Source organism: Trachurus trachurus (genome assembly GCF_905171665.1).
Source record: "Trachurus trachurus genome assembly, chromosome: 18".
Taxonomy (NCBI): domain Eukaryota; kingdom Metazoa; phylum Chordata; class Actinopteri; order Carangiformes; family Carangidae; genus Trachurus; species Trachurus trachurus.
The window spans coordinates 6,869,614-7,123,320 of NC_139909.1; the positions used below are offsets into that span (position 1 = coordinate 6,869,614).

A 253,707-nucleotide genomic window follows, 5' to 3' on the forward strand; every position below is an offset into this window, starting at 1 on the left:
TTATGCACATGTATTAGTCAAATTTGACTTTTAATTAACTTATTGGTTATATAAGATGAAGAAAAGTTACTGTAAATGCTGGCATTTCAAAATAAAAGCATATTGTCTGCATAGTGATCATGCCATGGCTGACAGAAATGTATCTGATCATAAACTACCAAACTGAACCGGCCTCTGTGAACCTCCAGTCACATAACGACTCTCAAGACGGCGAAGCTGAAGTGTTTTGACCTGACGATCGACCAAATGTGTCATTTTACTGACACGTCGTCATAAATTCAGCTCCATAAAATCCAGGAAGCCCTGTCAGTGACCCCTGACAGCCAGTCCCCAAAACTGTTGATATCAAATTGAAAACACACATCATAAAGTTACTTTTGCTTTCATTTGACCCCGGTCACGTACTGAAACACTGTGACGCAGGAAAAGTCTTGACGAGCACCGAAATGTCTCTTGGATTCATGGTGTGGGAATTGTGAAAGTGTGGAAATTTAGTGTCGATCCAGGTTCAGGGATAATTTGAAAACAGTGTAAACTTTGGCCTCCCACTGGAACTGGTGGAAAATAACTCAGTGGATTCCCAACGTTGGCAAAGTTTGTCATCTGGGAACCTCAAATATCAAAAAATTTGATGAGATGATCTGTGGAAAAGACGAAGCAACACGTCAACAGACCAACTAGGAATGACGAGTTATTGAGTCACTTGAATGGATAGAGACGTGAAAATGTATGACAAATCCTGACAAACTAATTGAACTTCTTACTTTTCCTCCTCTGATTCGACCTAATCTGAACTAAACTCTTCAGAGCCACGGGGTTTGGATCAGATCAGACTCCTGCATCAAGTTAGTGACCATCTTTATCCAGTTTCTCGTCCTCTGGTTTCCGTCTCTTTCATCCTCCTCTCATCATCCCATCTTGAGATGGATTGTCACACTCCCGCTCCCACTGAGCTCTCGTTCTGTTGATTCAGCCCGAGCACTGATTGTTTATTGTCTGTTCTGAGTCCTAATAACCTGCAGCCGACGGTCGGACCGTGTGCTGCTGCATCCACTTCTCTGGATAATAAACCCGAGGTTTAATCCTTCAGGCGAGGACCGAGTCACAGCTGAGAGGACGCTCTGTCTCCTCTCCACCCCTCCCCCGACTATTTCATCTTTTACATTGGTTTTCTTTTAGTTTTCTTTTAAAAGACAAACAAGAGGACAGATCAATCACCTAAAAGACATATCCAAAAAAGAAAGTGTCTCATTGCAAAGACCAGGTGAAGGTGTTTGTGGTTTCACTTTAATCGTGAAGAAGATAACGATCTGAAATGTCACCGAACCTGAACCACAGACGTGCGAGATATGGGTCAACGTTGTTATTGAAGTCTGAGGACTTGGGGGTTTTTTGGGCATGGGGTTTTTTGCACAATAGTGAAACATCTTAAATGCATCATTACTGGGAACAGATACCTAACAGGTTCAGTAGATTAACCTTTCTATCATGTTCCTGTCTCCACACCTCAAACTTGACTCGATCTGTTCGGCCCTCCTGTTGTCCTCCTGGGTCAAAGAAGGAAGGACGAAGGGAAAGAAGGAAGGATGAAGGGAAAAAGGAAGGAAGGAAAGAAAGATGGAGGGAGGCAACAGATTGGGCCAATTAGATCAAGAGAGGAAGGAAGAAGAAGTAAGGACAAAGGGAACAAAGGAAGGAAGGAAGGACAAAGGGAAAAAAGGAAGGAAGGAAGGCAGGTTAAATGCAGAGAAAGAATTTCACTGTACTAGCTGTATATGTGACAAATAAAGTACCTTTACCTTTACCTTTAGATAAGGTCAAGGAAGGAAGCAGAAGGATGGGTGAAGGGAAAGATGGGAGGAAGGAAGGAATGGAAAAATTATTGTGGAAAGACGGAAGAGAGAAAGGAAGGAAAGAAGGAAGGATGGAGGAAGATTGGGTCAATTTGACCCAGAAGGACAACAGGAGGGTTAATATTGAGTATACAATTATCATTAATCAAACTTATTGTTTTTTTTTTACTGTTTTTGATCAGTAAACCTCACTTATAGAATGTCAGAATAGACTTTGTTGTGTATATGATTCAAAATGTGATAAGAACCAATTGTTCATTGAATTTACAGAAAAGATGGTTGTAAAACTACTGTACCTGTATTGCGACGATACCTGTGTGATTTTGGTGATATTTACAATCCTCAGTGAATCAGAACCGTCTCGTCGGGTGGATTCTCCGCTCGTACGACGAACGACGCGTTTAACGATCACATGATGACATCACATGGAAACACAGACTAATTATATCATAGCTGTTATAAACGTCAACGGAGGTCGGTCGCTCCATGATCTCAGAGCTCCTCTCCATTCATGAAAACCATCAAACCGTGTCGACACACACCACAACCAACAGGACATGGGGGGAACACACACACATATACACACACACACACACACACACACACACATACACGCTCGGTTTCCTTGAAGTGGTTCATCTTGGAGTATTTAGTGTGGCAATAAGTCTCCTGGCGGCAAAGCAACAAACAAACAGAACTGAACTCCTTGTTCTTCCCACAAGCTGTGTGTGATTTTGAGTGTGTGTGTGTGTGTGTGTGTGTGTGTGTGTGTGTGTGTGTGTGTGTGTGTGTGTGTGTGTGTGTGTGTGTGTGTGTGTGTGTGTCTATGTGTGTGTGTTCACAAGAACTAAGTGTGCCCACAGCGTTTCATTCAATCTTATCTTACATCCATGCTGTTAGTGAACATATGTCTATGTTAACGCCTATTTCCAGTACGTGTTGCATGTGATTGTGTATATCTGTCCATATGTGTGTGTGTGTGTGTGTGTGTGTGTGTTAGTGTGTGCACTTCAAAACATCAAAGTCTTTGAAGTGTGTGTCATTGTGTCATTGCTCTCTCTCTTTCTCTCTCTGTGTCTCTGTCTTCCATCAAGCTAAAGAAAAACTCAGAGAACATCACAGCCCCGTCGTTTCCTCTTGATCTTCACAAACCGCTGAGATCTGTTGGCCGGGAAATAAAAACAAATACGTCGGCATTGAGACATCAGTCAGTCAATGTGCACACAGAGCCCGGACCAGACCACCACCAAACCTCTGTGTGTTCCCCACATGACGAGTCTCAGGCCCATTGTTGGGCTCACTTTGAAGAAGAACAGTTGGCGGTCAACAACAAAAAAGAAAGGTTTTTTATTTTTATTTCAAGCTTCATCTGCAGAGCTTTTTTCCAGGCAATATTAAGCATGATTTAATGAAGACTGATGTCTTTTTTAATGTCTGGGTACATTTATTTTTACATTTTATACTGTATATTCATACTATTACCACTATCAAGGCACCTGGGGAAATGTTCTCTTTAATTGCGAGTATATTTCATATTCAAATGCCATTCTTATTTGTAATATCTTATATCTAAAGGACATTTCAATCAGAGACACTTAAAATCTGACATATATAGCACATCAGCATACACTGTGTACACACAGTGGTGGACAGTAACGGAGTAAAAATTTACTTGAGTACTGTACTTCAGTACATATCCAGAGGATTTGTACTTTACTTGAGTATTAGATTTCTTTGGTACTTATTACTCTTACTTGAATACATTTCCAAGACAAATATTTTTACTTTTGCTTGAGTTAATTTCTAGGAAGGCTGAAAAGTACTCGTTACTTTCAGGTCTGCTCTTTTTATTTCTTTTTTTTTTTCTAAAATCCTATTGGACACAAGCTGTGTTTGTCAAAGAAGGAAACCCTAACCCCTAAAAGTGCAGGTGGATTCAAAGAGTTAATTCTCAGAAACAGGAGTTAAAAGCTCCTTAAATTCATTTAGAAAAAAATATAGTAATTCATTGATGTGAAAAATAAGAAATGTACTCTTACTCTTACTTTTACTTAAAGTAAATTTAAAAGCATGTACTTTTGGATGCTTAAGTACCTTTAAAAGCAAGTACTTTTTTACTCTTACTCGAGTAACATGTCGACTAAGCTACTTTACTTGTAACGGAGTAAATTTTGACCAGTAGTATTTGTACTCTTACTCAAGTACTGGGGTCGAGTACTCTGTCCATCTCTGCACTTGGATATGATGGACAGGAGGTTCTGAACCACTGAAACATGCTAACGCTAAGTCTGTGATGCTAGTAATCGGGTCTCTTCACATGTAGTCTTATGACAGGACATAGATTTAAGTATCTGAGATGTCTTGTATATTAGATAGTTAGATATTAGATTAGATATTTCTCTCTTTTTCTGAAAGATTTGTAGAATAGAAGAGTGAGACAACAATTCAGGTATCTTTTCCACTTTATAGTTTATTACAGGAGTACATTTAACAATCACGGTAACAAAATAAAAGGAGAGGAAGAAAGTAGAACAAGACATTCATATTTAAACTAAATGAACATATTTTCCTGTAAAAAGAAATACAAATATTATGTACAGAATGACATAGGACAGGTTCATAGAGAAACCAGCAGGTGAGAGGAAGGGGGAAGTGTAGTCGCATGGCACTTAAAAAATAGACATTACCTCGCAAGTGCTTTCTGTTTTCCATAATTAATATCAAATAAAATGCAGTGATAATAAGTCTGAATAACAAAAACAAATAATAATTATTACAGTAATCAAATCAACAATATTAACATTTTAAACACTGTTTACAATATAACTGAAATACATAGCATTCTAAATACATCCAATATTTACCAAAGACCTTCTCATTTAGGCTAAAAACTCTAAATCTGTAATAGAATAAAAAATAGCATTTCAAATATCTTATAACAACAATATTAATCGTACAATAACATTAATATTAGGTTATTAGTAGACGTAATTAGCTGATTTTCCCCATGGCTTGCTAAAGAAAGAAATCTTGTACAAATTAATATACACTATAACCTATAAATGCTCTTTTTGTTTTCACAAAATGCAAATATTTCAACCACTAATTCATACACATACATATATATATAGATATATACACACATACATTCATATATGTATATATATATACATACATATGAAGAGAAAGAAATAGCAAATCTCAATCGATACAAACTATTGCAATCTAGAACTCTCAATTAGAAAATATACACAAGAAAAGCAGCAAAAAAAATCTATTTTCATATTTTTTTATCATGAAGACATCAGTGGTGTGGTTGGTAGAAAGGAAGAAAGAGTGAATATCTGGCACAGGCAGAATTCATCTGGAATTCTATTGGACAGCATCGTCCAATAGGAAGAGCCCTGTGAGCATGACCCTGCCCTCCCCTGAAAAAAAAAAAAAAAACCCTCATTGGTCCTTCGTTTCGGAACTCGGAACTCCGCCCCTTTGAGGATTCTAGAACGTCCCAGAGTTCCGCTGACGCGTCCCAGAGTTCCGATGCGGAAGCCATTTTTTTTGTTGTTTTTTTTTTGTTTTTTTCCATCGATGGAGCACACAAGGCTCTGAGAGTCCTGATTGTGCAATCACCTCGGACAATAAAATCTCTTTTTAGCTAATAAAGTTGCTCAAACCGTGGACATTGTTTTGTTTTGCATTCTTAGCGTTGATTGGAGGAGCAGCAAGACAGAACGTCACCTTCGCCACAGAACTTAAAAATGACGGCCCCAAGGAGACGGGGGGGACAAAACATACACACATACATACATACATACATACGAACAAACACATAATGACAAAGCAACACTCAAGCAGCATGTATGTAGGTCATCGCCTCTCCACCTCCACCTTATCCCTCTCCTCTTTCCTCCTCCTCCTCCAGCTCAGGACTTTGCAAGTTCTTCATCGTATCCTCATCGTAGGGATAAAGTCACCGTCCGAGGGAGTACAATCTCAATGCAACTTAGAAGTGTACTTCATAAATCAAAGCACAGGTTGAGAGAGTTTACAAAGCAGGGCCTGGACCTCATTACTGTTTGACCTGGATTCAGTTACTTCTATCCCGTGTGATGCCAATTGGGAATTCCTGCCGGCTGATTCTGCTCACACCACCAAAATGATCTCCTTAGGTCATCACGCGAACAGAAACCCCTGATATCTTTAGTTTTCTGTTGTGAATGGGAAACAAAGTAACTGAAAGATTTTCAAAAAGTAATCGGTCCAGCTCTGAAACTACATCAGTAAGTAAGTGATAGTCTTTTTATGTGCAGTCAGTCAGAGTTAAATATATATATATATAAAAAAAGCAAAGGCTTATTCATTATTCACCACTATGTCTACTCAGCACCTGAGTTCACACACCACCAAGATTACTACTTGGATATGCCGTTTTAAAATGGGCAACAATTTGAGGCAATGCAGTCGGGCAACCTGTGGGCTGCAGAGACGAAGAGGAGAGTGACGTGAGGTTTTCACCGATAGAGGGATTGCTATATTGAGAAAACCTCGGTTCAAGGTAGACTGAAGGATGTCTAAATGTTGGCTTGCAGTTTATGTGAGCTTCTCGTGAGTCCAGTTTCTGTTTTGTCTCTTTTTACAGTTTGGAATTTGGAGCTAAAAACGAAAAATGTGGTGATTGTTAAAACTCAAAAAAAAGATTGTAACTGTGTAATGTTGGTAGTTTAAGAAGCTTATTTCACTGTATGGTGCATCAATGGAAGCATTATGGAATATGGAAACCATTTCAGTTAAATATCAGTTTGTGAAATAAAAACAGCAGGCAAAATTGTCACGAGAAACAGAACAAACTGCTCATTTACATTAAATGTTAAGTGTTCTGCCCCTTAAATATGCAGCCAGTATATCTCCCACATCAGAACTACATCCCTTAAATGTGTAAGTTCAGCCCTTCCCTTTCCTCCACTGCCTAAATTGATACTTGACCCTAATTAGCGCTACAAGTCCTTAAACCGTATTTACTGCATCATGATACAGCTAGCTTGAAGAAACAGTCGGAGCCAATCTGACAAGCCCAGCAATGCGTCTATATCTGTGCCACAACCCGCCACCCACTGTGCTATGATCCTTTCCACTTCACCTGTAAGCTAGTAAACAATTTGAATTTTGATGGAAAACCCCTGAAGAAAAAAACCCAAAAGAAGCCAGGAGTTGAATCTCGGTGGCACCATGAACAAATCCGACCTCAAATTTGACCAGTTGTTGTTTTTTTGGACCAGAAAATCTCAAACTTTCTGTCTTTATATCCAACTTCTTTACCCTGCTAGACATCTGAAATGGTCCACTATTTTTTTCTTTTTGATTAAGCACAAGCAAAATGCTAAAATATCGCTTTCCTCCTATACCCTGTTTCATCCATCTCGCCATCCATCCACAACCACCCTTATACTTTTCTTGTTTCAACTCTTCATTTCACCTCAAGTACCACCATACCTCTCTTTCTCCTGTTGTGCACTACCCACATTCTCTTTCAAATTATATTACATAGCTTTTTTTGTACATACATTTTGTTTGTATATTTCTTTAAAAAAATACACAGAATAGAGCATAATTAGGAACTTTTTTTGGCAGCTTCTTCCTATCTCAGAGGAAAGTCTCAATCGTCATCAGTTGTAAGAAGAGACGAAGACTTCTGCTTTTCTTTTAGTCTGAAAAAGAACCTCCAACTTGGCAGAACAAAGGTGGAGAAGAAAAGATAACTCTGGTATTCCTTCTTTTCCTTCAATCTTCTCCCTAAAGACCTCTTCGATCACTCACCCCCGCCTCAACCCATCAACTCTCTGCCGTTCAAACTGTCGCTCCCAGCAGCTCTTCTGACTTGGCCATGATCTCGTTCTGGTTGGAGTCCAAGCCGTAGAACTTGACCTTCAGCCCGTCGACGGGGTGGACCACGGGTACCGTGACCACGCGGGGGAACTGACGGGTGGCCAGCTCGAAGCGGCTGGTGCTGGCCAGCTCGATGGCGAGAATGCGGAGGAAGAGGGTGGCGAGCTGCTTGCCCAGACAGGACCGGACACCGCCGCCGAAGGGCAGATAGTGGAAGCGTCCTTCTTTGTCTTCTCCCCGCTCCTGGCTGAAGCGGTCGGGGTCGAAGGCGTCCACGTCCTTGAAGACCGCGGAGGTGTCGTGGGTGTCCCGGATGCTGTACATCACGCTCCAGCCTTTGGGGATCTGAACTCCCTGGAGACAGGAAGACAAAGACATGTTGACATCCAGCAGGATCGTGAAGGTACAATCATAGATTCCTTCTACGACTTCTGTCTTCTGAGGAATCGTTCTTTTGGAATTAGATGGCATTTTCTTGTGTTGACACTTTCAATTTTTGTAGTGGACTGCAGTTTGGTGGGACTGTTACTAACACCTACCACTCTACAGAGAAAAGGCACTTGAAACTAGGGTTTAAGCAATTGCTGAAACGAATGGTACTTGTACATGCGTGACTTGCAAAGAGTGTCCTTGTTATTTGAAGCATGATAAGGTATAAAAGGGTAAATACAGTCTGAGACTGTTAGTGGCCCACTTACGTCAAGTTCGAAGGTCTGCATGGCGGTCCGGTAGGCCCCTGAGACGGGCGTAAAGAGTCTCAGCACCTCCTTGATGACACAGTCCAAGTACTTGAGGCTGACGATGGTGTCCAGCCTCAGCTCCCCCTCGGGGCAGAGGCAGCCGTTGTGGAGGAGGCCCCGGGCCCTCAGCTCCTCCCTCAGACGCTCCAGCACAGCAGGGTGGCGGAGGAGCTGCATGATGAGGGAGGTGCTGGCGCTGGCTGTGGTGGCGAAGGCAGCGAAGATCAGCTCGATGGTCGACTCCTGCGGGACGACAGAGAAACAGGATGTTATGTGAAGTGAAGTGACCTTTCAACCCCTTGAAGGGTCCTGACCTCCAGGTTGGGAACTACCCCTTACTTTTATTATTCCCTATATGACCAGAGGTGGGTGAAGCCAATCCCTGTGCCTGCCTGAACTAAGGGCGTAGGGGTTGATTTGCCTTCACTTTAAGCCAACTGGATTCCCCTTCAGAGTCTGGAGAGTGGAAATATAGAAGGTGGTGTGAAGTGCTACAGGGTGATGGTGGAAATTGGCCAAATCTCCACTGCTCATAGCCGTGGGTACAAGTGTTTTCTTTAAAGGTAACAGCAATATAAAAACGTAGAATTTAACATTGTGTGAAAGGGGTTTTCTCACCCTGCGTGTTACACCGTTGACATTTCAATTAATTCCTTTTAAACGTGCCTTTTTTTCAAATGTCGTTTGTTAAGAAGCCAAACTGTGAGCAAAACACAACCCAGGACCTCAACCTTATGTTTGGGCGCAAATCCACCACCCCACACCTCAAGTCTGCCATTTGTTTCGTAACAACATCGGGCCAAAAAAAATGTCAAAAGCCAAATGCATAATAAAAGAATGTTATTTTTAATTCCTGAAAAGTAATGTGTTTGGAAATATGACGTTCAGTATCCAATAACAACATTTTGGTAGTACGCCTTACCGGGCCCGTTGTGAAGGTAGTGGAATAAATAACACGGAGGCCGGGGGCAGCACGACTCTCATTATAAACCTCTCATCTGCCATCATGTGTGTAGGGACACGCCTCCGCCTCGACCGACAAGTATGTGTGTGTGCGCATGCATCAGAAAACGGCAGGAGAGGGCTTCAGCTTGGGCCTCCGCGACAGGGGCTCCCCAGTTCACTTTGAGTGTGTATTTATATATATATATGTGTGTGTGTGTGCGTGTGTGCGTACAGGAGGCCTCATTCAGACCCCTAGCAGGGGGAGTGTTGACTTATTTTTGGCCCTGGACTTAACCCAGAAACCACAGAGAGCAAGAGAGAAGCAGCGAGAGTTGAGTTTCCACAGAATTCCTCAGAATTGCTCTAATAGGTAAATAGAGGGTGTGCCTGTCCGAGTGTGTGTGTGTGTTTGTGTGTGTACTGTTAGTGTCTGTGCAAGGCCATTAGCTTAGCATCCCTGCTGTCATATTTTACCTAAAGATGTGGATCATAAATCACAACGATGCCAAGACGATTTGCCAGAGAAGTTATGATGTGTATGTAGGTATGTGTGTCCAGACAGGTTCTCCTCTGGCACCACTTTCCTGGGTAAACAGCGAGTGTGTTCTTCTATATGTGTTACCGTTTGTGTGTGTATGTGTATGTGTGTGTCAGCGTTTCTGCCGTCATATTTGTTCTTCTCAATGTGCGACTGCGTATGTGTTTGCACACACACACAGTTCGCATCAGACTTAGCATGTTTCTGCTCCGCATGTGTTGACGCTCCCACGCATGATTGACTGACTTCTTGTGTGTCTGGCTTCTGTCCAGTGTGTGTGTGTGTGTGTGTGTGTGTCCATAGGTGTTACCTTCAGCTCCTGCATGGTGAGCTCGGTGCCGTTCTCTTTGGCGCTCTCCATCAGGACGTCCAGCGCGTCGCTGTAATCCTTCCCCTGGGAACACAGTGGCTTCTCCCTGATCGCCTTCTCTATGCTTTTCTGCAGAGTGTCTCTTGCACGGATCCCCTGAACACACCACAACAAACCAAGTTAAACAAGAGTTTTACTGAGTGATACCCAGATATTCTCATGGTGCACATCTATTTGAACCGATTTAGGGGGTCACATGCCATGACAACAAACAATTCAGACAGCTAATAGGGAATGATTGGACGGACTGGACGAACCTTCCTGTAGCCACTGAACGGCAGGTCGATGGGCAGACTGAAGAGGTTGTCAACAAAGTCCTGGAAGGTGGAGAACAGATGCCTCATCTCCTCCTCCGACACCCTGAAGCCCAGCAGCACCCTCACCGCCATGGTGAACGACAACCGCTGGCTCTCCCTGAGGAAAGAGAAGAGGTGGAGGGATACATTAAGTGATTTGCATTTTAAGTTTCCTGAACCGAACAAAAAGATCTCCGCACACTTGGATCTATGCAATTTCACTTTATGTTTCCTGAACCAAAACTTCAACAACTGCTTGGACTTTAGACGACTCTACCTGTGCTGACACTTCGACTAAGGACATTTACATTCAGTCTATCCAAAGTAACTAACGAGTGAGGGATATCAGTAGCTTCAAGATTCCCCAAAATGTCGATGTTTCAGCTGGTGGTATTATCTCTACTGTGAAGGTCAAGGTGCTTCCCATGGTGACCGTCCCATGGACAGTTCGGTTGGGTTTTCCTAAGAGCATCGTCTCTACCTCTAATGGATCCGACAACCTTCAAACTCACCACGCTCTACCTGAGATCTTTGTACCATCATGATGAAGTTTCTACACACCACATCTCTGCTTCTGAATGTAGTAATAATGCCCTTTTTCTTGGAGAAACAAGAAAAAGGGAGGTGCTCTCAGAAGACATGATGACTGTTTCGGACAGTTCGGTTGGGTTTCCTAAAGGACATCGTCTCTAACCTTGAATGATCTGATATTCTATGTTCTACTTGAGATGTTTCTACCATCATGAAGAGGTTCTGTGTTTCTAACTGAAGTAGTAGCGACCTTTCCTTGGAGTAAACACAATGATATTACTATTATCTAACAGTTCCTTGGCGTACCTGTAGACGTTGATGGGCTCGGGGTTGGAGCTCCACACTCGGAGGCTCTCCTGGATGACCTGCTGGATCTTGGGGAGGTAGGACTCCAAGGCCTCGTGGCTGAACACTTTGGCAAACACCTGGAGAGACAGAAGAAGAGGAGGAGGAGTTGTTATTTAGTGCCACTTGAAATGCAATGAAACACCAGATAAAGATCGTCCATGTTTTTTTTATTAAATGCCCATAACTTGCGTGACTTGGTTCACACACAGAGGACATGCAGATATTAATTTGAGCCAATGCGAGTGAAAGCAAAGGACAAAGCAGTGATTACACACTCTGCTGTAATCCTCCTCACCCTCCTCCCTTGTTACAATCACAGCAGCCAAACGTCTTTAGGAAACCTGGAGCGTGGCAAATCTTGACTCACAGGGCGTGTGAGCAGATGGCAGCTTGTTCTACTCTAATATTTACAGTTGTTACCTCCAACAAGGAGGCGGAAAGGTCGGACAGTGGTCAAGGTTTACCCATTTGGGTTCAATCAATCAGATGTACTTTTGCAAACTCATTGATGCTTTTAAGTCGATTTTTTTGACGTAAAACATCCCAAAAAACACTTCAACCTTATCCTGTTTGACCTTTTCCTTTCTCTTCTTTGCTTTACAACACTGAGAGCTGACTATCTTTAGGTTTTGGACCGTCATTCGTACAAAACAAGCAATTTGGTGACGCCGACTCGGTGCTCTGTAAAATTGCGACTGGCATTTTTCACTATACTTTGGCAGTTTATAACCCCACATTTTGGAGGATTGTGTAACCTTGGACCCTCTCGGTGCTTTTCTACTCGTTCTCGTTGGGCACTGCAGTCGTTCCACTCTTTATGTATGTATACATTATATTTATATTTATATGCTTTATCCTGTCGAACCTCTTCAACATTGATCCTTACTCCTGGAGCCGCACCTCGTCCAGACTTTTTCCATCTGTGGGTTCATTCTTATTCATTTTCTGTGATGCCCGTTTCCTTTATTCATCCCTCGATTCTCTCTTTCTCTCTCCCTCCCCCTCCCTCCTCTCCCTCTTTACAGAGACTTATACATTGTGGAGGTTTTCCCCTGTAGTCAGCAGAACCAGAATGACAAGCAGAAAGAGAGAGAGAGAGGAGAGAGGGGGGGGGTTGAGTCTTTCCTGGCTGCTCGTAGTATTTCTGAGTATGAATCAGTCACCAGTCGTCAGTGTTGTTTGGACAAATAACATTCCATCTGATTTAACCTCCAAAACTGTCCTTAAAACAGTCTTGGAAATGATTTAGACGTGGAGAACATTGGAGAGAGAGGGAGAGGGAGCAGACGGGACTAGAATAGGCCTTTTATATTAATATGAATCAGTCACTAACACTTAGCTTTATTTGGATAAATAACATTCGTGTGCGTTTAACCTTTAGAGCTTTTCCGCAGAACAGTCGCATATTATTTCAAAAACCGCTGCAGGGACGCGGGAGGAGAGGACGGAGGACTGGATTCTGCTTCTTAAACAATGTGACGTGGAGAGAAAAAAAACGTTTAGTTTACACAGCTTCGGATCAGAAGTTGTAAGGTTTTTGTTTTATATCTGAGACGATGTCGTGGCGGCGGCGGGCGGCAGCGGCGGCGAGTGCTACACATGGTTTGCATTTTCTGCTCAATGAAACGAGACTGGAACATTTGAACAAGCAAATTTTTATATTAGCAAAGAAATACTGTCTAATGATAAGTCAGCCGCTCAATCACCCGTTCAGTCCGCCCGCTCAGGATGTTGGCTCGAGCGTTCGCATGTCGACGGGTTTCCTTGTGTTATTTTCTTCCCTTATTTGTTTATTTTGAAGCCACTTTAACGTCTTTTTAATGAACTCCTTTATTATCCGACCTATAACTGCATCTCCTCTGTGGTTTTTCTCAGCTTATTTAATCGCTGTGGGTTCGTTTTATGACTTTCCTTCAGCCCATTTTTTTTGTGTTTCAGATCAACGCGGCTACACTTGACACAGTGGAGATTTGTCTTCTCCTAACCCCTGCATCCGGATCTGTAGCTTTTTCAAAGCAACAACACTGCACAAAGAGAAGCGTCTGTCCTGTGTGTCTTATAGGATATATTTTCCATATGTTGTCCAACCAACACACTGGAAGAACATGGTGGTGGTGAAGACAAAGTGTTCCTGCTTCTCCTCTCTGAGACATAATAGAGGTTTGAGAGGGAAGAAAGGAGCTTCTAGTGGGGTTTGAGCTCAGGCCAGCGAGGGTACATGTGGTTCCTGAGGTCGATGTTTCAGCCACCAAACCATCAGTTGGGCACTCGTACTCTTTATTTTGTCCTCTACCTCATTTTCCTCTCACGTTCTTTCTCCTCCGTTGCCCTCTTCTTCCCTCTCTCTCTCTCTCTGCTCATTCCTCCAAACCCTGCATCCCTCCCTCCGTCGCCCTCAGAATGAATGAACAATAGCCCACTGAGCCGGTGCCGTGTGCGGGAATTACGTGTACGAGGCATTCGGGTACATATATATATATATATATATGTATATGTATGTGTGTGTATATATATATGTGTGTGTGTGTGTTAGGGAGTGGTTAGTGCAGATCACAGAGCGCTCTAAGACGTTAGCAGCGCTACATTTCCTCTGCTGCCGCGCCCTGGGGCCCGCTGGTCACAGATCAGCTTACATGACCCGCTCGCCAACCCTGACCACAGGGGATTACACACAGCATCTGACCTCAAAACAGTCTGAGAAAACACACCAGGGCCCGTCACGGCCGCGCCTCCCTCCCTCTGTCCGCCCGCCGGTGGGGGGGGAGTCGGGCCCACGCTCGTATAGTTTGATGGGTCACAGTCGCAGCTCGGGGGGGTCTGGGTGGAGGTCAGGGCTCAGTGGATCTGGGATGGGGGTCGTATCGTCTGACTGATTGAATTGATTTCTTAATCAAGTACCGAGAGTCTGACTGGTACCTGATCAATCAGCTGCTATTCCTCATATTTACATAAAGACACGTTTTTTACAACGATCCTCAATTCAAGCACTTTATTAGACGTTCAACAAAGTCTTCGCATCGGTTCATATCGGCTCTAATCAGCTGATTAATCAATCGAACCCAATGAGTATCTGTTAAAGCAGAAGTAGGCGGAATGTTTGTGTTAATATAAGTCTTAAATAGTTATAACTTCCGATGGCAATCACTTCTATAGAGTGTTTGGTCTGAAACACGGGTCTGTCAGCCACTCTGCTCTGCTGTAAGCCGAGGAGAAAACTTTCCTTGTATCCTACAACCTTTATCCAATGAGGAGAGAGAACGGCATAAAGGGGCGGTCCTCTCTGTGTGTGCAGCCAAGGGATGCGCGTGAATGTGGTGACGTAGGGACGAGGGCGGGGACTGCTAACTCCATCCGCTGACAGGAAGTTAGCCAAAACCACCGGATCGCTTACTTCTGCTTTAAGTCAGTTACTCTCAGATTTGGTTTTGTTTCTTTAAGTCGACATTTAGGTGCATTTCACTGGATTATTCAGCAGTAAACTCGTAAACTATTAATCAGGTTATGGTTTGACTACCTTATCCATGGTCTATAAAAACTTAAACGTAAACTAGAAGAACGTGACTGAGAATCTTTGGGGGGAAGATTCCCAATCAATCAATCAATCAATCAATCAATCAATCAATCAATCAATCAATCAATACATGCGTAGGTAAAATGTCAACATGATGAGACTGGAAGCTGAATAATGGCTGAATAATACTATATATCGGTCAAGCCCAGAGGAGGTTGTGTAACGCCGTGAATTTAGCCATTTAACCCCGTCTGTGCAGGATTACGCATAATTGGTCAATTTAGGTGAGTACTTCACCTCCACACACACACACACACACACACATAGAGAGAGAGAGAGAGAGAGAGAGAGAGAGCAGCATGGTTGAGCTACTGTAGGAACAGTGAGTCAGTCAGTCTGTGTGTGTGTGTGTGTGTGTGTATATGAAAGGTAACTATAGGTCAGACACGCACATGGTATCTCCCTGCGCGGCGCTGGCTGCCAATCAAACACAGTTTTTTATGCAGTGTCACTCTGGGACCGTCCAAGTAAGTGTGTGCGATGTGCGTGCATGTGTGTGTGTGTTAGTGGGGGGGGGGGGTTGGATTGTTCAGTAAAACAGTCATTTTTTGCTGCACCACAAAAACGTGACTGTCTTCTGTAGCCTGCAGCGCAAAGACACAGGCTTAAAGACACACACACACACACACACACACACACACACACACACACACACACACACACACACACACACACACTGTCGCACACACAGACACAGCCGTCCTAATAACGTCCATATGTCTTAAATTATGTGAAAGTGCTGCGAGCTGCTGGTTCCACAGACATGTAAAGACTCTTTATTCTTCTCTCTGCCCTCCTTTCCCTCCTTCTCCTTCTCCTTCTCCTTCTCCTTCGCTCTCTCTCTCTCTCTTTCTTTCTTTCTTTCCTCCCACCTCTTCCCGTCTCTCCCTGCCCCTTCATCCTTCCTTCTTTTAAAATACTCTCTCTCTTCTTCTTCTTTTTCTTCTTCCTCACGTCTCCATGTTTAACGTCCCATCAGGTTCGGTCTCGTTATTGTTCGTTCATTAACTGAAACTTTCCAGAGGGAGGAATCGAACGTGAAGCTGCGTTAAACTACAGTATTGGCATTAAAATCTTGAGTTTTCTTTTTTCTTTTCTTTTTTTCTGTTTTATTAGACTTCTGGTTTCACTCTGCAGAACTTTAAAGGGAAATGCTGCTCTTTTTTTCTCCTCTTTTTAAGTCTCTAAACAAACCGAGCAAATCTGCAGAATAAGCTGTTTCATGCATCTACTGTACAAGATGAGCTCATTAACTCCTATAGTGTTATATTTCTATTGTTATTTAACTGCAACACTGATGCTCTTTAACTTCTAATGCTGCAAAACATCCAACAATTGTGTGACATATTCACCTCTGTTAAACTGAGAGCAGAAAGCTTTTTTAATTCCTGCATCTTTAACTGATTAACAGACAGTGGAGCAGTGCAGTGCCCTCTACTGGTGATGAGCAGCATCACAGAGCTCACACAGAGGAGAGAAGGAGAGACGTTAACAATCATTATCAGACACTTCCTCATTCATCCAGTCTGTAAATGTTTAACCAGCTCGTCTGTAATACAGTATACTTCATAAATGGACGATATTAGATCCTATTCAACATTAAAAGAGCTGGAGTTTCTGAAACAGAGAGAGAGACAGAGTGAGAGTTTTGTCAAAGGAGGTAAAAATAAACAAAGATGTGGCTGCGAGATGTTTCCAGGAGGAGGAGGAGGAGGTTGTTACAACACTCAGCAAACATGAGCTTCATCTATTTATAACACAACACGGGATAAATAAAGAGGGATTTTCTCTCCGGGTTGAGCGGAGGTGAGCGTGTGAATATTATAAACTGACCGATCCTGGATGCATTGATTTATTTACTGTAAGTCCCAAAAAAGGTGGAGAATAACGTAAAGATATAAAAATGGGCAACACTTTATAGTAAGTCCACACTATTACGCATTAGTTAAGCATTAATAAATACTGAATTCATCATTTATAATGCATGAATACTCATTAGTATGTAGTTTATAAACACAGTTACTCATCATCGATAAGCACCAACTGTGTTTATAAACTACATGCTAATGAGTATTCATGCGTTATAAATGATGAATTCAGTATTTATTAATGCTTAACTAATGTGTAATAGTGTGTACTTATGATAAAGTCTTACCTAAAAATGTTTGATTTATCAAAGTTAAAGCTCCACCATATCACGTCACATCAGATAAAACGGCTCTTTATTGACTTCAATGTCTCACTGAATGTTTATTTTATAACTAAATACACTTTAATCTACTTTTTTTTAAAGGTTTTGTACAGTTTTAACTTGATGGAACGACTGTTGGTGGTTCTTTTGGGAAAGGGTCTATCTATCTATCTATCTATCTATCTATCTATCTATCTATCTATCTATCTATCTATCTGTCTATTGTTCTATCTATCAATCGTTCTATCTATCTATCGTTCTATCTATCTATTTGTCTATATCTATCTATCTATCTATCTATCTATCTATCTATCTATCTATCTATCGTTCTATCTATCGTTCTATCTATCCATCTATCTATCTATCTATCTATCTATCTATCTATCTATCTATCTATCTATCTATCTATCATCTATGTAACATCTATCTATCTATCTATCTGTCTATCTATCTATCTATCTATCTATCTATCTATCTATCTATCTATCTATCTATCTATCTATCTATCTATCTATCTATCTATCTAAATATCTATCTATCTATCTATCTATCTATCTATCTATCTATCTATCTACCCACCCACCCATCCATCCATCCATCCATCCATCCATCCATCCCGGTTTGGCCCGGTGTGGCCGTGTAGTGGAAACCCCGGCCGCTGTGGCTCTTCGAGGGAGTTTGAGTTTCTTCGCTTTAACACGAGGTTATATGGAAACTGGCTCCGCTGATCCACCGAAGGCTAATGTGCTGTGTGAAGATTGTTTTTCCGTACGAAGAAACCACAAGGAGGGCAGACGCACACACACACACACACACACACACACACACACACAGACACACACACACACACACGGGAGCAGTTCTGGTCCAGTGGGTCAGACGACGAGCCAGTCGCTCATTCTTCTTTTTTTCTCCGTCGATGTTGTTTCGCTTCTGTCTGTTGACTCTGTTTTATTATCCAGAAAACAGGAGGCCGAGCGCTGCCAACCCACACACACACACACACACACACACACACACACACACACAACACGCACACACACAACACACAACACACACAACACGCACACACTCCTACATAATCCTTGAACGCCGCCCAGCTGACCTCTCGTTGCTAATCTTCACTTTATTCAACATTTCATGGCGTCTGTCTGTCTTTTTTTTTTACATCTATTTATGCACCTGTCAATCACTCTGAGGGGGCGGGGCTAATGTGTGTCACTTCCTGTCACCTCCATCATCTGATTGGATAATAATAATAGACAATAATATGTTAAATCCATGTTTATTCATATGAAAAAACAGTTTTGTTCTTAATTTTGAGACAAACTTTGCGGTTTCTTGTTTTTTGTAGCTTCAGCCAGTGTTATTTTAACCCGTTTTTACGACGTGTCTTTGAACACAACGCAGCCTTTCCAAGTGTTTCATTAACTATTAACTCTTATTGACAATCTTTCGGTGGCGACGGCGGCGACAGCAGCAGCGGAGGAAACAGGAGTTCACCACGAGTCTGAAGCTCGAGGTCGAGTGTGAAAAGGTCAAAGGTCACACACACACACACACACACACACACACACACACACACACACACACACACACACACACACACACACACACAACTTGAGCGCAGTGTTGCCTCGACTACAGACGCCTTCACTGACCCCGGGAGAGAGCAGCGAGGGTTCAGGTGTGTACTGTTATACACAGCTCTGGAAAAAATGAAGAGACCACTTCATTTCTTCTTCCTTCCTCTTTTGATCCAATTGACCTGATCTGTTCCCTCCTTCCATCTTTCTTTCCTTCCCTTTTCCCTTCCTTCTTTCCCTTCTTCCTTCCTTCTTCTTCCTCCCTTGAACAAATCTGTTCCCTCCCTCCATCTTTCTTTCCATCCTTTTTCCCTTCCTTCCTTCCTTCCGTTCGTCCTCACTTTTTCCTTCCTTTTTGACCCAATTGACCCAATCTGCTCCCTCCCTCCTTCTGTCTCTCCTTCCTCTTTCCTCCCATCTTTCCCTTCGTCCTTCCTTCCTTCTTTCTTTCTTTCCTTCCTTCCCTTCGTCCTTCCTTCCTTCTTTCTTTTCTTCCTTCTTTCCCTTCGTCCTTCCTTCCTTCCTTCTTTCCCTTCGTCCTTCCTTCCTTCTTTCTTTTCTTCCTTCTTTCCCTTCGTCCTTCCTTCCTTCTTTCTTTTTCTCTTTTTCCAGAGCTTTATATATATACATATATGTGTGTATACGTGTGTATACGTGTGTGTGTGTGTGTGTGTGTGTGTGTGTGTCGGGCCCCCACAGACAGAAAGCCCCTCTTTGTGCCGTGTCGGGGTGAGGAGGGGTTTGGGGGGTTGTTCCTAATCAGGGGTCATTACATGAGGTGAGTGCCGGGGTCTCCGGGGAGAGCAGAGGGGATCAGAGCCCAGATTAGACCCAGCCAACCCCGCACCGTCCCACACCGGGCACCGGGGCAACGAAACCTGACCCCCCCCTCCCCCTACCCCCCCTCCATCACCCACCCCTCCAAAAATACCCCCCCCCCCCTTCCTCCCCCTCATGGTGAATCCAGAGAGAGAGAGATTTACCGGAAAACACAGCAGCAGACTCTGCTTCTTGTTCCTCTCAACCTCCTCTTTTCTGTGTTTGTGTGTTTGTGTGTGTGTGTGTTTATCAGTGACTTTGTGCATGTGTGTGTGTGTGTGTGTGAGAGAGAGAGCAAGAGCGAGAGAGAGGGGGAAGAGAGGGAGAGAGGAAGGTATGTGCCCCGGGGATAAGGGGATAATAGGAGGGAGAGGTAAGTGGCTGATTACCTGAAATGGTCCTGGCACAGAAAAGAGAGGGAGAGAGGGAGGGAGAGAAAGAGGGAGGATGAAGAGGAAAGGAGGGAGAGAAAGAGGGAAGAAAAAGAGAGAGGGAGAGAGTGAGGGAGGAATCACAGAAATGAAGCAAAAAGAAGATACAGAAGAAGCAAAAGGGAAAGAAAAAAGGAGGAGGTATCGACCACCAGAATCTCTCTCTTTCTCTTGTCTCTGTGTGGAGGAGAGGAGAGGAAAGGATGGAGTGATGGAGGAGGAGGAGGAGGAGGAGGAGGAGGGTCGTTCTCACGCTTCAGTAGCCAGGACGCTGCTGATAAGGCCGAGAGAGAGACGGATAAGTTTACACTGATACTCTGTCTCTCTCCTCTGTGTCTTTGTGTCTCCGTCCGTCCTGACGTGGACGTGAAGCTCCGAGCGCTGACGTCTGAATTCTGATTTCCTCCGTCTATTTAACTTCTTTCTTTCTTTCTTTCTTTCTTTCTTTCTTTCTTTCTTTCTTCTGTTGTTTTGTCCTCGTTTCTTTGCGTCTTAATTCGGCGTTAAAACTTTTCAAGGTTTTTTGGAGACCGAGTCGGGAAAAACATGTTACATTGACTTTGTCTTATTGACAGGAGTGATTAGAAGTTAATAATAAGATATTCATTAGGGCTGTGAAAGGTATAATAAAGAAGTAAACAAGGAAATTCATGCAAAACCGCTGTCGGGGACAGTTTTTCATCAAGCAGTCTCTGCATTTCCCTCTAAAACAACTCTGTGTGGTAACGTTGTGTTATTATCTCATAGTGTGGTGAAAGTGCAGGTCACAACTTGTCCACCAGAGCGTTGTGGAGTTGTTGGATTGTGTATTTTATGAGTTTGATGAGGGAAACCAACAAAGAAATCCCATTAGCCTCCGTAGCGTAGCTCTGAGCAGCTCACGGCTCTGCTCCGCCGTTCTAAAAACAGCTTGCACCGACAATTAAAGGTCACAGACCTACTGCTATGACTATAGGGATTATTATGGGAATGGGCCATGTTGCCAAAATGTTGAACTATCCCTTTAAGGTAAAAAAAATGGAGCATAGTTCCTCTTTAATGTTGAAATATGTTTATAGGCTGTTCTGGCTTTAATTCAGACCAGTTTGACTGAACTGAACTCAACTTTTTGACTAAAAGAGACACAAAAAAAGTGATTTTGATGTTTTTTTTTAAAGTTGCAGATGTCAAACTTAAATTTTTACAAGTTTTAAATAAAGTTCAGTCACAGCAGGTGTTCAACATTTATCCTCCGTTGAAAAGTGAAGTTTGGACTCTACAGGGACCAGTAACAATGACTAAAATAAAGGCGATCCAGTTTGTTGAGGTTAGTTTGATGCAGAAATATGTTTAAAAACGGAATAAAAACGCGTTCATCTCTGCACACTCAAACATGTAGGTGTGTTAGTGTGTGTGTTAGTGTGTTGACCCGTGTGTGTGTGTGTGTGTGTGTGTGTGTGTGTGTGTGTGTGTGTGTGTGTGTGTGTGTGTGCATCCTGACCTTCCTCCTCTTGCGGTGGATGTCCCCGATGCTGTTGGCCAGCGAGTTGGGTCCGAGCAGCGTGGACGTGCTCTGCGGCCAGTCCACCGTCACCAGCGTGTGCTCGCCCATCAGCACCTTGCGCACGTTCTCGGCGCCCGTCACGCGGATCAGCGGCCGGCCCAGCAGGTGGGTCTTGAACACGTTGCCGTACTTCTGCCGCCGCGACGCGTGGAAGCCCGAACCCTGAAAGAGACAAACACAAAGACAAATGTGAGTTTCAAGTTCAAATAATACGATTTTTTGTTTTTCCGTTGAGTTATATTCGTATAAAATCTACTAACAATGGATGTTTTCATAGATAAAAAAAAAAAAAGCTGCGGAAATTTCAAAGAAACCAAGTCCTTGAACGCATCGCCACCTGTTTTACTGACTCTTTCCCGTCAGTTCAGTTTCTGGAGATCCCCGTCTTCACTTTAAAGGAGATGTATTATCACTTTTAACTTTTGTTTGATCTATTTATATTCTACCTCAACACTGCCATTGCCGAAAAATGTCATTCTGTGCACAGCTGTGTATGTGAATGACAATAAAGTATTTCAAATTTCAAGAATTCAAGACGTATTCTGCCCCTTTTTCCACCAATTAAAATAGTTCCCCGGTGTCTTAAAGACGTATTTCGGTCAAAATTCCCCCCAAGGATCAAACATCACAGCTCTGTTCATACACTCACAGGTAGGGGGGTTGTTATTATGCAAATTGAGGGAACAGATCGTAAAAACCACACAACGAGACTGAAAATTACATTTTTTTTTGTCGATTCTCACATTTTGGGGGTCGAAAGGCAAGAAAAACACCCAAATATCTGTTAAAGAGGCTTCAGAAAGTGATATTTCCATAATACGTCCCTTTTAGATCCTAACCTTCAGAAACGGTGACGATGTGTTTTTTGCTAACCGAGCAGAAAAGAAAAAAAAGAAAAACTGAACCTGAACTTCTGACAGTTTTTTTTTTTAAAGTTTTTTTTTTAGTTTCAGCTCCGCAGCGACTCTTACGACTCATTTTTATGCTCGCCATTAATTTAAGCCTTTAGGATCTGACCTTCACTCCGGCTTTGATCTTCAAACCTAAAAGCTCCGAGTAAGTATTTTCTCTCTTTCTCTCTCTCTTTCGCTCTGTGGTTTGGGGCCCAAACAGACCGTTTCTGGTCCCTCTCTAACACCCCCCCTCTTCCTCCCCCTCCTCCCCCTCCTCCTCCCATTCATCCACATGCATAAAGTTACCGATGTTTCAATCATGTGGGAGAAAGTGAACTTCTCCCTGCTGAAGGAACTCGAGGCCACTGCAGATGTTTAAGACACATCAGGTTAATTCAATGAAAACTGATTTAAAGTTGCAGCTTCAGGAGTCACAATGCCTTCAGGGAGGAGGAGGAGGAGGAGGGTTAAAGCAGGGTTAAAGGTTCTCCAAACATTTTGCAGCTCGGAGCTTCGAAAGGCGAAACTGTAAGTAGATGACATTTCTCATCCAGAACGAGGAAGAAGAAGATCTCGATTGGATGCTGCTGCTTCGGATCCTCTAGCTCCTCAATTTGTATCAATATCGACATTTTACTGGACGTATTTATACATTAAAGATGAATATTTCAGTCTGAACAGAAACTTTAATCCCTCTTAACGCTTCAAACCACCTGCAACCTTCGATTAATCGCCATCAAATCTTGAAAACCTCTGCCGACATGTTTCTGTTTATATTTTGGTAATTTTACGCCGTAGAGAAGCGGTTCGACTGCTCCTGTGATCGGGAGACTCTCCGCTTTCAAACGACGACCTACGTTATTCACAGCCAGAGTTAGACAGCCAATCACAGAGCACGGAGCACGCATTGTGTGTAACTGGTTGAACCCTCTGTCCGTCAAACTTGAGCATACGAGACTGGTTGAATCACTTGTCAAGTCGACTTCTGCCAACCAGTTGTCACTCTGGGATCAGGGAGAAATCTCGTCTAGGACGCCAAAATGGTACGGTTGAAAAAAACGTGCAACAAATTTTTGGCGGAATAAAAATGAAGAGATGTATCTTCTGCTTCTTTGCCACATTTTCTTTCATCTCAGTTGAACCCTCTGTCCGTCAACTTGCCTTCATGTCACTGCAAAAACTCAAAATCTTTCCATGAATATTTGTCTTGTTTCTTGTCAAAATGTCTCATTTCTAGTCAAAACAATCTCTTTTCGCTTGAAATAAGACTCATCACCTAAAAAATGAACTTGTTTTTAGATCATTTCACTTGTTTCAAACGTATTTTTACTTGAAATAAGTAGAAAAAGTTTTTTGTGCTCGAATAAGGAAGAAAAACTTGCTCCACTATCAGACTCTTCTACTTATTTCAAGTGAAAATCTGCTTGAAATAAGTAAAAAGTGTCTAAAAACAAGCTCCTTTTTAATGTGATGAGTCTTATTTTAAGTAGAATGAGATTAGTTTTGACTAGAAATGACATTTTGACTAGAAATAAGACAAATATTCTTGGTAAGACATTGAGTTTTTGCAGTGTGTGACTGGTTGAATCATTTGTCAAGTCAACTTCTGCAAACCAAAACGGTTGTCGTAACTGCGGCTAAAAAAAAAAAGTATGACAAATTTTTGAGGGAATAAAAATAAAGAGATAAATTCCTCTGCTTCTTTGCCACGTTTTCTTTCTTTCTTTCTTTCCTCGACCAGAGAGGAGGCAATGTTAAAAAAAAAAAAAAAAAAAGTTTTTAAAAAAGCCCCAGAGGACGGAGCTGGAGTCAGTTAGCGAGCTGACCTGAGTTCAGCTTTGACGCTGACCTCTAAACGGTGCGGGTCACGGCAGAGCGAGAGGGAGCCGACCCCAGAACTGTAAATGGGCTGTTTGAGTGAAAAGAATATATATCAGCCCCGGGGCCGGCTTACTGTGTTACACACACACACACACACACTAGTGCACACACACACACTAGCGCACACACATTTAGTGAATACACACCGAGCCTCACGGACAAACCCATCATTCACACACACACACTAGCACGCACACACATACAGTAACAGCACAAAGACACTCAGACGCAGAAACGTGGTCATGTATGTTCTCACACACACACACACACACACACACACTAAAACACACAGTTACACACACACACACACGCTTACACACAAATTCATAAAGTTCAACCTCCCAAAAAAATGTGCAAAGCAAACAAACACGCAGAGGCCTAAACTGCAAATTGCCGTGACAACACTAACTGGTTTGACCCCAGTTTTACTCCAGGGGAAAGAGATATGTACGACGGTGAGGCGCGCACACACACACACACACATGAACACACACACACACACACATGAACACACACACACATTCTCACCCGTACGTCAACACACCGGCCAGAGAAGCTGAAGACTGAGAGGTTTGGTTTGACATTTATACAAGAGAGAGATGAAGTTTCTGTCAATTCATCGCTCAGCCTTTTATTCTCACCTGTGTGTGCGTGCATGTGTGTGTGAGTGTGTGTGTGTGTGTGCGTCTAAGTGTGTGAATCATAAGTTAATGTGTGTGTGTGTGTGTGTTTGTGTGAATTCTTTCAGCTGCTAATTTTAGCAGGTAGTTTGTTTCCTGTTGCAGACACACCTCTGGTAGCGCTGGTACTTTCTGCTACGTGTGTGTGTGCGTTTGTGTGTGTGTGTGTGTGTGTGCGTGTGTGTGTGTATTCAATCCTCACAGCGACTGTTCTTCACCGTCTCATCACTTCTTTCCTCCTCTGACCACATTATGAAGCGTTGCTGCTGCTTCTTTAACTACACTTCCCATAATGCAACACTCTCCTTCTCTTTCTGACCCACACTGTATGCAATATATTCCACAAACTCCAAAAACACATCCCATAATAGTTCATAACACAGGCTTTAACATGTTGCAGGTGTTGTACATGTACAGGCTGAGTAGAACGTGACCGTGTTAGCATGATGCTAATGAAGCAGGTCAACTACAGGAGGACGGAGCTTTTATTGTGGCGGGGTAAGAGCCACTTCCTGTCATCGACCAGCTGTTAAACTTATTCACTGATCGAGACCACAATGATTCACTGTTATTGTTGTTTTTTAAACCTGCTGTTATTCCTCTGTGATTGGTCGACCGAGTCATTTTTAACCCTTTGACACCCTGGACGTAGCTACAGGTTATTATTTCTGCCACCGTTTACTATAAACTTAAAAAACGCAGAACGTTTTAGTCGTTGTAACAATCGGCAGCAAAATTATAAAAAAATTTACAGTTTCCGTCTCATTTCTGCTTCATCAAATCACATCAGATAAAGACAAATGTGAATCTCCTGAGGTGGAATAATCATCTTTTGTTATGATTTTCAGCTTTTAGCTATAAAAATACGGCAAAAATTGGTCTGTTTTCTAGTTTGTTTGGTTTTTGAGGGGATTTATGGGATATAAACGCACTTTATTCTGAAATAAAACAGATTGCTGTTTGTTCTGACTTGAAAATAACTTGTTTATTGTTTTAAAAATATAATATAATAACTATTATTTATAAAACCTTGTTTTGTCTGATTGATCTCTGGTCTATTTGTGACTATTTTGCACATTATTATAATTTCCAACGTAAAGAAAAAAAGACAAAAGTGCAAATGTGACGTCTTCATCACAAACACCTGAGCTCCGCGCTGCGACACACCTGACAGACGACGACCACTAAACCGTCTGCTTCACTTCCTTCTCCGCTCATCTCCTCCTCCTCCTCCTCCTCCTCCTCTTCCTCCTCCTCCTCTTCCTCCTCCTCCTCCTCCTCCAAACCTCCCATCTCCACGTTCCTCTGTGTGAACTTGACCTAAATTGAGCACAGATGCCTCCTCCTCTGCTGCTGCTTGTTTCATGTGTTGCTTTGAAAGCTGCGTTACCCAGACGGTTTTTATAGATGCAAAAAAAAAAAAGAAAAAGAAAGAAAGAAAGAAAAAGAAAAAAGAAAAAAGGAAAACGCCGCTAATTAGCATTCAGACGACCAACCGACGACCTCCTGTCGTAGAGTTTTAACTCCACCTGAAGCCTTCGCACGAGGAGGTGTCGACGCCGTTACATCTTAGAGAGAGTGTGCATGTGTATATGTGTGTGTGTTGAACGCGCCCTGCTGCGATGCATTCTGCTGCTGCAATGCAACGTACTGCAATACAACGTATTGTAATGCATTCAACGTACTGTAATGCAACGTACTGCAATGCATTCTGCTGCTGCAATACAGCATACTGCAATGCAACGTACTGCAATGCAACGTACTACAATGCAACGTACTGTAATGCAACATACTACAATGCAACGTAAATGCAACATACTACAATGCAACGTAAATGCAACGTACTGTAACGCAACGTAAATGCAACGTACTGTAACGCAACGTAAATGCAACGTACTGTAACGCAACGTAAATGGTAAATGCAACGTACTGTAATGCAACGTACTGCAACACAACGTACTACAATGTAACGTCCTGCAATGCATTCTGGTCCACGACGGACGACGAAAACCTTGAGCGTTTTCTGGAGCCGATTTCAGTTTCTGTTTCTCTGTGTTGGTCTGTCTGGGTACAAACTGTTGACCTGAACTGTTTTCACAGCTCCTGTACACTTCCTCTTTTTACTGTGGCACGCACACACACACACAGTAACACACACACAGCAACACACACACATTAACACACAGTAACACACACACACACCAGGTCGCCGGCTGGCCTCTGGAGCCCTCAGGGTGTGTGTGTGTGTGTGTTAGAGTGGGGTTGTTTTCCAAGCTACATTTTGCTGCCACATGGATGTAGAGTGGTTTAGTATGTCTGCCTGGCAGGCCTGCACACACACAGACACACACACACACACACACACACACACACACACACACATTAGCAGGGAGTTCCTCAGGCAGCCAGACAAGGCCTCCTTTCACACTCCAAGATACAGCATCAGATTGGGTCGATTGTGTACTTTCTCTAGTGTGTGTGTGTGTGTTGTGCATTTTCTCTTTCCATTCCTCTCCATTTTCTTTCACACACACACACACACTTACAGACACACACACACACTTTGACGGCTTTCATCTGTACCACTCTGCAAGAAAACGGAAAAAAAAAACTGTGCGTAAAACAAAAAAGTTACACTAGAATACAGTGTGTGTGTGTGTGTGTGTGTGTGTCTGTGTGTTTGTGTGTGTGTGTGCCAGGGGTGTGGTCTGGATGACATTTAGCTTAAAAGGTGAGAAGTGTACCCCCCCCCCCCCCCCCCACCCCCTCCCTAAACCTGGCATAACACACACACACACACACACACACACAGTGGGAGCATGGAAAAGTTGTGATGTAATGACGCCACACTTCTCTTGCAGGAGAACACGTACAAAAACCGCACACGACATCACAACCACACACACACACACACACACACAACACACACACATACACACACATACATGCAAAGGAGTCACTGTAAACACACACTCACTTAGTTTCGCACAAAAAAAAAAAATTTAAAAACCAAAAACCCCAAATTGCGACCACAACATTACGGCTGAGTTTTCACCGCCGACTCGAGGTCACGGGCGACCGACTCTGATGTGAGCTGAGAACCTCGTCGTCATGATGGCGGCATAAAGTTTTAAAGCCTCACTTTGTCTTGTGGATACGTTACCTAGCAACCTAGAAGGAAGAGGTAGTACAAGCCGGCGACGGAGGCACAAAACATGATGTATATGTAGATATATGTGTGTATTAGAGCTGCAACAATTAATCGATTATTAAATGAATCATCAACAATAATCGGTTTGAGTAGTTTCTTATGAAAAAAAGTCCAAATTCTCTTATTTCAGCTTCTTAAATGTGAATATTTCTGGTTTCTTTGTTCCTTTATGACAATAAACTGAGTCTCTCTTTGGTTTGTGGACAAAACGAGACATTTGAGGACATCAATTTGTGGTTTGATTGATATTTTTACCATTTTATTGACCAAACAACTAATCGATGAATGGTTTAAATAATCAACAGATAAATCAATGATGAAAATAATCGTTAGTTGCAGCCCTAATATGCATATGTGTGTGTGTGTCTGTGTGTGCAGCTCACTGTAAAACATGACGCCAGAATTCCCAGGTGCAGTGAACTCATCATATTGTTTTTTAATGCAGCAGCCAATCAGTCATAGCAAAACCACTGAGCATCAACTACAATGTGTTTCTATGTCATTTGAACTTGCACTTAAACCAAATAAATTCAACTTCAGTGACGTTTCGGAGGCGATAATTATTATCCGTTTGCGAAGTTTCGAGCGTCGACATGCAGTAGAAACTTTAAAAAAAAGAAAAGAAAAAGAGAGAAAACCTCGGCTCAGATGTGAACGGAGGAAATTTCACGGCTTCAGGATGCAACAAAGTTTGCAGCTTCACGCTTCCTCACTTTTATATTCTGCCTTAACCTCATCTATCGCACACACACACACAAAAAAAACGAGGAGGAAAATCTGTTTCTAACAAGATGAAGAAGATAAAACTGATGATGATGTTGATGATGTCGACACAAACTGAACACAGGTGTAAAAAAAAACACACGCATAAAAACACACACAGGTTAGAATAAACAGTGGAGAGTTAGAGGTCATGTCCATACAACCGAGGGTCAGGGATAAAGTTTAATAACAAACGTCCCTCATGTGTAAGTGCTTTCAACTGTGTGTGTCTATGTGTGTGTGTGTGTGTGTGTGTGTGTGTGTGTGTGTGTGTGTGTGTGTGTGTGTGTGTGTGTGTGTGTGTGTGTGTGTGTGTGTGTGTGTGTGTGTGTGTGTGTGTGTGTGTGCAGTCGGGACAGGGCTGTGCTTGTAACCTTCCTCTACAGAGTCTCTTTATATTTTTTTGAACAGAGATTTATCAGATATTTTACAAGAACCTCAATAAAGAGGCGAGAGAGGGAGGGAGGGAGGGCTGAGGATTTTCCACACACGCCATCCAAACACACACACACACTTACACACACTCACTTACACACACACTTACACTCACACAGACACACAATCCTCTTACACATTACACACTCTCAATTTCTGACTCCACAATTGTAGAAAATCTGAAACAATCTCAGTTTCTTTCTTGTTCCCTCTCTATTTTTCTATTTTTTTTCTACACACACACACACACACACACACACATACATACACACACACACACTGTCCGAGCACTGCAGGGCTAGCTAGCGCGGCGGCGTCGGGGGCCGTGCTAAAAATACCCCCGTCTGTTCTGTTGGGGTTGGCCTGGGGGCGAACCTGGGCCCGGGCTTATAAATGTCCTCTTTGTAGCGCAGTGGAAATGTCCAACAAATGACTCTTTTATTAGGGCAAGACAAAAAAACACAGCTAATTATGTTTACTCAGATCAATGCCGCGGCTCTCTCACACACACACTCACACACACACACACACACACACACACACACACACACACACACACTGGGTAGCTGGGGGAGAGAGAGAGAGAGAGAGTGTGTGTGTGTGTGTTGGAAGAAGAGAAAGTTTACGTTCAGAGCCGTTCTTCTTTAAAACAGGAATACTGGTGTGATGCTCCGTCTGAGCAGAGAAACAAAGACTTGAAAGAGAATTAACTAAAAAAAAAGAGAAGATAAGAAGACAAAAGGATCAAAAAATATATTTAAATGAGTGTTTTTATCTTGAGTTTGCAGCTAAACGTCCTAAAAGCCATTTTCGTCGAATGTTTTATCGTCTTTTTTGGGGTTTTCGGAGAGACGTCCTTTAAGGTTTTCCATTGACATCTAGATTTCAGTCTGAGAAGTTTAATGATTTTGGACAAAATAAGAGTCTGTAGGATCAATTAGATGTGATTGACGCCGGGTTTAGTCGCACATACACATGTAGATGTAACGTACGGTTGCGTGATGCCTTTTGGGTTTCAGCTGTTTGACTGGACGTCTTTGATACGACATCACACCCACTTTACCCAACACTTAAAGATTTCCTTTGAATTCTGTCTGTGTATTTATCGGGAGTTGTGTGCAGGGTTTCCAAATTAAAGGAAAATTACAATGTTCTGACAATCTTTGTTTTATTTTTACGGCTTTTTGTTTTAAAAAAATAAAGGCGATTTTAGAGAAGAGTCTTTGCGGAGAGTTGATGTCTGTTTGGAAAAACGACACAAACCTTGTACGTAATATCAAAAAAGGATCAAAATAACAGCTGAATATTGAAAATAAATTGAATTAAAGTTACATTTAACGTCCGTCCTTCGCTCGGCTTCGACCTTTTGTGTCAAATCTATTGCCACGGCAGCTTTTTGTCAAATTTTTTATTGATTCAAGGTTGAGAAAAGAAAGAACTACCGACTGTTTTTTCCGTCAGATCAAGTCTTTGCCGTTATTTAGGCCGAACATGAAGTCGTTCCTGTTCATCGACTTTGAGGGAACAAGGTGAGTGAAACCTTCAAAGATCAGAACCAAGAAGATTAGGGTCGTTTAAAAGACAAACGTTAACATTAAAAAGCAACGAGACAAAGTTCGAAGCCGCTGAAATACGAACGTATATCGAAACTTTAGAGGAAAAAGTTAAAGGAACTAAAAGTATAAAAGGTTAAAAATGAAAAAGTGAAGAGAAAAAAAAAGCGGCAGCGACAGCATCAGGCGAGAGGAACAAGAGAGAGGAAACGAGGTCAAAGGCTGTGAGGGAATTCCTTCTTTCTTTTCAGCCGTCAATCATTCAGTCGGTGCCAGAGATACCAAGGAACCAGTGTGTGTGTGAGTCTTTATATGTGTGTGTGTGTGTATGTGTGTGTGAGATTGTGCGTTTGAATGGTGCGATAGGTCCTCGACTTGACAATGGACCCCGTCCCTTTGCGGTCACGCCACCACATCACAGAGACAGAGAGGGCAGGAGAAAGAGAGGGAACAAGGGAAAAGGCAAGAGGAGGGAAGGAAGGAATGAAGGAGGGAATGAAGGAAGGAGAGAGAAAGAGGAGAAGAGGGAGAATGAATGAATGAATGAATGAAACGATGACACGACAATGAATAGAAACGAATGGAACAAGAAAAAAAAGAAGGGTTTTGAGCGACGTTGCCGCCGCCAAAAACGGGAGCGAGAGAAAAGCGAGCGCAGAGCGTGGCGGAGGAGGCGGAGAAGGATGGGAAGAAAAGGGACGGATTAAAGAGGAAAAAAGGGCTTCGGATAGTTCAGCCAAAAAACAAGGAGAATAGAAAGAGAGAGGGAGGGAGAGAGAGAGAGGCTGGCCCCTGACCCGGGGACATTATAGAAAGGGAGATTATGGTTGTTCAAAACTCTCTAAGCACTCACCCCGGGACCCCAGCTAATACTCTGACACACACACACACACACACACACACATGAAAGATCTGTGGCTGTTTCTTGATTCATTTTATCAAACGTGTCCAAAAAACGAACTAAACGAAACGATAAAAACTGATCAGTGAACGTGAAACTGAGGTTTTTTTTGTCTTTTTTTGTGCTTTAAATTCTCATTAAAGCACAAAAACTGTGCTTTAAATTCTCATTAAAGCACAAAAACACAAGGTGTATCAGTCCGCAACAGGAAATAGTCCCCAACTAATGTTTCAAAACCTAAACGCATCAATGTTTTTGGAGATTATCGGGTTCATCTGCTTCTAACTGAACGTGTAGACTAGATTTGCGTTTTTGTTTTCTCATCGAGCTGCAGAGTGGATTCGTGTAAAGTCTTAGCATGTGCACGACGTTAGCCTCAGAGTTTCAACTTGTGCTCTTGAATTGCCCCTCTGGGATAAAAAACCTTTTTTTGAATTGAATTGTAAAAAAAAAAAAAAAAAAAAAACGCAACGCGACCTCAGGTTCACACACTCACACACTCACACACAAACACACAAACACACACTTTCATTGACAGAGGGAGCTTAACATTGGGCTCGGTGCTCGGCCCGGGACAAGAGTCCTGGACGAGGGAGCAGCGTGTTCTCGGGGTGAAAGAAGGGGCAAGGGGAGCGCTGCCAGCACCTCCTGCTAATCTGAACAAGAAGAGGAGGAGGAGGATGGATGGATGGATGGATGGAGAAGAGAGGGAAATGAGACGGGGGATAAAGTTAAAAGATTTGAGCGGAGTAAAAGAAAAGCGTGTTTTATTTCTTTTTTTTTTGCTGTATTTCGGTGCGTCTACAGTCGTATAACGACCCAAACTTAATATTAAAGATTTTTGAGCGGACGGCAATGAAAAAATAAAGAGCTGGAGAGACAAAGTGGAGAAAAGAAGAGAAGTGAAACAAGACGAAGCTGAATATTGAAAAAGTTGGGATGAAAACGACGAAAAATAAAGGAAAGAAGGCGGAAAAGAAAACACAAAAATCCAGCGGACGAAAAATAACGAAAAACAACCGCATTTTATACAGAAAAGAGTAAAAAAGAGGTTTTATCTTTACTCTAAATCGATAAATGAAACAAAATGGGACAAAGAAATCGGAGCGATGAGCAGAAAAGATGGAGGGAAGTCGGAAAGAAAAGAAAAGAAAAGAAGAATAAGAAGAGTCCGCAGAGGTTCAAGGGTCCTGCTCTGAATGTTAACACTGTTAAACACACACACACACACACACACACACACACAGAGGGCTGCAGCGTGTGGCCGCTCGATGAACTATGTATCTGTCGCACAACGAGAAAGAAAGAAAGAAAGAAAGAAAGAAAGAAAGAAAGAAAGAAAGAAAGAAAGAAAGAAAGAAAACGTACGTCCTCTACATGTGCGTTTGCTATGTTATATGTCTTTCTATGCACCGTGTGTGTGTTACTGTGTGTGTTACTGTGTGTGTGACCACAGCTATGCAGCGCCGCAGTAATGGAGCCTCACTATAGATGAAGCTTCACAATCCCGACTCTGTCTGTCTGAGCAGCTTAAAGGAACAATCCACCTTAAAAAAAAGAACAAAAAAACAAAACAAAACAAAACAAAGTAAAGGTCCCCACATTGTACTATAAACCAGAATTTTGTGTCCTCGGTCCGACGTCGTCGATCGGACCTAACGCACCGACCGGTTCTGACCAGAATCTGGTCAAGATGAGAGGCTTTTAAGAGTCCGAATTAAAGATGAATTAACGTTAAAATCGAACATTTTCAGCCATTTACAGTTCAGCGTGTGTTGGTTTACAGACAAAGTGGGGACTACGGTCATTCAGGTCCCACAGTTTATTATTACGGGGACGTTAACGTTATTTTCCAGCTTTAACAAACAGCAAAAAGGGGCAAAAAACATCCAAAACCCAAAAGACTGTAAATAAATAAATACTATGATGTGTTTGGACGCAAACCGGAGTGATTCTCATAAATACGACTGCACTTGAAGGCACCACGGAGTGACTACAGTAATTCAGGTCCCACAGTTTATTATTATGGGGACGTTAATGTTATTTTGCAGCTATAGCTACAGCAAAAAGGGGCAAAAAACATCCAAAAACCCAAAAGACTGTAAATAAATACTATGTTTATGAGTGGTTCTCATAAATACGACTGCACTTGAAGGCACCACGGAGGTTCACAGTGTGATTAAAGGACGGATTCTCCCTCAGAATAGAAATAACAACTACCTGAGGTCAGTTCATCATTGAGAAAGAGAGAGAGTCTGAGTGTGTGAACGAGAAAAAGACGGAGACGAGGAGGAGGAGGACAGGTGTAGAAGGAGAGAGGGAGAGAGAGAGGGAGAGAGAGAGGGAGAGAGAGAAGGAGGGAGAGAGGGAGAGAGCTGTCATCGCTGTGTGTGATGAGAGAGAGTTTGGTCTGCAGGACTGTTATTACTCTGCCCACCGTCATTTACACTTCATCACTGTAAAACACACAGAGACAAGAAGAAGACAGGCTGGCACACACACACGGACAACGCATTAGTGTGTGTGTGTGTGTGTGTGTGTGTGTGTGTGTGTGTGTGTGTGTGTGTGTGTGTGTGTGTGTGTGTGTGTGTGTGTGTGTGTGTGTGTGTGTTTGTGTGTGTGAGAGAGAGAGTCGATCCTAAAGTTTGTCCGACTGCTAAAAAGCTAAATTTGACAAATTTTAAAAGCAACAAACAATCACTGATAACACACACATAGACATCCACAGTGTGTGTTTGTGTGTGTAGGTGTGTGTGTAGGTGTGCGTGTGCCAAACTTAAATCACACACAAACACACACACATATACACACACACACACACAGACACACACACTGTACGGTCTGGAGTCTCTGTGCCATGTCTTCATTTCCTCTGGTCTGACCCAGATTCAGTCCAGCCTGTCTGCACTGCATGTGTGTGTCTGTGTGTGTGTGTGTGTGTGTGTGTGTGTGTGTGTGTGTGTGTGTGTGTGTGTGTGTGTGTGTGTGTGTGTGTGTGTGTGTGTGTGTGTGTGTGTGTACTGTATGTGTGTGTGCAGCATCACTCGACGTCTCACACCGAATCTCTCAAAACTGATCCGAACCAATGGCCGATGAGTGACGAACTCCATTTCCCAGAGTTCTTAGCGGTGACACTTGTGCGCGCTAAAGTTTCTAAAATGCTTTTTTTCCCCCAGTTTTTATAATTGTTAAATTTCCGTGTCTGTGCTCGCTGCTCTTTGGCGACTCCTGGTGGCCAATGCCGGTTTTAAAAAGGCGTTCAAAAAACAAAAGGTGACATTAGGAGTTCATTAGCCACTTCACTGTTCTGTGAATCTGACCGAAAAAAATCACTCATTTACTCGGTTTTACAACTTTATACGAACAAATTCTTTTGTTTTAAAGTCAAGTGAGCGGCATCTTGTTTTTATCCACAAGTTTCCGAACGTCATCTATGGTCAAAAACCAGAAGCCGGTTGTGTATTTCCGGTGGAATTGTACGTTTACGTTTCCATGGTTTTCAGTCGTTGTCATAGTTGCGGTAAACGCATGGATCTATTAACGCTGGCTTTTACCACAGATGTCAATTTGTGTGATATCCGGTGTGATGATCCATGCGTTTTACAGATTTCCATGCATTTACCGCGACTAGCTACCGAAACCATGGAAACGCAAACATAAAATTCCACCGGAAGAGCAAAACCGGCGGGTGATAGCTATACGTAAAAAGCAACGTTCACTTTGAGCCTAAAATCGCCAGTGTGTTCAAAGGAAACAGGAGGAATTTTTCCGTGAGTCGCAGCTGCTTTAAAGTATCAAAACCTAAAGTTCCTTCAGTTTTCACGTGAATTAACGAAGAAAAAAATGTTAAATATGATCAAATGTCACAAAAACAGGAATTATTCTACTATATTTACCTGTTATTTACTGTATTTACACTGTTTTTACATTGAACGCTGTCCGACGTTAGACAAAAATCTAAACATTTAGTGTTGTGTTCATACATGTTGTGCACCTGTGAGGAAGGTGTGTGTGCACGGAGAGCTGCAGCATGTAGTAACGGACTGTGTGTGTGTGTGTGTGTGTGTGTGTGTGTGTGTGTGTGTGTGTGTGTGTGTGTGTGTGTGTGTGTGTAGCTCCTGCTTGGCTCCTAATGGGAGCAGACGGGTCTTTGGCAGAAGTGACCATGAAACTATTTCTGAGCTGCAGATGCTTTAAAAATGGAGCCGTCACAAAAATGCGTCTCGTGTGTGTGTGTTTCTGTGTGTGTGTGTGTCTGTGTGTGTGTGTGTGGAGGTTAAAAAAAAAAAATACAGTGTATATTTATACACACATTAGGAGCCACAGTGTGTTTATGTAAGTAAATCTGGACGAGGTCGGGGGAGGAAGGAGAGAGAGGGAAGGAGGGCAAAAAGAAAAAAATGCAATGAGATTTTAAAAAACCAAAAACTCAAACTCCCATGATGCAACTGTCTACTCTAAAACTTGCGACCAGCAGGAGGAGGAGGTGGAGACCAAACCTGGAGCTACGAGACACTTCAGCTCCGACGCTTTGGTCTCGTTGCTTAGAAACCGTTTGAAAACTTTATATTTTTACTATGATTATATTTTACTTTAACAATATTTTTATGTAACTAGCCTATTATTAAAAATGTAGCTAAACAACGTCGTCAGCGTCGCCCCCGTGTGGACAAACAGACTCATTAACTACAAGCAGTGACTCGTTAATGTGAACAATCAATCAATACGTGGTGCGTTTGAGGACTCGTCTTCCATACACTGCAAAAACTCAAAGTCTTTCCAAGAATATTTGTCTTATTTCTTGTCAAAATGTCTCAATTCTAGTCAAAACTAATCTCTTTCCACTTATAATAACACTCAGCACCTAAAAATGAACTTCTTTTTAGATTATTTTCACTTGTTTCAAACTAATTTTCACTTGAAATAAGTAGAAAAATCTGCCAGTGAAAGCAAGTTTTTTGTGCTTGTAATAAAAAAAAGAAAAACTTGCTCCACTATCAGACTATTTTAAGTGAAAATACGCTTGAAAGAAGTAAAAAAGTGTCTAAAAACAAGCTACTAAGTGAAATTTATCTAAAAATAAGTTAATTTTTTAGGTGATGAGTCTTATTTTAAGTAGAATGAGATTAGTTTTTGATTAGAAATAAGACAAAATATTCTTGGTTTCTTGATTTTGAGTTTTTGCAGTGTAGCTGAAAACGCATCTGGAGACAGGAAGACCGAAGTCTGATGTCTGATCTGACCCTGGATCAGCTGTGACGTCATCATCAATGGGGGAGGAGGGGGGGAGGGAGGGAGGGAGGGAGGAGATCCCCCTCCCCTCCATATAAACTTGGCCCCGGTCCTCGGTCACATTCCGGGAACAGCAGCGTCTCGCTCGGTGTCAGATGTAACGGAGAGAGGAGCACCGCAAGTTCAAGCCCCGCACGCGGCCAAACGTGCCTTTGCTCGTCAGTTTACCCCCCCCTTTTCCTCCCCCCTTCCCCTCCCCGTCCCCCTCCTCCTCCCAGGGCCGTTGCATACTGTAGGGGAGAAAGGTGGCCACAAAAAAACCCTTTTGCCTCATCTTTCTATGATTAAATTATAGTTCTGCATGTACACTGCAAAAACTCAAACTCTTACCAAGAATATTTGTCTTATTTCTAGTCAAAACAGATCTCATTCTACTTAAAATAAGACTCATCACATTAAAAAAGCAGCTTGTTTTTAGACACTTTTTACTCCTCCTTTTATGAAAAGAGTTTAGTTTTGACTAGAAATTAGACATTTTTACAAGAAATAAGAGTTTTTGCAGTGTAATCTTGACAGCATCAAAACAAAGCTAGAAAATATGCTTTATTTTCCAAGGAATAACCCCCCCCTGCCTTATTTTGAAAATAGTTTAGTCCAGTGGTTCTCAACGTGGGGTCCTTGAGAGGGTTGAAGGGGGTCCCCAACTTTTTCTTGAAATATTACCACTTTTTCTAGAATTTTTCAATTTTCAATTTTTTTTTACAAGAAATGTTACTACTTTTTTTTTTTTTTTTTGAGAAAATTTTTACTTTTTTTTAGAATTTTTATCACTTCTTCCTAGAAATGTTGAGAAATTGTACCACTTTTCTCCAGAAATGTCTCTATAGGCTAATATTTCCAAAAATTCACGCCATTGGCCCTCATTTAAATGTAGAAAAAAGTAACATTCTTCAGTCTCAGAACAAATATTTCTGTATTTCTGGTGTTTACTTCAAAATTTGGCGCAATTGGGAGTCCGTGGTATAATTTGTGTCAATTTAGGCGTCCTTGATGTAAAAAAAAAAAAAAAAGTTTGAGAACCACTGGCAAACTAATAGCCTAATGATAATTGGTCGTTTGCACTGTCAAGAACATAGAGTAACAGAAAAATAAACCAAAAATAAGATAATAATAAGAGGGGGGGGGGGGCACTTCAGTATTTTTCAGGGGGCCCCAGAAGTCCTAGCACCGGCCCTGCTCCTCCTCCTCCTCCTCCTCCTCCTCCGGGAGCCATCAGTCGGCGCTGACAGCTCCGCTCGGTAGCCGGACTTGCTGCAGCTTCTCCGGGGTCAAACCGGGAGTCTGCCCCGCTGCTCGAACCGATCAGAATCAATAACACATTTATATTTATATTAATTAATCAATTATTTAATTGATTACACGACATCAGCTTTTTCTGCAACTTCTTCACCTCCACCTCTACTCCTCCTCCTCCTCCTTCAGTCTTTATTTCTCTTTCTCCGGTTTAAACTTATGAACCTGAACTGAACATGTGGAAACTTTTTTTTTTTTTTTTTTTTTTGCATTTTTGAGGTTTGTTCTATATTTAGCTCAGAGCGACGATCAGACCGATCAGCGATCTCCTCCTTCTCCTCTCTCTCTCTCTCTCTCTCTCTCTCTCTCTCTCTCTCTGACTGCGGGCTCGACCCACCTCGCGCGCCGCGGTCTCTGACTGTGGCTCGAGACGCTGATAAAACAACAACAATAACCACAGCAGCAACAACCAACAACAACAACAGCCACTGATCAGACGGCGCCGCCCGGAGCTTCGGCCACTGATAATAACCGATCACTAATCAATGAGCTATAAACTAATCACTATAGTGAAGTGAAAGTCTCTGATATCTGACATGTTGATACAGTAATAATAATAATAAAGATTTTTTATGAACAGATGTGACCGCTGAGCATTATGGGATGTGGAGTCAAACGCGTAAAAGTGATAGATTGAAGTTTTTTTTTTTTCCTCCAGAGCATCAAACAGAAGCAGCGACAAACAGAACCAATCCAGTCCGACTTCCAGACGCTTTTCCCGGGTCAGAGCGGCTCGGAGCCCCGGGGAGAGGGAGACCCCGGAGCTCCGAGAGTTGGTGATGATGAATGAACCACCACGTCACACACACACAAAAAAAAACACCTGAGATAAGACTGATCTCATCATCACACACACATGAACACACTCAAACACCCAGACACCGAGTCTCCTCTCCTCCTCTCCTCCTTTCCTCCTCTCGTTCTTACCTGCAGTAGCCAGTGGCAGGTCTCGCCGATGAACGGGAATCCCATCGACCCTTTCGGCATGGGCAGCTTGCAGTTCTTGTCCCGCGTGGCCGTCCACCGGAGCTGCCACAGCTGCTGCGACACGGCGAGCAGCAGCGCCACGGACACCAGGCAGGCGGCCAGCGTGGCCAGCGCCGAGACCAGGTCGAAGCTGTCGAACAGCATCGTGGAGGAACTGGAGGAGTTGTTTCTGGTCCTAGTTCTGGTTCTGGATCAGTTGGATCAGTGGATTTTGGATGGAAGTGTCCTTTTCTCTCTTTTTCTTTTTTGCGTAAAAGCGCAGCGTCCTTTACGCAGCAGACACACTCACTCCAACAGGCTCCTGGTGTCAGAATGAATGAAGTGTAGAAGAGGAGCGCACTCACTCTTCAATTCACTTTTTTTTGTATAAGAAAAAGTCCCACAACGATGCGTTTGAGTGCGTTCAAAAGAAAAAAAAGAAAAAACAGAAGAGATAAAAGTGCAAATGAGGCTGTGGTGGTGATGATGAGGAGCGCGGAGAGAGAGGAGATGCTACAGGTGTCAGTCAGTCAGTCAGTCAGCACAGGACTCAGGCGCTGCTGCGTGAACGTTCATTTTTGGTTTTTGGGTTTGTGAAAAATGAAATAAAATATGAAGAATGAAATAAAATTAGACGCAGATGATGATTAAAAATTAAATTTAAAAAAATCCGTCAAAAACGTGAAGGTGACACGTTTCTGTGGGAATCTAAAAAAAAAAAAAGACGCGGCTGAGAGAAAAACTTGTCGATGATGGAAAGAATAAGAAGAAGTTGGGGGAAAAAAGTGGAGGAAAAGTTTCAAGGAGCTGCAAAACTGAAGAGCAAAAGAGCAAAAACACAAAAAAGAGGAGAAAACTGTTAAAAAATTGAATCTTGTTGAAGAAGCAGAAAAATCCACAAAATGTAAAAATGTAGAAAATAAAATAAAATAAAATAAAAATATATAATAATGACGAGAATAATAATGAAATCTCAGGTTTTAAATCTCAGAGGAAGAAGAGAAGAAGAGTCAGAGTCAGAGCCACCACCGTCCTCCTTCTTCTCCTTCTCTCTCTTTCTGTCGTCCACTCCTCTCTCTGTACCTTTCTGTTTCTGAGCCCCCCCCTCCCTCCCTCTCTCTCTCTCTCCCACCCTCCCTCTCTCTCTCTCTCTCTCTCTCTCTCTCTGGCTGCCTATACAAGTCACCCTCAGTGTGTGTGTGTGTGTGTGTGTGTGTGTGTGTGTGTGTGTGTGTGTGTGTGTGTGTGTGTGTGCGTCAGGCCAGAGGCACCAATGAGTGTTTATATAGCGGCGGAGGCAACTGGAAGGCGAAGAGGCGGCCAACCCCCGTCCTCACCCCCTCCTCCTCCTCCCCCACTCCTCCTCACCCTCAACTCCGAGAGACTCCCCCTCTTCCCTCCCCCTCCCTCCCCTCCGCTCCACCTCTTTCAGCTCCTGGAGGACCCCCCCACCCCCTCCCCCCTCTCCCCCCACCTCCCTCCTTCCCTCTCCTCTCCCTCCTCCTCTTCTCCCTGTGTAAAGTGAGCGGCGGCGGAGGCTTGGAGCGTGCTGCAGCTGGCCGCGCGCCAGGCAGAGAGAGGGAGGGGGGAGAGGTGGACAGTAATGGAGTAAATTTACTTGAGTACTGTTACCTAAGTACATATTCAGAGGATTTGTACTTTACTTGAGTATTACAGTAGATTTCTTTGGTGCTTATTACTCTTACTTGAATACATTTCCAAGATAAAATGTGTTTACTTTTACTTTATAGGTAGGCTGAAAAGTACTCTAGGTCTGCTCTTATAAATAATTATAAATAATATATAAATAAATATTAATAAAAAACTAAACAATACTACAGTATTATTGTAAAACAATACATATTTTAGGAATTGCGACAAAAATCAAAAGTTAATCAGTGAAATTTAATGTATTCATAATTAATATGTTGCAACGTCTGAATTCTTCCATTCAACTGCACTTAAGTACATATCCAGAGGATTTGTACTTTACTTGAGTATTACATTTCTTTGGTACTTATTACTCTTACTTGAATACATTTCCAAGACAAATATTTTTACTTTTACTTGCATTAATATCTAGGAAGGCTGAAAAGTACTCGTTACTTTCAGGTCTGTTGTGCAGGTGGATTCAAAGAGTTCATTTTCAGAAACAAGAGTTAAAAAGTCCTTTATAGTAATTCATTGATGTGAAAAATAAGAAATTTACTCTTACTTTTACTTTTACTTAAAGTAAATTTTAAAAAGCATGTACTTTTGGATACTTAAGTACCTTTAAAAGCAAGTACTTTTTTACTCTTACTGGAGTAACATGTCGACTGAGCTACTTTTACTTGTAACGGAGTAAATTTTGACCAGTAGTATTTGTACTCTTACTCAACTACGCCCAAAAGTTAAAAAAAAAATGAAGGCTGCCACTGATCGCTGTCTTTAATATTTATTTTCTGTTCAATTATCTTTATTGAGTTTTCATATAACAAAGACAAATGTAGAAAAAGAGAACATAGGCTACAGATATAGAGCAAGAGGCTGGAGAGACATGAATGAATGGAAGGCTGTGTACTATGCCATGTATATAAAGACAAAAATAAAGACAGATACAGTTTCTATTCCTTCACATACTGTATATAACATGTCATTATGAGTTTTGTACAGTTACGCATGTCTTCATCTTGCTTTTTGCATTTTATCGGCCACATTAAATCTTTCACCTTGTAAGGAAGACGCCTACATGTCAATATCAAAATTATAGTCAATCGATAATCAACAAGTCTTAGCAGAATAAGCAACACGATACATTTTCAATATCTTATACTCTTCTTACCCAGTAGTTTGAGCTCAACTCTGTAACAATTAACATCTCAGTGTTTTGTGTAACAGTCAATGTATGAAATAATAATAAGATATAAAACAATAATATATAGGCTATATAAATATATAACAAGCATGACTATTCAAATGGTGAAAATTGAGAACAATAACAATCTTACACCATTTTCTATTGCAGAACAATATTAATCTTACACAATTTTCTATACATTTACTATACAGAACATTATGGGATGTTTTGCTGTACAGAGCTTTACCTACTGCTGCTGTCTTCACTCAGGTCCTCAGACTGTGTTCGGTTAGAGACAGTGAACAGTATCTATACTTCTTTTTTATCTCTTCTCTTCTTTTCTTCCACCTTCCATCCCTCTCTTCTTTTCATTCATTCATTCTCTGCATCTTTGTCCATCCTCCTCCTCCTCTTTCATCCCTTTATTCTCTAAGAAGAAATAAAGTCTCAGTTCGTTTCACTGAAGAACATCATCATCCTTCTCTTTTTCTTTATTTTTTCTATCTCTATCCCTCTCTTTTTCTTTCCTTTCTTCCATCCCATTCTCTTTCCCTCTCTCTTTCCCTCTCTTTCCTCTCTCTCTCCCTCTCTCTCTCTCTGACAGCGGCTCAATGCTGCCGCCTAGAGGAGGAGAGTCACGTGGCAGCCGGCCAGAGAGAGAGAGAAAGAAGAGAAGAGAAGAGAAGAGAAGAGAAGAGAAGAGAAGAGGAAGAAAGAAAAGAAAGAAAGTTATTTCAGTTGATGTTTTGCACATTTTTTCTTTTTCTTGTGAAGTGATAGTTTACACTTTACACACACAAACACACATTGATTTCTGCTGACATGACAAATCTTTCTTACGCTGACTCATGTTTTTTTTGTTTTTTTTTTGTAGTTTCATCCCTTTCTGTTTAATCTTTCTCTCTTTTTTTTCTTTTTTTTTTGTCTCACATGTTGTCTATGATGATGAAGATGAGTTCACTCTTCATCACCAGTTCATTCATTCGGTGGTGGTGAAGAATGACTAAAGATCACAGGCCTCGGGTCTTTTATTGTGGCGGGGCGTTGACCACTTTGACCTCAGTCACATGTGGATCATAGAAAAAAAAGAGAAATAAATAAATAAATACATAAAAAACTGTGATTTAAACTTTATTTTTTGTCCTCATGAAAGTTTGTTTTGAATATTTTATGACAGATTCATTTATTTTCATTTTGTCTCATTAAAATTCTTTATTTTTGAGCTGTTATTTCTTGTCTGTCATTTCTCATTTGATATAAACATGAACGTGTTTTCATGTGGCGTTAACCAAAAAAAAAGAAAAGAAAAAACTCCAAAAACACAAAAGCAAAATAAATGTTTAAACTCAAAAAGAAGCAAAAGCCACAAAAAAATGAAACGATAACTGGCAACGTTGAAGAACTGTAAATCAGAACAAGAATAAAAATAACAAACTAACAGGAAAAATGACGCGAAATCACAAAAACACCAATATTACAACATAAAAAAAGCTCATAAAGTGTTTAAACACAGAGCTGAGTGATGTTAAAGCTGCTCTGTTTTCAAAATAAGAGTCCCTCATTAAAGGTACAGCGTCACGATGCTGCGTTCAAGGTCACGTAAACCGTTGTTCCTCCTGGTTCTGATGCTCAGTTTGAACTCAATGACTAAACCCCGACGTGTGTATTCATGAGGTTCATCCGCAGGTGACGGTGAGTCGGGGGTTTTTCCCCTCAGCCGAGTCGAGTGGGTTTCTGTGTAAAAACTCCACGTCAGAGGGAAAGAAAAAAAAAACGACAGAGAAACTCACTTTAGGTGAAACAGAGGCAGCGTCAGCACCACGGAGAGAGACTGACTGAAGACACTGTGTTACAGCTCCTTCACAATAAAGGTAGATGTTTATATTAAAGCTCCTTCAGAATAAAAAAGTAAAAAAGTATTAACGCTCCTTCACAATAAAGGTAGATGTTTATATTAAAGCTCCTTCAGAATAAAGGTAGATGTTTATATTAACGCTCCTTCAGAATAAAGGTAGATGTTTGTGTTAAAAGGTAGATGTTTGTATTAACGCTCCTTCACAATAAAGGTAGATGTTTCTGTCAAGGCTCCTCCAAAATAAAGGTAGATGTTTCTGTTAAAGCTCCTTCAGAATAAAGGTAGATGTTTCTGTTAAAGCTCCTTCAGAATAAAGGTAGATGTTTATATTAATGCTCCTTCACAATAAAGGCAGGTGAGGGTCCTTCACAATAAAGGTAGATGTTTATGTTAAAGTTCCTTCACAATAAAGGTAGATGTTTATATTAAAGCTCCTTCACAATAAAGGCAGGTGAGGCTCCTTCAGAATAAAGGTAGATGTTTCTGTTAACGATCCTTCAGAATAAAGGTAGATGTTTATATCAAAGCTCTTTCAGAATAAAGGTAGATGTTTCTGTTAACGCTCCTTCAGAATAAAGGTAGGCCTAGATGTTTATGTCAAGGCTCCTTCAGAATAAAGGCAGGTGAGGCTCCTTCACAATAAAGGTAGATGTTTATGTTAAAGCTCCTTCACAATAAAGGTAGATGTTTCTGTTAAAGCTCCTTCAGAATAAAGGTAGATGTTTATTTTAAAGCTCCTTCAGAATAAAGGTGTTTATAATAAGGCTCCTTCAGAATAAAGGTAGATGTTTGTACTAACGTTCCTTCAGAATAAAGGTAGATGTTTATTTTAAGGCTCCTTCACAATAAAGGTAGATGTTTCTGTTAAAGCTCCTTCAGAATAAAGGTAGGGAGGCGAGGGGAGGTTGTGATGACAGATAGAAAGGAGGAAGTGAGGTGATGACATCACAAAACCACAAAAATCTCAGTTCCCCATTTCACGCTGACACACAACCGTGACCTTTGGTTACTGTAACCTTAACAACAGAGCTCCAAATTTAACTGTAACTGTAATCATCACTCAGTCATGTTGGTGATGTCATCGACCTGCTGTGGAAAACTTTGACTGAATTAGTGATTTGTATTTTGATTTATTTGAATGATTATTATTATTTGTTGTTTTTGAACAAAAAATGAAGAAAAAAAAAAGACTTCCTGTTGTTATTTCATAATAAAAGCCCAAGTTTCACCTGTTGGAGTCAGGACTTTGGCCCCAGGAAAATCACATTTACCATCAAGCTTAGTGTCTTACACAAATAATAAATATCATATAGCCTATTATTATATTAAAGCAGAAGTAAGTGATATATTTGTGTTAATATAAGTCTTAAATAGTTATATCTTCCGACAGCAATCACTTACATAGAGTGTTTGGTCTGAAACACGGGTCTGTCAGTCACTCTGCTCTGCTCTGAGCCGAAGAGAAAACATTTATCGTATCCTACAGTTTTTATCCAATGAGGAGAGAGAACGGCATGCAGGGCTGTGTGTGCAGCCAAGGGACGCCGTGAATGTGGCGACGTAGGGACGAGGACTGTTATGGTGCGTTCAAGGAAACTCGTATTTTTCCGACCGTGAACTCGTACCAGTTCGATCTGGTACGAGTTCACGGGTCAGAAGTTACGAGTGGCCGTTATAGTGACTTTCACCGGTAAAACAGGTCGGAAAAACACGAGTGGGTTGCCTGAAACGCTACAAAGTCGTAAGTTGTGACTTGAAGCTGTAATTTACGATTTCAAAAGCCTGCCTGGAACGCAGCATTAGCGAAAACGACCGGAGCACTTACTTCTGCTTTAAGTATATTATTAGATGATAGTAGAAGTTACATTCATTGAAATTTTGGTAATCCTTTGATTTACAGGACGCTAATTACGTGATAATGTCAAGGAATAACAAGAAATTGTGTAGCAAAGTCAAAAAATAGCCTAGAAATAACGGTAAATTTCATATAGAATGTCATTTTTCATAAAGGCAAAAGATTACACGTGCTTTTTATGCTTCTAATCGTTTGAGAAAGGCCAAAAGTCGTTGCAATTGATGATATTTCTGGGCTATTTCTACACAATCAATCGTTATTTCTTGGCGATATATTTCTCTACATTACTATGAAATCGACCGTTATCATCTATATCTAGGTTATTTATAGACATTATGACGCAATTAACTGTCATTTCTTGACTATTTCTCAACATTAACGGATTTACACTTCAAACTGCCTCGGAAGAAACTGTTCATTTACTCATCTATTGGACTTGCATGGGTCATTCCAGAATTGGAGGACATTTAAGGACTGAAACACCTCAAAATTTTACTATTTATTTGATCATTTTCTGCTATATATTTAAGAAATACAGGTAATTAATCATCAAATAATTATGTTTGGCCAGCTCAGGACTCAAAGTGACACTTTTTATTAGATATTCTATATATTGTGTGTGCTGCTTGGTGCAACCCTGTTACCAATACTCAGGAACGTGTAAAGGTATTATATAAGTATTTATCTATAAATATTTGCCAAAATACATAATGAATATAATCATACACACTACCAAAATGACAATAGGATAAACCCTCATGAGCTGATACAGTCATTTAAGATAATTTTAAGATAAATTACACAGTAACAGGGTTGAAATTAGAGTAACAGGGTTGAACAAAGTAACAGGGTTGAATAGATTAATTACTTTTGATTGTAGATTATGACATAAATCTCAACCCTGTTACTCTGAAGTAACAGGGTTGCAAGTAACAGGGTTGCAAATCAATGCTTATGTCAGCTGTTTAGCAGAAGAAAGATGCTAGCTATGGAATGTAATGTTACTGTAAGGTTGAGAACAAACTTAGTTATTTAAAGGAACAAAGAAAACTTTGAAAATATTTTGCCTTATTCTGGTAATATGAGTAACAGGGTTGCATTGGTTAGAGTGACGCACTCAATCAGGGCAGACGAAATATGAAAAATATGAAAAATAGAAGAGAGGACTTACCTTGTGTCTACCCATGCTATTATCTAACAGTTTGATAATACAAATTATTTTGTGTCATGTGTCTCATACTTCTTTTTCTTCTTCTTCTCTGCTAAAAAGGTTTTGGTAACAGGGTTGCGTGGATGTTGAGGGACACAACTTTAGTGCAAAATTACTTTTATTTAAAATATGTTTATGATTAAACTAAGTGTTTTTACACTTACAAAAGACATAAATCAACAAAATCATACAAAAAAATTAAAATTTTAAACTTATTTTAACCGCTTTATCTGACATGCATGTTGGCCATTAAGAGGGTGGGACAAGAGAAAAAGGCCATTTTAGGGGGTGCTTAGAGTTATTTTGTATTTTAAATAATATTTTGGAACCAGTTTTTGTATAACTATATTTATATTTTGTCTCAGAGTAATTATAATTTTCACCACAAATGCAAGTTTTGGAATTTCATGCATGATTTATTGAAAATGAATGGGTGGGACATGAAATGTCCTCCAATTCTGGAATGACCCGCATGTATTTTACACAAAAAATGCAAAGAGCTGCAGTTTTATTACAGAATATTTCTTCAGAATAACGAGTATTAACGGTGAATCGACTCATCCGGTTCTGTCTTTCCGGTCAGAGTTGAGCTTTGTTGAGCTTCGATGAGTCGTGTTGGAGGAGGAAGTGTAAAAATAAAACCAAACCAAACCAAAGTGAATCAAAGTGATGATGCAGCTGATTCAGAGCTGATTCAGGACCAGCAGCTCCGACTGAGCCGCGATGATGAAACGAGTTCACAGGTTCAAACACAACACAACACACACACACACACACACAACCTCTGGACCTGGTCGGCCCCATCACCGCTGAGCCCGTTAACGCCATTATGTGTGTAGGTCGTTGGATAATTACTGCTGCAGCGTGTGTGTGTGTGTGTGTGTGTGTGTGTGTGTGTGTGTGTGTGTGTGTTTCTTTGTATAAGCAAAGACGCCTTATCTTTACATTCCACAGCGATGTCCGTTTAAGCTTTTAACACAACCTAAACACACACACACACACTCTGACTGAGCTATGGAAGTGTGTGTGTGTGTGTGTCTATAATGATGCGTGTGAGTTTTGCTAACAGACGTATTTTCAATTTCCTCCGACCCCCGAGTGACCTTTCACAGTCGAGGTGTTTAGCTTTGGCTTAAGAGGGTTTAGTGGGACACAGGAAGTGAACGCACACGCACACACACACACACACACACACACACACACACACACACACACCTACACACACACATAATGAGACGAGAGGGGAAAAGAGAGTGTGATCCGTCACGATATCGATGTGATAAAAACATTATTTAAAAGTATAAACAAAACATTACAAACACATATTTCATGTTTATGACAAACTGATTCATGAAGTTGTTCCGTCGTCAATAAAAGATAAAAAAAAAAAAAAAACAATATGAATGTCTGAAAACAAGAGGATCAATAAAGTTAATGTTAACTAAAAGATCAATAAAGTTCAAACTTCAAATTAAGACAAACACAATTATTTTTTCCATATTTAAGACACACGACGTCAAAACATCACAGATTGTTATTATGTCTTGATGGCTAAATTGTGTTTTTGTGACATCACAAAACGATGAAAACAAGTGAGGCAAGCCAATTTTATTTGTATAGCCCGTTTTTACAACGTGAGGACGACGTCGTCGGTCGATAATGACCTCATCGGTGGCGCAATGGCGGCCTGCGATGACGTCATCGCCACTAATTCGCCCACACATTAACACGAATCACAGCTCAGAGTGACAAACACAACTAAACCAGAAAGGGGGCGGGGCTTCACGGGAAGTCACTGTAACGAGATCGAGTCACTTTTTACTGTAAAAACTTAAAGGGATACTTTACCCAAAATCAATAATTCACCAATTTTCTACTCACCGTCATGGCAAGGAAGGGTTCAGAGAACTTTCAGAGTCATCAAAATGCTTTAGGAGTTCCAGAGGGGGTCCAGCGGCTGGCAACGGATTTTCATATAATGGCGGCGGATAGAGTTTCAGTTTCAGTTTCAGTTTAATTTATTTGCCAAGGGACAATGTACATTAATAAAACATTGTAAAAAAAAAACAAATGTAAATGCACCCGAGTTAGCTAAAAAAGCTAGTTTTCATCACCAGTCCCTCTGCCTGAAGATAAAGGGCAACCTTAAAGCAGAAGTAAGCGGAATGTTTGTGTTAATCTAAGTCTTAAATAGTTATATCTTCCGACAGCAATCACTTCTATAGAGTGTTTGGACTGAAACACAGGTCTGTCAGTCACTCTGCTCTGCTGTAAGCCGAGGAGAAAACTTTCCTTGTATCCTACAACCTTTATCCAATGAGGAGAGAGAACGGCATAAAGGGGTGGTCCTCTCTGTGTGTGCAGCTAAGGGATGCGCGTGAATGTGGTGACGTAGGGACGAGGACCAATAGATCCATGACGAGGGCGGGGCTGCTAACTCCATCGGCTGACAAGAAGTTAGCCAAAACGACCAGATCGCTTACTTCTGCTTTAAAAAGAGCAACAATGAGGTAAAATACCAAAGTCACATTCGGTACACATTAATAAATATACATTGTTCACTTTTGAATGGTCCAAAACACACACTATGAAACATCCAGATACCTCCATACTGCTCGTCTGTACTGACCCAAGTGTCCTGAAGCCGCCACATGAAAAAGTTGTTCAGAAAAAATTGATTTGATGTCTGTTTTTAGCCTTGTTGTAGCAGTAGCTCCCAGTGGCTGTGTGAGATTTGCTGCGAGATGTTCCTCTGTGTTTACATCAAACATCCAATGGTTTACAACGACAGAGCCACTTGGAGCTACTGCTACAACAAGGCTAAAAACAGATTTTTTCCAAACAACTTTTTCATGTGGCAGCTTCAGGACACTTTGGTCAGTACGGACGAGCAGTATGGAGGTATCTGGATGTTTCATAGTGTGTGGTTTGGACGATTCTGATTCTGAACTCTATCTGCCGCCATTATATGAAAACCCGTTGCCAGCTGGACCCCCCCCCTGGAACTCCTAAAGCGTTTTGATGACTCCAAAAGTTCTCCAAACCCTTCCATGGCATGACGGTTGAGTAGAAAATTGGTGAATTATTGATTTTGGGTGAAGTATCCCTTTAAGTTTTATGGTAGATAAGAAGATTTATACCGTACATCGAAGCTGTATGAGGTGTTCGCAACAAAAAGACGAAAACTTTGGTAACACTTTACTTGAATAGGTATTCATAACAGCTGTCATAACCATCAATGAATACTTATGACAGCTGTCGTTAAGTGTCATTCGGTAAGTTATGTCACTTTTGATGCAAAGTTGACATTGTTTGAGATGTTTTTGTTCTGACAACTTGACATAAAGACAATTTAAACTGTCATAGCAGACCTAATGGCCAAACTTTAAAGATTATGTCAAGTTCTCATAACAAGGACATCTCAAACAATGTCAACTTTGCATCAAAAGTGACATAACTTACCGAATGACACTTAACGACAGCTGTCATAAGTATTCATTGATGTTTATGACAGCTGTTATGTCATGGTTATGACAGTTTTATGTCAATCTCATGAATACCTATTCAAGTAAAGTGTTACCAAAACTTTTGACTAAAGACGGTCACTTCCTGTTGCTCTGATACGACTCTGAAACAAACGTCTATAGAATAAAAAGTATGAAACAGTTCTGGGATCAGCTCAGGTCAGACGTGAGGAGTGAGGTCACAGGTGCGTGGATCAATAACACCTGAACCTGCTTCGCTGTTGTTGGACTCTCGCTGTGGAAAAACCACCATCATCATCACACAGGTTTTTATTGAATTAACCTGAAATGGGTTCATTATGTTTATGTGAACACAACCTGCACCAATTAGCTCTGCACGTCGCCGCACAGCTGGACGGCTGCAGAGTAAACACAACGGACAGGAAGTGAGTCTGACAACACGACATAACGAAGTCGCAGCTATAACGAAGTCGGCCGAGTGTCAGAGGAACGAGCTGCACCCGAACACAACACGTCACCACTCTGGTTTCCATTAGAAGTCGATCACTTTCAGGCCTTTTCAGAATAAAAGACGTTGTTTCTTCGTCATCATGTGTTAGAGATTAAAGACGGAGAGAAAAATCAAAACAGAAACAAACTGAGACAAATGTATCAAGAAGCAGAGAAACTGTGTGTGACGTTCGCTGACTAACTGTCCCGGATTTCATGTTGATTCCTTGAACTAATTAACTACAAAGTGTCTTTCCCCCTCCTGTCTAATTTTCTGGATGGGGGATTGTGGGAAAACTTCTGGGTGAAACGAGGATGTGGTTTTTTTTTTTTTTTTAACGTTGGTGGTTAATTAGAGCTTCGTCAGATCAGAGACGACGACTCATCAAGTGAGTTTGTAGAGAAAAAAAAAAAACTGAAATTGAAAGACGAGAGAGAGAAAGACGCCTCAAACAAGCAGAGAGTAATGTGATGATAGTGACAAGACAAAAAACAAAAAGACAAAAAACAACGACAAAGTGTCAAAAAATGGGGAAAAAAATGATGTGAAACAACTGTAAGAAGTAAAACAATAACATAACAACTTAAAAGGGACACAAAACATCACCAAAGGAGCCAAAATTAGCAAAATACAACAACAAAAAGACACAAACAACAAAAAAGTGACAGAAACAACAACAGAGTAGCCAAAAGTAGCAAAAAACAACGACAAAAAGACACAAACGGCAACAATGTGACAGAAAACAACACCAAATAACTTCAAAGAGACACAAAACAACAGCAATTAGCAAAAGACTACAACAAAAAGACACAAAACAACAAGAAAGTGACAAAAACAACACAAAACAACTTCAAGACACAAATAACAACAACGTAGTAAAAAGTACCAAAAAAACAACAAAAAGACACAAAACAACAACAACGTAGCAAAAAGTAGCATAAAACAACAACAAAAAGACACAAACAAAAAAAGGGACACAAAACATCAACAAAAGAGCCAAAATTAGCAAAAAACGACAACAAAAAGACACAAAACAACAACAACATTGCCAAAAGTAGCAAAAAAACAACAATAAAAGACACAAATAGCAACAAAGTGGTACAAAAAAGTACCAAAAATTGCAACAAAAAAACACAAAACAACTTCAAAAAGATACAAACAACAGCAAAGTAGCAAAAAACAACAACAAAAAGACACAAAACAACAACAAACTGATACAAAACGACCCTAAAAAGAAGCCGGTGGTTCAGTCTCTGATATATACATATACAGTATATATAGCCTATATATTTTTTAATGTGACCTTGAGGCCGTGAGTTCAAATCCCGAAGTGAAAGTGAAAGTGAAAGTTCGGTCGTTGCTGCGTCGCCTCAGTTCGTAGGAAACGTTGTGGAACGAGGTCGTTTGGGATGAAACAAACCAAACGAGTTGATTTTTGTTTCCTGGACAGTTTATGTTTATGAGTGTTGCTGCGACGATGCTGAGTCGTCTCATCTGGAGCTACGACTCATCGTTACAGAGAAACAGAGGGATGAAGTAATTCTCTCTTCTTTCTTTCTTCCTTCTTCTATTTTTTACATTCTTCAGTTCTTCCTTTTTTTTTACTGTATTTTCTTATTTATTTGCAGCTCCATGTGTTCATTCAGAGTTCCTCACAGAATCATGTTTAACCCCTTCACCTTTGGCTCGAATAATAAAAAATAAAAAAAAAAGAAGAAAAATCACTTTATACTGTCCTGGATGAAGCTTTAAACACTTTTTACTTTAATATTTATCACACGGTGAAAGAGACGTTTCTGTGTAACACTTGGTTTTGTGAACCTATGATGCAAAAATTAAAGCAGAAGTAAGCAATATATTTGTGTTAATATAAGTCTTAAATAGTTATATCTTCCGACAGCAATCACTTACATAGAGTGTTTGGTCTGAAACACGGGTCTGTCAGTCACTCTGCTCTGCTCTGAGCCCAGGAGAAAACATTTATCGTATCCTACAGTTTTTATCCAATGAGGAGAGAGAACGGCATGCAGGGCTGTGTGTGCAGCCAAGGGACGCCGTGAATGTGGTGACGTAGCGACAAGGACTGTTATGGTGCTGTCAAGGAAACTCGTTTTTTTCCGACCTGTGAAGTCGTACCAGTTCGATCTGGTACATAGACTGTACAAAAAGACGTACTGGTACGATTTCACGGGTCAGAAGTTACGAGTGGCCGTTATAGTGACTTTCACAGGTAAAACAGGTCGGAAAAACACGAGTGGGTTGCCTGGAACGCTACAAAGTCGTAAGTTGTGACTTGAAGCTGTAATTTATGATTTCAAAAGCCTGCCTGGAACGCAGCATTAGCGAAAACGACCGGATCACTCACTTCTGCTTTAACCCCTTCACCTTTGGCTCGAATAATACAAAAAAAAAGAAGAAGAAAAATCACTTTATACTCTCCTGGATGAAGCTTTAAACACTTTTTAACTTCAATATTTATCACAGGTGAAAGAGACGTTTCTGTGTAACACTTGGTTTTGTGAACATATGATGCAAAAATTAAAAACTAAATAACACAAATCAAGGAACATCAGTTTTTGAATGTGTATTAGAGACGCACAAAAGCACAAGAATTCAAAAAACATCTAACATCTAATAAAAAGTCCTGGGTAAACTGTTTAACCTGAGTCACACTCTCTGTGTTGTTGCTTTTAGCTGGCTAGCTAAAGCGTCTTCATTCTTTAAAGGGATAGTAGCATTTTTTTAAAGCGGGGTTGTATGATCTACAAATAGCCCCTAAGTACTTTAATTGCAGTAGAAGACTCTCTGCACTCCTCCCGTTAGCAACGCCAGCCCATAATAGCCCTGCCCAGAGATTGACAACATACAGTGTTGTGAATGGACCCAAAGAAACGGCCTATTTTCGTGGCCTAAAAGAGGTTTTACCTGAAAAAAAATTACACAGTTCCATTGTTCGCTATAATATAATTTTTTCCAGCCCCTCAAATAGGCCGTTTCTTTGGGTCCATTCACAACACTGTATGTTGTCAATCTCTGGGCAGGGCTATTATTACCCCACTTTAAAAAAAATGCTACTATCCCTTTAAGGTCATCAATTATCAAACATTACCAGAATTACTTTTTATCAACAGTTTAACAAAACCCATTAAAGAACTAACTAAATGTGAAATTAGCTTCGCAATAACATATATTCATATTAAGAAAAAGGTTTTCAACAACAAAATCTCAAAGCAGAAATTTGAGCACTGATCAAATCCTATGACTCAGATTATTTTAGATTATTTCAGATTTAATCAGGTTTTTATCAAAAATTAAATAAATAGAAAATCAACGTGTTTTTTGTTTTTTTCTGTTTGTTTTCCCTCGAAAAACTGATGATTTTGACATAAAATTCCCCGGATAGTGTGTGTGTGTAGGCCGGAGCACATGGACATGTTTCCCACAAACATCATCATCATCATCACGCAGTTTATAGATAACACGTGTAGCAGCGATTTCCCATAATGACACACCGGCATCAGCTAAACACAGTTCATTAGGTCAGCATGGTGTGTGTGTGTGTGTGTGTGTGTGTGTCAGGTGACTTCATGATGATACAAACGTGTGTGCGCATCTTTGTGTCTGTGTGTGTGTGTTTGTGTTAAATCAGTTTTATGAGTGTTCTGGCTGCAGCAGTAATTCTGTTGTACGGAGGTGAAGAGGCAAATAAAGACATCTGGGCTCAGTGACTCAGGCTGTGTGTGTGTGTGTGTGTGTGTGTGTGTGTGTGTGTGTGTGTGTGTGTGTGTGTGTGTGTGTGTGTGTGTGTGTGTGTGTGTGTGTGTGCGCCTCTTGTAAGTTTATGTCTCGTGTTGTTTCATCATCACACGGGGCAAAAGTTCAACCTCAGTACTCGATTACTTCACAACCGAGACGAGAAGACGTTTGTGTCAAAGCTCCTTCAAAATAAAGGTAGATGTTTGTGTTAAAGCTCCTTCAAAATAAAGGTAGATGTTTGTGTTAAAGCTCCTTCAAAATAAAGGTAGATGTTTGTATTAAAGCTCCTTCAAAATAAAGGTAGATGTTTGTATTAAAGCTCCTTCAAAATAAAGGTAGATGTTTGTGTTAAAGCTCCTTCAAAATAAAGGTAGATGTTTGTATTAAAGCTCCTTCAAAATAAAGGTAGATGTTTGTATTAAAGCTCCTTCAAAATAAAGGTAGATGTTGGTGTTAAAGCTCCTTCAAAATAAAGGTAGATGTTTGTGTCAAAGCTCCTTCAAAATAAAGGTAGATGTTGGTGTTAAAGCTCCTTCAAAGTAAAGGTAGACGTTTGTTTTAAAGCTCCTTCAAAATAAAGGTAGATGTTTGTGTCAAAGCTCCTTCAAAATAAAGGTAGATGTTGGTGTTAAAGCTCCTTCAAAGTAAAGGTAGACGTTTGTTTTAAAGCTCCTTCAAAGTAAAGGTAGATGTTTGTGTTAAAGCTCCTTAAAACCAGCCGTCAGGACTTCCTGTAACTTTGTGATGTCACAACAAAGCCCCGCCCCCTCACCACCCATCCAACAACTTGGTGCAGGATTTGGTTTCTCTGAGTGTTTTATTCTGAAATCTGCTCTATTTTTTTTATTGAATCACTCGCAAAACAAGTCAGCCAATCAGAAGAGAAGCTGAGAGCCTCCTCTCCTCTGATTGGCTGACACCGACCTGTTGTTCCAGAGGGGAAACTAAGAGAGGCTTCAAAATAAAAGCAGTGGTTTTACTGCAGCTTAGCATAAAGACGAGGCAGAATATGATCAATAGAATAAAGTAAATTAAAAAAAAGATTGAAATTAGTTAAATTAGATTTTTTTTTGATAGAAAAGATGAAGAAATAAATGTTATATCTGAAATAAAGTGTAAAGCCGATTAAAGGTCACAACCTCTGAGGCTGTGATGTCATGACTCAGCGAGACATTACCAACTAATTGATTCTAATTTGTTCTGTTTCTGTGTATGACGTCCTTGTTTGTGTGTTTGTGTATGTGTGTGTGTGTGTGTGTATGTGTGTGTGTGTGTGTGTGTGTGTGTGTGTGTGTTCACCTCCATGTAACTGTGATAACAAAACAACAAATTAGTTTCTCTCTTCACTAACGCTGCTCATTTCCCTGAAATCATAACGATAATCAGTCAGTTTCCCAGCTGCATCTCTCTCTCTCTCTCTCTCTCTCTCTCTCTCTCTCTCTCTCTCTCTCTCTCTCTCTCTCTCTCTCTCTCTCTCTCTCCGTAACTCGCCCCACTGCACACACACACACACACATTTCCGAAAATTTCCCCTGAGACGTCTGTATCGAATCAGATCTAAAACGGCAATTACAGTAATGCCGCCCGACACTTTAATGTTTTTGTATTCACTGTGAATACCAGTGGGAAAACACACACACACACACACACACACACACACACACACAGACACACACACACACACACACACACACACACAGACACACCCACACACACACACACACACACACACGGCGCTCGCAGCGATCAGGTCTCTGCTCAGCTTTAATAATAACGGCTCCGTTATAATTCAGTTTTCTTCATATGTGGTCGAGAACGAAGGAGGAGAAAAAAAAGAGGAATGAACAACTGGCAGCTGAACACACACACACACACAACAACACACACACAACACACACACACACAACAACACACACAACAACACACACACACACAACACTAACACACACACAGTAGTCGTCTCTCTGGTCGCTGCTATTTTTGGGTGAATGTTGTTAAAACTGCCTGTGGATGAAGAAAGAAAAGATAGTGGAGGAAGAGGAGGATGATGAAGAAGAAGAAGAAGAGGAGGAGGAGGAGGAGAAGAAAGAGGAAGAAAAAGAGGAGGATGAAGAATAGGAGGAAGAGAAGAAAGATGATGAAGAAGAAGAGAGGGAAGAGGAGGAGGATGATGAAGAGGAGGAAGAAGAGTAAGGAGGAGGAGGAAGAAGATGATGAAGAAGAAGAGTAAGGAGGAGGAGGAAGAAGATGATGAAGAAGAGGAGGAGGAAGAAGAGGATGATGAAGAAGAAGAGGAGGGGGAGGAGGAGAAGAAAGAGGAAGAAGAGGAGGAGGATGAAGAAGAGGATGAAGAAGAAGAAGAAGAGGAGGATGAAGAAGAGGATGATGATGAGAAGAAAGAAGAAGAGCAAGGAGGAGGATGAAGAAGAGAGGATTAAGAAGAGGAGGAGGAGAAGAGGAAAAAGAAGAGGAAGAGGAGAAGAAAGAGGAAGAAGACAGAGGAGGAGGAGGAAGAAGAGGATGAAGAAGAAGAAGAAGAGGAAGAAGAGGATGAAAAGAAAGAGAAAGAAATAAGAAGACAGAGGGGGAAGAGGAGGAGGAGAAGAAAGAGGAGGAGGAAGAAGAAAAAGAGTAAGGAGGAGGAGGAGAAGAAAGAGGAGGAAGAGGAAGAGGAGGATGAAGACCAGGGACGTTCACGTCTTCGTCCTGAAGCTCTGAGGACGTTTCCATGGAGACGAGAAGAAAAAGAAGAAACTGAGAGAAGAAAGAGAAGCAGCTTCAGCGAAGGAGAAGAAGTGAAAGTCCCAGACTGAGACAGATGGTGTTTCTGTCCTTCGACCTCTCGGCCTCAATAACCAGGAGGAGAAGAGGACGTGTGTGAGCTGTCCCATCCGTCTTCATCACACACACACACACACACACACACACACACACACACACACACACACACACACACACACACACACACACACACACACACACACGCAGCTTAAACTCTCCATGTGAAGTTTGTAGAAGGATTAAAAGCTTTTATTTTGAAATCTCATCCAACTCTCTCTGTGTGTTTAGGTTCTCGGAGCGTCGTCGGCCTTTTTGAAAACTGACAGGAAGTGAAAGTTAAACACAGATTCCGTGTGTGTGTGTGTGTGTGTGTGTGTGTGTGTGTGTGTGTGTGTGTGTGTGAGGAAGCAGCTCTGATGTTTTCTCGTATCTGATGAACTGATTATTTAAACTTCTTTTAACGCAGGAAACCAGACGACGACGATATGCAAACCAGGAAGTGACCGGTTCGTATTCAAAGCTACAGGAGAGACCGAGGAGGACAGGTGCAACACTCTTTTTCTTTTCTCTCAGTTACTCTGAGACTATATTTCGACACGACACTCACCAAACTTTAATAGATTAAACTTACACATGTTAGCAAATTAGCCATGTAATTTAAATATTGTTACATATGACAAATCAATCACAATACTCATTTGAATGGAAGAATCAAGACGTTGCAACTGACCCCAAACCTGGGAACAGTTGCAACATATTAAATAAATACATTAAATTTCACTGATTAACTTTTGATTTTTGTCTCAATAAGCAAAGAATTCCTAAAATATGCATTGTCTTACAATAATACTACAATATTATTTAGTAATATTTATCAAAGAACAGTTGGAGTCAATGTGCAGAAGTTACTGGTGGTATTAAAACTCAATAGCTTAGTGTGAGACAAGAAGAATGGAACAATTTGCAACACAAAAAACTTTTATTCCGTTTAGTTCAACGTTTTAGGCAAATTGGCCCATTGCCATAATAATCCCTATAGTCACAGCAGCAGTAGGTTTGTTACCTTTAATTGTCGGTGCAAGCTGTTTTTAGAACGGTGGAGCAGAGCCGTGGGCTGCTCAGAGCTACGCTACGGAGGCTCATTATGGGATTTCTTGGTTTCCCTCATCAAACTCATCAAATACACAATCCAACAACTCCACAACGCTCTGGTGGACAAGTTGTGACCTGCACATTCACCACGCTATGAGATAATAACACAACGTTACCAGACAGAGTTGTTTTAGAGGGAAATACAGAGACTGTTGATGAAAAACTGTCCCTGAAGGCAACGTGCATCAGTGGTTTTGCATGAATTTGCCTCTAAAACAACTCTGTCTGGTAACGTTGTGTTATTATCTCATAGCGTGGTGAATGTGCAGGTCACAACTTGTCCACCAGAGCATTTTGGAGTTTTTGGATTGTGTATTTGATGAGTTAAAGGTAACAAACCTACTGCCACGACTATAGGGATTATGGCAATGGGCCAATTTGCTGAAAATGTTGAACTATCCCTTTAAACATGTACTCTACTTTTGGATGATTTATTCACTGTTTGACATCAAATAAATTCACTTTTCTCCAATTTTCATAGGAAAATATACTGTATGTGGTTAGTTTTGACCCATAGAACAACTGCATATTTCATTATCAAGAAGTTATTTGGGGTATTATTTAGTTTATCTTTAGCATTAGTCGCTCATGGTTTAATATAATTGGCTGTTCTGTTTATCATGAAGTATAAAATAGATAAATTGCGCCTATTTTAAGCTATAAATATTCAATTTGTGTTTGCATATGTGCTTCCATATTCAAATGGCTGCCGAGGCCACGGCGGAGGCTTTTATTTTGGCGGGGCGAGTCTCACCTGGCTTCACCTGTCACCAGCTGCAGGAAGTCGGTCAAGACTCTTATACAACAACTTCCTGTTTCTAAATTTAGCCGCCGCTTGGTTGGTTGGTTGGTTGTTTCCTCGTCTGGTATCAGAAGAACACACGCATGCACACGGCGCTCAGATTTACAGGGTCAGTCGGTCGACAGCGAACACATCGTGCTGTGATAATTTGTGTTTTGCAGGAAGTTTTTTTTCTACTTTATTATAAAACAACTTCCTGTTTCTATATTTAGCAGCTGAACTGAACTCTTCCTCGTCTGGACAGAACAAACTCACTCTGATCTGATTTATATAAAGACACGGAGATGAAGAGATTATCGTGGCGGCGGCGAGACAAACACAGATAAGTGGATAAGATACTGAGAGTGTGTGTGTGTGGTCGTCACGCTGCGCCACTGTGACCTCAGGTGACCTTTGACCTCAGTGGGTCACAGCCAGTTAGAAAGCAGCAGAATGAACCAACACACACAGATTTTGATTTCCCTCCACTTTTCTCCGTCACGTCGTCTGTTGATGTTTTTATTTATTGAATTTTCACGTTAAAAATGAAAAAGTAAAAATAAAAAATAGATTTTTTTTTCTACTTTTCTGCTCATCGACACAATAAATAATAATAAAATTAACATTTCGGTGAACTGATCTATGAACGTTAACTTCTACATCAGTGACTTTCTCCGTCTTTCTAGAATGAACTCTACTTTATTCAACTTTACTTGATGACTGAATTTCATTTTTTGGTGAACTATTCCTTTAACTAAAGAGTTAAACTGTCATTTAGTTTCATTTTATATTTAAATCAAATTAGACTGAAACAAACTTCAACTTCACTGATCGACTCTGATTCTACTGCGTTTCTACTGGACCTGAGAGTCCAGCTCCAGATGTTGGACTAGAGTCCAGCTCCAGATGTTGGACCAGACAGAGTCTAGCTCCAGATGTTGGATCAGTGTCCAGCTCCAGATGTTGAGCCATAGAGTCCAGCTCCAGATGTTGGACCTCAGAGTCCAACTCCAGATGTTGAGCCATAGAGTCCAGCTCCAGATGTTGGACCTCAGAGTCTAGCTCCAGATGTTGGACCTGACAGAGTCCAGCTCCAGATGTTGGACGCTGGTGTCTAACTCCAGATGTTGAACCATAGAGTCCAGCTCCAGATGTTGGACCCTGGTGTCCAGCTCCAGATGTTGGACCAGACAGAGTTTAGCTCCAGATGTTGGACCCTGGTGTCCAGCTCCAGATGTTAAACCAGAATCCAACTCCAGATGTTGGACCAGAATGAGATGTTGAACCCTGGTGTCCAGCTTCAGATATTGAACCAGACAAAGTTTAGCTCCAGATGTTGGACCATAGAGTCCAACTCCAGATGTTTAACCAGAGTCCAACTCCAGATGTTGGACCAGACAGAGTTTAGCTCCAGATGTTGGACCAGACAGAGTTTAGCTCCAGATGTTGGACCAGAGTCCAGCTCCAGATGTTGAACCATAGAGTCCAGTTCCAGATGTTGAACCATAGAGTCCAGCTCCAGATGTTGAACCATAGAGTCCAATTCCAGATGTTGAACCAGAGTCCAGCTCCAGATGTTGAACCATAGAGTCCAGCTCCAGATGTTGAACCATAGAGTCCAATTCCAGATGTTGAACCAGGGTCCAGCTCCAGATGTTTGACCCTAGTGTCCAACTCCAGATGTTGGACCATAGAGTCCAGCTCCAGATGTTGGACCAGACAGAGTTTAGTTCCAGATGTTGGACCCTAGTGTCCAACTCCAGATGTTGAGCCATAGAGTCCAGCTCCAGATGTTGGACCAGACAGAGTTTAGTTCCAGATGTTGGACCAGAATCCAGCTCCAGATGTTGGACCGGACAAAGTTTAGCTCCAGATGTTGGACCCTGGTGTCCAGCTCCAGATGTTGAGCCATAGAGTCTAGCTCCAGATGTTGAACCATAGTCCAGCTCCAGATGTTGGACCCTAGTTGGGACTACAGATGGAAATTAGCTCTAGTGGCTAAATCTGGTACAACCATCTCTTCATTGTTCTAATATTGATTAATGGTATTGTACACTGTCCTGTGATAATAAACTAAACTAAACTAGTGTCCAACTCCAGATGTTGGACCATATAGTCCAGCTCCAGATGTTGGACCCTGGTGTCCAGCTCCAGATGTTGGCCCAGACTCCAGCTGTGACCCGATATTGACCCGAGCTGCCGAGTCGTCGTGGTGAAACGAGGAAGTGAATCAAACCGACGACCTCATCACCACTTGTTCTTCTTTTTATTATTAGCGCAGAGGAAACAAACTGGAGGAGAGAGAGTTCACACAGTTCACACAGGAAGTTGTGTGTCTGTGTGTGTGTGTGTGTGTTGGTGTGTGTGTGTGTGTGTCTGTGTGTGTGTGTGTGTGTGTGTGTCTGTGTGTGTGGCATCTTCAGTTCTGACGCTCCACCGCTCCTCTATAGACGCTGGAACACACACACACACACACAGACACACACACACTTGGCTGAGGAAACCTGGAGCATGCGGAGGGTTTGTGTTGCTTCGGCTTCGCGTCGCTGCGCTCGACTGAACACACACACACAGACACACACACAGAGACACACACAAAGACACACAAACACACACAGTCGTTGGGAATCGAATCCTTCTCAGCCGACGACGTACGACTGCGTCATCCGAGAGGTCAAAGGTCACTGAGATGAGCAGCAGGACGATGGTGGTTTGTTTTATTTTATATTTCACAGCTGATCTGATGATGTCACAGTCTCTCTCGTCCCTTATTGGCCGAGGAAGCAGGAAGTGACATCACTGATGCTCCAGGTAAAACTATATAATATAGACCGAATCGCCTCGTTGTTTACATTCTACTTCCGGGTAGAAAACCAGCACGTAATTTGATTGAGATCAATAGTAACGAACGAGAGTTTAGCTATATATATCATATTTTTCACGCCCTATCACTGTTTAGACAAATCTGAAATGATTGAAGAAACATTACTGTTTCTGTGTGTGTGTTTTGTGTTGCTATGTGTTGTATTTATTCAGTTTGGGGGAATCACGGTGTCTAGAAAGCATCAGTGGCTGCAGCTGACAGGGACAGCTAACGGCGGTAGCTAAGCTAAAAGCTGTAGCTAAGCTAACACCAGCCAGGACGTTAGCTGTTAAAACCCTCCCGTTGTGGGACACGACATGAAACTACTCCAGTTTGCTCAATCATGTTGTAACTCAGATATCCGCTGGAGAAAATATTTTTTCATGGACCGTTTATTGAGTCACTGAGTTATTAAAGTTAAACAGTAACCGTTAGCCCAGCTAATCTATGATAACCATGACTAATTACAAAAATGTGCACACGTAAATAGTAATGTTTGTCCAATCATTGGTTTTATAAACTTTACAAACATCAGATTAGTCTAAACGGCGATATAGTGACATGAAAAAGTAGATATAAATAGCGAAACTCTCGTCCGTCACTATTGTTCGAATGCTGGTTTTCTACCCGGAAGTAGTTGTAAACAACAAGGCGATTCGTCCTATAATATCAGTGTTAATAAATAGAAACAAAAGAACTAAATTAATCAGAAGCTGAAGTTAAAGCTAAACAAACTGAGGTGGAAAATCAAAGTCGAACTGTTTAAAAAGATGAAAAAACAAACAAACCAACAAATAAAATAATATAATAATAAAATATAATATATATAAAAATAAATAAAATAAAATACAGAGTCGACACTTTTCTGGTTTATTTCCGTTTATTCGTCTGTCGGCTTCATTAGTAACGTTACTGTAGTTTCATGTTATTAGTGGTTGAATACGACAGCGTTAACAGTGCTTCTGTCTCAATAAAGTTTTCTGCTTACAAAATACAAAACAATCGAAGCAGCAGCAGCAACGACGACAAATGACCTAAAGTAACTTTTTTAACTTTAAGTGTTTTTTTTTTGTTTTTTTGAGGATAGAAACTAAAGAAGAACTAGTGTTACTACGGCGACGGCTTGGTTAAAGAGATGACATCATCATCGTCGCTGCTGCAGGAAATCAAACTAAACACACAGCGAAGGCACGTTCAATACCCACAAGCCCCGCCCATTTTCTGCCCACAAGCCCCGCCCACTTTCCACCCATAAGCCCCGCCCCCTTTCTCCACTAACACCTACACAATAATACACAGCTACGGATGGATACAAAAAAAACAAAAACACACAACAATCATCATCATCAGACAGTTTGATCACATGGCACAAATTAAATTCCCTTCTGACACACACACACGCACACAGACACACACACAATCCCTTTGTAAAGCACAATAGTTAACACACAGACACACACAGACACACAAACACACATAATGCTGTTATTGCACCAAGTTCAAGAAAAAGAAAAAGCAACAAAAAGCGAAAAATGAAAGAAAGAAACGACAACAACGACCCATATTAGTAACAAAAATAAGTGTGCGTGTGTGTTTGTTTGTGTGTGCGTGGCTACACACACACACACACACACACACACAGTTACACAGACACACACACACATAGAGCTCGGCAATATGTGTATGGAAGACATGAGAGTGTGTGTTCATTAGTACGGCGGCTTCTATACGAGTTAGTACACATCAGAGCCAGCGGTTGCCAGGTCGGGGGGCTAGTCGTTATCCCCCCCTTTAAGACCAAGAGCGCGTTGCCAGGTTTGGACGTCATCATCCTCCTCCACCACCACCAAGGTGTCGCTTTGTGTGTGAGGTTGCCAGGTCTGAGCGGCCGTTCAAGTGTTTGCAGGTTGTGTATACTGTACTGTATTTAAGATGGGACAAGAGGGTTGGGTTGCCATGTTGCATCAACATCCCCCTTTATCAGAGGATGAAGGAGAAAACATTCTGTTTGTTTTTATTTTATTTTGTGTTTTTTCCGTCCCAGACCTGTGATGTACATTCAAGATGTGATGTCACTGCGCCACAGACGACGTGGAAGACGTTAGCGAAGAAGAGGAAGACGAAGAGGAAGAAGTCAAATCTGCTGCGAGTCCAACGAACAAAAAAGAAACAAAGAGATTTCTCTTCAACGTGGAGGACGAACGACAAGAACAGGAAGTGGTTCGGTTCGAGCACAACGAAAAAATCTGTGGGTTTATTTATTTATTTATTTATAGATTAATTTATAACGTGATGTCGTGTTTTACGTTAAAGGGATAGTTGTACCCAAAATTGAAATTTCACTCATTATCTACTCTCTACCCTCATGTGGACTAAGGGCTGGGAGAAGTTTCAGAGTCCTCCGTGGCTTTTCTGAGTTACAGGGGGTCTCGGCGTAGCAGTGCATGTCCATATGACGGTTGCAAATGGATACCAACTGTCTTCGTAACAAAAAGACACACCAAAAAACATCCAAATACCTCCATGCTGCTCGTATGTAATGTCCGTCTTGTATTGAAGCCCCGAAATGCTAAATTGTCCCAAAAAAAATTAAATAAGTCTATTTTTCAAGCTTGTTTTGCAGCGGAAGCTTCTAGAAGCTCCTCTTCCCGGTTCGTCATATTTGGACAAACTGGGAAGAGGAGCTTCCGTTACAAACAAGCTTGAAATATAGACTTATTTAATTTTTTTTGGAACAATTTCGCATTTCGGGGCTTCAATACAAGATGGACATTACATACAAGCAGCATGGAGGTATTTGGATGTTTTTTGGTGTGTCTTTTTGTTACGAAGACAGTTGGTATCCATTTGCAACCGTTATATGGACATGCACTGCTACGCCGAGACCCCCTGTAACTCAGAGAAGCCACAGAGGACTCTGAAACTTCTCCCAGCCCTTAGTCCACATGAGGGGGAGATAATGAGTGAAATTTCAATTTTGTGGGTACAACTATCCCTTTAACGACCGATCGTCCTCCACGAGTCAGAAATCCATGTTTTTTGTTTGGTTTATGTTTGGTCGTAGCAGATCAGAGGGTTAAATGTTAAATGTTAATGTGCAAAGAGGCGGCGCTGGTCGGTGACGGGTCTGGACGGACTCGGGGACTCGGTGGCAGCGGCGGCGGTTTTCAGGCGTGGTGCTGAGCGATGAGGTTGCGAAGCTGCTTGATGACGGTGTCGATGAGCTTCTGGCGGTCGCGGTCCGTCTTCCTGAACTGGGCGAAGACGTTGTTCTTCCTGCTCATCTCCTTCATCCTGCAGAGGGGAAAGGAAAACAAGGAACGATGGGATGAGTGAGTGTTGTGTTGTGTTGTCGTGTTTTCACTCCGGTTGTTAGACGATGCGTTCAGGAAACACACACAAGTGCAGGATTTGTGACGCACAGTTTAGCCCTCGGATGATCCTTCAATTTGTACCACATCCATGACCCCTGGACAAAATTTAGACATGAGTTACTCCCAAAAATATTTGTGATACATACAGGGCTGGGTCTTGACTAAACATGAAAATCCCTATTGACATGGGTTTCAACATTTTTAACCCCTTCCTGGCCAGTTGTTTTTGCTGCAAAAACACAACATTTCTATGGGGCTCTATGGGGTTTATGGCTGGTGGTGACAGTATTTTAGTGATAAAAAAAAGAGATATCCCAAATCCCCCTTGGTGAAAACTTCTGACTATAATGTCAACAAAATAAAACAAGAATTTTGAAAGGGGCTTTATCCATTGTTCAGATTTCGGTTCTGGAAATTAGCATTAGCATATTTCATTAGATATAGCCTCATTTACATATTTAAACATAAAATTTGACAAAACTTGCAATACAAAAAATATTTGTCTTAATGTGAGTAATAAACTTGGGAAGTTTCATGGTGATATCTGTTAGTTAATATTTTTACTTTATTTTTACATTAAAAAACCCATTGGACATTTTTGTCCAGCAAAGGGTCATGGGTGAGGTAAAAATTATCATTACAGGTCCAAAAATTGGACTTTCATTCTGAAACTTGGGAAATCCAGAGTTTATCCCAAAATACACCTCCTTGCCAAAAACCAGGCCCCAGTGACCTTTCATTTGACCGTGGGGAGTTGGGAAAGTGTGAGAGGTGGACAAAGATGTGTGGTGGCCTGGGAAAACCCGTCGGAAGTCAATGACGTTCTATTGTGGCAAATAGCCAAAATAGGTGAAAAAGTGATGTTTCCACGATGTAAAATATTTTGCGTGATTATGGTACTTTGAATTCCATAATACATTGTGGTGAATAAATATTTTAAGAAAACAAAATGGAAAGTACTTATTTTTATGTTTTTGTGGCGAATAGGGCGTTTCATTTTCAGCTGAGACACAGCAGCAGCGCTAGAGGAGAGGAGGTCCGTTGTTATTGTAGAGGTAACATTCAAGGACCCTCGGAAAGCAGAGAATCCCGCAATACAGATGCTTTTTTACAGCTCGTCTTTATCAAGTGCCGATGATACGTTCGGTTTAGCGCCAATGCTATGTTCTGTTTAGCATTGATGCTACGTTCGGATTAGCATCGATGCTACGCTCGGTTTAGCGTCTGTTCCCGTACCACGCGATTACACGCACCCTATCCGGTCCCTTCTTGTCATAGAGGCACCATTCAAGGACCCTCGGAAAGCAGAAAATCACACGATTCAGATACAGTTTACAGCTTGTCTCTATCATAAACGGTTCAGAAGTTGTTTAATGTTTTGTACAACACTCGTCTTAGTTAAAGCCATTTTTCTCACTTTTCAGTTTTTTGGTCATAATAGATTAAAATGCCCATAACTTTTGATCTGAAAGGCCTATCTCAGTTATTCAAACAGTTATGAATGGCTGAAAACGTCTAGTTTATGGAAATATCAAAAAATGAAAATGTCAAAATCCCACCATGTGAAGGGTTTTCCCAGGCCACCACACACATGTCCAGGGGTAAAAGGAGGGTTAGTTCAGAAACACACACACACATGTCTGCTGAAGGAGAAAGTGTGTGTGGTCACATGAGAAAGTGTGTCTCAGTTTGTGTGTGTTTGTGTGTCTTGTAGCAGAACACTGCGTCTCTGTGGAACCTCCAGGAAGTTCAGGGGAGCATCAGACCAGACGAGCCCCAGCAGGGAGCTTCCTCTCTGGGCACAGAGGGACCACCGGGCCGGGGCCTCGGCTGGAGCTCCAGAGAGAAAACACTGACCCCGATTAAAGAAGGTCGACCGTACTCTCTCTTTCTGTGTGTGTGTGTGTGGCTATCATCACTATCTCCACAGCAGTTCAGGCTCTACACACTGATAAACTGATGGTACACAGATATGCGATGTGGGTGTCGTCGTAGCGATAACATCCCCATTGTGTTAGCGGCCGCGGTGATGATAAACATCATCAGGGTGAGTTTATTTTCTTCCTGTGATCAGGACGTGCGTGCGTGCGTTTTAGCCTCACATCATCACATTAAAGACACACCGACCACATTTGTTTACGTACATTTCCTGTATATTCAGGCTTTAGTAGTCGTACTTACACATGCTATAATCAATCAATCAATCTATCAATCTATCAATCAATCAATCAATCAATCACACACAGGATCGATACTCACGGCTTAAACAACCTGTCAGAACACAACAGAGTGAAGTTATTTTATACTGTCAATACGATCTTTCTATTAAAATCAATTGATGAACATTTGTGGGAAAATGCGTTTATCTGCCGTTTCCATCAATGTTTAATCGATTTATTTATCAATCGTTTGGTCAGAAGTGTAAAAAAAAGTCCAGAAACAAACAAACAAAACAAAAAAGGTGAATTATGAAGCTAATCTTCATGTTCAAGAAGCTGAAACGTTCAAGTCTTTGTTCAAAAACAAAATATAGTATGCAAATCAATTTTCTGTCGGTAAATGAATGTAGCATTTAGCCTTAAACTACTATTAGCTTTTTAGTGCTTGAATAAATAAAGTTCAGCTCCAATAACTTTTTAGCTTGTTTGTTGATTTATTGAGAAGATTTACTTTCCTACAATATTTCTGTTTATAATATTATTCACTATATATTTTCTATAAAAGTGAAGTAAATGACACTAAACCTGCCAACACTAGACACAAATAAACTGAAAAAGAAGAAGAAACAAAAGTTGCACATTGTTTTTGATCTAATTCATGTTCATGTGTGGATTAAACCATTTGTTTCCAGTCTTTATGCTAAGCTAACCTCATCCTGTTGGGTTTTCAACTCCCAGGAAGTCACATTTCTGAAAACATTGTTATCAAATATCCTACATAAAATAAATCGTCCTGCCTTCAGTTGATTAAGTTTCAATGACAAGTCACCAGAACCCAAAGATTCTCAGTTCATGATCATAATAAAAACAGCAAATGTTTGGCAGTTTGATCAATTAATGACTGACAAACGATTAAAAACTAAGATGCTTAAGATCTGTAGACCAACTGAAAAACTGTAGAGACACAACTTTGTAAGACTTAAGAAAAAAAAAAAGTGATGAGTTCAAGAACAGCGTGAGAAAAATCCAAACACAGACAAACAAAAGGTGAGAACGGCGGGTGGACTCACTTCTCCAGCAGCACCAGTGCAGTGTGTGGGTTGACCCTCAGGTATTTACAGGTGGGTTTCCCGTAGTCAGCCAAGTAGGTCGACCAATCCCACTGGGTGAACAGCTCCAGCAACTGGATAGAGAAGGAGAAAGAAAAGAAGCCAGATGGAGAGATATTAGAGAGGGCGTTGTTCCCCCGTTCACCCTCAGAAACTCGTCCGGCTTCAGGCAGGTTAAATGATCCGTTAAACTGTGAAAACGTCAACGCCAACGGCAAAGAACGTGGGCTCGGAGGGCAAACACAACATGTCAACAACGTGTTGGGTAAGAGTCTTTACAACCAGGTGAGAAAACTCAACTGGTGTCACCGAATCTGGCAAAGGGGCTGGTTTTAAGATTCCCGAGATACAGTCGAAAGTAAAAGTTGGGTTTCGTATGAAAGAACTGAACTAACGCAGCTTTAACATGAATGAATGAACCTTTAATCCAACCTAGTTTACCTCAACGCCGACCTAATGGACCTTCAAAGTGACCTGATGCAACTTAACACTGACCTACAAACCTTTAGAAAGACCTAATGTACCTTCAACATGACTGAACACACCTTAAGAGTGAACAAATGTACCTTCAAACTGGTCTTAGGTACCTTCAAAGATCTAATGTACCTTTATTCTGACCTAGTTTATCTGTAGTTACTAGGGCTGTCACTTTTTATTCGACATTCGAATATTCGTTCGAATGTGGGGGGAAAAGTTCGTATTCGAGCAGTAATGACCTGCTCGATATGCAGGCTGCAGCAAAGATACTCTATTTACCGTCTTTGGCTGCAGTGCCCGGTGCCTGCATAGCGCCGCGGAACGTCCACCGGACGCGGAAGGGCCGCGAACAGCCGAGAAGCGGAGCCAGTTTACTTTCTGTGCCCATATTAACCGCTGGTGTGGTGTCGCGCCGTGCAGCGTCTGGTCTATTTTGTGTGAGAGCTGCGAGCAATCGCATCAAGCTGGGCAGGAAGTCAAACATGAAACAACGAGAGTATCCGGTCAATTTTCAAAATAAAACACCGCGGCGTGGTGGCGGCGCCGGGGGGGGGGGGGGGGGGGGGGGGGGTGATAATATTCGAATATATCCGAACGAATTACGGGTCATTCAATAATCGTTCGAACCTCATTTTTCTAAAAACTGACAGCCCTAGTAGTTACCCAATGTACACTTAAACTGTCCTGAATTTACCTTTAAATTGACCAAAAATAACTTAACACCTTAACTTAAGATACCTTTTAAAAGACTTAATGTACCGTTGTGGTAATCTAATAACGTACCTTAAAGCAGATATCAGTGGAATGTTTTTGTTAATATAAGTCCTAAATAGTCCTATTTTCCGTCAGCAATCACTTACATGAAGTATTTCAGCCTAAACACGAGTCTCTCCGTCACTCTGCTCTGCTGTAACCCGAGGAGAAAATTTTCCTTGTGGGATACAAGTGTTATCCAATGAGGAGAGAGAACGGCATGAAGGGCTGTGTGTGCAGCCAAGGGATGCGCGTGAATGTGGTGACGTAGCACGAGGACCAATTGATGCCTGACAAGGGCGGGGGCTGCTAACTCATGGTGCGTTCAAAGAAACTCGTACTTTGTGTTTTTCCTTCCTGTGAAGTCATACCAGTTCGATCTGGTACGAGTTCACGGGTCGGAAGTTACGAGTGGCCGTTATAGGGAACTTTCACAGACAACAGGATGGTAAAAACACGAGCTACGGGTTACCTGGAACGCTACCAAGTCGTAGTTGTGACTTGAAGCTGTAACTTACGGTTTCAAAAGCCTGCCTTGAACGCAGCATTAGCCGAAACGGCCGTGAAGCTGATATCTGCTTTAAAGATGACCTCATTTACATTTAAAATTACTGATTGTGCCTTTAATCTGACCTAATTTACATTTATATTGACCAAACAGCCTCAAACTGACGCAATGCAATTGAACACCTTTAAAAAGACCTAACGTACCTTAAAATGTGACTCAAGATACCTTTTAAAAGACTTCATTTACCTTTAAGGTAATCTAACGTTCCTTAAACATGACCTCCTTTAAAAAAAAATTGAATTTACCTTTCATCTGATCTAATTTACACTAATCTGATTTAATGTACCTTTAAAAAGACCTTTAAAGAAATCTAATGTACCTTAAACATGACCTAACTTACTTTTAAAATGACTGAATGTACCTAATTTACCTTTACATCGACCTAACACACCTTCAAACTGACCCAACGTAACTTGACACCTTTAAAAAGACCGAACGTAGCTTAAACGTGACTTAAGATACCTTTTAAGTAGAATTAATCATGACCTAACGTACTTTACTAGGTCACCTAACCAATTTAAAATACCTTTTAGATGCTTAAAAGTTTGTTAAACCAAACCTTGAATCTGAAACCGCAACGAGACTAATTAGTCCAATACTTATTTAAAAGGTTTCGGACAAGCAGACATTATTATTTCTACATTTCATTAACATGGAGGTGATGTAATAAAAACAACACTCTCACAACTTTAAACTCCTGAACTTGAACCTCATGACTTTCTTATTTCATCCTCTGCTGTTTTAACTTTAATCTGCTCTAAGTGACTGTAAGAGTATTAAATAAAGGTTTTTTATATGTGTGACTTTAATATTTTAACATTTACAGGCGACTGGTTTTAATTCACTGTAGAATATAAATTATTTTCCTGTTCTGCTCTTATTTCACTTTTTATTTGACTTTTTCATTCGTTCATTAATATCATAACCAGATGAAAACAGGTCACAGGACACTCAGCAGTTGTTTAGATAGTAAGAAAAGTTTCTGTTTCAATATTATTCCTGTCACCGATGAGGATGAAACTCATTAAAACCGTTCACAGTGAAATTCTGAAGAAGTCGTTGTCCATAAATTTAAAGGAAAACAAAGGAGTGAGTCTGTGAAATAATTTGGCGTTTTAGTCACACATGTGTTCTCACATAAATAAAACAGTCACAGAAACACTGACTTCTTTCATATTTGAGCACATTCGGGTGGTATTTTTAGCGCTCTGAGGTCACTTCCTCTTTGTCTCTTTTTTAAAATTTGATTCAAATGCAGCGACAGATGTTTTCCCGACCTCCCGAGTTTCAGTTCGTCACGGTTCGACCGAACTGACAAAGTTTTTTACGTCAATGATCCACTTCTGTTTCAATAATATTCCTGTCCCTGATGAGGATGAAACTCATTAAAACCGTTCACACTGAAATTCATAAGAAGTCGTCGTCCATAAATTCAAAGGAAAACAGAGTGAGTCGGTGAAATAATTTGGTGTTTTCCTCGATGTGAGAGTCCCACATGAATAAAACAGTCACAGAAACACTGACTTCATACATATTTGAGCAGATTCAGGCGTTATTTTTAGCGCTCTGAGGTCACTTCCTCTTTGTCACTTTTTTTTAAATCTGATTCAAATGCAGCGACAGACAAATTAAGAGACCACTCCCAAAATGATCAGTTTCTCTGGTTTTACTATTTATAGGTTTGTGTTTGAGTAAAATTAGATTTTATTCTATCAACTACCGACAACATTTCTCCCAAAATTGAGGAAAAAAATTTGTCATTTAGAGCTTTGATTGGCTGAAAATTACTAAACTAGTTTAAATGACAAAAAATATTAAGTCTTTTCAGACCTTGAATAATAATAATAATGCAAAGAAAACATGTTCATATTTATTCCTAAACAACACAGCAAGAATATTTTAACTCAGGAAGAGTTTATAAATCAGTTTTTGTGGGATAATGTCGATGTTTAATCCCAGCAGTGGTTTTTATATAAAACCAGATGTGGTTCAGGTGATGACCTCATCAGTGTCTCATTAAGTAGAATGAGTTGTGTTTGTGTTGGTATTTAAAAAAGAAAAGAAAAGAATGACTGTCATACATGTAGAGATGCTTTTAAGAAACATTTGTGAAAGTGGTTTTTCCGAAACAAATAAGAGACCACTTTCACAAAATGTCATTCTTTTCTTTTCTTTAAAATATTCTTGCTGTGTTCTTTAGGAATAAATATGAACATGTTTTCTTTGCATTATTATTATTGAAGGTCTGAAAAGACTTGATATTGTTGTTATTTAGACTAGTTTAGTCATTAGCCAATAAAGCTCTAAATTACAATTTTTTATTTCAATTTTGGGAGAAATGTTGTCGGTAGTAGATAGAATAAAACAAAACAAAAAAACTGAATTTTACTCAAACACATAATTACTTACTATAAATAGTAAAACCAGAGAAACTGATCATGTTTTCCCGACCTCCTGAGTTTCAGTTTGTCACAGTTCGACCGAACGCTGCTAATGACGCTGAGTCATCGATCCACTTTAAGTGTTTCCCAGGAAATCACAGGGGTGGGATTTTATTTAAAATTCTGGGATGTTTTCAGCTGTGTGTTCGCAGAAAAACAACAGACCAAAAAAAACAAAACAGAAAACGTGCAACACAGTGGAAGGTCGAAGGCCTCTGAACGCCTCACATCTGAAACTGTTGCATAACCTGCTGCTGCCCTGCTGAACTCAACCTGACACACACACACACACACACACACACACACACACACAAACAGGCCCGGGCAGGCAAACCCCTGTAAGCCCGTAGACGTACACACACTCTGTCTCTACCTCTGTCTGTAACGCACACACACACACACACACACACACACACACACACACACACACACACACACACACACACACACACACACACAAGTATAAGAGCGAGGAGCCCCAGTGAACTCTGGGTAACACCAAACACACACACACATCCAGAGAGAGAAACCATATGTGAGCGAGGGATGAGAGGAGGAGGAGGAGGAGGAGGAGAGAGGGATGGAGAGCGAAACCACATGTGGGAGAAGACAGAGAGAAAATAAGAGAGAGAGAGTAAAGATGGAAAGAGACGCAGATGGAGAGGAATGGATAAGAGAGAGAAGGAGAGAGAGAGAGAGGGGAGGGTAAAGGAAGGGCAGATGAAGATGGATAGATAAGAAGCGAGGGAAGGGGATGGACGAGTGATAGGAGATGGAGGTGTGTTAGGCAAACAGGAAGCAGACGGACGGAGGCGGAGAGAAAGAAAAGAAAAGGAGAGATTTGAGTTTTTTGGGGGCAAATTTCATCAGTAAGGATAAGAAGAAAAGGTGGGAGAAGAAAAATAGGAAGGAGAAGAGGAGGGAGATGAAAAAGAGGAGGAGGAAGAGGAAGAAGATGAGGGAGAAGAGGAAGAGGAAGAATAACAAGAGGAAGATGAAAAAGAAGAGGAAGAACAGGAAGAAAAAAAGAGGAAGAGGAGGAAGAAGCAGAAAAGGAGGAAGAAGAGGAAGAAGAAAAGGAGGGAGAAGAAAAAGAGGAGGAAGAGGAGGGAGAAGAAAAAGAGGAGGAGGAAGAAGAAAAGGAGGGAGAAGAGGAGAGAGAAGAGGAGGAGGAGGAAGAAAAGGAGGGAGAAGAAAAAGAGGAGGAAGTGGAGGGTGAAGAAAAAGAGGGTGAAGAAAAAGAGGAGGAAGAGGAAGAAAAAGAGGGAGAAGAAAAAGAGGAGGAAGTGGAGGGTGAAGAAAAAGAGGGTGAAGAAAAAGAGGAGGAAGAGGAAGAAAAAGAGGGAGAAGAAAAGGAGGAGGAAGAGGAAGAAGAAGCAGAAGAGGAGGATTAACAAGAAGAAGACCTTGAAGGACACTTGGTGTTCCCATCGTATCCCATGATGCATTTCACCCAGCTCGGTTCAGCGTGGAGACGACGGCGTCGACGGCGTCCATCGCACCTGAATCACAATCAACTTCACGTTTTAATGGCGACGGTCGAGTCCGAACTCCCCGAAACAGCCGTTGCTATAGGCAACCAGAGTCATGATGAGGTCACCGTGACCTTGACCCCCCGTTGACCTTTAAGCCACCGAAACTCTGATTGAGTGTTTGTTTACGGCTTCACCTGAACGCACCACGACGACGACGACGCAGCGGTTTTCATTCATAAAAACAGGAAGTGGCTCAGGAGTAACAACTGTTTGTTTCCGTCGGCAACAAGAGACGTTCATTTGGACTTCCTGGTCTCCCCCTCCTCCTATCACTGTTCCCCCCCTCTCCTCCTCCTATCACTGTTTCTCCTCCTCCTCACCCCTCCTTCCCCCTCTCCTCCCATCACTGTTTCTCCTCCTCCTCCCTCCCTCCCCCTCTCCTCCTCCTATCACTGTTTCTCCCCTCTCCTCCTCCTCCCCCTCCCTCCCCCTCTCCTCCTATCACTGTTTCTCCTCCTCCTCACCCCTCCCTCCCCCTCTCCTCCTATCACTGTTTCTCCTCCTCCTCACCCCTCCCTCCCCCTCTCCTCCTATCACTGTTTCTCCTCCTCCTCACCCCTCCCTCCCCCTCTCCTCCTATCACTGTTTCTCCTCCTCCTCACCCCTCCCTCCTCCTCCTCTCCTCCTCCTATCACTGTTTCTCCCCCTCTCCTCCTCCTCCTATCACTGTTTCTCCCCCTCTCCCCCTCCTCCCTCCCCCTCTCCTCCTCTCACTGTTTCTCCTCCTCCTCTCCTCCACCTCACCCATCCCTCCCCCTCTCCTCCTATCACTGTTTCTCCTCCTCCTCACCCCCCCATCACTGTTTCTCCTTCTCTCCTCCTCCCCCTCTCCTCCTCCTCCTCACCCCTCCCTCCCCCTCTCCTCCTCTCCTCCCCCCCCCCCTCCTCCTCTCCTCCTCCAGTTCTCTTCCTCTCTGTATTCACCGCTCGCTCTCTCTCTCCTTTGTCCCCGACTTCACCCTCGCACGGCCACGGTTTGACCTGCTAATCCTCCCAGATACACAACTACACACACACACACACACACACACACACACACACACACACACACACACATAAATACATTTGCATAAACACACAAACATCGTGTGTCTGAGGTTGTGTGAACAAATATGTCAAGTGTGTGTGTGTCTGTGTTCAAGGTTGTTTCCTGTAAACACACAGCTACAGTGTCTTTATCTGACACACACACACACACTCTGATAAGCAGCAGATTTTCATTTTATCTAAAACTGGATCAGACTCAGCTCATCTCTCTCTTCTCTTCTTTCTCTCATTCTCTCTCTCCGTTTCTCTTATATCATTTCTCTTCTTTTTTCTTCTGTATCTCTTATTCTCTTTCTTTCTTCTCTTTTTCTTCATCTCTCATTCCCTCTTATTCTCTTTCTCTTCTTTATCTCTCATTCACTCTCTTCATTTCTCTTATATTCTTTCTCTTCTTTTTCTTCCGTATCTCTTATTCTCTTTCTCTTCTTTTTTCTTCTCCTTCACCTCTCATTCCCTATCTATTTGTTTCTCTTATTCTCCCTCTTTCTTTCGCTTCTTCATCTCTCATTGCCCCCCTCTTCATTTCTCTTATTCTCTCTCTTCTTTATCTCTCATTCCCTCTCTCTTCGTTTCTCTTATTCTCTCTCTTTCCCTTATTTTCCTTTTCTTCTTCATCTCTCCTTCCCTCTCTATTTGTTTCTCTTATTCTCTCTCTCCCTCTCTTTCTTTCTCTTCTTTTTCTTCTTTATCTCTCATTCCCCCATCTTCCTTTCTCCTATTCTCTCTCTTCTTTTCTTTCTCTTCTTTATCTCTCATTCCCTCTGTATTCATTTCTACTATTCTCTCTCTTTTTCTTATTTATCTCTCATTCCCCCTATCTACCTTTCTCCTATTCTCTCTCTTCTTTTCTTTCTCTCTCATTCCCTCTCTATTCGTTTAACTTATTCTCTCTCTTTCACGCACACAAACAGATTCCCACTGGGACTAAAGATGAAAGAGGGAAAAAGACATGAAGACAACAAAAAGGAAAGAAGGACGGAGAGAGAGAGAGAGAGGAGAGGAAAGGAAGCCAGAGTAAGAAAAAAGAGGAGAGGAAAGATGGATGGAGTGATAGAAAAATGAATAAGAGGACAGACAGAAGGAGGAGGAGGAGTGGAAAAAAAAGAATAGAGACAGAAGATTAAGAGAGAGCGAGTAAAGAAAATAGAGGGAAAGAGGGGATGAAGAGAAGGGAGATGAAAGTGAAGAAGATGAAATGATAGAGATAAGACAGGAGGATGAGGGAAGGAGGAGAGGAGATGAAGAGATGGAAGAAAAAAGAAGGAAGGAGAGAGGAGGAGGAGAAGAGGAGTTTTGGGTGAACTTGAGGTCAGTAGGTAAAACTGGAAGAAGAAGGGATGAGAAGGAGGGAGAGAAGGAGAGAGAGAAGAAGGGATGAGAGGGAGGGAGAGAAGGAGAGAGAGAAGAAGGGATGAGAGGGAGGGAGAGAAGGAAAGAGAGAGAGAGACACACATGCACCTGACCCTTGATTCACCCTAAACACACTCAGGTCTCTCTCTCTCTTCACCTCCGTCTGAACTCTCCCTCCGTCTCTCTCCCCCTCTCTCACCTCTCCCTGACCTCCGCCGCTCTATCGCTCCGTCTATCGCTCCGTCTATCTCTCCGTCTATCTCTCCGTCTCCTCACAAAAACAAAGTGACGTCTTTTTTCTCTTCTTTTTCTTCACTTTTCCTGTTTGTTTTTTCTTGTTTCTTCCTCTTTCTTCACTCATGGATCTCTCCATCCCTCTCTCCTTCTTTTCTCTCCCTCCTTTCTTTCTTCCATCACTTCTCTCCCATTTTCTTTTTTCCACCTTTCCATCCCTCTCTCCCCTTGTCCTTTCTTTCTCTCTCTCAATCCCATCTCCTTCCTCTCATCTTCTCTCCATCCCTCCTTTCTTTCTTTCTCTCTCTCTCAATCCCATCTCCTTCCTCTCCTCTCCATCCCTCCTTTCTTTCTTCCATCACTTCTATCTCATTTTCTTTTTTCCACCCTTCTCTCCCCTCCTCCTTTCTTTCTCTCAATCCCATCTCCTTCCTCTCATCTTCTCTCCATCCCTCCTTTCCTTTTTTCCCTCCCCTCGCTCCTCATCATTATCTCTTCCTCCTCCTATTTTCTTTCTCTCTTCTTCCTCTGTTCATTTTCTCCTTTTCCTCCTCCTTCTCTCTCTCTCTATCCATCCTTCTCCTCCTCCCCCCCCCCCCCCCTCCCTCCGTTAATAGTTTCTCCTTCTCTTCCTCTGATTTATTTCTTCAGGATCTTCAGGGACTCACTGTTCTTGCTGCTAATGGCCGAACGTCTCACACACACACACACACACACACACACACACACACACACACACACACACACACACATACACACACACACACATACACACACACACACACACATACACACACACGTTGTTATGTAATGTGTTTCTGTGATGAGACGTTTGTGAACTGAAGCTTCTTTTGTTTCGTTTTCATCATTTTAAATGAGTCACGTTTACAAACTTTCCTTCACTCCTCCGTCATTCATCCCTCCATCCATCCATCTATCAATCAATCAATCATTGATCATTGATTATCAATCAGCTGATTCTCTATTAAAAGTTCAGTATGAGAAAAGTTCCAGTGGTGATTTTTCCAGATCGACCTCGAACGCCTCATTGGTCAAACACACAAACCAAAGTCGTTAATTAACGATGTTTCTGCTTCAATAATCAATAATCAAGATTATTGTAAATTTATTCTCTCTTTCTCTTCCTTATCTCTCATTCCCTCTCTTCGTTTCTTATTCTCTCTTTCTTTCTATTCTTTTCTTCTTCTTTATCTCCCATTCCCTCTCTCTCTCTTTCTTTCTCTTCTTTTCTTATTCCTCTTTATCTCTCATTCCTTCTCTTCGTTTCTTATTCTCTCTCTTTCTTTCTATTCTTTTCTTCTTCTTTATCTCTCATTCCTTCTCTTCGTTTTTCTTATTCTCTCTCTCTGTCTCTCTCTTTCTTTCTATTCTTTTCTTCTTCTTTATCTCCCATTCCCTCTCTCTCTTCTTTTCTTCTTCCTCTTTATCTCTCATTCCCTCTCTATTTATTTCTCTTATTCTGTCTTTCCTTTTTCTTCTTTATCTCTCACTCGCTCTCTTTTCGTTTCTCTTATTCTCACTCTTTCTTTCTTTTTTCTTTTTATTCTTCATCTCTCATTCCCTCTCTATTTGTTTCTTTTATTCTCTCTCTTTCTTTCTATCCTTTTCTTCTTTGCCGCTCATTCATTCTCTTCGTTTTTCTTATTCTTTCCCTGTCTCTCTTTCTTTCTTTTCTTTATCTCTCAATCCCCCTCTATTTGTTTCTTTTATTCTCTCACTCTTTCTCTTCTTTTTCTTTATGTTTCATTCCCACTCTATTCATTTCTCTTATTATTTCTTTCTCTTTCCTTCTTATTCTTTGTCACTCATTCTCTCTCTATTTGTTTCTCTTAATCACTCTCTCTCACACACACACAGAACGATTCTCACTGGCACTAAAGATGAAAGAGGGTAAAAAAAGAAATGAAGGAGAAAAGAGAAGGATGAAAAGAGAGAGGAGAGGAAGCGTAAGAAAAAGAGGAGAGGAAACACAGATCAACTGGAAGAAAAGTGAATAAGAGGAGGATTACTGACGATCGACTAATCGATGAATCAAAACGATCGATCGGTGAAAACCCTCTGAGTCTCTGTTCTTTCTTTTCTTTTCGTCTCCGCTGCCCGCGGTCGCCGTCTGACCGTCGCCACGGAGACAAAAACGTCTCTTCCCGAGGTCAAGAGGTCGCCGGCAGCTCGCTGACACCTGTCAATCACCTTCGACAGAGTTATCAGTTAAAAAAAAACAACAAAAATGACGACGGACGGATGTCTGGTCTCCTCGCTCTCGTCCTCTCGGGGCGTCGGGGGTCAAAGGTCAGAGCTCGACACCTGTCCGTCAACGTCCGATTTTACTAGGACAAAGGTCAAAGGTCTCGGAGATGAAACCGCATTTAGGTTTTCCTCATCAATACGAACGGCGACTGCCATGTTTGATTTAGGGACGCTGTTTAAATAAAGTTATTTGGATTTGAAAAGTTTAAAATGAGATGAATTAGATTATTAAACACTGAGTTTAAATACGATCGATTAAATACAAACTAAATGTGATTATTGTGACGTTATTATAACTGATTAAATGATTATGGTAACACTTTACACTAAGGGTCCCTTAATTAACGTTACTTAGTACATTATTAAGCATTAATTAACTTTTTAAAGATATATTAACAATCATTATTATGTATTACTTAAGGTTAGGAAAGACATTAATTAATGTAGCCTACTACTCAGCAGTTAATTAATGTTTACTACTCAAAGTTAGTTAATGATAACTAATTACATTATTCAACTTTTAATTTATTATGTATGCATTACTCAGCGTTAACATATTAGTTTATATGTACTAACTAATGTTAATTAAAGGACCCTTATTGTAAAGTGTTACCATTATTTTAATTGATCGGCTCAGAAAAGTTGAACAGAATTAATTCTACAGGATGAAATCTATAGATATTCACTGTTAAAATAAAGAAAAGCAACAGTTTGTCACATAATATCGACAAAATTACTTTTTTTTCTTTCTTTTATCAATAATAAAAATGAATTATTTTCCCAATATTTGTATTGATCGACTGAGTTCCAAGTCTCGTCTCTCCGACTCGTCTCCAGGTCTGACACACAAAGCTGCAGCAAAAAGGATTTTACACTTAACCCCAAACACCGCTCTTGACCTGTGAAAGCCGGAGGTCAAAGGTCAAACTCACTCAGAGGTTATCAGGCCACACACACACACACACACACACACACACACACACACACACACACACACACACACACACACACACACACACACACACACACACACTTACTCTCTCTCACTTTCTTCCTCCTCTTCTCCTCTGCTGCTGCTTTCAGCCACGTTTGGCTTTAACTTGAGATGTTCAGTGTGATTACGCGCACACACACACATGCACACGCACACATACACACACATATACAGACACAGACACACACACACACGCCGCTGTGACTCTGAAACGAAGTTAACTTTGTTTATCGTTTCTGCGACAGAACTAATTTCTTCTTCTGACTTTGGGGCCAGAAATGAAATTAAAACCAAAAAGAGCTCGAGTCTCTGGTCGTCCGCCGGCCCCCCGAGGGCCTCGTTTCCACGGCAACAGCCTGTCTGTCGCTGCCAGAAACCACAACACAGACCCCCCCACTCCCCCACACACCCAACCCCTCCGGTGATACCTTCACTGTACTTCGTTAGCCGGCGGTGGGTCGATAGATAGAAGATAAGTGGTGAAGAACACAGCGGTTTTCTCACACATTTCAAAATAAAAGTCCTGCCTGTGTCCAATCACAAGTTTCGAAAAGCTCACAGTGAGTGAAAAAACAGGCCACGCCCTCAATTACACATCATAACTTTAATCCTTAAAGGGAGAGTTCAACATTTTGGCAAACTGGCCCATTGCCATAACCCCTATAGTCATAGCAGTAGGTTCGTTACCTTTAATTGTCGGTGCAAGCTGTTTTTAGAACGGCGGAGCAGAGCCGTGAGCTGCTCAGAGCTACGCTACGGAGGCTCATGGGATTTTTATGGTTTCAAACTCATCAAATACACAATCCAACAACTCCACAACGCTCTGGTGGACAAGTTGTGAGCTGCACATTCACCACGCTATGAGATAATAACACAACGTTACCACACAGAGTTGTTTTAGAGGTGAATACAGAGACTGCTTGATGAAAAACTGTCCCTGAAGGCAACGTGCATCAGCAGGTTTTGCATGAATTTCCCTCTAAAACAACTCTGTGTGGTAACGTTGTGTTATTATCTCATAGTGTGGTGAATGTGCAGCTCACAACTTGTTCACAACCAGAGCGTTTTGGAGTTGTTGGATTGTGTATTTGATGAGTTTGATGAGGGAAACCAAGAAATCCCATAATGAGCCTCCGTAGCGTAGCTCTGAGCAGCTCGCGGCTCTGCTCCGCCGTTCTAAAAACAGCTTGCACCGACAATTAAAGGTAACGAACCTACTGCTATGACTATAGGGATTATGGCAATGGGCCAATTTGCCAAAATGTTGAACTATCCCTTTAACCACATTATAATCTCATTATTATAGCATCTTTATTGCTGTTTTTTTCATCATTTCACACTGACACTGAGTGAATAAGATCATGACAACATCGTCATGTTCTCTCTCTCTGACCTTTTCACCTCCATCCACTCTTTTCTCTTCGTCTCTCACCTCTCCCTCCCTCCCTCTCTCTCTCTCTCCCTCGTCAGCAGTGACAGAGATGTTCTACAACCCCTCCTCTCCTCCTCCCTCCTCCCCCCTTCCCTACTTTAAAAAAAAAAAAAAAAAAAAGTGAGAGGGCTGAAATGGAATGAGTGTGGAAAAAAAAAAGAGAAACAAAAACGAGAGAAGAGCGCCGGTGGTGGTTCAACCAGGGGTCTCCGCTGTCAATTAGACACTGCACAGACGGAGAGAGGGCGAGAGAGAGACATAGACGGACAGAGACGGAGTGGGAGAGAGAGAGAGAGAGAGAGAGAGAGAGAGAGAGAGAGAGAGAGAGAGAGAGAAAATGAGAGGATGTAAATGAGAAGGGAAGAGAGAAAAGTCAAAAAGAATGATTGGGGAAATATTACAGGAGTGCAGCAGAAAGGGAAAGGAGGTCAGGCGGAGGGTAACTAGATGTTACGGAGGAGGAGGAGGAAGAAGGAGTGACTGAGGGACGGAGAGAGAGACGGAGAGAGAGACGATAAACGAGTGCAGGCTGAAGTCAGAGGGGCCTGCTGCTGGGAGCCGAGCACTGATAAAGCAAATAAAGACTGAAGACTCCAAAACAAACAGCGCTGGAGAAACGGCTGCTTTTAGCTCCATTTACATTCAAGCACTTCGCTCTTTCTTTCTTTCTTTCTTTCTTTCTTTCTTTTTTTTTTATTCTAACAAAAGGTCACTTCGGCCTCGGCCACTTTTTTAAAGTCAATTTGGGTCCAGACACTTCTATGTTTTTCTTTTTTTTCCCAAACAGAAGGTTAAATCTGGGACGAGTTTGTTTTCTACGACAAAAACAAGTCGGATCGTTAATTTACATTAAACACAATTCATTTTTACAGGGTTCCTCCTACACATTTAAATTTTCTAAACTCTTTAAATACTTTTTCCAGACTCTAATTTTCAGACTTCTCTGTAAAAAAAATTCAAATAATTTGTGACAATTGAGTAAATAGATGAGTATCATGTGAATAAATTGTGCAATTAATCGTTTGTTTTCATTCTTCTGACTTTGTATGCCATTATGTCACCAAATACTGTAGTTTCCAGGAGATTGTAGCTACTAGGTGCAGTAGGTACAACAGCGCATACAAAATAATTAACCCAAATAACTTCAGATAAGACCAAACACAGATATATATTAAGATATATATATTGGGAGTTGTATAAAATATCAAAACGTGTGTGAGATTTCGGTGCCAGAAAAAACTGTTTTCTGGCGTCAAAGTGACTTTAACCTTGGACCATCGGCCCCCAAGCCCTAATTAATGTTTATTCCTAATTTGAAGAAGCTCTGTTCTGATTCGTTAAGATTTTTACAATGAATATTTATCGTATTGATTCTTTGATGAATCATTTGACCAAAATAAACTTTAAATTCATAGTTTAATTCGACCTTCTGGCGTCAAAGTGACTTTTACCTTTATATTTATTATCCCTTATTTGAAGAAGCTCTGTTGAGGAGTTATGACGCCATGTTGTGTTTTCTCTGCAACTTTCTAACTCTGATTTGTTAAGATTATTACAATGAATATTTATCTTATTGATTCTTTGACAAATCAAAATGAACTTTAAATTCAGTTTAATCCGACATGTGACATAAAACCTACAGATATTCACTGATTATATAAAGTAAAGCTGCAATTTCTCACAATAAGTCGGTCAATATTCAATTAATCAGCAAATTTCAAAATGTTTTATCTAGATTTTCTTTCAAAATTGAGATTATTAATCCAGATTTAAACATTATAAACTGTGTTTGTAAATTACAGACGAATTGGAATCACTGTTGCAGTTTTAAGTGACACAGTTTCATAATTATTGATCATTTATCAGCTACCATGGAGATTTATATGCATCTAATCCCGATCCGTGCTGCATTTAGTGTCCGTTTCTAATGTTATGAACTCATCAGTCTCTCAGGTCACGTTATATAACACACTGTATCTTATTTTGAAGTTATTTCACCTTCCTGTTGATACAAAAAGTCTCAGACGACGACTTGCAGCAGCTCCGTCTGTGACGATCTGATCTACAGATGCAGAAACACGAGACGTTCGAGTTCGAGTGTTTCCCAACACCGACCCCCCCTCACCCTCACCCCCCGTCTCCGCGGCGACGACAAAACAGGAAACAGTTGAAAGGTGAGAGCGGGTTTGAAGGGTCTCAACTTTTTGGTTTGACCACAAAATGACCGCACGACACACACACACACACAGGAAGGGGTGTAGATGCAGGTCGTATCGGGGAGACTGACGGAGAGGTCAAGACTGATAACGCAGAACAATGACCTGACCCGGTCACCACACGGTCACTGTGTGTGTGTGAGAGAAAGAGAAAGTGTGTGTGTAAAACATAAATGACTGAGTCTTTACACTGCAAAAAAACTCCAAATCTTACCAATAATATTTGTCTTATTTCTAGTCAAGACAAATGTCATTCTACTTAAAATAAGACTCATCACATTAAAAAGGAGCTTGTTTTTAGACACTTTTTTTTTACTTCTTTCAAGCTGATTTTCACTTGAAATAAGTAGAGAAATCTGATAGTGGAGCAAGTCTTTCTTTCTTATTACAAGTAGCCTACAAAAAACTTACTTTCACTGGCAGATTTTTCTACTTATTTCAAGTGAAAATTTGTTTGAAACAAGTGAAATGATCTAAAAACAAGTTAATTTTTAGGTGATGAGTCTTATGTAAGTGGAAAGAAATCAGTTTTGACTAGAAATTAGACATTTTGACAAGAAATAAGACAAATATTATTTGAAAGATTTTGCAGTGTACTTCTGTGAGAGAAGTCATTTGGTTGTGTATCTGTGTATAAGACAATTGATTAAAGTGTGCGTTTTACCAACATGTGTGTATGTGTGTGACACCTCTAGCCACAAACACACACACAAACACACACACTCACCAACTCCTGACCGCTACTTGACCATTGGTCGGAAGTGGCGGACGGCAGCTCCCCGCCCCGTCCAATCAGGTTGCTGAATAGCCCTGTTGCCGTGACCACCGGCTGACCTGCTGTCACGGCGATAAGGGCCCGGCCACAGACAGGACAGGAAGTTGAAGCAGAGGCCGAGAAACACACACACACACACATACACACACACGCAGACACACACACAGTGAACTCTCCCACAGCTCGGACACACACTTTTCCAACAGGGACTATTTTTTGCTGCGTTATCTCGAGAACAGCCGGATCAGCGAGCGCTTTATTACACTCACAGCCCGCTGAGTGTGTGTGTCTGTGTGTGTGTGTGAAGCAGACAGCAGAGACAGGTGTGTGCATGCAAGTACAAATAGTACAAGTGGTACCTGTGGAGGAGTGTGTGAGTGTGTGTGTGTGTGTGTGATCAGATAAGAGTGTTTTGGGGGTCTCACAGTGAGTTCTCACCCCTCCCTGGCACCGATACTTATCCCACTGACCTTACATTGCACCCGTTTAAAGTGTGTGTGTGTGTGTATGTGTGTGTGTGTGTGTCTGTGTGTGTGAGTTATGTGTGAAGGACCTTGCAGTTGCACTTTCCGGGAATAAAAAGAGGAACAAACAGAAAGAAAGTACTGGGAACAGTACATGCTACCTGCTGGTTTAGTATTTTTAAAACTTCACATTTCCTCCTCCTTCTTCTTCTATGTTTTATTGGGGACGGGGCTCCAGAATTCTGTTTGATGATAAAAAACTGATGTAAAAACTATTTTTCTCTTTTTAAAAACTATTCTCATGTGCTTTTAGATCTGATAGTAGAAAATATAGAACAATCAAAATGATGTTTGATTAAAAAAACAAACATTTTTGTAGTTTTAACATTTTTAACATTTCTTCTTCTATGTTTTATTGGGGACGGGGCCTCAGAATTCTGTTTGATGAATGTAAAAACTGACAAGCTTCTTTTTTCTATTTCTAAAAAAAATTGCTGATGTAATTTTAGATCTGATAATGAAAATATAAAAAAATCAAACACATTTTGTAGTTCTAACATTTTTAACATTTTCTTATTCTATGTTTTATTGGTGGCAGGGCTCCAGAATTGTATTTGATGATGGAAACTGACTTCTTTTTTCTCTTTTTAAAAACTTCTGATGAGATTTTAAATCTGATAATGGAAAATATAGAAAAATCAGATGTTCGATTAAAAAAACAAACATTTTTTTCCAGCTCATTTTGTAGTTTCTTCTTCTATGTTTTATTGGGGGCGCGGCTTCAGAATTCAGTTTGAAGAGGTTTTTACATTCTGTTTCTCTCTGGTCTGATGTTGTTGTTGAACTTTTTATGCGTCTTTACCTTTTTTTTCTCCATGTCATTTCTTAACTTTTGGATATTTGCTTTGATTTCCCTTCCACAAAACATTTTTTATGCTAATTTTTGACTTTTATAAAGCCTTTTCCATTTCCATCTTTGTTGACTGAATGATATTTGTTTCTTTACTTTTTGTTTCTTTAAATTAAAGCAGAAGTAAGCGATCCAGTGGTTTTGGCTAACTTCCTGTCAGCCGATGGAGTTAGCAGTCCCCGCCCTCGTCCCTACGTCACCACATTCACGCGCATCCCTTGGCTGCACACACAGAGAGGACCGCCCCTTTATGCCATTCTCTCTCCTCATTGGATTAAGGTTGTAGACTGGTCAAAAAACTCCCAGAAACATTGAAAATAATTGTAAACACTTTAGACCCTTAAAGAGAATGGCTTGTTCGAACATCCTATGGCCTTTCGTCTTGGTATCACTGGGGTATGAATAATTTTGGTCATTTTTGTTCAACCTTCAAATAAACACCTTTAACAATGTAACTTTACTTAAATAAATTGGCCATGGCTCCAGACTTTCTCTCATGTCCTATTCATGTCAAATCTGAGTTGAAATACTCATCTGTGATTGACAAAATTAAGAAATTCCCTGTATTTGCCAGGGGTATGAATAATTTTGAGGACCGAGGTCACGGTGCATTGAACCGACTGGGCCACCGTACCACACGGCTCCAACAGCAGATCTGAACGACAACATCTCCAACAATGAGAGGCCAGACTTGAACTCTGAACGTCACGGTTGCACAGTTACATGTGACTCTCAGAGCGCCGGGGCCATCACCGTGACGCCTGACGGGGTGCAAACGTTTCTGTGTTTGTGCGCTAAACGGCGAAATGTTGGAGTGAGTGTGTGTGTGTGTGTCTATTTGGCTCTCGGTCGGCCAACAGATCGGCGGGGCGAGCATTTAGATGTCCGTCTGCTGCTCATCCTCCCCTCGCCCTCTTTCTTCTCCGCTCATCTCGCTCTTTTCACCCCTCTACACTCGTCCCATTCATCCCCCCTTCTGTGACCGGTCAAACGGATGAAGGGAAGTGTCAGCCTCCCGAGGAGAGAGAGAGAGAGGGAGTGAGACGGGGAAAGGGAGGGAAAGAGAGAGAGAGACCACCCTGTACGTCCGTTTCACCCGCCGTATCACTTTCACCTGACTGCACTCTTTCACTCTCTATCCCTCGCTTTTTGCTCCGTCAACGTCTTCCCACATTCATGTCATGTTCTCTCTCTCTCCACCTCCTCCTCCTGTCATCTTCCTTTGGACTCATTCATCCTCTGCTTTACGGCGGCCCTGAGGTCCAAACCTCAACTGCAAGTCAGAAAACACAACGACAAAAGAGAAAACACAACGGTTGATTTGGCGTTGAGTTTAGTAATTTGCCGTTGTATTTTCTCTTTTGCCGTTGTGTTTTCTCTTTTGCCGTTGTGTTTTTTCTGTTGCCGTTGTGTTTTCTCTTTTGCCGTTGTGTTTTCTCTTTTGCCGTTGTGTTTTTTCTGTTGCCGTTGTGTTTTCTCTTTTGTCGTTGTGTTTTCTCATTTGTCGTTGTGTTTTCTCTTTTGCTGTTGTGTTTTCTCTTTTGTTGTAGCGTTTTCTCTTTTGCTGTTGTGTTTTCTCTTTTGTCCGTTGTGTTTTCTGATTTGTCCTGGTGTTTTCTCTTTTGCTGTTGTGTTTTCAATTCAATTCAATTCAGTTCCTTTTATTTGATAAAGAGGGACAATGTACATTGATAAATATATCAAAAGATAGAATGTAAATGTACTCAATTCTAGCTAAAAAGCTAATTTCCATTGACAGTCCCCCTATACTTTCTCTTTTGCCGTTGTGTTTTCTTATTTGTCGTTGTGTTTTCTCATTTGCTGTTGTGTTTTCTCTTTTGCCCATTGTATTTTCTGATTTGTCGTTGTGTTTTCTCTTTTGTCGTTGTGTTTTCTGATTTGTCGTTGTGTTTTCTGATTTGTCCGTTGTATTTTCTTTTTTGTCGTTGTTTTTGTGTTTTCTTATTTGTCGTTGTGTTTTCTCTTTTGTCCGTTGTATTTTCTCTTTTGCCGTTGTGTTTTCTCATTTGTCGTTGTGTTTTCTGATTTGTCGTTGTGTTTTCTCTTTTTGTGTTGTGTTTTCTCATTTGTCGTTGTGTTTTCTCTTTTGTCCGTTGTGTTTTCTCTTTTGCTGTTGTGTTTTCTCATTAGTCGTGTTTTCTCTTTTGTCCGTTGTGTTTTTTCTTTTGCCGTTGTGTTTTCTCTTTTGTCATTGTGTTTTCCCTTTTGCCGTTGTGTTTTCTCATTTGTCGTTCTGTTTTCTCATTTGTCGTTCTGTTTTCTCTTTTGTCCGTTGTGTTTTCTCTTTTGCTGTTGTGTTTTCAATTCAATTCCTTTTATTTGGTAAAGAGGGACAATGTACATTGATAAACATGTTAAAGATAAAATGTAAATGTACTCAATTCTAGCTAAAAAGCTAATTTCCATTGACAGTCCCCCTATACTTTCTGATTTGTCGTTGTGTTTTCTCTTTTTGTCTTGTGTTTTCTGATTTGTCGTTGTGTTTTGCTCCTCAGGGCCACCGTATCTCCTCCTCCATTTACTCTGTTCCTACTCTTGCACTTTCACCACCTCTCTCTCTCTCTCTCTCTGTGGTGAGGAGTTGAAGAGGTGGAAGGTCAACCTGCTGCGCTGGCCGCCGTTCAGCCTCGACACATGTGCGTACGTACGGTTCATCCCCGATTGAACCCGACCTGTCACCCACACACACACACTCTGACCACAGTCCTCAGGAATGTGACAGTAGCAGATTCTTCCCTCCGACCTCGTCCATCTCTTCCTGTCCTCCCTCTCACCTCCTCTTCTATCACTTTGTTTCGTCACCTCTTTTTCCAAACTCGAAACCTGAACTTGAACTTGAAACTTTAAACACAACAGTCGAGTCTGACGACAAACAAACAAGACGGTTACAGACAGATCGTCGACATTTTGACTCTCTGTTCATTATTATGATGCTAACAGACAATTAGACACATCTAATTGATTTTAACATAATAATCCTCTGAACACACACTGGACGATATTTCATCTATTTCTAGGCTGCTCCCTTTGCACTTGTACTGTATATTTCATTGTTATAGACATTGTAGGATATATTTAATCATATATTTCCTCTTTGTTTTCTATTTATTTTCCTTGCAAATTTCCCTTTGGAGCCTCCTGGCAGAAGAATAACAAACGAGGGCATAACGACTACACAAAAGAACAGAACAAGCCTTACAACAAGGATATGATTTTACATGCGGCTATTTACTCCAAGATAAAAGCACAATACCTCAGTCCAGGTAATATCCATGTAACTTATAAATGAACATCATGTGCAAACTTAATTCTGACAAGTTACCTTAGAAGAAGAATGTCTCAGACAAAGTATTTTGGGAATTACTATGTTTCAGCGTTAATTAATTTTGGAGACGGCCACTCAGAGATCATCTTCCACGTTTAGACGCAATCTGTCGGCATCTAAAGATGATATAATTAGATGTTTATTTGTAATTTTAACTATTACTTTTTTAAAAATCTTTTTAACAATTACAGCTAAAATGCAGTACTTCTAATCATTTTCAAATTCTGGAAATCATCTAGCGACCCCAACTTTGGGAACCCCCTGGACTAGACCACGATCGCACACACAGACACACACCTGGTGCATTATCAAACATGACTTAAAAAGAAAAACAAACATGAAGGACGACCAGCTGCGCTCTTTTACACAGCAAAAAAAAAAAAAAAAAAAAGGAGAAACGATAAGACGGACAATGCAACTACGATGACGACATACAAAGAACGCGACATCTGGTTGGTGACACTTCCTGTTTTCCTGTCTCCTCATTGGCTGTTGCAGGTGTTAACTGCAGCTGAAATGGAATCGTAAATATCAAACATGTCGATATTTTAATCCAAACGGCCGCAAATGATTTATTTTTTAGCAGCTTTAGAAGGAGAAAGAAGGAAGACAAAGAGGGGTTGGGGAAAATCTTCTTGTCCTCTTTCCTCCTTGTAAGATCTTAGCTCGAAGATGAACTCTGGATCAAACTCCAGTTTCCCATAAAACCCCCCCCAGAAAAACAGATCTCATCGATCCGACCTGAGCTTCACAGCCGAACAAAGAGACGTAAACAATAAAACAATAAGACGCTGAGCGATTGTTTCCTGTTGGAGTGAAACATTGGGGCTCAGGAAGCTGCAGCGTTAAGTAGCGTGTGCACTCGAGGCGCCAACAATGAGGTGACAAACACGCGGTGACGGGATCAAGTGAAGGCTTCCTGCTGCGCTGATGGACGACGGCCGAACGCACAGTCAGCTCCTCACGGTCGTATCCCTCCGCCGCCCGGCCGCATCACAACTAGTCCCCAGGTCACATCCTGTTTATCCAGAGCCAGAAAATATCAAACATCTACTACTGATCTGAAGGGATTCCTTTGAGGCGTTGATGCATTTCAAAAGGAAAAAGTGTAATCAGCTCATCTTTGAGTCCGACTGAAGGTTGAAGGTGTTGAATCTGAAGACGATCTGTCGAAATTGTGAAAACAATATGGCGACATAAAAAATAAGGGCATTCAGTTGTATTTTGAAAGAGGCAAATGCAGATGTGAACTTTAACTCAGTTTGTAGAGCATCAATCACATCAATGTAATGTTTTTTTTTCTTCCTGTGTTGTGTCAATATCCCTCAGTCTGAGAGTTTCTTCACTTCTCTACACGTGAGGAGATCTGAAGTGGAAAGACTCCTCGTCGAGGTTTGACTCTTCTTAGTTAGAGAAGTCGCTGCAGGTCTCAACTTCTTCTTACTCTTATTTTTTTCACTCGTGTGGAAAGAGGAACGACCTCTGACTGAACGTTGACGATGGGTCTAAAATCTAAAAGACTGAAACTGCAGCTACAGCTTTCGTTAAACTATAAAGTCTGAGGCCGAAATCTGGACAAACACTGAACGGTTTTAAACCTGGTTTTCTCAGATATGTTGGTGAACAACGTCCCAAAACGTCTACAAAAAAACCACGGAGATGCAACGATGGAGGGAGAATGGATGGAGGACATAGCAAAGGATCCAGGAAGTGGTTTCTGTGGTGAACTAAATCTGTAATTAATTAAATTCCCTTGAGGCTTTTCTTAGATATCACTTCCAAATTGCTAAAAAAAAACAACATGATTTTGTGAGGTCACTGTGGCCTCGACCTTTGAGCACCTGAATCATCAGTTCATCCTTCAGTCATGATGAACGTTTGTGCCAGTTTTGAGGACGTTCAGTCGAACTGTTCTCGAGAACATTTATGAACCTTCCTTTTGATAAAGAGTTGTTAAGTTTCACCAACTTCCTGTTTCACTTTCTGTTTCAAACATCAACATGGCGGTCTACAGATGAAACTCTAAAGTCTGAGACAAACACCGAACGATTTTAAATATGTGTTTCTCTGAAATGTTGGTGACCAACGTCCCAAAATAAAGTGTCAAACAGGACGTCTGCAAAAACCACGGAGACGCAACGATGGCGGGAGAATGGATGGAAGACAGAGGAAAGGATCCATTTATTAAGAGTTGTGAAGTTTCATTCACTTCCTCTTTCAAAACAACATGGAGGACGGTCTACGGAGTGATCGTTCACCAACAGTTTAAAAAATTGTCGACTCATGAACATCGAGGTGTATGTGTTGTCATAGTCGTCATACTGCAAAAACCATGGAGACGCAACAATGGAGGGAGAATGGATGGAGGACAGAGCAAATGATCCAGGCAGTGTTTTCCAATACCTTGTTAGCACTGATGCTAAACAAACCTGATTCTGAGCTTCAACTGAATCTTTATTGGCAGTTGTCAATAGAGACGACAGTTGGCGGTCCACAGGAGTCAACTTATACAGTTTGATACAAAACCAAACCTTGAGCTTTGGTTTTCAGATCACAGACGATTTACTCAGAGAGTTGGAGACAGAATAAAACTTTTTAAATGTATAAACTTGTTATCTCGACGAGAAAAAACAAACCAAAAAACTCCAACAGGATCTAAATCTGTTTCACTGGTGTCTGGTCTCTTTTTCCAGCCGTCCCTCCTTCGGCCTCGTTAGTCTGGGTTACACGGAGGTGAGGTGGAGGATTCCTCCCCCGCTGGGCCTCATCGCATCCCTGAGACCGACTATTACCCCCCAACACACACACACACACACACACACACACACACAGAGGGGGAGAGTCTGCTATCCTGTCACTGGATAATCGCTACCGGCTACGCCAGTCAATCTGCTCACACACAGAATCGGGGTGAAGGGGGGGTGAGGAGGGGAGGGGGGGGGCAGTTGTCATGCTGTGACATGTTGCTTTTGGAGAGGAGGAGGGGGTGGGGGGTGGGGGGGTAAGAAGACTCGTGAGGTGATGGTCGGGACACACTAACGTCAGACAGAGGGCAAACTGCACTGAGGGCGAGTGTGTGTGTGTGACAGAGGAAACTAAATGTTTTTCTTTTTTTATCAATGAAACTCGGTTTAAAGTGAAAACGGATAAAAGAAAATTAATAAAAAAACAAAGGAAAAATCACAAAGACTGTGTTCACACGTACGAATATCAACTCAAATTTATACAGTATATTATAGTTTATTGTCATTTGCACCGTGGAAAGGTGAGTTTCCCTGATAATGAAATTCTTACTTTGCTGTCCTCATCATAGAAAGAAAACTAGACTGCACTTTATCTGTTTAAACTTGCACTTTATAGAATTCACGCTGACATTACTGCACTTTATGTCTACGTATGAATGTGTATTTGATATGAATGACTGTTTAACTCTTTATGTATTTTTTCTTTTTAATTCTAACTCTTATTCCTCTGTCTGTTTGTCTGTTACCTGCCAAGGGACTGCGGATGTAAATTAGCAGGCTTGCTAACTCCAACACGTTTACATTGGTATTTACATACACATATGATGTTCATTAATGTGTATTGTCCCTTTCAAATAAATAAATTAGAGTATTATTTAGTTTATGTTATTTTAGTCGCGGGTCATGTGATAATGGGCGGGGTGAGCGTGGGTTTCCGTACCATTTTATTTATTCGTACACTTTATAATGAGTTAAGTGACTTTTTTGTTAATAAACACTCTGAAATCTTTAGTTCTGGAATTGCAGAGAGTTTTTTGGTTCACCAGCTGATCTTCCTTTTTTGTATTTTCCATTAAAGCTCAGTTGTTTTGTTTGTGAGCTTTTAAAGTGTCGTATTTGTGCTGGAAATGTAGGTTTAAAGTGTTTGTGTCTAATATGAAGCAGAGAGAAAATCAAGGAACAGAATGAGGAGGAAGAGAAAGAGAGGAAGAAGTGGAAGATCTGCAAAAAGTGGAAAAATAAAGGTGAGATAAAACACAACTAGTGACGGAGAAACTGTGTGAGTGTGTGTGTGTGTTAGAAAAGTAAAAGAGATCGATGAATGGACGGAATCTGACTGTCTGTGGTCGAACCAAAGGAATGAACCCAGGACCAATCAATGACAAGCAACACACACACACACACACACACACATGAATGCACGAACGCGCACACACACACACACACACAGACGACTGGGCCGAAGGTGGAAGAATGCAGCCTGGCGTATGAACGAGTGGAGAAGGGGATGAGTGGAGCTCTACTGTTGCAAGCGTTTTTCTGGGGGTATGCCACACCGCAACACACACACACGCACACACAAACACACAACAGACACACACACACAACACAACACACACACACACACACGAAGGCCAGCCAAAGGTTTGAAGTAACCACAGACTTCTGAATGTTCTAAATATAGGAGGATTGATAGGATCTGTGGAAACGGGCAGACTGAGCACACACACACACACACACACACAGATAATCACACATGCACATACACAAACACACACGCACACACACCCTCCTACGTTCAACAAAATCACCAAACAGCAGCGGTACGAGGAGCTGCTGACAGCTCAGAGGAGCTCGTTACGGTGACTCGGCCGTTTCACCTCCGGCTGGAAACAAACAGGAGCTCCGAGGGTCAAAGGTCAAAACTCTGAAAACCACCGACACCGTCTGTGATTTGTCTGGAAAAACTACGGACGACAAAAACTCTTAATATATATATATATATATATATATATATATATATATATATATATATATATATATATATAACATTCACAGCTTTTATTCCGTCACGTCTTTAAAGGGACATTGTGTAGGAATTCCTCCCATCTAGCGTTGCGGTTGTATATCAACAAGCAACTCAATCATATTTTTTTAATGCTGCATTCACCTGAAATTAGGCAGAGGGCAGACGGACGACAGCCACTGCACCTAACGGCATAAACAAGCCTCTATGTAAACAAGTGGTCCGTCAGCATGAGGCAAAACAATACACGTGACAATATGTTGTCATGGCGATGTTGTATTGTTGACCTGACCCACGTTTTACCGGCTTTCTCTGGACTTCTGTGACTAAAATGACGTCTGGTTTGTCTGCCCGACTGCAGGTGAATGCAGCATCAGTGTAACGCTCCATTCCTCCTCACTGCGTTACCGCGGTGACTTTTCACAGACGCCATTTACAACAGTAAAAGTTACACATTGTCCCTTTAAAGCCCTAGTATGTAACTTATTTGACTTTTTATTAGCAAAAATCAAATCTGTCTTTCATAAATACGTATTTCACTGAAGTGGCATCACAGCCGCATACAAATGAAAGCTTTCTGGTACCTTAGAATGAGTTGTTACAAGTCGTTACAAATACATAAGTGGGCGACGCACCGAACTGAGGCGGCCATGTTGCATCGCCTTTTTTTTTTTACGTCGAGTGGCAGCGTGACCGTAGGTAACCACGGAAACTGAGCGGAGCTGTGGGCTCGGCCTGTTAAACTGTCACCACTGTGTAGTGTGAGGAAGGACGGAGGCACTGGTGTTGCATTCAGGTGCAGTCAGGCAGACGGCCGTCGGCAAACCGACCGGATGTCGTTTTACTCCACCAGAGAAAGACGGTGAAACAATACCACATCACCATGACAACATATTGTCACGCCTGTATTGTTTTGCCTCGTGCTGACGGACCACTTGTTTACGTAGACGCTTGTTTATCCTGTTACATGCAGCGTCTGTTGTCTGTCTGACATCTGCCCGATTTCACGTGAATGCAACATCAAGAATACGTTCAGATATGCAACCGCATCGCTAGATGGGGGGAATTCCTACATACTATACCTTTAATTTTGACTTTGACTGAATTTTTTACTTAATTTTAGTCTTAGTCACTCACCAAAGACTAGATTTTAGTAGTTTTGTTTTAGTTAAATTTTAGTCCGTGGAAATCAGTTTTAGTTTTAGTCTCATTTTAGTCTTTTGATGTAATTTGACAGTTTTGTTTTGTCCCATCTGTAGAAGCACAAGTTGTTTTTCAGGCCGAGTGGAAAGAAAAAGAAAAAGCTCAGACAGAGAGAAAGAATTGAATAGGAGGAGAGAAGAAGGAGGAGGAGTGGAAGAATTGAAAAAGGAAAGGAGGGAGAGAGAGAGAGAGAGAGAAAGGGAAAGAATAGAGACAGAAGATTAAGAGAGCGTGAGTAAAGAAAATAGAAGGAAAGAGGGGATGAAGAGAAGGAGAAAAAAGACAGGAGGGGAGATGAAAGTGAAGAAGATGAAATGATAAAGATAAAACAAGAGGACGAAGGAAGGAGGAGGAGGAGGAGGAGGAGGAGGAGAGGAGATGAAGTGATGGAAGAAGAAAGAAGGAGACAGAGGAATGAAATGGAGGAGAAGAGTTTTGGGTGAACTTGAGGTCAGTAGGTAAAACTGGAAGAAGAAGGGAGGAGGAGGAAAGAGAGAGAGAGGGAGGGAGAGAGAGAGAAACCTGAACCTGTTTGGTCTCAGACTCTGTTGTGTCTGAACTGAAGAAGCGCCGAGTCATGGAAACTGTCCTCAGGACCTGGAGCTCAGTGCTCAGAAACTAATGAATCAAACATTAGATCAATGAAGGAAGGAAGGAAGAAAGAAAGAAAGAAAGACAGACAAACAGACAGAAAGAAAGAAAGACAAACAGACAGACGGAACGAAAGAAAGAAGGAAAGAAAGACAGACAAACAGAAAGAAAGAAAGACAGACAGACAGAACGAAAGAAAGAAAGAAAGAAAGAAAGAAAGACAGTCAGAACGAAAGAAAGAAAGAAGGAAAGAAAGACAGAGAGAACGAAAGAAAGAAAGAAGGAAAGAAAGAAAGAACTCAAAACTCTGCCAATTCAACTTAGAAAGAAAAACACACATAAAAACAACAGGACTTTTAAAACTACATTTTTTTCTCTGGGGAAACATGACTCAGCACTTCTCAGGAGGTTTACTACACTTTAAATAAAACATGCAATAACAACTTATTTACAGTGATTTAATATTTCTGTCAGTACTTCTACTACTTTGCCTTAAATGATTATCATAAATCAAAAAGTTATAAACCCATAAGCCTGAATACGTTTCATACAATACAGGAATTGATCTGTTAAATTTTAACTTTGGAACTAAAGCACTGAAGATTTTTCCATCAATTTCTGGTCAAAAACAAAAAAAACATGGCCAGCTTTAAGACTTTCTAAGAAGAAAACATGACTCAGCACTTCTCAGGAGGTTCACTACACTTTAAATACATCATGTAATAACAACTTAGTCATATGAACCTATAGTGTTAAAGTTATATAAGATAAAACTTTACCAACCACAACAAAGTTAATTCATTTACAGTGATTTAATATTTCTGTCACTGCTTCTACTATTTTGCATTAAATGATTATCATAAATCAATAAGTTATAAACCTATAAGCCTGGACAGGAATTGATCTGTTAAATAATAACTTTGGAACTAAAGTAGGTACTGAAGATTTTTTCCATCAATTTCTGGTCAAAAACAAAAAACATGGCCACCTTTAAGACTTTCTAAGAAGTTTCTCTAAGAGGAAACATGACTCAGCACTTCTCAGGAGGTTTACTACACTTTAAATGTAATAACAACTTCTACTTCACAACTTCTACTACTTTGCATTAAATGATTATCATAAATCAATAAGTTATAAACCTATAAGCCTGGATACGTTTCATACAATACAGGAACTGATCTGTTAAATTATAAAGTAATGAAGATTTTTCCATCAATTTTTGGTCTTTAAAACTTTCTAAGAAGAGGATAAACATGACTCAGCACTTCAAACGTTCAAACATTAGAAACATTTTCTACAGATATTTTAAAAGTCAGTCAGATTATTGACGATAGAAACGATCAATAACGACTCAGGTGCGTCGTCCTTGGCGACATGGGCCCACGATGATGTCATAGTCCGGTGACATCATCAACAAATCAAGAAAAAAAAGACGATTCATTTGCACCTTTTTTTTTGTCGGACGAGTCGTTTTTTCCAAACGTTTTCATCTCCTGTTGTGTGTCTGTGTGTGTGTGCGCTTGCGATGTGTGTGTGTGTGTGTGTGTGTGTCCTGGGGGAACTCCTGTCTCGGCCCTGTCCCAGGACCCCGGATCTTTCCAGAACACCGGGACCCGACCACACAACAAACGGCGCCGTCAGCGTGATTTATCGACCATTCAACACCACCACCGGGTCGCACACACACACACACACACACACACACACACACACACACACACACACACACACACACACACACACACACACACACACACACACACACACACACACACACACACACACACACACACACACACACACACACACACACACACACACACACACACACACAAAGAGACACACACACTCTGCAAAGCATCAATCGTGCATATGAAAACATATGAAAGCACGTCGACACACACAAACACCAACAATTCACACGCGCACACACACACACACACACACTCAGGCAGATGTGTGTGCGCACAAACACACACACACACACAAACACAAAGTATCAATGTGTGTGTGTGTGTGTGTGTCTTCCTTTGACATGATAAGAAAGGTTAGGGGGTAAAAACAATGGATGACAGGCAGAAAGAGACGGAAATAAAAGAGCGAAGGAGCTGAAAAGGAGTCGAGAAGGAAAAAAGGAGCGACAGAGTCAACTGATTCTGATCTGGAGAGAAAGACGGAGGGAGGAGGAGGAGGAGGAGGGGGGGGGTGGAGATGGAGGAGGGAAAGGATGGAGAAGGAGGAAGAGGAGGGAAAAAAGAAGAAGGAGGGGGAGGAAGAGGAGGGAAAGGATGGAGATGGAGGAGGAAAAAGAGGAAGAGGAGGAGGAAGAAGAAGAGGAGGAGGAAGAGGAGGAAAAAGAAGAAGGAGGAAGATGAAGAGGAGGGAAAAGAAGAAGGAGGAGGAGGAGGGAAAAGAAGAAGGAGGAGGAAGAGGAGGAGGAAGAAGAGTAGGAAGAGGAGGAAAAAGAAGAGGAGGAGGAGTAAGAGGAGGAAAAAGAAGAAGGAGGAGGAGGAGGAGGAAAAAGGAGGAGGAGGAGGAAGAGGAGGAAGAGGAAAAAGAAGAGGAAGAGGAGGAAAAGGATGGAGATGGAGGAGAGGAAGAGGATGAAGAAGAGGAGGAGGAAAAAGAAGAAGGAGGAGGAAGAGGAGGAAAAAGGAGGAGGAGGAGGAAGAGGAGGAAAAAGAAGGAGGAGGAAGACGAAGAGGAGGAAAAAAAAGAAGAAGGAGGAAGAAGAAGATGGAGGATAAGAAGTAAACACATCAATGCTGGATGAATGCAATTTTTTTCTCCATCTTCTTTTCTCCTTCTCCCCATCTTCCCCCCCCCTCCTCTCCTCCTCCTCCTCCTCCTCCTCCCTCTCTCTCTCCTCCTCCCTCTCTTCCTCCTCCTCCTCCTCCTCCTCCTCCTCCTCCTCCCAGAGAACAAGAGGCACTGCATCATCCCGACAGGCGGAGAAAGAGAAGAGAGGGAGAGAGAAAGAGGGATTGTGACGGAGGGATAAAGGGCTATCCGTCTCTGTCTGTCACCTCATTCATCGTCCTCCGCTCCGTCCTGCCGGCCCATCCGTCATCCGCTGTCACACACACACACACACACACACACACACACAAACACACACACACACACACACACAGACACACACACACACACACACACACACACACACACACACACACACACACACACACACACACACACAGACACACACACACACACACACACACACCAACAACGACAACGACAAACACACACACATCAAACGGACGAACACACAAACTTTGACTCTCTCCGCCCTGTTTCACACATTCACTGCGATGACACAAACGCACACACACACTCTTCGCTCAGCTTAACACACACACACACACACACACACACACTTTTCTTCGTTTTCACAGCGATGATTACAAAACGCACACACACACACACACACACACACACAGACACAAACGCACACATACACGAACACAGGGCGTCCAGAAAGCCACACAAAACTTTGAGTTCGGGCTCTTCGCCCCGTTTCACACATTCACAAAGATGACAGACACACACACATACACACACACACACACACACACACACATACACACACACACACACACACACACACACACACACACACAGACACACACAGCTTCTTCACACATTCAACAACGATGACAGACACACAAACACAAACACACACACAGACACACAAACACTAAAGAATACGTTCGGAAAAAACATTGACGGCAAACACAAGTTTTTGCACTCGCACGCACTTTTTACACGCACGCACGCACGCACGCACGCACGCACGCACACGGCTGCCAAGACGCTTTTTTCGCAAAGTCGAAACACGACAACGACACAACGCAACACACACACACACACACACACACAGTCACACACACACAGACACACACACTCCGCCCAACATCCTGGGTTCTCAGCGGAGACGTCCAGTTTTGTTTTGTGTTTTTTTCCCAGGACCCGATCGAGCCGCTTCCTGCTCTCAACATCAGGTCCGAGGACCCCGAGGGGAACCGGGCCGGGTCCGACCGGCGGTCCTGAGGCGACACGACGACGACAACGATGACAAACTGCCTCACACACACAGAGACAGACACACACACTTGGTGTTAAAGGGATAGGTCAACATTTTGGCAAACTGGCCCATTGCCATAATCCCTATAGTCATAGCAGTAGTTTCGTTACCTTTAATTGTCGGTGCAAGCTATTTTTAGAACGGCGGAGCAGAGCCGCAAGCTGCTCAGAGGCTCATTATGGGATTTCTTTGGTTTTCCTCATCAAACTCATCAAATACACAATCCAACAACTCCACAACGCTCTGGTGGACAAGTTGTGACCTGCACATTCACCACGCTATGAGGTAATAACACAACGTTACCAGGCAGAATTTTATTTATGGCAGTGGGCCAATTTGCCAAAAATGTTGAACTATCCCTTTAAATAACCCACAACGCTCAACATGTTGGAATAAACATCGGCTCTGAGTCTCTATATAGATTATTGATCGGTTATAGATCACACCTGTTTGTTAAGGACTGAAGTTAGGTAACACGATAGATAGATAGATAGATAGATAGATAGATAGATAGATAGATAGATAGATAGATAGATAGATAGATAGATAGATAGATAGATAGATAGATAGATAGATAGATAGATAGATAGATAGATAGATAGATAGATAGATAGATAGATAGATAGATAGAAAGAACTAACAGTCGTTCCATCAAGTTAAAACTGTACAAAACCTTAAAAAAAGGAAAGGAAATAGAAATTGTCTATATTATATTGATATTGAATGAATAAACACGTTAATAAATGATCAATATTTGATGGTGTTTTTTTGTGTTTTATTAAATCTTTATAATAGCCACACACTGTTAACAAAGTGTTCTTCCTACACTGATACTAATGAGTGCATATAATCTGGGTTTATTAAATGTCCGGTTATTGTGTTTGTTTTATTTTTAAATATCAGAAACCTGGAATCCAAAAGTGTAATTCATGATCAATACTTTCCAGTTTTATTTAAACTTTGTATTTTTGTTCTTTCCACATTATCATTCATCCAGAGTTAAACATTTATAACTGTGTTTATAAATTACAGACTAAATTGCAGGAAATAAAACATGTAAATTAATGCTTAACGTATTTAATAATGTTTAACTAATAATTCAGAGAGTGTAGTTATCACAAAGTTTTTAATCTTTCATGGGTTAATTGTTCTCTTGCGTATTATTCTCTTTTTTTTCTTTTGCAAATTCAGTTTTATGTTTTATGTAAATATGACATTAAATACATTTTCATGTGACATTCCTGATCTTCCATCTTCACTAAAAACTAAAACAAAGAGAAAACACTTTCTCTTCAACACTTTCTCCACAGTTTGATTAAATCCGTCTCAAACTGTGCGTCAGGACTTTCTGTTTTGCGGTTTAGAAACTTCATCATCACTTCTTTTAAAGTTTATGAAAAGATTTATTAATTTGTTTTATTTTATAGTTTCATAGTTTATTTCTTAGTTTTTTTTTTTGGCAACTTCAAAACAATCTCCGTGAATTTTTTTTAACGAACATTTAGAGAAGAATGTGACGGCGGAAAAAGAACAGGTTAACGGTTAACGGAAAACATTATAAATGATTTTTTTTTTAAATAAAAGAAAATAAAAGAAAGGAGGGATGGAAGAAGAGAAACGAAGATGAGAGGAAACAAAAATCAGAAACGCAAAATGAAGGAGGAAGACGAGGTTGAGGAGGAGGATGGGAGGAAGGATGAAAAGGACGAGAGGGGAGGAGGAGGAGGAGGAGGAGGAGGAAGAGAAAAGATAGCGGAGCGACGAGAAAAAAAAACAGAAAACAGAGAAAGAGAAAAGGAAGGAGAGAGGACCACGAGGGAGACAAAGACCTACTTGTCTCAAGTCACTGAAGGCCAGAAGCAACGTGTCACCCTGGAAGCCTGCGACCGGGCCGGCTCTGGCAAAACCTGTGGGAAAATACAAACCCGCCCCCCCCCAGTCCCCCCCCGGAGAGAGAGGGAAGAGAGGAGGAGGAGGAGAGGGAGGGAGAGGGAGGGAGGAGAGAAAAAGAGAGAGAGAGTGAGTGAAAAAACTGAATAATAAAAGACCTGGTTGGGATTTGCTTTGCTATGCTTTGCTTTGCATCGGGATAGATTGGCAGACAAATGACAGCATGGGGAGGGGAGGAAAGGAGGAGTGGGGGAGGAGGGGGAGGGAGGGGGGAGGAGGGGAGGGGGGGCAGGGTGTTAGAGTCATGTCGCTGGGTTTTGTTGAAAAAGGAAAAGAGGGTGTGTGTATGTGTGAGTGTGAATAAGCGAGAGTGAGTTGAGTGTGTAGATAAGTGAAGGTTTCCTATATAGTGTTTGTTTGAATTTGTGTGTTTGTGTGTGTCTGTGTGTGTGTGTGTGTGTCGGGGTCGTACGGAGTGTGAGCCGGGGTCTTGGCGTCAGTCGGCCCCCGTAAACAAGCCGACTGGTATTCTGGAGCGAGGGAACGAGAGAAAAGACGAGTGCAAGAGAGAGAGAGGGAGAGAGCCTGTAGCTAATCTCTTTCACCTCACAACACACACACACACACACAAACACACACTAACAGACACACACTAACACACACACACAGCACTGATTACACGCCTGCCATCTTCAGTGACCCCCACGACACACACTTACACACACACATACACACTCACAGCTCTCATGCTTTAACTTTAACTTTCCCTGCTCTGTCCTTTACCTTCACTTCCTGTTTCGCTTCCTCCGTCGCCTAGCAACAGTGACGACAGGTAAACCATCCCAACTCACATTTTTTCTTCTTTTTTTTTCCGTACAGTCACATCTGAGTCTTAACAACACGCTATGAATCTTGGGATATGTTAGTTTGAGCACGAAGGATGCACCTGTCACATCATCGTCATCACCTGATGGACTGAGTCAGGGCTTTTCAAAATAAGAGCGGGAGGGAAACTCTTCACTGTTTTTCCATTAATTTTTTGACACAAAAAATCTTTTTATTTTTATTTTCTTCTGCTTTTTCTTTCATCCCTTTCCCCTTTTCTTTCCTCCTTCGTCCGTTCACAGCTGATTTCAGTGAGTCAGGATTTTTCAAAATAAGAGCAGGAGGGAAACTCTTCACTGTTTTTCCGCCACTTTTTTGACAAGAAAAAAAAAATCTTTCTATATCCTTTTCTTCTTTTTTCCCTTTCATCACTTTTTTGTTTTCTTTCCTCCTCCTCCTTCTGATCCTTCGTCCCGTTCACAGCTGATTTCAGTGAATCAGGACTTTTCAAAATAAGAGCGGGAGGGAAACTCTTCACTGTTTTTCCGTCAATTTTTTGACACACACAAAAATCTTTCTATTTTCTTTACTTCTATCACTTATTCCTTTTCTTTCCTCCTCCTCCGTCTTCTTGCTGTTGATTTCAGTGAGTCAGGACTTTTCAAAATAAGAGCGGGAGGGAAACTCTTCACTGTTTTTCCGCCACTTTTTTGACACACACACACAAAAATCTTTCTATTTTCTTTTCTTCTATCACTTTTTCCTTTTCTTTCCTTCTGCTTCTGCTCCTTCGTCCTGTTCAGCGAGCCCGGACTTTTCAAAATAAGAGCAGGAGGGAAACTCTTCACTGTTTTTCCGTCTATTTTTTGACAAGAAAAATAATCTTTCTATTTTCTTTTCTTCTTTTTCCTTTTCTTTCCTTCTGCTTCTGCTTCTTCGTCCCGTTCGCAGCTGATTTCAGCGAGTCAGGACTTTTCAAAATAAAAGCAGGAGGGAAACTTCTGTTTTTCCGTCACTTTTCGGACAAGAAAAAAAAAATCTTTCTAATTTCTTTTCTTCTTCATTCTCTTTTCTCATTTTTTCCTTTCCTTTCCGCCTCCTTCTGCTTCTTCATCCCGTTCACAGCTGATTTTCAAAATAAAAGCATCCTGTCATCTTTTTTAATGCTTCAGAGGTTTGTCGTCTTTTTTTCAACCACTTTTTTTTTGTCTTTTGACACATTTTCTTCTCATTTTTCTCTTAGTTTTTCCTCCATTTTACTTCCCCTTCCTCGTTTCATTCTTCTTTCCTCTTTTTTTTAAATTCCAAGTCTTTTTTCTCGCCTTCTCTCCTCCTCCTTCGTTCACTTTTTTCTCTCCCTTTCTTCCACTTTCTTTTTCTCACATTTTCCCCTCTATGCTCGTTCTCATTTCTTCCGCCCCTCCCTCTCTTTTCATCCTGACATTCCTCCATCTATTTAATCTCTAATCCCTCTTTCTCTCCCCCTCTCCCTCACTTCCTCCTCCTTTTCAAACTCGCCATTAATTTTCATTTAATCCCTCCTCTCATCCGTGTATTCTGCCCTTTCTTTCTCCTTCCACTCCTTTTTTTAATTTCACACCTCCTTTCATTTAATCCCATTCTGTCTGCCCTCCTGTCACTCTCCCCTCTTTCATCCCTTTCTTCTCCATCTCTCTCTCTTTTTTTTTAACCTAATCTCTCCGCCTCCGCCCGACACTGAGAGTGTTTCTTCTCCTTCGCTTCATTTTTCATCTCTCACGTCTTCATTCTCCTTTTTCATCCTTCTCTTGTTTCTTCTCCTTCCATCCTTTTTTCCACATTCCCCATCCATTTGTTTATTCCTCTCCTTCCTTCCTTCCCTTCTTCCTCTTTCATACTTAATGTTCTTTTTTCTTCTTTTTTTTCATGAACCCATCGCTCTTCTCTCCATTTATCCTCCTCCTCTGTCAAATATTCCTTCTATCTATCCCTCTTTCTTTTTTTGCATTTTTCATTCCAACTTTTTTCATCTGTTCCTATTACTCTCTTCGTTCATTCCTTCTTCTGATCCCTCTTTCTCCACCACTTTTTTTGCTCTTTCTCGTTTCTTTTTCTTTCTCCTCATCATCTCACTCCTTCTTCTCCTCCTCTGTTTCATCCTTTCGTCCACTGTATCTTCACTTCACTCCTCTTCCTCCCCCTCTCTCTCCATCTGATCCCAGTAACTCTGTAACCTCCGAACCTGCAGAGCTGCACGCATGTCAGCGCACATTAAGTCTCACACACACACACACACGCACTCTTTCATTTCTCTCACTATTTTCAAGACGCAGAGCGGAGGGAGAAAGGGAGGAGGAGAAAGTAGTGAGGATGTGATGGGAAGGAGGAGAAGAGGAGGAGGAGGGGGAGCAAAGAGGAGGAGAGGGAAGAAGAAAAGGAGGAGAGGATGAAAGGATGGAGAGAGAGAGAGAGGTGGACTCCCTGCACCACAGCGCCTCCTGTGACCTCAAACAGTAACTACACACAAAGAGTTTCTTAAAGTGACAACCTTTGACCTGCGTGTGTGTGTGTGTGTGTGTGTGTGTGTGGGAGGGAGGGAGGGAGGGAGGGGGACACAAACACAAATGGATGGGATTGATGTTGGGAAAGAAAGAAAGAAAGAAAGAAAGAAAGAAAGAAAGAAAGAAAGAAAGAAAGAAAGAAAGAAAGAAAGAAAGAAAGAAAGAAAGAAAAAAAGAAAGAAAGAAGAGGGATAGAGAAAGTAGTGAAGAAGGAGGGATGAAGGAAGGATGAAGAATGGAGGAATGGTGAGGAAGATGGAGTGATTGAGAAGGGATGAAGATGAGGAAGAAGGAACTATGGAGGAGGGATGAAGGAATGGTGGAAAAAGAAAGATGAATGATGATTAAATGGAGTGATGAGGAGGGATGAAGATGGAGGTATGGAGGAGGGATTAAGGAGTGGAGAAGCAGTGATGGAGGAATGATGGACAAGGAAAGATGAACGAGGGATGAAGAAAGGAAGGACGAAGTATGGAGGAGGGATGAAGAAGAAGGGATGATGATGAAGGAGTGAATAAGCAAGTATGGAGGAGGGACGAAAGAGGAGCGATGAAGGAATGATGGAGAAGGAAAGAGGAAAGAGGAAGGAGGGATGAAGAAAGGAAGGATGAAGAATGAAAGAGTGATGAAGATGAAGAAGGAGGGATGGATGACAGATGATGATGGAGTGAAAAAGGGATGAAGGAGGAGGGATGAAGAAGAACGAATGAAGAAGGAGGCATGGAGAAGAAGGGACGATGAGGAAGTGAAGAAGGACATAAGAAGGAAGGATAAAGACGAAGGGATGAAGAAGTGATGATGGAGTGATAGTGAAAGAGGAGTGTATGTGTGTGAAGGGATGAAGGATGTGTGATGATGGAGTGATAGTGAAAGAGGAGTGTATGTGTTGTTACCTTCACACTCCCTGACGTCGGCGTTGAGCTGCGTCAGCGCTCCGAGTGAAACCTGCCGGAGCTCCGGGTCCAGAAGCAGCTGCAGCAGCGACGTGGAGATGTGTTTACAGGCCGACATGCAGGCCGTCTGGGCCACCTTACCCTACGGGGGGGGGGGGGGGGGTGGAGAGGAGAGGAGGGGGAGGAGAGGTGAGAGATTTTATTTTTAAAACCAAACTTTTATTAACAGTCCTTTGTCACAAAACTCTATCAAATTCAATCACAAAATTCTGACAGAGAAAACCAGGACCCGATCAACTGAGCAAATAATGACAACAGAAAAAAGACTCATAACTTCAAAAAGGAGGAGAGAAGGAGAGAAGGAGAGGAGGAAAGAAAGAAAGGAGGAGAGAAGGAAAGGTGTGGAGGAGAGAAGGAGAGGAGGAGTGGAGGAGAAAAGGAGAGGAGGAGAGAAGGAGTGGATGAAGGAAGGAGAGAAGGAGAAAAGGAGAGGAGGAAAGAAAGAAAGGAGGAGAGAAGGAAAGGTGTGGAGGAGAGAAGGAGAGAAGGAAAGAAGGAGAGGAGGAGAGAAGGTGTGGAGGAGAGAAGGAGAGGAGGAGTGGAGGAAGGAAGGAGAGAAGGAGAAAAGGAGAGGAGGAAAGAAAGAAAGGAGGAGAGAAGGTGTGGAGGAGAGGAGGAAAGAACGAGAGAAAGAGTGGAGGAGAGGAGGAAAGGGGGAGAGGAGGAGAGAAGGTGTGAAGGAGAGAAGGAAAGAAGGAGTGGAGGAGAAAAGGAGAGGAGTGAAGGAAAGAAGGAGAGGAGGAGAGAAGGAGAGGAAGAGTGAATGAAAGAAGGAGAGAAGGAGTGGAGGATAGAAGGAGAGAAGGAAAGGAGGAGTGGAGGAGAAAGGGAGATAAGGAGTGAAAAAGGGAAGTGAAGAGGAGTTTAAGATAAAAGGTGAGAAGGAGTGAAGAAAGAAGGAGAGAAGGAAATAAGGAGAGAACGAAAGAAGCAGTGGAGGAGAGAAGGATAGAAGGAATGAAGGAGTGGAGGAGAAAAGGAGAGAGAGAATCATGTCATTTTGAGTCTACTGTACGGTGGCTGTGAAGGGACAAACTCTGGTTGAACCCTAAAACACATCAGACACACGAGTCTTTATACAACACAGGTGTGATGAGGAACCAGTGTGTTACTGTTCTGTTCTGTTACATACACACACACACACACACACACACAGGGGAGGAGAGAAGGAGTGGAGGAGAGGAGGAGAAAAGGAGAGGAGGAGAGAAGGAAAGGTGTGGAGGAGAGAAGGAGAGAAGGAAAAAAGGAGAGGAGGAGAGAAGGTGTGGAGGAAAGAAGGAGTGGAGGAGAGGAGGAAAGAAGGAGAGATGGTGTGGAGGAAAGAAGGAGTGGAGGAGAGGAGGAAAGAAGGAGAGATGGTGTGGAGGAAAGAAGGAGTGGAGGAGAGGAGGAAAGAAGGTGTGGAAGAGAGAAAGAAAGGAGGAGAGAAGGAAAGAAGGAGTGGAGGAGAGAAGGTGTGGAAGAGAGAAGGAAAGAAGGAGAGGAGGAGAGAAGGAGTGGAGGAGAAGAGGAGAGAAAGAGAAAAGGAGAGGAGAGAGGGTGTGGAGGAGAGGAGATGCAGAGGAGAGAAGGAAAGAAGGAGAGGGGGAGAGAAGGTGTGGAGGAGAGAAGGAGAGAAGGTGTGGAAGACAGGAGTAGAGAAGGGGAGGAGGAGAGAAAGAGTGGAGGAGAGGAGGAAAGAGGGAGTGAAGGAGAAAATGAGAGAAAGAGAGAAGGAAAGAGGGAGTGAAGGAAAGAAGGAGGGATGGGGGAGGAGAGAGAGAGAGAATCATGTCATTCTGAGTCTACGGTGGCTGTGAAGGGACAAACTCTGGTTGAACCCTAGAACACACACACACACAACACAAGTCTTTATACAACACAGGTGTGATGACACACACACACACACACACACACACACACACACACACACACACACACACACACACACACACACACACACACACACACACACACACACACACACACACAGGGGAGGAGAGAAGGAGTGGAGGAGAGAAGGAGAGAAGGAAAAAAGGAGAGGAGGAGAGAAGGTGTGGAGGAAAGAAGGAGTGGAGGAGAGGAGGAAAGAAGGAGAGATGGTGTGGAGGAAAGAAGGAGTGGAGGAGAAAAGGAGAGGAGTAAAGGAAAGAAGGAGAGGAGGAGAGGAAGAGTGAATGAAAGAAGGAGAGAAGGAGAGAAAGAAAGAGAGAAAGAAAGAAAGGAGGAGAGAAGGAAAGAAGGAGTGGAGGAGAGAAGGTGTGGAAGAGAGAAGGAAAGAAGGAGAGGAGGAGAGAAGGCGTGGAGGAGAAGAGGAGAGAAGGAGAAAAGGAGAGGAGAGAGGGTGTGGAAGAGAGGAGATGCAGAGGAGAGAAGGAAAGAAGGAGAGGGGGAGAGAAGGTGTGGAGGAGAGAAGGAGAGAAGGTGTGGAAGACAGGAGTAGAGAAGGGGAGGAGGAGAGAAAGAGTGGAGGAGAGGAGGAAAGAGGGAGTGAAGGAAAGAAGGAGGGATGGGGAAGGAGAGAGAGAGAGAGAGAGAATCATGTCATTTTGAGTCTACGGTGGCTGTGAAGGGACAAACTCTGGTTGAACCCTAAAACACACACACACACACACAGGAAGCTGCAATGAAACACATAAACACACCAAAACACACAACGAGGTAATCAGAGTGTGATTGATTACACTTTATCACAAATGTTTTTATAGTGTAGACACACACAGACGGGGTGAGCATTAATGAAGTGTGTGTGTTGTTGTGTGTGTGTGTGTGTGTGTGTGTGTGTGTGTGCGCGCTGCGTTCAGGTGCAGTCAGGATGATGAAGGAGCATAATAAGAATAAAAGCAGCGGATGAGGAAGTACATGACAACGCATTAATACAGAAACCAAAACATGTGTTTGTGCGGCTTTGATGGATTAGATGGTGTGTGTGTGTGTGTGTGTGTGTGTGTGTGTGTGTGTGTGTGTGTGTGATGTCAGTGACTCGGCCTCCATCTTGACCTGGACGTCTGCATTCCAACAGAGTGAAGCAAGGAGATGAAACACGGGACAGAGGAGAGGAAGAGAGAAGGAAAGGAGGAGGAAAAAGGAGAGAGGGAGTGGAGGAGAGAAGGAAAGGAGGAAAGAAAGAGAGAACAAGTGGAGAAGGGAAGGGAATAAGGAGAGAAGGAGTGGAGGAGAGAAGGAGAGGAGTGGAGGAAAGAAGGAGAGAAGCAGAGAAGAGAAGGAGTGGAGGAAAGAAGGAGTGGAGGAGAAAATGAGTGAAGGAGAGGAGTGAAAGAAAGCAGCAGTGGGGGGGAGTAAAGGAGTGGGGGAGTGAAGGAAAAAAGGAGAGAAGGATTGGAGAAGGAGTGGAGGAGATAAGGAGAGAAGGAAAGGAGAGGAGTGAAGGAGTGGAGGAAGTGAAGGAAAGAAGGAATGGAGGAGGAGGTAAGGAAAGAAAGAAGGAGAGAAGAAGTGAAGTACTGGAGGAGAAAAGGAGAGGAGTGGAGGAGAAGAGGGGTGGAGAAGTGAAAGTTCAGCAGAAGAAGAGAAAAAAAACTTTTTTTTTTTTTACTGAATCATGTGTAATTTTTTTTAAAGATTTTTTATGAATGAAGCAGGAAAACAAAATAAAACCAGGAAGTGCCGGTTCTGAAGGAGGTTAAACAGTTAAAAACGTATTATTTATTAACTCATTTACTTAACTGAATAAACTTTATTAATGAACGTGTGAGGATGAAAGAGAAACAAAGCGCTCCAACGCTGCTGCGCCTTTACCTGAATTTATCACCAAAATAAAAGCACCATGTTTGCACACATATAACTCTCTGTCCGTCTGTCTGCATGGTTTCCCTGGAAACCAACGGCTAACGCAAAGAAATGAAGAAAATGAGCGATGAACATAAAAAAAAAGAGCTGTAAAACATATTTTATATTTCTGTAAACTGATCTCAGAGCAGCGATCAGACTCCCACACAGTTTCCTGGAACGAACGTGTCCAGGTTTTATAAAAAAGAGAGACATTTTATTTTGAAAAACTCTTGTCTTTCATTAACAAACTGTTTAATTAAGTTAATTTCTTAATGCCCCGATGTACTCAAACTCAACTCAAGGCCGTTTCTCGTCCTCTGAGGTTCAGAAAATTCATCTTATCTTTATATCCACAAGTTTCCGAACCATAGATGACAGTTTTGCCGGTTTGGTGGAACTGTACGTTTACGTTTCGATGGTTTTCAGTCGTTGTCATAGTTGCTGTAAACGCATGGATCTATTAACGCTGGCTTTTAACACGGATGTCAATTTGTGTGATATCCACTGTTAAAATCTATGGGGCTAGAACAGTCTCATAATGAATAAATGCACACAGAAATTCATAAATGCACAAAAAAGATTCACAAATGTATTTGGGGATTTGTATATACGTACATGTGACTCAAAACACAAATACATTTTCAGTGCATTTATTCATTATGAGACTGTTCTAGCCCCATAAAAAGCTGGTTTGATGATCCATGCGTTTTACAGATCTTCATTGAAAAAAAAAAAAAAACATGGAAACGTAAACATAAAATTCCACCGGAAGAGCAAAACCGGCAAAACAGGCTACGTTTTTGACGTTCGGAAAAAGGTGGATATAACAAAGCTCCCGACAGCAGCAGCAGCAGAAGCAGAAGCAGAAAAATCCCACCGTAGCGGAGAGCAAGTGAACGCATCGTCGTCGTCTGGAGCTCGGTTCACCTCAAAGGAAATCAAATTACACACACGGCAAACACATGCGAGCGCATATGTTGGAGAAAACACACACACACCTACACGACCGGCCGGATATCCTCCAATACGAAGCTGCCCTCTGAACCCTGAACACACACACACACACACACACACACACACACACACACACACACACACAGACACACACACCGACAGACACACAACCCCCGGGGTCAATTATCACAGGGTGAGATTGAGCGTGAAATGGGTTAATTCTATTTACATGTCCTGAACCTGGAGAGAGTGACAGAGGGAAACACACAGGTAGATCAGAGAGAGGGAGGGAGGGAGGGAAGGAGGGAGGGAGGGAGGGAGGACGAGTTCAATACAGACGACTGGGAACGATTAGAGAGAGGGAGAGGGGAGGAGAGGAGGAGAGATGAGAGTGAAGAAAAGGAAAGGAAGGATAGAGAAGGGAAACAGAGAAGGGAAGGAAAGTAAAGACAGAAGGAAAGGTAAGGAAGGATAGAGAAGGGGAGGGAAGGAAGGATAGAGAAGGAAAGGTAAGGAAGGATATTAAGGAAGGATAGAGAAGGAAAGGTAAGGAAGGATAGAGAAGGAAAGGTAAGGAAGGATAGAGAAGGGAAGGGAAGGAAAGATAGAGAAGGAAAGGTAAGAAAGGATAGAGAAGGAAAGGTATGGAAGGATAGAGAAGGAAGGTAAGAAGGAATGGTAAGGAAGGATAGAGAAGGAAGGTAAGAAGGAATGGTAAGGAAGGATAGAGAAGGAAAGGAAAGGAAGGATAGAGAAGGAAAGGTAAGGAAGGATAGAGAAGGAAAGGTAAGGAAGGATAGAGAAGGGAAGGGAAGGAAAGATAGAGAAGGAAAGGTAAGAAAGGATAGAGAAGGAAAGGTATGGAAGGATAGAGAAGGAAGGTAAGAAGGAATGGTAAGGAAGGATAGAGAAGGAAAGGAAAGAGAGGAAACACACAGGTAGATCCAAGAGAGAGAGGATGTGTTTAATACAGACGACTGGGAACGATTAAATGGGAAAATGAAAATTAAACTGGAACAAAATAAATGAAAAGGTAAAAAAAAAAAGGTAAAGAAAGGAAAGAGGAAGTGAAGGAGAGACAAAGAAGTGATGCTTCCTCCTCCATCCTCCTAAACCTCCACCTCTCCTCCCTCCTTCCCTCCCTCTAACGAGCTAACGAGGCACGTTCATCAAAGAGCTCATTAAAAAGTACTCAGCTGCTAACGGCTGAACAAATAGACAAAGGAGAGAGGGGGGGGGGGGAGGAAAGGAGGAAAGGAGGAGGAGGGAAGGAGGTGAGACTGGTGGGCTCAGGTGGAGAAAGAGGAATGTAAACAAACGTCGACCGAAACAACTTCACAAAAAGTTACACGTGTCTGTAACGTTCAACCATCGACCCCTTAAACCTAATCGATTCATCTTAAAGGCCAGATTTAAAGATAAGACTACATACTAAATATATACATGGTAACATGATAGTTGATAAATAACTAAATAAATACAAGTCTGATGTGAAACTTAAAAAAAAAAAAAAATGGTGGTATCGAATAAATATCAAGAATCGTGATAATTCACGGGTATTGGTATCGACTATACTGAAATTATGGTATCGCGACAATTGAAACTGTTATTTGTGAGGTCATCAATGCTCGTGACCTTTGAACTTTGACCGACAAACTCTAATCAGGTTCATCCTCGAGTCCTGGTGAACGTTTGTGTCAAAATTGAAGAAGTTCCATCAAAGCGTTAGGGTTAGATATGCGTCAACAAAAAAAAAGAGAGATGGATGGATGGATTGACATCATGAAAAACAATATGGCCGCCGCTCTACCTATCGATGGCGGAGCTGTAACACAAAACATGTAGGCTACATGCGTGTTCTATTCAAACATGTGGTGCGTTTTTCAGGGTAAACCAACCCAACCCAACTGTATGGTCACAATACTACAGTCCAGCTGTTGCTATGGACAACAACAACATCATTTACAAACACTGTGGTGACGGTGTGCAACGGAGGCGGAGCCATCACGTAAAAACATCATGCAGCGAGTGCTACATCTAACGTTGAATTTCAAATAGAACGAATCTCCTTGTTGTTTACAACTACTTCCGGGTAGAAAACCAGCATTCGAACAATAGTGACGGACGAGAGTTTCGCTGTATATATCTAATTTTTCATGTCACTATATCGCCGTTTAGACTAATTTGATGTTTGTAAAGTCTATAAAACCAATGATTGGACAAACATTACTATTTACGTGTGCACATTTTTGTAATCAGTCATGGTTATCATAGATTAGCCGGGCTAACAGTTAGCTACCTGTTTAACTTTAATAACTCAGTGACTCAATAAACGGTCCATGAAAAAATATTTTCTCCAGCGGATATCTGAGTTCCAACATGACTGAGCTAACTGGAGTAGTTTCATGTCGTGTCCCACAACGGGAGGGTTTTAACAGCTGACGTCCTGCTGTTAGCTTAGCTACCGCCGTTAGCTTTGCTACTGCCATTAGCTTAGCTACCGCCGTTAGCTGTCCCTGTCAGCTGAGCCACTGATGCTTTCTAGACACTGTGATTCCCCCAAACTGAATAAATACCACACATAGCAACACAAAACACACACACAGAAATAGTAATGTTTCTTCAATCATTTCAGATTTGTCTAAACGGTGATTGGGCGTGAAAAACATGATATATAGCCTAGCTAAACTCTCGTTCGCTACTACTGTTCTCATTCAAATTACGTGCTGGTTTTCTACCCGGAAGTAGTTGTAAACAACAAGGCGATTCGGTCTATTAAAAGACTCTTTGACAAATGTGTTTGACGGACAGACGGGATGTGGCCCCGCCCACTGCCGACACACACACACACACAATTACAAAGGCAAAAAGCAGGAAACACAATTGGAGCAACAGTGCAGCGAGCGCCTCACGATGCCATGACGCAGTGATTCACGACTTCTGGAAGGGATTGGACACGGTGTGTATAATACGGTCCGTGTCCGTCCAGAAAGCTGTCAGTCAAACCAACAGCCAGTCGGGAGCAGCCAGGAGTCAGGAGGTGGGATCACAGCAACAACAACTACAACAACACCAACAAAGACGAAGACGACGAAGAAGAACGACACTGACGAGCGACAACTCCCCCCCCACCCACCCCGAATCCCACCGGAGCTCCTCGACTAAATCTGAAGCGGTGGCGGATACAGGTGCTCCATCCGTCTGATTCATGACCTGGAAAACAGCTGGATGTGGGAATGTGCTCCAGCATTGACTTCCAAATACAGCGTGAAGGGGATGACGCTCCAGATTTAGTCGGTCTTGTGGAACAATCACAGATCGGGCTGCACCACAGCAGGTATTTGTTCACGTCACTCAAGGAACACCACAAAAATGAGAAGTCTGGCCTCGAGAGTGCTCCGGCGCATTTTTGTGGATGTTTTTTCTTTTCTTTCTTTGAGTGAAACCTCGACAACACAAAGAAGCCGGAGCCTCGCGTCGACCACTGAAGGCCACATCTGATCCCACACACACCAGAGGGGTGGAAATTTGTTTTTTGGTTTTTTTTTTTCCTTTTTCTTTTTCTTTTTGGTCCAGAATGGAACGAGTGGTAAATAGTTTATTTTTACTTTTAGGTTTCAGTTTCTATGGTGAGGAAAGTGAAGGACGGCTCAAGTGCACTCGCAGGCCAGTTTATTAGGTACATCTGTTCGAGCGTAAATATCAACGAAGCCAATCAGATCAATGCCTTACGACAAGTAGACCTGGGTGAGATGATGTGTTGAAGCTCAAACTGGACATCGGGATGAAGAAAGAATGAGATTTCCACACTACAATCAACCTTTTCCTTTACATTTTTCCATTCCTTTCCCTCAACGTCCTTTGCTTTCCTGTCCTTTACCTCCTCTAGTGTTAACAGAGAAGGAATGGTCTAAAAAAAAAAGAAGAAAATATCCAGTCAGCTGCAGAGGTCAGAGGTCAGAGGAGGATGTCCAGACTGGTTGGAGCAGATAGAAACGCAACAGGAACTCAATCAGCTGCAATCTTGGGTCTGGATCTCTGAACCACATCCTGGATCCTTGAAGCTGAAGACCACTCTGGGTCTTCACTTAACTCTTCAGATGTCAGATCACAACGGGACAGGCTGAAGACTTAAGGACCCAATGAACAAAAAGTCTTCTCAAGAAGGAACTGCTCAAATAGATCCTGAGATATCTACCACCCATCACACACCTGAAATGTTAAGACTTCTTAAGACTGAAGCTACAATTGACTATAGAAGTTGTTTCTGCTCATTTTAGAGCACTTTCATATACATATTTATAGTTTTCTATGATGACCATACATGATGCACTGATTTTATCTATCTAATGTAATGTGTTTGTCTACTGTTGGTATGATTGATGTATGTTTTGATCATTTTATTTAAGTATAATGGACAATTAAGCCGTCTGAATCTGAAACTGATGGTACAATTCACATGGGCACCAACACTGGACTCTAGAAGAAAGAAAAAATGCTGTGCTGTGATGTTCAGAAGAGATGGTCGGGTCAGAATTTGGCGTCAACATCGTGAAAGTCTTGATCCATCCTGTTCGTTATCAACAGTTCAGGCTGCTGCTGGTCCGATGGTGTCATTTTGGGACCTTTAGTAACAACTGAACCATGTTGTTGCTGGCCATGACCACGATGGACCTGGATCTTCTGATGCTACTCCTTTGGTTTTGCTTTTGATTTCTTGAACATCACTCTGGGTTCAATGGACTCAGACGGCCTCCACAGTCTCAAGGGTTCAGTCTAGTAGAGCTAAGACCTTTGGGAAGACCGGCATCATGGATGTGTCTTCATATGGACCAGAACCTCTGAGGAACATCTCCAACTCCTTGTTGAATCTTCACAAAGAACTATAGCAGATCTAACCCTGGTACTAGAAGGTGTACCTAATAAAGTGGCCGCTGGGTGCACATCAAAATATCTACTAGAGCCGCCACAATTAATCGAACAAAACTTGATTGTTAAATTAATTATTTTTAATAATCGAATAATCGGTTTGAGTAGTTTTTTAAAGAAAAAAAGTCCAAATTCTCTGATTTCAGCTTCTTAAATGTGAATATTTCTGGTTTCTTTGTTCCTTTATGACAATAAATCCAATATCTCTTTGGTTTGTGGACAAAACGAGACATTTGAGGACGCCATCTTGTGGTTTGAGAAACACTGATTGACATTTTTCAACATTTTATTGACCAAACAACTAATCGATTAATCGCTTAAATAATCGTTAGTTGCAGCCCCTGATATCTACAGGGTTGAATTAATGTCAATGTTTCTGGTTGGTCAGTGGTTTGATTCCCCCCCCTGGTCGGGACAGATGCCTGCGCACATGAACACACATCAGGCAAAAACGAACGTGCATCACTTCCTTCACATCGCACATGCTGATTGGTCGACTCTCAACAAGGTGTGTGTGAGGGAGGGGTTGTGGTGGGGTTGTGGGGTGAGGAGGAGGAGGGGGAGGGGGAGTCAAATCAGGGTTAACAGGGTCAGTCAAGGGGGCGGGGGAGTTTGTAAACATCACTCCGTTACCACAACAACCCATGAGGTACTCACCGGTAAGGTAGCGTGTTCTATTGGAGTTCCCTACGGCAAGAAACATAAACCGGGACATTTAGCGCATCATTGGATCAAACAGTGAAACTTGTTGGTGTGTTGATGGATGGGAGGAAACAAAGCTCCTCAATCACGGGAAAGGGAATCTGGCATCTCACTCCACACACGGGCCCCTGAGATGTTGCTACACTGCAAAAACTCAAAATCTTTCCAAGAGTATGTGTCTTATTTCTAGTCAAAATGTCATTTCTAGTCAAAACTGAACTCTTTCCACTTAAAATAAGACTCATCACCAAAAAATTTACTTGTTTTTAGATCATTTTCACTTGTAAATCTATATATGTATATACTTATATATCAGAGAGATAAAGATTAGTGATAATATATTAGAATAAAATCCAGCTAGATAAACTCATAAATTAATTTATTGTATAGATTATAATGACGAGAAAGCTTGATAGATAATTTATGAATAAGGGGTGGGAGTAATTAAGTTTTACTTCTTCCCACTCATTTTCGGATAAGAAAAAAAAAAAAAAATTATCTTTATTTTCAATTATTTTATTTTAATTCATGTGTTGTCTTTGCAAAGTTTTTATTTGTTATGTCTGTCCATTATTGTATTATGTTTTATTATTTTTAACATGTCCGAAATAAACTAAAACTAACTAACTTGTTTCAAACACATTTTCACTTGTTTCACAAGTTTTTTTGTGCTTGTAATAAGAAAGAAAAACTTGCTCCACTATCAGATTTTTCTACTTATTTCAATTGAAAATATGCTGGAAAGAAAGAAAGATGAGTATAATGAGGTTTGTTTTGACTAGAAATGACATTTTGACTAGAAATAAGACAAATATTCTTGGTAAGACATTTGAGTTTTTGCAGTGTAATCTGGCTTTTTGTAGAGAATTGCTGCACGCCGCCGCCAGAGCGCTTCAGAAAAACCCATCAAGGAGGTTGTAAGTAAAAAAAAAACCTGGAGCGCTGCACGTCCAAAACCTTCTCTCTAATTTTCATACCTCCCCTCCTCCTCCTCCTCCTCCTCCTCCTCCCACTTCCCTGCCGATCCATCTTTAAACCTGAGCTCAATTCGATTACGAGTGTTTAGCGGCGTCGTGCTGACCCCTGAGTGCTGTCATTAGCTCTTGGACGGCGGCGGCGAGAAAGCTGGGACGGAGGTGTACGTGTCTGTGAACCGGCGTCTCAGGCTGTTTGAGAAATGTGAGACTGCAGAGTTTCCTCAGCGCAACGACTGCGTCCAACTAGTTAAAACACACACACATGGAGACACACACACACACACACACACACACACAGAGAATTTGCCAGATCATTGCAAGAATGTTGCTGCGTCACGGTGAGGCCGTCGCTCCATTAATATCATTGAAAGGTCAGTGTGTGTGTGTGTGTGTGTGTGTGTGTGTTCTTGCTGGTCCTCACTGTTGCGTTGCATAACTCTATTTTAGTTTTTAATCACAGAACTGTTTTAGATTCTTGATTACACGCCATTCTGGCAGCGTATAGCTCCCATTGCCCCTCCCGTTAAAGGGATAGTTCAACATTTTGGCAAATTGGCCCATTGCCATAATCCCTATAGTCATAGCAGTAGGTTTGTTACCTTTAATTGTCGGTGCAAGCTGTTTTTAGAACGGCGGAGCAGAGCCGTGAGCTGCTCAGAGCTACGCTACGGAGGCTCATTATGGGATTTCTTTGGTTTCCCTCATCAAACTCATCAAATACACAATCCAACAACTCCACAACGCTCTGGTGGACAAGTTGTGACCTGCACATTCACCACGCTATGAGATAATAACACAACGTTACCAGACAGAGTTGTTTTAGAGGCAAATACAGAGACTGCTTGATGAAAAACTGTCCCTGAAGGCAACGCGCATCAGCGGTTTTGCATGAATTTACCTCTAAAACAACTCTGTCTGGTAACGTTGTGTTATTATCTCATAGCGTGGTGAATGTGCAGGTCACAACTTGTCCACCAGAGCGTTGTGGAGTTGTTGGATTGTGTATTTGATGAGTTTGATGAGGGAAACCAAGAAATCCCATAATGAGCCTCCGTAGCGTAGCTCTGAGCAGCTCACGGCTCTGCTCCGCCGTTCTAAAAACAGCTTGCACCGACAAATAAAGGTAACGAACCTACTGCTATGACTATAGGGATTATGGCAATGGGCCAGTTTGACAAAATGTTGAACTTTCCCTTTAACTCTTGGCTAATCCAAATATGGGTAAGAGGAGTAAAGGCTGTAACTTCAGTACAAGAACATGTGGCCACGCCCCCCTAAAGCCTAAAGTCGCAACACCTGTTGGCCTCGCCCACATGAAAACAGAACTTTACCTAAACTCTCTTTTTCTTTTTCGTCCATAAGAAGTTTTTTTTTTTTCGTAAACATGACAACGTTTCAAGAAATACAAAAAAAACAAACAAAAAGAGAGCAGAGCTGCTTCTGTAGCAGGCTGTAAATGTGTTTATTTCTGCTGTACAGTTTTAACGTTTTAACATGGGAGTCAATGGGGATTGACTCACTCTAGTGGCCAGAGGAGGAACTGCAGCTGCTTCCTTGCGTTCGACACTTATTTGTGGATTTTTTTTCACTGTGTCTTACCTTTGTTTTTTTTTTATAACAACGTGCAGAAGCAGCAGTTCTGATACGAGCAGAACTAATTTCTGTCGTCTATCTAGCGGCTTCAACGCTATCCGATCCGCATCCGCGAGTGTAACTCTAACTCCTTTATACGGTCACCTCCGCCTCGCTGGGTCATACCACCCAGCTTTTTAGATCCATAGCATCTGATCTACTTAGGAGGCCCCACACTGTGTGAATATGTGTGTGTGTGTTAAAGTGTGATGGGGTCATGTCCAGGGCTGATGGGGGGCAGGAAAAGCTTCTTAGAAGTGCTGGAAAACACTTAGCTCGACCACTGTGTGTGTGTGGCCTTATGGCCTTGTGACCCGCACGACCTAATCACCTTAAAGCTGCACCGAGTGTGAGACAATGTGTTGTATCTTTATTATTCTATTTTATCTTACTTTATTCTGTTCTTATTCTGCTCTTATTTTAGTAATAATAATTCTATCCATCTACGTATATCTCACTTTGTGTTGATTTCTCTTAGAATTACAAGTCAAAAGTTTTCTCAAAATGAGTTTTTCCTCAGACTCTGAGCTAGAAATCCTTCCAGTTTGATCCCTTTCTATATTCTGAAGGTTTTTACAGAGGAGATTGTTGATATATCATTCAAAGCCTGATTTATACAACATTGTATTCCACAAAACATGGCGAAATTTGATTTTTTTTTAGGGCTGGTGACAGTATTTTCTCATTTACAATGTGATAAAAAGAGATATCCAAAATCCTCCTCTGTAAAAAATTCTGACTCTAATATGTCAACAAAATAAAACAAGAATTTTGAAAGTGGTTTTATCCGTTGTCCAGATTTCGGTTCTGGAAATATATGCAAATTAGCGCATATTTCATCAGATATTGCCTCATTTACATATTTAAACATAAAATTTGACAAAACTTGTAATACAAAAAATATTTGTCTTAATGTAAGTGATAAACTTGGGAAGTTTCATGGTGATATCTGTTAGTTAAATTTTTTTACCCTATTCACCTGTAGTGTCTCCCCTTAAAAGAATAATGAAACATAAAGAATCTTAAAAAAGGAGAAACTTGGCCCCATGAAATCAAACCGAGTGTCGGTTATGTGGCGTCGGGAGTCAATGTCCTGAGCTGGAGGAGTAATCCTCCGACCCGACCCGACCCACCGCCTCACCCTGTAAGCAGCTTAACGGGCCCCATGTTAACGATCTAACCTGTAACGAGCTGATACTCTAACGAAGTAAAGCAGCTTGTCGTCGTCCGGCCGGTGACGTCTCACGCCAACACGCAGACAGACACACACACAGAGAAAGAGAGCTTATACAACGCACATCAACACACATTCACACACGTTTCTTCACTTCTGAAGACGACAAGCATCTTTCATGTGTGTGTTTTGTTTGTGAAGCTGCTACATCATCAGCAGTTACGCCGGGAATCTGAATAATATGAGCTGACGGACAAATTAATTTCCCTTTGGGGATAAATAAAGGAATTCGTATTCGTAAAGGAATTCATCAATTAGTGGTTGGTTTCACACAGATGAAAAATTAAAGGGACTACGAGGAGTTTGGGAGAGCGGAAGTGTTTTCACACTACATTTCCCATGAGCCTCTGCACGCACGGTGAAATTCTTGGACCGGTGCAAGACGGACGAAAAAGCGAAAACATTTGCCAAGAATGTTTTCATTCATCAAGAACGAAAGTCGGAGGTTGGAAGACGATCAGATACCGTCTTAGTTCCGACCATAAACGATGCCAACTAGCGATCCGGCGGCAACGTTATTCTCATGACCCGCCGGGCAGCGTCCGGGAATAGGAAATGCTGGGCGAGTCGACCACTAATTAATAATATCAAAATAACTATAAAGACAAAACGATATATTTATTGAAAATGGACCCATTAAAGGGATATGCCAACATTTTTTTTTCGTGTCTTGCCTCACTCCCGAGTCCATGACCAGCAGATAGACACCATCCTTTCGACTGTGCGTGCAGTAACAAGGGAGATAGAGCCGTATCGCCCGTAATTAGCTTAGCTCAAACACTGGAAGTGTATGGGTAGTGTTAGCCTGCCTCCACCTAAAGTCATCAGAGAAACTCTTCAGCAACTCTAAACGGAAACCGGCGGGCCGATCTTAGTCTCAGAGCTGACAAAACTCCCCGGTAAGGCATCTTGAGCGGTCAAATGCCGCTAACGGGACGAGATCGGTCAAAACGGAGCGTTGAAGCAAAGACGGTTTATTTTGGTTCAAGCTAGCTACATCGAGGGTAGGTTAGCTTCCTGTTTCAAAGTAAAAGCACAAATTCTATCATCATGGTTTTCTGTATGTAAAGGGCAACGGGTGTTTTATTTTGTGAAAGTAACCGGAAGTGCGTTGGTCACAACGGCTAGCTTGAGTAGCGCCGAATTCGTCCAAACAAAATTGTAAACAGCTGGTATTTAGACAAATTAACGACACACTGCTGATCTAAACGGCTACGTTCTCGCCTAAACATGTTTGAAATGTAGATAAAGTGATATATTTACAGAGTTTAGAGCTAAAATGAAATCAGCTTCTGACTGCTGGTTTCAGCTCAGGTAGGAGGCAGGCTAACACTACCCATGCACTTCCAGTGTTTGAGCTAAGCTAATTACGGGCGATACGGCTCCATCTCCCTTATTACTACACGCACAGTCGAAAGGATGGTGTCTATCTGCTGGTCATGGACTCGGGAGTGAGGCAAGACACGTAAAAAAATAAAAATGTCGCCGTATCCCTTTAACAAGTGTGTAACGTAGATTCATCCACATTAATATGAGACTCTTTTATAACCAAAAGCAAACTCCTCTGGGAATCTTTGATAAAAAATAAATGTCTGCAAATACATTTGCACTTTTAGCAGATGTTTTTTTTACACTTTAGTTTTCAGACTTTTTAAATTAAACCAAGTAGAGTTCAGGTTTTATTTAGTTCATCACTGATAAGTTGTGTTGTTTTGTGTCTTTTACCTTGATGAGGTCGTTAATTTGCCTCAAACTGTTTCACCAAGTCGTCAGAACAAGTATAAACCAGGAAAAAGAAAAAGTGGGCGGGGCCTAAGGGTCAGCTGTGTGTGTGTGTGTGTGTGTGTGTGTGTGTGTACTAACGGGCAGGTTGGTGAAGACGCTGAAGGTGCTCTTCAGGAAGGCGATGAGGTCGATCAGGTAGTCGCTGGCCGGCGGCGAGGCTCCGCCCCCCGGCACCGGCGCCAGCCAGTCGTAGTCGGCCAGCTGCAGGAACTGGTCGATCTTAGCGTTGAGGCTGGTGTAGATCTCCGCCTCCGCCGCGTGGCGCGCGTCCTGCAATTTACAATTAATTAATCGTAAAGATTCCTAAATACCGTTACTTTCCCAGAAAGATGATGTTGGAACGTTATTGGCAGATGTGCGCAAAAGTAAAGGTAAATGCACAGATACTGGTCCATTTAACTAACGTAACATTGAATTGGTAAGAATTTAAATGTTAGCGTGTCATTTTTAATATAAAAAGAAAGCAAAACAAAACAAAAAACGATTAAAATAAACATAAACATTTGGTATAGACGACAATTTATGACCTGAGTATTTCAAACATTTCCCCTAGGGATTAAGAATTGGTCATATGTTAATAGATACTTGAAATATTTTGTGTAAACAATGAGTAATGTCATTATATTTTGACTATATTTGATTTTACACATTCATAGTGTTGTGAAATTAATTGATGCAGAATAATCGTGATAATTGTAGTACTGTGATTATTTCTCTGACAACAATCGTAAGAAAATGATAATAATCGTGACATCCCTAGTGGTGAGGTAACGTTTCAGTGTGTGTGTGTGTGTGTGTGTGTGTGTGTGTGTGTGTGTGTGTGTGTGTCTCTGTGTGTGTGTGTGTGTGTGTGTGTGTGTGTGTGTGTGTGTGTGTGTGTGTGTGTACCTTGAAGGTGGAGGTGCCGTACAGCTTGGTGGCGTTGGCCGTGTCCGGCGGGACGTTGGTGATGTTGGAGATGAACTCCTCCAGGAAGTGGCAGCTCTGCTCCAGGTGGGTGGTGTTGATGATCACCTGCACCAGCTGACGGAGAGGAGACAGTGATGTCATCATGGGCGCCGATTTATGTTTTTACCCGTGGTTGCAAACGCGGGGGAGGGGTTTGCACCCCTGAACCAGGCTCTACAAACACTGGTGCGCATCATGCCACGTAGCAATGGGACTCGTTGCTCATTAGGCGTGTTTCCTCTCCAGGCTTTATACAGGAATCTTGAAGTTAATTCTAAAACCTTTTTAAGACTTTTTCAAGACCTTCTCAATACTTTTCAACACCTCACCGCTGCTTCAAGCTGTTACCATTTACATCAGTGACACTTTTAACTGAACAGTTTTAGTTTGTGATAAAGACTATAGACCACTATGATACAACAGAATTCAAAATAGGCTATGGGGCTGTGTCCACCAGACGCGCTTTCAGCTCTGACAGCCTCTCAGCGCTGCTTTCCCAGCGCTTAGCGCTCTCTCTCTCCCTCGTCAGAATGCCGCTGTTGCTAGGTTACAAAACGAGTCCTCTGACACTTCCGTGTTCCTGCCTTGTTTAATGTAAACACTACAACGAGTGTCAGAAATACACAATAGCATTAGCGGCAGCTTTTGACATGGACCCTGAGGTCGGCCTACCTTCAATACAAGTGTGGGTCATGATATAAACCGAGCCACGTCTCCGGTTGTGTTGCTGTCGGTAACGTATGTCCCGCCCCTTCTTGATTCTGATTGGTCAGTGTGGGGAAAAGTGACATTGACGAGCGCGGCGCTGTTCTAAAAGTTGAACAGATTTCAACTGGAAGCGCTCTGAGCGCCGCGACAAAAAGAAGCAAGCGCCGAGGGCGTTTCACCGCTGAGGGCGCTGAGCGCTGTGAGCGCCCAACTCAATAGGGTTTGAATGTAAAATAGACGCCCAGAGCGCTGAAAACGCGTCTGGTGGACACAGCCCCTATAGGATAATAAATCAAAGGCAAAGTTTATCACAAACATTGCTCCACTCTCAAAAAACAAAAACAACAATCTTCTTTTCTTTTTTATGTACCGGTTCATCTTTGTTTTTTAATAAAAATGAATAAATTCACACACTTTTACAGTGTTTTTTAGGACTCAAACTCTTTCAGAAGCTAATTCAGAAAAAATACCTTGAAATTTTAAGACTTTATAAAGTCGTGAAAAGACTTTTTAATACTTTTTAAGGGTCTTAATTTTCCCAAAATTGATTTATCACCTTTTAATACTTTTTAAGACCCCGTGGATACCCTGCACTGCAGGAACTTGGGGGTAATTTTACGGGGCCAGCCCCGTTGGTGCGTGTCTGCACTGGAGGAACCTCCCCCACAGGGCCATTTACAGGAACCTTTACGGGGCCGAACCGAGTCCCTGCCTGTGGGTAGGTACTCGGATCGGCCCTGAAGAAGTCCTGGTGGGGCTTGAGATTTACTCTGTGCTGATTGGTCAGACTCAAAGCAGGATCATGTGACGCTAAGAGGAAGCCCCGAAATAAGATGCATTTTTACAACCCAACGTTACTAAAAACGGAAAAACGGCCGGAAAAAAGAGAGAATAACTCAGTAAAAGACGAGAGTAGCAGTAGGCCTGGTAAAAAAAAGAAAAGAAAATAGGTGATCGCGGGATTTCGAGACGGCAATTTTTTTTTTAAGAAAGTGTCTTTACTGACAGAAAAACAATAACAACAACAAGAGCAGTAAAAAAAAAAAAAAAAACGCTGCACAACGACCGTGCAATGATCGAAACTGTCACCATAACAACCCGGTGGGTCCTGTCTGCAGTGAAGACATGGCCACCGAGAGGGCCGAGTGAGAGGACGGTTCCTGTAGAAGTTCCTACCCCCTCCTTCTTTTTACCAGGAACTCCTGCAGTGGAAACACGGCTACTATTAATAGAACAGCCGACTGCACAACTGAAAATATTGTAGCGACCCTGCAGTAATGTTCTTGTTATGATGTTTAAGTTGTGTGAAATTTGACTGACTGTGAATGTGTACGGGCAGGTAGCGTATGGTTGGATGAGAAACTGAGGGGCCGGGGTGAGTGTGCGGAAAACAGCTGTGTGTGTGTGTGTGTAGGTGAGTGAGTGAGGAGGAGCAGAAGAAGAAGTGAGAGCTGTCAGATAAGTTTGTGTTATGTTGTTGTTGTTACGTCGGGTCGGACGCTACAATATCAATAAAAACGTGTGCTTAACAGTTTCCTTTCGGCGCCGTGGAGGTGGTTAAACTTCAGGTAACAACATGACGACCTGTTGTTACTGTTAACGTAACAACAACATCATCATCATCGCTTCCTGTTCTTGAGTGTTTGGTCTCCTGGGTCGTCGTCGTCGTGGAAACGGACGGCACGAGGAGTGAAAGTCACAACAGCAGCGGCGGCCAATCAGAGCAGAGGAAGTGACTGTTGGTGTTTCTGTGTGTTTTAATTCTCTGTTTTTGTGTCGGTGAACGAGCTGGAAACGATGAGAGAGGAGTCGCTGGGAGAAACAACACGAGCCTGTTACACACACACACACACACACACACACACTCTGAAACACACACACAGAGAAACACACACACACACACTGAAACACACACACTGACACACACACACACACACTCAGAAACACACATACCTCTGCCAGGCCGACATTCTTCTTCTTAATGGCGTACTGCAGACAGTGGCTCAGCGTTCTGGTCAACAACAGATTTGTCGACTTGCGGATCATATCATCGACCTCCGTGGAGCTGAGGACACACACACATAGAAACACACAGACACACACATAGAAACACACACACAGATGAGTGAATGTGCAGATCATCATCAAACTGCTGCTTCAACAACTTAAACATTAAAGAAAACAAAGTTAACATGTTGATAAGAACTCGTTTTTCAGGTGACAAACCTGTTTCCTATTTTATTGTGTTTGTGTTTCCTGACACTTTCATGTTTTCATGAGTCTCTGATGAGTTAAAGAGGAACTCTGCTACATTTTGACCTTAATTAAACAGCTCTGGAGTAATTGTGATGGTTAAATAGATGACTTTTGGTCGAAACCGGCCTTATTTCAAAGTATTGTTACTACTAAATGCTGCCGATACCAAACCAGGGTTTATACAGAAATTCTTAATACCTTTTTTAATACTGTCACAATATTTTTTAACACCAACACGAGCTGCAACCGTAGTGGCAACCTTTCGAACTTCAGTGTTGGGGGTAACTAATTATAAAGTAATGGATTACTGTCATTTACCGTAATTTTCGGACTATGGAGCGCACCTGAGTATAAGCCGCACCACCACTCTCATAGCGTGGTGAATGTGCAGCTCACAACTTGTCCACCAGAGCGTTGTGGAGTTGTTGGATTGTGTATTTGATGAGTTTGATGAGGGAAACCAACAAAGAAATCCCATAATGAGCCTCCGTAGCGTAGCTCTGAGCAGCTCACGGCTCTGTTCTGCCGTTCTAAAAACAGCTTGCACCGACAATTAAAGGTAACGAACCTACTGCTATGACTATAGAGATTATGGTGAAATGTTGAACTATCCCTTTAAGTAAAGGCTGACTGAATGAGCAGAGTCTCCAGTGGAGGACGAAGCCGCTCGTGTTTCGTTGTTAAAACAAAGCGATAATCACGGCTCTCGGGTTCTGTTGTGTTTGAAACGCTGCTGATGTTCGGAGGAGTCGGAGTCGTTGCCGAGTCCGTCGGGGGGTCGCCATGGTTACGGCCGCCGGCGAAGAAGCAGCAGCATCATCATCATCACCTGCTGTTTTTTTTTTCCCTCTTTTTTTCTTTCTTTTTATTTATTGGGTATCAACGGCTCCAACCTGCTGAACCGGACCGACCGAGGCCCCACGGAGTGTGTGTGTGTGTGTGTCAGACAAGACGGCGACACACAAGTACACACACACACACACACACACACGGATAATCAGCGGAAACGTAAGCGATCGTTTTCTCTGTGTGTGTGTGTGTGTGTCGAGAGCCGAGTGGGTAACAAACACATTCCAACCAAATCAGTAAATTGTGAGTCTCTGGAATTCAACACACACACACACACACACACACACACACACAGACACACACACAGACACACACAGAGCTGGAATTCCAAACTCTCTCCGTTTCCAGAAAAACGGAGGAATCCTAAAAACGTTCCGACGATTCGGAGCAGGGGGGAAAATTCCTGGAGCGACAGAAAGTGCAGAGTGGACAGAAACTGTGTGTGTGTGTGTGTGTGTGTGTGTGTGTGTGTGTCTGTGTGTGTAGAGTGGCAAGAAGTCAACGTATGCTAGTGAACTCTGAACACACACACACTTATAAATATAGACACACACGCCGCAGAATCCAGATCCAGTTTCATGATATTTAGTAGAGAGAAGAGGAGGAAGAGGAGGAGGAGGAGGAGGAGGAGGAGGAAGAAGAGGAGGAAAAGGGGGAAGAAGAGGATAAGGAGGAAAAGGAAGAAGAGGAGGAAGAGGAAGAAGAGAGAGAGGAGGAGGAATAGGGAAGAGGAAGAAAGACGGTGAGGACGAGGAAGAAGAGGAGGAGGGGGAGGAGGAAGAAGAAGAGGAGGAGAAGAGAGAGGGAGGAAGAGGAGAAGGAAGAGGAATAGGAGAGAGGAGAAAGAGGAAGAAGAGAGAGAGGAGGAGGAATAGGGAAGAGGAAGAGAGAGGGGGAGGATGAGGAAGAAGAGGAGGAGGAAAAGGAGAGAGGAGGAAGAGGAGGAAAAGGAGGAGGAAGAGGAGGAGGAGGAAGAGAAGAGAAGGAAGAGAGAGGGAGGAAGGAGGAGAGAGGAAGAGGAGGAGAATGAATGGGGAGGAGGAAGAAGAAGAGGATGAGGATGAGGAGAGGAGAAGGAAGAGGAGGAGAGAGGGGGAAGAAAAGGAGGAGGAGGAGAGGAGGAAGAGGAAGAAGAGGAGGAGGAAGAGGAGGGGAAGAGGAGGAAGAAGAGGAAGAAGAGGAAGAAGAGAGAGGAAGAGGAGGAAGAAGAAGAAGAAGAGGAGGAAGAAGAGAGAGGAAGAGGAGGAAGATGAGGAAGAAGAGAGAGGAAGAGGAGGAAGATGAGGAAGAAGAGGAAGAAGAGGAGGAAGAGGAAGAAAAGGAAGAGGAGGAGTTTTCCTATAAATATCCCGTCAGCAGCGACAGAAGAAGCCGAGTCAGCAGAGAGAAGCAGGAAGCCACAGGTATGTGAGTCTGCACAGCGTCACACACACACACACACACACACACACACACAGCAGCCTGGTGTGTGTGTGTGTGTGTGTGTCATGTGGTCTCCAGGGCGACCAACTCTCTGTCCGTGACCTGAGACATCAGCAGGTTCAGTCGGACAGCGTTTCCCATCATGCTTTGCTCTCGGGCTCAAACAGCTCATTGATGGTTTTGAACTGAACTGTTTGTTATCGATCACACATCGTAGAGCAATAAAGTTTAATTGAAACATGACGACGACGACGACGACGTGTGTTTGTGTTGCATGATGGGATAATGACCTCTGACCTCCAGGTTCAGGTGAAGGTTTGAACCATGGTAACAAACTAATAACAGAGATGCTGTTACCGTAGCAACAAGGCCAGAACTGTGTTATGATGAGGTCATCACAACACCGGTGACCTTTGACCCCAACGTCCTGAAAACACTTTCATCCTCACATCCTCTTCTTCTTCCTCTTCCCTATTCCTTCTCCTCCTCTTCTTCCTCACTCCTCCTCTTCCCTTTTCTTCCTCTTCCCTCCTCCTCTTTTCCTTCTTCCTCTTCCCTATTCCTTCTCCTCCTCCTCTTCCTCTTCCCTATTCCTTCTCCTCCTCCTCTTCCCTATTCCTTCTCCTCTTCCCTATTCCTTCTCCTCCTCCTCTTCCTCTTCCCTATTCCTTCTCCTCTTCCCTATTCCTTCCCCTCCTCTTCTTCTTCCTCTTCCCTATTCCTTCTCCTCCTCCTCTTCCTCTTCCCTATTCCTTCTCCTCTTCCCTATTCCTTCCCCTCCTCTTCTTCTTCCTCTTCCCTACTCCTTCCCCTCCTCTTCTTCTTCCTCTTCCCTATTCCTTCTCCTCCTCCTCTTCTTCTTCTTCTTCCCTATTCCTTCTCCTCTTCCCTATGCCTTCTCCTCCTCTTCCCTACTCTTTCTCTTCCTCTTCTCTACTCCTTCTCCTCCTCTTCTTCCTCTTCCCTATTCCTCCTCTTCCTCCCCCTCCGCCTCTTCTTCATCTTCCCTACTCCTTCTCCCCCTCCTATTCCTCCTCCTCCTCCTTCTCCTCCTCCTTCTTACAGACACACATAATAAAATCTGGATCAGTCGTCGTCTGTGTTTTTACATTTGTTTCATTTTCTGAGCAGGATCGCAGGTTCGATTCCTGGTGGATCAGACTCAGTGTGTGTGTGTGTGTGTGTCTCCTGTCCCATCCCATAAAGCAGAAAAGTAGCAGAACACACACACACACATGAAACTCTTTCCACCAAATCAGTGCTGTGACCAGAGGTCGGAGGTCGGAGAGGATCAATAACCACCGTCCCGTCTGCATCCGGACCAGCGTGTGTGTGTGTGTGTGTGTGTGTGTGTGTGTGCGTGTGTGTGTCTGCAGCGGGGCAGGAAGGCGTGTAGCCGCGGTAACCGGATCGGGGCGGGTGGAGCTGCAGCCAGGTCAAACAGTCGAGTCGTTAGTTCTGTCTGGGAGACGGAGTCGGACCGCCAGAACCAGAACCAGGACCGGGACCAGACCGTCTCCATGGAAACCGTCCGTGATCGACTACACACCAAACCTCTGTGATGCGTTTAAAGACGCCATTTTTTTTACGTTTTCTCTGCGGCTGAACGCAACTTTCCTGTTCCTCTCAACTATGTCCAAGAAGGAAGAAAAACAGACATGTTTTGAAAGACAGACTCTTTATGCTTGGCTTAAAGGAAAAGTTCACCAAAAAATGAAATTCAGTCATTAGTGACTCACCCTCATGCTGATGAATACTCCTCAAAGTGCATCTGGAGACCCGGGAGGCCGCTTCATAGTCCAACCAAAACTTTATATGAGAGTCAATAGGCTCTATGCACAGCTCCACCACTTCCTGAATTTAAGGCAGGTCCTTCATTTCCTGTCTTACATTATTGGACAAACTGATTAATCCAGGTGTGTCTGAGTAGTCACAATGGTCAGACACACCTGGATTAATCAGTTTGTCCAATAATGTAAGACAGGAAATGAAGGACCTGCCTTAAATTCAGGAAGTGGTGGAGCTGTGCATAGAGACCATAGCGCCCAACACAAAAATGTCCATAAAACTACACAAAAACCATTTAATCTTCCTCCACACTGCTCGTCCACTGCAATCCAAGTGTCCTGAAGGGAGATACTGTATAGTCAAACGCGTGTGAACGTCAGAGCACAATCCAGGACTGTTTAGGCTGTAATAATGTCCTAAATGAGGTCGTTTCAAGTAAACTCTGGACTATCTCCCTTCAGGACACTTGGATTACAGTGGACGAGCAGTTTGGAGGAAGATTAAATGGTTGTTGTGTAGTTTTATGGACGTTTTTGTGTCGGGCGCTATTGACTCTCATGTAAAGTTTTGGTTGGACTAGGAACCGGCCTCCCGGGTCTCCAGATGAACTTTGAGGAATAAAAAACTACTCCGGAGTATTCATCATCAGCATGAGGGGGAGTCAATAATGACTGAATTTCATTTTTTAGTGAACTATTCCTTTTTTCTGTGTTTAATTCTTCCTGTTTATGTGACGTTGTGAGTGTTTTCTGTTGGATTAAAGTTATTTTTTGTGATATTAACCAGTTAATCCAGTTGTTTACGTCTTTAAATCCAGGTTTGATTGAACCAGACTGAAGGTTAACTTGACGTTGTCGTGTCTCTCCGTCTGGATCGTCGCTTCAACATCCCATCATCACGACCGAGACAAACACACAAAGACTGATTCTCCTCTTCCTCCTCCTCTTCTCTTTTGATTAGACGACTTTTTCCAATCACTCCTCCTCCTCCTCCTCCTCCTCCTCCTGCTCTGTCTCTTTTTCTTCCGCCGGTCACGGATCAATGGCACCTCCCCGGTTCCCAGCCCCCACGGAGAACACACACACACACACACACGTATGTTGTTCTGTGTGTGTGTGTGTGTGTGTGTGTGTGTGTGTGTGTGTGTCTGGCTGCGTCCCAGCCTGGTGAAATTCTTCTGGACAGCGGAAGTTGTTTCCTGATTGCTCGTCTCGTCTCCTCCGCTAGAAAAGTAGCTGCATTGTTTCAGATAATTCTTCCATCATCCACGACCAACACACACACACACACACACACACACACACACGACCAACACACACACACACGGACACACGGACACACAACCAACACACACACACACACACGGACTCAGGAGGTTTAACTGTTTAACCTCGACAGAACATGGAACAGAAGCTGGACTTGATTGCGGTGTGTGTGTGTGTGTGTGTGTGTGTGTGTGTGTGTGTGTGTGTGTGTGTGTGTGTGTGTGTGTGTGTGTTGTTGCGGAGGCCAGATCTAATGAGACAAAGATCCCAGATCAGAATGGAAAGAACCAATCGACCAGGAAACTCTGCTGCATCTGTGTGTGTGTGTGTGTGTCTGTGTGTGTGTGTGTGTGTGTTATTTGCTGGTTTCCGTCAACATGTAATAATAATAATAACTCAGATTTTCCTCAGTTACACGGCTCAGTTGCTTTGATACATGATTCAAACAAACAAACTAACACAGAGTTCCCAAACTCCTCAAGTCTGGATTGTTGTATGGATGTTTTACATGTTTTACTTCACCTTGCCCAAGACAAATTTCCCCTTATCGGAGAAATAAAGTTTATTTGATTTGATTTGACTTTCTTGAACGTTACATTATTCCATTATTATTAACACTTCGTCTTGTTTCTGTGTCGTAAAATCTGTCATAGCGATAATAAATGTTGTGCGACTTCAACCAGTAGACACGTCGTTATCATACGTTGTTATCATATAATTCAAATTATATTAAAAAAGGTGAACATTCGAACATGGAAACTGACGTGTGCCTTCCACAGCGACGTAAATTAACGTTGTGTGTCGCGACATTCGTGGCAGTAAACATGTTGATAAAACCAACTTTTGTTATGTAATTTTGTTATTTCTGTGCGCGACGTGGAGCTGCAGCTTCAAATATACAAGCTGAGATTTTTTAATTGCCCGTTTATTCAGCTGGAGCGGTTCCTACATGTTCCCACATTACACACACACCTTCTTTTCTCTATCAATCGATCCGCGGACCACTTGCGTGCCACTGTGATCCGTTGAACCACTACTTATAATATTCCGATTTTCCTCCTTGAAGTTTTATATTGAGTTGGTAAAACTTCAGTGTGTTGCAGATGTTAAAGGGGAACTATTCCTAGTCTGCTCGCTTTTCCGCTGTTTTGGTTCCGCTCCTCTCGCCCATGTGCATTTGTTTACAACAAAGCCGGCAAAAAATCAATGAATGGAGCGACCAAGGTTGGTTTTCAGCCCTGAGACGCCAGGTAATAAGTCACAAGTCATGTAGTTAACCATCACAATTACTACAGAGCTTTTTAAAGCAGAACTATGCAGGTCGACCGGAAATAGCTCGCTCCTTCGTTGGTTTCTCTTTTTTTCCCTCTCCGGGGCTCCCCCACAGTTCTAGGAGGCACATGTCACTGTCGTAAAAAAAAAAAAAAACTTGCCGCCGCCACCCCCTCCACCCCCTCCCTACACGTGCTTGTGTTTACTGCTGAAGGTAGAGAGCGGTGTTTGCTAAGCCCTGCTAACACGGAGCTAATGCTAACACGGAGCTAACGCTAACACGGCGCTAACGCTAATACGGCCACACACAGACAAAGACACAAAGACACAGACATACACACACATGAATAAAGGTTCCAAAACGCGAAGGCGTGTGTGTGTGTCATTACATTATCTTATAAAAGATCCATGGTGTGTGTGTGCGTCCGTGTTAGCATTAGCTCCGTGTAGCCACAAGCCAAACTTCTAAACATTTCATGTTTCCATGGTTTCCTCCGACTTTACGAACTCAAACCAATCACGATTCGTGACATGCATGACGTCATCTGCGTTCTTATCTCGTACTGCCGTAAGGCAGTTTCTCGCGATAGTTCTATCCATTGATGAGATTTGGGACACCGAGACGGACGACTGATCTTGCAAGTGCGGTGTTCAGCCAGTGGGGGGGGGGGGGGCGCATTGGCCTAGACCCCATTCACCTCATAATAGGTCACTCTACCATCACAGTGACTCTGAGCCACAATAATTACAGCCCAAATCCTGCATAGTTCTGCTTTAATGAAGGTAAAAATGTAGCATAGCCACGGGAGAAATCCTGCTTAGATCCTCTTTAAACAAACAGATTTGGTTGAACTGCCCTTTAGTTGACGTAGGACGTAATAATAAGCTGCTATAGGTGGAAATATAATGAAAAAAAAAATAAAACCATTACAAATTTGAATATAATTTGTATATTTAACATAAGAAGCACTAGAAATACAAATCTGATTTGGGGGGAAGACTGAGAGACCTAGTTGTTATCAGACTTTAGGTGTGTTGTGTTGTGTTGTGTTGTGTTTGTACCTGAGGTGCAGGTCCTCCGAGTACTTCAGACAGGCGTAGATGAACTCTTTGAGCTGGCTGTAAACTTTTGGCACAAACTCAGAGAAGGGAAGTTTCTTGGGGAAGGGAAGCTACAGGAAGTAAAAAACACAAACACATTCATTCAGGATTTTATTTCAATCTTTTCTTGATCGTTTGTTGTTGTTTTGTTTTACCTTGTCCAGTTCGGGGTCTTGCATGGGGAACTGGGCAGTGTAGTGTCTGTACTCCTGCTCTGTTGCCACGGGGATCGGACTGTAGTTGTCCTGGTCCAACACCTGCCTGGAGACCACAAGGAGCCACACAACATAACGGGAATTATTAGAAAAGACAGAAAAAGGTTCGACTCCAAACTCCCAAACTACAACTGTTCAACTTCAACTTGTCCGCTGGTATATTTGTTTTTACTTGCGACATTTGCGCAAATATTTCGCTTGAGTTCAATATTTTGAACTTGCGCGAAGAAGCGAATGATGCGAATTTCGTGTGTTTGCTCCATTCGCATCATGCCAATCGCGTCGTCGGCACAAATTTACTTCTGTTTGCATCTTTTTAAAATTAAAAAATGTAAAAACTGTAAAAGACAAATATTAGTACATTAGAGTAGCTGCATAAACAATTTCTGTTAAGTTAAAATCTAAAGTTTTAACTATTTTGTAGTGAGTTTCTGTCAGTAAATCAAATTCAGGAAGTTCCTATTTTCAGCTAAAACCCTTTTAGAGACTTTTAGATTTGTTAATAACGAGTGTAACAAACCATAGGATAAAAGATCTGAGTGAGAATTTATCTGATAAAATCTGAATTTTTACGAGGATTGAAGTCGACACGAGTGAAATAAACGATGCTGATGCTCTGATGAGTTTGTCCGCTGGAATATTTGTTTTTACTCGCGACATTCGCGCAAATATTTAGCTTGAGTTTAATATTTTGAACTTGCGCGAACAAGCGAATGATGCAAATTTCGTGTTTTTGCTCCATTTGCGCTGTCGGCACAAATTTGCATCTATTTGCATCTTTACATTGACTTTGTATGTAAACTTATCGCCTCGCGCCCGCTAACGCCACCTCAAGTCGGAGCTCCCACTCGGCAAAATCTGAGAAAAAAATCTACCCCAACTTCCGTCAATGGTAAAACATCGATTAAAATGGATTTAAATGCCAAAATAGATTAAAACGTTCTCTTTTCAAATTGTTTTTGTGCCTTTTGTAATGTTTTTATGCCTTACGTGAAGCACTTTGAATGTAAAGTTTGTCTCGGTTCACCATGTTTCTGGTTATTCTGGCGAACGCTTCGACGCTGGGAGATTCCCGGTTGCGAGTTTTCCCGAACGCAGCATTAATGTTTCAAAAGGTGTTGGTTGATCTACTGGGATGTTTTTTTTTTCATGCACAAGCAGAGAAAACATCCAGAGAGCTGCAGGTTTTTCTGGGAGACAGAGACTTGTTGTTGATGCCCAGAGGTCAGAGGAGAACGGCCAGACCCGCCACCTCTCGCCAAAACCGGACAGTAGAAGATTGGAAAAACATTTCCTGGTCTGACTGAGTCTCGATTTCGGACTGCGACACTCGGGTCAGAGTTTCTGGTGTCAACAACATGAGAAGTCTGGATCCAGCCGGTCTGAACTCATCAACAGTTCAGGCTGCTGCTGTGATGGCTGAGCATTGTTTTATCTCCACAGTCAACCTGGATCTTCTGAAGCTACTTCCTGCTCCAGGTCAGAAAGCTCAGACCGGCTCAGACCGGTTTACTTGATCATGACGATGCGTTCACTGGACTTAAAGCGGCCTCCACAGTCTCAAGAGCTGTGTCTCAAATCAAATACTTCCATGAGTACACTGTCGTATTAGAGCTGGCCCCAAATAGTCGACCAAGCGTTAGTTGACCAGGAAGTCATTAGTTGACTTAAATTTCATTGGTCAGGGGGAAAAAAAGACAAAAACAACAACATTTGGAGTCATGTCTTGTAAAAATTAAGTCAAAATCTATGTGACTGAAAGGCTAGAGGGCTTTTAATGTGAAGGGCCAGATACAGGAAGTCGAAACACTCACTCAATATCAGTTTCTTCATTAGGTTGTTGAGTAGGTTCGTTACCTTTAATTGTCGTTGTGTATTTGATGAGTTTGATGAGGGAAACCAAGAAATCCCATTAGCCTCCGTAGCGTAGCTCTGAGCAGCTCACGGCTCTGCTCCGCCGTTCAAAAAATAGCTTGCACCAACAATTAAAGGTAACAAACCTACTGCTATGACTATAGGGATTATGGCAATTATGGGCCAATTTGCCAAAATGTTGAACTATCCCTTTAAGCACCAGGACGGTTCTTTTCGGTGGAAAAGGGGCATCACTGGCGGAAAACATTGGCCTATTTACATACACTATATTAAACTCCGCTACGTAGCCAACACGGTGAACATGGAGGGTGGGAAGTGTCCATCCTTACAGCACATTTGCATTTTTGATATTGTGTGAACGCACTTACTTTATCAAAATAGTTATTGTAAGTATGGAAATATTCAAACTGAGACACAGCACAGGTCTCTGTCCAGTCGACCTTTAACCTTTGGGTCAAATCTGGCATCATGGATAGTATACGTCGTCCATTTTGGACCTGAAACCTCGGAGGAACATTTCCAGCTTCTTGTTTGAATCTGTGTCAACAAGAGTCAAGTAAACTGTATAAACACACACACACAAGACATTCAATCACCACATTGGGGGTCGTCGTTCTGATGCCTGAGGTTTTCTTACCCCCCCACCCCCCTCCCTCCTCTCCCTTCATCCCCCTCTCCTCCTCCTCCTCCTCCTCCTCCTCTTCTTGTTGGCGCTCCAGAGTTCGGACGTTCCAACGTTCCATGGAGAGGCCGTGAACCGGAGAGCGCTCTCTCTCCAACAATACAACACAACATTCCTGTGGCTTCCCCAGTGTGTGTGTGTGTGTGTGTGTGTGTGTGAGTGTAAGAGAGAGAGAGAGAGAGAGAGAGAGAGAGAGAGAGAGAGGGAGAGAGAGGGAGGAAGGAGAGAGGGAGTGAGAGTGTTTGTTTGTCTGTTCTCGCTGCTCTAAGTCCCACTGGTGTCATTGGACAAAAAGCAATGGTGAAACAATGGCATGTAAGTGCAAACACACACACACACACACACACACACACACACTTGAACACACACACACACACACACACACACCCTCTCTCGGTCAGGGTACCACCCGTTCTGAAGGGCAGAGAATGTTCCGGACGTTCACTCTAAAACACTTCCTCTCTCGCTGGTCGTAAAGAAAACTTCAAAACCAGAACGGGGACGTTTCCCACAAACCAACACTGTTGTGTTTAAGTGTGTGTTGAAGTGTGTGTGTGTGTGTGTGTGTGTGTGTGTGTGTGTGTGTGTGTGTGTGTGTGTGTGTAGAGGTGTGTGTGTGTGTGTAGAGGTGTGTGTGTGTGTGTAGAGGTGTGTGTGTGTGTGTGTGTGTGTGTACCTGAAGGTGATGTTCCACCTCTTCAGCAGGATCTCTCCGTACTGCTCCCTCATCTCCAGCAGCATGTCGAACAGCTGTGACACCGGGAACCCGTAGCCCTGAAGGACACACAACCAGGACCAGGATCAGGACCAGAACCAGAAAGTTTTAAATCAGATGTTTCAAACTGTCTGGACCGGACCAGACCTGCTCTGATCACACAACTCAACACTGACAGAAACGATCAACGATCCAGACTCTTTGATAGGACAAGGAGCCTCTACACCGACATCGTTTGGTTCGGACTTTTGTGCCCAATTCCAATTCTATTTTTCATCCCTACCCCTAGCCCTTAACCCTCGCCCTTGAAACGGAGCTACAAGGAGTAGGGTTTAAAGTCAACCCCTACGAATTGGGACACCACTTCAACAATCACATACGTCATCAGTCGTCTCTGCTGGCTTTCACATAAGCAGACGTGACGAGCTTTTGCCACAAATCCTGTATTCAAAACCATATTAACTTAAAAAAACTGTAATTTAATTTAATGCAGACTGATTGGTTCATTGTAAAACATTTATTCATTGATGTAAATGTGGTGGTTTCTGTCCGTAGGCTCCAGAGCCCCCAGGCAGCGCTGCTCTGCTCACACATGAAGCTTCACTTTTAATTCAAGCAAACTAATGCGACTGCCACAATTGTTACATTTCATCAATGAGACCAGCATTTATCTCCTAAAAAGAATGTAACCAGCCGGCAGTAAACCTTTAAAAACCTGCGGATAAGTTAATTTGTGGATATCTTAAACTTGGAGATTTCAGTTGCAAAAATACGGTGCCAGTATTGGAAAAGGGAAGAGAACAGACATTTTTTGGTTGCACAGTTAAGATAACATATTATTATGGATAATGGAGGATTGTTTGTATGTTCAATAATGATTCGTAGGGACTGTTTGGTCATCTTTAAACCAAATCAAATGAATAAATAAATAAAAAAAGTTGATCACAAAAAAAAAAAAGGTTGTTGCTATATTTAACATTTTTAATCTCTGACCAACCTCAGTAAACCTCAGTTTGGACCCGTTTGTTTGTTTGATTGACGTCCTTTCTTTTCATTTTTAACAATGTTATTAGATTAAATATGATATTTTAAAAGCCACTTAAGTGTGTTATTAACTAATTTTGACATATTTTTTAAAATGTTATATATTATATAATATTTTCTAGTCTGTTGTTTCTCCTCGTGGTTCAGTTTGACGTCTCTGACGGACACGTGTGGGTGGACACCGTCCGTCCGTCCGTCTACGTCTTCACACGGATCAGGAAACTGGAGCTGGTGTTTGGGTCTTCAGCCGTTCACCATCACTTCATCACTTCATCACTTCACCTGAACGACGTCTGGGCATCCGACTCCTCCATCCATCACATCCAACCCCTCCACTCACTCACCTCACCCACATCCCCTTCACCTCATCCCTCCATCCACTCATCCATCACACTCACTCCATCCACGTTGCTTCGTACAGTGAAAGCTGAGTTCTGTCTCAAGTTTGGACTCAGTTCGATTTCTTTTTTTATAAAAACACAAAAAGCTTTTAACTCAATATCTCCCCTACAATCAATGTCACTGATAAATATTTGATTAAAATAACACTGGTAGCCAGTAAAAAAGCTATTACAAGAAGGTTGTTATCAAAAGAGTCCCCATCGAAAGAGGAGTGGATTGCAATTGTGAAAGAAATATATGACGATATGGAAAAACGGCCTTTCTCCTTGAACCTGTGCATGGATAAATTCACTACATACTGGAGGAAATGCACAACTCATCTGGAATAAGAGGTCCCTCATCACAACAGGACACAGGTAGCATTTACTAATGTTGATTGAGTGTTTTGTTTTGTTTGAGTACATGTGGTACTTTATGCTTTATGATATGAAGGAAAGACTGTGGGTAAATAGAACTAAAAGAACTGAAATGTCTTTAAAATCTCTTAAAATGTACACGTCATATTAATTCGTTTTCCCCCTGTGTATTTTATTTTCTCCATCTGTGCCCTTTTATTTAATGTTCTTTTTTCCCTCTTTTTTCCATATATATTGTAAAACCTCTTAAAAAAAAAGAAGCTTTGAACTCGTTTCACAGAAATGACCACACACACACACACAAACACACACACACGTACCTGCAGCGTATCAGCGAACAGCACGATGAGGTTCTTCAGGTCCAGCACCAGGTCGGGGTCGTCGCAGTACGACTGGACAGACAGAGCAGTGTGTGTGTCAGACAGTGTTTGTATGTTTGTGTGTGTTGTTATATGGATAGAGGGATGGGTGGACGACAGGTGTGTGTGTGTGTGTGTGTGTGTGTGTGTGTGTGTGTGTGTGTGTGTGTGTGTGTGTGTGTGTGTGTGTGTGTCTCACTGAGTGTGTCCTCAGGGCGGCCACGATCTTGGACAGGGCCAGCTCCCACAGCTCCTCCACGTAGGCTCTGTTGACCAGACCCTGGGTGGTGTGAAGGACGTGGTCCTCTACCACGAAGAACCTGAACAACAACAACATCTGGATCACCTCAGAGGAAACACACAACCTCTATACACACACACAACGTCTCTATACACACACTGTCCGTCCAAAAGATGTCACTCATGTCGCTTTATTCTGAAGGTCTGTTTTATTTTGAAAGTGTTTTTTTAATTTGTCGGTTGAAAATCTGTGTTTTACTCTGAAGGTCTGTGTTTTATTCTGAAAATCTGTGTTTTATTCTGATGTTTTGTGATTTATTGAGGCACTCTTATTTTGAAATTCTCTGTTTTTATTTGGGATGTTCTGCGTTTTATTCTGAAGGTCAGAGCCTCCCATTGGATAAAGACTGTTTCAGCTGGCAACAACTGATGCCGTCTTGTACTAACTGTACTACTCTAACTGTACATTGTCGCTTTTAAATAAATTAAAATTGAATTGAATTGAATCGTTTCTTGATGTAAAGGTCTTAATCTGTTTCAGAAGGGTCAGATTATTGGGATGCATCAAGCAAATAAAACATCTAAGGAGATTGATGAGAAAGAAATTGGGTTAAGAACCATCAAACACGTTATTAATAACTGGAAGGAGAGTGGGGAACCATCATCTTCACAAAAGAGATGTAGTAGTCCAATGTGACCACAGAGTCCAGACTTTATTTTAAATATTAGAGTGGAGGGGCAGTGTGAATATTTAGATTTATAGAAAATACCCAGAATAAACTTTGCATGTTTCAAAAGATCTATAAGATGATTTTCACAGTTTATGATACAATGTTTATTTAAATTATAGATTAGTTCACTGAATCGATACAAAATTGTTGACAATTTCCATTCTCTCAATAATTTAAGACATGTTTAACTGATTTAAACTGACTTAGACTTTGGACTGTTTATAAAACAGCACATACTGACAGGCTTAGGGATGGAAGTAGCATGTATAACAGCATGTTCGGCCCAAATCTAAAATAATAATCAAGTTTTAAAGTTGCAGGTTCTGTGGTTATGAATGATGCTATTTTTTCTGGCTAATTTCGCACTTTATAATGTCAGAGAGTAATCCAAAGTTATTGTTTTTTTTGTTCCTTCTAAATCCTTCAGAGTTTTATTGTTTTTATTTCTTGGAGATTTATTGTCACTGTTCAAGAACGAGCCAGAAAAACGACCTTAGTTGGATTTCGTTTCATTTAAAATTAACGTTTTATTTCCTTTTTCTTTGTTTTTTTCCCTTCATGTCATAGCAAATTTAACTCTCGTTGGGCGATCCGACAAATCTAAATAAGATGAACCGAGAACTTTATCAATACACTGTTGTTGTTGTTGTCATGGAGGCAATTAGTTACTTTCTCTGGGACAGAGAAAGGATGAGAGGGTGAGAAAGAGAGTGGGAGAAACAGCAGCTGACGATGATGAGAGACACGGGACGCTTCGTCAGATGGGAATAACAGACCGGAGAGGGTGTGTGTGTGTGTGTGTGTGTGTGTGTGTGTGTGTGTGTGTGTGTGTGTGTGTGTGTGTGTGTGTGTGTGTGTGTGTGTCTGTCCAGTCAGTGTTTATAGAAGCGTCTACTTGAGCCAGACAGACACAAGGAATAACAGCAATAAGCCAACGGCCGTCACACACACTCTATCAATCGTCACCACCCTGTGTGTGTGTGTGTGTGTGTGTGAGTTGGATGGAGCGATGGATGAGAGGAAAAGTAAAAGGAGGGCAGGAGGGAGGGAGGGAGGGGTGGGTGTGGGAAGAAAAGGATTAGAGAGAGAGAGAGAAAAAAAAGAAGATGTAAGACGGTGAGAAGATGAAATGAGACGAAGTGTCGCTAAAAACTCTGTTTTCATTTCACTTCAAACTCCTCTCACTCGTTCTTCTGCCAAGTTACAGGGAGGGAGGGAGGGATGGATGGATGGATGGATGGATGGATGGATGGATGGATGGATGGATGGATGGATGGATGGACAGGAGAGTGGATGGACGGATGGGTGGATGGATGGATGGATGAATAGATGGATGGGAAGGTGTATGGATGGATGGATGGGAGGATGGATGGACAAATGGATGGATGGATGGATGGATAAATGGATGGATGGATGGATGGATGGATGGATGGACGGACGGACGGACGGACGGACGGATGGATGGATGGATGGAGGTGAAGAAGAGAGAGAGAGAAGGAGAGAGAGAGTCGACTCACCCGACAATCTGATTGAAGTACCGCCTGTATCCCTCCAGGGTCTCATGCTGGAAATAAAAGTGAAAGGTAGAATAGAGAAGAAGGGGGAGGGAGGGAAAGATGGAGGGATGGAGAGAGAGAGAGAGAGAGAGAGAGAGAGAGAGAGAGAGAGAGAGAGAGAGAGAGAGAGAGAAACAGGGCAACAGCAGCAGAAAGATACAAACAGATAAAAACAATCAGCATCACATCAACTATAAAACCTTTAGTTCACACAGATTAAGGAGCGAGTGAGTGAAATTTGAATTTTGGGTGAACTATCCCTTTAAGGAGAGAGTGAGTGAGTAGTGTAGGTGTAGGTGTGTTAACTGGGGGGTCGTACCATGTTAGAGTGGGGCTGCAGTACGAGCCGAGCCTGTTTCCTCCTCTGCTTCCTGTAGTAGTTCTCAAACTCGTCACGCAAACCCTGAAAACACACAAACACACCTGAAAACATGCACACGCACACACCTGCTGCTGCCACATCCACATCCAGCTTGGTAAGGAAAGAGTAGCTGCGTTTCCATTACAGATTTTCGCAAAATAAAAGCGATATTTCTGAAACTTCGAAAAAGTGCAATTGCCATTTGCGAGTGTTTCCATTGAAAGGTATTTTGCGAATGAGCCGTAATGCGTCTTGCGTTTCTATGGTGATGGCACAGCGATCTCAGCTGCCGACAGCTGTTGCTGTTATTGTTTTTAACTTTGACGAAAACAGCGCTTGATTGCTGAAAGGCAAAGCCCCACACGGGCCAGTTGTACCGTACGGTGCTGAAGCACGAATGCCCCCTCCTCTGTCCCCCGCTGGCCCGCACTCACACCACCTCCAACCCAAGCTGATCAAGCACGGTCCGACACATAGGCCTACGTTGATACAGAGGGATTATTTGTTTACCAACACGGCGGATGTGCGCTTTAACCTGACTGCAGAAAGAACGGAGCCTTTTAACACCAGCGTTGATGAGGCGCTGACAACAATAGGTGGTTGTGTCCACACACCCGTACTGGTTTATGTGACTTAAGGTGACATTTCGGCGCAGGAGGAGTGGGAGTGTGGATGCGAGCCAGTCTCCTTCAACCATGCTCAGAAAAGGGGAACGATAGGAAAGGTTCTTCTAATTTAATGAGAAACAATGCCCAGGTCAGCAATGCATGACAAAAAACATGTGGTTCATTTGTCCCCTCAAGTTACATAAACCAACACAGCGTGGACACACCCTTTAATTTACAAGCCGCTAATTACATGGTAATTACGCGATAATGTCAAGAAATAGACAAGAAATAGACAAGAAATAACGGTCAATGTCGTAGTAATGTCATGCTTTTCATGTTTTGGATTTTTTTTGGGACAGGCCAGAATTGCAGGTCGTTGCAATAGAATAGGCCGATATTTCTGGACTGTTTCAACCGTTACGTTTCACCGACTTCGGCTGAAGGTTGAATCTAATGAGGCCTGAAAACCTGCAGGTCACCAACCCCACGGCATGATGGGAAACGTTGAGATAAGGTCATGAGTGCGAGAAAAAGAGAAAGAGAGAGAGACAGTGAGTCTGTGATGACGGCAGCTGATCCCGGGTCAGTCGCGGTCGGCGTCGGCGCTCAGACATCAAACCTCAAACCCACACACAGACTCTGAACCAGCCTCCACCTGAACGGCTCTGAAGCTATCTGTTCCTTCCATTACACAGAAGCCTCGGCCCCTTATCGTGTGTGTGTGTGTGTGTGTGTGTGTGTGTGTGTGTGTGTGTGTGTGTGTGTGTGTGTGTGTGTGTGTGTGTGTGTGTCTGTGTGTCCTATCTGAGGGCTCAGACCACCAGGACCCTCAGGCCCAGAGATAAGGGGTCCAGGTCCAGGTCTGGGCCGATAGCGGGCCGAGCTCCCTCAGTGCCACCAACACACACACTCTGATAATCTCCACCAGCCGACCTGCATGGCTCAGTTCTGACCATGACACACACATACGCACAAACACACACACATAAACACACACACACACATCACGAGCTGCTATCGCTGCGATAGGCGACGTTCACAAACACTGCAGTCGTTGTGTTTTAGCAGCTTCTCACAGAAAAAGCAGCAGTGAGTCACGGTCAAACACAAACCAGAAGAAACAGAAACTAAATGTGTTTAATGTGAAATAACACAAATCAAATAAAAACAGAAGTAAAAGTAAAAAATATATATATATGAGAGAGGGAAAAATGTGATGTGGGTCCAGACCAAAAAAAATAAAAAATTTGCAATAAGGAAAAAAAGTTATGAAAAGAAGTTTGCTGTTCTTTGATGTCAAAAAGTCACAAATTTACATGGAATAAATAATCAGATTTTCAAGGAAAAAGTTGAAAATTTATGAGAAAAAATGTAAAAAATATTCGGAGAAAAACCTTAGTTATTCTTTGACATCATAAAGTCCCAAATTATTTAGAAAAAAAACATCCTCAAACTGATTTTGAGTTTTTCTTCTTGCAAATTCTTACGATTTTTCTCAGTTTGCGACTGTTGTGTTGTTGTTTTTTCTTGTAAATTTGCAGATTTTAACTTGTAACTCATTAATCAATAATACAAAACGCTGCACCTAACCTTTTTTTTTATTTTTATCGATTAATCTAACAATTAATTTCTCAATGGTTCTAATGATTATTTTTTTATTACTTCATTAATATAATACAACGGAGTATTAGGGCCACGTTGACAAATAAAAAAAATCACAAACTTCGAGAATAAAGTCGTAAATTTAGGAGAGTAAAGTCGTAAATTTAGGAGAATAAAGTCGTTCATTTCCTACGAGAAAAAAGTCATAACATTATGAGAATAAAGTCGGAAATTTACGAGAATAAAGTTGTACATTTACGACTTTATTCTCGAAGTCTGTGTTTTATTTTGTTTTTCTCAATGTGGCCCTTATACTCCGTCGTAAAAATGAATTTACCCAAAAAATAGGCTAAATATCAGAAACTTGTCCCATTAATATTTCAATATTATTTTATTCAATCACCTTCTCTTACAAATAAAAGTGTAAAAATCCTCACTGTGGTACTTAGATGCAACGAGTCGACACATATTATGCAAATCGTGTGGCGTTTGAGGTCTCAGAGGAGGCGTGTAAAACTGAGGCTGCGTTCACACAACGTCGACGTTTAGGGAATTCAGTTTTTGATTTTCTTTCTTTCCAAACTCTTTGTGTTTGAGCTTTTTGTTTTTGAGGAAAGATTGTTGTGTTGATATGAGAAACTGAAAAAAAACAAAACAAAGTGCAGCAAGTCAGAAATAAAAAAGAAAACAGCAACTTCAGCTACGCTCTTTAATTTCTTTTTGATTGTGGCCCCGTCGTGAACAATGAGCATTGAAAACACGACAGAACAATCCGCTCCGACTGTGTCAGATGTCAGATGCGGATCGAGCTGCAGCGTTCGATGCCGCGAGGTGACAAAACGCTGATCCTGATCCTTCGTTCTGTATAAATTCCCAGTTTGACCCTTTAGCCCAAAAACAATGAGCATTCACAGAGGTCGTTCACCGGCCGTGAACTCTGCAGCAAACACAGCTCGCTCTCCCAGAGAGAGAGGGAGAGAGGTGAAACACAGGACCAAGTGTGTGTGTGTGTGTGTGTGTGTGTGTGTGTGTGTGTGTGTGATGGAGGCAAAGAGATATGAAGACAGAGGGAGTCCAAGCAGAGAAAAGAAAAACAGAAACAAAAAGTCCAGAGAGAATCAAAGACTTAAGGAGAAAAAACTAAGAAATAAACTTGTAAATAAGTGAAACTGATCAATACTGTTGATAGGAGATTGATGAGTTAAATGATTAGAACATAAAAGGGATAGTTCAACATTTTGGCAAGTTGGCCCATTGCCATAATCCCTATAGTCATAGCAGTAGGTTCGTTACCTTTAATTGTCGGTGCAAGCTATTTTTAGAACGGCGGAGCAGAGCCGTGAGCTGCTCAGAGCTACGATACGGAGGCTCATTATGGGATTTATTGGTTTCCCTCATCATCAAACTCATCAAATACACAATCCAACAACTCCACAACGCTCTGGTGGACAAGTTGTGACCTGCACATTCACCACGCTATGAGATAATAACACAACGTTACCACACAGAATTGTTTTAGAGGGAAATTCATGGAAAAACAGCTGATGTGCGTTCGGAGGCAGTTTTTCAGCAATCAGTCTCTGCATTTCCCTCGAAATTATTGGTCGACCAAGAAAATCTTTGGTCGGGGGCAGCCCTGCAGGTTGAACTGTTTACATGTGATATGATCTGATCCGATCTGGTGTTTACATGACCCACTGAATTTATTCAGAGTCCACCGGGTTCGGGCCGAGAATGAATGCTAGTGAGGCGGGTCGAGTCCAGGCTTCAACACCGGTCCTGTGAGATATAAATTTTCAGGGCCGTTGAGAACTCTAGAAATCAAAACATCCTGCAGTTTTGATCAAATATGCATATCTATGGTCTGATCCGTTCAATAGTTGTTTATAGTTTTGACTCTTTCATTCAAGCATTTGCAAGTGAAGAAACGTCGCTATGCGACAGATAGATAGATAGATAGATAGATAGATAGATAGATAGATAGATAGATAGATAGATAGATAGATAGATAGATAGATAGATAGATAGATAGATAGATAGATAGATAGATAGATAGATAGATAGATAGATAGATAGATAGATAGGACGGAGCATTTTCATTCAGTTTGGACTCTAAACTGAATCTAATCTGAACATTTGGCTCCATGTGAACACGCCTCATGTCCCACATCCTTTGAGTTTTACACTGCTGACTCGTATCATCAGAATAGACATGTCCTCTACCTCTCTCCCCCTCTCTCTCCCTCTATCTCTCCCCCTTTTTCTCCCTCTCTACCTCTCTCTCCCCCACTGAGGTGAACTGGTTCCTGCAGCAGCAACAAAAGGACGACTGTTCCTGTTCCGGGCTGGAAAAACTCTACTGGACTTTAAACATGGAAAAGAGACGACGGAGAGACGACGATGGTGATGGAGATGAATGGAGAGAATGGACGGATGGAGGACGAGTGGTGGTGGGAGGAGGAGGGAGGGAGAGGGGGGGAGTTCTTGATTGCAAATGTGATTGTAGATCCAGGTTTACTAGAAAAATAAATGAAGGTGTGCGACGCGTGCCAGAGAAGTCACTGTCGACATTTAGAAATCAGACTGTGGCAGAGTGGGATTTTCCAGTCGTGACCCCCTGACACACACACACACACACACACAGAGACACACACCTCCCCCCGGTGCAGCAGCAGCAGCAGCAGCAGCAGCAGCAGCAGCAGCAGCAGCAACAAACTGTGCTGCTGGACACTCTGGTTTTCTTTTCTAATGGTAAATCCACTTCTCTGCCCAATGAGCTGTCAATCACACAGCTGCAACACACACACACACACACACACACACACACACACACACACACACAACTCTAATGGATAAAACAGAGTGTGTGTGTGTGTGTGTGTGTGTGTGTGTGTGTGTGTGTGTGTGTGTGTGTGTGTGTGTGGGTGTGTGTGTGTGTGTGTGTGTGTGTGTGTGTGTGTGTGTGTGTGTGTGTGTGTGTGTGTGTGTGTGTGTGTGTGTGTGTGTGTGTGTGTGTGTGTGTGTGTGTGTGTGTTTTTCCCCCAGACGTCCAACTTCTGGTCCAAAAAGAACGACACTTATTAAACAAAAGTGTTGCAGAGGAAGAAGAGGGAGAAGACGAAGAAGACCTGAAAACAATATGGCCTCCGCTCTGCCCGTCTCAAAAAAAGACGATGGAGAAGAAGGAGAAGAAGGAGAAGGAGAAGGAGAAAAAAGGAGGAGAAGGAGAAGAAAGAAGAAGGAGAAGGAGAAAAAAGAAGAAAGAGAAAGAGAAAAAGAGAAGGAGAAAAAAGGAGAAGAAGATGAAGATGAAGAAGAAAGAGAAGGAGAAAAAAGGAGAAGGAGAAGAAAGAAGGAGAAAAAAGAAGAAAGAGAAGGAGAAAAAAGGAGTAGGAGAAGAAAGAGAAGGAGAAAAAAGGAGAAGACGATGAAGAAGAAAGAGAAGGAGAAAAAAGAAGGAGTAGGAGAAAGAAGAGGAAGGAGAAGTAGAAAATGAAGGAGAAGAAGAATCGAAAGAGAGGAAGAAGGAAAAGAAAGAGAAGGAGGAGAAAAAAAGAATTAAGAGAAGACAAAGCAGAAGAAGGAGAAGAAGTGAAGGTGTGAGTCCTCACAGGTGAAGAGGTCAAACCTCTCGGCACCTTCACTCCTCTCTCTCCTCCCTCACCTCCTCTCCCTCTCCTTTCCTCCCTCCTCCCCTCCTCCTCTCTCCTCCCTCCTCTCCTCCCTCTCTCTCTAATCTCTCTCTCCCTGTGTTTGTGTTCACACTCGTCTTCCTGTTGTTGCCCCTTCACCTCCCTGTGACCTCCCTCCCTCCATCTCCTTCTCCTCCGTTCTCATCATCACTCCTTCGCCTCCAACACGTCTCAACCTTTTCTTACCCTCCTCCTCCATCCCTCTCTTTCCCTCCCTCCCTCCCTCCTCCTCTCTCTTTCCATCATCTCTCCCTCTCTTACCCTCTCTCTAACCTTCCTCCCTCTCCCTCCATCGCTATTTCTCCCGTTCACTTTCTCCTTCCTGTCAAAGTTCATGCACTTCCTGTTCCCCCCCAGACACACACACACACACACACACACACACAGCCGACCCTCTGGCCGCGTTGGCCCGGTCACAACCCCGACACACACACACACACACACACACACACACGGACCCCAAATGTGCAACTAACCCCGTCGTGGCCCAGTCAACACCTCCGCCCGCGTCGCTTTCACTCTTTCTGAGAAGAAACACACACACACTCTGCCTCTTTTTCTCACACACACACACACACACACACACACACACGCACACAGCTGGAGTGAAGCCAGACTCGAGGCCTCGTCGTCGTCGTCTTCAGCGTCACATGATGAAACTTATTTCCCGCCGTCGGAGGAGAATCGGCCATTTGTGGCCATCGAGAGGTTGTGTGTCCGTTCTTGTGCTCATTTCTTTTACGTTTGTGTTGATTTCTGTTGTCTTTGTTGTTGTTGTTGTATGTTTGTAGGTTGTTGATTGTGTTTTGTCTCTTTTTGGTGTGTAATGTATTTTAGGACCCCGTCAAATCGAAAACGAGAGGATTTCTCTCAATATTAAATACAATTTCTGAATAGGGATGTCACGATTACTTGCTTTCACAATTAATCGCGGTATTAAACGCCACAATTAATTTATCGCAAAGATTCCTAAATACCGTCACTTTCCAAAAAAGATTATGCAGGGCTCCAGACTGCGACCAAATGGTCGCATTTTGCGACTAAAATTTGATACAATGCGAGTAAATTTTTCATCTACTCGCGCATGTGCGACCAGTAAATTTGCCGGCTTTTTTTTTTTTTTTTTATTGACCACTGTGATTGGCTTATGTGTGAAAAGAAACGTGTGTTTCTCTTCTCTACATCTCGGAGCGGAGGAGACGTCTTTCCACAGCAGAGCTCCGTGTGTCTGTGTGAAACAGCAGGAGACACACAGACCGGTGACCTGCGTGTGTGTGTGTGCTGTGTCACCTGCATTTTTTTTTTTTTCGACGGCTCACTACAAACCTTAAACATCCCATAATATGCTCGCGCTCTCAGCAGCGGTACTGAAATCGCCACAAGGCAACGAAGCAGGTTGACTCGCGCTGCAGAACGCACTGCACAGACTAGGCTCGGAAATGATTGATTGATTGTTGATCGATAGATCCTTTTTTTTTTGGCCGTGCGGAGGAGGTTGGGGGGAGGGGGGGTGTCGACGAGTTTGATGCCAAGGAGTCCGTGCACATGTGGCTCAGTCAGGGTCAGCAGACAAGGAGGCCAACAAGGGCTGTGTGTCTACTTGTTCTGTTATTGGTCAGTGCAGCCTAAACATTAACTTTATATTTTCAATATTTAAACTGTTGCACAATAAAATGTGAATTTAAAACATTATAGTTTCTGCATTTATGCAGTATTTATCAGTAATACAGTGAAAATTAGAGGAAATGTGCAAATTTACTTTGCAAGTCGATTTCGGTGAGCGCCCCTAAATTTTCTGTTTGCGCTCCTAAAATTTTAAGTTAGGGGCCACTGTGCTCCTAGTCAAAAAAGTTAGTCTGGAGCCCTGTTATGTCAGAACCATCTTGACAAATGTGCACCAAAGTAAGGTAAATGTACAGATACTGGTCCATTTACCTAATATAACATTGAATCGGTAGGAATTTAAAAGTTTGTGTGTCATTTGTAACAAAAAAAACAATTAAAATAGACTTAAATCTTTGGTAAAGATGACAATTAATTCCCCTGGGTAATATAATTGGTCCTTTATTAATAGAGCATTGTGATTATTTAGACTATATTTGATTTTACACATACATAGTGTTGTGAAATGAGTTAATGCATAATATATATTACGTGATAATCGTAATACCATGATTATTCCTCTGACAATAATCGTACCAAGAAAATCTATAATCGTGACATCCCTATTTCTGAATGAATGAATATACAACATACAAACTCCACACACGCACACACACAGACAGAGGCCTCAGGGAATCGAACACAGCTCCAAAACCACTGATCCAACCAGGCCAGAACTTTTCGTCTTTTTCTCAGGTCGCTGGTCCTGGTGAACGTCGGCGCCAAACATGAAGAACGTCGGTCAACGTGTCGCTGAGATAGAAACCAACATGGCGCTGACACAGAACCACGAAAAAGCAGCTTGGAACAAAAGTCGAGTCCAAATCAAACAGAATGAAAAGTTCTGAATTTGGACTAAAGGAAAATCTGGTGCAACATCTACATCAACATCTGGAGCAACATTTGGTAGAACATCTGTGAGGAACATCTAGAGCAACATCTGGCTCAGAGCATCTCTTCTTGTTTTTAGAAGATTAATGTTTTTTTGTGCATTTTCCCTGTTTTAAATAAATAAATTCATTCATTCATTCATTAGAGCAACATCTGGAGTAACATCTAGAAAAACATCTGTAAAGGAAGATCTGTGATGTGACACCACATTAGTACGATGATGACGTGCAGCTCACAGTGACATTACGTTACGTCGTCGTCATAGGGAATCCTGTGATATTAGAGGTGGCTGAAGTCAGGAGGAGTGACCAACGCTGGTGAGAGGAGGGAGGAAACAAGATAGAAAGAGAAGAAAGAAGAAGGTAGAAATAGAAGAAAAAAAGAAGAAAGAAGGTAGAAATAGAAGAAAAAAGAAAGAAAAAGAAGAAAAAAGGTAGAAATAGAAGAAAGAAGGTAGAAAAAGAAGAAAAAAGAAAGAAAAAGAAGTAGAAAGACAGTAGAAATAGAAGAAAAAAGAAAGAAAAAGAAGAAAGGTAGAAATAGAAGAAAATAGAAAGAAAAAGAAGAAAGAAGGTAGAAATAGAAGAAAAAAAGAAGAAGAAAGAAGGTAGAAATAGAAGAGAAAGAAGGAACAGGTAGAAATAGAAGAAGAGGAAGAAACAAGGAGATGAATGAGTGGCGGTGGACTCACCAGGACGGTGTAGATGTGCAGACAGCGGTAAACTGGAGAGAAGTCCACCAGGTCCTGAGCCCCCGGGACCTGAACACACACATATTAAAGGGTCAGTCAGAAATTCAGAAATATATTTTTCTTTCTTTTTTTTTAAGTTGTTAAAATGTATTTTCTATGTTCATGTTGATTATTTGTCATTTGAAATCACATTTGAACCAATTTTTTTAACAAAAGTCAGACTGAATGTCGCTGAAACATGTCCAATGGTGTGACCACAAAATAATAATACATATTCAATATTTGATCCATCTACACCGATTTAAGTGTAGTTATAAAGAGTATACTTTCTTATAACATTACATTGAAATAGATTTGTTTTGCTGTATTTCTATATTTAAATTGTAATGCATTTTGTCAACACTAAGCAGGACATATCCTAAAAACACTGCCTCTTTTTTTTTGTGTTTATATGACAAATTATGTAAAATTTGTCAAGAATCATAGTGTTGCCTTAGAAAAAGTGAATTATATTTATTCTACATTTGAATCCAGATTTATTTTCCTGTTTATAGTCAGTTTTTCAATGAAAAAATACCAGTTACACCACTTGACATTGGGTTACATCAGGTCATTGACTCCAACACATACAGTATTTGTCACTCATTATGTTTTATGGTCAAATGTCTTCTCTGCCACTTCCTGTTTCTTACCAATAAATAATAATAAACCTATATCAATCAGAAGGAAATAAATGGTTCAGAGCTACACCTTCTCTTTGTTTAAAGTGCTTTGAGATAACTTTGTTGTGAACTGGCACTGTATGGATAAGTTGACTATTCTTTTGTGCGCTTTTGCAGTGTAGCCTAATATATGATGGCAAAGCAATAAAACCTAAATCTAAGGAGGGAGAAATGCACAATATTTCTATAAAATCTGTAATTATTGATGATCTCAGCAGCTCATACATCTATAATAATGATAACAGAGCGAACCCTTCCACTGCTCTTCATCCTGCTAATGCCCACTGAACTGTAATTGACTGGGAGAGTAAATCATTCTGCAGCACCTCATTCTTCTGTCTGAGCGTCTCCTTCGCTTTTCTTATTCTCCTTCTTCTTTTTCTTTTTCCATCTACATCTACGGTATATGTCCGTTTAACCATCCCTCATTCCATTCCTTCCTCCTTACCCACATCCTCTGTCTTCCGGAGAACAACACAGTGGCAATTTACCAATTTTAGCACACACACACACACATAGAGAAACACAAAGCAAAAAACCATGTGCCCTCTTGCCCTCTGGAAAGTTTGCTTTCTGTAAAAATCATTGGAGGTTGCAACACAATGCCAGCTTTGATGTAACCGCACCCGAAACAATGAGGGCAAACAAAGATGGAACAAGCTGCCTGAAACCCTGAAAAGCAGATCAAACTATTTAAATGTCTCTCATTATTTAAAAACAATGGCTAATGGAGAACCAAAGTTGCCAGCACTATTTCTCAATGCACCCAATCCATGAAATTATCTTAAAATCTTATGGAAAATGAACTGTGGAAATCTAAAATGTTTATTTGTATCTTGTAAGACTTGGCTTTTCTCTCCTCTGATTATATAGGATAGGGTACCTCTCTCAGGTGTGTTGCACTTGATCTGGTCTTTTTAGATGTGGAAACTGTTGTTTTTGTATTGTCTATGTGCTGTCTATACTGTCTATTTGTGTATCACTCTTGTATAGTAGTTTGTGGTCTGCGTTTCTTGTCTGTTATATGTTACATGTTGGGACTGCAGATGGAAATGAGCTGTGAGCTAAATCTGGTGCAACCATTTCTTCATTTTCTGTAAATGATTAATGTCATTGCACAATGTCCCCTAAATAAACTAATAATAATTTTAAAAAAATTAAAAAAGAGTCGTGGCACTTGAAGACACAAGACGGATGGAGAGACAGGGGAAAAAAAGAAAAGATATAGCATCTTTTTACATTATTTTTCCTCTTTTTTTCTTCCTTTTAGTCATTTTTATTAATTATTATATTATTATATTATATTATATTATATTATATATATATTTTTTTTTTCTATATGACTCAAAGTGTATTAATGACTACTAATAGTTTTGTTTGGAAATGTTTTTGCTGCACCAGAATCTTTTTATTTTTTTAATTTATTATTTTATTTTACTGCAACTTTATTGCTATCATCATTGTTATTATTCTTCATTTAATTTTTGACATTTATTCATTTATCTTATTCTTTTATTCCTTTCTATCTTTATTTATTTTTATCTTGTTCTGTGTGCATCTGCTCTGGTTCTGTTCCCCTTTTTGTTTCTATCGTCTATCTATCACACTCCCTTGTGCCCTGAATTATTCACTATGTAATTTTTTGAGGAATTAAATGAAATGTTGATCAAAAAAAAAAAAGAAGAGAAGAGATAGAAGCAGGTAACACACGGCTTTGAAGTTCAGAGGGAAGTGTTGACGGACGGGCGATAGAGTCAGAAAGGTGAAGGGGACGAGACGAGACGGACGAACGGAGCAGAGACCAAGGTCGACGGTCGGAGAACAAAGGGAAGCAGGAGGGAAAATAGGATACGGGGACACAGGGGGACGACTGTAAATGAAGGGAAGGACATGGCAGGGGCAGGATGGCGTTGTGCTGGCACTGCCCGGCCATCATCATCATCGTCGGCGCCAACGCGGTCGTAACCCTGCCGACCGCGGGGGTCAGGCCTTTTGTTCCAGCCAAGGTCTTCCCGTGAAGAAGGTTGACTTGAGGTTACAGGACGTAAATAAGCCGAGGGGACGACAGGGACCTTAAAAACAGAACGGGGTGACAAGTTCAGCCTCTGTTCTCTCTCCAGGCCTCATTGTGCTTCGCTTTCCTTCGAGTGTGAAACAACAAGGGCAGCAAGAAAGAGAAAAAATAAAAAAGAGGGGTGGGGGACTTTGATCCCACTAGGGACGACTCCAAGAGTTCAATGTCACGAAAGCAAAAAGAGTCCGTTTCTACGAGTCGAGTCCGACTTCTGGACAGTCTGTCAACACCTCAGACTCTGTGGCCACTTCAAAGGAAGCAGGGCCGTAATTACCATATACATTGGGGGGGACACATCCCCCCCAAAAAAATTCAAATACTGTATGCTCATAATGTCCAACCTAATATATAGCTAACTGATTAAAAAAGAAATAAGGGTAACACTTTACTTGAATAGGTATCCATAAGATTGACATAAAACTGTCATAACCATGACACAACAGCTGTCATAAACATCAATGAATACTTATGACAGCTGTCGTTAAGTGTCATTCGGTAAGTTATGTCACTTTAGATGCAAAGTTGATATTATTTGAGATGTTCCTTGTTATGAGAACTTGACATAATTTTAAAAGTTTGGCAATTAGGTCTGCTATGACAGTTTAAATTGTCTTTATGTCAAGTTCTCATAACAAGGACATCTGAAACAATGTCAACTTTGCATTAAAAGTGACATAACTTACCGAATGACACTTAACGACAGCTGTCATAAGTATTCATTGATGTTTATGACAGCTGTTATGTCACGGTTATGACAGTGTTATGTCAATCTTATGAATACCTATTCAAGTAAAGTGTTACCGAAAAAAGTATCCCATGTGTTAGCGAATTTACTGTACGAGTGCACCTGAATATATGCCGCACCAGCTACATTTTAAAAGAAAATACATACATAGGCCGCACTTGAATATAAGCCTCAGGTTTTCATGTTGTCCCTAAACACTTTCGGAGGTGGTTTGGCCGATTGGATCACAATCCGTCCTCAATGCATCTTGGGTGTGTTTACACCGGTACTTTTCATGTGGTCATGAGGTCCGATTGCAATGCAATCTCTGAAAACGCATGTTCATGCCAGGTGTAAACGGGTTATCAGATTGGTAAGGGTTAACGAACCCCAACTGTGTCCGATCCAGTTCACCTCTCCCATGTCGAGTAAGGAGGTCGTTTTGTGACTCGATGAAATGAGACGATTTGTGGCGTCTTTACTGCAAACAAGCCGTACGAAAATCTTCCCAGAGAAAAGGTTAAAGACCTTCCGGCTCCATCAAAGGATCGGCTTTCCACTCCACCTTTATGACTTTGGCTGTTTGGCCCAACTGAAACCTCTTGATTTCTGATGACGTCATCATTTACCACCATACCTGCCACCGTCCCGTCTCCTAAGTCCTACAACACCTTTTCTCTGATCTTAGTCGTCCTGACTGAAGCCTTGTTTCGTTTCTCTTTCCCATGGCTGGATGGACCGATCCTCAGCTGCTATGACCTCAGCTATACTTCCCTCCAGTTGCCTTTTCTTTATTGTTCCTCCACTTTTCTTTGATCTGTCCTGTGTCCTTTCTTAAACCCTCACCCACTCTTTTTTCTCCTTCTTTTCTTTTCTTGTCTTTTCCGTTTTTCCCTTTAATTTCCTTTCCATAGGAGTCGGCCCCTGCTCTAAACACTGTGTTCCTCTGTCCAGTAGTCAGATGTCGTTTGGGTCATCCCAGGTGAGGTTTGGAAAGTTTGTGTTGGATGACGTTGCGGTTGAGCACGAGGCTCGTGGCAGCACGTAGTCCACGTAACTCCAGTTGAAGCCCTGGCTCTCAGAGGGGAGGGTCAGACGTCCCTTCAGGATTTAGTTTTTATTGAGGTCAAACGGGAATGACCAGTTTGAAGCATTTAAAACGCTTATAAAACAGAAATACAGTATCTGTTGGACAGAACCTTGTGTCCTTTTCTTTTTCCTGGGAAGCGATCTCTTCTCTTCTCTGGCTCCGTCTCTGAGACTCTTCATCATTTTCTCTAATTCCTGGGGATGGAGTGAGGATTAAAAAAGTGTGTAAAATAACGCAACTTCACGGATGGCGACCATTTTCCCTTCTTCTACTATTTATTTCCTCTTTTCTTTTTTAATTTAAGCACGCAATTATGTGATTGGATCTCAGTCTGATATCAATGATAATATTCATACCAGGTGTAAATGCAATACAGTCAAATTGTTTCCAGATAGAAACACAGAGAGACGATCTGATCCACCCTGACAGGAAGTAAATGGACGGGCCAATGGACGAGCATTTGGGACTGGCTTTGTGTTGGACATTTACAGCATTATTGTTGACAGCATCGCTTTTATTTGACAAAGACGCCATTCTGTGATTGGTGCAGGTGGATTTCAACCAAAAAAACATGAGATATTTCCATGTGTTTGTGTGTGACTGTGGGTTTTCTCACATCATCCTCCTCTTCATCCACATCCAGAATGCCAGAGTCTTGTTCTGACAGCGGACTGCCACCCGGTCCGTTGCTGCCCACTCCTGTTGCCGCCGCCGCCGCCGCCGCCATCTCCTTTCTGCCACGCCGGCCAATCAGCGCCCTCGGCTGTGCAGAGACGGAGCTGTCCAATGAGCGCTGTAGCTGGGCCTGAAGAACAACACACAGAAACAACAAGTCATATAAGTTTTGTTGGGGGGAACGGGGATTCATTCTCCCTCTCTATCCACCACTTTATTTTCCCATGATCCATTGCATCACACCACAACGGAAGTCGGTTTTCAACCCCGTAGTAGCATTGTAGCGAGCGGCTAACTGGTAGCGCTAGCGACCGGTGTAGGCACCAAATGTGGGGGCTCCGGGCTGCCAAAACCGCCCTGACTAATCTGATGTTTGTCAAGTCTATAAAACGAATTACCGAACAAACACCACCACTTCTGTCTGCAACTAGTTATGGCTATCGTAGCCGTTAGCTTCGCTGCTGCTGACAGCTAACAGCAGCAGCAAACTAACATCAGGACGTCAGCTGTTAAAACCCTCCCGTAGTCGGACACGACATGAAACTACTCCAGTTAGCTCAGTCATGTTGTAACTAAGATATACGCTGGAAAAAAAAACGGTTAGCCCAGCTAACGTTAATCTAAAATGTAATGAATGGAGTGTCATGGCGACACCCAGCGCAGCGTCGTTCTCCGGAAAGTGGTGGATAGACCGAATCGCCTTGTTGTTTACATTCTACTTCCGGGTAGAAAACCAGCACGTAATTTGAATGAGATCAATAGTAACGAATGAGAGTTTAGCTATAGCCTATATTAGGGATGGGCATTTCGACTAATTTACTAATCGTGTAACCGAAGCTGGTACTAATCGGGTAATCGAGTACTGTAATAAAAAATAAAATGACGTCATGTCTGACGGACAGAGCGCAGCCGGTGCATAAATGCGCTCTGTCCGTCAGACAGTCCGCATTACTGACACACAGCGTCGTCACACACAATGTCAGGTGGATAATAAGAGTAGAGACTGGAGTTTAAGATGCACATACGAGGCAGATGTGCATCTTTATGCCGGGGAATAAATGCGCTGCATGCGCTCTGAGCGCTGAGTGCAGCGCTGAGTGCAGCGCATTTATGCAGCGGCTGCCACGGAGGAGAAAACTTTTTTTTTCTTTTCTTTTTTAAATCATTAGCGGTGCTTATTTATTAGTCCACACTACACATGTTGGTGCCTTCGGTCCTCTCTGCCTCGCATCGTTTCAGGAAATAACAGGGAAGGTTTCAGAGTGTTTGTAAAGTGAAAGTATATTTTCTACCAGACTTGAGACCTGTCGTCTCCCTCCCGACGGCGTACGTCGCCGAGGGAGGGAGGGAGAATTATTGTAAAAGGTTTGAAAGTCCGAGGCTCGATCCAAAAACGCTTTTACACAGCAGAAAATCACGTTGCTTGATCCGAAACTGTTTAACACTACAAAAAGCCGAACCAGGGCATGATAATGTAGTCTGATCCGACACTAGATTGCGCTCTGACGTGCCGTTTTTTTTAATCCTCGGGTACCCGAGTAATAAATTCATAACCGAGTAGCAGATTGCTACTCGAGTACTCGAGTACCCGGGTAACCGTGCACATCCCTAGCCTATATCATATTTTTCACGCCCTATCACCGTTTAGACAAATCTGAAATGATTGAAGAAACATTACTATTTCTGTGTGTGTGTGTTTTGTGTTGCTATGTGTTGTATTTATTCAGTTTGGAGGAATCACGGTGTCTAGAAAGCATCTGTGGCTCAGCTGACAGGGACAGCTAACGGTAGCTAAGCTAACGGCAGCAGCTAAGCTAACAGCAGGACGTCAGCTGTTAAAACCCTCCTGTTGTGGGACACGACATGAAACTACTCCAGTTAGCTCAGTCATGTTGTAACTAAGATATCCGCTGGAGAAAATATTTTTTCATGGAGCGTTTATTGAGTCACTGAGTTATTAAAGTTAAACAGGTAGCTAGCTAACCGTTAGCCCAGCTAATCTATGATAACCATGACTAATTACAAAAACGTGCACACAGAAATAGTAATGTTTGTCCAATCATTGGTTTTATAGACTTTACAAACATCAGATTAGTCTAAACGGCGATATAGTAACATGAAAAATTATATATATATATATAGCGAAACTCTCGTCCGTCACTATTGTTTGAATGCTGGTTTTCTACCCGGAAGTAGTTGTAAACAACAAGGCGATTCGTCCTATAGTCGGCTCTATTTTCCCTCTACAGTCATTTCCTACATTTCCCAGAACACTTTTCAAAAAGCCACAGATGAAGAGGAACTTCTTCTATTCTACTCCACAATAAAAAAAATACAGCAGGAAAACAAAAGGAGACACAAACACACTCATAAGTGTCAATCCTCACAGGACAGCGAGCAAAGATTCCTCACGTCTGTCCCGTGAGCTCGGTGATTACATGCGGTGCAATGAGGTCAGTGGCTGAGACCTTTTGAGGAAGACACTGCCACTCCTGGTCCCATGAAAATACCCTTGGAAACGCTCTATAAAAGTGATTTACCAAAGCGCCTAAGAATACACCAGGGGGAAAAAAGTGCAAGACAGGAAGGGAAGAACAGGAAGGATGAAGAGTCAATGAAACCACAAACAAAGCCCATAATATCAGTGTGAGGACTTGAAAGAGGAGACGGGGACGTCCCACATGTTTGATCTTTATTCCTGCTTTCCAAAACCTTCACTCAAGCTTACCTGCAGTAAGAAAAACTGGAGATAAAAAATGCTTCATTGCATCAAATCAAATGTGTAATAATCTGATTGATATAAAGAGGCTGATATTAAGGCACCGCCAGGTATTTGTATTTGTTTATTTGCACCATAATAAAAGACAATTACAAAAAACAGAAATGAAACAAGAATAGTAAGTGCGGGAGAGGTTAAAAAACCCTATATGGGCTTATAAAAAGCACCTCCCCAAGAAATATACATACATTCAGAAGATAAATCAGCAACAACAATAGGAGAAAGCAACAACAAATTACAACAAAAATGAAAGCAATACAAATGCCATTTTATAGCACACACTCAAAGAAGTCAGAAATTTAAAAAAATGGGTATGTATAGTGAGTGTATGAGCATGTAAAGAGATAATGATCCAATGACAAATATACTGGAAAAGAAACTATTAGGAACCTTGATTTAACAGGTACAGTAAGCTTTCAGTCTTAACTTAAAAGTATTGAGGGATGAAGATAATTTAACTTGAACATGGAGATGAGAATTTCAAAGTATGGAGCCTCTGTAAGTATTGATCCTATCAGTGGAGTTTCCCAGAATAACCGGGCGAGGTAAAGACAAAAGGGAAATGGGAAGACTTTCCACACGAGACAATGCAATGTGCTATGTCACGTCTGATTGCGAACTGCGTCCTGTCTACTGTACGTCGCTATCTGGGGAGTATCATGGGAAATGATGTATGTTTCTCCCTCTGAGGTAGCGTCGCATCAGGAATACTAAAAATAAAAAATAATCACAGCAGGAAGTTTTGGTTAGAAATGAATGGAGGCTTGTATCCACAACAAAATGACAACACGGTCACGTTCTGTCTGTTGCATAGATACCTGAAGTAGTTTGATTGTTTTTTAGCCGTTAAATGTCCGTGTTTTGTTTCAACATAGCTGCTTTTTGGATACGGTTGATATGTTTCTTGGATGTATTCAAACTGCCGATGACTCTTCGAACTCGCCGCCATCACAACACAGATTTCTGTGGGAAAAATACTTCTTGTTATGGCGGGGGAAACCCTTTCTCAGTTCATCTTTCCATCCACGCCCAAATCCGCCCAAAACAGAAATCTGTGAACTGCTTCTGTTTCCTTTAGCTCGCCGGCGCCGGCACGTAGCCCACCTCTTAGCGCTTAAATCTGTCGATGAGGACGTCAATAAATACGTCAAAGGCTTCGAGCGCCTCGATTTCACTCGTTAATGAGAAAAACTGGTGTTCTTAAAGAGGGTGGATATGCACAAACCCGGAAGAACACAATATCAGTGATGCCGGAGGAACACAATGCCATCTTTGATCTAATGCCCACACACACACATAGACGACTAATGAGTCATATAGGACAATAAGCACAAACAAAATCAGTGGAAAGTCTCATTCCTCCGCGTAGAAGGTGAGGACTGGAGGGAAGTGAGCAGAGGGGGATGCCCGCTCTTTTGAGGAAAGCCGAGTAGGTAACAAACAAATCTCTAAAAATATTCTCACCGTTAAGTTTTCAGCTCTGCAAAACAGCGAGAAGAAGAGACGAAGTCTTGAGGCCACGGTCCACGAGAAAAGAGAAGCTTCACACAAAGAAAACGAGAAGAGCCTCGTTTATTCGGCGGCGAAAGACATTCCTCTCTCGTTTTCTTTCTCTTCGCACAAAAAATTAACATAAACGGACGTCAAGATCAAGAGACGACGCAGAAGTGTCTTCCCTTACAGTGAACGCCGCGCCGTCGGGCGTCACGCGCACGTCAGCGCTGACGTCAAATACGTCCACTTTATCGGCGGAATGCTGAATGCTGCTCTTCACCGTCTCTTCAACAAGTGTACATGTGTGTGTCCAGTGTGCACACGTTCTCAGCCGTCAACACACAATACCGAGTTCTGTTGCAAAGAAAAAAACCTTTTTAAACCCGGGGTCCATTGTCGTGTCATTCCTTCAGTTTCCCCCCCACCCGCGGCACTCCAAGCTCAAGTGCGGGAATGTGCGTCATCCTCTGAAGAAAACGTGGGAAAATAAAGAGGTGGAGGGGGAACAAGGTTTTTTTTGACTGAATACAGAAACAAGGCGACTCAAAAACTCCCCAAAAAACAGGTGGTAAATATTATTTTCTGTTCATGTGGACATCTGTCATCTGTAATGACAAAAATTTAGCAGCAGCAATGTGGTGATGTGGTGGTGCTGAAGAAGAAGGAGAAGAAGAGTCCAAGGAATGTCCTTTATGCTTTGTTGCTCTGCTCCATTTACTCCTCTGATTGATTTAAGTTCATTATTGTTTTATTGTTTATTGGTTAAGAAGCAGGAAGTGATGGAGAAAACATTTTGACTATAAAACATCATGAGTGACAAATATGCAATGCAATGTATGCAAGATATGATTTTAGGGGTGTGGTTATGAGGGTTTAAAGGAAGTTAAAGGGACAACAAGGAGTTTTGGAAAAGCAAAGTGTTTTCACACTACATTTATGAGCCTCTGCACCGTGAAATTCTTTGACCGGCGCAAGGTCGGCTCGACCAGTAACCAACCAATAACGATAGAGACAAAACAATATATTTATGGAAAATGGGCCCATTAACAAGTGGTAACGTAGATTCATCCACATTAACGTGAGACTTTTTTTATAACCAAATAGAAACTCCCCGTTGTCCCTTTAACTGAGGAATAACAGAGAAGAAAGAAGAAGAAAAAAGGGAAAATTAAAAAGTAGACGTAGAAAAATACCTTTCTACTGCATCTAGTTTGGCACCTGCAGCTCATACAACCCCACTTCAAGAAAACTGAACTATCCCTTTAAAGATGGTCAATTTCAAGTGAACTGAATGAGAATGAAGTCATGTATTTTCTCAGGAGCATATGGATGATTGTATTGTTCTTCTACTGTATGATTATGTCTTTTATATTGGGATTGCTGAGTTTACCGATATATACCAATAAAGAAACCTTGACCTTGAGAAAACAATAAATGATAACAATAAAATATAATAACAGTTAATATGTGGCAACAGCAGCCATGTTCATATTGGTTATGTTGCATCCAAGCACGTACAGCTTCTGAGAGAGGATTCCTACGTCACATCCACCCAGTGAAGACGACACAGCAGGTGTCACCAGGTTCTCACACTGTGTTTCACATGTTGTAATAAAACAACAATAAAACCATGAGGAAAAAAGAGAGTCGCAGCAGAGAGGAAAATAAAAAAACGTTCCCCGTGAGGAGGCGACAACAAACCATGTGAAGATGAGGACCAAAACCAGAGACTCGGAGCCGCACTACGATCAATCTGGGACAAAACGACCCTAATTATTGTCAGAGCGCTGTGACATTACACTGTGGTGGCACCACAAAGCGGCCCTGACTTAAATATGTGCCGTGTGGCTTCGCCCGGGAACTTGAAGGCGATTTGTTCTCCTCTCTCCCAGCGTTTTGCGGCCTCGGCTCGGAAAATGACAAAGATTGCGAGTGAAGGAGCAAAGTCGCTGCGACGTGTTTGTCGACAAGTGGTTTGCGCAGGCTGTTTACTGTGGGAAGGTCACAACTGCTGGGAAACACACTGTGACTACAACACTGTGACTCAGGTCTTTACTGACACTAAGTACTCTCCTAATTGTTTCCCAAAACAACCAGCCACTAATTAAAGAGCAAAGACGATAAAAAGACGATAAAATAAAAAAAAGGCGCCTAAAGGCAACAACATCTGAACAAAGTGTCTGACAACAAGTGACAAAACATTCAACAGGAATTTATATGATCAACAAGTTCTCACAAGTTCAACTCGATGGTTCCTAGAAGATGATCTGAACCAGACGTCATCCACAACTCTGAGCACTTCTGAAATCTCTACTGAAACACTAAAAAAAGGCTAAAATACACTCTCCTGAAAGACAACAAGTTCTGGTTTACATTTAATGTGGTTTAATAAGATCTACTGTAACAAGTGCTAATATCTGATAAGTCAAACTTCAAAGGTTCTAACAAGATCGAACCAGTTTTCACAAGGTCTAACAAGTTCAGCTCGATCTGTTGGATCCTAGAAGGTGGTACGAACAAAATTTCTTCCATATTTCTGCGATTTTCATGTGCACTTGTGAAAACACACACTTCTGATTGTGACAGCAGGTAAGTAAAGCCAAAAAACTCAGGTAATATGTAATAAGATTTAATAAGTCTAATAAAATCTGACCAATCAAACGTCAAAGGTTCTAACAAGTTCAACTCGATCTGTTGGATCCTAGAAGATGATCTGAACCAGACCTTCTCCATATTTCTGCGATTTTAAAGATAACTTCCAAAATCCCTTCTGAAACACTACAAAGGACGGTGTAAGTAATACTTAATAAGATTTAATACGTTTTAATGAAATCTGACAGGTTCTATTAAAGGTGTACAGAAAAGAAAATTGAATTTGAGCCCACTCTGGGTCATAAAATTAGTGTAATAACTCATCTTTCAGACGTTGTAGGCCAAACTTTGTGCAAAATTCTATTTTTGAGTAAATCCGGGATGAAAGTGTGTATTTTTTTTTCCGCATTGGATAATGCAGGCGCACGGATTATACGTCAGCCTGTACACGATTCACCAGCCACTGATATTGGATCCGTAATCCGTCAATCAAACGTCTGAGACAGACACACACACGGAGCTCGGGCTCGCCCCAAGCTTTGAATATCCCGCCCGCTCGATAACGACCAATTAAATTAGTTTTCCTTACTCGGGTAAACTCGTGTTGCAGCTCGTGACAATTCGGCCCAACAAACAGGACAAACGGTCATTTCTGTACACCTTTAAGATCTAACAAGTTCAGCTCGATCTATTGGACCCTAGAAGATGATCTGAACCAGACTTTATTCATATTTCTGCAATTTTATTGTCTACTGAAATACTAAAAAACATATGACATAAGACATCGATTCCCGACCGTCACTGGTAACAAGTATTAGGACCGTTGTAGTGAGCTAGCTCGGTGCTAACTTCGGCTAGCGGTAGCGGTTAGCATCCGCTGCTAACACCGTCTTCCCATCGCAACACAACGACATAACAACATAACACGGAGGCTCCCGGTGTTGGCGAATGGTCGGCCATCGGCCCACAGCTCCAGCGCTTCTTTCAGACTGTATTTCCTTTCCTTTGTGGTCCTGACCGCTGCTGCTGTCTGGGGCAGGAGGCTACACAGCTTAGCCCGAGAGGAGGGGCTGAGTTTCAATGTTTTGTTTACAAACTGCAACGAACAAAACTCCAGACCCTACCTTTAAGAAGATTTAATACGATGTAATGAAATCTGACAAGTTCTAAAGGTTTAAACCAAACCTAACACATTCTAGCAAAACCTTAGCGGTTCTAACAAGTTCTATCTTTTCTTATTTTGGACTTTGGATCAAGTGGCTGAACGATATTCATGATGACAGATGTTGCGACGACGATGAAGTGTGTTTGGTTGATTTTTTTGTCGGGGCTCGTACCAAACACGGCTTTTCTTTTCTCTTCTGTCTGGAGAACGACTCACAGGTCGGGGAGGGGGGGGGGGGGTAACTCTGAGTGACAGCGCTTCAGTCTGCTTCACTACAAACTTAGTTTCAGTGAGAAGCGGCACCACGGGGGATCGGAGCGCCTGGCCTCAGCAGCCGTCCTACGGGGAGCTACGTGTCGGCCAGTCGGAGCTGTGGTGATGCCGGTGAAGACAGATCTCTGTGTGCGACGCTCAAGAGAAAGTCTGGATGTGAAACCTCAGTCCGCTTCGAGTTCTGGCACCAAACGTAGAAAATCTGTCAACTCCTGAAAGTTACTGTTGAACTCCGGCTCAGAGTTTTAATCCTTCACCGAGCAGATGTTTCGGGATATCACTTCACTTTTTTTTTTTTTTTTTACATATTTTGTCTTGTTATGCAGTTGATTTGTGTGATGATATTCAACTACGGTGGCCCAGAGGGTTAAACAAACTGCTGCTTTAAGACAACACGCACTAAGACAAATCATCATGATGGAGGAGAAAGGGGGAGAAAGAGTGAAGGAAAGAAGGAGTGGAGGAGAGAAGGAGAGGAGGGGAAGAGGAGAGGAGAGGAGAGGAGAGGAGAGGAGAGGAGAGGAGAGGAGAGGAGAGGAGAGGAGAGGAGAGGAGAGGAGAAAAGGAGAGAAGGTGCGGAGGAGAGGAGGACAGAAGGAGAGATGGTGTGGAGGAGAGGAGGAGTGAAGAAAGAAGGAGAAAAGGAATGAAGGATAAAAGGAGAGAAAGAGTGAAGGAAAGAAGGAGTGGAGGATAGAAGGAAAGGAGTGGAGGAGAAAATGAGAGAAGGAAAGGAGGAGTGGAGGAGAGAAGGAGAGAAGGAGTGAAGGAGTGGAGGAGAGAACGAAAGAAGGAGAAAAGGAGAGAAAGAGTGAAGGAAAGAAGGAGTGGAGGAGAAAAGGAGAGAACTAAAGGAGTGAAGGAGAAAAGGAGAAAGTGTGAAGGAAAGAAGGAGTGGAGGAGAAAAGGAGAGAAGGAAAGGAGGAGTGGAGGAGAGGAGTGAAGGAGAAAAGGAGAGATAGAGTGAAGGAAAGAAGGAGTGAAGGAAAGAAGGAGTGGAGGAGAAAAGGAGAGAAGGAAATGAGGAGTGGAGGAGAGAAGGAGTGAAGGAGTGGAGGAGAAAAGGAGAGGAGTAAAGGAGAGAGGGAAAGAAGGAGTGGAGGAGAAAAAGAGGGGAGTGAAGAAAGAGTGGAGGAGAAAAGGAGACAAAGAGTGAAGGAAAGAAGGAGTGGAGGAGAAAAGGAAAGGAGGAGTGGAGGAGAGAAGGAGTGAAGGAGTGGAGGAGGAGAGGAGTGAGGGAAAGAAGGAGAAAGGGAGAGAAAGAGTGAAGGGAAGAAGGAGATGAGGAGAGAATGAAAGAAAGCGAATAGGAAAGAAGGAGTGAAGGAAAGAAGGAAAGGAGTGGAGGAGAAAAGGAGTGAAGGAAAGGAGGAGTGGAAGAGAGAATGAAAGAAAGCAAATAGGAAAGAAGGAGAGAAGGAAAGGAGTGGAGGATAGAAGTTTGCGACGTCCTTCTCTATAGATCACTTTGTGGCAGCCGACCCCCGGCCAGAAGCGATGGTGTCCGATGGCGGTGAACTGTGGAGCATTATTCGGCAGGCTACACACACACACACACTCACACACACACACAGTGACTGACACACACACACACAGTGACTGACACAGACCTGTAACAGTCTATTCTGGGTGTTTTTTTTCCCCGTGATGGTTCAATACCCCGACGCAGCGACGCAGCGAGCGCCGTCCGCCACCCGAGCCGCTCGCGCACGCACGTGTGTGTTCAGTAACTAGATACAGGTCATCAATCTTCCTCCACTTCACAGGCCGGGCAGTCTGCTTCCCATTAGTGTGTGTGTGTGTGTGTGTGTGTGTGTGTGTGTAAAACTACTGAATACACAGCAGAAGCCCTGAACTCATCCTTCGCTGCTGCTGAGCGTTAATAAAAGAAACAGGGAAAGAAAAGAGAAAAAAAAGGAGGAAGATGGAAAGATGATGATGAGATGGAAACAGTGGAGAGACGGAGACAGACGGACATCTTGAGAGAACGAGGGAAATGACAAACGACAGGACAGAAGGCGATTCTTCTTCTTCTTCTTCTTTTATCCTTCCACTGCTTCTTCTCCACTCCACTCGTCCATGTTTCCATCCATCCATCCATCCTTCCTTTTTTTCTTATTCTGGTCCAGAACAGTTTCCACCCGGAGTCTAGACCAGTGATTCTCAACTTTTTCTTGAAATTTTACCACTTTTTTTCTGGAATTGTTAAACTTTTTTTCTTTTTTGAGAATTATTTTTTATTATGTAGAAATTTTACCACTTTTTCTAGATTTTCTTAAAACTTTTTTTTTTGAGAAATTTTACCACTTTTTTTCTAGATTTTTTTAAAAACTTTTTTTCTTCCTAGAAATGTTTGAATGTTTTTGGAGAAATTTTACCACTTTTTTTCTAGAATTGTTAAACTTTTTTTTTTTGGGAAGAATTCTTTTTTATTATATAGAAATTTTACCACTTTTTCTAGAATTTTTTTTTTAACTTTTTTTTTTTTTGAGAAATTGTACCGCTTTTTTTCTAGAAATCTTTTAACTTTTTTTTTTTTTTTTTTTTTTTTATAATTTCACCACTTCTTCCTAGAAATGTTTGAACGTTTTTGGAAAAATTGTACCACTTTTTTCCAGAAATTTCTCTATAATATTTCCAAAACTTCCCGCCATTGGCCCTAATTTGAATGTACAAATTCAAACAAATATTTGTGTATTTCTGGTGTTTTTGCTTGTGCAGGTCACAACTTGTCCACCAGAGCGTTGTGGAGTTGTTGGATTGTGTATTTGATGAGTTTGATGAGGGAAACCAAGAAATCCCATAATGAGCCTCCGTAGCGTAGCTCTGAGCAGCTCACGGCTCTGCTCCGCCGTTCTAAAAACAGCTTGCACCGACAATTAAAGGTAACGAACCTACTGCTATGACTATAGGGATTATGGCAATGGGCCAATTTGCCAAAATAATTGAACTATCCCTTTAACACAGCTGACAAGGTGATGTTGCCCTGACAACAGCAGCCGCCAATCAGCACCGTCCAATCAGGAAAGACAGACTCTGATTAGCCAAAGAGACAGAAAGACGAACTGAGCTGCAGTGAATTCTGGGTAAATTGAGACTTTCTTCAAAATAAAAGCCCGAACGATGACGTCACAGTTCAACCTCTTTCCCTCCTCCTCCACCTGCTCCTTCATCATCATCATCACCTCTTCTTCCTCTTCTTTGCTTCTTCTCTTTCCACAGTGTTTTCTCTTCATCCTCATCTTCTCCTCCCTCTCCTCCTCTTTTTCACCTCCTACTCCACCCCTCATGATCTCTATCGTTTCTTCCTCCTTCCCTTTCCCCGTCTCACTCTCGATCCCTCCTTCGTCCTTCACTCATTCCTTTTCTCTTCCCCTCTTCATCTTTCATTTCTTCCTTTCTTCTTTTCCATCCTCTCTTCTTGCCTCTCCTTTACCTTCTTCATCCATCTTCCTGCCTCTCTCCTCTTCCTCCGCCTCCTCTTTCTCTTCCTCCTCTTCAGTGGGCATGTGGTAGCAGACAATAGCTCCATTGTAAGCCCTCTGCTCTCTCTTTCCTCCATCTCCTCCCGTTCCCTCCATCCCCCTCTCCTCCTCCTCCTCCTTTTTCCCCCCAGATCTATTTATTTTCACATCCTTGGTGGAGGAGCTGGTACAGAGAGTCGGAGCTAATTTGGACCAGACAAACCATCTGAGAGAAAGAGGGGAAAGAAAGAGTGAAGGATCGACAAAGGAGAGGAGAACTTCTTCTAATTTCTCCGTCCACACACACACACACACACACACACACACACACACACACACACACACACACACACACACACACACACACACACACACACACACACACACACACACACACACACACACACACACACACACACACAGAGTTGCGCGAGGTTTTTTCCGAGCCAAACATTTGATACAACAACATAATCCCGGTATCGGTGTCAGGGCTGCTGGACCGCTGGGGTTTCCATAATCTCCCTGGTAATTAGTGGTTAGAGGAGTTAGCGGTTAGCTTCTCCAGCGACTGCAAGTGGATTTTCTACACCAGTGATTCTCAAATTGCGGCACCGAAGACGAAGAAAAAGAGGAGGAGGAGGAGGAGGAGGAAGAAGACCCCCCACCTGAGGAGGGAGGAGAGGGTCACCGAGGGGTTTCCAACAAACAGCTGTGGAGACGAGGAGGAGGTCAGGGCAGCTAGAGTTGATGATCGAACCAAGAGAAGAACAAGGAATTATGGCGATAACTAATTATTAGTCTTTTTAAGGGGAGATACTACAGGTGAATAGGGTAAAAAAATTTAAATAACAGATATCACCATGAAACTTCCCAAGTTTATCACTCACATTAAGAGAAATATTTTTTGTATTACAAGTTTTGTCAAATTTTATGTTTAAATATGTAAATGAGGCAATATCTGATGAAATATGCGCTAATTTGCATACAAAATTCTTGTTTTATGTTGTTGACATAATTAGAGTCAGAAGTTTTTACAGAGAAGGATTCTGGATATCTCTTTTTATCACTCTGTAAATGAGAAAATACTGTCACCAGCCCTAAATAAATCTAATTTTGCCTTGTTTTTAGTAATAAAATGTTGTATAAATCAGGCTGTGAATGATATATCAACAATCCCCTCTGTAAAAACCTTCAGAATATAGACAGGAATAAAACTGGAAGGTTTGGTGTCTGTAAGTGCTGCTGAAGTGGAGATTTCTAGCTCAGAGTCTGAGTCTGAAAAACTCATTTTTAGAAAACGGCCTTTAAAGACTTGTGCTGTAAAACTCCTTAGATTGTTATTGTACATCGTACTTTTTTGATTGGTTGCGGTTAAGGAGGAAATTACAATTTTTGGAGCCTCCATCATTACAATAATACTTGACATGCCATGGGTCAGACAACAGGCAGCGTCTCGCCTTAAAATGTGATTAAAAACACCACATACAATCCTAAACAACTGTCCTCTATACTTTCACTTTCTCAAATATAAATCGAGATCAGACAAAATGCAGCATATAAAAATATCTGAGCTGGTGCATCTTGATTGACGGTGGCCAGAAATTTGTGATGTCAAAACAAAAAAGGGTTGGGAACCAGTGGATTATGGGATATCGAACATCCTGTAGAGGCTGAACACTGTAGGTCAAAGCTCTTTAAAGTTCATCAAACCATGAGGAGCGACCAGATGTTTCCAGATGCTCTGCTGACACCTAGTGGAGCAGACGACACACTGGTCTCTGTGTGTTCATGATGTTCAAACAGACTCTAGATCAGCCAGGTCCAAACTCTTTTATATGTCAAGTATTTGTCTAATGCTGCTATATAGTATCTATCTGTTGATTCTTTAACTTGTGTTTTTCCATCTTCTTCTCCTTCTCCTCTTTCTCCTTCCTTTTCTTTTTCTTCTTATCCTCTTTCTCCTTCCTTTTCTTCTTATCCTCGTCCTCCTTCTTTCTATCTATCTATCTATCTATCTATCTATCTATCTATCTATCTATCTATCTATCTATCTATCTCTCTATCTATCTCTCTATCTCTTTCTTTCTATCTACCCCTCTCTCTCTCTATCTCTTTCTGTCTATCCACCCCCCTCTCTCTGTCTCTTTCTTTCTTTCTTTCTTTCTTTCTATCTACCCCATCTTTCTTTCTTTCTACCCCTCTCTCCCTCTCTATCTCTTTCTGTCTACCCATCCACCTCTCTCTGTCTCTTTCTTTTTTCTTTCTTTCTGTCTTTCTATGTACCCCATCTTTCTTTCTTTCTACCGCTCTCTCTCTCTCTATCTCTTTCTGTCTATCCATCCCCCTCTCTCTGTCTCTTTCTTTCTTTCTTTCTTTCTTTCTTTCTTTCTTTCTTTCTTTCTTTCTTTCTTTCTTTCTTTCTTTCTTTCTATCTACCCCATCTTTCTACCCCTCTCTCTCTCTTTATCTCTTTCTGTCTATCCACCCCCCTCTCTCTGTATCTTTCTTTCTGTCTTTCTACCCCTCTTTCTCTATCTATCCATCCCCCTCTATCTATCTATCTATCTATCTATCTACCTACCTACCTATCCATCCATCCATCTACCTAGGAACATATTACTGATGTTGCGCCGTGTGCATGGAAACGTCACGTGTTGTACTATAAAACCGTCTCACTCATTTGTGAAGCCATTCATCCATTCATTCATTCATTCATTCATTCATTCCTTCATGTGTCCAGGTCACATGATTAAACAGAAAGTTCTGTTTTCATCATCGCTTCAGTTTGATGATGAGCTCAATAAATCCACCGTCGCCGTTTCCTAAACTCTTTAAACTTGTGGTTTTCATGTGTCGCCCTGGAAACACTTCCTGTTCCTGTTCCTGCCTCGTCGGTTGTTTATTTGTATTTGTGTCTCGCATTGTCAGCGTGTCGTCAAAAACAAGCCCTCGGGGGGGGGGGGTCGCCGTAACAACCACAAACATAGGAAGCTGTGATCGGTCTTCAGAGCTCATCTGTCTGTCGTCACTCACTCTCCTTCCTCCTCACTCCTCCTCCTCCTCCTCCTCTTCCTCCTGCTTCATCCTCCTGAAATTCCCATGGAACAACATTCCCCAAATAATGGAGGCACACAAATAAACAAGAGGCCTCGCTCCCAACACACACACACACACACACACACACACACACACACACACACACACACACACACACATAACTTCCTTGGCCTTGGAAAAAAGACAAAAAACAATGAGGTAAGTGCTGAAAAGCCGAGTCTCTGCATGTGTGTGTGTGTGTGTGTGTGTTCATGTGTTCGCTGACAAGCCACGGCGACTCCTGCAGCGCCGACATGCTTGTTTACTGGCAGCACAACCACAGAGCAACACACACACACACACACACACACACACACACACACACACACACACACACGGAGGCTGCTTCTGATTAACAGACACAGAGACACGACGACGGAGAACAAAAAAACTATTGTGGTACGAGGCCTCTGATATCAACACACACACACACACACACGGAGAGGTGAGGTAACGTACAGGAGGAATGTGTCAAACTACTATAGGTCACGTTGCCGCGGTTACCAGGTGCATCTTTTAACCAGACCAGCAGCGAAGTAAAGCAGCTGTAAATCTAAATGTTTTTATGTTTTTACCAACTCACAGATTCATTTAAAGGAGCGACACGTTAATGCAGCGACTTTGGAAAGTAAAGTAAAGTAGAGCCACTTCCTCCTCCTCCTCCTCGTGGTCGTATCCCTACGCCACCATTATAGACTACTTCCTGGTTTGAAATTTGACTCAGTCACCTTGACCTTTGACCTTTAGTCTTTCAGTTTCCCCCCTTAAGTTGAGATGAAGAAGTTCCTTCAAGGCGACATCACATCTATGAGACCAAAAACCTGTTTTTGTGACGATCTTCATCTTTGACCCTCGAGATCTAATGAGCTCATCCTCCTGGTGAAGGTTGGAGCCAGATGTGAGGAAGAAAAAGTAAAAGTAGTAGAATAAAGTAGAAGTAGAGGAAGAAAAAAGTAGTAGTAGAAGATGACGAAGAAGTAGAAGAAGTAGTAGAAGAATAAGAAGCAGAAGAAGTAGAAGTAGAGGAAGTAGTAGAAGAAAGAGAAGATGAAGTAGAAGTAAAAAAAAGTAAAAGAAGACAAAGTAGTAAGAGAAGGAGTAGAAGACTAAGAAGTAGAAGAAAAAGAAGTAGAAGTAAGAGAAGAAAAGAAGTAGAGAAGTAGGGATGTCACAATTACTTGTTTTCACAATTAATCGCGGTATTAAACGCCACAATTAATTAATCGTAAAGATTCTTAAATATATATATAATAAAAAAGATTATTTTGGAAACACAGAGGCAGATGTGGCACAAAAGTTAAGGTAAATGTAAGAAATACTGGTCCATTTACCTAACGTAACATGGTAGAAATTTAAATGTTAGCGTCTCATTTGTGATAAAAAAAACAAACTATTAAAATAAACTTAAACATTTGGTATAGATGACAATGATTTGAATATTTAAAACACTTCCCCTAGAGGATTAATAATTGGTTACATATGAATAGTAGATACTTAAAATATTTAGTGTAAAGATTTGTAATATAATTGTATTTTGACTGTGTTTCATATTACACATTCATATGTTGCGAAATTAATAGGCTAATGCGTAATAATCGTGATAATCGTAACACCGTGATTATTTCTCTGACAATAATCGTACAAAGAAAATCTATAATCGTGACATCCCTATAGAGAAGTAAAAGAAGTAGTAGTAGAAGTAAAAGATTTTTTGATTTTTACAACCACACGTCATTCACAACTCACAGGACAGTGTCAGCTGTTCATTTCACCCAACCACAGACTCATCTATTTATAAAAACCACACCATAAACACTCATTCATACATACATACACACAAACCACCCCAAATCAATCAATAGATAGATAAATAGATACTCCGTCAGTCGTTCAAAACACTGGTAAAAGAAAGTTCATTATTTAAAACAGCACACAGGATGTTGTTGTTGTGGCACCAAATGTCTGAGAAGCTTCCCAGGTTTCTCCAGTCTGATCCTACAGCGGACGTTGCAGCCTCTACACCTGCCTGGCCTTGCATCTTGCTTCTCCTCGACATGTAGACGGCCATCTTTGCTTCCCCCCACAATAATATTCAGCAGCTGCCACATTGCTGCCTTATTCTCTTTTCTGTTTCCGGCCCCATAAATAAAGTTTGTGGTTGTAAAAAGTTTGATTAAAAAGACTAAAAACACTTGTCAATAGAGTAAAAAACGCAGAGTTAGTGTGTGTGTGTTAGTGTGTGTGTTAGTGTGTGTGTACCTGCTTGATGGCCGTCTCTCCGATCTTGTCCGAGTGCTTGCGGATGCTCTCCAGGAAGTCTCGGAGCTGCGTCATGGCCGTGTCTCTGATCTGCAGCCGCAGCCGCGGGATGTTGTCGGCCATGATGGAGCAGAACCGGTACTGACCGGCTCGGGGGAGACACGTCTGCTCCAGCTGCTCCAGGGTCCGCAGGGCCGGGTAGTACCTACACACACACACACACACACGTTAACCAGCGGGAACAAACGCTTTTTAAAGGGATAGTTCAACATTTTGTCAAATTGGCCCATTGCCATAATCCCTATAGTCGTAGCAGTAGGTTTGTTACCTTTAATTGTCGGTGCAAGCTATTTTTAGAACGGCGGAGCAGAACTGTGAGCTGCTCAGAGCTACGCTACGGAGGCTCATGGGATTTCTTGGTTTCCCTCATCAAACTCATCAAATACACAATCCAACAACTCCACAACGCTCTGGTGGACAAGTTGTGACCTGCACATTCACCACGCTATGAGATAATAACACAACGTTACCAGACAGAGTTGTTTTAGAGGGAAATTCATGCAAAACCACTGATGCACGTTGCCTTCAGGGACAGTTTTTCATCAAGCAGTCTCTGTATTTCCCTCTAAAACAACTCTGTCTGGTAACGTTCTGTTATTATCTCATAGCGTGGTGAATGTGCAGGTCACAACTTGTCCACCAGAGCGTTGTGGAGTTGTTGGATTGTGTATTTGTACTAAAATAGCTTGCACCAACAATTAAAGGTAACGAACCCACTGCTATGACTATAGGGATTATGGCAATGGGCCAATTGACAAAAATGTTGAACTATCCCTTTAAACCAATAAAACATGGTTCTGTGCGAGTGATGCAAATAGACACACACAGAGGGATAAACACATCACAAACACAACACACACACAGAAATAAACACACTCTGATAGTCTGGAAACACAACAAGCCTCCAACACTTCACTGCAGCTCTAACACACACACACACACACACACACTAACACACACACACTCTGCGCTGGCCGACCTCTGGTTGATCTGTGTGAGCGGCGGCCGCAGGACAGAAAGAAGCAGAAAAACACACAAACAAACGACAAATTTATGAGCAGCCAGACTCCTGTCTGCAGGTCGGAGCGAGGCCACAGAGAGAGAGAGAGAGAGAGAGAGATGAGTGTGTGTGTGTTTCTATTCTCAGAGCTGCGGCTCCATCTAGTGGCTGAAAGTCAAACTGAACCAGTTTTATAAAAGACCAGAATAATCTGGGCCCAGTTGTTCAGAAGGTTTAAAAACTTTCCTCTTGTGTTGTCGTTTCTTATCCAGTTTGTGTTTCATCTCTTGGTGACATGTTTCACAATCACATTTATTTGCTGTAAGTATGTGCAGCAATGTGACAGTTGAGGAGTGAGGACCAAATTATCAGCCTCCCTATGAAAATGTTACTTTTTTGTAAATATTCCCAAGTCAAGTGCTGTTAAACAGTTTCTCAAACATCATAGTTGTATTTGGATACTTGCAGTAATTTACTTTGCACACAGAAATGAAATTATTTCACAAAAACCAAAAACTACCAGGACATTTTCAGCTGACGGACATTAGTTTTTACGCCAAACACTGATCCATCCCCTGTCCCATTCATGCTTTGGAGAAGTGTTCTTTTCGACAATGGTACCTTATTTTGTAAATTTAATCAGTTTGTTTCTGTGTTTATTCCTCTCTCTCATTCTCTCTCCCAGAAATCTGATTTAAAGATGTATAATAATAATAAATTTGACCCTGGTACAGTAGTTTTATGTTTTTGTGAAATAATTCAATTTCTGTGAGCAAAGTAGATGAATGCAGGATTAAAACCAGGATTGGATCAGGTGATCTAATCCGATCTCAGGATACGTTTTTAGTTTTGAAACAACCCATTTTCAAGATAATGATCCAATCAATTATCAAAAATATCTGATCAGATTACTTCTGAACAACTGGGCCCTGATGAGTCAGAGTCACCGTCTGCTCAGGTAAGAACTGGTTTCACTTTTCTTTAATCATAAAAGTTTAAAAAAAAATCTAAACTCTGGGAAGTGATTGACTCCTAAACCAAAGGCCTGAAATAAAGGAGGAGGGAGGACAAAGTGAAAAAGATAAAGACATGACAGACATCCACATCACTGAACAACAACAACATCCTCAAAGCCAAACATCAACCAGACCTCACAGAGTCCTGCGATCCAGATCTGGGTTCTTACAGAAACCACTTCTGTTCTATGTTGAAATGTGGTTCATGAAACAAACTTCATTAACAGTTTTATCTGCAGAGTATTACTGTACATCTATAGCCTGAAGAAGTTTAAACATAGGATAAAGTCTGATGAATGGGTGACGTACCTTTTGGCCCTCATCTGCTCCTGTAGTCTGCTGTACATCTCCAACACTGGAGGAAAAAAACAGAGACACAGTGTCAGGATGGAGAGAGAAAAAAAAAACATTAACTTTATTTCAGTCAACCCTTTCTCCCCTTTAACAAAACCAATTGGTGTTGTATTTCACATTGTTGGAAAGCCTGATTAGTCGCCTTTACAACGAGGTACATTCGTGGAATGAGCAACACAGCTAAACGAGGCAAAATCCCCAAAACAGAACTTCTCGTCAATGAAGATAATCTCAATGCAGATTCTGGAATCAGTGGTGATCCCGTATCTCCAGGATCTCCTACCTCCATCCTCCAGGATGACGGTTACAGAGTGGAGAGTCCAGACCTCAACCCAACTGGACACTTGTGGGATCGGCTGTAGAAGCTAGAGGGACCAACACAACCAGGCTGGTTGACCTCCAACAACTCCTGGTTGAGGAATGGGATGCCGTCCCACAGCAAAACCAGCAAGAGGAGGATGGTGGACGTTAGTTTTTGACCTCTCTTGCACTGACCTCTTGCCATTTTGAAGAGAATTTGTATTTTTTTAGGTGTCTGTCCTTAGGTTTGTTTACTTTGTATCTTTACTGTTGTCCTTTTGTGCTGGGACCTGAGTACAAATTACGTTCTGTCATGTGCAACATGAAGCTGAATGACAATAAACGAAACCTTGAAACTCTGAAGGAGCCAAGCTTCCACATGCTACTGAGATCCCCGACAGTGTCAAATAAATAAAGTGCAAAATGGCCAATGTGTTTGTTTTTTACTGTGGGAGAGTGCAACCATCCAATCCACCAAGTAACTCAGAACAAGGCCCAATTCCAATCCGCCCCCTAAAGACTCAGGCCCTGAACCTTCACTGACTAAAGTGACGTCAGCTCTAAGTGACAGAGTGTGAGAGTCTGTGAGGGTCCAGATGCTGTAAACATGAATGGAACAGCACTTACCCACTCTCACGACACGTTACCTTGACAACAACATGTTGTTGACTCCGGTCTTGGACCGATAATTTACCGTACTTTCAACACGCACAAGGTGTGTGAGGGAGGCAGACTCAAAACAAAATGTTCCTGGATCAGATCTGATCAAATCATCATCAATAATCACAAACTGCACGTTAACACTGACAGTAAACTTCTTTTTTTTTTTTTTTCTTTCTTTTTTTGGTTGTTGCTCCTGTCCATTAACAATAAAGAGAGCGGCAGAGCTCTCTGACTACGTGTGTTAATTTACTTCTTTTTTTTTTTTTTTTTTAACACTTGCGTTCCGACGGCATCTCATGTGTTTGACTTCACAACGCTATGAACTGTGGGTAATTCCCCTACCCAAAGTCAGCATCGGTGCTGACTTACGGAAAGGGGGCAGTAAGGGCTCATTCACTGACTCACTGACTTGATGATCTGACAACGGAACAGCCCTCACACACTCACAGACTTCCCGTGAACGCACCTCTAAGTCAGTGAGTCCGTGAGGGGTCGGATTGGAATTGGGACCAAGAGTGAACACCAACAGGAGAATATTGATTCTGGCACATAATTTGGGGTGCTCCCCACATGTTTAGCTGTGTTGCTCATTCCACGAATCCAGACAATTTGTACCTCGTTGTAAAGGCGACTAATCAGGCTTTCCAACGATATAAAATACAACGCCAATTGGTTTTATTTAAGGGGAGAAATGATTGACTGAAATAATGTTTCCAAACTTTTTGAGGCGTTTAAGATTGTGTTGTTGGCATTGTTACCTGGGAGACAGTGGCTCAGTTTGTCGATGGTGCTGGCGATGTTCCTCTGTTGGACTCGACACTGACTCAGCTCCTCCATGGAGCCGATGAGCTGGAGACGGGAGATAAAGGAGGAGGAGGAGGAGGAGAAGAAAGGAGGTGAAGAAGGAGGAGAAGAAGCAGCTGGACGGTGCTGATGATCTGTGGAAATGTGACTCACCTCTTTGCCGTCGTCCTGAAGACGCTTGTTGGTCTCAGTCACCTGACTCTGAGCCGGAAAAACAAGCAGCCAATGAGGAACAAGATCTAACATCTTCTGACCTTTCTCCATCCATCCATCTGTCCATCCGTCCATCCATCCATCCGTCCATCCATCAATCCATCCATCCGTCCATCAATCCGTCCATCCATCAATCCGTCCATCCATCCATCCATCAATCAATCCCTCAATCAATCAATCCATCAATCCATCCATACATCAATCCTCCATCAATCTGTCCAACCATCCATCCATCCATCCATCCATCCATCCATCCATCCATCCATCCATCAATCCATCCATCCATTCCATCCATCCATCCATCCATCCTCCACCCCTCCTCACCTTCAGTTTCTGTGCCTCCCCTCGGACCTTGAGCAGCTCGGTGATGGAGTCCACGAAGCCCTGGAAGTGGTGGTTGCACATCTTCTCGATCTCGCGGTCATGGTTCCTGATCCGGACGTCCAGCTTCTCCATGAACAGCCCATGTTCCTGCCCATCGTACACCGACCTGACGAGGAGGAGGAGGAGGAGGAGGAGGAGGAGGAGGAGGAGGAGGAGGAGGAGGAGGAGGAGGAGGAGGAGGAGGAGGAGGAGTTATTTGTGTTATTTGGTTTTAGTCGACACTTCCAGATGTCTTTGGTCTACTACAGATGTTCACTAACAGAAGGTCTGGAGCTCCCTGGATCTTCTCAAGTCAGAAGAAGATACAAAAACCAACACATTTCATCTCAAAGCTGAAGCTTCACAAAGTTTCTTGAGGATAATTCCTCCAGACGATGACCACAGGAAGTCAACAGCCACTTCTGAGATGTTGACTTTGGTCCAAATCTTTGTGTTAGTTGGATTTAGTCGACACTTCCACATGTCTTTGGTCTACTACAGATGTTCACTAGCAGAAGGTCTGGAGCTACCTGGATCTTCTCAGGTCAGAAGATACAAAAACTCTGAAGCTTCACAAAAGCCGCGTTTCCACTACACGGTACCGGCTCAACTCAACTCGATTCGGCTCTGGTACCAGGTACTATTCTAGAGAGCGTTTCCATTACAGGATACTAGTATTTATTTATTGAAATGTGGTGATATCTGATGACCCACGGCCGCTGATGACGACTCTCTGACCACTCTCTCTCTGGCCAATCAGCGGTCCGCAATGTTTACACGTCACATTTTAGTACCGCTTCACCCGTTTTGGAACCGCGGCTGAGCAGGTACTAAAAAAATACTGTAGTACTGGGTACCAGGTTCCAGGTACTTTTACATAATGGAAACACAAAAAGGCCGAGTCGAGTCGAGTGTAGTGGAAACGCAGCTAAAGTTTCTTGAGGATAATTCCTCCAGTCGACTTCTGTTTGGTTCACAGAACCAGGTTCCAGAGGTTCTAGTTAACAGGAACAGCAGTAATGACCAGGTGCAGGGACCATGTTAGTCCATCAGGGGGCGTCATTGCATCACTCAGTGACCTGCTCCATATACAGTACATCTACATCTACAGCTGCTGCTCCATCAGCTCAGTTCCCAGTTCAGTGGTTTGATTAAGACCAAATCAAGCAGAGCTACAGTCTACAAGTCTTCACACCGTTACATCGTCGTTCACACATTGTTTTCTGCTCAGCGTCCAACAGGTAAGTCCTTTAACCGATTAGTCAGTGGAGAGGAAATCCTATTACTCAATTAATACTGTCCTGATCGTCACTGAAGGAAAACTGACTGCAGCTGCAACAGACTGAAGCTCCTCATCTTCATTCAGGTTTAATATCAGTTGTTTTATCCCACTCAACCTTTGATTGTTTTTAACAGACAGTCAGACTCTCAACAAATTCACACAGTAAACTGCAGCTCCAGACGTATAAATCACCACTTACAACACTTTCTCCAACAAAACCTGCCATGTTTGTTTCTTCATCATCTTTAAACCTACCTCAGCCTCTGTTTCATGTTGATATGAGCAGAGTTTTCTGTTTTATGATGTGCATTGTGCAATGACTGTGTGTGTATTAGGGAAAATCTAACATTGCGACAGACGCGCTGGTTTTCGGTCGGGTCAGGCCTCCTTTTTTTTTTTGGGGGGGGGGGGGGGGGGGGGGGGGGGTTCAGGATGAGAAATAATCCTGGTGAGTCGGACCACATTGGGTCCTCATTTCAACACCCACGCTGTTTTCAAAGTTGAGAACTAAAAGAAGAAACATGGAGCTGGTTTGGAGATGCTTAAACAAAAGTTAACAAAAAAAACAAAAGAGGGAAAACAATGCACATCCTGCAATGTGACTATTGCACATGCGGACATTGCGATGACGATGCTCAAACGATGCACCCTGCAGCCCTAGTTTGCACCAAATTTGAAGGGATCCATAGATATCAGTGTTTCCCATTAATTAACTTGTCTGTGGCGCATTATCATGTTTTTCTAACAGCTTTTTACCTCCTCTCATCTCTGTCAGTAAGCCCAGCTGCTCTCGTGAGTTGGAGCGCGCACACACACAAACACGGGTGCATGGACAGGTCGCGCTGTAATGTAACGTTTGTAATAAACGCTAAATGTGTTAAATCGCGCACATGTGTTCAAATTACACCGCAATCGTAATGTTCGGTGCATATTTACTTGGAACACTACAAGACTGAACCTACTATACTATTAACAATATATTACACATATCCTGCCAGTGTAAGTTATGTAGCTACTGGACAATTTGAATTTCCCTCCAGGGGATAAATAAAGTTCTTCTTCTTCAAAAGAAGCCAGAAGTAAAGGCAGCGTAGCGCCGTAAAGGAGTAGTACGTCACGCTACGACTCAGGTGTGTTAACGTGGGGTCACACGTGGAGTTACAGAGAAGCAGCTCCAGTCTGAGAGTCAACACAACAGACCGCTGGAATAGTCATCACTGTTTTCCTGTGTTCTTCCCCTTCCAAAAACAACACACACACACACACACACAACACACAACACACAACACACACACCTGTGTATTCCTCTGAACCCTCCACCAACCCCCGCCCTTCCTCCTGTTGACCAGGAAATGCCCGGCTCGTACAATGGAGGCAGGTCTGACGCCACTCGCCTTTCTTTAGACACACAAACAGAGCCAGGCCACACAGAGAACACACACACTCTAACACACACACACTCACAGCCCTGGACAAACACTGGGCCAACGACAAAGTCAATATGGAGATAAAGTATGAATCAGTTATTAATTAGTTCCTGGGAGGCGGAGCAGCTCATAGCTTATTGATGAGATGATCAGTTCATCAATGAGATGGCGATGACAGAGGCAGGTTACGACCATGTAGCGGCTTTTGGGGCCACATGAGAAAAAAAAACGATTATTTTCATTATTGATCAATCTGTAGATTATTTAAACGATTAATTGATTAGTTGTTTGGTCAATAAAATGTTAAAAAATGTTGAAAAATCTCAGTCAGTGTTTCTCAAACCACCAGGCGACGTCCTCAAACATCTTGTTTTGTCCACAAACCAAAGAGATATTGGATTTATTGTCATAAAAGAACAAAGAAACCAGAAATATTCACATTGAAGAAGCTGAAATCAGAGAAGTTGGACTTTTTTTCTTAAAAAACTACTCAAACTGATTATTCGATTATCAAAATAGTTGACGTCGATTAATTTAACAATCGATTATTGTGCGATTAACTGATTAATAGTTGCAGCTCTACTCAAGTCACTATTTTTGTGAAGTTTAAATGTTCCTTTATACTCACAAGAAGGAGTTGAAGCTATCAGAAGGTTAGTTTTGATTTAAATCTTTATTTTTTAACATTATGCGAATGTTTCAGATAAATAAAACAGGCGTTGCAATATAACATAATAACATTTGCAGTGTTGTCATGAACTGGTTTTAATCTACAGTATGACCGAGTGTCTCACTCCCACTGCGCCTGGTACCGACTGACACTAATAGAGGTGGGTGTGTGTGTGTGTGTGGGGGGGGGGGGGGGGGGGGGTTACTTAGAGGGGAGGATGGAGGGAGGAGGAAAAGTGAGTGGAGTGAATTTAAGAAAAAGTAAAAGAAAAAATATGAAAAAAGTTTCGTAACAGGAGAAATGACACAAGTTCAAGAAAGCTGCTTTAAGTTATGACATCATCACTGTAAACAGCTGCCTGTGTGTGTGTGTGTGTGTGTGTGTGTGTGTGTGTGTGTGTGTGTGCGTGTGTGCGTGTGTGCGTGTGTGCGCGTGTGCGTGTGTGTGTGTGTGTGTGTGTCTCTTCCCGGCTGCTGACAGCTGCCTAAATAGGATCTTAACCCTCTTAAGACGAGCACAACAAACTGTGTGTGTGTCTGATGACTCAGCGGTGTGTGTGTGTGTGTGTGTGTGTGTGTGTGTGTGTGTGTGTGTGTGTGTGTGTGTGTGTGTGTGTGTGTGTGTGTGTGTGGCCTAAAAGCTTGTGGTAAGTTCCTCCCTCTCTTCTCTCACTCGTTCGACCCTTCACACACACAGTTGTGTTGAATGTCTCAGCTCCACGTCCGACGCGCCTCAACCCTCTGGACTAAACACTACAATATGACAAGAATTATAATAAACTGACACTAAATAATATTAAACGTGTCAACATGTATCACAACAGACACACACACTACTCCAATCTGATGCTCAATGTTAAAAAAAACCCTGTTTATTCACCATTTTCTGGACTTCCTGGAGTCTAAGCTCCTCCCCTTTCCTTTTGCCCATATTTGGATCAGCTGAGGAGGAAGGGGGCGGGGCCAGATGCTGCCAACATGGCAACGGTGCAGCAGCTCACTCTACTACAAACTACTGTCAAACTACATGGCATTTTTCCTACTTTCTTAAAAGAGCTCTCTATAGTTTGTGACTCACTAAAAAGGAAATGAATTTAATTAAGGAAATTAAAGGTTCACGGCTTTCCTGTTCTGTTCGTTAGTCAAACTCTGAGATGTTTTGCTCAGTTTTAAAGTACAATTTGTATTACATTTATTCTGCTTGTAAGATTTGTAGCTATTAGTAAAGTGTGTTAACTGACTAGCAGGGCGGAGCTTAACTACCGTCGCCATGGTAACGTCTGTACTGTCCCTTTAAGATTCCAACAGGCACCGGGGGCAACCAAACCAACCGACCAATCAGGAGCAAGTTCTCTCTTTCTCTCTCTCCCTCTCTCTGTGACTGTACAGTTAGAAAAACCACATAATAAGCAAATACATAAAGCTTCCTTGTGATTAATGTGCACAGGGTGGAGCAACACACACACACACACACACGATTAGATACACACAGACACACACAGACACACACCCAGTGGTTGTGACACTGTTTCATGTGACCACTCCTGGTTTAACCTTAAATCACATCTGTTTGTAAAAAAAACAACAGGTTTCTCTGATTCATCCAGACACAAATTTTCCCTTTTTTTGTCCACAGATCTATTTTTTAATTACATTTTAAACAGGAACTGATAGAAACTTTATTTAATCCACTATTTAATCCATTTAATGAACTAAATGTTCATTATCTGGAGCTTTTATAATGTATTTGTAAGAACAAAGGCTGCGTTCACACAAACACACACTCAACTTTTTCATTTTAAAGGGACAACGAGGAGTTTTGGACAGTGAAGTGTTTTCATACTACATTTACCACGAGTGAATTAAAATAAGAAAATAACGATAGCGACAAAACGATATATTTATCGAAAATGGACGTGGACCCATTAACAAGTGGTAGCGTAGATTCATCCACATTAATGTGAGACTTTTTTATAACCAAATACAAACTCCTCGTTGTCCCTTTAACATGGTGTTTTCAAACAAACAATAGCCACAAAATCCAGATTACCACCCCTGAAAACACACACAACAGGAAGCAGACCGTCCACTCTGCGGTGGATTATCTGCACCAAATAAAACTAAAACTAAACGAAGAACAAGCAAAGAGCTGCAGGGTTGAAAACACTTTTAATTTAATTTAATTATAACGTCACTGTGTCACTTCCACCGCCGCAGCCGGAGCTGATGAGACTGAATCAGACCAACGTCAATGTCTACAATGTTGTACATCTACAATGTACAAAGTTTGACTTTTTTTAAAGGCCCCATGGCATGAAAAATGTGATTTTGGTTATTTTTTGTGCTTGGGGAGGTCTTTGGGCCACGTATGTACTGCCCCATGCATCAAACTGGTCATAAACGGAGAAACACACACCGCCCATTTGTAGGAACTGTCTCTTTAAGACGAGCAGATAGCACTTCCTCCTTTCTGTGATGTCACACACAAGGTAACTCCGCCCACCGTGACCAGTTTTTTTTTTTTTCAATTTTTATGAATGCAGCTTAGGCTTCAGTTACTTGCCTGTGATTGGCCCGACCACATGCCACTCTAAAACAGTCAGCCAATCAGAGGAGAGGTTCTCATTCTCTCTTCTGATTGGCCAAATGACCTGTGCCTGCTAGAGCTCCAGAAAGAGGCAACAGAAAGGGGCAGTAGAAACGATATTAAGCAGATCACAGGTACTCAAAACCAATGATACATCTTGTTAGGGATATCAGCAGGTAAATAAACCCAGAGAAAAGTGCACAGCATGGGGCCTTTAAATAAAACGGGTCGGGTTGCGTTTCTGAAAGTCTCAGTTTTCAGACAGAGTTGCTTTAAAAAGCTCCAGAGTCCCTGAACGCATCTGTTTGCTGCTGAGTCTGAATCTCAGTCTCAACTCAGCGCTTTGAATTAGAGACGACAGCGTTTTATATTTATCGATTAGCTGATCACATCAAAAACAGAAATAAAACAGAACGAGGTGGAAACTTCCTGAGTTTGTGACGGTGAAGTGAACGCGATGCAGGACGGACGCTCACGTTCAGATACTGGTTTAGGAGCGCGACTGTTGTTGTGACGATGATGTAACTAATGTGTGAGGTAAATACGACACGACAGAGGAGGAAGATGACGCACACGCACACACACACACACACAGTAACACGTGTGCAACCTCTTGTGTTTGTGATGTACAGTAGAGAGACGCTGATGGCTCCTGACAGACGGTTTGTTTTCCTCTTCTTCACACTGAGACCGACTCACTGACGTCATGTAACACTGGTGACTTATATATTATATAAAAAATGTAATATAGAGTGGATGATATTATCAATATTGCGATTTTCTACATCTTCCAAATAAAGATTGATATTTGCCGTCAGTGTATCGACACAGAATATTGTGATAAACTGTTGTATTGATTATTTTCCCACCATTTATACATAATAAACACTATTCTGCCATTAGTTTGACATGTTTAACAATCAGATTATTTGTTGCGATGTGTTTTTTTTTCTTTTGTTGACTTCATCTCATTGTTTTTCCCCCACATTCTCCCTAAAATTAGATTTATATCACAACATTAATGTCTAATGTGTGTGTTTTTGGTGTCTGTCCCTCATGTGTACACACTAGTTTTTTTTAGTCAAAGCCATAAATGTATTTTAAAAAATTACAAAAAAAATTATTGAACACTTTAACTTAATAAGAAAAATAAACAAGTTTAAAAAAATAATATAAATACATATACTATGAAGTACGACAGAGTATTGGGGCCACATTGACAAATAAAAAAAATCACAAACTTCGAGAATAAAGTCATAAATTTACAACTTAATTCTCGTAATATGACTTTTTTCGCGTAGAAAATGTACGACTTTATTCTCGTAAAGTTACGACTTTATTCTCGTAAAGTTACGACTTTTTTCTCGTAGAAAATGTACGACTTTATTCTCGTAAAGTTACGACTTCATTCTCTAAATCTGTGTTTTGTTTTGTTTTTTCTCAATGTGGCCCTAATACTCCGACGTAATGAAGTAATTCAACTATACAATAATTAAAATTTTGAATTGAAAGTACTTTATTAATCCCAGGGAAGGGAAATCAAATACATATAACAATATTAAATATTAAACTGATTTTTTTTTTTCTAATCAAATTAGATGAACTCTATGAGGGTGACAACAGAGAAAAAACCCAAACCAAACTGAAATCATCTTGATCAACAGTCATCTGGACTGTGAGACACATGGAGGGAAAGAAAATGAGTTGCTTTAAGAATAAAACTGAATTTCTAACTCGATCTGTCGTATTTCGGAGCTCAGCACTTCCTGTCTTCAGGTGAGCGTCTGTCTGAACCTGAGGGAGTCGACCCAGCGATCCGTCCGTCCCCCGCTGCTGTCAGGGAGGAATGCTGCAGCCGGCCTCGACCTGCTCAACTCACTGCTGCTGCTGCTCGACAACACGCACAAACACGACGTGACAACACACACACTCCCTCAGCCCGACGCCTCAGATCCACTCTGTTTAAACAGGAGGGAAACTTTTCTACGTACTACGACTTTAATCTCCTCTAATACACCTTGTATTTTCTGTCTCCAACTGGTTTCAACCGTGAAGCTGCATCATTTCTGCATTTTCATGTCTTTTATTCGTCACCTCCTCTTTATGGTGCTGACAATAACACAACACATAGGCCTTATTGAGATTTCAATTATATTGTGATTAATTGTGCAGCATTGAAGACAGTGTGTTTCTGTCTGAATAACTCAGAAGCACGTCTCTGTTCATTGACTGATCACTTGGTGAACGTATTGTTTCAGGTCTAGATTGCAGCTAATAACAAAATCAACAAACTATTTCAGACATTTAAGAAGGAAAATGTATTAAAAACTTATTTTTTCTTTGGTAAAGAGACAGTTTTCTTCCTTTTGATGGTTTGTTATTGATCAATATTAGGCTTCTATAGCAGAAAACACAGACTAATATCAAGTTACCACTTCCTGCTATGAATAACAACTTAGTGAGTTCTGCAATTTCAATTATATTGCGATTAATTGAGCAGCACTGATGACGAAGGTGTTTCTGTTGTGAAAAACGTGACTAAAATAACTGATAAATGATCAAAACAGTTGCCAAACACGTCTAGATTGCAACTAATCACAAAATCAACAAACTATTTCAGACATTTAAAGGGATAGTTCAACATTTTGGCAAATTGGCCCATTGCCATAATCCCTATAGTCATAGCAGTAGGTTCGTTACCTTTAATTGTTGGTGCAAGCTATTTTTAGAACGGCGGAGCAGAGCCGTGAGCTGCTCAGAGCTACGCTATGGAGGCTCATGGGATTTCTTGGTTTCCCTCATCAAACTCATCAAATACACAATCCAACAACTCCACAACGCTCTGGTGGACAAGTTGTGACCTGCACATTCACCACGCTATGAGATAATAACACAACGTTACCAGACAGAGTTGTTTTAGAGGGAAATTCATGCAAAACCACTGATGCGCGTTGCCTTCAGGGACAGTTTTTCAGCAAGCAGTCTCTGTATTTACCTCTAAAACATCCCTTAAAGAAGGAAAATGTATTAAAAACTGGGTTTTTTTCTCTAGTAAAGACACAGTTTGTTCCTTTGTTGATTCATTATTGATTAATACTAGATGTCTATAGCAGAAAACACCGACTACCACCTCCTGATATGAGCAATAACTTAGTAAGTTCTAGTTTCCAGCTCTGATATTTAACGTTTTAACAACTCTGACTTTATTAAATCAGACTTAGTTGATCCAGAATTAAAATAGCAGCAGATCTGCTTGACTCACTCCTGTGTCATTCATCTTCTTCTCATTTAAAAAGAAAGAAAAGAAAGACACAACACAACCTCCCACTGGGCTGAATACAGGTGAGACTGTAACTGACAGCTCCAAACATAGACCATGCTGTTATATATAAAGTGTGTGTGTCTGTGTGTGTGTGTGTGTGTTGAAGTGGAAACACTGAGGCAAAGCTGGAAGACATGAAACATCCTCACACAGCAGGAAAAATAAAAATAATAATGAATCAGTCAGCAGACACACACACACACACACACACTCTGAGAGGAGCAGAATGTGTCGGCCCGAGGTGTCGCACTACGAGTTGTCAAGTCATATGGCGGCTGGATGTTCAGACACACACACACACACACACACACACACACACTTTATAACCTCCCATCATGCACAGCAGCAGCAACTGGCCTAAATAACAGGCTGAGAGACGAGAGGCCTTCCTGTGAGGAGGAGGAGACACACACACACACACACACACACACACACACCTTTGATAAGCCTTCAATAGCTCCAGTTCCTCCGCTGCGTTTTCCTGCTCATTCATTGGGCCGTTTCCTCTCTGGACAATCGGTTCAAACAGCGCCGGCCCCAAGGACGCCGCGTCTGTCTGAGGTCCACACACACTCTCATTGATGAAGAGGAGGACGACGGACGGACGGATGGACAGACAGGGGTCAATGAAGAGAGAGAAACGACAGATACAGATCGTCCTCCTCACTCACGGGATGTGAAACCACCGAGCCAGCGCTGACGTCCACAAACGGACAGCAGGAAAAGTCCTTCAGAGCTTTTTCCACCTAATTATTGAGCAACATCAACAACAACAGCAACAACCAACAGCGTGACAAACTTCAACCAGTGTGTGTGTGTGTGTGTGTGCTGTCCTCGATAGAAACATGAGACTTGAGCTGACAAAAAACAAGTATTTAAATCACAAATAACCTTCCGATACCTTCACTTCAAATCTCTCTTGTGAGTATAGCTAAGGCAGCGGTGTCAAACATGTGGCCCGAGGGCCAAAACCCGGCCCGCCACAATTTGCCAAGTGTGAAAATTACACAGAAGACATAAAGAGGTTTAATGTTGTTGAAACTGCAACTGTAATATTTTGCTTTAGGAAGTTGAGGTTGTTCATAATGTTTTGTAAAAAAGATGGTTCAACACACTACTTATGCTTCTTAACACCAAAACGTATTGTTTTTGTTTTGTTTTTATATGTTATTATGTTATCATTTTACCCACTTGAGATCACATTTCTCAACTGAGATGAAAAAATATTATTATTGTCCTTTAGAGCTTTTTCCACCTAATTATTGAGCAACATCAACAACAACAACGACCGAAAGCGTGACAAACTTCAACCAGTGTGTGTGTGTGTGTGCTGCTGTCCTCGATAGAAACATGAGATGTGAGCTGACGTCATGGCAGCAGCAGAGGGATATCGCCAGTAAAACTAAATAATAATAATAACAAAAAAAAGGAAAAAGAGAATGAGAGTGAGTGTTGTTGCCTCAGAAGAAAATGTGAAGGAGAACTCGGACGACTGTGAAAAGACGCGACACAAGACACTGAGAGACACTACACTCAAAGAAATGATGGGTTGTTTTTTCAACCCAACTGCTAGGTTGAGTCTGTTGTTGGTTAATTTAATTGGGTTATTTTCATTGAATTGGGTATTCTGAGAACACAATTCTAGGTTATTTCTGTTGGGAATAATTTCTATAATGTTGTTGTGTTGGTTTGTTTTGGACTACCCAACACATTGGGTGGGTTGACGTTCGGTGGGAGGAGTTTCCTAGCAGTGTGTTTGTGAATATAAGTTTAGGTTATTTCTGTTAAATATATAATAATTGTTGTATTAAGGGAATCAACCCAATTTGTTGGGTTATATTTAACCCGGTGTGTGTTCTGTCCAATATTTAACCAGTGCTGGGTTGGGAAACTACCCAAATTGGGTTGTTTTTAACCCAACATTTTTAAGAGTGTAACTGGGATTTATTGTATCTATATAATATATGATTTATTTATCTGAAACTGTTGTATAATGTTCGTCATTTTTGACAGAAAATGAACATTTAAATCGCAAATAACCTTCTAATACCTTCACTTCAAATCTCTCTTGTGAGTATAGTTTAAGGCAGCGGTGTCAAACATGTGGCCCGAGGGCCCAAACCGGCCGCCACAATTTGCCAAGTGTGAAAATTACACAGACGACATAAAGAGGTTTAATGTTGTTCCACATATTTTAATTTAGGAAGTTCAAAAGATAGTTCAACATCTTAATGAGGTCGGTAAGTAGCTACTTGTGCTTCTTAACACCACAACTTCTTGTTTTTGTTTTGTTTTTTATGTTATTGTGTTATTATTTTACCCACTTAAGATCAAATTTCTCTGAGATATCAACTGAGATTAAAAAATATTATTATTGTGATGGAAAAGTAATTCAGAGTTCTTCCATTTAATTAATTATTGAGCAACAACAACTCTGTCATAGCCTACAATGTGATTTTGACTGTTGCTAACCAGCTAGCTCCTCCTGGCTAACTAACTGCCACACTGACCAAAAGCTTCCCAAACTCTACTTTTTACATGTTGTCAAGCTGAAATAATAAAACACACAAAAGGCCACATGCTCAGACAGCAGAGAGGGTTTCTGAACCAGCACCAGCACCACTCAGAAACCAGCCTAGTGTCGACTCATTCATAGTGAGCTCAGCTGCTCTGTCTGGCCCCCAGTGAGCTGAATGACAAGTAGTTAGTTACTAAGGCAGTTAGCTCAGGTGGCTAACTGTTAGCCTAATAAGTTGCTGCTGTGGACAAAGTTTCATAAACTTTGGTGACAAAGCTTTAAAAAAAAAAAAAATTAAACAGGAATGTATCGAGGTAAAACCATGGCGTCATTGTGAGCGTTTAATGAACATGTATGTGAGATGTAAAAAATAAAATTAAAAAAAAATTAGCTGTGTTTATTAGTGTTTTGCTACAGTTAGCCGGTTAGCTGTCCGACAATGGAATCACGGACGTTAAAGTTTGAAAGAGAGTGAGTTTGTGCTAACGGCTGCTATCGAACGTTCCCTCTACCTCTACCTCACCGCTGTGCTGAGTGACGCGACGCCGAGAATGGAGCTGCTTCCCCCGGGTAGACTCGGTGGAAGCAGCCGCTGGTGCTGGAGGTACTGGTGGTGGTTGTTGTTACTCACCGGAGCGTTGGTCCGATACAGTTGGTGTCTGTGCTCTCGATCTCCCGCAGGATCCGTTCGTGTTCCGCGGCTGTCTCCATGCTCGCCATCCTGCATGTTGCTGTGCTGCTGGAGCTGGAGGACAACGACGGTTCTTCCAAGCCGAGCCGAGCCGAGCCGAGCGGACTGGATGTCTACTGGGCTCCGTGCGTCATGAGCTGAGCGAGGAGGAACCAGGGGGGGTTGGCTCGATGTTTTCACGGAGCAGCCCGAGTGAGCGGAGTTTAAAGAGGGGCGGGGCGGGGAGGTTGGGTATGTGGGGGGGCAAAAGTGACATGACATACCTGTACAATGTTATTAGTCCAGTTATTTTATGAGAAAAGGTTAAACAAATTGCAACAGAAGCAAACTCAACTTGATTTTGTATCCTCAACATGTCCTGAATGAGGGAAAAAAATCCCAGAAGAATCCCATTAGGGGAAAGTTTAGAAAAAGACCCAAATATATCCCATTCATACGCCTATTAATTACTTTTCTCGTGTGAATGGGGTAAAATTTTTAACCTTTAGATATCTCCATGAAAATTACTGAGTTGATTACTTACAAAGTTAATTGCTCTTGACCTGTAGTGGTCACGGGGCCCTAAGCAGGTGCGCTTATGCCTTGGGCCGGCTCTGTACCTGTACAATGTTATGGACAGTTTATGTTTGAAGGGTTAAAAAAATCAAATAAAAAATAAAAAACTTCATATTTGTATCTTTATTCATCATCTTTTTCTTTTCTTTTTTTCTTCGGTGTGGGGAAAAATATGTACATTAAAAAAAGTTTTGAAAGCCCTCTCCATATTTTGATTTTATGTTTAATTTCCTCAATATTTTGAGGTTTGCTGGTAAACTGAGGGGGGAAAAAAACTCATGACATTAGATCAAAATTAAATCAAATGCAAAATGGATTCAGCAAAATCTGTAAAACCTTTCAAAATCTCCTATGAAATATATTTTTTAATACTTTTTGTTATTATTTTTATTTTGTTCCTTAATATTTGAATGTCCCGCTTCTTCACACATAATACAGAGCACTGATAGTATCTGTTTTGCACCAAGAACAAATGTGGCTCATATTAACGTTAGGCTACTTTATTACTTTTTTTTTTATCTTGTAAAAAGTTTATGATACCGGAAATTACGCTGATCGTGAAATGAAGCAGCACTTCCTGTCAATATTTAAAAATAAAACTAACAGTCCAACTTTTTGCTCACTTTTCAGCTAAAGATAAAATCCCAATTACTTGATTTCATGCGTATTTTATACAATTCAACCATTTTGTATTTTAATGATCATCATGCTCACCTAGAAAAGTAACGCTTTCACATTTCGCTAAACCATATGCTTTTACTTTGAAGGGAATACTGCTACTGCACAACATCCGGCGTCATTTCAGCGTAACGCGTCACTTGACAACATTTGTTTCTACCTGCTGTCGGAGGGTGAAGAAGAAGCGACACATGTAAAAATGGAGGTAAAAGTAAAACAATAATAGTAACACATGTAAACAACAGGGAGGAGAAGTGTCATGACGGACGACTGGAGGTTTTTGCAGCATGACTGTGTGTGTCAGTGTGTGTCAGTGTGTGTTTGTGTTAGCAGCATTGTTTTGCACACTTGTCATTCAAAGAGAGCAGAGTCCAGTGCAGTGACAACGGAAGTGAAGGAGAAAAAAAGCTGTAAATCTCACATTTTACACCGAGTTGTTGTTGTTGCACGTTAAACTTTATTGTGCCGCTTGTGTAAACATGGATTTAACAAGTGTGTGTGTTAATGTGATGTGCAATCAAGACTGTGTGTAACTTATGCACACACACACACGCACACACACACACACACACACACACACACACACACGCACATACACTGTGGGTATAACTTTGATTGACAACTACCTAATCCAAACGTAAAATATGCAAAAGTGCTGATCAATAACATTGTTTTTATTATGCTAAACTATTATTATTATTATTATACTCTAATAGGTTAGATTCTTGGATATAATACCAGAATCCGAGTAATTAATCCAGTTGCTGCATAACAGAGAATATGAAGAGGATAAAGATAAATATATAAATTAATCAGATACATAGTAGGCACAGCAAAAACTCAAAATCTTTCCAAGAATATTTGTCATATTTCTTGTCAAAATATCTAATTTCTAGTCAAAACGAATCTCTTTCCACTTAAAGTAAGACTCATCACCTAAAAATTAACTTGTTTTTAGATAATTTTCACATGTTTCGAACAAATTTTCACTTGAAATAAGTAGAAAAATCTGCAAGTGAAAGCAAGTTTTTCTTGTAATAAGAAAGAAAAACTTGCTCCACTATGAGATTCTTCTACTTCTTTCAAGTGACAATATGCTTGAAAGAAGTAAAAAGTGTCTAAAAACAAGCTACTTTTTATGTGATGAGTTTTATTTTAAGTATAATGAGATTTGTTTTGACAAGAAATTACATTTTGACTAAAAATAAGACAAATATTCTTGGTAAGATTTGAGTTTTTGCAGTGTAAATATGGAGAGGAGAGGAGATACATATAGATTCTCCTCTCTCCTTTCCTCTATCATCTCCTCTCTCCTCTCCTCTCTCCTTTCCTCTATCATCTCCTCTCCTCACATTTCCTCTCTTCTCCTTTCCTTTCTCTTCTCTCCTGTAAACAAACTAAAAATAAGACAAATATTCTTGGTAAGATTTTAGTTTTTGCAGTGTAAATATAAGAAAATATGTTCTTATCCTATAGAAAATGAGAATATGTAAATGTAAATACAACTTTAAAGCTCACTCTGTCATGTTATTTGTAACGATCTCGGTTTATTTCTGCCCGTCAGCCTCAGAAGAAGCTGATCAACTCGGTGGACGGCTGTGTGGACGAGGCGCTGAGCGGCGTGGCGCGGGCCGGCGGCCTGCTGCTGCTGCAGGGCCACCGGGTGCTGCTGCGCTCAGACCTGGACCGCCTGGACGGGAAGGTGGCGCTGCTGTCGGGAGGAGGGTCCGGACACGAGCCGGCTCACGGAGGTACGGGTCCTTTATGTCTTATTAAAGGGATAGTTCAACATTTGGTGCATGTTGTTTTGAGATCGGCGGGGCAGAGACGTGAGCTGCTCAGTGAACACAATGGAGGTGAACGGTTCATTGTCCCCTGTCCCTCATCAAACTCATCAAATACACAATCCAACCTCTCCTCTCCTCTCCTCCCATTTCCTCTCTCCTCTCCTCTTTCCTCTCTTCTCCTTTCCTCTATCATCTCCTCTCCTCTCTCCTTTCCTTTCTCCTTTCCCCTCTCCTCTCTTCTCCTTTCCTCTGTCATCTCCTCTCCTCTCCTCTTTCCTCTCTTATTCTCTCCTCTCTTATCCTTTCCTCTCTCCTCTCCTTTCTTCTCTCCTCTCCTTCCCTCTCTCCTCTCCTTTCCTCTCTCCTCTCCTCTCTTCTCTCTTTTCCTCTCCTCTCCTCTCCTCTCCTGACTAAATGTTGAACTATCCCTTTAACAAAAAAACAGAGCGATGTTTTTATCTCCTCTATGTCACAGTTTAACTCCTCCCTCCTCCTCTGTGTCTCCAGGTTACGTCGGTGCTGGGATGCTATCGGCTGCAGTCGCCGGCGGCGTGTTCGCGTCTCCGCCTCCTGCCAGCATCCTGGCCGCCATCATGGCCCTGCACAACGCAGGTAATGTTATTCATTTAAAGACTCATTAAATTAATATATATACGTATATATTAATTAATGAATTTGTTTATTTATTTCAAATGTGTCTAAAATAATTAAAAAAAACACATAAAAAATAAAAGTAATCATAAATTCATAGTATACACACAAGTTTGAAAAAGGAGTAGGAGGAAGTAACACTTTTAAAAACGTATCCTTCCCCTTTTAAACTCATCATGGTTTATACATTTTTATACTAATGCAAATATGTATAATAGTATTCATGCACAACCATATAAATATATAAAATAACACACATACATACATAAATATTCATATAAATATATATAAAGCCTTAAATGCTACATACACAAAATATATAATATATATATTTAAACAAGTATTGAGTGCTTATAGATGGACATATACTTTTCAGAAAACCGACATTTCCATGTTAAAAATGCTTTTTTCAATCTTTCTTTTTGTAATAATCACATTTTTTGAGATACTGAACTTTAGATCTATATATAATATATATTTTGTATTTTGTGTAGTATATTATACTACATAAATATCATTAAAACATATATTTATATATAATTAACCCTCCGTCCTCCACAGGAGCGTCCGGCGTCCTCCTCATCGTGAAGAACTACACCGGCGACCGCCTCAACTTTGGTCTGGCCGCGGAGCAGGCCCGTAACCACGGCGTCGCTGTCGACATGGTGATCGTTGCCGAGGACTGCGCCTTCGACCGGCCCAGTAAGGCGGGGAGGAGGGGCTCTGTGGCACTGTCTTCATTCACAAGGTAAACAACAACAACCACAACAACCACAACAACAAACTACTCTGACCGCGTCCCAGATCCTACATTTCCCATAATGCAACACTCTCTCTCTCCCTCAGCTGGCAGGTGCCCTGGCAGAAGGAGGCTCCTCATTGGACCAGATTGTTGCCAAGGTGACGGAGGTTCTGAAGGGGATCGGTGAGTCTCTGCTCTTCCTCCCCTGCTCTGTGTTTAAAGGGATAATTCCCCTAATATTAATAATATTCATAATATATATAATACAAAACTATTTGTATTTATTTATACTAATTTGTATTTCTTTGTCTTCCAGGGACGCTGGGGGTGAGTCTGTCCCCCTGCAGCGTCCCCGGCTGCCTGCCGTCCTTCGACCTGCCACCAGGAGACATGGAGCTGGGACTGGGTAAGACCGACGTCACCTGTTGGGGTTAAAGGTCAATTTCCAGTCGTTCAAGTCAAAAAGCCCCAAACAAGTATTGAGTGCACATTTATTATTCCTCAAACATAAACACGCATACACTCACCTGATGAACAGTACAAGTGCAACATACTGTGCATTATTTATTATTTTAAAACGACACCTTTTCTGCTTTTTGATTTGATGTGGTGCTACAAACTAAATTTAATTGTCTTTTTATATGCAATGACAATAAATCTATGTATGTATGTTTATTTATCCATCTATATAGACGGACATACTTTTAAGAAGCCCAACATTTCCATGTTAAAAATGTTTTTGCTTTTTTTAATTGGTCTTTTGTAATAATCACATTTTTTGAGATACATAGATACTCAGGTCTAAGCCATAATCATTACAATTAAAAGAAATTAAATAAATAAAGACATGAAATGTGTCATCCTGTGTGTAATGGATCTATATAATCTATTAGTTTCACTTCTTGAATTGAATTACTGACATTAAATAAACGTTTCCATGATATTCTCATTTATTCAGATTCACCTGTACCTGTAAACATCTCTAAATGTTTACCTGTGTTGTCCGTCTCCTCTCAGGTATCCATGGTGAACCGGGGATCAAACGGTCGAAGGTGATGCAACAACAACCCACACTCTGTATCTGTACATGACTCCATTTAGTTAAAAGTTTTTCTTTCTTTTTTAAAAATGTTTTTCCTTATTTGTCTTCACTCAGGTGGCGTCTGCAGATGAGGTGGTGAAAACCATGATCGATCACATGACCAACCCTGACAGCCAATCACATCTCCCGCTGAAATCAGGCACTCGTATTAAATATTTCACTTATATAACGTGTTTTATTAACAGTAGTTATTGTTTTTTATTGTTTTATTTACTGTATGTGTGTTTGTGTACAGGAGACAGAGTCGTTTTGTGCGTGAACAACCTCGGAGCTCTGTCCTGTCTGGAGATGGCCGTCGTCACGAGAGCCGCCATCATCTGTCTGGGTAACAACGTGTGTGTGTCAGTGTCATTCGATATTAAAGGACGATTCCATGCAAATTTAACCTGGGATCTAGTTTTCTAGTATTTTAGGTCTAAAAGAATGAATCTGCAGATTTTTCTTTTTTTTTTTTCAACTCTCTTTATTGATTTTTCTCATTTTGAACATAGAACACATCAGACACAACAGACATCTTACACATTTACACGTACACGTTTACATAAAAAGGGTCATTTAAATTGTATTAACTTATGTATCTCAAAATGAAAAATAGACAGATGAAGGGGATTAATTTAAAAATAAAAAAAGGAAATAAAAAAGATTATACGTACCCGAATGTATAGGCTACATTCTTCAAAAGTAAAAAAAAAAAAAAAAAAAAAGGGGAGACAAAAACTAAACAGAGACAGGGAAAAATAAATATGTGTATATATATAAAAAATAAAATAAAATAAAATACAAAGTCTTTCCTTCTAGTAGAGCATTTCTATAGCTTGCCCTCAGATAATAAAAATAATCAATAAACGGTTGCCAAACTTTCTTTCCTGATTTTTCAGTGAAAATCTGATTTTCTCCAGCTCTAAATGTCTCATAACATCTGTCATAAGATTTGAATAAGTTGGAAGTGCCTTTTGTTTCCAATTAAGTAATATCAACCTTTGTGCCAATCTGCAGATTTTTTAATGAATTTGACTGGACTTGTCCTTTAAAAACCGAACAGCGGTATAAAAGCCTAAATATCTCTGAAGACTCGAACTAGAAGCAGAATGTCACAGTTGGTCTCCGCGGTTACAGAGAATCGCGGAATGGTGGTTGCCAGGGTGATGTCCGGATCGTTCATGACGTCGTTGGAGATGGCGGGCGTGTCGCTGACGCTGATGGTGGCCGACGAGGAGACGCTGAGGCTGTTTGGTGAGCACACACACACACACACACACACATATATATATATTTAGCTTAGCTTAGCATAAACACTGGAAGCGGAGGGAAACTGTTAGCCTGGTTAGATACACTTAAAAAAAGATTGACTCAGAGCACACATGTTAAACTCAAGGCAGATCTGGCCAGTGACACAAACAAAGACGGTTTAGAAACCAAGACGTCCCATGACTCCGCCCCTTTTAGGCGACTAGCGGCGGTACGGACTCTATTGACTCCAATGAGAGAAGTGAACGTGAACACAGATTATGGTCGAATCTTTCGCTCCATAGTCACCTTGTAAATATTGGACTCATTTTTCACAAGACACACCTCTTCTGAACATTTTGACGACAAAAGTATCAAAATGGCACAGGAGAGAAAACTAGGCTAATAAATATATTTGTTTGTTCTGGGGGGTTACACCCTTTTTACACCCTTTCACCAGCTTGTTCATATCTGATATCTCATTTTGCTCAAAGACACCGTTAATTTTATTTTTATTGAGAAGATTTACAGTACACTGGCCGTGCAAATTCATATTTCTGATTAAAACAATGTCAGTTTTAGTCTGTTCAGTATAAATGTTTGGCCCCGCCCGTGACATTACTTACTTGTAGTGTTTTACATTTTGGTCCCTTGTGTGACTGAGTTTGCCACCATTGATTTAGAGGAAACCATTCACTGAAAGTGTTGAATTAAGGACTCCGCTCAGCTCCTCCAACATGCATAACTCACAAAGTGTTCTTCATACGTCTCAGTTCATTTACAGGTTAAGCAAACAAGATACACAGAGTAAATACAGCAGCTCTGGAGATCTCAATACGTACGTGCATTTTCTGTAGTTTGGAAAAAGCCAGAAAGTCACATGTAGCTATAAAGCCAAAGCTCGGCTCCTGTGATGAACACACCGACTGTAAACGGTGCAGGTGTTTTATCTTTGTGAACTCTCTGACCCAATCAGAGATCAAACTAAATGTCCTCACACTGCGAACACGTCCTCACGAAGTCTAAACCTCACACGGTCCCCACAAAGATAGGAAAACAAGAAGTCAAGTATCCACACACACTTGGTATTTATCATGTATCATTCAGTAACATGTGAAACAACCTGAACCCTCAGATGCTCGGACCGGCGCCCCCGCCTGGCCGAACCTCAGCAGCGCGAGCGTGAGCGGCCGCAGCTACGTCACTCAGCCCCCGGCCCTGGGCACGAGACCGCAGGACGACGAGCACGCCGAAGGTTGGTTACCATGGTTACCGCTTGAGTAAACAATCCCGCCAATTATATGATTCTTGGCCTGTACTTGTCGTTTTTACCTCATTTTGTACTCTTTGTTTGTCTGTTTGTTTTGTGTTAACTTATGTTGTTTGTTGAAGTTTAGATCCTTTGTAGCTATAGAGACTATATATATAATTAATGTCACATTTTCAACTTTCATACTTTTTTTTTTTTACCTGGTTAAATAAAATAAAAATAAAAATACACATTTTTAATACTTTACTAATCTTTAGTGCAATTGTGATGCTATTTGCAAATGTAATTAGTAGTTTCTTTTTTAAAATACATATAGAATGGTGTTTATTACTGTATATGATGAGTGTGGGAATGTAAAAAACATTGTGTGTATTTTTATTTTTTATGGACTACATTTGGAAATTAGCTTTGCACTAAATTTGTTGCAACCATCTTTAAGTTTTTTTCTTTTTTTGAAATGATTAATGTCAGTGCATACTGTCCCAAAATGAAATCAAATCTAACACACATTTAATTGTTATATATAATATGAACAACACTGCGCCCCAGAATTTTCCCTTTTCTATAATGTGAATTTCGTGAATTAAAATTGAACTTATATTATACATTTGTTTTGTTTATTGTTTGTTTTTGTTTTTTGGTGTGTGTGTAGGTCTGCTGAGTCCTGTGATGCGCAGAGCGTTAGACAGAGTTTGTTCCACGCTGTTGGATAAACAGGAGGAGCTGAACGCCCTCGACCGAGCCGCCGGAGACGGAGACTGTGGAAACACTCACGCTCAGGCTGCTCGAGGTGCGAGACACGGCGCTTAGGATAGATAGATAGATAGATAGATAGATAGATAGATAGATAGATAGATAGATAGATAGATAGATAGACAGATAGACAGACAGAGTATATACACATATACAAACTATCACCTTAACGACGGTTTAATTATTTAAATGTGTGTTTATTTGTCAGTAAAATGTTGTAATGATGTTCATCCAGCTGTGCAGGAGTGGCTGCAGCATCACGTGGTCCCCGGTTGCCCCGGGAGACTCCTGTCCGTGCTGGCCGGCCTGGTGCAGGAGAAGATGGGGGGGTCGTCAGGGGCGGTGGGTTTCTCTATCTGATGTTAGAGATGAAATGTTTTAACACAACTAACTCACATGTAAAAACACAGTGACAAACTTCACGTGTGTTTCAGCTGTACAGCCTGTTCCTGACGGCAGCGGCCGGTCATGTGACCGAGGGGCGGAGCAACGCTGCAGCCTGGGCCAGTGCAGTGCATGCTGGGACACAGGCCATGAGGAGGTGTGAGGACGAAATCTAAAGTCTATTATTTATTTAGGCATAAATTGCTCAAATAAGGTTAAAATTATGGATTAAGTTAAGTTTTTTATATATTTTTTTTACATTTCCCATGAAATCTAATGTAAAAAAAAAAATGTATATAACATTTTTCACACAGCAGCAATTTATTTAATTCACAGATTTTAGTTCAAATATTGAATAAATATGAATCTTAATGCCTAATTGACTCTTTTCGGATATGGTGGAGCTGACTGTTTTGGCACAAAACTGATCAAATAAGTTAAAAATTATGGATTAAGTTATCAAATGTTTGCTGTTTTTTTATATATAGTTTAAATTTCCCATGAAATCTAATGTAAAAAAATGTATATAACATTTAATTCACAGATTTTTGTTCAAATATTGAATAAGTAAAAAGTATATATGAAGCTAAATGCCTAATTGACTCTTTACGGATATGGTGGAGCTGTTTTGGCACAAAATTGATCAAATATGTTTAAAATTATGGATTAAGTTGACAAATATTTGCTGTTTTTTTTTTTATTTCCCATGAAATCAAACATAAATAATTAATTTGTGTAATTCACAGATTTTAGTTCAAATATTGAATAAATAAAAAGTATATGTCAATCTAAATGCCTAAACGACTGTTTTCAGATATGGTGGCGCTGATCCTGGAGACAGAACCATGGTGAGAGATTTAACTTTATTAGACTTTTATCATAATCTATTAAGTTATTTTAATAATATTGTTTAATATTGTTCTCTTCCTCTCTAGTTGGACGCTCTGTGTCCAGCTGTGGACGAGCTGATGAAGCTGACCACGGCGCCCCCTGGTGGAGAGATGCTGGTGCTGCAGGCGGCCGTACAGGTGTGTGTGTGTGTGTATGTGTGCTGTAGACTTTAAAGGGATAGTTCACACAAAATTGAAATTGCACTCATTATCTCCTCCCCCTCATGTGGACTAAGGGCTGGGAGAAGTTTCAGAGTCCTCCGTGGCTTCTCTGAGTTACAGGGGGTCTCGGCGTAGCAGTGCATGTCCATATAACGGTTGCAAATGGATACCAACTGTCTTCGTAACAAAAAGACACACCAAAAAACATCCAAATACCTCCATGCTGCTCGTATGTAATGCCCTGTCGCCCTGAAATGCGAAATTGTCCCAAAATAATTAAATAAGTCTATATTTCAAGCTTGTTTGTAGCGGAAACTTCTCGAAGCTCCTCTTCCCAGTTCGTCCAAATTTGACGAACCGGGAAGAGATACAAAACAAGCTTTTTCGGGACAATATCGCATTTCGGGGCTTCAATACAAGACGGACATTACATACGAGCAGCATGGAGGCATTTGGATGTTTTTTGGTGTGTCGTTTTGTTACGAAGACAGTTGGTATCCATTTGCAACCGTTATATGGACATGCACTGCTACGCCGAGACCCCCTGTTTTATTTATTTATTTATTTAAAAAGGACAGTGTGCAGTGACATTAATTATTGAGACAATAAAAAGATGGCTGCACCAGATCTGTAACTCAGAGAAGCCACGGAGGACTCTGAAACTTCTCCCAGCCCTTAGTCCACATGAGGGGGAGGAGATAATGAGTGAAATTTCAATTTTGGGTGAACTATCCCTTTAACAGGAAGGCTGTTTATGTGTCACTGAGCCACGACCTTTTCTTCTCTAAACCAGTTTCCCCTCTCTCTCTCTCTCTCTCTTTTTTAAATTTAAAAAAAAATCTTTTTTAGAAAGCGTCCTCGGGGGCAGAGGCGACCCGTGACCTCACAGCGAGGGCGGGCCGAGCCAGCTACATCGCAGCCGAGAGGGTCACCCTGCCCGACCCCGGCGCCGTGGCGGTGGCGGCCATCTTGAGAGCCGTGCTGGAGTCACTGGAGGAGCAGAAGTAACATTAGTGTCAATCAGAAGGACTAATCAAAACACTGCAGCACCTTTAGTAATTTGCACAAAAAAATGATGTAGGCTAATTAAATTTTCACTGTGATGTTGGACCGAACAGAAACTGGAAATTAGGTTTCCACAAAAAGGGTTAGAAAAACATTCCTCATAACTACACATGTAAAACAAGGGAACAAGAATTACACTGTGGGTCAAGCTACAGAAACGCAGACGCAGTGAGAAAACTAGATGTACTAAGTATCAGAAACACAGATTTTCTCTATAGAAGCTCCAGTGAAAACACTCTTGTACGTTTCCCATGATGTATCTTCATACGCTCTGTCGTGTAAACCGGCTCGTCCCAGCTCTTCCTAAACCTTGTTGGAATGTAAAATATCTTAATTATGGGAAACAATTGAAAAAACTATGCTGTGTCTGAATTCAAATACTTGCATGAGTACAGCTGTCATGCTGTCATGTAGGATACTATGTCTTAAATCAAATACTGTCGTTGTGCACTTACTGGATTTAACGACCGCAACGGTTGCCAATGTTTTATTTTCTTTCTTTTTTTTGGACCTCTATTATCACCTACCGGCTTGTTTTGTTTTTTATTTCAATTAGTGGTAATGAACGCCTTACTCATCCTGCACATTCACCACGCTATGAGATAATAACACAACGTTACCAGACAGAGTTGTTTTAGAGGGAAATTCATGCAAAACCGCTGATGTGCGTTGCCTTCAGGGACAGTTTTTCATCATCAGTCTCTGTATTTGACTCTAAAACAACTCTGTCTGGTAACGTTGTGTTATTATCTCATAGCGTGGTGAATGTGCAGGTCACAACTTGTCCACCAGAGCGTTGTGGAGTTGTTGGATTGTGTATTTGATGAGTTTGGTGAGTAGAAACCAAGAAATCCCATGAGCCTCCGTAGTGTAGCTCTGAGCAGCTCACGGCTCTGCTCCACCGTTCTAAAAATAGCTTGCACCGACAATTAAAGGTAACGAACCCACTGCTATGACTATAGGGATTATGGCAATGGGCCAATTTGCCAAAATGTTGAACTATCCCTTTAAGCCAGGACAAATTAGCAATGTAGATAGATACAAACATCTTAACAAGCTCGTATAATGACCAAAACGTATGAAATTGGTTTAGTGGTGAAAGATTTATGGTACGGAACTTAATATGTATTAATAAGTATCATCATGTCAGATGTTTTCCGTTTTTTTTTAACTCTTTCTTAACTTTTTACCAACTAAAAATGCAGACATTAGCAGCAAGCTACCGTTAGCTTTGTGAGTGGATTTATAGCCACACTGGGTCGATACCAGTTGTGATTATTGAGCAACAACTTCACTACTTTCTAAATATAAATAAGGGCTAATTAATTAGGTTCAACCTGTTGTAATTTAATCCTGAGTGAGTTTCCACTTAGTAAACAGTGTTAGTGCTAAGCTAAAGTTAGCAACGTAGCTCCAGAGCCAGATCTCCTGTACGCATTGAAACAGTATTAATTCTCACTAATAAATTAATTATTTTTATTAAGCATTTGTCTGTGTGTGTTTTTGAATGGGGATTTTTTTGTGTGTCTGTTTGTGTGTCTCTTTGCCTGTGATTGAAAACATCTGTATCTGTAACATCTGTCTATAGTACACATCTTCTTTCTTTCTTTCAACGCGTCTTCTCTTCCTTTTAGCTTTCATTTCTCTCTCTGTCGCTCAACAACCTACTTCCTGACATGCCAGTCACACACATACACACTCAGCGTTTCTTGTTAGACTTTGAACACGCCCACACACACACTCACACACACACAGACACACACACACACATGCATTAAAAGAATCTACCGCGACAAGACACGCTTCCAGTTTCAGTAATAACCACCGTCTTCAGACCTCGGCAAAGGTAAATCTCTCTGTGTTGTTTGTTGTCGTGTTGTGTTTGTGTCTTTCTTTGAGTAACTAAGTGTTGTCTTATCAGTATATATCAAACCCACAGAGTGTGTTAGTGTGTGAGTCACCTGATTTTTTGGAAACAACCCGTTTACAAATGTGACTTTCATTTGCAATTTCATCCACTTATTAAAACTCGAAGGCTACTTTCCGTGAACCTGACATGTTTTAATGGTTAATTTGATATTTGACAAACTCTAAACTGTTCAGTAAACAGCAGCAGCAGCAGCAACAGAGTCTGAAGTCCAAACACATTCATCATGTGGCTGTGATGTGGTGAACGACACCTGCTGCTGTTATGGAAAAATTAATTATAAGACACGTCATGGAGCTTTTAACAAGAAAGAAGTCAAATACCAACCGTAATGAAGCAAGTGCAGCTGCAGTATTGATCAGAACAGATGATGAATTATAGTGTAACTGTGATATTTTAGTGGCTGATACATACACCTGCACTAAAACAGGTTATTATAGGTATACGGTAACCTAGGCTACTAAACACCAATGTAGGCCACTGTACTGTGGGCCTCATTAGCTTAGCTTAATCTACCACAAACACTTGAATGAGGTCAATCTAACTCAACCTGAATGAAATCTTGAATGTCCAACTAACAACTAATCGTGGTTTTTATGGCCTGTTGTGTCGTGTTGTGGGTAAATCTCTCTGTGTCGTGTCGTGTTAGTGTTAGTGTGTGTTTCTTTAAGTAGGCTAAATGTTGCCTTATCAGCATATATCAAACCCACAGAATGTGTGAGTGTGACATTTTGCTTACAACATCCACTTTCAAAATTAGAAGGCTACTTTCCATAGACCTGACATGTTTTAATGGTTCATTTGTAGTCAGACTAGGCTACTTTATGGTCTGGACTGGTTGCCTGCAAACAAACATGGCCTCCCAGAAAACCATGGCTAATAACTAAGAGGAACTCTGCTACATATGTACCTTAATTAACCAGCTTCAGAGTCCTAGTTCTGGTTAAATTAATGACTTGTAACTAGTTCCAGGGAGAATGGAGGCTCTCTGCCTTCCACCTAGCGTCTCTTGGCTGAAAACCAACACAAACGTACAAACATAACGCGCCACGTAACCCGTAATCTCTTGTTTATGACAGATAAGACTACACAGGTATACAGTAATACACATGGTAACATGGTAGATGATAAATAACATTATCCACCGCTCCATGGATTGATTTCTCACTGGCTTCGTTGGAAACAAATGCACATGGAGGTCTGAATTCAGTTGTGTTTTTGATTATTGTTGCTAAGATAACTATGACATTCAAAATAAGGCTTCAGTTTTTACATTTGGATATGAGGAGGACACTTTAATCACTGAATAACTCACTGACTTACAACTTTCCTTTTAACAAATCAATGAACTTAGTGAGAGGACAAATTCCCAGGAACAGGTTTCCTCAATGACAACACAAAGAAAAAATGCATGAGCAGTGAGCACCCACATTTACTGGAACATGAAGGCATGAGGAAGACACACAGGTTTGGCCATTAGCTTCCCGCCGTTAGGTTGATTTCTTAAAGCTACAACGACTTCATCAAATAAAGTTTAGCTGTGCATACAAATAGACTTACCACACAATAAACATTTATCTTAAAATATGTTTTATAGGTAAAATCATAAATCTGGTGCATTGGTACAGAGATTTTATTGATATACATTCACATTCATATAAAACAAAGCATAATGATTGACTGTGAAAGTCTGAATGGGATTGTAAATATTATACGTTAAAGTGAAATAACAGAATTTAGTTTCATATCTTTTTTTGCAGTTTGCAGCGTTGCATTTTGACAAGACAACACATTCATTTTGACCGTTTTGCTTAATTTTGCTGTAGATTAAAAAACAAATTGTTCAGTGCATATCAAAAATGACTAAAAAATAATATAGCCTACTAATATGCTTTAAAGAGCAAAATTAAGAACTATAAACTCAGTCAGCAGAAGGATGGAGGCCGATCTGAGTTTTCTGAGTTTGAGCCTCCATGTTGTCGACCATGTGACCCGACTTCTGCGCCAGCTGATTGTCACGGAAAATGTAAAATACTGAAAATATGATGAATAACGTGAGACTCTGAGATGGTTTTAAAACATTTTCCTGTATTCTTTGCTTGTTTTTGTTATATTAGCGCTGCGTCTTCAGCTTCATGTGGGTCGATCGGTCGTGAAAACACAAAAACACAACACCACTCATCTGGTTCAACCCATTCTAGTTCCAACCTCTTTAATTTCCTCTCGCAGTTGTTCAAACAGGAAACGCCTGCTTCTCACGGTTTTACTCAGAAGACACCTGTTAACTAGAAAAATAAAACCAAATCAAGGGCCAGGTTGCCACAGTGACGAGGCATCCACGGTGCCAGGAAGCTGATATGCTTTGCTGAGCTCTTTCATGTCTTCACAATACATTCACATTTCTGTTTTTTTGTGTGTGTGCATCCATTAGATCCAATCTTCAAAGTTAATAATACATATTAATATACATAATTTATTATTTTGTTTGTCTCAGATGGAGTTTGCCTGCAGTCATGTTGTGTGTAACTGGGGCTCTGATGGAGCAGGTGAGCGCATTCAAATTCATACAAATATTAATTTTAGAAATTGGAAATTTGGCAGAAAGTTTGGGGCTTTTATTTTGTTAATTCTGTTTTGTTGCTTAATTGTGTTTCTACTGTTCCACGTGTCATATTTAATGCTTTAATTTTGAAAGAATTAGTGTCACAAAGCGTTAATTCCTCCTCAATGATGTAAATACATACAATCTAATCATCTAATCAACCTAATCAGTCAATCACTGGTTAATCAGACCTTACACACCACAATCATGTTACTTTTATTTCAAAATAAGAGCGTTTTTAACAGGGTGACATCACTTCATCTTGGATTCAAGGATTGAAATAAAGAAAAACAGACATTAAGTTTTAACCAGATAATGAACAAACAACCAAAAATGATAAAATCTGATTATTTCTTCCTTTGTGTTTTAGCATCAAACGCAGGTTTTCATGAAGTAACTCTATCAAAGTCCACAAGTGTTTCTCCAGTTGTGAATGAGTACGACAATATAGGTAATTATCCTTTTCTCTCTCTCTCTCACACACTCACATAAAGGTCAATGTATCTGTGTAACGGCTGTTTTTCAGTTTGGAGACTTCTCTCTCTCTATCCTCAAGAGTCCCACACTGAAACAACAGGAAAACATATAAGGCGGTAACATGTGTGTGTGTGTGTGTGTGTGTGTATGTGTGTGTGTGTGTGTGTGTGTGTGTGTGTGTGTGTGTGTGTGTGTGTGTGTGTGTGTGTGTGTGTGTGTGTGTGTGTGTATGTGTGTGTGTGGGCATGCTTGCAAATGCAGCAGACAGAGTGAAGGAGATGTTAAGATAGCGCGTCGACAACAAGGGGAAGTCCAGACGCTTTAATTAGACAAAAGGAAACATAATGTCGTTAAATTAACACAGAAAGAGAAAGTGACATTTTACAGACGGTCCCTGAAAGCCTCACATACATAATGGTAGATACACTGCAATGTACAGACGCGCAGTCATTGTGCAGCTTTTTCTTTTCTTTCTTTTTTTTTAGTGTGTAGCAGTTTCTTCAGCTAATGTAGCATTGATTCAGCAATTTCTTCAGCTTATTCAGCATTGCTTCAGCAATAGTGTTGAGCTGCTTTCAGCATTCACACGCATTTTCTGCAGGAAATGCTTTCTTTTTCTACTTTTTTTTTTACTGTTCTTGTTGGTTTTTTCCAGTACAGACCCTTTCTAATAAAGCTGGGTTTTTAATTGCCGTTTCAATCATCACGTAATCGCACGATCACGTATTTATCAAACTTTTTTTTAAACTACTACTACTCACTGTCATCTTTTACCGAATTATTCTCTATTTTTTCGGTCGTGAAAATGCTTTTTCAATAACGCTGGGTTTTAAAAATGGCTTTCTCTTGGCATCACATCCCACTCTCAGTTTGACCAATCAGCACAGAGTAATTCCGGGTGAGTCACGCTCTCCGCCCGTCACTTTGTTGCCGCTCCACAGAGCGCACATGGCTACTTAATTATGCACGTGCTGACCATATATGGTTGTGCTGATGCATTCTGGGGGCGGAGTATGAGGTGTGTTCATGTCCGCACCATTCTTGGGTCCGGTGTGATTTATCAATGGAAAATTGCGGAGAGTTGTGCGTACGCAGCACAGCTTGATAGATCTGAAAAGAGTGTAAATATTTTTGGGTGTAGCCTACGCCATTTTCGGCTTTTCCCCGCATGCAAAAGTTTAGTAGCAGTTACAAAATGAGGCCCTAGTTTGCTTTGCTGGATCCTGATGGTTATTTTAGTGCAGGTCATCAGAGTAGTAAGTTAATGACCAAAAATGTATGGACATTTATTGTGCCATATGGGTTCATGCAGTTATGAAAGGTAGGCTACACCGACATATTGTATATGAAGTGTTATGTATATGTGACAGTTGAGGTTCCTGTCACTATGCCTCCAATTGATCATGTGCCCTGGCTACTTGGCCAAAGGGATGTCCCTTTGGGTGACTGGCAAGCGTGCATGACTCTTACCCGGGAGGTGTGGGTTCAATCCCCGCCCGGGCCCTCTTCACCTTGCCACATATATGTTCATATAGTATATAAATAAACGTGAATCATTAATAATGTTGGTAGAACATTTTGACTTGGTCACTTTAAAAGTAGCTCTCAGGCTGAAAAAGTGTGAGCACCCCTGAGGTAGATCATAACTTCATGTGTGACAATATGTCGACGATCCACTCTAATTTCTTTAAGGTCGTCTGTGCCTCTTCTCTCTCCAGGTGAGGCTCCGCCCCCGCTGCCTCCTCGCCGCCTCAAAAAGCCGTGGTCGCTCCCCGTCCCTCATCCCTCCTTCCCTCCCCCCTCCTCCCCCTCCTTCCCCTCCTCGCTGCCCCCGGTCGCCCCTCGCTCGTTCCCCCCTCCCGTCCCACCCAGAAGTGAGTTTTGTTCCCGTCTCCTCCTTTCTTTCTTTCTTTCTTTCTTTCTTTCTTTCTTTCTTTCTTTCTTTCTTTCTTTCTTTCTTTCTTTTGGCTCTTAATTTTTAGGTGTGTGTGTGTAAGGCTGTGAGGTAATGTATTATTAATGATGGTTTTATGGGCAATAAGGAAATGTAATTAGCCTAATTAAAGTTGGATGAAAAGTTTTTTAAAAAGTCTTTCTTTCTTCCTTTCTTTCTTTCTTTCTTTCTTTCTTTCTTTCTTTCTTTCTTTCTTTCTTTCTTTCTTTCTTTCTTTCTTTCTTTCATCCGTTCTTTCTTTCCTTCTTTCTTTCTGTCTTTATTTCTTTCTTACTTCCTTTCTTTCCTTCCTTCTTTCTTTCTTTCTTTCTTTCTTTCTTTCTTTCTTTCTTTCTTTCTTTCTTTCCTTCTTTCTTTGTCCGTTCTTTCTTTCCTTCTTTCTTTCTTTCTTTCTTTCTTTCTTTCTTTCTTTCTTTCTTTCTTTCTTTCTCTCTTTCCTTCTTTCTTTCCTTCTTTCTTTCATTCATTCCTTCTTTCTTTCCTTTTTTCTTTCATTCGTTCTTTCTTTCTTTCCGTCTCTTTGCATTAACTCATAGTCACGTTTTTCTTTTCTTCGTTGATGTTTGATCAGCTGACAAGCCTGACGGAGGAGGAGGAGGAGGAGGAGGAGGAAGAGGGGGCGGAGTCAAAGCCAACATCAACGTCGTCTCCCTCAGCGTCGGGAAACTGGTCAACATCAGCCAAGCCGCGGGCACGGAGGCCTTTCAGCGCCCGGTGCATTGTGGGAAATGTAGTGCCGCCTTGTCCTGCCTGAGCTTTCTGCAGAAGAACGTGAGTCTTCACTTTTACATCACCACCAATGGCTCACACGGAGAAATTTAATTTAATGAAATTTAATGAAAAACATCTGATACTGGATATAAATCCTTTACATCAGACTCAAATAAATAACAACATACAAAAATTTAACACAAATATACCAACCCATTCATAATGACTAAAATACATATGAATAATCCCCAAAAATCTCAAGAAAACTACAAAAAGAAAGAAAGAAAAACAAAACAAGAAAGAGAAAGAAACAACACGAAACAAAATAATTCATACCCTTGCCCTGTAATTATATAAAAAGTCCTTGTTTGACCAACATTGATCGAGTATTTTTAAAAGAGTTCACTGACGGAGCCTGTAGCTACTACATCCTCAAGCTCAGGAATATTTTCTTTTGTCACAACGACACCTTTTTGGTCGGAGTTTTAAGGAATTCCCTCTTAGCTCATAATTATTATTCCATAAACTAACAACCGGCTCCACTGTGGGGTCATATATTTTATGTACAAGTTTATACACCCCAATCATACCACCACTTTCCGGAGAACGACGCTGGGTGTCGCCATGACACTCCATTCATTACATTTTAGATTAACGTTAGCTGGGCTAACCGTTAGCCGTTAGCAGTGTCTTAAATAACTCAATAAACACTAAACAGCCCATGAAAAAAATATTTTTTCCAGCAGATATCCTAGTTACAACATGACTGAGCTAACTAACTGGAGTAGTTTCATGTTGTGTCCGACAACGGGAGGGTTTTGTCAGCTGCTGCTGTTAGCTTAGCTGTCAGCAGCAGCAAAGCTAACAACTACGATAACCATGACTAATTACAAAAACGTGCACACAGAAATAGTAATGTTTGTTCAATAATTCGTTTTATAGACTTAACAAACATCAGATTTAGTCAAAACGGTTTTGGCAGCCCGGAGCCCCCACATTTGGTGCCTACACCGGTGGCTAACGCTACCAGTTAGTCGCTCGCTAGAATGCTACTGAAACCGACTTCCGTTGTGGTGTGATGCAATGGATCATGGGAAAATAAAGTGGTGGATACGATGAGGCTGTGACCTACTAACTAAACACACAACAATAACCACACACTGTCTCCCGCGGTTACAGGTGTGGGTGTGTGAGTTCTGTGGGCGTGAGAACAGCGTGAGCGACGCCGCGCAGCGAGTGTGTGTCGGCCGGCGTCCCGGTGTGAGCAGCGACGACCTCTACCTGCCCAACGTCAGCGACGACGACTACCAGAACCTGGAGGACACGCTGGTCGTCTTCTGTGTCGACATCTCAGGCAGCATGACTGTCACCACAGAGGTGTGTGTGTGTGTGTGTGTGTGTTTATACCAAAAGTACAGATACAAATGTATTTTATGGGTCCAATTGTTCAAAAGTAATCTGAATGGATTTTGGATCATGGATTGGATCAAATCTGGAGTTGTTGAAAAGCCAAAAAAACAGATTCTGAGATCGGATTAGATCACGTGATCCAATCTTGGTTTTAATCTGGATCAAACCTTAAATTTGCATTGTTCAAAATGTTTTAGAAGAATTGTGATAATCGTGATTTGATCCAGAAAGTCAGGATTTCTGGAGGATTCAGAGTGGATTTTAGGAAACAAAAAAAAGTAATCTAAATTAAATTCCAATTTGTCAAATAAACAACATCTATAATGTAGTATATATACATTTATTTATTGATATTTTGCACCTGATCTTTAAACCATTACAGTAATTGAAGTACATAAAGTATTTTATGGGTCCAATTGTTCAAAAGTAATCTGAATGGATTTCGGATCATGGATTGGATCAAATCTGGAAAATTAGTTGTTCAAAAACTAAATTATTATTATTATTATGATTAGATGTAATCCAATGTGATCCAATCTTGGTTTTAATCTGGATCAAACCTTAAATTTGCATTGTTCAAAATGTATTTTAAAGGGACAACGAGGAGTTTCTATTCGGTTATAAAAAAGTCTCACGTTAATGTGGATGAATCTCCGCTACCCACACTTGTTAATGGGCCCATTTTCGATAAATATATCGATCTGTCTCTATCGTTATTTTGTTATTATTAGTGGTGGCGGAAATGCTGGTCGAGCCGACCAGCGTTTCCTTCGTGGCCAGTTATGAGAATAACGCCGCAGAATCGCCGTTTATGGTCGGAACTACGACGGTATGTGAACCTCTTTGAACCTCTGACTTTAATTATTGATGAATGAAAACATGAGTCCGTCTTGCGCCGGTCAAAGAAATGTACGGTGCGCGCGGAGGCTCATAAATGTAGTGTGAAAACGCTTCGCTTTTCCAAAACTCCTCGTTGTCCCTTTAAGAATCATGGTTTGATCCAGGAAGTCAGGATTTTTGGAGGATTCAGAGAGGATTTTAGGAAACTGTGTAGGGACTACAGATGGAAATTAGCTGGGAGCTAAATCTGGTGCAACCATCTTTTCATTTTTTTCCTTTAAATGATTAATGTTATTGCACATTGTCCCTTATTAAACTAATAAACTAAACTAAACTAAACTGATTTGATGTAGGAAGTCAGGATTTTTGGAGGATTCAGAGTGGATTTTAGGAAACAAAAAAAGTAATCTAAATTAAATTCAAACTTGTCAAATAAACAACATCTATAATGTAGTATATATACATTTATTTATTGATATTTTGCACCTGATTTTTAAACCATTACAGTAATTGAAGTACATAAAGTTAACTTTTGATTATTCCACAAATGAAGAACTTTTCCCAACTACTGGATATTTTAAATTTAAAATGCATGGAAAAATATGCACGATGTGTTTGACAAATGTATATTTACTTTTTATTAATTCTGACAGACAGCCCATTTCCAAATTAATCCACTTTGAGTGACCCCATTCTGCTGTTCTACGTGTTGTTTACAGACCTATCATCTTTCAGTGTGATACACAGTCACATTTAGAGAACTTGTTAGTAATTGGTTGGTAATCTTGAAAAGTTTGTATCTGGATCAACTCTGCTTTGAACAACTGAGATAAAAGTGGATGGCAAAAATTTCGATTTCAAATTTCAAAGACACCGATAATTTTAACCCAGATTAAACCCTTTGAACAACTGGGTCATGGTGGCTCTTCTGAAAACCTCGTCGCACCACAAAATCAAAAGCATACGACACAACACAACAAAAATGGGGACACAACTCAGGCACGCTTGCAACTCAAAGCAAAGTGAGGTTTGAACTTTTGAAGACAAAACACACGTAGCAAAACATGCCACATTTAACAATTTGTTATAATATACTGTAGGTATTATAGGTCGGTTTCATACTGTTTTATTTTGCATGGACAGAAAAATGGGTCGTTAGCATTAGCATTAATTAGCCACCTCCAGGGACATCACCAGCCAAGACAGGAAATGTCACTTTAACGCTGCAAAGTTTGACTAGAAGTGAAATTAAACTGTATGTCTAATCACGTGTAAAGAAACATGAGTGATGAGTGTTGTTAATCTATGTGTGAAAGTTGTACTGTGCTGTTTTTATCTGTGTTTTAGATGAAATGCCAAGTGTGTGATCTGCTGCAACTAAAATGCAAATAAATTACTACTACTACTACTAAAGAAACATCATTTATTTCCTCAGGTGACGTCCAGCAGTGGGTTTCCAGCTCACGTGTCCAGACTGGAGGTGAGATGTTGATTTAACTCTTTGTAGTTACTGAATAAATTCACATCTTTATGAGGTTTTTTTTGTTTTTTTGTTTTGTTTTTTTAGTTGACTGGATGTGTTGGTATTCATTCATATATTCTTTCCACAGGGTATCCAGGACGCCCTGCAGAGGGCGCTGTCGTCCATGCTGCAGCACTCCCCCCGCAGGAGAGTGGCTCTGGTCACGTTCAGTGATGAGGTACAATCACACTTCAAATAATGTGAATGCAAATGTTAATTAATTTGTTTTTAAATGTTTAATATGACTTGTATTTCATTTGATTAAAATTCTATGAAATACCGATGATTTGGCCAGGAGTCAGAGGTCACATGATGATTGAAGGGGGAAAAATAGACGAATAAATAGTTTTATTTTGACTTTTTCTAAATGTTTTGCTCTTTTCTTGTCATATTTGACATGTGGGAGAGAAAAAACAACTCTTAACTCAAACTGGACTTACATTGCTCCACAACACGGACACAAAACCATAAAGATAAGACCATAAATGATTGAATTAAACCTATTGGTGTTTTTAAAACTAGACTAAAACGCCCACAGGTGCTTGTAGTTGTTGTAGTTGTTGTTGATGATGATGGATGTGAGGTGATTGACAGGCTGATGTCAACGCACCCGACTCATCTCACCGTAACAAAAACAAGACATGACTTCCTGTTTGTGGTGATGAATTATTACGCTCTGAGGAAGTCACTTTTCTTTCTTCCACACTATTAACACCAGCAGCTGGTTTCTGCTCCAGCTGATGTTTCCACCTGGTTGTGGAGCTACAAAACCAAAACAAATATGTGAAGGTTATTTAGTTTGAACTCAAAGTGTAGTTTTGGATATAAACTCAACTTCCCATGATGCTCCGGGGCCACAGGTTGTGATCTACGGCGACGGCACCGGGACGCCCCTCACCCTCAGGGACTGGGCCCTGGTCGACTACGACCACATCTGGCAGCAGGGCGCCGCGTACAACATCCCACACTGCATCGCCGAGACGTTCCAGCAGCTCACACAGAGAATCAAAGAGTGAGTGTGTGCAACAGTGTGTGTGTGTGTTTAATACGTATTTAGTTTCTCAGTTTGCTTTTTAATTTCAGTTTAGTTTTAGTGAGTTCAACAAGTGATGAAGCAGTTTTAGTTCAGTTTTTATTTTAGAGGAATTGACTAGTTTTTATCTAGTTTTCATTTAGTCTTAGTTTAGTTTTTATTTTGTCTTAGTCTTAGTTTTAGTTTAGTTTTCATTTAGTCTTAGTTTTGATCTAGTTTTCATTTAGTCTTAGTTTTAGTTTTAGTTTTTATTTAGTCTTAGTTTTCATTTAGTCTTAGTCTTAGTTTTTGTTCAGTTTTCATTTAGTCTTAGTTTTAGTTTAATTTTCATTTAGTCTTAGTTTTTATCTAGTTTTCATTTAGTCTTAGTTTTAGTTTAGTTTTCATTTAGTCTTAGTTTTAGTTTTTCAGGTTTTAGGAGAAAGCCTCTGTCAGACCTCTGAAGATGAACTTGTTCCCTTTTACTGTAGTTGCATCCATCCCATAATGTTCCCATCAGTCCTCATCAGGTTCCATTCACTCTTATCTACCTGTGGGTCGTCGTTTTCTTCCTGCAGCTTTAGACGTCTCTAAGAAAACTACAACTAAGCTGATGTTATCTGACATTAAGTTTAGTTTTAGTTAGTTTTACATTGTTCATTGTAGTTTTTATTTAGTTCTCGTTTTTGGAAAAAATTGTCATTATTGTTTTTATTTCAGTTTACTCAAATATTTTTTCACTGAACGCTGCTCTTCTTTTTCTTCTTCTTCTCTGCCTGGTTCAGCCTCAGGGAACACGGAGCAACGTGTCTCGGCCCCGCGGCGTTGGCTTCAGTCGCCATGGCAGCGAGGTATCCTGGCTCCAAGGTGAGAATCAAGAGGGAATAAACATTATATATATGAAACATTATATAACAAGGTTGGTAACGTACGGTGGCCCAGAGAGGTCAAAAAATGGCAACTTTTGTGTGTTTGTCAGTGCTTTGGCCCCTCTGAGCCACCGTAGTAACGTATTTCCTGTTGTTGTTGTTGTTGTTGTTGTTGTTAGGTGATTCTGTGCACCGACGGCAGAGCCAACATCGGACTGGGTGAGATGGAGGAGACGCCCTCGTTGTCGTCCTCCCCCCTCACGTCGTATTTCTACAGACAGCTGGCTCTGCAGGCCGTGGAGACCGGGTCAGGACACACACACACGTTTACACACATTAATAAGAAATAAAACACAGATGAAACATTGAGAAATTAAATGTTTTGTATTTTCTCTGCCAGAGTCATAATCTCCATCATGAGCTTCGAGGGGACGGACTGTCGCTTGGTCGACGTTGGGAGACTGGCAGACACTACAGGAGGGAGGGTGAGACACGGATTTATACAAGTTACACACTTTAATGTGAATGAATGTTCAGAGATTAGATTAGATTAGATTAGAAAGACTTTATTGTCCACAGCATACACATATGTGGAGTTGGTGATGTTTAATATTGCAGGAAGTGGGAGTTTTATATGTTTTAAAAGAAAAAATAGACACTTTGAAATCAAATTCACTAAGTTACATTCATATTCTTTTTATTAATGTGATCTAATGGCAGAAAGTACGGATTTAAGAAACTTTCTCTCAGTTCTTATTTGACTTTGATAGACCATGTTAAACCGGAGAGATGATAGTCGAAAATTGATAGCGCAGAAAATATCCATCCAGTGTATGGGATGGGAAGATATATGGGAAAACGTGGTTGAATCAGCTGATACTGTACGTGATGAATATGCCAGAGACATCAGGGTTAGGGTTGGCCAGATATGTTAATAAATTAGGTTAAAGTGAAAAAATAATGATCAGATCATACAGATGAAGTCATGCTGGGGAAATGTTAGACATTTCTTTATGTGGTGTATAAAGGCAAAAATCTCAAGTAGTCAAAAACAGCTAAAGGGTTAACTAGGGTCATTGCACAACAAGCTAGAAATCGTCAAACAAAAATCAATGATGGAATTTGATTTTTGGATTAAATTATTATTGGAAAGAAAAGAAATTCTGGGCACAGTCATTTCCTCATGCTAAATCCAGCATAAAATAAATAATTCTTTAAAAAATAGTTACTACTAATGAGCTTCAGTACATTTGAATTTCCCCTCGGAGATAAATAAAGTATCAATCCATCTATTGATAACCAATAACCAGTTATAGTTATATAAGTTATAAATAGAAACTTGACAAATACTTGGATCTAAAAATAAAAAAGCTGACTGTCAACTAGTTTTCTGAACTCTGTCTCCGGCCCAGGTGAACATCGTGAGCCTCGGGACCATCGCCTCGCAGATCCAAACGGCCTCCATGGACAACGTCCTAGCAACAGGCGTCACGGCAACGCTGCTAGCCTCCGACGGGATGTAAGCGCCAACTTACTAACGTTTTAAAAATGAAAAACTGACAGGAAGTTTGTCATGCTAGCAGCAAGTTAGCTCTGGTTTCCTCTCTCTTTCTCTCTGTAGATATTTTCCCTACGAGGATGAAAACAACCACAAACTGGTGCGAGAGATCGGGAACGTGACGACGGGGCTGGAGATCACCTTCGAGTTCGCTGTGAAACCGGAGTTAATGGAGGGTGAGCGCAGCAGATCCATGTGTTGGTGTGTTTGTTTATGGTACAAAGTGGGGACGGCAAAGACGGTTTATAAACCAAGACCTTCCATGACGAGTCGGCTTCCTGTATGATGTCACTAGGCTTCTGCACGGCCACGCCCCTTTAGAGAGACCAGAGGCAGCCTGGAGTGTATTGACTCCAATGGGAAAACTGAACGTGAACACCGATTATGGTCGGGTCTTTCTCCCCACAGTCACTGAAGTAAATTTTGGACTCATTTTTCACAAGCCACATCTCTTCTGAACAGTTTGACACCAAAATGGCAATTTTCAGACGGACACATCAGGAGAAAATCCACTTTGTTCAAGACCTGTCTCTGTCTCTAAGACACACTCTCGCGAGAGATTTGGCCACAGATCTCCTAGGCAACGTCAAACAAACGGCCGCAAACTCCCGTGAAAATGATTTAAATTATTTTCGTCATGCTAAATATTACTGTTAGTAGTGTAAATATTTAATGTTATCATAAGAAAATATAAATATCTCACTTTCATCTACCTACAAATTGTATAAATCCACACACACGTTCACAGACGAGGTGGGGTGACCGTTGGCCACGCCCATTTAGAGAGACAGGAAGTGAAACCATTTCTATCATTGGAGCGGCCGCTCATGGAGTATCTTTCCATTTATTGAATATCTTTGGGGACGGTGAGCTGACACTGCGTTTATGTGTTTGTGTCAGTTTTCCTGCAGAAGGACACGCTCCCGTTCCAGCTGCAGCTGAGCTTCAAGACCAGAGACCAGCAGAGAGTGACTCGCGTCATCACCGAGCAGCGGCCAGTTACCTCATCCAGGTATTACACACACACACTGGTTCTTAAAGGGATAGTTCAACATTGTCCCATTGCCATAATCCCTATAGTCATAGCAGTAGGTTTGTTACCTTTAATTGTCGGTGCAAGCTATTTTTAGAACGGCGGAGCAGAGCCGCGAGCTGCTCAGAGCTACGCTACGGAGGCTCATGGGATTTGATGAGGGAAACCAAGAAATCCCATGAGCCTCCGTAGCGTAGCTCTGAGCAGCTCGCGGCTCTGCTAACGAACCTACTGCTGTGACTATAGCGATTATGGCAATGAGGCCAATTTGCCAAAATGTTGAACTATCCCTTTAAAGTTTATTATTAGAGTTAATTAATTAATTAATTAATTAATGTCTCTGTCTGTCTCTGAAGTCGGATGTGGGCCGGTAGCTTCAACATGGCGGTGCTCGGCGTCCACTGCGCTCAGATCTGTGCCAGTTTAACCATGGAGGGTCGAGTCACAGAGGCACAGAGCAAACTGAGAGCTCAGCAGGACCTGCTGGACCGGATCGGGTACGACCCCTGACCTCTGACCCCTGACCTCTGACCTTTGATCCTTGTGGGAATTTGCATGTACAGGACGTGATATTTTTTTTTATCCTGCGAAAAAAATATCACGCCTCTGATTGGCTAGATGGGCTCCATTTTCAACTCTGATTGGCTAGAAGGGCTCTCGCCTGATTGGTTGTTTGTTTTGGCTGTGAAAACGCAGGCTGTTGGCAAAGTGTGATAAGTGCCTAGATCTACCTGGACTCTCTCTACTTATCTGGCCTGTCTACACTCTACCTGGTCTTTTTACTAAACTTAACCCCTTAAGCCCTTTCTTCGTTGCCTAAACCTAACCAATGGCACAATTACACTTCTCTCAAACTCAAAATGTAAACTTGGAATATAAATTTAAAAACAAAATTTTTCGAAATGTGAAACCAGCGAGGATCGAACTCGGATTCATCACACCGCAGGTGAAAACGCAAACTGCTACACCAAGTTTGTGTATATTTTAGTTTACAGCAGTACTGTTGTGAGGTGACGTTCCACAGCCAAATCAAATAACCAATCGGAGGAGAGCTCATCTAGCCAATCAGAGGCGGGGAAGGCGGGACTTTCCTGGACCTATCCTACGAAAAAAAATATTGCGTACAGGGCACATTGTTGAGGCTCATTTTCAACGGCCACTTTTTTTTACTTTAACTGTTCACGTCGGAGCAGCAGGAGTGGAAGCCCAACGAGACAATCCACAAAATATCTTCATCTTGATCTTCCCGTTTAAACGAAGTGAACTTCTTTGACAAAAACACAAAAAAGCAGAAGAAAGACGAAGATGAAAAATGATCCTGCTCGAAGTGAACATTTAAAGAGATAGTACTGGATTGTTTAAGTGGTGTTCACACCTGGTCTACACCTGACCCTGAACGCCTTCACACGCATCCAACATTCAATTACATTCAATTACCAAAACTACCGTCTCTTTAGAATAGAATAGAATAGAATTGAATAGAATGGAATTGAATTGAATAGAATAGAATAGAATAGGATAGAATGCTTTATTGCCATTGAAAACAGTGAAACAACGAAATGAGTTTAGGATACCCAAACCATAGTGCAACAATATGACAAAATATAAGACAACAAATATAAATATGAATATAAAGTGGTAGTATATAAAAAATAATATATACTATTTATTATTTAAAGTGAAGTTCAGAGTTACAGTGAAGAGTAGACAGTGTGTGTGTGTGTGTCCTGGGGGTTTGTTGTTTTTCCTCAGTAACACACTTCCTCTTTCTGCCACCTTAAGTCAACACAGACCAATCCCAAAGCAAGACAGTATCTATGGCAACTGGATGAACACCATGACAACAATCTGTGACATCACCACAGAGTCTCAGGTAATCATATCATTCATTTATCGACCCTGTAAATGTACGTGTACATGTTAAGTATTAATGTTTATGTTGTTTATAATTGTGTCATTTTCATATTTTTAATATTTTGAAGGTTACATTATAATTTTCATTTGTGTTATATTTGTTTTTGTGGAAGTGAGAACTGTAACAATTTCCAACAGGTGATTAACAAAGTATTTGTGTAGTTTTTTTCAGATTTTGATCCCAGAAACTGAGGATTTCACTTTGTTTTTTATGGTTTTAGTCATTTTTGAACAGAAAAAATGTAATTAAAGTCATATTTGAGTTAAACTTTAAACAAGATTTGAGCCCAGCAGTGCCCCCTTGTGGCCATTTTGCAGTACTTCACGTTTCCATCTTATCCTTGAATATTAAAAAGCCTGATTGACAAAGAATGCTTTAATTTTTGACCTAATATTCCCAAATGGTCTTTATAATTATGGCGTCAACCCTTCAGACTCTCTCCGACGAAGCAGCCGAGGTGATTTACCAGATGAGGAGAGCGACCAGCGTCGGCAGCAGCATCACCACCACCGAGGCCCAGACGAAGCCAGAGGAGAAGAAGAAAAAGAAGAAGAAGACGAGGGAGGAGGCGGCGGCTCTGTTGGGAGCGATGTGAAGACAGAAACTGGACAAAGTCACACTGCAAAAACTCCAAATCTTTCCAAGAATATTTGTCTTATTTCTTGTCAAAATGTCTCATTTCTAGATAAAACTAAACTCTTTCCACTTAAAATAAGACTCATCACTTAAAAATGAACTTGTTTTTAGATCATTTTCACTTGTTTCAAACTATTTTTTATTTGAAATAAGTAGAAAAATCTGCCAGTGGAAGCAGTTTTTTGAGCTTGTAATAAGAAAGAAAAACTTGCTCCACTATCAGATTTTTCTACTTAATTCAAGTGAAAATCTGCTTGAAAGAAGTAAAAAAGTGTCTAAAAACAAGCTGCTTTTTATGTGACTAGTCTTATTTTAAGTAGAATGAGATTTGTTTTGACTAGAAATGAAATTTTTGACTAGAAATAAGACAAATATTCTTGGTAAGATTTTGAGTTTTTGCAGTGCACGGAAACTCTAACTTTAAAGGTTAACGGACGATTCCTCAGTGTTACTGTAAGTTGGGACACTTTGTTGGTCTTTTCTTTTCCACCAATGAATGACGGAGCTGGACATCATCGACCACAAAAGCTCCCAGAATAAATAATATGTCCGACCTGGACTGGATGGGAATTGATTATCAGTTGAACACATCTGTATTATATTTATTTGTATTTCTGTTTTATAGGAAATATAATCGCTGAACATTTCTACTTGTTTCATGTTAAATAAAATGTCTTGTTTTTGTTATTTTTCTTTTTTTAAGTCATTCCTGTTCCTTACTGATGTTGAAAAAAGGAACACATTCTTGCTCTTTTATTGACATTTGAACTCCAAATGAGATTCATTTTGTGGGTGAATTTTCATTTTGATATAATTTCCACTTTGTTGGGATCATAATGTCTCTTTTAACCTGTATCTCAGTGTCTGATGTTTGAGGAACAGAACCACACATTCACAGACGTTGCTGCTGGAGCATTTTATTTTTGCATAAAGAAGAGAAGAAGGAGAAGGTTTTTGCCAAAAGCGTTGTCAACTTCCTGTTCCTTAATGAGCGACAGTGCAGAAGATGTGAAAATGAAACACAAACATGTTTTTTGTGTGATGATCTCTCTCAGTCGGTATTCGGTTTCCACGAAATTCCACATCGCCGGACGCAGACAGAGGGACGTCTTGAGCGACAATCAATGTTGGCCCAGCACTTGTGGTCTGTAAGTGACATTTAGGCAGTTATATAGTAGCCTATATTATACATGGTTAAATATTATCTGCAGACAGTTGACTTACGTCCGTGGTTCATCTGCAGACAGCGCTTCGTCTGGGAGCTGTAGTCGAATGAGTTACAGTACCTGTAGTCGAAGGACGAGCGATCGCACCACAGCCACTGGCCCTTCTGAGAAACCGAAGAAAGTCAATCAATGAGTCAATAAATCAGATTCGTGCGACAAGGACGACTCTTATAGAGGACTGTAGCTTAATGCTGCAATATAATACAATGTTTACAATTAGGTTTTTTATTCGGTTGTTAACACCTTGGCTGTTTGGCAAGATCAGGTGAATTCTCACTACTAATTTACCATCAGTTAGTTATTAATATGATTAATATTTCAATAGATTGATTAATTCATTTATTAATGTATTATTTATTTTGTTTAAGTTTGAATAAGACAATATAGAACAACAATAATCAGAGCAACCACAGAACAATTTATAGTTTTACGATTTTTACTCATTACTTATATTTGGTAAAAGGAGCCATGTTATAAGTCATTAATACAACTGATTGAATAATTGATTGAGAATTGAAATGGAGAGGCAGAGAGGGGGAATGACATGCAGGAAAGGGCTGCCGATGCCGGATTCGAACTGGGGCCGTCTGCAGTGTGGACTGTAGCCTCAGCATGGGGCGGCAGCTCTACCAAATGAGCTAAACGCCGCCCCACGAATTTATTTAAATTCATAACAATTTTATGAAAATCAAAATAACATTTTGAATGTATCAAGTATTCAATTATTTTTTATTATACCTTATTTAAAGGGACAACGAGGAGTTTTGGAAAAGCGAAGCGTTTTCACACTACATTTATGAGCCTCCGCGCGCACCGTAAAATTCTTTTGCCCGGTGCAAGTCAGACTCATGTTTTCATTCATCAAGAATTAAAGTCAGAGGTTCAAAGAGGTTCACATACCGTCGTAGTTCCGACCATAAATGGCGATTCAGCTGCGTTATTCTCATGACTCGTTGCGAAACTGAAAGTAAAAAACGCTGGTCGGCTCGACCAGCATTTCCGCCACCACTAATAATAACAAAATAACGATAGAGACAGAACGATATATTTATCGAAAATGGGCCCATTAACAAGTGTGGGTAGCGGAGATTCATCCACATTAACGTGAGACTTTTTTATAACCGAATAGAAACTCCTCGTTGTCCCTTTAATAAACAGTCATTATATTTACACTTTACAATGGGGCTCCTTTTAGCAGCTATAAATGTTTATTTTATTATTATTTTTTATTCATCAATAAATTGTTGTAAAAATGACATGAGAAAACACTCACTAAAAAATGTGGCTAAAAAATTGTGATTAATTCCAATCAATACTAAATTAATCTCTCAACCGATTAAAAGGTTTATGCAGCAAAAATTTCAGCTCACTATTTGGCCAGACGGTCCCTGCTGCCTTTTTATTTTTGTCCCATATGGGTTTTAGAAAACAACAAAACAGCAACCGCACACTCAAAACACTGTGCATTTATCATCTTACTGCAAGCTTTCGGTCATTGAAAAAGTGAATTCTGACTTTTTGTCTTAATCTTATCATGAAGTGTCACTGATGACCCGTCCCACCTGTTGCCAGTCGCTTCCTCCAAGCCACGTCTCCGGGAACCTGTGGGTCGCCTGCCGGATCAACCCCTGAATCTTCAGACTCTCGTCGGTACTGTGCACAGACGCGAGGTTTCCACCCAACGTCTGGCAGTTTCTCTGTCGCGGAGCAAAAAAAGTGGAATTGTTGCAGAAATATAACTCATGAAAAAAGGTTTTACTTGATGCATTGAAGAAAAAAAGCAACTCACCTCAGCCTTACTCCAAGACATCGGAGCTCGCACGAAGCAGAAACAGCGACCGCTGACGTCCTTCCAGCCACCAGCACAAGTCCTGCTCCATGTCCTCTTGACCAGGTCTCTCGCCTCTAAATCTGTTCAGAATAGGAAGAAAGGAAGTTAACTCTGTCAGACCTCAGATCAGCTCTGTGGACACAAAACAGAAACCTGAAGCATCGGGGTCGACACTCACCCGAGGCTCTGGTCAGAACCACCACGGCACAGAGCAGCACAGACAGAACCAACGTCTTCATGGTGAAGACGAAGGATGACAATAACTCTCGGCAAGGAAAACAGAGCCCTTAAGACTTGAAAATGAAAAGCAGAAGAGGCGGAGACAGAGGGTTATTTTCTGTTTTTGTGGCCTTGACTTGCACTCTTCTATCTTCTCAACTATTGCAAGAAAAACCACAAAGTGTGTAGCAAGTCCATGGTTATCAGGTACAACCTTTTGACCATGGTCATAGGTCATCCTGGTTGTCTGTAATAGCCTAATGTCATTTATAGGTCAGATTATATTTCAATTCCAAAATTCATCAGTATTTTCCAAAAGTTGCCAACATCATGCTTTGTTTAATGCCAATGTTGCTACTGAGCTCATCCAAAGCCTCGTCAATATTTAATCTGTTAAAGGGGAAAATGTCAAACAAGCATCCAAAATCAAACATGGTATGAGGACCTTGAAAGGTGGACTTCCTTGCCACTATCTACAGGATGTTAGGCAGGATTTCATTACTTAGGATCAATATTTTACCTAAACGTCTGTATGTATTTCAGATGCTCCCAATCTTCATTCCCAAAAATGTGATCAAAGAACTGCACATTCATATGGAACAGAAAAGGACCTCGTATTAGTTTAGCCAGACGTATGAAGCCTAAAGAAAGGAAGGACAAAGGGAAAGAAGGAAGGATAAAGGGATAGAAGGAAGGAAGGCAGGAATGACGAAGGGAAAGAAATAAGGAAGGAAGGCAGGAAGTACGAAGGGAAAGAAGGAAGAAAGGACAAAAGGAACAATGACTTGAAATTTGGACTGCAGGAAGCCGAGGTCCGTGAATGTCTGTACCCATGTCATTCTATAGGCAAACCTATGGGCGGGGAAACAATTTAATTATTCTAACCTTTGCCATTTTTTGTCAGTAAGTCACAGAATCACAAAAACACAGTAATCCTGAGAGTGTTACCTTTACAGTCATACCAGGCACATCTCTGAATCTCAAACTATGTGAGATCTATGTTGCTCATAACTTGGGCAAGAGTTAAGAGGTTAAGACTTGAAAATGAAAATCAGAAGAGACGGAGACAGAGGGTTATCTTCTGTTTTTGTGGCCTTGACTTGCACTCTTCTATCTTCTCAACTATTGCAAGAAAAACCACAAAGTGTGTAACATGTCTTTGGTTGTACAACCATGGTCATAGTTCCTGGTTGTCTGTAATAGCCTAATGTCATTTATAGTTCAGATTATATTTTAATTCCAAAATTCATCAGTATTTTCCAAAAGTAGAGCTGCCAACATCATGCTTTGTTTTGCTTTATGCCAATGTTGCTACTGAGCTCATCCAAAGCCTCGTCAATATTTAATCTGTTAAAGGAGAAAATGTCAAATAAGCATCAAAAATCAAACATGGTATGAGGACCTTGAAAGGTGGACTTCCTTGCCACTATCTACAGGATGTTAGGCAGGATTTCATTACTTAGGATCAATATTTTACCTAAACTTCTGTATGTGTTTCAGATGCTCCCAATCTTCCTTCCCAAAAATGTGATCAAAGAACTGAATAGTCGCTTTAGTACATTCATATGGAACAGAAAAATACCTCGTATTAGTTTAGCCAGTTGTATGAAGCCTAAAGAAAACGGCAGCCTATCAGTCCCTGACATTTGGCCGTACCACCTGGCCCCACAGCTGTGGTACATTGGTGACCTGATCAAAAATTGTAATGAATCTACATGGCTGGACTTGTGTCCTCATAGGCTGGTTATCCCTTGAGTGGTCTCTTGTTTGCATCCGAACACAAAAAGATTAAAACTTCTGTTGGTGACAACATGATTGTCTTGGCAGCCTTCTCTCCACAAGAGCTGCCATCCATGAAGAAATTAACCATCGTATTGGGTGTGCCAGTGGAGCTTTTGCCAGGTTGAGGAAGAGAGTATTCGAGAACTGAGACATCCAAATCAAGACCAAACTTCTGGACTACCGAACGGTAGTTCTGCCCACTCTGCTCTATGGGGCTGATATCTGGACCACCTACAGCAGACATCTTAAAGCCCTGGAGCAGTATCACATCAGCGATGTCTCCGCAAGATCTTAAGGATAGGTACGCTGGGAAGATAGGCGAACTAACATCCTGAAGGAAGCCACCATCACCAGCATCACCACAACCACCATTCGGCACCAGCTACAATGGACAGGCCATGTTGTAGGCATGCCCAATAACCACCTTCCAAAACGAATGCTGTACGGCCAACTGAAGGAAAGACAGCGCAACCGAGAGGGACAGAAGAAGCGGTACAAAGACGCCATCGAAGTCCACCTCAAAAAGTGCTACATCAGCCTGAACCCTTGGGAGGAGGCAACCCTTAAGAGAGATTTGTGGAGCAAGATGGTCCATGAAGGTACAGCACAGTTAGAAAAGGACCGCCACCAAAGAGCCAACGATCCGCCACTAAAATTGCTCCACAAACCCAAACTACAACGACCGTGAACAACCACTCACGTATGCCACCATTACAATAGAGACTGTGGATCAAGGATTGGCCTCTAGAGCCACCTGAAGACCCACAGATGACCAGACCCACCGTCAGGAGAACAATCATACTCGTTTTGAGTGATCGCCAATGATGATGATAAATGCAACTTGATGGATATAAGGAAATTGGATGGTCTTGAGGGACAGCTGTCTTCCCTTCCACTGGGATGGGGCCAGGACAGAGTTTTCTGTCTATAGTTGTTTTTGTTTTATCACAGATCACACAGATTTAAAGTTTTGTCTCATGAATATATAATTTTTTCCCCAATTTCTTAAATTTACAATTATTTGATTTCTGCAATTTAAAAAAGACTTTTCCACCTTCTCAAAGTCTTGCTGTTGCTTATTGACATGGTGGTTCAATAAGCAACAGGATTTGGCTGCAGACAATAGGCCGTTTAAAGGGATACTTCACCCAAAATGGATAATTCACCAATTTCCTTTTTTTCTTTACAACATACATCCAATGGTTTACAATGACAAACAAACATCTTACAGCAAATCTTGCGCTTGTGCACAAATATCAACAGAGCCACTGGGAGCTACAGTACTACTGCAACAAGGCAAAAAACAGAGATCAAATTCATTTTGAGGTTATTCATTTTCAGGAAACAGTTTCTAATGGTCAGTAAACAACCAGCCCTCCCACACCGAAAAAACAAACAAACCCATGAGGGTTAAATTGAGGCTACAATTGTGCAACAGCTCTTATTGTGAGGCAATAACATGAAAGTGACAGTGCAGAATGATGAGATAGAGAACTAGTTGTTTACAGTGAAGGGAACTTACCTGACCTCTGGGAAATGACCCAGAGATAAATTATAGGCAATATGGTATATATGGACTCATGTTAAGATATATACCTCCTCTGGATATACATATAGATCTTTAACATCATTGTAGAGGCTAGACAGGCCAGATTGATAAAGTCCAGATAAATAGAGAGTCCATCGACTGGCAACAGTATGTACTGCGACCGGGGAACATTGACCCTTTTTGGGAAAAACTGGAAACATAGGACTCGGGTACCATAGATACGCTCCCAACAACACCCTCTGAGCAACGCTAGCAACATCTGCGTGGCAGATCTGACTCGACAAATGTGACATGATGTAAAAAAAAAAAAAAAAAAAAAAAAAAAAAGTCAGTTTTAAATAAGATACTTTTCAGACAAACATTCTTGTATTCACATAAACTCAACGGCTTTAGATAAATGAAATACACATTTTGATTATAAGGGTAGCATAGTAAGGCCATCACATTTTATGTTTCTCCTTCAACATATGAACCATCACATGCAAAATTTTACACTAAACAATCATCATGTGACCTCTGACTCGTGACCAAATCATCAATATTTAATATAAATTTGTTCAAATAAAACACAAGTCATATTAAACATTTAAAAACAAATGAATTAACATTTGCATTTGAAGTGTGATTGTTCCTCATCACTGAATGTGACCAGAGCCGCTCTCCTGCAGGGGGAGTGCTGCAGCATGGACGACAGCGCCCTCTGCAGGGCGTCCTGGATACCCTGTGGAATTAATATAGTTTTAGTTGTTCCTCAAACTAAACTGAAAACAAAGGGTGACCATGCGTTTTCAGCTCAGACGATTCCTCAGTGTTAAGTTGGAGAGTTGTTGGTCTTTTCCACCAATGGGGGGAGCCAAACCTCATCAACCATGAAAACTCCCAGAATAAATAATATGTCCGACCTGGACCGGGAAGGGAATTGATTACATGACGGCCAAGAGCCGAACACATCACTAATATATTCATTTGTATGTCAGTTTTATAGGAAATATAATTGACGAACATTTCTACTCGTTTCATGTCAAATAAAATATCTTGTTTTGTTAGTATTTGTTTTCCTTGTTGAAAAAATGAACACATTCTTGCTCATTTCATGACATTTAAACTCCAAGTTAAATTCATTTTGTAGGTGAATTTTCATTTTGCTATAATTTCCACTTTGTTGGGATCATAATGTCTCTTTTAGCCTGTATCTCAGTGTCTGATGTTTGAGGAACAGAACCACACATTCACAGACGTTGCTGCTGGAGCATTTTATTTTTGCATAAAGAAGAAAAGAAGGAGAAGGTTTTTGCCAAGAGCGTTGCCAACTTCCTGTTCCTTAAAGGGATAGTTCAACATTTTGGCAAATTGGCCCATTGCCATAATCGCTATAGTCATAGCAGTAGGTCCACCTTTAATTGTCGGTGCAAGCTATTTTTAGAACGGAGGAGCGGAGCGACGAACTGCTCAGAGCTACGCTATGGTGGCTAAAGGAATTTCTTGGTTTCCCTCATCAAACTCATCAAATACAAAATCCCCAAATCCCAAAACGCTTTCGTGGACAAGTTGTGATCTGCACATTCACCACGCTATGAGATAATAATGGAACGTTACGGAACAGAGCCGTTTTCAAGGTAAATACAGAGTCTGCTTGCTGAAAAACTGTCCCTGAACGCAACGCGCATCAGCGGTTTTGCATGAATTTACCTCTAAAACAGCTCAGTCTCGTAACGTTCTGTTATTATCTCATAGCGTGGTGATTGTGCAGCACACAACTTGTCCACGACAGCCTTTTGGAGTTGTTGGGTTGTGTATTTGATGAGTTTGCTGAGGAAAACCAAGAAATTAGCCTCCATAGCATAACCCTGAGCAGCCTGCCGCTCCGCTCCTCTGTTCTAAAAATAGCTTGCACCGACAATTAAAGGTAACGAACCTACTGCTATGACTATAGGGATTATGGCAATGGGCCAATTTGCCAAAATGTTGAACTATCCCTTTAATACGCGACAGTGCAGAAGATGTGAAAATGAAACATAAACATGTTTTTTGTGTGATAATCTCTCTCAGTCGATCTTCGGTTTCGGCTCATTTGGACATTTCCGGGCGCAGACAGAGGGAAGCATTGAGCCACAATTAACGTCGTCCCAGCACTTGTCGTCTGTAAGTGACATTTAGGCAGTTATATAGTAGCCTATATTATACATGGTTAAATATTATCTGCAGACAGTTGCAGTGACTTACTTCCATAGTTCATCTGCAGACAGTGCTCCCTCCACCAGGCGTTGTTGAATGTGCCACAGTGCTTGTAGTTGAAGGACGAGCCATCGGTCCACAGCCACTGGCCCTTCTGAGAAACCAAAGAAAGTCAATCAATGAGTCAATAAATCAGATTTGTGCGACAAGGACAACTCTTTTAGAGGACTGTGGCGCCACAGTAATGCTGCAATATGTAATAATGTAACACAATGTTTACAATTAGGTTTTTTATTCAGTTAGTTATTAATATGATTCATATTCCAATAGATTGATTGATTCATTTATTTATTTATTTTTGTTTATTTTATTTTAAGAGTTTAAGTTTGAATTTATAAGACAATACTGAACAACAATAATCAGGGCGACCACAGAATAATTAATAGTTTTACAATTTCTACTCATTACTCTTCATTACTTATATTTGGTAAAAGGAGCCATGTTATAAGTCATTAATACAACTGATTGAATAATTGATTGAGCTTTATGTATATGTTTCTAAGAGACTATTCAACACCTAAAATCAGGATGGCACGAATTTTCTATTTCTTTTTTGGACTGTAGCCTCAGCATGGGGTGAGCTAAACGCCGCCCCACGAATTTGTTTAAATTTATAACAATTTTATGAAAATCAAAAGAACATTTTCAATGTATCAAGTATTAATTTATTTTTTATTATAGCTTATTTAATAAACAGTCATTATATTTACACTTTACAATGGGGCTCCTTTTAGCAGCTATAAATGTCTATTTTATAATTATTTTTTATCTATCAATAAATTGTTGTAAAAATGACATGAGAAAACAAAATATAAATTAAAAAATGTGGGAAAAAAAATGTGTGACTAATTCCAATCAATACAAAATTACTCAATTATCTCAACCGATTAAAAGGTTTATGCAGCAAAAATTTCAGCTCACTATTTCGCAAGACGGTCCCTGCTGCCCTTTTTTTTGTCCCATATGGGTTTTTAGAAAACAACAAAACAGCAACCGCACACTCAAAACATTGTGCATATATCATCTTATTGCAAGCTTTCGGTCATTGAAAAAGTGAGTTCTGACTTTTTTCTCAGATTTCTGACTTTTTTTTGTCTTTGCTTAAAAAAAAAATCTCCGGACCTAGACCGTCTCTGGAGCTCTTTTTTTTTTTTTTTTTTTTTGTCAAAAAAAAAAAAATCTCAGAATTTAAAGTCAGAATTCTGAGAAAAAATCTTATTGTGAAGTGTCACTGATGACCCGTCCCACCTCTTGGCAGTCACTTCCTCCAAGCCACGTCTCCGGGAACCTGTTGGTCGCCTGCTGGATCATCCTCTGAATCTTGTGATACTCATCGGCGTTGTGCACAGACGCGAGGTGTGCACCCAACGTCTGGCAGTTTTTCTGTCACGGAGCAAAAAAAGTGGAATTGTTGCAGAAATATAACTCATGAAAAAAGCTTTTCTTGAAGCTTTGAAGAAAAAAACAACTCACCTCAGCCCTACTCCAAGTCATCTCAGTTGACACGAAGCAGAAACAGCGACCGCCGACGCTCTCCTTCCAGCCACCAGGACAAGTCGATGTCCTCTTGACCAGGTCTCTCATCATTGAATCTGTTCAGAGTAGGAAGAAAGGAATTTAACTCTGTCAGACCTCAGATCAGCTCTGTGGACACAAAACAGAAACCTGAAGCATCGGGGTCGACACTCACCCGAGGCTCTGGTCAGAACCACCACGGCACAGAGCAGCACAGACAGAACCAACGTCTTCATGGTGAAGATGAAGGACGACAATAACTCTCGGCAAGAAACTGAGTCCTTAAGACCTGAAAATTAAAAGCAGAAGAGGTGGAGACAGAGGGTTATCTTCTGTTTTTGTGGCATTGACTTGCACATCTTTTATCTTCTCATCTATTGCAAGAAAAACCACAACCTTGTGCCGATGGTCATAGTTTTTCTGCTCTGTGGTACTCCGATCACAGCTTCCTCCCTAGCAACGGACAAGAACAGACATTACAGAGGCATGAACAATAATCTTCTTACTCTGTGATGAGAAGCAGGACTTGTTTCTATATACTAGAAAACCAATTCTGGACCTAAGTTTGTTGATAAGGTGATCCACATGGTTACGAAAAGAAAGCTTGGGAGTCCAGCCAGATGCCCAAGTATTTCTAAGTGTTGACGGTTCCAATAAGTTGACCATCAAATGTGTGAATACTGAGAGGGCAGATGTTTTCGTGGGACCTTGTGAACAACATATGTTTAGTTTTGCTAGAATTCAGTACAAGTTTATGAGCTACAGGAGACGACTGGAAATGGTTGAAGGTAGATTGTAAAGTATCAACAGCTGAGTTGAGAGTAGGAGCAATGCTATATAAGATAGTATCGTCTGCGTAATAATGGACGTTGCAGGCTGGGGAGGGGGTAACAATATTATTAACATAAAGAGAGAATAGAAGGGGACCAAGAATGGACCCTTGCGGAACACCCTTGTGCAATGAGAGCGAGTTGGATCTAAATCCATCTACAGCAACTGCTTGCGTTCTCCCAGTGAGATAGTTGGAGAACCAGTTGAGAGAGAGGCTATCAAGGCCGATGGACGAGAGTTTGTGTAACAGGATGTTATGGTTTACAGTGTCAAAGGCTTTTGACAAATCAATGAAAAGAGCTGTGCAGTGCTGGTGAGAGTCTAACCCATTAATGATGTTATTAATGACAAGTGCTGTAGCTGTGGTAGTGCTGTGATCCGGTCTGAAACCTGACTGTTCTGGTTGAAGGATGCTGTTTGAGTCCAAAAGGGCCCGCAGTTGAGAATTTACAAGGGATTCTAAAATGTTGGCTAAGCAGCAGAGCTTTGAGATTGGTCAATAATTGACCCTTCGCGTAAGCCCCGCCCTCTTGGTTACTGTTGCTACGGCGGGCAAGCTTTCACTCCCAGCCACGCTCCTGGCAGTATTTGGTATCGATTTCAAAGGAAATATCAGCAAATTTCTGGATAAACTGTTCTGAGATAATAGAGAGAAGAAGTCACAAAGATCATTCATAGTTTTCAGTGACGTGACTCACGCAGGAGGATAAAACATCTGTTCAACGACACGACTGGACAATGTACAGAGCAGCAGTAAGGACTGGTAATTTTACCGTCTATCAACCCACGAAGACTTAGGTCATCTCACTGGTCATGAAACATTGTCAAACTGCAAGTTTTGGGGCGATTGTGAACCACATACAGCTTTGGCTGCTGTTTTTTTTCTCCCACCGCTGTATCAGTCAGTGAAAGCAGTCCCTGCCTGGAGGATCCCTCGCCTAAAAGCCCAGGTAAAAGCCCTAAAAGTACAGCTGTCATTTCGGAGGTGAACATATGGTTATCCCCATATTTACACTTGCTCAAGTCGAAAAAAAAGTCAGCTCGTATCTGAACATCTCTATATTGCTGCTGCCGCCGCCGCCGCCGTAGTAGCAGCAGCAGCAACAACATCCTTCTCTACAAACAAATGTTTTTCGTTTTTAGTCTCAAAATGTGTCCACAAAAGCAAGGTAATGACTCACTGCGGAAAGCTTGCCAGGCCTATAGTTACGGTTGCTAACGTAGGATTGGACAATAGCCGTTTGTGGGAGGAGTTGGCGAAGGGTCAATTATCTAATGCATTAGCAATAGGACAAATCTCCTTGTTGTTTACAACTACTTCCCGGTAGAAAACCAGCATGGGAACAATAGTGACGGACGAGAGTTTCACTATCTAATTTTTCATGTTACTATATTGCTGTTTAGACTAATCTGATGTTTGTAAAGTCTATAAAACCAATGATTGGACAAACATTACTATTTCTGTGTGCACATTTTTGTAATTAGTCATGGTTATCATAGATTAGCTGGGCTAACTTAACGGTTAGCTGTTTAACTTTAATAACTCAGTGACTCAATAAACGGTCCATGAAAAAATATTTTCTCCAGCGGATATCTGAGTTACAACATGACTGAGCTAACTGGAGGAGTTTCATGTTGTGTCTGACAACGGGAGGGTTTTAACAGCCGATGTCCTGATGTTACCGCCGTTAGCTTAGCTACCGTTAGCTGTCCCTGTCAGCTGCAGCCACTGATGCTTTCTAGACACTGTGATTCCCCCAAACTGAATAAATACCACACATAGCAACACAAAACACACACACAGAAATAGTAATGTTTCTTCAATCATTTCAGATTTGTCTAAACGGTGATAGGGCGTGAAAAATATGATATATATAGCTAAACTCTTGTTCGTTACTATTGATCTCATTCAAATTACGTGCTGGTTTTCTACCCGGAAGTAGAATGTAAACAACAAGGCGATTCGGTCTATACCACCCTTGAATAATGGAACAACCTGTGCAGCCTTCCACACAGCAGGGATTTTACTATATGAAAATGTCATGTTAAAGATGTGTGTAAGCGGTGCAGCAATTAAGTGGGCACTCAGGTGCAGAAGATATGGGTCAAGGTCATTTTCACCTTTGGATTTCTTGAGGTCAAGGTGAATGAGTGCTTTCATTACCTCAGTATGGCTTACCGGTCTCAATGTAAAGACTGCTGGTGGATTGGATGCAGTCACGAATACTGGGTCAGGAGGAGTTGGGACAATGTTGTTATCAAACAAGTGACTATAGAGGCTATGAAATGGCGATTAAAAGCATCTCACATATCTGATTTGTTAGAAATGCAGGTGTTACCGCAAATTATTTGTGAGGGGAGAGAAGAGTTAGGTGTAGAATTCAGAGATTTTATGGTTTTCCAAAATTTGGCAGCATCACCTTGGCTGTTGAGAGATGTGATGCCCAGGTGTGTCTGACCATTGTGACTACTCAGACACACCTGGATTAATCAGGTTGTCCAATAATGTAAGACAGGAAATGAAGGAGCAGCACTAAGTTCAGGAAGTATTGGAGTTGTGCAAAGAGCCCATTGCAACATTGATAATGCCACATTAGCAGGAGCAGCAGCAAAGATTATGCAGCAGAAGATGAGATAAAGACACAGAACCCTTTACTTCTCTTTTGTGGCAATTTCTGATAAGTTTCTGAGAAACGCATTGCTACTGAACATGAACTGCACTGCATGAAGATGCTACAAATGATTAAACAGTACTGTACATCAGTCTGTGTTTTCGTTTAAAGGGATAGTTCACCCAAAATTCAAATTTCACTCATTATCTACTCACCCTCATGTCAGCTAAGAGCTGTGGGAATTTTCAGAGTCCTCTGTGCCTTCTCTGAGTTACGGGGGGGTCCGTGCAGCAGTATTTGTCCATATAATGGTTGTCAATGGATACCAACTTTCTTCGTCCAAAAAGACACACCAAAAACATCCAAATACCTCCATACTGCTCGTATGTAATGTCCATCTTGTATTGAAGCCCCGACATGAGAAATTGTTCCGCCGGTGACACAGGAAGAGCAGTGAACTGAGACACTGGGAGCTTCCGCTACAAACAAGCTTAAAATATAGACTTATTTAATTTTTTTCAGAACAATTTCTCATCTTGGGGCTTCAATACAAGAGGGACATTACAGGCGAGCAGTATGGAGGTATTTGGATGTTTTTTGGTGTGTCTTTTTGGACGAAGAAAGTTCCATTGACAACCATTATATGGACAAATACTGCTGCGCGGACCCCCTATTCTTTTCCTTTTTGTGTGTGTGTGTGTGTATGTGTTGTGCTGTTTATTGTATATTGTATACTGTATTGTATAATGTATATTGTTTATCGTTTATTGTTTGGACCCAAACGTTATGTTTTTAATGATTTGTGTCAATAAATTAACTAACTAACTAACTAACTAACTAACTACAAGAGGAAAAGTACGACTGGTACCGCTGATCAGAGAGATAACTAGATGTTTACAGTGAAGAGAACTTATCTGAATTTACATCCTCTGTGTGTGTGTGTGTGTGTGTGTGTGTGTGTGTGTGTGTGTGTGTGTGTGTGTGTGTGTGTGTGTGTGTGTGTATGTATGAATACGTATACATATGGTTATGTAAATACAGTATCTGATTCCTGCAAGGGGATGTTTCAGCCATTACAAATATATCATATAAAGTATATGTTAAATTATATAAATTAAAGTGAATGTATAGACCACTGGCTTATACTTTTCGGTTAATGCATAAATGAAAAGAAGAAAAGAAAAGAAATATTATATACAGTATAGACATGCAAGTTTAATTAAACATAATACATACAATAAAAAAGAGGAAATGATGCTATCATCTCAAAAATCATCATCTGAAAAAAATGCATCAGCCGATACATTGGAGTCATTGTTGACTTGTATCAACACCCATGTTGAAAACAAGTTGTCTCCACTGATATTTTAAGAAATGTATTGGCATGTGCCACAGGTTGGAATAACTCAGAGACTGAATCAACTGCACAGTTAAGGAGGATGTTTTTTTTTAACAAAAGCCTAACATCGTGTTTGGGTAGCCTACGCCATCTGTGCACCGGCTTATCTCGCTGTGGCGTTAGCGCCTCATTAACCCACAGGTATGAGAAACGTGAACAAAGGACAGAGATTGGTTTGTGCCAAAACTAACAACAATAAGAACAAAAACAAAACAGAAAATCAAATCAACATATGATATTTCTCTGCTTAGCTTCATGATGAGTTTGAAGACTCAGTCTTCATCTTTAGTGGAGCTATTTGTACGTTTAGCATTTCTAAAAATCTATAAATCTCCCTCACATCACAAACAAACCCCCAAACAACAAAGATCAAACCACACAACAATGTCAACAACAAAGACAACAAAACATTGACGTATTTCACAACAATAGCTACCACAAAGAGGGGGACTATACAGTGCATGTTAGATCAGATCAACTTTCATAATCAATCAAAATAACTTCTGCGACACTGAGCTCCACACCTGATTCCAAATGAATGAACGGTAGGCTATAGCTTGTTGAGGGGCTAAATTAAAATGGGGTAACATAATGTCTAAAGCAACGGCCTCACAGAGCTGCTAGCTTGGTTGTTGACTCCTGACATAAAAACCAGTGGGCGTTCGTTATCAGGAAGTCCAGCTCACGTTTCCAGATCTGTTAATCTTAAGACAAATCTGTTTTAAATACTCAGAAATGGTAAAGTCTTGCCAACTTCCTGGAATGGAAATGAGGAACAACATGGGTGATATTTTTATTTCTTTGGCCTGTGCAAGACAAACGCTGAACAATTAACATTAATTTCTCTATCTTCAAAATAAAACAAAACAATATTTTGAGATAAACGAGACTGTGTGACTTCTATACAGCATTTTTATTCAGTTACTGATCGTGATTACGCATGAAAAAGGGTGGAAGAAAACAGTCACAGGGTCAATTAGATTCAATTAGACTCATCCTCAAACAGAAACATTGTTGGAAGTTGTTTTAGAAATACAGGTGTTTAGTGTTCTGAAATAAGGAGGCTTGTTGTATCCACTGGGCTAGCTTTAATGTAGCACACAACAATACAGTCGACGCATCTCTGCCATCCGCTTGCCAACAATACTTCTTCTAGTTCCTGTAATCCTACCGTATGTGTCCAGCCTCTAGCACCATCTGCTGGTCGAGTGTTCTCGTAACATCTCTCTTTACATAACAAATGAAGATGTCTAACAAAATTATAAATGTATCTCAGGTTATTACTGGAACGCGCCTGGTTACTATGAAAATGTAATCTGAAACTCACATTCATAATATAGCAAGTCATGTGTATTTTACATTGGTGTAACCTGTCAACTTGTCATAAAAGGATACTGGTACATTCCATTTACTGAACAACTTTTCAACACTCAACCTTCATCTCTCAGTGTCCAAACTATTCCCTGTCGTTCTCAGGGCACGTAGTCTTTGTATCTTGACGGTTTCTGTATATTCGATCTGGTCCTAGTGTGCAGTCCTTCTGTGTCCTATGAACTTTCAGTTGCGGACGTCCCTTCCGTGATTTTTTGTTCTGTTTCAGCGGCAGGTTCTGGATACCAGTCAGTCACTGTCCAGTGTGTCATGTTCTCCCATTGGAGATATCTCAAGCTTTTCTGGCACTGGACGAATGTCCCTTCGGTTCCTACGATATGTCTTTCCATTGACCAGAATTACATAGGAACGATCACTGAGTTGGTCAATGCACATTCCCAGGGACCACCGTGTGTCTTGGTCCTTGGGGTGTAGAAGGACTCTCACTGTCTGTCCTTGGATGATAGTAGGCATGTTCCTTGCCCGAGCATCATAGTGCTGTTTTACGGTCTGCCCCCTTGCCAACTTCCTTTCAGTGACATCCTGTATCACTTTGGGTTTTAGTTGTGTGTCTCTGATGGGCAGTAGTGTGCATGTTCGTCGGGACATGAGCCTTTGCACTGGGGAGCTATCAAGTCCTTCTGTTGGAGTGTTCCTCCATGCCAGAGCAGCTTTCCATGGATCTCTTCCCTCCAGAGAAGCCTTTTTGAGCAGTGTTTTGGCGATTTTGACGGCCGACTCAATTTTTCCATTGCTCTGGCTATGGTAGGGGGATGACGTGTCATGCTTAAAATCCCAGTCCTTGGAAAAGAGCTGAAAGTCCATTCCTGAAAATGGTGGGCCATTGTCAGTGAAGATAATGTGCAGAGTTCCATGTCTACTGAACAACTTCTAGCTCCCAATAGTCAGAATAATAATCAACCATGATGAGGTATGTGCTTCTGTGTAGAGAGAACAAATCCATTCCCACTTTAGACCATGGGATGCGAGGAACTTGATGTGGCATCAGTGTTTCTTTCTGTTGTCGTCGCTGAACTGAATTACAGGTGGAACAGCTGCTGATAAAGTCGCTGATATCCTTTGTCATGCCTGGCCAGAATATAGTCTCCCGAGTTTTCCGGAGGCTGGCCTCTATTCCTGAATGTCCTGTGTGAATCCTTGTCAAGAACTCAGAGCGCAGTGTTGTAGGGATGAGCACTCTGTTCCCTTTGAAAACGAGGCCCTTATCTATCGTGAGTTCTTCTTTGTATGTCCAGAAAGGCTGTAGTGCATGTCCTATGTCTTTCTTATTCTCAGGCCTCTTCGCCTGAAGTGTTTGAAGTACTGGGTCTTGTGTCGTGTGTGCCTTGACATTCTCTAGCGTCTGAGTGGTGAAGTTAATGTTATAGGCATGACTCACTTGTTCCAGTTCTGGTTGTGTGAGGCCCATGGCATAGACTGTGGTTGGCGTTTGCATTTGGGCGTGTTCAATACTTGCTAGAGGTGCTCTGGACAGGTAGTCTGCAATATGTAGCTCCTTGCCCGGCTTGTGACCTAGGTTGTAGTATTTTAGGACTAGGTGGTGTGTGGTTAAGCGTTTGTGGCAAGGTGAAGAGGGCCCGGGCGGGGATTGAACCCACACCTCCCGGGTAAGAGTCATGCGCGCTTGCCAGTCACCCAAAGGGACATCCCCTTGGCCAAGTAGCCAGGGCACATGATCAATTGGAGGCATAGTGACAGGACCACCACTGTCACATCTCTCCCCCTCTTTTCACAAGCACGTCCTCGTGCTTCCGCGCAGGCTGCCACACATTAGGAATCCATGGACCCACCCCTAGTGCTACATGGATCCTGCCAACAACGCCAGAATGTGGCAAGGTGAAGAGGGCCCGGGCAGGGATTGAACCCACACCTCCCGGGTAAGAGTCATGCGCGCTTGTCAGTCACCCAAAGGGACATCCCCTTGGCCAAGTAGCCAGGGCACATGATCAATTGGAGGCATAGTGACAGGACCACCACTGTCACACGTTTAATGGTCTCCAGCGCTGCGTCGTGTGCCGGCAGTCATTTCCAGTCGGTTTCCTTATCGGTCAGACGTCTGAGAGGTTCACACACATCTGATAGGCTAGGGAGAAACTTTGATAAATAGTTCACAAATCGTAGCAGTCTCTGAAGAGACTTAACATCTGTCGGTGTCTGCATGTTCTGTATTGCTGTAATCTTGTCAGGATCTGGACACAGGCCTTCTGATGTGAGGCGAAGACCCATGTATGTGACACTGGGAAGTTTCAGCTTCAGCTTTTTTTTGTTCAGCTTCAAGTTGACTTCTCTGGCTCTTTGCAATAGAGCTGCAAGATTGCTGTCATGGTCTGCCATGGCTTCTTCGTTGGTGTCTCCACAAGCTGGTGACATTCCTTACCCATGATCATCAGTAGAGTTGCTACTCTTATTTTCTTATCTTTCTTGTCCAGTCCTATCGCGATCTCGTAATTTTCCCACTGTGCACGGAAAAAAGTCCAGTTGTTGTAGACATCACCTTTCATATCCATTGGTTCCGGTGCTGGAATGTTGTACGCCATGCTGATAGCTTGCTGTTCAGCTGTTCCTGCGGCTAACGTTTTGCTTGCGGCTATGCCTGATAAATCCACTCATAAACTCTTCCACTCACAACACGAAGCTTTCTTCAGGTTCGGACTTCTGACACCATGTTTAGTGTTCTGAAATAAGGAGGCTTGTTGTATCCACTGGGCTAGCTTTAATGTAGCACACAGCAATACAGTCAACGCATCTCTGCCATCCGCTTGCCAACAATACTTCTTCTAGTTCCTGTAATACTACCCTATGTGTCCAGCCTCTAGCACCATCTGCTGGCCAAGTGTTCTCGTAACAACAGGCATGTTGACCTACTCTCTCTACTGTAACCAGTCCTGCAGCATCCACCTGGCAAACAGGTGAATGCTGCGGGACACGTGAGTGGGCGTGGCTTAGGAGTGACGGAAAATCACAACCTTCACACACAAACCTTTAAATCCCAGAGTCTGAGTGAGTGACTCAGATTTGACCTGTGAGCACCAGGACTCAGTGTGTCGACATAAAGTTTGGGCTACGTTCGTCTCTGGAGCTTTTTTGGATTTAACTTTTGAAATCAGGAATAAGACGACAAGTCACCTCACCTGCACTCAGGTATCAGCTTTTACGTTTTAAATCTCTCGATATGCAACAAACGGCCACTTTAATTTCTATCTTTGTCCAGAAACCAGAAGAAAGTCAATGTAGCCTACTTCCATAAAATGAAGAAGTGCGAATTCTCACACTTTCTTTCTTTTTCTTTTATTTTTCTTGACACAAACACCCTAAAATTCTCAATTTTTGAGCTAACAGCAGTAACAAAACCTGCCTTTTTGATCAAACTTCAAAATGCTGACCTTTGACTCAATACATGTCTGATGTTTTATTCTGAAAGGTCCTTCAGTTTAAACAAGGCTCTAATCCTTTATTTTATGGAGTTGTTAACAGCATCTCCTGCGGCTGCTAATATAAATTTAAATGTGTCGTGTGTGTTTTATAATCTCTTTGGCTGTGAATCGAGTTCCTCCAGGGTAAGGAAGCTCAGAGCAGACAGGACAGAGCACAAGTTGTTACTTTGTTCACAACAAGAAGAAATAAAATGTAACAATAATGATCCGTTACCTAGAACGAAACTTTTTCTTACCTGTAATAAAAGACATCTGAGGCCAGACTCTTGGATCCGACAAATGTGACATGATGTAAAAATGTCTTAATGTCTGTAAAAAAAAAATAAAAAAAAAAGTCTTATTGTCTGTAAAAAATGTTAACTGACCTGTTCTGGTTATTTAACATAAAACCACAGTGTGGGTGTGAAGTTAGACAATACTAATCCAACGTGTCTACAGGATTCGTTACTATTATATCACTCTGTCTGACTCACCTGTGAGTCTACAGTCGAGTTGCATGTTGGGTAATTTCCCCTTTTAACATACGTATGAACCATCACATGCAAAATTTTACACTAAACAATCATCATGTGACCTCTGACTCAGGACCAAATCATCAATATTTAATATAAATTTGATCAAATAAAACACAAGTCATATTAAACATTTAAAAACAAATGAATTAACATTTGCATTTGAAGTGTGATTGTACCTCATCAGTGAATGTGACCAGAGCCACTCTCCTGCAGCATGGACGACAGCGCCCTCTGCAGGGCGTCCTGGATACCCTGTGGAATGAATATATGAATGAATACCAACACATCCAGTCAACAGAAAAAACACAAACAAACAGAAAAAAAGACACTCGTACAAATGGGAATTTATCCAGTTACTGTGGAGAATGTAATCAACACCTCACCTGGAAACCCACTGCTGGACATCACCTGAGAAAATATGGGATGTTTCTATACATGTGAGTATGCATGGTTCCAGTTTCATAGAGACATCTACAGTTTATCTACAGTTTAATTTAACTTCTAGTCAAAGCGAAGTTGGATTGGATCAGTCTGATCCAGATACAAACTTTTCAAGATGACCAAATCCGGATAATGAGTTCTCTAAATGTGACTGTGTATCACACTTGAGGCTGATAGGTCTGTAATCAACAGGTAGAAGCAGCATCGGGTCACTCAAAGTGGATTAATTTGGAAATGGGCTGTATGTCTGAATTAATAAAAAAGTAAATATACATTTGTCAAACACATTGTGAATATTTTTCCATGTATTTTAAATTTCAAATATCCAGTAGTTGGGAAAGGTTATTCATTTGTGGAATAATCAAAAGTTAATTTTATTTACTTTATCACTGTAATGGTTAAAAAATCAGGTGCAAAATATCAATAAATAAATGTATATACTTCATTATAGATGTTGTTTATTTAAATAGTTTGAATTTGAAGAGACCCCGAGAAATTGCTTTTGGTTCTAAAAGAGTCTCACATTAATGTGGATGAATCTACGTTACCACTTGTTAACGGGTCCATTTTCAATAAATATATCGTTTTGTCTTTATAGTTATTTTGATATTATTATTTATTGGTTTCCCTGACGCTGCCCACCGGGTCATGGGAATAACGCCGCCGGATCGCCGTTTATGATCAGAAGAACTACTATCCAATAGTCTTCCAACCTCCGACTTTCATTCTTGATAAGAAAACATTCTTGCAAGATGTTTTCGCTTTCGTCTGTCTCGCGCCGGTCCAAGAATTTCACTGCGCGTGGAGGCTCATGGGAAATGTAGTGTGAAAACACCAATACTCCTCGTTGTCCCTTTAATTTAGATCTTTTTTTTTTCTTTACAAAACAAATTCAACTTCTGGGATCAGAAAAATTCTGACTTTATGGATCAAAGTTTTCACAAGTCTTCTAAAACATTTTTAACAATGCAAATTTAAGGTTTGATCCAGATTAAAATTAATTAATTAATATTCTGATATTTATAAATGAATAAGTGTCTCCACATATGTATCATTTAACACTGTAAAAAACAAACACAGCCTGATTGACTTAAAATGCTTTAATTTTTGACCTAATATTCCCAAATGTCTCGGCAGCAGCACCACCGAGGCCCAGATGAAGAAGGAGAAGAGGTTAATAAACGATTCCTCAGTGTTAAGTTGGAGAGTTGTTGGTCTTACTTTTTTTTTATTCTTCTTTGCTCCTGTTTTTAACTCTCTGTTTTTTGTTTTATGTTGTTTTACGCTGTTCTTTTAGAAAAAAGTTTTGTCTTTATGTAAAGCACATTGAGTTGCCTTGGTATGAAATGTGCTATATAAATAAAGATGCCTTGCCTTGCCTTCCACCAATGGGGGGAGCCAAACCTCATCAATCATGAAAGCTGCCAGAATAAATAATATGTCCGACCTGGACTGGGAAGGGAATTGATTACATGACGGCCAACAGCCGAACACATCACTAATATATTTATTTGTATGTCAGTTTTATAGGAAATATAATTGACGAACATTTCTACTCGTTTCATGTCAAATAAAATATCTTGTTTTGTTAGTATTTGTTTTCCTTGTTGAAAAAAGGAACACATTCTTGCTCATTTCATGACATTTAAACTTCAAGTTAAATTAATTTTGTAGGTGAATTTCATTTTGATATAATTTCCACTTTGTCGTGATCATAATGTCTCTTTTAACCTGTATCTCAGTGTCTGATGTTTGAGGAACAGAACCACACATTCACAGATGTTGCTGCTGGAGCATTTTATTTTTGCATAAAGAAGAGAAGAAGGAGAAGGTTTTTGCCAAAAGCGTTGTCAACTTCCTGTTCTTTAATGAGCGACAGTGCAGAAGATGTGAAAATGAAACACAAACATGTTTTTTGTGTGATGATCTCTCTCAGTCGACCTTCGGTTTCGGCCCTTTTGGACATTTCCGGGCGCAGACAGAGGGAAGTATTTTGCTACACTGAACGTCGTCCCAGCAGTTGTGTTCTGTAAGTGACATTTAGGCAGTTATATAGTATATTATACAGTACATGGTAAAATATTATCTGCAGACAGTTGCAGTGACTTACGTCCGTAGTTCATCTGCAGACAGTGCTGCTTCCACCAGCGGTTGTCGAATTCGCCACAGCTCTTGTAGTTGAAGGACGAGCCATCGGTCCACAGCCACTGACCCTCCTGACAAACCAGAGTCAATCAATGAGTCAATAAATCAGATTTGAATGGCGACAAGGACGACTCTTATAGAGGACTGTAGCGCCATGTAATAATATAATATAATGTTTACAATCAGGTTTTTTATTCGGTTGTCAACACCATGGTTGTTTGGCAAGATGAGGTGAGTTCTCACTGCTAACATACAACAATAATCAGAGGAACCCAGAACAATTCACAGGTTTACAATTTCTACTAATTACTCTTCATTACTTATATTTGGTAAAAGTGATTGAATAATTGATTGAGATTATTTACTGTAAGTGTACTATATGTTTCTAAGAGACTATTCAACAACTATAAGCAGGATGGCACGAATTTATTACAATTGAACAATTTTACAAAATTCATTTAAAAATGCATTTTTAATGCATCAAATATTCAATTATTTAATAAACAATCATTATACTACACTTATAATGATTGATTATACTACACTTTAGAATGAGGCTCCTTTTAGCAGCTATACATGTTTATTTATTTGTCAATAAATTGTTGTAAGAATTAGATGAGAAAACACTCAAAATATAAATGAAAAAATGTGGAATAAAATAGTGATTAATTCCAAACAATACTAAATTACTCAATTATCTCAACCGATTAAAAGGTTTATGCAGCACAAATGTTGGCTCACTATTTGGCAAGATGCTGCCTTTTTTTTTTGTCCCATATGGGTTTTAGAAAACAACAAAACAGCAACCACACACTCAAAACACTGTGCATATATCATTATTGCAAGCTTTCTGTCACTGTGATCGTGATAAAGTGAGTTCAGACTATTAAAAAGCCAGAATTCTGAGAAATAAGTCAGAACTCTGAATCTTCTAGACCATCTACTGTATGGAGGAGAGTTACAGCGGGGCTCCGTGCAGCAGTGCATGTCCATATGACTGTTGCAGTGCTGCGCCGAGCCCTCCTGTAACTCCGAGAAGACACGGAGGACTCTGAAACTTCTCCCAGCCCTTAGTCGACATGAGGGTGAGTAGAAAATGAGTGAAACTTGAATTTTGGGTGAACTATTCCTTTAAACTCAGAATTCTGAGTTTAAAGTCAGAATTCTGACTTTTTTTTTTTTCTTGGTTAAAAAAAATAATCTCCTAGACCGTCTCTGGAACACTGGAGATTTTTTATTTTTTCTCAAAAAAAAAAACATCTCAGAATTCTGAGTTTAAAGTCAGAATTCTCAGAAAAAAAGTCACTCACTTTTTTTTTTTTTTTACACCGTACAACAGCTTATAAATGACTTGTTATTTATAAATCTTTTTTCTTAATCTTATCGTGAAGTGTCACTGATGACCCGTCCCACCTCTTGGCTGTCGGTTCCTCCAAGCCACGTCCGCGGATACCCATTGGTCGCCTTCTGGATCATCCTCTGAATCTTGCTATACTCCTTGCCGTTGTGCACAGACGCCAGGTTTGCACCCATCGTCTGGCAGTTTTTCTGTCATGGAGCAAAAAAAGTGGAATTGTTGCAGAAATATAACTTATGAAAAAGCTTTACTTGAAGCTTTGAAGAAAAAAAACAACTTACCTCAGCCCTACTCCAAGTCATCTCAGTTGACACGAAGCAGAAACAGCGACCGCCGACGCTCTCCTTCCAGCCACCAGGACAAGTCGATGTCCTCTTGACCAGGTCTCTCATCATTGAATCTGTTCAGAGTAGGAAGAAAGGAAGTTAACTCTGTCAGACCTCAGATCAGCTCTGTGGACACAAAACAGAAACCTGAAGCATCGGGGTCGACACTCACCCGAGGCTCTGGTCAGAACCACCACGGCACAGAGCAGCACAGACAGAACCAACGTCTTCATGGTGAAGACGAAGGACGACAATAACTGTTGGCAAGGACACACAGTCATTAAGACCTGAATGAAAAGCAGAAGAGGTGGAGACAGAGGGTTATGTTCTGTTTTTGTGGCATTGACTTGCAAATCTTTTATCTTCTCATCTATTGCAAGAAAACAAAAGGTGTCAGGTACAACCCTGTGCCGATGGTCATAGTTTTTCTGCTCTGCGGTACTCCGATCAGAGCTTCCTCCCTAGCAACGGTCTGTTTTACTTCTATTTAACGGTTTTGGACAGATGGGTTGGGTGCTTATCAGTTTTGCAATTCGAAAAATAATGGTAAGTCCTGCCGCCTGGGATGGTAACTTTAAGATGAATATTTTATCTAAGCATCTGTATGTATTACAGATGCTCCCAATCTTGCTCCCCAAAAAAGTGATCAAAGAACTGAACAGTTGCTTTCGTACATTCATATGAAACAGAAAGAGACCTCGTATTATTTAGCCAGAATTCCAAAACTTTCTGTGCAAGGAAAAACATATTGCTGAAATGGATCAACTGTACATTTTCCACAATAGCTGGATGGCATAAGGTTATTTTTGACACATGCCAAAACCTTCCATTCATGTCTCTCCAACCTCTTGCTTTATATCTGTATTTATCTTCTTTTTTTTTTAATTGATTTGATTTTGATTTATTCAGTACATAGTCAATTTACAATATCCATAGAATAAAGTAAAACAAACAAGAAAAAAAAACAACAACAACAATAAAAAGACATAATACACAGCGGACATGCTGGGAGGTCCGAAAAACCCTTGAGGGGCCTGTCAAGAGAACCTCCTGAAACAGCATGGATAAGAATGCAAGCTACTGTATTACTGTATACAAGGCACACACATCAAATTTCCCCGTTTTTACCAAAAAGGGTCCTATGTTCCCCGGTCGCAATACGTACTGGGGAACATAGGACCTTTTTTCAAAAAAAGGGTCCTATGTTCCCCGCTGTTGCTGGTTGATGGACTCTCTCTACTTATCTGGACTCTCTCTGTCTATCTGGCCTGTCTAGCCTCTACCTGTCTTTTTACTAAACTTAACCCACTACTTTCTTCATTGCCTAAACCCAACCAATGGGACAATTCCACTTCTCAGTCAAAGTCACAACTCAACTTCTCACTCAAAAATAGGCAAAAATATGCCAAGTCACAACTCAACTGTGCAGACACAGCCCCCACCACACAGGACATAAAGCCCATAGGTGATGATTAAGACGGCTGCCTTCATCAACTCCTGCTAACATTTCCATATTTTGCACATTCTGTGACATAAACTGTAAAGTGTCTTGTCTGTAACAACATCTATTGCACGTCTGTCCGTCCTGGGTGAGGGATTCCTTCTCTGTTGCTCACCCTGAGGTTTCTCAGATTTTTCCCTGTTAAAAGGGTTTTCTATGGAGTTTTTCCTCAGTCGATGTGAGGGTCTAAGGACAGAGGATGTTGTTACGATGCCATGTAAAGCCCTTTGAGACAACACTGTTTGTAAAAACGGGCTATACAAATAAAATTGCCTTGCCCTTGCAGGGTTCCTACAGCTTAAGCCAACTTAAATTTAAGACTTTTAAAGACGTTTTTAATGCCACTTGAAATGAAATTTAAGACCGACTTCACAATAAACACAAATGCAAAAACAAAACAAAAACGTCACCACATCTATTACATAGGGTTAGGGACAATTTTACCCACTTTCCTATGTGGTCCAAGGTAAAGTGACTGCTACATGAATGACTGGGTGGAAAAAAAAACTGATTTGGGAGCCGGTGGCGGTAAGAAATTTAGCGGTGACGGCCGCCACTAACTTCTCTATGTCAGAATGTTACCAATTATTTTGAGATTTGAGACTAATTATAATCATAAAATCCCACTTAACATTTTTAAGACCTTTGAAAATATATTTAAGACATTTTAATGCCAATTAAGGCCTTGCTTTTAGATTAATGAATTCAATGCCTTTTAAGACTTTTTAAGGATCCGTAAGAACCCTGCCTTGCCTTGCCTTGCCATTTGTACAAGTCGTAATGAAAACTACTTCCCCATACAATTGCCACATTGATAATGCCATATTTGCAGCAGCAGCAGCAGCAGCAAGAAATATGCAGCAGAAGATGAGAAAAAGACATAACACCTTTTACTTCTCTTTTGTGGTAATTTCTGTGAAAAGTTTCGGAGGAACGCCTTGTTACTGAACACGAACTGCACGGCATAAAGATGCTACAAATGATAAAACAGTACATCAGTCTTTTACATTGCGTTATGTGTTTAAGGAAGATGAAATAAATGAACAGTTGTTTTTTAATCACAGATGACACAGATTTAAAGTTTTGTCCCATCAATATTTATTTTTTTCTATTTTGTTATTTACAATTTGATTTCTGCAATTTAAAAAGACTTTTCCACCTTCTCAAAGTCTTACTTATTGGCACGGTGGTTCAATAAGCAACAGGAGTCGGCTGCAGACAACAGGTAGTTTGATAATAAAACAACATCAAACCAGGTGAGTTCACTTGAAGGAGACTCGTCAGAGGAAACAACCAGGAAAAGGAATTAAAACTGGTGAAGTTTCCTACAATTGAAACTCTTGGCGTGTGACAACAGGAAAAGCAAAGGTGTGTAACTGCAAATAACCTCCATGACTAATGACCTATTTATGTTGATGTTGGACCCACTGTGTCACAGCAGTGAAGGATACACCCAGAAAACTTTACAGGTGTGTAGTCAACAACATCCAGATCTGAGGTCACGTTCAAAGACGGGTGTGGTCTGACTGAGGAGACAGGGAGGTATGAGCAGTTTGACAAATGTTAAAACAATGTCTGACTTTATTCATTTTCAGATACTTGCAGCAGCTGAGGAAGAAGAAGAAACAGTCTCGACCACACCGAAAAAACATGAAGGTTAAATTTAGGAATCACTGGGCTGCAATTGTGCAACAGCTCTTATTGTGAGGCAATAACACAAAAGTGACAGTGCAGAATGTACAAGAAGAAAAGTACGACTGGTACCGCTGATCAGAGAGATAACTAGATGTTTACAGTGAAGGGAACTTATCTGAATTTACATCCTCTGTGTGTGTGTGTTTGTATGAATACGTATACATATGGTTATGTATATACATTATGTATCTGATTCCTGCAATGGGATGTTTCAGCTATTACAAGTATATCATATAAAGTATATGTTAAATTATATAAATTAAAGTGAATTTATAGACCACTGGCTTGTACTTTTCAGTTAATGCATGAATGAAAAAAGAAAAGAAAAATACAGACATGCAAGTTTAATTAAACATAATACATACAATTAAAAAGAGGAAGTGATGCTATCATCTCAAAAATCATCATCTGAAAAAAATGCATCAGCCGATACATTTGAGTCATTGTTGACTTGTATCAACACCCACGTTGAAAACAAGTTGTCTCCACTGATATTTTAAGAAATGTATTGGCATGTGCCACAGGTTGGAATAACTCAGAGACTGAATCAACTGCACGGTTCAGGATGTTTTTTTTAACAAAAGCCTAACATCGTGTTTGGGTAGCCTACGCCGTCTGTGCACCGGCTTATCTCGCTGTGGAGTTAGCGCCTCATTAACCCACAGGTATGAGAAACGTGAAAAATGTGAGATGACACTGGTCCAAAAAAACTTGTCGCAAACAAAAACGTACAGTTCAAAGAGAGAGACGACACACAGGACAAACATGACCACATTTCTTAGGACAAAGATCAAGGAGACGATAAGTGGTGATATACAGTATTTACTTTTCGTGCCATCGCTCATTGTCAGTCTAGTCACATGGTGAAGCTGTTGTTGTTGTAGAAGCTCTCCTGTGTAAATAAGCACAAAGGACAGAGATTGGTTTGTGCCAAAAATTAACAATAAGAACAAAAACAAAACAGAAAATCAAATCAACATATGATATTTCTCTGCTTAGCTTCATGATGAGTTTGAAGACTCAGTCTTCATCTTTAGTGGAGCTATTTGTACGTTTAGCATTTCTAAAAATCTATAAAACTCCCTCACATCTTCTCTTCTACTGAAGTTAGCATGCTAACCGGCTAGCCCTAGCACCGATTTAGCTTCCAACCTGCCGCGCAGATGTTGCTAGCGTTGCTCGGAGGGTCTTGTGATTAGCTAACGAAACCGATGAGGCTTTTATATATTTGTTTATCGGGGAGCATACGTCAGTCCGACTGCCCAAAAGTCCGACGGCTCATTTCTCCGACTACCTATTCTACAGTGTTAAGGTTAGGTTTAGGGTAAGGTTAAGGGTTAGGGCTACTTAAGTCGGAGAAGTGGGAGGTCGGACTAATGGACGCAAAAATAAAGAAATGTATGGTCGGAGAAATGGGTAGTCGGACAGACGTCATGCGCCCTTGTTTATCTTACTAGCTGGTTAGCTTGTCTCCAAGAGCCACCCAGACTTTGTTTGAAGCCAAAGTATTTGATAGCTAAAGGTGATGGCATCTAAGTTAAATGGGTAATGGATGGCATTTTAAATATACGGTATATTATTAATATTTTTTAACACAGTAATACGAAAAAAGAAAAAAACAAATACTCTGATAAACCCAAACAACAAAGATCAAACCACCCAACAATGTCAACAACAAAGACAACAAAACATTGACGTATTTCACAACAATAGCTACCACAAAGAGGGGGACTATATATTGCACGTTAGATCAGATCCACTTTTATAATCAATCAAAAAACATCTACGACACTGAGCTCCACACCTGATTCCAAATGAATGAACGGTAGGCTATAGTTTGTTGAGGGGCTAAATTAAAATGGGGTAACATACTGTCTAAAGCAACGGCCTCACAGAGCTGCTAGCTCTGGGTGAAGAACACATTCTTTACCCGTCACGACAACCAGGACTTCTCATCTGAGTGTCAGGTCTTGCTGAGAGCCCTCCCACCACCAGACCCTGAAGAACCGGCCCCTTTCACAGAGGAGGAGGTACGGCGCCAGCTGAGCCGTTGCAAGCCCGGCAAAGCTCCAGGGCCTGATGGCATCTCAGCCAGGGTGCTTAAGACCTGTGCCATGGAGCTCTCTCCAATACTGCACTCACTTTTTTTGCCAATCTTACCGGACTGCCACAATACCCATACTATGGAAAACCGCCACCATAATCCCAGTACCAAAGAAACCCAGACCCACAGAACCTAACCACTACAGCCTTAACATCCATCATGATGAAATGCCTGGAGAGACTGCTGCTGAACATCATTCTCCCACTTGTCACCCCACACCTGGACTCCCGCCAATTTGCCTACAAGGCAAAAAGAGGCACAGAGGACGCTGTGGCCTTGCCTGCTGCACCTCCTCCTCCAGCACCTGGACACCCCAGGCAATTTCGCCAGGATCCTTTTCGTGGACTTCAGCTCCGCCTTCGACTCCCTACAGAAACACCTGCTGATCCGGAAGCTACACCACTTCAACACCCCCCCCCCCCCATCTGATCCACCTCACCCAAAACTTCCTGACCGACAGACTGCAAGCAGTAAGGGTAGGCTCAACCACATCCCCTGTACTCACCATCAACACCGGGGTCCCACAGGGATGTGTGTTGAGCCCTTTCCTGTACACCCTTTACACCAATGACTGTCTTAGCATTTCACCCACCACATCATATCTCAAATACTCTGACGACACAGCCATCCTTGCACTTCTCTCAGACAACCAATCCACTCTGGACTATCACAACACAGTCACCCATTTCACCAAATGGTGCGCAGACAACCATCTCCAAATCAATGTCAATAAAACAAAGGAATTACTGTTCAGCCCCCCCTCACCCCAGCACCCCACCACCATAAACACACAAACAGTCGAGACAGTGGACACTTTCAAATACTTGGGGATAACTCTGGACAACAAACTCACCTTTGATCAGCACACCACGGACATCCAAAAAAGACGCCAACAAAGACTGTCAGCCATCTGCAAACTCAAAGGACTATACGTTGCACCTCACCTCCTGTTGTTACTCTATCAAAGCATTATTCAACCCATCCTTCTGTACTGTTCCACATGCTTCTTCACCATGCTTTCTGTCCCAAATCGGGCCAAACTCACACGCATCACAAACTCAGCTGCTAAAATCATTGGTCTCCCCACACCCGACCTCACAGAACTAAATGAAAAATCCACCAACCGCCTAGCAAACTCCATAGTTCAAGACACCACTCACCCACTGCACAAATACATCACCCCACTACCCTCAGGACGAAGATACAGAACCCTCAAATTCAGGAGGGCTCGCCCGGGAAAAAGCCTGATCCCTGCAGCTATAGCGGCCCTGAACAGCAGGCCCCGCTGATCTGTCTGTCCAATATTGATCTGTCTGTCTGCTGTTTCACTGTGTCGTCATGTACTGTATGTTGTCACTGGTGCTGTGGATGTTGTTGCGTATAGCATTGTCTGTCTTGTGACGTATGTCCTTCATTGTGCAGTCTGTGAAAACACATTTTTAATAAACTTAATCTAATCTAATCTAGCTTGGTCGTTGACTCCTGACATGAAAACCAGTGGGCGGTCGTTATCGGGAAGTCCAGCTCACGTTTCCAGATCTGTTAATCTGAAGACAAATCTGTTTTTAATACTCAGAAATGGTAAAGTCTTGCCAACTTCCTGGAATGGAAATGAGGAACAACATGGGTGATATTTTTTATTTTTTTGGCCTGTGCAAAACAAACATTGAACAATTAACATTAATTTCTCTTTCTTCAAAATAAAACAAAACAATATTTTGAGATAAACGAGAGTGTGTGACTTCTATACAGCATTTTTATTCAGTTACTGATTGTGATTACGCATGAAAAAGGGTGGACGAAAACGGTCACAGGGTCAATTAGATTGACAAATTGTTTTTATCCATTCTTTAAAATGGTGAAATGTGTGCAGTGCTTATCGTTGCTAAAGAAAGTTGATTAATAACTGTTCCTCTGGTTGCGGGGAAACTGAGTTTGACTCATCCTGAGCAGGGAGAAACTCAAACAGAAACATTGTTGGAAGTTGTTTTAGAAATACAGGCATGTTGACCTACTCTCTCTACT

The 253,707-nt window shown here is 41.4% G+C and overlaps 7 protein-coding genes across 7 annotated transcripts; 2 read left to right on the forward strand and 5 right to left on the reverse strand.

The window, feature by feature from the left end:
• Nucleotides 1-4,309: 4,309 nt before the first annotated feature.
• Nucleotides 4,310-39,685, reverse strand: cyp26b1 (cytochrome P450, family 26, subfamily b, polypeptide 1). The gene is made up of 7 exons (XM_083993356.1): nt 39,474-39,685; nt 21,583-21,807; nt 11,463-11,581; nt 10,587-10,743; nt 10,270-10,425; nt 8,435-8,719; nt 4,310-8,090 (listed from the first exon to the last, which is right to left on the reverse strand). Exons 1-7 carry the CDS (start codon nt 39,675-39,677, stop codon nt 7,698-7,700), a joined length of 1,539 nt encoding a protein of 512 aa, XP_083849482.1. The 5' UTR covers nt 39,678-39,685; the 3' UTR covers nt 4,310-7,697.
• Nucleotides 39,686-65,539: 25,854 nt separating this feature from the next.
• On the reverse strand, nt 65,540-191,991 carry exoc6b (exocyst complex component 6B). The gene is made up of 22 exons (XM_083993347.1): nt 191,782-191,991; nt 179,307-179,472; nt 178,923-178,970; nt 178,724-178,814; nt 176,958-177,003; nt 174,573-174,777; nt 157,392-157,580; nt 152,166-152,234; nt 142,978-143,061; nt 142,620-142,666; nt 140,331-140,451; nt 140,093-140,164; nt 137,932-138,029; nt 134,639-134,744; nt 134,445-134,554; nt 126,484-126,595; nt 123,763-123,897; nt 122,953-123,144; nt 106,831-106,972; nt 102,516-102,589; nt 69,183-69,295; nt 65,540-65,873 (listed from the first exon to the last, which is right to left on the reverse strand). Exons 1-22 carry the CDS (start codon nt 191,868-191,870, stop codon nt 65,747-65,749), a joined length of 2,436 nt encoding a protein of 811 aa, XP_083849473.1. The 5' UTR covers nt 191,871-191,991; the 3' UTR covers nt 65,540-65,746.
• A 1,235-nt stretch (nt 191,992-193,226) lies between these two features.
• On the forward strand, nt 193,227-203,784 carry tkfc (triokinase/FMN cyclase). The gene is given in 18 exon segments (XM_083993387.1): nt 193,227-193,279; nt 194,639-194,825; nt 195,369-195,473; nt 196,074-196,232; nt 196,235-196,260; nt 196,359-196,437; nt 196,571-196,660; nt 197,272-197,306; nt 197,411-197,501; nt 197,592-197,681; nt 198,473-198,589; nt 199,719-199,838; nt 200,506-200,643; nt 200,842-200,948; nt 201,041-201,147; nt 201,805-201,838; nt 201,926-202,018; nt 202,892-203,784. Coding segments are annotated over 18 exon segments (1,743 nt in total). The 5' UTR covers nt 193,227-193,273; the 3' UTR covers nt 203,051-203,784.
• Nucleotides 203,785-204,837: 1,053 nt separating this feature from the next.
• LOC311002109 (circularly permutated Ras protein 1) lies at nt 204,838-222,254 on the forward strand. The gene is made up of 18 exons (XM_083993349.1): nt 204,838-204,953; nt 207,529-207,580; nt 208,007-208,087; nt 209,832-209,987; nt 210,639-210,838; nt 211,958-212,155; nt 214,464-214,508; nt 214,639-214,728; nt 215,411-215,562; nt 216,348-216,429; nt 216,611-216,738; nt 216,832-216,916; nt 217,844-217,950; nt 218,053-218,165; nt 218,890-219,001; nt 219,379-219,519; nt 220,805-220,895; nt 221,371-222,254. The coding sequence occupies exons 2-18, from the start codon at nt 207,529-207,531 to the stop codon at nt 221,530-221,532; spliced, it is 1,995 nt and encodes a 664-aa protein (XP_083849475.1). The 5' UTR covers nt 204,838-204,953; the 3' UTR covers nt 221,533-222,254.
• Nucleotides 222,255-222,495: 241 nt separating this feature from the next.
• Nucleotides 222,496-224,869, reverse strand: LOC311002078 (type-2 ice-structuring protein-like; the record flags this gene model as incomplete). Its single annotated transcript, XM_083993297.1, has 5 exons — nt 222,496-222,719; nt 222,798-222,903; nt 224,362-224,496; nt 224,589-224,710; nt 224,809-224,869. The coding sequence occupies 5 exons, from the start codon at nt 224,867-224,869 to the stop codon at nt 222,625-222,627; spliced, it is 519 nt and encodes a 172-aa protein (XP_083849423.1). The 3' UTR covers nt 222,496-222,624.
• A 5,356-nt stretch (nt 224,870-230,225) lies between these two features.
• LOC311001833 (type-2 ice-structuring protein-like) lies at nt 230,226-240,701 on the reverse strand (the record flags this gene model as incomplete). Its single annotated transcript, XM_083993012.1, has 6 exons — nt 230,226-230,320; nt 230,404-230,509; nt 231,664-231,798; nt 231,889-232,007; nt 232,106-232,219; nt 240,542-240,701. 6 exons carry the CDS (start codon nt 240,699-240,701, stop codon nt 230,226-230,228), a joined length of 729 nt encoding a protein of 242 aa, XP_083849138.1.
• Nucleotides 240,702-244,381: 3,680 nt separating this feature from the next.
• LOC311001984 (ladderlectin-like) lies at nt 244,382-246,618 on the reverse strand. The gene is made up of 5 exons (XM_083993163.1): nt 246,555-246,618; nt 246,338-246,456; nt 246,113-246,247; nt 244,665-244,770; nt 244,382-244,581 (listed from the first exon to the last, which is right to left on the reverse strand). Exons 1-5 carry the CDS (start codon nt 246,613-246,615, stop codon nt 244,487-244,489), a joined length of 516 nt encoding a protein of 171 aa, XP_083849289.1. The 5' UTR covers nt 246,616-246,618; the 3' UTR covers nt 244,382-244,486.
• Between the last annotated feature and the right edge of the window lie 7,089 nt (nt 246,619-253,707).

What these genes read in the sequence shown, in the direction of transcription:
- cyp26b1 (XM_083993356.1), bottom strand. Translation starts at nt 39,677, where the DNA reads ATGCTGTTCGACAGCTTCGACCTGGTCTCGGCGCTGGCCACGCTGGCC. An exon ending in TCCACCGCAAGAGGAGGAAG is followed by an intron (nt 11,582 to 21,582) that starts GTCAGGATGCAC and finishes CTGTCTCTCCAG; the next exon opens with GTGTTTGCCAAAGTGTTCAG. An exon ending in TGCAGACCTTCGAACTTGAC is followed by an intron (nt 8,091 to 8,434) that starts GTAAGTGGGCCA and finishes TCCTGTCTCCAG; the next exon opens with GGAGTTCAGATCCCCAAAGG.
- exoc6b (XM_083993347.1), bottom strand. Translation starts at nt 191,870, where the DNA reads ATGGCGAGCATGGAGACAGCCGCGGAACACGAACGGATCCTGCGGGAG. An exon ending in CGACGTCAGGGAGTGTGAAG is followed by an intron (nt 102,590 to 106,830) that starts GTAACAACACAT and finishes ATTTTCCCACAG; the next exon opens with GTTTTGCCAGAGCCGGCCCG. An exon ending in CCTTCAGTGACTTGAGACAA is followed by an intron (nt 69,296 to 102,515) that starts GTAGGTCTTTGT and finishes TTCTCTATCCAG; the next exon opens with TTGCTGGAGCTGTTCACCCA.
- LOC311001984 (XM_083993163.1), bottom strand. Translation starts at nt 246,615, where the DNA reads ATGAAGACGTTGGTTCTGTCTGTGCTGCTCTGTGCCGTGGTGGTTCTG. An exon ending in GAGGAACCGACAGCCAAGAG is followed by an intron (nt 244,771 to 246,112) that starts GTGGGACGGGTC and finishes CTGGTTTGTCAG; the next exon opens with GAGGGTCAGTGGCTGTGGAC. An exon ending in TCTGCAGATGAACTACGGAC is followed by an intron (nt 244,582 to 244,664) that starts GTAAGTCACTGC and finishes TGTCACTTACAG; the next exon opens with AACACAACTGCTGGGACGAC.
- LOC311002109 (XM_083993349.1), top strand. Translation starts at nt 207,529, where the DNA reads ATGGAGTTTGCCTGCAGTCATGTTGTGTGTAACTGGGGCTCTGATGGA. An exon ending in CTGCAGGCCGTGGAGACCGG is followed by an intron (nt 216,739 to 216,831) that starts GTCAGGACACAC and finishes TTTCTCTGCCAG; the next exon opens with AGTCATAATCTCCATCATGA. An exon ending in ACATCACCACAGAGTCTCAG is followed by an intron (nt 220,896 to 221,370) that starts GTAATCATATCA and finishes TCAACCCTTCAG; the next exon opens with ACTCTCTCCGACGAAGCAGC.